This window comes from Cupressus sempervirens, unplaced genomic scaffold, assembly GCF_028749045.1.
Source record: "Cupressus sempervirens isolate cs-2001-9-10 unplaced genomic scaffold, ASM2874904v1 CseChr00s100001_01, whole genome shotgun sequence".
In the NCBI taxonomy this organism is placed as follows: Eukaryota; Viridiplantae; Streptophyta; class Pinopsida; order Cupressales; family Cupressaceae; genus Cupressus; species Cupressus sempervirens.
Window position 1 is genome coordinate 3022552 of NW_028322205.1, and position 288358 is coordinate 3310909.

The window sequence follows — 288358 nt, forward strand, 5'->3', positions numbered from 1 at the left end:
ATTTTGAAGATTTTTTTTTATCTAGTTTTGGTTTCCTCACTTCAAACCTATTGTTGTATCCTAATACCCAAAACATCTAAATCTCTTTTAAAATAACAATATGCAATCTTATGCTCAAATCAATTGCAATGAAATCAATTAAAAGATAAACCTTAAATATTATCAATTGTGTTTAAGCTTTGCCTAGGGCAATTTTTTCATGGAGCAAATGTTGGGTTTAGATAATTCTACCATCATTCAATTCCTTACAAATTTTTATGAGGCTTTGTGAAATTTTATGAGATCTCCACTCTAAATAACTAACCACCAATTTAAACTCGAATTTCTTGTAGAACAAAATATAATTGTAAAAAGTTTCACCAATGTAGGGACTTTGGTAATTGAATGAGTGGTTGAAAAAAAGGAGCCCATTGGCCCATGAAAAGAATGCTTTCCAAAGAATCATGAACCCGTGTTCCTCAAAAAATCAATCTAATTCTAATAAAAAGGGAATAAAATGAGACTCCTGTCTTAAAATGAAAAGGTCATTTATCCAATTCTCTAAATCATCAAAAATAAGTTTCTAGCCTTGTTACCAAAATTTTACACATGCTGAATTTTACTTCAAGTAACATCATAAAAGGAATTGCAGAAGAAAGTATTCATTTTCCATCATTTTGCAATCATGTATGAAATCATGAGCATAGAAATACAATGTTCATTGTATAGATCATCAACTGATATGTACAATTTTCATTTTTACAAAGTATGGAATGAATTAGTATGCTGAATAGAGAAGATCTCACACAAGCCATGAGTATAACTAGCTAGATTTCTTTCATAAGGAAATACAAGAAAAGATACATATGCATGAAATAAATAGGAATAGAGGTAACCAGTCATTGCCTGTTGCTTTGACTGGTTATGAACTCTTTCCCTGACGCACTCATCCATCTTCAAGCTCCATGCTCTCCAACAGCTGCAAAAAGAGGGAAAAAACTGGTGTTAGATCCCGAGGGATCTAAGCAATGACCGTATATCTCTATTCCTATACATATTTTATCTGACAAGGCATTTCATCATGAAAGAAAAATAAGCAGTGATATTGGCATTTAGTGCTGAAAGAAATGAAGTCATTTGTGAGTGTCACAAGCCCGTGCTCGAATCTCATAAAACATGCAATAGGATAGAAAGGCTTACATCAAAGAAGCAATTATCGATGTCATGATGAAATATCACAAAATCTAAAACAATAAGCATGCATATCAGGGGACAAAACAATGATATAATATAGAACGACTATTTTATGGGTAAAAATGGACACTAAGAGCACATACAATCATTATCTGTATCAAAGTAGCAATATTTGAAATATAAAACAGGGAAAGAAAATATTAACAGACTAACAAATCTGTATTATGAAGCTTTGGATGCTCGAAAAATAGGAATTAAGATTCTATATGGTACAATGATCCTGAAGGATTCTCCATAAAAAACCCAATAGTTAGAAGTTTTAATGGCATGCAAAGGCATGTGTGAACAATGAGTGCATAAACAACAATGATGGCCTCAACAAAAAATGAAATATCAAAGGGACAAAACTTTAGGTGTTTTTTTGAAACCTTTTATTTCGCATATGTAAGAATGAAAGCTACAGGAAGAAGTTATTTACCACAAAATAACCATTTTCAGCCTGTAAATGACTCGTGAATTCTTTAGCCAGTGACCAAAATGTTTTATGATGCAACAAGTACCAGTCATAGCAATGACATAAACATAAGTAATGTCCATTAGGATACCTAAAAATGTAGCATTATATGAAGTTTCAAAATTATTTTTGAGGCTGTTATAAACTAATGCATCTGAACAGCAGCTAGAGGTGGGGCTAGAAACACATGTAGAATAATCTAGATAAGCAAAATATAATGGATGACAGTTGCTTCAAAAAAAAATTTACAAGCAAAAGATTCTAATATTGTGAAACAAAGATCTATTCAAAAAAAATCCAAGTACTTTGAAAAGGTTGTAATTCCTCAAAACAAAAGCAAGGCATTTCCCCAAAATGTCGATAATAAATTTGAAAGTCATGATGGTAGAGAAGTACCAGAGTAATCAACAGTGGCATAATCAACAATACAACAAGTGTTCTCGCCAATAACTAAAGACGAGTTCATGTAAAAAAAAGCATATATGCAGAATGGAAAATGTTTACAGCAAGGCCATGAATGAAAGGAGTGTATATTTATCCAAAACCCTCAAAAGGAATGCCTTGAAATATCAACTATTTTTTATAGCCCAGAAAAGAGATGGATAGCCATTACTAATGTTTGATATATCTGAGGAAGAATAAAAGGAACTCGCTGTTGAAAGCAACCCAGGAAATAGCATCCAAATCGTGAACTCACAGCAAGAGATCAATTCGAGTACCAATAACTTGTGACAACAAGCTCAAATCGAGAGGTTTCAACAAATATATCAGTGGCAATGAAGAAATACACAAATGGAGAGAAGAAAACCATAACAGCGAGTTCAAAAATAACAAGAACAACAATAAATCTCTCATGGCGGCATACATCATTCAAATAACATTTGTGATCATGGAATGAACAAGGAATAATATATATCATTCTTACCCAGCAGTGCAACAGAGAAAATGCATAATGGTGTGTAAAGAGGAACTCCAACAAAGATCCCTTATATTAGCGGCAATAGATCATGAAACCAGCTTAATAGCAGCTCAAAACTCCAACATATTTTCATGGTGGTGTGTATACAAACCAAGTCCTTCCTCATGGCGGCCAACAGAACCCCATTTTCTTGATATTTCAAGAATGTGCGAATGCAAATGAGGTTCGTTTAGGGTTCTCAAGTCATATATTTCGCCCTCATTTGTATTTTATATTTTTTGGAGTCCGCTAGCAAGATGATGGGATTTTATATCCCTGTCATGTATTTCATAATGAATGTGGAATGTTGGAGTTTAAGGTTTATATTCTAGGTTCCCTTAAGGTTTTATAAGGGTTTTGATTTATTTGCATATTTTTTTTTACTTATTTAAGAAAATGAAGTATTAAAATGATTAATCATATTAATGTTTTATTTTTGTTAATTTGAATGCAAATAAGGGGTTTTTGTTTTCTTTTTTGCAATAGTCTAATATTGTAAAGGGAATCTTTAAATGATGAAATTATAAATCATTTAAAGTTTTTTTCCTATTTAAAATGCAAAAAGAAAATATGAGTCATCTTTTTCCTTGTCATGGTCTTTAAGGAGGAGTTATTGCAATTTGGAGATCTTTTGGAGTCTGCTTAGAGATAATAACTGCATTTATGAGGGACAGTTATGATGATATTATCAGACCATGCCTTTTGGGCTATTTTGTACACCTTTTGAAGTCTTTTCAAAGACTCAAGTTTGCCTTAGAGGCAGAATCCAACCCAACATTTATGGCTTTTGAAAAATGCAGTTGGATGAAAAGTGCATAAGTATGAGTTGAGGACTCATTTTATGGGGGTTCTGATTTGATGGATAGAGGTTTTGTGGCTATTTTTTGAGTCCTGAACTTTATTCTACAGAGTCTGTAATTCATTTTTGGAAATATAATACAGGTAACAACAGTGTGATCATGCTTTGTGAAGTTATCAGTTAGACCTTCTCCTTTCTGCAATGTTTGTGTGCATTTTAAAATGATTTGATAGATTAACTTGTGAATGTTTCATTATTCCTTGTCTTTCTGTCTCATTCTAGCACCTTTGTGTAGAACAATAAGTTTGTTTGCAGGTTATGATATGTGTTTTTAGGTGAAATTAGGCAAAGTGAGGTATTAGTTTATCCTCCTTTTTGTAGTTTCAGTATGGAAACCTTATTATAAATCAATTGTGCAAGCCTTTACAAGAAGTTGTGCTTTATTTGTGTTTCATAGAGCTATATAGTCCTCTTTGTTACATGTGGGTTATGTTTTCATAACCATTTTTGGTGTGTCACCTCCTTAGTTTAAACTTTAGGTTTTAGGTTTGTTTTAAGTAATTTCTTTCCCCCTTTTTTTCTCAAGTTTTTCTTTAAGTTTTAGAGGTTATCACTGAAAGATTCAATGGGAGTCGGCCTAGAACCCAGAGTTTTCATTTCATTATCTAGTCTCACATAATGAAATGACTCCCATGTTAAGTAAGGGTCACTGAACGTTTCCAGTTTGGTAAAGGGTGCAAATCCTGAAACTTAACAAGCCTATGAACCAATGAATCAAAGACAATCTCCTAATATATTCTGTCATTCCTTAAATGTTGTTATCATCCAAGGTAATAATATATCTCTTCAACCAATTTTATAAGTACATTTATAAAGGAAAATGAATTTGCCTCATTTATACTTTTCCTATTGTCATTTATAAACATTTTCAAGCAATTTTACTTTCCCAAAATACCTTATTTGTAATATCATTGTAATGACATAATTCATGCTTAAAGTCCTATATAGTACATGAAGTCACATCATAAATACTCTTCTTAGAAGTGATATATTTGACTTGCAACTTCTAAACATCACACCATCACACCATTTGTTGAGTATTTTAATGGCTATTGTCATGCCATGAACTTTCCATTTGTTTTTTTTCCTTTATATCTTGTCTATCTCATCCTTGTCTTGGGCTATTTTTTTTCTTATGCTTCGTCGTTGGACTCACGCTCTTCACATCTCCTTGGGATCTTTTAGAGTGGGATCTCACTGGCTACGTATTCAGATTGATCACCAGATCGACAGGGAGGATATGATCTGTTAGCTTTGTCACCTTAGAGAGGTTGAGACTGAGTCTCACTTTATTTTCGTTGCCCCATTTACTATGAGATCTGAGGAAGATTTTATTGTCTGTTTACAGAGTGTTGGTCTCTTCCCTCATTCTTTAGATATATTGACCAGCACTGTCTTGCACTCTACCTTTAGGAAACCATGCTGCTTTGCGAGCACACTTTATAGCTCCAACTTTTCCCAACATCGACCCCTATGTAGCTCATCACCTCTTTCTTCAGTCCTAAAATTCTTTCCTGAGGATTGAAGCAACCTCCCTGTACTATCTTGGGTCACACCAGATCTGTGAGAACCCACATAAATCACACTCGATAATGACCTTCCAGAGTATCTAATTGGTCTAATGCCCACCTTTCCATTATGGACTACTTCTCGCCTGTGAGGAGTTCTTAGTTGTTGTCTTTACTTTTCTTGGTTCTTTTGTTGTTTTTCTTTCATGTTCTTTCTAAGGACACCATTTGGTGCTCCCCCCTACTGGAGTTTGCCCTTTGTACTCTTTCCAGTCCCTTAGACCCTAGTTGGTCTCCTATTGGACATTAATAAATTTATCTTATCTTATCTTATCTATTAGTTATATGTATGTGAACCTTTCTTTAAAGATTAAATGAGTGGGAAAAGAAAAAATAAAGGTTTTAATTTTTGAAAAACTCATAACATGCTTGAATGTCTTAAGTTTATTTAGAGAAACATGATGTTTATAAAAAGTAGTTGAAAATTTTGCACCATTAGGCTTGACATAAATTCAAAGTTATAGAAGTAAAGCTATGAGAATTAATCGAGATTTTAAACAGGAAGGAGATTCCACTATATGAAAAAGAGGAGAGCTAGTCTACAAGAATTAAAAGAGCAAAAATGGAGAGAGGAATAAGAAGTAAGTCATTCTTGTATAAAACTTTAACACTTCTCCTAAGGGATTTTATATTTTTGACCTCGACATTTTTGTGGTTCTTGTATTCAGGATAATTTATTACTCAACTTTCCAAATATGAATGCTATAAGTTCTATAGAATCTCTTATTAATTAATCCATATAAGATAGTTTGGGTGAACTATATATAATTATATAAGATTCTCATTAGGCAAGGAAATGAAAATAGTTGTCTAGAACCCTTATCAAATCATTAAGACAATTGAATTTTATTTTTTCTTGGAAAGGCTTATAGATTAAGGAATTTTTCTTTGTCGAAATGTTAAGGATTGGGAATCAAAATAGTATCATGGAAAAACTTATAAATAAAGAATCAATATAATTTCATGAAGAAATCATGGATAGAGGATTAAATATAATTTTATGGAAAAGTTTACTAACAAAGGAAATAAAGTCTTTTAAAAATGTTTATTGGTAAAGGAAATTAATATTAATTTTAAGAACAACGCTAAAAGAGAACAAATATATATATTATACAATCTTATATATCATTGAAAATGAATATAAAATTAACAAATATGCTTTAAAATTATGAAAATATTTTTATATTTTGTCATATAAATTTATATTTCTTAAGACAAAGAATTTGTTCAAAGGTAATTTTGAAAGTTTATTAATTTGATACATACATTTCTAATATATTTTCACAAATCATATTATATCACATTATTTTGAAAAACATTCAATCAAAGAACTCAATTTTTCTATCTACAAGTTGAAGAGGAACTAAACTACACCAACTCATACCATTTTTTGAAGAGTTCATCACCTACTCAAGTTATGTTTCCTGTTGGTTTTTCCTATTTTGCCCAATATCTATCTCTATACATTTTTGTCCAATGATGGTCAATCTTTTTATTTATATCTATTTTATTTGCTATTTGTAAACTATTTATTACTGTCATCAAAATTTTAACCTAAATCTTAAAAAATGACACTCATGTTTTCAAACATATAATAAAATTATAAGTGATCCTTACTCCTAAAAGTTGGATCATTAGAAGGTCTAAAAGACTACAAAATTGTCATCAACTAGTTAATGTTGTAGTTAATTAATGCTTAGGTATTGATTAGTTAACATTAATACTCCAATTAACAAGTATACAATTATTCAAATGCCAATAAGATGACTAGTATATAATGATAAAATGACATTTTCATACCCAATTGAAGATCTTGATGTGTAAGTCAACCATCCCACATGATTTAGAAGTAGAATCTATAACAAGCCCCATGCAAAAAAATGTGTAGGCTAATCTCGAAAAGACTAGTTTGTTCGAAAACTAGATTTTGTAATTAACATCTCAAGAGTAGCTCCAAACTATATTACGACAATTTTTGGATTTGTTCATGTACAAAAAAATTATCATCAATGTTTCAAATCACATTGCATGATCCATCATCATGATGCAAGAGAGCATAAGGAAAGGAAAACAAATTCGAAATCTTGATGATAAAAAATTCTCTACACAATTAAATCCATAAATTGTCTTAGTAGTCATGGATTGTGGAAATCTAATAGCTCTTAGTTCCAAAGTACTTAATATTAAGTAAGATAGATAAGATAAGATAAGATAAGATAAATTTATTAATGTCCAACAAGAGACCAACGAGGGTCTAAGGGACTGGAAATAGTACAAAGAGCAAACACTAGCAGAGGGAACACCAAATGGTGTCCGTAGAAAGAACATGAAAGCAAAGCAACAAAATAACCAAGAAGAGGGGAATAACAACAGCTAAGAACTCCTCACAGGTGAGAAGTAGTCCATAATGGAAATGTGGACATTAGGGCAATCAAGTACTTTGGAAGGTTGCCTCTAAGTCTGCAAGAGGGATGTTGCCGAGTGTAATCTCCACGGGGTCTCATAGATCTGGTGTGAATCGAAATAGTGCAGCGAGGCCACTTCAATCCTCAGGTAGGAACTATAGGACTGAAGAAAGAGGTGATGAGTTGCATAGGGGTCAATGTCAAGCAAAGCTAGAGATGTATAGTGTGTTTGCAAAGCTGCATGGTCTCCTGAAGATAGAGTGCAAGACAGTGCCAGTCAATATATCTGAAGAATGAGGGAAGAGACCGATACTTCTGAATAAACAATAGACTCTCCCTTGGACCTCATAGTAAATGGGACAACAAAAAATAAAGTGAGACTCGGTCTCGACCTCCCTGAGGTGACAAAGCCAAGAAATCTTGTCCTCCCTACCAATTTGGTGATTAGTCTGAATACGTAGTCAGTGAGAACCCACCCTAAAAGATCCCAAGGAGATGTGAAGAGCGTGAGTCCAACGATGAGTGAAGTACCAGGGACGTAAGATGATCCTGTCTTGGATCTCAAGAAAGTGCTCAACATAGAAAGCCATGTGTGGACAGAGCCCACCTGGAGGACTCCTCTAGATTGTAAAAACATACTGTCTGTAGATGTCAAGTCTAACATGCTCATTCAACTCCCACTGAGGTGGAAGAAGATAGGCATAAGTGTCTAGAGAAAACTGGAAGGGGGGAAGACAATCCAAACTAATACCAATCAAGCCCAAGAGAGCAGAGACATGGGTGTACCAACAGAGAGACCTGTGACTAGAGTTTGAACTCACAACCTCCATAGAAGAACAATAAGCTAAGTAGGAATATCTATGACGATCATCAGAGCAATAAATGAAACACCAAAGCTGGTGAAGAAGCCAAACTAAATCAAAGATGGTCCCCAATCTAAAAGGGTGTGCACCAAACTTAGCCAGAACGACGCTGTGTGGTGTAAACCGATGACATCTGATAATGCGCCAAAGGAAAAGAGTTTGGACTCTCTCAACAAAGGCCCAATTAGACTCCAAGAGGGAGGGTCCCCAAACAGTAGAGCCATAGAGGACAGTCGGCTTGACCAAGGAGTCAAGAAGAGACATCTTAGTCGTGGTGTCGAAAGCAGTGTCGGTCAATAATAGCAAGGGAATCGAGCCCCTTGTTGACTCTGAGTTGCATGGCTGGTCTCAAGTTGAACCGAGGTCCAAAAAACTTAACCCCCAAGTAAGTATATGAAGATGTAATCTCGATCTCAATACCCTAGAAGTAAAAATGGAGATGCGATGTCCTCAAAAAATTGAAGATCATAACTTGACTCTTTCCCAGATTTACAACTAGCTCAGGTGAGTTGCAAAATAAGGCCAAGCCATCAAGGAGCCGCTGAAGACCATCAGGAGAAGATGCAAGGAGAATCACATCATTAGAAAATAGGAGAATAGAGATCAATACCTAATGTAAATAACAACCATAACTAGGGAGCGAGCAATCACAGAGAAAATTCTCAAGCTTGTTGATGTAGATGCCAAAGAGAGTGGGGGAGAGAGGACAACCTTGTTTCACCCCGATAAAGCTCTGGATAGGATCAAAGAAGCCCTATGGAGTCTTGAATCTACCCTCAACGTGCTCATATAACCTCATAATAGTTGTAAGAAGAATCTATGAGATCCTAATGTCCCTAAGATGTTGAAAGGGAGCCGCTCGAGGGAAAAAGTCAAAAGCTTTGAGGAAGTCAACAAAACAACAATAAACTTTCGTCGAGCAGTGGCGAGCCTCCTCAATGATGGCTCGTAAAGTCAAAATGTGATCAGTGGTCTAAAAATTTGAACAAAACCCAGCCTAACCTCTAGCCCAACAATGTTGTTGATCAAGCTCACTAGACAAGATACCATTCATCACAATCGCATAGAGTTTGGCGAAGGTATGCCCAACCATGATGGTCCTATAGTTTCTAGGGTCAGAGGTTGGGCCAAATTTATGGATCGAAAGATAATATGTCGTGACCAAGAGTCAAGGAAACCAACACAAACCACTCAATTAAAGAGCACTGTAAGAAAGGGACCCAGGACGAAGATACCCAACTTGAAGAATTCAGCTTGAAATCCTTCCTCATCTAGAGTTCTGCTACTGTTCATAACTCTAACTGCCTCATTAATGTGGGAGAAGGAAAAGAGGTGACAACGGGTGGGGGGGAGGATGAGATGGAGAGGGGGCTGGCCAAGAATATCATAGAGTATGGAGGTATGGGAGGCAAGGGAGTGAAGGTCTAGAGTAAAGGGAGGGGAGGGGGCACAGGGGGGGGGGGGGGAGGGGGGTGGGGGGTGTGTGGTGGCAAGGAAACATGGTGCACCAAAAGAGCTTTGGAGACTAGAAGAACATGGCACAAAGAGACTTACATACAATAAAGTGAACTTCTGTTTCTTATGGCGAAGAAAGCAGCAGTAGTCGAGTCTCAACTGAGAGGAAGAGGAGGAAGTAGTGGGTGGAGCAAAGCGAAACATGTGATGAAAGGATTTGCAATCCTCATCGAACCACTGGTTCATGGGGCAAGACCTGCGAGTGGGATGAGGGGTGAGCGAGGAGGTACAGTGGGGAATGGAGAGAAGGGAAGACTCCCACAAGGCAGACACAAGTGGAATATGGAGGTGGCATCCTCGAAGTAGGGGAAGGGGTCTTGGGGGAGAAGTCGTCAGAGGTGATGGATGAAGAGCTCTGTGTCACCATCAAAGAAGTGAAAAGAAGTGCGAGCATGGGGGGGGGAGAGGGAGGCAAGAAGAAGTGGATAAGGTGTCAGGGGTCCTCGACGGGTGATGCTAAGGAGGGCATGATCAGCCAGAGGAAGGCGAGAGATGGTAAAGCGAAAAATGAGAGGGATGAAGGAGGCAGTAGAGAGAACATAGTCAATGATACTAGCACCACCACCATGTGGCCAACAAGTGAAGAGTTTGGATCTAGGAAAGCAAGAGAGTCCATTCAAGATCACTAAGTCAGAAGACTCACAAAGCTATAACAAATTACAACCATAGCTGGTGAAGGGCCATTGACAATACTCAGAGAGCCAAAGCAAACCCACAGAACTAGGATAAGAAGCAGTCATACATATGGGATCAGACTTGCAATCATGGAGAGGAGGTTGTAAGTCCCTGGTCTGCACGTTAAAGTCTCCAAAAATAATGATGACCCCCATAGAAGAGAATATGGTAATGTGCTCAAGAAGGTCCTCATCGGGGTCCCCACCCTCAGTGCTATAAGAGGGTCTATAGAGAATAGTTATGACGAATTTGCATGATGTTCTTTTGTATTTCCTACATGCCAATAAAGTCAAAGGGCCTATTATTTGACTAGCAAAACAAGCATATCAACCAAGAACCTTCCAATAGCAATTAGAGTTATAGGAAGGATCATTTGGTGAAAATCTTAGGTTTGTATGATGTAACCTTAAACATAGCTTTGTAACCTCAACAAATTGGTAGTGTTATAGCCAAATTATTATAGCAACATAGCATTTGGGTTAAAAGGCCAATTGTTTAAAACCTTAATTATCTAGAAATACACAAGTCTAATGAACCTCAAAAAATTTATACCTTAAGCATGATAAATAAATTAGATCTCAAGGAAACACGATCTAAACAACTCTTGTGTTTAGCTAGTATCTTCTAATCTATTTTATTTTGCAAATCCTTGACAAGTTTAAGCTTTAATAATAGTTCAGGTAGATGGGAGTTCCACAAAAGTTAGCAAGTGGAATGCATATAAAACATGTGAAGAACTACTAAGATACTTGAAAATGAAGCAATAATGGTAATTAGTTGAAGCCAAAGTTGTTCTATGTTATGCAACATAATGCATAAAATGAGATGTAACCATGAAAATAGGGATAGCCTAATTGTACTAGTCATTGCAAACCATAAGTATCAAAAAAAACATTTTGGTAAAAAAAAAGCATGTTATCATGTCGTGCTTATCAAATCTCATAAGGTTGATATTTTATTATCAATCTCATAAGGCTGATATTTTATTATCAATTCATTTTTAGCCGATAGGCTATTATTGGTGGACACTTGAGACTAAACTTGTACGACCCTAAAATCCACATGGTAATTTAATTGGTGGTTTCGCAAGTTATTTGACATTATTCGGCAATTTCAAAAGTTATGGCAGTGTCAAAAGTTATCTGACATTACATTATTTGGCAGTTTCAAAAGCTATCGGTAGTTTCAAAATTTATCTGACATTATATAATTATTTAGCAATTCTCTCAAACTTTCTAAAAACACTTGTAACATGCACGATATCTACGATATTAATTGTTTTGGGGAGGATTTATAATGTCGTAAGCAGATATGGATATCTTCTCAATATATGGATAGATCTCTACAATCTTTGGATGATCACCCTAATCCTCCGTAGATTGTGATTTGGGTTGATATTAGCGAATATTTATTATGCCAGCTCCAACATTCAATTCCTCACCGCCTACCCCATCTATAAATAACATTTGTAAACGATGTGAAAAATATCTCACTGTCGTCGCCTTTCTGAAGTTTTGTTGGAATTGTTAGAAGCATAGTGATTTCCCATCTCTCTTTTTTAATCAAGTAGTTATTAGTTCCTGCCAAGGCAGGAATACTTATGCATTCATGTCAATCCAAATATAACATTAACACTAACCAATCAAATCTAAAAATTTAAAAGATTATATAAGATTTCAAATGTTTATATTTTTTTTCTAATTTTTTATTATTTTATAAATCACATTTTTCATCTATTCTATTGGTCCATACTATTTTTGGTGGGGGAGAAAATTAATTTTCTTCAACGAAAAATACAAATATTTTCTAACAACTTCATCTTGCATTAATGAATGTATTAATTATAATTTTATCTTTTTCACATTTGTGATAAGTTGATAAGATTTTGTTTTTTCAATCATTTTATCTTCCACCTCACACAACATGTCTAATCAATATTAATTATCACAATCTATTAAATATTTTTAATTTCTTATTTTAAATATATTTATTATTAATTTTACATTGATGTTTATTTTTTACTATTTGATATAACTTGTTCCTAAAACTTCAGGTAATGCATAAGTTCAAATTATATATATATGTGTGTGTGTGTGTGTGTGTGTGTGTGTGTGTGTGTGTGTGTGTGTGTCTTTTTAATATAATTTTAGTATGTTATATCTTTGTATTTGAATTTCTTATTTTTTTTAAACTCTGCTTTTTTAATAAAAGTAGTTAAATTATTACTATTATTTAACTTTTATAAAAATAAATTAAACAATTTTTTTAAATTATATTTTATAACAGTGTTTGTAATATGTATAATTGATAAGTGTTACAATTTTTAAATTATATTATTTATTATTATTAATATTTTTTATTTAAACAATTTATCATTTAGTTTAAATACATTTAAAATTTAAATATATATTTTAATATTAAATTAATAATTATATTTTATATCCAAAAAAATACTAAAGAAATAACCACGAAATAGAAATAATTCAATTCTAAAAGATATATAAATTATTATTAAGTTTTTATAAACTATGTATTAAAATTAAATAGTTATATTTTATTTCTTATTTATTACAACATTTATTCATCAACATCAAATTTATATGTATTACATCTATTTATTATTTACAAATGTACATATTAAATTATATAGATATTATTTCATAATTAAAAATTACTTAATTTTATGAGAAAATTTGGAAATACAAAACATTAAATAGTAAACCTTCTATAATTGTGTAAAATTAAACAACTAGTTTTACTTATAAAATATTTTTATATTTCAATACATTTCATTTTTTCTTATAGAAATGTGAGTTTTAATATAAAAATTAAATTCTTAATTTCATTAATTAAAATATAATATATTTTAATTCTTTATTATAACCATGATTTTATTTTGACTATTTGTTTTATTAAGAAAAATAATTATATTTAATTCTCTCACACACAACTTATGTTGGTATCAATTTATCTTACTATTTTATCTCTCTTCCTCTTCCTCCTCTATATTATCTATCCTTTTTTCCTTTGCATATATGTTTATGTTGTTATTGTTGTATAATATTATTTATCTCTATCCTAGTTTTTGTCCAGTGCTAATGATTAAAAACAGTGTGAGTTCCATTTGATAATCAAGATGAGAATAATACATAGTTGGGGGAGTTATTCCAACTACCTATGGTTGTCTAGTAGCATGCATGGTATGCTTAAACATATAATGTGATACTCCAAATGCTTCATCAGTTCTTCAAGTTCTATAATTCAAATATTGGTATTTATATCTTTCCTCATTGCACATAATTTAAGTTGTCAATGTAAAAGGTGCAAATTTGTCTAAAGCATATGTATTGATCGCAGTATGATATTAAGTACATAGTGCCATATTGGGGACTTTGGCCTCTTATTCTTGAGTTTAAATGCCCAAAGATATAATAATATAGCACGAAGACTTAACAAAAAAATATGAGCCATCCTATTAGATCACAAGCGCATTTCTAAGACGAGAATTTAACAACAAAATATGAGCAATCATATCAGATCACAAGTGCATTTTTAGGCAAAAATTAATACATTCATAATGTTAATTTAGATTCTCACTCATCTACACCTCTACAACCATTATGTGTTAGGCGGGACCTATGACGCATTGCGTCTCTTGTTTATTTCTTGTCCTCAGGTTAATGATTGTATTTTATTTTGAGAGTAATGTAAATGCTAACCTGTTTTATTATATATTTTTCCATTTGTCTTCTGTCAGATTGTGGAAATTGTAAATGGCTCCACCATCCACGGCATGCACAGAGTACAACAACCTTCTACTGTCTTCCTCGTCAATATTTGAAAGCGTTCTCTTCCGTATACATCCACCTACAGAAAGAAGACATCCTAAATCCAATCTGCCCTTTTACCTTCTATTTGCTGGTCTGAAGCGCATGCCCAGCTTTAGCCTTTAATAAGTTTTGCGTACTTTTATCTACTTCCTTTTTCTCATTCATCTTGGAAAGCTCTATCTTCATCGTAGGCTTGCAAGGCGAATTGCGGAAGAGTTCCTAATGCTTTTGAATACAAATGTATTTTGTATGTGATCTACCAAATAAGCTTAATGACCATGTTTCTTAGAAAATATGTTGTTACTTTTGATTTAATATATATGTACCGGTGGTAGTTCTCAGAAAATTCCAAATCCCTTGCTCTATTTTGGCATAGATAGTACCTTGATGCATGCGAAGTGTGTTGAACCTCCCTTTGCTCTACAAAATTGCATTTCCTGAATTGATTTTGAAGCTTTTAAAACAAATCCAGTTTTGAGCATATCCATGAATATTAAAATGTAATTGAATTGCAAGATCTGGTTATTACCAATGCATGAGAGAATTTTCATATCTTTGTTCAAGTTCGCGATCAAATCCTTTTTGTCTTGTTCTTGACACAAATTGTAGAATCAAGAGTCTTCAATTTAATGTTCTTTGTTTAAGTCTTTTCTTTTATATTCAAATGAGATAATGAAGTAACCATAGCTTCCACTTTTGCATACATACCTACCAGAGTTTTCTCATGATACTCTATTAATCAGAGATTTTGCATTATTGTGTTATTGAATAACAATGGTTCAACAAATCTTAACAATTATATCTGCATCTTAGTTTTCTTTTCTCTATTAAATAAATTACAATGAAGAGCAATAGATTGTTTCCAGCGATAAGAAGTTAATATTTCCAATCCATCTCTGTGTGGATTTGGATCAGTTTTATTTCATAAGCATAACGTCTTTTTACAAAATGAGCTTTATGTATCTTTTCTCTTTACCATGCCAATTCTGGATGCTCTTCTTCACCATTTTGGAAGCTTAAAACTATAAATTTGCAAGATCAATCGTATGGAAACTTGTTATTTCTTTCTAATAATGTTGCATAGATTTGTTTTCATTTTACAACAATCTAAAGAGAAACATTAACGCTATTTTACAATGGATTTTTGAATTGCAATAAAAATTTGCTGACATTTGTTAAAGGGTAGTAGTTCAATTAATTGAGCACAATTGATGAGGATGATGGCAAAAGGAGAAAATGTCATTCACCAAGGTTCAAACTGTCAAAGGTCTATTTGATCTAGAATAGACACTTGAGTAAATTTGATGGATCCGGTCCTTCAAAAGTTTCAATCCACTATATAAAGGCAAAGTGCCAATATCTATGCATGCTGAGATATTTCCATAAAAAAATGAAGTTCTATGCTTTTTTCTTAGATTTTTAGCCTAAAAAGGTGTATTTCCAGGTGTTCAAGATTTTCTTAAAATTCATTTGTAATAGTTATTGCTAATCATAGTTCATAGAATTATAATTTTTTTATTTTAATGTTATATTTGGTGTGTGTTAATCTATTATTTATTTTCTTCCTTACTAATCAAAACTAAAAATAATAGACACTAAAAAACCAAAACTTTATTTAGCCTTATCAAATTTCCACAATCCATTTGAAATGTGTGAATTTTTTTTGAATTTGATTGTATGATTTTTTTCAAAGTTATATCAAGTTCGATAATCCGAAAGGCAAAGATAGGCAAATCAAGATTCATTTCCAGTTTATTATACTTCATTTATGAAATTATTTGATAAAAGATGATAAATGTTATTGAAGTTCCAATTGGCAATTCATTGTGTTGATAAAAGACAAATGGAGTTATTTAAATTTCAATTCATAGAAATTTGATTTAAACATACCACTTGTAATTTGATTAATTGGGTTGCACTATTGAAAATTGCATTAATAAACAGATCCGAAGAAAATAATTAATCCAATCTCATATAAAAACACAAACAATTTAAAATTTAAAATATATTATTTAAACTTACTTAAATAACATCCATAATCAGTAATAAAATTTGACTACCCACCAAATTCAAGCAATAAATTATAAAAAGTTTTCATATTTTAAACTCAAAAGGATTGGTTAGGACATTCGATATTTTATGCATCACATAACACTTGAGGAATTAGCGTATGTTTAAGAAACACACTTTATAACTAGGGTAAGGTATTAATTTGACATGAGTGATGGGAATTCTTATTTATTAAAATTTGAGCATCTAATTCATCACTGATCAATACATTCCCTATAGATATAATACAATTAATTGAAAAATGCAAGTTTAACAAAATAAATAAATGTTTTATATTTTTATATTTTATACTTTTCTATTTCTTTATATTTTTATTTTTCAATTCCACAATTCTTATCAATATATTGGAAATATATTTAGTTTTTTAGAATTCTTATTTATTAAAATTCAAGCATCCAAATTGTCACTTACCAATACATTCTCAGAGATATGTACGATCAATTGAAAAATGTGGGTTTAACAAAATAAGTAAATTTTTTATATTTTTATATTTTATACTTCACTATTTCTTTATTTATTTATTTTCTGAATTCCACAATTCTTATAGAAAAATATTTAGTTTGTTAAAATAAAATTTAAATTTTGTTCAAATTTTTTTATAAAGATAATCACAAAATTACGTAAGTATTATAAAAAGGTAATACAAATTTTAATAGTAAATATAGTAAAATTGGAAGTCAAATATTTTAATGATTTATTTGATTCTCTATTTTTTTTGACTTCAACATTTCGGATTCATTTGGATTCCTGGTGCACCTGACATGGACAAACTTGACTGGTAGAATCATGAAGAGGTAGAAAAAGTGAGATCATTCTTTGAAAAATATGTGAATGTATGGAATCCCCGCACTCCATCTTGTAGAAATAACACACGACGTTGTTCTTTACAAGAAGATCCTTGCTTGTTGGAAACAACTACTATATTTTCTAGAGATATGCATACTAACTATGAGGAATTAATCAATCATGTCCAATGACACACAATGTACTGAAGCAACATGCTTACACAAGCAAGGTAGCATTGTAGAGTGTCTCTACAAAGCCCCTTGGTCTGAAAGTGCGAGCTCATCCTTGGTTTGTGATGAGTCTGGAAAAAAAAACTTATGTTCCAGCTCGAAATGATGATAGGTTAAATACACACAACCCAAAAATGATTTCAATACGGAGAGCCAATATGGATTGCCAACCAGTTGTATCGAAGATGCTTGTTCTTAAATATATAGCAAAATATGCATCAAAGGATGAAAGAAAATCAAAGAGTTGTATCGAAATGCTAACACACATATGCAAACAACAAGCAGGTGAAGATCACGTACTATTAGCATATCGTAAATTTATGTCTAAGATTATTGCAAATCATGATATTGGTGCCCAGGAGACATGCCATATGCTACAAAAATTACCGTTGCTTGTTTGTAGTTGCTCTTTTATAACACTAAATGTTGGACGTAAAATTTTCCAATGGATTAACAAAAATCTAGGTGATAATACATTACTAGTGAGTTATCTCCACTCCTACATACAACGGCCTGCTAAGATGGAACTAATGCCATTAATTAAAATGGCGAGATCGTTTTCATTCTCGGCTACCCACAGAGGGTGCAAATGGAAAGCTAGGAAATTATAAGGCAATTGTTAATGTTTTCCCTCATTTCTATTGTATTCTTGATGATGATTCTAAACAATTCGAGACATTTTGTTGGAGTGAGCTTCTATTATACAAGAAATATCATAGCATCTCTATAGATATTGGTCTCAATAAAAATGACATTGTTGCAAACTAGAAACAAATGAAGTTAAATGACTACTATGTTTGGCATGTGGACTGCTTAATAAATGTACAGGTTGATCATGAAGAGGATTTGGATGATACAAGTGAGGTGGATGCGAGACATACAAATGAAATGAATGAATGGGAGTTCCTATCGCAAATGGGGCTTGCTGGTGGTGAGAACTTGAATACCCATGAAATGCTTGGTCGACATGACTTTGATAGTATCAACAAATGGGATGAATGTTCTATACCTTCCCATTTGCAGAGCACTGTAGAACATTTCATAAGGACAGACAAGACATCCCAAGTAGATGACCACTCCATATTACGAGAGCATGCTCCACTATATCCACTATCTCCCAAACAAGAAATAGCACTTGCCACTATCAAGGAGCATTATAATGATATCTCCTCCAATAAACCCCTCCACATGATCATACAAGGAACAACGAAGATAGGGAAATCATACTTGATACATTGTATTAGACATGCACTTTGGGTGTTAGCATCTAAAAACAAATCCACTCCTTACTGTTGCTCCTACAGGAATTGCAGCATTCAACATACATGCCTCAAACATACATGCTACCCTTAGAATACCAATAAAAGAAATGTACCCACTATGTGGATAATCTCTACTAGTCTTTTAGGAAGAGATGAGAGATGTGAAATACCTCCTTATTGATGAATTTAGCTTTATAGGTCCAAAACTTCTTTTGAAAATAGATAGTAGATTGTGAGAAGCTTTCCCCCATCAATGAAAGATGTTCTTTGGAGATACATCTATAATTCTTGTTAGTGCCTTGGCTCAGCTACCCCCTGTCATGGATAAACCAATCTATGCATCACACTCAAATGCCAAATACCTTTGGGAGCAATTCACAACGGTTATCACATTGACAACCATATTTTGTCAACAAGGTGACTCCCAAATTCAAATTGACTTTCATCGCGTGTTGCAAAACATGCACAATGCAGAATTGACTGAGCAAGACTAAGAATTACTAATGCAACGTACAAACAAAACACCATGTGTTTTCGAACAAATTGCATTTGACCAATCAGTTCACCTTTACTCTACAAACATGTTAGTTGGGCTAGACAATAGAAAAATGCTTAAATTACTCAATGTTCCCGTTGCACTTATTACTGCAATAAAAACACACCTACAACCAAACCCCGAGATTGATGTCGATCAACTTCCAAGAGAACTCTTGTTATGTAAAGGTCAACGAACAATGTTAACAACAAACCTTTGGATTCAAACAGGCCTTGTAAATGGATCGCTTGGGGAGGTGGTTGATATTGTGCACACATCAGGTTGTAAACCCCTAGAACTACCTCTATATGTGGTTGTCAGATTTGATAATTACAATGGCCCACCTTGGGACGAAGGTGACCCAAAAAGTTTACCTATAACACCTATAACCTTGGTTAATCATAGACAAATACCACTATCTATGTCATGGGCCCTCACTATACATAAATCCAAAGGGCTGACACTTGAACGAGCAACAATTATAATTGGTACAACAAGACAACAAGGTTTGACTTTTACAGCTATATCAAGAGTTAAATCACTTGAGAACCTTCATATAGAGCCACCATTCTCCATTGAACGATATTCAAGAATGCAGAATAACCCATATACCATTATCAAAAAAAAGGAAGAGTCTCGATTGCAACAACTCTCACTATAGAGCATACAGGTACAAAGTATCCCACTTTCCCTTAACATATATAGATTTATGTATGTTTACTTCATTGATTTTTTAATTGGCTACATTTAAGCAATTCAATATCATCTTTCCCTAATGTATAAAGTTTTTGTGTATTAGGTATGGTGAAAAGATTCCCCTTCTGGTGATGCGACATGATTTCCTAATTGATGCATATTTGCATATATCCACTATCATTTGTTAATGATGTCATTTATCATATTTCCAACAACTAATATTTGTACAATACAACAATAATGTTTGACCTTTAAATCTATATCAAGAGTTGTTTGATGCATATTTGTATATATCCAATGTCACCTATTACTGATGGTGTTTACCATATTTCTATGAGTGTTGTTATATTGAATGAAAGTGATTATTGTATATGTGTTTTGTGGAGAAAATATTTGTAGCATGCTTTGTCTACATAGTTTGAATTATAATTATATTAATTAACAACTCCCCACAGAACCTAGTTGATGATTGATTATGCGAAGTTAACAATGTTTACTTTATTTTTCATTGTTTGCATTCCTCTAATGTTGTATTAAATATTTGGAAGACACATATGTAGAGGCTATCGGTGTACCCCTTGCTCCTTTAGGTGCAAGTGCTAGTAGTAAACAATCAAAATAAAGAATACAATCAATGGAATTATGGAACTAGTTTGGTTATGGTAGTGGTCTAAAAGTTGGTGCATAATTTTATATTCAAAATAGAGATGCCATAACACTAGTTGGAAGTAGTTAAATTTATTAAAAACTACTAGCCTAATCATTGATAAGTTGATTGTTTGTACCATGAGTATTATATATTTAGTGAAAATATTATCAAGAGAGATTATAATCGACAAATGATTATGAATAAAATGACAATTAAACTTCACGTATTTTTCAACTAGTTTAGGATAATGTGTTAGTTTAGAGTTTTTGCATGTTCTCTAGGTCTTCTACGCGTACTCGAACTTGTTCACCATTAAAATAAAGGTACTTCCACTTTGGTCCATACTTCAAGAGAACCTCATTTCGTTTATCTTCTAAACCCATCCTCGAAAAAGCATATGCAACCTTTTTCAATGTACTCTCATCTGGTCTGATGTCCAACTCCTCCATATTTGTAAAGATCTATAAGAGAGATGAAGGTTAGGATGCCTATTCACAAACCATACAAGGGCAAACTATCTTAATGGCAAAGAAAATCCTATAAACTTGAAATAAATGTAATTGAAATGCTCATTGTGTCTTTTAAAAAACTAGTTATTTCATCTTTTCTTGAATAAACCTTTATTATTAAATGATTTAAATACAAGGCTTATGACTTTATTCTTCATATAAATGTTTATCATAAATTTCTAAATCATTAGACATTATACAACATGCTTATATAATTAGACACCATGAGTTTATTGCACGTTTCTTGATCTTAATTTTTTATATTAAATGGTGTATTATGCCCATTTAATAAAATAGTATACTAACTACATGAACATTATTATTAAAAACACTAATGATATAAATGATGCACCCATACTACATCTTAGTTGGGGGGATTGTTAAGGAACTTCATCCTAAAACCTAAATTAAAAATGATAAATGGTACACTAAAGAATACAAAAGTTCAATTTTCATTGTAAATAGTTATTACATTAACTTTACATTCTCAAATGATTTTTCAACTGTATTTAAGGAATTGCAATCAATGTGAGATACATGTCTAGTGCTTGCACTAAAAAAAGTTGCAAGAATTACAACAATTGAAATTTATATATAAAGTTAATATATTAGAGAAAAAAAATTGATATGTACATAGAAGATACATCAGTTTAATTATAAGATTTTGTGTTTTAAAAGGTAGTCTTAGATAAGATAAGATAAATTTATTTTAATGTCCAACAAGAGACCAATGAGGATCTAAGGGACTGGAAACAATACAAAGGGCAAACGCCAATAGAGGGAACACATAAATCTATTGTGGTTTTAAATACATAAATAATGTGTTTTTTTATAAATCTATTGACAATGAAACAAAAGGATTTATGTAAGTGTAAAACAACTCTAAGAGGGCAAGTTATTTGTTATCCCAATTATTCATGGTGACAATTGAGATGTCATTGATTGCACTCATTTTTGAATGAGTGGATTCATGATTCACCATATAGAATATTAGCACTTATGTTGTTTGGTGTTCATGCATTTCTTTTAATTTCAGGTCTAGTGTTAGAATGAGAGGGTACAAAATGACAACTAAAAAATAATGAACTACAAGACTATTTCGTTCAAACTTCAAGCAATATAAAAAAATTACACAATTTATTAATTTTCATTATTTAAATGGTGTCATTTTCTTCATGGAAGTTTGGTCAAAACAATATCTACAAGACATATATATGTTGGAATACATTGCCACTAAAATATTGTATCCATGTCAAAATACAAATCTTGATTCAAACATCAGCAATATAAGAAATTATACAATTTATTTGGATTAAATTTTTTGAAGATGTGACAATTTAACTCCTTTCTTCATAATGATAGTTTGGTCAAAATGGAATCCACAAGACATATATGTTGAAATCAATTTCCACTATAATATTATATATATAGTACAAAAGAAAATTTTGGTTCAAAGAATAAGACACCCTTATGATCTTATGTAGGTGATTAGTTGAAATGGTGATGGTAGTTGAAGCCATGATGGCATGAATGAAGTCATTGGTGTTATGGAAAATGAAAAAAAGATTTATTTAGATAGCGCTACCTCAAAAGGTTGAAATCTAATTATACAAGTAGATAATCAATGATCTTCGATATTGGAAATTGAGTTTTCTTTTAATATTCTTAATTTACTTTGTCCATTATACATTTTATCATTTGGTAAATGAACATTTTGATACCCATAAGTTAAATATAGATCAAATTTTATTTTTGCATATTGATTAGTTAGCATTCAAGATATTATTAATACAAAGTTGAGTTTAAAATACAATATTTTTTTTCCATACCCGTCTAAACATATAAAAGATAATAATGATAAAGTAAAGAACAAAGCAGATAGTGTAACACACAAAACCAAGTATATCAAATTTCAAATAGGGGAAGAAGCAACAAAAACTAGCACAAATTATTTCTTTGACCATAAGTACAAGTAATTTGAACAAAAAAATAACAATCATTAGCATTATCAAGTTTCCACAATCCATTTGTCATATGTAGTTTTACTTTTGGATCCAATTGTGTGTGCGTGTGCGCGCGCACATGAGCGCGTTTTAGCATATAAAACACACAATCAAATCCAAAAGCCAAATTACAAAAAAAATCATTTCAATTGTTTAATTATATACACCAATGCACTTGAATGTGCTATATTAGAATAATCTGAAATGCCCAAGTTTTATATTCTAGAATTCAATGTTGTTATGTATTCGTAATGCTAAAATGTGGATATAAAATTCCTTTTTATAGAATATAATATATTTCATCAAATCAACTCATGCATAAAACAAAAGTTTATGAGAGTTGCTTGGTAAATTAAAAGAAAAAAAAATTTTAAAAAATATATATATATAATGTAAATTTCATAAAGGTGTGATTAGTTTTACTATTCTTGCATTTTTTTTTATTAAGAGTGGTACATAAAATAGTGTTGAGGTTCACTAAAAAAATTATAACTTTTTATTGAAGATTCAAAAAAGATTTTTGGAAAAATATGATTTTGTTTTAATCAAATTATGGTGGCCATCAACCAGAGGTTTTGAAAAAGAACTTTATAGTCATTAAACAATGAGTTAAAAAATAATTTTTTAGTGAGGTTCACTAAAATTTTTATAACTTTTGTGTTGTAGATTTTTTAGAAAATAAATTATATGTTACCAATCTATATACCATTTTTTTGAAGATTCAAAAAAGAATTTTGGAAAAATATGATTTTGTTTTAATCAAATTATGGTGGCCATCAACTAGAGGTTTTGAAAAATAATTTTATAGTCATTAAACAATTAGTTAAAAAATAAATATTCAATAAAATAATAAGAAATAATATTCTCAATGATATTTGGTTTCTTAGGTATCTTATCTAAGAAGTAATCACTTAAACAAAAAATAGTGAGAATCACTAAAACTTAAATAACTTTTTTGTTTAATATTTTAAAGATAAGATAAGATAAATTTATTAATGTCCAACAAGAGACCAACAAGGGTCTAAGGGACTGGAAACAATACAAAGGGCAAACGCCAACAGAGGGAGCACCAAACAGTGTTCGCAGAAAAAAAGTGAAAACAAAACAACAAAATAACCAAGAAAAGGGAATAATAACAGCTAAGAACTCACAGGCGAGAAGTAGTCCAGAATGGAAAGGCGGACATTAGGACAATCAAGTATTCTGGAAGGTCGCCTCTGAGGTCTACAAGAGGGACGTCGAATGTAATCTCTGCAGGATCTCACAGATTTGGTGTGAATTGAGACAGTGCAGAGAGGTCACTTCAATCCTCGAGTAGGAACTGTAGGACTGAAGAAAGAGGTGATGAGTTGCGTAGGGGTTGATGTCGAGAAAAACTAGAGTTGTATAGAGTGCTCGCAAAGCTGCATGGTCTCCTAAAGATAGAGTGCAAGACAATGCTAGTCAATATATCTGAAGAATGAGGGAAGAGACGACAATCTCTAAACAAACAATAGAATCTCCCTCGAATCTCAATAGTAAATGGGACAACGAAAAATAAAGTGAGACTTGGTCTCAACCTCCCCGAGGTGATAAAGTCGACAGATCCTATCCTCCCTACCAATCTGGTGATCAGTTTGAATATGTAGCCAGTGAGAACCCACCCTAAAAGATCCTAAGGAGATGCAAAGAGCGTGAGTCCAACGACGAGTGAGGTACCAGGGACGTAAGATGATCTCGTCTTGGATCTTGAAAGAAAGTGCTCAGCATAGAAAGCCATGCACAGACAGAGCCCACTTGGGGGATTCCTCCAGGTCGTGATAACATATTGTCTATAGATGTCAAGTCTAACATGCTCATTCAACTCCCATTGAGGTGGAAGAAGATGGGTTGGAGCATCTAGAGAAAACTGTAAGGGGGGAAGACGATACAAACTAATACCAATCGAGCCCAAGAGAGCAGAGACCTAGGTATATCAACAATGAGACCTGTGACCAGAGTCTGAACTTGCAGCCTCCATAGAAGAACAATAAGCCAAGTAAGAATATCTTTGATGAATGTTAGAGGAATCAGTGAAGCTCTAGAGCCGGTGAAGAAGCCAAACTAAATCAAAGGTGGTCCCCAATCTGATAGGGTGAGCAACAAACTCAGCTAGAACGATGTCGTGTGGTGTGAACGGTGACATCTGATAATGCGCCGAAGGAAAAGAGTTTGGACTCTCTCAACAGAGGCCCAGTCAAACTCCAAGAGGGAGGGGCCCCAAATACTAGAGCCATAGAGGACAGTCAGCTTGACCAAGGAGTCAAGAAGAGACATCTTAGTCGTGGTGTCCTGGAAGTGGTGTTGAAAGCACTATCACTCAAGAATAGCAAGGGAGTCGAGCCCCTTGTTGACTCTTGGTTGCATGGCTGGTCTCAGGCTAAACCGAGGTCTAGAAAACTTAACCCCCAAGTAAGTATATGAAGATGCAATCTCAATCTCGATACCCTGCAAGTAAAAATGGAGATGGGATGTCCTCAAAAAATTGAAGACCATAACCCAAGTCTTGCCCAAATTTACAACTAGCTCACATGAGTCACAGAAAGAGGCCAAGCCATTAAGGAGCCACTGAAGACCATCGGGAGAAGATGCAAGGAGAATCACATCATCAGCAAATAGGAGAATAGAGATCAATACCTTATGCAAATAACAACCATCCCTAGGGAGCGAGCAATCATGGAGAAAAGCCTCAAGCTCGTCGATGTAGATGCCAAAGAGAGTGGGGGAGAGAGGACAACCTTGTTTCACCCCGATAGTGCTCTGGATAAGATCAAAGAAGCCCTGTGGAGTCCTAAATCTGCCCTCAATGTGCTCGTATAACCTCATAATAGTTGTAAGAAGAATCTCTGAGATCCTGATGTCCCTAAGACACTGAAAGAGAGCCGCCCAAGGAACATAGACAAAAGCTTTGCGGAAGTCAACAAAATAGCAATAAACTTTCGTCGAGCGGTGGCAAGCCTCCTCAATGATGGCCCGTAAAGTCAAAATGTGATTAGTGGTTTGAAAATCTGAACGAAACCCAGCTTGACCTGTAGCCCAACAATGTTGTTGATCGAGCTCACTAGATAGGATACCGTTCAACACAGTCGCATAGAATTCAGAAAATAAATTGCATGTTATGATAATCTACATACAATTAGTTTCAAGATTCAAAACACAATTTTGGAAAGAAATCATTTTATTATTATCACATTATGGTGGCCATCAACCAGAGGTCTTGGAAACAAATTTTATAGTCAATAAACAATTAGTTAAAAAATAAATATTCAATATAAATAATAAGAAAAAATATTCTCAATAATCTTTCATTTCTTAGGTATCTTGCCTAAGAAGTATTCACAAAAAATCATTTATTTGTGGTCATAAACAAGTGTGGTATGGGCTTGAAACAATTATTTTGAAAAAGTGATTTCTAAAGATGCCTACCAAAAAATAATTGATACCATGTGGGTATTGAAATAAATTGCATATTTGAAAAGTAGACTTCGAGTGCTACATTTTTTACTAGGGGAGAGGACCTAGTACTTGACCACCCTAACTTTGTTCTTATCAAAATCCTATGTGGAAATTTCAAAAAAATCCCAATTTTTTACAGCATCTTACTTGGCAAGTCATCTACTTATAACTAAGGGCCCATTTGGTGAGCAGAATAGGAATACGTATTCTGGAATAGAACGTATTCCTATTCTCCGTTTGGTTCAGCCAATATTTGATGGGAATTTGCGGACCTAAAAATTTATGTTTTCTAAAATAAATAAAAATGGAACAGGAATACGTATTCCAATAACACATATTTTGGTGGAATTGCAAAACCCCATTTTTGGGCCAAAAATGGAATACGTATTCCATTTTTACTTCATATTCCAATCCCATTTTGGTGCATCCAAACAAGGAATTCAAAATTTTTGGAATGCGTATTCCAGAATATGTATTCCTATTCCGCTCACCAAATGGGCCCTAAGGTTTCAAGTCTACATCATCAATTATGATGCCATGTCAGCATGTTTTTTGCCAAGTTGTCCAAAACAAAGACCAATGGTCGTGCAAAAAGGGTTCTCATACTTGCACAACTGATGTGGCATCACATCATTGGTTGCTTTTTATAACTAAGGGTACATTTTATGTGTAGTTATTATTGTACTAACAACTTTAAAGTCACAACTATTGGTACAATATTGTCAAAAAAGTTGGGCATTAAGATAATAAATAGGGCTATTAAATCATTAAGTGTGGGTATCAAATGAACAACTCCCATCACAACCATGGACCGCGCTCAAGTATTCGGTTCTCTCCCCTAGTGAAGTTTTTTGAGATTCAATCTCTAAGTGTCTCAGATGTTGACATCAATTGATGTAGGAAATTTCAATTTAATAGGGAAAACACTTCCACTTTTTGCCCTAAAGTGGGACTCAACTTCTTGCAAACACCCTAGAATTATCTCAAGTGTAGCACCGAATATAGACAACCATACAAGCATTCATATTTCACCCACTGAATGACCAACCCTTCAGAGCTCTAGTATGTCCAAAAAATCGACACATTTTAAAACTTGAAGAGGGGAAAATTACAATTCCACATATTTAAAATATATATAAAAACACACACACACACACACACATATATATATACATGTGTGTTCACATACATATACATATATACATGTGTGTGTACACAAACACACACACACACACACACACACACACATATATATATGGATGTAAATTTAGGTGTTGTTTCCAAGGGCAACCCTCTATATGAGATGCCCAAGGTTCCTCAAGCATCCCAAGTACATCAAAGTGTCTCAAATGGCTTTCTTTTCATAGAGCAACAATAGAAGCCCATGTTCCACAAAGTATTATGGCAAGTTACAGGGATGGTGCATGACACTGTCTAGTGTGCATTTAAAAATGCATCATTGGTGGGATTGAAATAGCTAGTAGTTCCTAGTGCATTTTAGAAACATTAACAAGTCAACTGATAGTCCTCAAGACATCCATACATTTCCATTAGATCTACAAGTCACAAGGACATTAGAGAAGTCCTTAGAAGATTCCCCATCTATAGGTAATAGCAACATGATGGTCCCTAGTGTACTAGCATCGTAAATACACCCTTGTTCCCAAAATGGATAGATTTAAGGGTGGATGGTTATGGGTGAGGGGTCAAGTTATTGTGGAGCACAAATAACAAGCACTTCTCATGAAACTAATTTTCTTAGAAAGCACAAGGGCTTCACTTGTTGAACCCAAAGCATATCACATGCGATCATTACATATCAAAGAGCCCCTTATTTTCAAAAAAATTGCATCCTCTCCCTTTTTTATGCAATATATTGTCCTCCCTTTTGCACATTTTAAATCCCCCACATTGTTTTTTATTGCCCCTTGAATGAAGACCTTGTCCAAAATCTTCTATCATTCAAAGTTAAAATTTAAAGTTATGTGGATGACTTCTTTGAAGACAAGAGTCAAATCACAAAACTAGGGTTTAGATATTAGTTCAAGTAACAATCTAACCTAAGGTTCATGGTTCAAATAAATGATCCATAGGGTGCGCAAGAAACCTAGGCTAACCCATAGGAAACCCACACCAAAAGTAAAAACATACAAAAATCCTCAGTAGTCCCTTTGTATGATTATCTAGGTTTTATGAAAATTGAAACTTATTTATGCCAAGTGTTTCTTCGACTTTTCTCAATGTCATATGCTATCCGACAAACTCCTCAATATTCTAATGGTTTGGATTGTTCCTCTCCTAGTTCCTCTCCAATAGAGCATTGGGGTAGAAAACTATGAAGGTGATTTGAAAGATGTATCTCGAGGCATGTTGGCTACTCCTGTGTCTTTCTTGACGATTAGGAAGGTTTTCAAGTCTCTTGTGAAAAATGTGATGATGTCACCACAAAATATAAGGAATACAAATAATTTTGGTAAAAAATGTAATAACTTTTAATCTTATCAGGGCATGCCTTTCTATAGCTCTCTTATACATATATCTTCTAAACATAACAAGAAAACATTGCCTCCCAATCTTTGGTGGAAGATTATCAAACCAATTATTGCTCATAGTCGCATTCCTTATCCTTTTAAAGTGAGCAATAATCCCTCTCTATCCCTCAAGTTTCCCTCAAATTAAGAAATGGGTGTTGATAGATTAAATTAATTGGATACTTTCAATTTCCTTGTTCTCGAAATATAAGGATGACATTGATGCCATTTTTTGGACTGGAGTGCAATCAAGCAAAAGGGACCCCTAAGAAAATATTTCATGTCGTTCTCAACAACATAGTAAAAATAGTTGATAGAATCTTTTCTTATGATTTGGACCTAGGTTGTTTCTTTCATACCCTTCTAATCGTTGCTTGGGTTTTCACACAATTTTCATTATTGTTATACTTTGTATGTGTTTCCTGTAAAAATGACCCCCACGCATTAATCCTTAATATTTAGGTATTGAAAAAGAAAAGGAAAGAAAAATAAAATAAAATAAGAAATCCTCAAGTATAAAAATTAGGTAGAGATTATTAGTGATGATATTGATCGAGGATAAAATTGGACAAAAATATTGTTGCATTTATGGGCATGAAAAGAGAGGTCAAACGAACAAAGTCAATGTATCCAATCATTTTTCTCCATACCTTAGCAAAGTGAGTGGATTTTAATCTTTCTTGCAAAGAACACCTAGGACAAAAGAGAGTTTAATCCTTAGGATTATAGGAATTAAAAAGGAAAAGGAAAATAAAATAAAATAGGAAAATCTCTTATTAAAAATGGGTAGAGACTATGATTGTAGGTATTGATTGAGGCTAATATTGGACCAAATTTGTGTTGCATTTATGTGCATGGAAAGAGGTCAAACAAGCAAAGTCAATATGCTCGACCAGTTTTCTCCATAAGTTAGCAAAGTAAGTGGATTTTAACATTCCTTGCAAAGCACACCCATTTAATAGGACAAGAGAGAGGTTTAATCTTTCTGACAAATCATGCACCTTTAATAAGGCAAGGGAGAAACAAAGAGAATATATAATAAGAATAGATGTAAACAGAAGACATTACCTTGCTGGATGCAAAGCAAACATGTTTCACACAATTTCTAAAATGAAAAGTGCCCCACAAGAGTTTCTCATACATAATTGTTGAACCATACAAAGACTATTGAAATTAATTTTGAGCCAATTGCCACTATAACTTCTATGTTTTTGGTTATGCGAAAGTGGGATTTGGAGGGATCCTAGAACCCAATACAAAGTAGGCTTTTAGCATAGGGACTTGAAACATAGACCGAAAGATACATAATGAGATCCACAAGGAGAAATAGAACAAAGAAAAAATGGGATATAGACAAAGAAAGGGGAGCCAAGCAACACACTTCACCCACAGGAACACAATTAGTAGTCAAGAACTAAATGACAACCAATCAACGAACTGCCCAATAAAGAAAAAACAACATAAATTAAGATTTCCCCTTTGATCCCTTCTTGGGATCCCAGGGTCATGTCAAAAGAAGGTGAGGAACTCTTTAAGTGTTTCTCTTTGACCATGATTCATCCTTCTTCAACCTTGGCAACCTTAGCTTGCCAAGCCAATGAGTCCATAGAACTAACAAAACCAACATTTGTAGAGACAACAAGCTCTTCCAAGGCAAGGATAGATGAAGAACCAACACTAGCAGAAGAAACAACACCTCCAACAATGACAAGGACGACAAGCATCTTAAGAATAGGAGGAGAAGTTGAGACAACAACAATAGTCACATCAATAGGGCTTCTATTAACAAGGTTAGCAAGCACTACTTTTGTTCCAGTATTAGAAGGGATAGTAACAACATTCATAGAGGAAGAATCCTTAGGTGGAGAAACACCATCCAGGGCCATCACTATAACTTCTATGTTCACAATGTTACTTTTCCCAATTTTGTCAAAATTAAGATAGAGAAAGATACTTTAAGTGCATGAAAGAATTATATTAAAATGTAGATCATATGATAAGTGGAGCAGAGGAATCTATGAATGGTATTGATGCAAAGGGATGAGGGGGCAAAAACACAGAAATGTGTAGCCAAAACTAAGGAACATTGAGCAAATGTGGCACCTGACACTATGAGAAATGGAACAACGCCATTTGTTGTAGTTTTGGATGGTATTGATGCAAAGGGATGAGGGGGCAAAAACACATAAATGTGTAGCCAAAACTAAGGAACATTGAGCAAATGTGGCACCTGACACTATGAGAAATGGAACAACGCCATTTGTTGTAGTTTTGGGGGACTTTGATCTCTTTAGAGTGAGGAGTCATTAAAGCCATGCTAAATTTGTTAAGGATACCAATTTTCATATCACTTATTTATTCCAATAAACATAGTTATATGTTGCAAATACAAGATTACCAACTTTAGCATGCCCAAAAGATATTCAAACAATTATATAGAAAATATAAGTATAGTATGTAATACTATTGATGCATAATTACATGTTTCATATACAAGAGTGCCCAAAATATATTCAAACACATTGCATAAAAAATATTACTGTGTGATATTTTAACAAGAGCCAATGACCAAATATGGCAAAGGAATTAAAGATGATTTCTGTGAGCATGGTGACTTAACAAATTTCCTAAACATAAAAAGAAGACATTTACTTAATAATCTTAAAAACATGGATTAGGATAAATCTTAATTTAGAGAACTAATTAGTCTTCCTATCATAGTTATTATTATTACTTCTTAGTATCACTTTCAATAGTTATATGGTCATAAACCTCAAACATCATAATGTCCCATGCCCACTATCATGCCACATGCCATCACAATGGTTACAAGAGTACCAAAGCACACCCTAATGGCCCACAAAAGCAATATGACACTTCAAGTGCATAAGAAGCTCTCTTATCACTATATTTGTCACCACTCATTTTGTTGCTCGTCATAACCCCTTATATAACATCAAGCCCACAATACCACAAAAACAAAACATATCTTCCATGGTTCTATGCAAGATGACACTATAGTTCCATGCTTCCAAGAATAAGTATAAATTTGAAGATTATAAAATATAAATCCCACTAGGTATCTAAATAATAGATTATAGAAAAAAATAGAGAAACCTTAGAATGAGGGAAAAACAAATAATCATAAAAAACTAAAAAATATTAAACACAAGATAGTATATCGTTAGGTTACATGCAACACAATTACTGCCATTAAACTTAATCATTTGCGAAATCAATCCAAGATCACCAATCATTTATTGAAATCACTTGCAAATACACTGAATGTTGTCAACAAGTTGAAAGAGTGAAGGTTGCGAGAAAAAAATAGTGGAAACTAAAGAATTTTCGTACCTTTCTAGCCACAAACAATTATTATGGATTATCAAATGAGAATCAGTTTTGGCAAGTTTCTTGTGAGTTTGTATTTTTGTGCATGTTTTTAAACTATGGTTATGAGGCAATTTCACAACATAATGTTAACCAAAGCTTAATTAAGTCCAAGCTTTTAAACAACGGGAAAAACAAAAGAGGGTACACATATACAACTAGCGCTTGCACCTTTGAAGGGTGCAAGGGTTAAGCTGATAGTCTTGTATATTTTTTATGATGTTCTTTAATAGCTATTCATATGTTTTTCTTGCCTACTTTCATACCCTCATCTTTATTTCTTTTATTCACAACCATAAACACTCATTTATCCCTCCCTATTTCTACTTTATCTTACACATCCTTACCGTTCACTCCTATATATCTCTTTGATATCATTCTATCGCTTTATCTCCCTCATATTCTCTCTTGATTTCTCCCCTTTCATTCCTCTCCTCTTTGTCTCGCCCTTTATAATTTTCATCCGCTTCAATATTTGATTATGATCCATCTATATATCCAATCTCTCTCTCTCTCTCTCTCTCTCTCTCTCTCTCTCTCTCTCTCTCTCTCTCTCTCTCTCTCTCTCTGTTTAGTTATCTATTTTTATCACTATCAATATTTGTGTCCCTCTACCCCTCTTTTTTCTTTATTTTTGCTCATGGAATTGACAATTGTACTTATAATGATTAGGAAATTCAATGATTTTAGCATTTTTTAATTATATAGCTTTACCCCCTCATTAGTAGTGAACAAGTGCATAAAACTAAAATTCTTTATTTCCATCCACGGTTACTTGTATGTCTGTATGTGTCATAAGAAGCCCTCAATCATGTTGGGCTCCTATAAAATGTAGTAGTTGGAAGAATTCTCAATCTCAAGTTTTGAGATCACATGCAATCAATAGGAATGGAATGAAGATATCTAAAATTAATAATAAAATAGTTATTACATAATATAATTGAAAAATATATTTATAATCTTGAATAGTAATGGAAGTAATCTTTTTTGTATTGGAAATAGGAGAGAAGCACTCTAATATGTCATATCAAATAGCAAACGAATCGTTAAAAACTTTTTAAAAAATAACTCCTTGTCAAATAAATAAGATGTAAGAAGAGATAACATTAATAAAAACTAATGGAAAGTGTATAATTTGTTTTTTTTTTATGTGCATTATCAAATATATTACTAATTATTAAAATATAATTTTACATTAAATATTTCAAGAATACATTGTATAAAAAAACCATTTCTTTATAAATCTATATTTATAAAGAGTAATCATTGATATATATGAATTTTTTTTAATAAAATTATTTATTATTTAAAAATTAATTATAAAAAATTAATAAAAAGTTATTTTCTTTATTATGGGTATTTTCCATATTTATGAAGAGAAACAATTTTTTTTAATAGATTGTATCTTATAGTACAATCTATGAATAGAATATTTGAACTATCTTAAAATCTAAATGAATTAGATCATTTTAACAGACTTGAATTTGAATGGAGTCCTCTCTTTTTTTCTTTATTGTAAAGAGTCGTACTTAATTATGAACTGTGAAAGTCCTTTGACAATCATGTTATTAAACTTTTGACATTTGAAAAGAGTTTTAAAATTTTGAGAGAATAAACAATGATTGAAGATAAAACGTATAGTTATGTTGTGCATAATTTTTTACCTTTTTATATAGCTTCATTTATATGAAATTTTAAATGCTTTTAAATTGTGCTAAAAATGCATATTCATGTTGCTAAGTGTTCCACCAACAAAGTTATCTAGCCTACAACTTTGACAGCTTAATCAATTTTATGTTTTCTCTACAACTTCTCTTCCATAGCTAGTAATGATCTCTTAACAGGACAATGATGGGTTAGAAAACATAGCAACAAACCCTTCTTTACTATTCACTTTACTAATCACGATCTTCTCAGAGCCTATCAATTCTCCTTTATAGTGGCTAACAAACCCTTTCTCCATCTTCTTCCTACAATGACATTCTACTCCAGACACTTAATGTGAAAAAAATATTATTTCACAATCTTCTTCAAGCTATGGCCTTCACAAAATGCTTTCTTTAAAAATGTGTTTCTAGTAATTCAAGACTTGTTTTTCCATACATTTGATATTCTCCATTTTTGCATGCATTTGTAATTGTCTAGAATGTTGCCCACTTTACTGTACTAATCTAAAAGAAAATTACAAATCATAACTAATATTTTTTTTTTAAAAATACAAATCAGTAGAGATAAAGGCCAATTGCATGTTGGATAACCACTCTTCCATTAATGTCAATTTTGATTGTGGTTTCTCCTTTTTACTACTGTTTCTGACAACCATCACAAAAAAGGTTTCCGTCTGTTTCTTTTGACAAGTGCAACAAATTGGGTTTTTTAATGGCGTCTGACAATGCCGGATTGTCATAACAATCTGGCGGCAAGTCTCATACTAATAAGCCTATCAGCTTAATAAGAAAATAAACATAAAATAAGGGCACCTCAATAATTATCTCGGCACAAGTTCATCTTATCATAACCCAGAATAACTTCAGGTAAGCTCTAGAAAGGAAGCATCTTGCATTAAATATCATTCAAACACATTACACTCTTATGTTCCACACAATTTTTGGGATGGGAACATTTTAGAGGAATAGGGACTTGTTTACAATACAAATAAAAGTGCGAATAAAAGCCAAAACTTAGGGGACAAGATGTCAGGGGATGGCTGTTAAAAAACAAGACTTTATATATATATATATATATATATATATATATATATATATATATATATATATATATATATATATATATATATCGAGAGAGAGAGAGATCAAATATGCATATCATAACAATTGATAAACCATTCACCCTAGACATTTTAAAAGCTCAATACGTAGCAAATTGACAAAATTCAAATACTTTCATTGTAAATATATGGCATGCATATAGAAAAATGCCCAAAGACTCCAAGTTTCATGCATAAAATGACAAAAAATATTGAAATGTAAACAAATGATTTTCTAATATAACTATGATGTTAGAATTGTTATTGATGTCAAAGGAATTCACAAACTAGATCAAGATTGTCAAAGTAACCATTATCAATGTCAAAGATACAAAATAGAATATCATGATTGATGTAGAGTGATATCAGGACTACTAAATCTGAAAGATATAATGAGAATGATTGGTTGAAGTCAAAGATATGTGAACTCTGCATATTAAAGATAATTATATAGTGGCAAAAATTATTAAAGATTTAAAGTCATTAACATGAGATGCATAGAAAACTTTAGCATGCTGAAGACAATGAAAACATACAGTTTGATATTTATATATGACACCAGTATATTGAATGTTACATATATGAAGTAAAACACTTACTTCGTCTATGGTTATATTCTACCGAGCCAGAACCATTCACTAAGATTGATAAGCTCAGTTAAAAATATGTAACATGAATAACATAGACAAGTTATGAAGGCATTTAATCAAGCACGGGAGATAACAGTTCACACAAAGGACAAATGAAGAGTTTACGGCAATGAATTTCATGAGTTAATCATTTAATATATAAGCAGTGACTATTAGTGACAGTGTGGAATGGAACAACAGAAGTAATATAACCTGATAAGAAACAAGTTACATTGGAGATTCGTGTCAGCCAACAATGTGCAGATGCCATGATATCCTCACATTTTCATTATGAATGCCGACAGAATGCATACAAAGCAAATATGACATAAGAATAGATGTTACGGGGGAACCAAGTACGAGGGCATTGGTAAAACAATGAATGAACTCGATAATCCTCTACATAATCCGTCAGAATATATGGAGCGATAAGTTTGCCAAATATGGGAGCCGCGTAGAAGAAACTACACATAAGCTAACAGAAGCCAAAAGGATTGACACGAAGATGTACAGATGCCGTTGGTTTTAAAAAATGAATACAGCGATGGAAATATTTGAGTATACTTTCTATTAAAGGTGTTGAAATTCAGAATGAAAAACACAAAGAAAAGAAGAAGAATAAATTAATCACCCACGTGACAGGACAAAGTGATGAATTTTTCAGCGTTAACATTTTTGGAAGGACCGATAAAATTAAAGAGATATGTTGAATAGTTAAGGCGGTCAGAATTGTTCAATTCAGAAGTATCTATAACAAAATACATGTGTCATTTCTTATACAAGACCTATGAATGCAGCAAGAAAAAAAGAGTGCAAGATCAGATACGATTTGGTGTAAAGAGTTTATTGAACAGAGGAACGCAAAGAACATCCATAGTCAAAGAAGCGGTGGAAATAGTGTGAGGATGATGAGATGGCAGTCAAACTTCAAAAAAATAGGAGGATCGATAGTTTTATGATAATCAATGCCAAACTATTGGTCACAGTGATATTCAACGAACTATATTGGAGATTTACGGCAAGAAGCGATGGCAACTAAAGCCACGGTGGAGTCTTGTTTATGACTTGACACTTGTATGGTATGAACCATAAAATAAACGCAGAGATTATAGATCGATTTATGACTAGCAAGACGTAACTGGTCTATATGTCAAATACAGTGCAAACCACCAAAGTGTCGTCAATTAAAAGAAATAGTAGAATTATTTGAAGACGTTAAGGAATGTTTATGCCTTAACGTCTCCAGCAATATAATATTCCACATCAAATATAAGCAAAAGATAACAAATATCGCACAAGAAGAGAAGGAATCGGAAGCAGCTTTGAATGAGTTTGAAAAGTCACGATGAACATCAGTGATACTATCTAAAGTGATTTATAAGAGCAGATAATTAAAATATTAATTAGAATCAGTTGTTAATTCTAAAGGGAATGGTTGCGATTATAAACATCATTTGAAAAGGAGAAGATATGACTTGACTTTGAAAAGTCTCTTTTACATTGTCAAATATAAATAAGAAGCGATGTGGAGAGTGTTGGAAGTTAGTGAATAATGTGAAAAGAATATAGTAAAGAGCAGAGCTAATATTAAATGAATTGTGCTGAAGCGAAATAAGAAAGATATATCTGAAAAGACAGCATGTAGAGCAGATTGCTGAAGCAGAGATAGAAGTATATATATGAGTTAAAAGTATGAAGGCATAAAGTCGTGTGTAGCATGAGATAAAAAGGTATATTGTGTAATTACAAGTAACATCATACAAATTGGGAGCAGATATAAAAGATATAAATATGCAGATTTAAATGAGATGTATATGCAAATATAAGAAGAAGAATTATGTATGAAGGGTATTTATTATCAGTTGAGTAAACAACATTGCCAGGGTGGAGCAGAAGTTTTTGTGCAGTGGGTTGGTACTCATGAAGACAGAAGTGGGGTTGGTGCTTCCAGTAGGTCGGTGCCTGTGAAGTGTGGGAATTAGAGCTTCCAGTGAGTCAGTGCTCTTAAACACGGGTCAGAGCCTCTAGAAAGTCGAAGCATGCAAATCATTGTAAAAGATTGACTTTGAGTATCAAGCAATTATTTGTCGTGGTTTTCTCCCTCATTGGATTTCCACGTAAATCTATGTCATTGTGTACAAATGCATAATTATTGATTTCATAATTTAAAGTTATTAAAGTAATTGTGATAAAAAGTTTTAAATCAACAAAGTTGTAATTATTGATTCAACAACACCCCCCCCCAAACATTATAATCCTGTGCTCTTAAAACTAAAATACTAAGAAGTAAACAATAGCATCGAAGTGCAACTCCATAATCAGTTATCCATTACAATAATAAAATGTGAATACCAAATACTATAACTAAACTACTAAACTTTATACATAGAAGTTCACAACAATGTATAGCTGTCCATAATCAGAAGATGGTATATTTAAGAGTCTAAATCAAGTAAATTTGATGCTATAACCTCCTCTTTCAACTATTGTTCACTCATTGACTAGCTGCTGCTCCTTTTGTTGTTCTTCTCTTTTCCAAATGTGAAAATGAGTTTATTTTTCATCTTTTAGGTTTTTTATGCTCAAATTAGGTTTTGGTATTGTTAAAAGTGGTTTGGGTGTCTTTCAGGACCAGCCAACCTCTTTTTCAAATTTAAAAATGTCTTATTTTTTAACACTAACAGTCCAAAAATGGCTTGAGCCATAGGGGATGGCCAGAAGTTCCCAGGATAAGTAGGGAACTTCTCAAAGTCCTGCAGGCTTCTAGCCGTCTCCTCTACACCATGCTGCTCTCAAAGTGTTGTTTCCAGAACGTCCCCCTTTTCTTAAAAAGAAAACGAATTTGGGGACAGGAAATTCCCATCCCCAAGACAAGTGTAGGAGAAATTTGGTAGGGGCCACATCCTCGTGGAGCATAAGTATATTCTAATCAACATTACCATTTTAACAAATGTTTTTCACATGATCTTGTAACTAAATAACATGAATTAAGTGAACAGTTTGAAACAAAAAGAATAGCACCAAAAAATACATTTATTTAGCAGGTTGAGAAAAGGAACTTGATTAGCTTCATTTTTAATTCAAAAGTGCTACCTTTTCCTCTATTACACACATCTTCTACTAAGTAAATTTGAGACCCAGCATTTTACCTCCAAAAGCATTCCTGGCATGTTGTGCTTCTCATACATGGATATCATTCTCGAAATCATCATCTTGGACATAGATCTTGAATGCTTTGAGGAAATTATGTCCCATAGTGCTTGAGCGTCATCGACCCTTCCTTCCATATCAAATGCAAGTATCATTGTATCATAAGTGCCCATTGTCATTCCTTGACCCTTGCTCAACATCCATTTGGCAACCTAAAGTTGAAACATGTCAATCGAAAAGCTATAATAGAGAAGCCAAATCTAGAATGATTCGTAATATGCTTGACAAAGCACATCATGCTTTTCACCGTTAAAATATTTTCAATTATTTCAATGGGGGAAAATTGTAGAAAATTATCATCTCAGAAGTCCAGCAGAATTTAAATAATCTTATTAGAGGAACAAAGGCCATCAAAAGGAGGAGAGTAAAAGAAGAACTTGAAACCATAATGGCATATTAAAATTATTAGAAAAGCTACATTCCACAAGGAATAAGACAAATGTAAGAGCAGCGACAAATCACAGCTCTTTCTCAATTGTAAAAAGAATGAACAGTTATGCATGTCCAAAAAAATTGAAATTCTTCTAAGCTTGGATGATTTGTAGAATGGAATTTGTACAAGTAAAAATCTATCCATAAACCTTATACAAAGCATTTCAAAGATAAAATCTCATGAAATTTGATGTAAATGAGTAGATTTTATTCCGATTCATGATTATCCTTAAAAATATTGCACTTGCAAGATAAAATTCGAGCATTCCTTACAAAGGGAATCTTTGAAAAGTATTGCCATTGCTGTCAAACATTGTTGAATGTTGATGTATTGATGCTTGATTATTGGAATTGTTGTCATTGTTGAAGTTTGTCATTTCATGTTTTCATTGATGAGAGTTGATTTTGTCTTTGATTGTTAAAAGCCTAATTACGAGAATATATTGATGGAAATATGGTCATTATTGTCAAAGAATTTCTAGTCAAAAGTTGAACAAATAGTTAAACTGAAAGAGTAAATCGTATTTTGGCCATCACAGAGTTATATGTTCTATTGGCAATGTGTTTGCTAGCAGGTGAGATGAGGGAGTCCACCAACCACCAACCCTCAATTTTATTGGTCTCAATATACAAAATAGGAGGCAACTGGGCTTCACCATTCAGATTGCCTGCTTACTGGTTACAAAGTTTCAGCCTAGAAATTGGCATGATGTATTGACACCCAAAATGCTTTCGCCTCATCAACATTTGGACCTATTACTTGACCCTTGTAACTAAGTTTGGAATGTAGTATGAGGGATCACTATCCTCGATCCCTAAATCATATGTTTGCTAAGCCTCTTGCCTCCATCAATTGTAAACAATCAGACATGTGTTCTAATGTGTTTGATGTTTAATGAAGTGAGGTATGAAGAACTTTCAACCCCCAATCCTTGATGGACGAGGTTAAATCTGCATCTTTTGGCTAAGGCAATTAATCACCAATGGTTGACCCTGTGTTTCTCTCCACTCATCATTCTTTGGTATGAGGAAAGGAGAACCCTGACCCTTGATGGGCCAACTTGGCATTACAGAGTTCAAAGTTCTTTAAGGGAAAAAATGAATAATGTGTTTGCAGACCTAGTAATGGTTATAATTTTTTGAAAATGATGGCTGACTAAAGAGTTATTGCATTTGATTTTGGTGCTAAAAAATGAGTACACAAAGGAGATATATTTATGCAAGTTAGGATTGTGAAGAGTGTGTGCATGCAAATATAATGCTTTATCATTTTAGCACAAATTAGAGCAGATTGATTTCTGATGCAAGTAAATGCTTGTGAATAAGATTGTAGTACTGGATATTAAGTAAAAGTTGAAATCAGTCCAGTAACCAAATTATTGGAACATAGTTAAATGTTCATCACCATTGACGAACTAATTTCAGAAAGAGAAGAGGTTGTTGCATCTTGGATGAAGAAATTGTCACTTTCTAAGTTGGTGCTCAATTGTGGGGATTAGTGTCTCCAGCAGGTTGGTGCCTAAAAAGCTGTCCATGAGAATTGGTGTCTAATTGCAAGATCTATTTATCATTTTGTTTAATTAGATTTGGACATTAGACCAAGAAGCTCTTCTTTGTGGTTTTCTACCATAAGGGTTTCCACATAAAGTTATGTTCTTTTCGTGTGGATGTTATATGCTTACTATAATTGTTATTGCTAATGTTATTGTTGTCATGAGAGTTAAGGTCAATGAGTGAGAGATTGTTGGCTGAAATTTCACCGCTAAGAATAAATAATATTTTGTTTAATAACTGGCAATGTAATGGATTGTAGTTCTTGAGTAGTTGTTAGTTAATAAATGGCACTCTTAACCAACCACAGAGTGCTATATAATCCTGGCTTGCATTGGAAACCTAGGACTTGTACAGATTACATGTTGATAATAAAGTTATATTTTTCTGTTGAATATGTTCATTAGTATATTTTTGTTCTCTGTAAGTTAAAGCATTCACTATAGGGAGTAAACAGTTTGGCTTCATTGCCTGTTCAAACTTGGAGATCTAACCCAATGGCACTAGGCAATATTAGAAAGAAATGGGCCAACTATTTAAACAAGTGCTAGAAATGGTAAGTGACGAGGAAGAAACACCAGAGGATTTTGGTTGACACAAGTCTTGGTATATTTGTGGGAAGTTTTGGTTGATTAGTACATGTAGAGGGAAGCTCTGGAGCGTGCAGTCCTTGATGGCACGGTACATGACGAACTCATAGTTGTGCAATCTTCAATCTTCTTGGGAGAATTCCAAGGTTATTGGTGCTGAATCTTATTGATTGCAAGACCAGCATGAGGAAAGGCATTGAGTGCAACGTTGGTAGCAAATACTGCAAGATACCAAGAAAGGACTGCTAAAGAGGAAGAAGAGGTGGATTTTGGCTGATACTATACCCTACACAATTAATGCCCCTATGACCATATAAGGTTTTTCATTCTAGTTATACTCGAGAAGGAGCAGTAAGGAGATTTCTTTGTCTAAGACAACAAAGTGAGAGGAGATGACAATTAGGAGAAATTGTCAAAAATTTAGAGAGTCTAATGAGAAGTAGGCATCGTAGTGTGAGCCAAAGTCATAGTTGGGGGAGGGAAGAGGATGTACGTGGAGTGAGTTGCAAGAGGTTGCCAAAAGTCTACCACTCCAAGATGACAAAGTAAGTGAAGGTCTCGTCAATCGGGCAATTAAACAGTAGCACACTCTACTTCCAGCAAAGACTCTAAATCTACAGTCAGTACCATACTACCAGCCTGCCCGTACAGTCAATACGTGATGGAGAAGTACAAAATCTCTAGATCAAGGATTCTGAATTTTTTTAAACTGATTTACACTATATCGGGAATTTGTTCCTTAGAGAACAACATAATATATGTGCACCTTAGCTGAAGACTCCGAGGAGAGAATACATAAATGAGGTGTAACCACCATTTATCCCAAGTCTTAACTAACATCATATTATATCAAGGAAATACAGTTAACAGTTCATATTCATAGGAAGATAGTTATAATAGATACGTTCATGTGAATGAGATTAATGGTTACAATCAATTAAGCAAAAAAATTCATAACAATTGAAGACACCATCAATGAATTTAACAAGGAATTTAAAATCTACATACTGTAGAATTCAAAACCGAAAACCGTCTAGGGATGCTTCTACAAAAACCAAGTTAATCCATAAATACTGCTTAAGGAACAAATAGCTATACTACTTAATCGTAATGACAAATACCATCAAATACCACTATATCATCTAGGGCATCAAATACCACTGTATCATTTAGGGCATCAAATACCACTGTATCCTTTAGGGTGTCAATCTCTACTGTATCATTTAGGGCATCAAATACCATTGTATCATTTAGAGCATTAGATACCACTGTATCATTCCTTTTCTTCCTATTGCTAACTATAGCAATAACATATGGTTATACAATATGCTCATATTCATTATTCATATAAATGAAAGACTGAAATAACAATCCATTAGATATAGATATATTCCATGTTCAGTTGGAAGATCAACCGATCTAATTGGTTACCAATTACATTGACGAGAAAAGCTACTTTCATTAAAGGAAATAATTTAATCAATGATATAAATCAATCTCATATCTTCTACATATATGGATATCATAAAAGTAAAATACCTGTTACCAACAAATGTTTGAATGCATAACTTATCTTTGTCTAGTGCATATCCTAACATATTGTGGAGAGGGGAAACATTGTCAGGGGCTTAACCTCCCAACCGTTGACCCTCAAAATATCCCCACAAATCTCATTCAAGAAAGGCCCTCCCTACCCGGAATATACATGGAACACCTTGTCCAGCAATTGAGCATTCTGGTTCTTAATTCCACCACTCGACTTGGCAACAAGGTACATATTGGGCAAACATGAACTTATTGGAAAGTTCTTTAAGTTTGAGTGATTAAGTTATCATGACAAATTTGATTCATGTTCATTGTTTTTGCAAAACTTCCTTTACCTCTTCACCCTCTTTCTTGACCATCCAACCAAGGTGAGTCCTTGGTGTGTGTTTATTAATGAAATCCTTCCATTAACAATTCATTTGCTGAAACTCAGCTGATGTAAAGGTGATAATTTATTTTTGGCATTAAGCCGTACTTGAGACTCAAGGACTTTTCTCTTGTAAAATTAGAAGATTGTATTATCAGAAATAAAGGACAAGCTGATCAAGAATAAGAATACACACATTGCATATCCATTATGTTTCTGATTCGAACAAGTCAATATACATGTTAAGCTTGATTGAATGAACTGATCATTATTCATCTTTTTGTATCACAAACATGCTTTGAGGAATAACATTGGCATACTTAAAACCAATTTGCACCTAGATTTTGGATACATATATCAGATAAGAACATAGAAGTATCCACATAACCTGATCAATGATGAAATGAATGCGGGTAGTCCTGACTGGCCGGCTCTTAATGATTTAAATAGCCAAGACGAATGCTTGATACAAAGTCCCCGTCTGAAACAGAAAGCTCGGTTTCACATTCAATATCGGGAGCCGAAAGGAAAGAGTAAGAATACGAAGAGGAGAGGGAGCTATATGAATGTTAAGCTCAAAAAAAGGGAATGCAGTCCAATATATGTCTAAGCAAGAGAGAAAGCTTAAATTGAAGCCGCGGCTCAAGATAGCAGTTATAAACAAGATCATTGGCTTTTTGGTTCATTGAATCAAAAAGAAAGAAATAGCACAAGTGTATTTGTTACAAATTTGAAATATTAAAGAGCTCCTTCGAAAAGTCTATTAAAAAAAATATCTATAAATATATGTGTGTGTGCGTGTGTTATTTTCAAAATGATGTCATCACGCTATCATTATGTCCAACGTCGTGCTTAACAAAATACATATATCTATATACATGCGTGATTTGGAAAATTATGATTTATGCAATTGCCAAACCACCTTCCAAAGGATAATATTGCACATCTTTCACAAGATGTCAATGGGAAACTTCAAGGTTTTTCAGGATGACTAGTCTATTTATGGTGGACAAGAGACTCACCTCACTGCATTGAGGGAATGTATGGAGAGGTGTCAATGGGCATTGTTGGCTCTCAACCCGAAGAAATATTGGTTCATGGTACCTCAAGGAAAATTGCTTGGTCACATTGTAAGGACGAATTCAAGACAAGCCCTCAGATGGTAGGGGTCATTATTAAGATGGAGAACCTAGAGTCGAGATGTGATGAGTGAAATCCTTTATCTGACAAGTAGGCTATTGCTAGAGGATCATTAAGAGCTTCGCATAGATTTCATATCCATTTGATAGACTGACAAGGAAGGGTGAATTATTCATGTGGGAGCAAAGCAAGAGGAGGCATTCAGGGAACTTAAATCCGAATTGGTAAGTGTACTTATCCTAGTGTACCCAAATTGAGGCAAGGAGTTTCGCATACACATGGATGCTTCTAATTACACCATTAGTGTCACTTGAAACAAGAAAGCGTAGAAGAGCTAGAGCACCCTATCTTTTTTGCCAACTACCTACTCTCCAAGGGAAAACAAAAGTATAGAACAACGCAGAGGCAGGCACTAGTCATGGTATACTTTGAGCAGAAGTTTTAGACTATTGGCAACACCTTTCACCTTTTATGTAGACCACCATGCATTGTTGTACCTAGTGACAAAACCATTCATCTAAGGGAGGATAAGTAGGTGTTCACTCCTATTGCAAGACTTCACCTTCACCATTGTGGTATGACCTAGAAAGAGCCATGTCATAGAAGACCAACTATTAAGGATCAAGTCTAGAGAGCCTTTAAAATGGGAAAATGCAGATTTCCCTGATACCCACCTGTTCCAAATAACAATGTTGCCACACTACTATCCATATTTCCAAGGGACATGCAGCCAAGTGAACGAAAGAAGTTGGACTTGAAGAATAATACCTTTCAACTCATCAGTGGGTTTATAAGATGGGGTCAAATTAGGTCCTATGAAGATGTGTAATTCAAAAGGGGATTAAGGATTTAGTTGGAGGCCACATGAGACCAAATGCCACAACATGGAAAGTGCTACTAGCAAGACTATGGTGGTCAACCCTACACATAGACATCAGAGAGTGGATACTTGAATGTAACACATGCTAGAGTGGTGTTATGCCAATGAGAAGAGATTTTGTGTCCCTATTCCCTTCATAATTGCAAGAGCTATTCAAGAGATAGGGTCTTGACTTTGTCAGGCCATTGAGAGTGAGAGGTAAGCATTAGTATTGGTACATCGTAGTGGCCACAAAATATCTTACAAAGTGGGTGGGGACAAGGGCACTACTAGACAAAATTACAATTAGCAAAATATGATTTCTCTATGAATGAATTGTGACTTGGTTTGGCATCCCCATTCAAATCACAAGTAACCTAGAGGTACACTTTGTGAATTATGTCATTCGAACAAAGAAAATGGAGTTTAAGAAATTTCTTTTTTTTTTTGTGCTCGTACTATCCTCGAACCAATGGACAAGTAAGGCTACAAATAGGGTGTTAGTATCAATCATATACAAGTCATATAATGTGGAACAAGAGAGTTGAGAAGAGAGCTTTCAGTCGTAATGTGGGCATACTACACCATGTACAAGGTGATAATGGAACATACCTTGTTCTAGTTGATGTACAGATGGGAAGCAAAGGTGCCAGTGGAGTACACCGTATCAAGCCTAAGCATTATTGTGGAGAACCGTTTGGGTGATGGGGAGAGCTTGTACAAATGCCTTTTATAATCTTACAAAGGTGGACAAACAGAGGATGATGGTATAGTGGTTGACAGAGTTGACCCAATGACAACGAAAGTTCTTCCATGACAAACATCTTCGATGGATGAACTTCTGACTAGGAAAATGGTGCTAAAATACAACAGTCATAACAAACTCTGACCCAGGAACTTTAGAGTTGTTCGGTAGGGTCATATAAAGTAAGGTAAGTTGGCTTGAATGGTGCAATTAAACTATCAACTCTTGATGACGACCCCATCTAAGATCCTGTAAATGTATTGAAGTTTAAAATTTAGAAAGAGAGGGAAAGGTCCATTGTGGTAGTAAACATGTTAAAGTATATGACTCGTGGAGATTAGACAATTGGATGAAGTGAAGAGCTTGAAGAAGACTCTGAAATAACCAAAGAGTTATATAGACCAAAACTAGACTACGTCAAGCCAATGACGATGCTAAAGGAAAGGTTGGCAAGGAAGAATGGGGATGACATTGCAGTCGCACATTGCACTCGCAAGAGTGCACAAAAATCTTACTAATGCACTATTTGACATGCCCGCATTGTGGGTCCATATGAACGGCTATTAGAAATGCAGGGCTCCATATAAGGGGAGACATGGAGGGTATGTCACATATGACACAGATGAAGCAGAAAGGATATAGACAATAATTCAATTACTTTTTGAAAGCTCAATTGACTATCAAAAATAATAATCTGAGTGAATGCATAAAACCCTGATGGCTAGGGTTTTGAGAGAGCGTAAACACAAAATGCTTTGGTTGAAAGAGTTATTTGAATGAGTAACATCTGTTGTGATTTAATATGTGTATATGTGGGAAGGGGCTTGTGCTTTCTGAAGAGAAAATAAAGACACCCTACCATAAGATTAGATTTGAATTAAATGATTAAATCAATAGGGATGAACAACAATTGGAAATGGAAGGTCCTATATGAGGGGAGATGTAAAGGGTATGTCACATATGACATAGATGAAGCAAAAAGGAAGCACAAATAAGAGCAAGTCCAAAAACAAGAAGTTAAGGAAGAAAAGTTAGAAGAGGAAATCAAATTGGAGGAGTATGGAGCTACCCTCAAACCATGCTTGAAAATGGTTCTGTAAACAAATGATTTGTTTGTTGCAAGGAGAGATGGATATGACGAGCATATCATCCAAAAATACATAGGCAAGGGAAGAGAGTCCCCAACCTTGCCTACTTTCAATTCATTGTAGAAAGCCATCAAAAACCCCCACTAAACCTCCAACAATCAATGGAGAAGTAGTTTGTTATCACTAGTACGATGACCAATACATACACAACATTTACAAGGGTATTGGATCAACACCACTCATTGATAAAATATTTGGTCTTGAATACATTGAAACATGTTCTGAAAATAAGTGTTACAAGACACCGTGAAGAACTTGTCAATGGTGGTCTAACTAATATCAAATCAAGGGGAACAATACAAAAGGTTGACAAGGAAAATGGAAAACCATAGAAAAAGAAAAAAGCCATCATGAAGGATTATAAAGTGGACAAGATCAAGAAACATAAACGGAAGAATCATCACTAAGTTGTGAAAAGTAGATAAGAAGTAGAGGATTCAAAGGGAAACAGACAAAATGCAAGAAAGTAGGGAGGTAAGTCCAACTAGTCGAATAGTGAAAAATCAAAAGGTATTAATTTTTGTAAAACATTTAAGGTCAAAAAATTGAAAGTGAAAAGGACAAAGGTTGGAAAAAATATGGAGAAGCACATTTTCAATTGAAAATAGATTTAAGTTAGAAAACATTACAAGGGAGATTAAATAAATGTGAATAAAAAGTATTGCACGAGTTAGAAACGGGTACATTAAAGTAAAAGAAAATTATTTTTTCTCATATAAGCAAAGTGCTTTATAAAAAACCTAACCTCAAAATTACAAAAAGATACTTACAAACTATTGTTGGAGCAATTCATTCCTTCAAAGAATGTAAGGCAAATTGGAGCAAAGAGCAAGCCAACAAATCTGAAGTAGTACCATATGACACTCATACCAACTATTTGCAAGGTCTATGACAAGTTAGAAGCAGAGGAATTTGTACGTGATATTATGCAAGTGGTAAATTATTTGATGTATTAACAATGAGCAAAGATGCTCAATGAAAAAGTTTACAATATTTACAAATAAGCAAGTTTCTAAAAAGAAACTATAGCTAAGATAAGAGACAATCTTATCAACTAAATTACAATAAAGTCTTAGTTACCCAATTCTCTCCCCAGCCCTTCGAACCAAGCAAATTTCGAATTGATCCTTGGTTCTGGTCCTAGTTCCACTTGGGATCTAATCGAGACAACCTGGTTCCTCTAGGCCAAACCTAGGTAGAACCAGGGCAGACCCAGGCAGACCAAGTGTGAACCAAGTAGAGTTCCAATGAAATACATTCTATAATTTAGTGCAGAAAATTATTATTACAGAGTTTGAATAAAGGTCTTTAACATTACAAAACAAAAATTGATTTAGTTTAGATATTTATTGCACTCGATATATCTTCTAGTGAATTCTTTATATCCAATTGCTATTAATGACCATTGTCCGATGAATTGGAAGCCTTGTATCGTGATAAATGATATTTTAAACATTAAACATCTTCAATAGGTGAAGGGAGTTGCAAGCTACTTATATAACATTTTTCAAGTAGGATGTTCATTACAAACTAACAAGATCTTCGTACTATGAAAAAGTAATAAGGATTCGATGACTTTGAAAGTAGAAAGTCATTAGTCCAGCTGATCCCATCGACATTGACACTATTTATCAATCAACTAATTCCTTTGATAATGAGAAGATAAGATAAGATAAGATAAGATAATGATATTAATGTCCAACAAAAGACCAAAAAGAGGTCTATGGGACTGAAAGATTACAACAAAGCAGGGCTGAAGCCAGCAGGAGAACACAAAGGTGTCCGAAGAAAAGCAACAACATCAAACAAATACAAGCAACAGAAAGCACTAGGAGTCTTTCTTGGGTGAGAAGAAATCAGTCACAGAATGATACACGTGTCGATGCGTAGAGGTACTACACTGTCTTCGACCTGTCCCAAAAGAGTGTCGCTGGTGCCTATACGCAAAACGGGGTCTGACGCATCTAGAAAGATCACTAGGCCGAATAGAGCTAGAGGGCCTTTTCACACCACACAAGGGGGATAAAGGTGTAAAAAAGGCAGTAATGAGCTGAGTAGATAAGTGCCGGTGTGGAAGTAGAATCTGAATCATGTTATCCCAAAGCATAGTGGCCTCACGCAAATACAGTGCAAGGCATCTCTGATCATAATAGCTGAAGAAATCATAGAGAGAGAAGCACTCTTTGAACAAACAAAAGAAACTCCCTCTGATCTCATAATAAATAGGGCATTGAAAAAGAAAGTGAGCCTCATCCTCCACCTCCCCTAAAGAACAGAACAAACAAGTCCGCTCCTCCCTGTCAATACGATGATCCAACTGAACCTGAAGACGGTGGGAACCAACTCTGAAAGAACCTAAGGAGATCCGCAAGGCATGAGACCAATGCCATGAAAGATAGCTAGGTCGGGCAATAATCCCATCTGAGATCTCCAAAAAGTGTGTCGCATAAAACGACATCCGTGAGCGTAAACCACCAGGAGGGTTAACCCAGGTAGCAGTAATGTAACATCTATAAATATCAAGACGAACATGCTCATTCAACTCCTGCCGAGAAGGGAGAAGGTGAGCAGGGGCATCCAAAGAAAACTGAAAAGGGGGGAGACAATCAATATCAATCCCAATCGAACTCAGCAAAGAAGAGACTTGTGCATACCAACACCGCGCATGAGCACCAGACTCAGCAGTTGCAATGGAAACCGAAGACCAAAAAGCTAAATAGGAGTAACGATCACTGTCTCCAACCATATCAGCAAACCCACGAAGGCGATGAAGAAACCAAACTAAGTCAAAAATGGCCGCAAGTCTGAAAGGATGAGCCCCGAACTCAGCAAGAATGATACCATGAGTAGTAGATCTATGACATCTGATAATGCGCCGCAAGAACAAAGTTTGGACCCGCTCAATCGAGGCCCAATCAGAGCTAAGGAGAGGACCCCAAACCACAGAACCATAAAGAACAGTCGGTCGAACAAGAGAATCTAGGAGAGATAACTTAGACGAGGTATCTTGAAAGTGATGTTTGAAGCACTATTTCTCAAGCAAAGCAAGAGAATCCATGCTCTTATTCACTCTGGGCTGAATAGCAGGTCTCATGCTAAAACACGGTCCAGAAAACATAACACCTAGATACAAATAGGATGAAGTAATCTCAATCTCCTGGGCCTGAAATGTGAAGTGAAGATGAGAGGTCTTTAAACAATTATAGACCATGATCCGAGTCTTACCCAAGTTAACCACCAACTGTCTCTGATCACAAAATAAAGCCAATCTATCAAGAAGTCTTCGTAACCTGTCAGGAGAGGAAGCAAGGAGAACAATATCATCCGCAAAGAGAAGGATCGAGATCAGAACCTGATGAAGATAACAACCATCACCCGGGAGCGAAGACTCCAAGAGGAAGTCCTCCAACTCATCAATATATAACCCAAATAAAGTAGGAGAGACAGGACAACCTTGCTTAACCCCAATAGTACAATGGATCGGATCTGAGAAGCCAACAGGGGTCCGAAATCTGCCGACCACAGTCTCATATAATCTCATAATAACAATACGTAGCATCTCGGAAATACCGATCTCCCTAAGTCTCTCAAACAGAGCCACCCTAAGAACAGAATCAAAAGCTTTGCGAAAATCAACAAAGCAACAGTATACCTTTTCCGATTTGTGTCTGGCCTCCTCAATAATAGCCCGTAGAGTGAAGATGTGGTCCATAGTCTGATAATCCGTTCGAAAGCCCGCCTGTCCTCTAGCCCTACAACCATTCCTGTCGAGCTCCGCTGATAGCATAGTATTAAGAGCAGTAGCATACAATTTGGCAAAAGTGTGCCCAATCATGATGGTTCTGTAGTTCCCCGGATCAGAGACAAGCCCAGTCTTGTGAATGGGATGAATCAAGTGCCTAGCCCAGGAAGCCGGAAACCCAGTGTGAATCACTCTATTAAAAAGAATAGACAGATAGGGACCCAGAACTAAGGCACCGAACTTGAAAAGCTCAGCCTGAAAACCTTCCTCATCAGCAGCTCTACTACATTTCATGGATCTGATAGCCTCAAAAATGTGGGAAGGGGTGAAAAGGCGAACGAAAGGAGGCGAGGGGAGGTGAATGGAAAGCTGCCTAGGAATATCATAAAGAGCCATGGTATGCAACGCAAGGGAGTGAAAGTCACCGGTGGAAGGTGGAGGGGGATGACAGGGGAAAAGAGTACGCCAAAAGAGCTGGGGATTGCCAACTTACACTTTGAGGCAGTGAAGTTACGCTTCTTACTCCGAAGCAAGCGGAGATAAGACGAGCGAATACTAGCAAAGTCAGTGGAGTGAACCTCAAAAGTAGAGCGCATAGCACGATGAAAGGATTTGCATTCTGAATCAAACCACTGGTTCATGGGGCAAGTAGTACGACGCTTGCTGCGAAGGAGCAAGGGAGGGCGGTGAGGATGGAAAGGGTGGCAAACTTAAGAATAGCCGATGCGAGTAAGTCAAACATGGGGGTGGCCTCGAACGAGTCAGAGAACCCCGAAGGGCTGAGGAGTTTGGAAAGATGAGCGGAGAAGAGCTCACATTCACCATCAATGAAATGGAAGCGAATGGGCAAGTGAGCAGTAATAGAAGAATGATGAGGTGACATAAGTGAGGGCGCAAAAAAAGGGCAGAGGCTACAATGAATACTAAGGAGAGAGTGATCCGCAAGAGGAAGGCGCAAGATGGTGAAACTACGAAAATACGAGATGGAAGAATAGGCAAGAACATAATCCACGACACTAGCACCACCACCAGGAGGCCAACAAGTGAAGATCTCAGAACCAGGGAAGCAAGAGAGGCCATTCAGGATCACCAAACCAAAAGACTCACAAAACCGCAACAGATATCTACCATACACGGATAACAACCCAAGAGCATCCTCAGAAAGTTTATGAAGCCCTAAAGAAGTAGGATCAATCTCGGTGGAGCACATGGGGTCAGAGCGACGATCATAAAGTGGAGTCTGTAGTGCTTTGGTTCTCGCATTGAAATCCCCAAGAATAATAATGTCCCCTAAAGCAGTAAACTGAGAGATAGTCTCGCAAAGATCAATAAAAGGATCACTGTCATCGATACCATGAATAGCATAGTGAGATACAGCCGGTGGAAAGTAGCAAGCAGCCAAATAGATATCCCTCTGATGATAACACTTACGATCAATATGGACCCACATAAATCTGGCAAACAAATCTGAGTGTACGATAGAAGTGCTACTGAAAATATCATCCTTAATCAAACAGGCCACACCCCCTGAACCCTGCACACCACCCGAAACACGAACCTCCTCCCTAAAAACGGATAACCACTGGAAACCTGTGACACCTGGCAGAGGACGCACAGGACTCTCGTGAGTCTCTAATATAACAAGAATATCGACAGAACCCACAACATCAAGAAGAAGACCAGGTAAGGACCATAAAGATCCATTACCATTCCAACAGTTAACAAGAAGCGAGCAAGTGGGGGCCTCCCTCTTGTCCGACTGCTGGTGGGACCGTCATTTGGCCTTGGGGGCCTGCCTCTTTTCCCAACCACTTGGTGGGGAATCTCTAATAACAGCTCTCAAATTTCTGATAACAGCCCATTTACCATCCTGCCTAGCTTTAGCAACAATATCATGAAAATGTTTGAGCTCTGCAACCTGGGACTTCGTGAGATCTTCATCCAAGAAGATCTTCGAAGGAAGGGAAACAACTTCCTCTTAGCACGGAGAGCCTGAAGCCTATCTGCAAGTGAAAAGAATCTGATAAAAAGGCCCTCCCCCTGTCCAAACCAGCACCTATCCAACGTAATCTCGGTAGGACCAAGTTAATCACAGAGGAAAGAGTGTCCCATTGCGAGAGGATCATGGGTAGAGGGGAGTCCATGAACCCATAGATTGAGCTCACAGACCCGCCTCACACGCTCATCCTCAATCTTATCTTGCACCATTTTATCAATATTGGCCAGAGGTTGAGAAGTTGTGTTACTACAAAGAGAGGCCCATGTCTTGACTTTCTATTCCGTATTAGAAATAAGAGAGGAGTGTTTAGCTGCTATGATGGATTGTTGTTCTTTAATGGCATCAAGATCCTCCAATTGTGTGATGATAGAACTGATATTAACTTGCAAACTTGCTGTCTCCTTAGCAAAAGTATCTGAGAAACATTGAAACCGGGCCGTATTAGAGGTGGTGGCACCCTTAAGTTCGGAAATGGTAATACTAAGGGAGGAAATCTATTCTCTCAACTGAACATTGTCGGATTCAAGTTTTGCAATTCTGTCACACAACCTCCTCTGGTAAGTGTTGATCTGCTGGCTCTGAGTTGAGTCTGATTCCATACAGTCTACCATAACAGACAAGGAGCAGAATCACAGCCAAAATAACAGAGATCACAATATGAGAGAAAAGTACTGCCTGCCTATACAACAGTAACCCCAGAAGGAAAGTTGCTACAGTCCCATCCCTGGTTTGCCCATTTAAATTCTTGTGTTTGAACTCCCCATCTTAGTCCCAGAGCTTGTTGTAGATGACGTCTTGACCCTCTGAGTTGAACACTCCTCTTGGTGATTGCTGGAAAGTTTACGCAGACAAATCTTGCCTTCTAAATCTCCAACCCAGTGCCTAATTTATTTATTTTATTTTATTTAATCCTAACTGGCAATAAGCACACAATGAATTAATGCACAGTTGTCTATCATATTAATGGACTATCTCTCCTTTTGCCACCGTCTGCATGTGCTCAGAAAAGAATGGTTTTTCGCCACTATGTAACCCGTGAGTTCCTTATGCGATGCAAGTCTGTCTACGACATTTGTATTGAGTGAAACACATGTTTTTAACTCCTCCTCCTTATGCCGACTACACCCAAACTCCCGTATGCGACTAGCAATACCCCTCGCGACGTCATTGGTCCATCCACACGACGATTCCTGTAAACTTCGCACCCTTATTATCCTCCTTTTACTACTTCCTTAGTCACTCTTGCAAGCCCGAAACTGTTCCACGATGACCTATACTGGGTCGGCAGTTTGAAGAAACTCTATATACGTGCTTCCTGGCTGTTCACGGCAGAGAAGAATGGTTGTGTCTAGCCGTGCGCAAACACCTGTTTTTAACTCCTCCTTATGCCAACTACACCCAAACTATCAATCCAGAGCTAAGTGGTTGTATGAAGAAACAAGATTGCAAAAACTCTAAACAATCCAATTAGATGATTAAAACTTAGTATGAAGTTCTAATTGTTGAAACTCAAAACAATGATACTTGGACTTGATATTGTTTTAATATTTTGGTGTTGATAATAGATGTAACGGAGCTGGATTTAGCTCATGTCTAGGTTGAGCCTTCTCCCTTAGAATCTCCAACCACGTGCGACACTGACAATCACTACTCTTGACTCCCCGTATGGTCCAGCCATTTTCATTCACCCAAACTACGCCTTACCCCCAAATCTCATCAAGCGCCTCCACACCTTACTACCTAAACATACACTCCTGCTAAATAGAAGTGCATAACAAACCACCTTGATTCTACTTCTTTGTTGCACCACACACACATCCTTGAGCCCTAGGCTCTATCCCTGTTCAACCCATGTTGAACCCCTGCTTAGCCCTTTGGTATCTTTGCCTCAGTGTCCCCATTACAACAACCTTACTCCAACACCAGCCATATATGATCTCAACTAACCTAGTCTCTTGACCACTCTTCAACTTCGTAACGCCACCCTTTGAATGCCTAGAACTACCATAGCTCCCCTTGTTTAACTACGCTGACTACCAAGCCAAGCACTGCACCATTGCATCGAGAACCACCACGACTCCTCGCTAAACACTGCATCAACCCTAAGTGACTTAGACCACAAAGTCCTTCCTTGCTCACTACACATACTACCAAAGCATACTCGACACCACCCTTAGGACCTCAAAACATCCTAGAGTCCTCTAGTCCAAACTTGCATGCTACCTTAACATGCCTCTATCTCCACGACACTCCATCTCTTCTATTGGTCTCCCCTAGCTCACCATGAACCTTGAAGCCCAACCACGTTCCCCATGTAACTATTGACTACCTTAGCCAAAACCTGAATCCAAACACTGAGCCCCAACTACTTCGACACCACATCTATGTCTACATGCCCTTGTTGGTGAACACCTTGTTCCTCACGCAGCCACTATACTCAAACCAAACCTTCATGCACACATGTAATCTCAACCCACGGATTCCTTTGCAATACAAGACCTACTTGAGCACCATGCCTGTATTCCATAATCCACCCAATCCCTTGGATGTTGTACTCCCTTTCCAACTCGGCTATGCCACCATAGCTTCACCTATGAATCACTTTACCCATTTCAGTCATGCACCACAAGTCTTGTTGCTTTCCATCCATCATGAATCACCTCTTCGAGCCATGCCTCACAGGTTCACAACTTCCTCTTTGATTACTTGACACAGATCTGCCTCATGTCTGGGCTCCCCTCGAGCACTCCTCCAGAACACCACATCCCGATCGCCATACTGGACCACCACGGCCCTTGAGATATCTTACCCCAATACAAATCCAACCAACCAACCAACTTGGATGTACACCTAGTGCCATACCCCTTTGATACCATTGTGCATAGATAACTGGCTCAACACATCCCTCACACAACTCACCATAAGCCCCCAATGCTCCTACTTAGAAAAACCCTTTGCGTCCTACTATAGGACTAGGTACTCCACTTCCCCAGCTTTCAGACATTAGACAACTCCCATTGAGTCATCACCAACATTAGCTCGACTGCTCCACTTCACTATGTTAGGGACCCTTGTCTTGTCACCAAACCTCACCACATCATGATAAGGTGGAGCTACTCTTCTTTGCTCCTAAAACTATGCGTCACCTCTATCTCATCTAGAGACTAGAGGGAAGGACTACTCTTCATCCCTATTGAGGGAGGTCGACTACCTAAGTCGCCCTTGATGTACGCTGACACTTACCCTCTGCAATTACACCTTAGCTCCACTCCACGCCTCACCTACACCACAACCATGCTAGTGGGAACATCACATAGCACAATTCCAAGATTGCACCTCAGTTCGGCTCCACACTGTGCCTACACCTCAACTATGCTAGAGGGAATATCTTGTAGCACAACCCTATTGGATACACCTTGGATCCATCCCATGATAGGATCCTATGCCACAACTATGCATGCCAAGCACACGACATAGCCCCATCGGATACTCCTCAGCTTGGCACCATGTCTTGCATGCTCTGCACCTGTGTGCACCCAACTTTGCCTAACGGCCTCAGAATTTCATCTTGTGAATTAACAACCCCTTACATCCTCCCCCACTCTAAAACAAGTGAGGTCCTTGACGTCGGCAACCACTACTACAACTTGTCGAAAGGATCTATAGATGCCCTTGTGTACCAAACACTATCATCCTTACCTTTACACACCTTTGCACCCTTTATGTTTGCACAACATACTTGATGTTGTCAGCCTCCCAAATACTGACCCACTTGCATGAATCCTCCATGTCTCACTTTAACTGAGCTGGCTATACCAAATGACACCTTGAGAACTGCACCCAATGCTTCATCTCCACTCAGCCACCTTTTGTCATCCATTGACAACCCAAATTCTGTCTTCCACCTTCAACTGCCCAAGGAACCATTCCTGACATCCACTAAAAGACAAGCTTGCCACATCCCTGATGCACAAGCACCCAAATTGTTTTCCCAAGTTCGCACATTCAACTTTGGCCAACTTGACTTCTTGTTGTGCCACTTTGTCTGCTTGCTGAACCCTCTGGCGTGCCCTGCACCCAACTCGCTTCCAACACTGCCACTGAAACTGACCACCAACACTCATCCACCAATTCACCTCTAGAACATTGTGCAACTCCTAGTACTTACACAAACCTACCTCAAATCATGCACCTGATAGAATCTTACACCAAACTGCACCTAACAACTCTCGAATCCACTTTCCCAAGTCATCTAGTTCAACCTTGGCACCAGGCCTTTCGTTGTGCCACTCTACTTGGCTGCTGACCGACCCTCTAGCATGCCCTGCATCCAACTCGTCTTCAACACCTCAACCTAGAATGAACCCAAATTTTGTCCACCAATACACCTCTAGAACCTTGTGACTTCTTAGTACTTGCTTGCTGTCCTTGGATTCGACCCAAACATTTGTAAACTGCAACCCTATGCCTCTTTACACTCACTCGACAGCCAAAACTTTACACCTCGAATGATGCACTTCACATCAACCTACACCAAACGATACATCACCCAAACTCACTGGTTCAAGACACTACTACCTAGACTACTCCCATAGCTTCCAAGCCAACCTACCACCCCATCAACCTATTACTCCTTAGATTTCCACTTTGAAATCCTACACCGCACCATTCCACATGGCCCCAATACTTAACACTTCCAAACTTGCCTTATGTAAGCCCCCACTTCATTGCTCCACAAAGCTACTTCATGTTCCTCGAACCCACATCCTGCAAGTTCTACACTGCACTACTCCAAGCAGCCCAAACTTTACACCTCGAATCATGTCCCCGACAAGACCCTACACCACATTGTACCTTACAACCCATTCTCCAATCTACTCCATGTAGCCCCTCGATTTCACCTCGGATAATGTCCCACACACCATCCTACTCCACACTGAGACTAACCAACAAAGCCACCCTAGAGACCAACTTCTCTACTCCTCAGAGTTGTGCCAAACAACTCCTATGCCTCACTACTCCTCGCAACCTATCCGCACACTAGTCTTAAATGTACCCAACACTATTATCTTCACTTAAGTTGCATTCCAATGAACTCACAACATCTTGTTGCCCCACATCCATCTTCCTACATTATGGCATTGTGACACCATGCCACATCTTAACATCCATAGCTAAGTTTCACTACTGAAACCACTTCCAACAATGTCGATATCAACTCTCCACAAGCTGCATTTTAGTTTGACCATCTCCTTTGTATCCTTGATGCCAACTCCAAGAATCAGCAATATAACCCAAAGCCAATCTACTAAAGATCTCACTCCGATGTCTACTCCCCATGAGTTAGAACAACCCAAGCCACACTTTGTTCGGATCACGCTCTAGTACGAACTCACCAGAGTTGGGGCAAACCAAAGTCCAAACTTTCCAAGATCATGCTCTAATACCATCTGTCACAGGGTTGGATTTAGCTCATGCCCAGGTTGAGCCTTCTCCCTTAGAATCTCCAACCACGTGCGGCACTAGCGATCACTACTCTTGACCCCTGTATGGTATAGACATTAACGTTCACTCAAACTACGCCTTACCCCCAAATCTCATCAAATGCCTCCACACTCGACTGTCTAAACATACACTCCTACTGAATAGAAGCGAATGTCGAACCACCTTGGTTCTACTCCTTCATTGCACCATGCACGCATCCTCGAGCCCTAGGCTCTACCCCTGTTCAACCCATGTTGAACCCGTGCTTAGCTCTTTGGTATCTTTGCTTTGGTGTCCCCCATAAGACAACCTTACTCCAACACCGGTCATATGTGATCTCAATTCCCCCAGTCTCTTGACCACTCTTCAACTCTGTAACGCCACTCCATGAATGCCCAAAACTACCACAACTCCCCTTGTTCAACTATGTCGACTACCCAAGCCAAGCACTACACCACTGCATCGAGAACCACAACGACTCCCTCGCTAAACACGGCATCCACCCTGAGTGACGTAGACCACTAAGTTCTCCCTTGCTCACTATACATACTGCCAAAGCATACTCGACACCACCCTTAGCACCTCGAAACATCCTAGAGCCCTCCTGTCCAAACTTGCATGCTACCTTAACACACCTATGTCTCCATGACACTCCCATCTCTTCTGTTGGTCTACCATAGCTCACCATAAACCTTGAAGCCCAACCATGTTCCCCACAAAATTGTTGACTGCCTTAGCCAAACCCTGAATCCAAACATTGAGCCCTGACTACTTCGACACCACATCTATGTCTACATGCCCTTGTTGGTGAACACCTTGTTCCTCATGCAACCACTGCACTCAAACCAACCCTTCATGCATGCACGCAACCTCAACCCACAGATTCCTTCGCAATACAAGACCTACTTGAGCACCATGCCTGTATTCCATTATCCACCCAACCCCTTGGACGTTGTACTCCCTTTCCATCTCGGCTATGCCACCATAGCTTCACCTATGAATCACTTTACCCATTTCAGTCATGCACCACAAGTCTTGTTGCTTTCCATCCATCACGACTCACCTGTTCGAGCCATGCCTCACAACTTCCTCTTTGATTAATTGACATAGATCTGCCTCATGGCTCGGTTCCTGTAGTATCCTCCCCTATTTTTCCCAAATAAAGAAACTTGCAAGTTACTTTATTATATCAATTAATTTGCTTAATAACTCAACATAGCATTTTTTGTCAAACACTTGGCACACATACTACAATATATAGGAAAATTTGAAACTTCTTATTTGCTAATTAAATATTAATTTTTGCCATGTAAATGTGCTCATACAATTGTTTAACATGCTGCAACAAATATCAGTCTCGTATTCAACAACTACAATGCAAAAGTATAAAAATTTGACAGAAGAAACCTAGAATGAGTTGCTGTAGTATTTTTGCAGATGTAGTTGGCAGCCTTCCAAACACCCAAATCAGCAAGAATAAACAATAAACTTGTTGCAAATATTGTTCACGCACTATAGCAAATTCACTATTCATGCACACTATAGCAACCACTATTCACGCGAACTGTAGCAAAACACTATTCATCCACACTGTAGAAAAACACTATTCACGCGCACTGTAGCAAAACACTAAATGAAACCCAGTGTGTTTGGAAACACCGTTAATCCTCTTGACTGTGTCTTTCAACAGCAAAGAGGATGCTAGCAAAGAGAGATTCCGTCCTCCAAGCTCGATAATCAGATATCCAACAACATAACATTAATCCTCATCCAAGCATACTAAAAAGAAGCTCTTCCATTTCTTTTATAGTGTTCTCACAAGAGCTCAATCCTTCATTTTCTCAATGTGGGATAAAACATAACTCCCTTTATGTAACTTATGTCTCCAATGTGTTATAAAATAAAGGGGACTCTTTTAATTTAAATATTTCCCACAAACTATAGTCTATGCATTAATAAAATTAAATATTTAAATTTAACTTTATAAAATAGCTTTATCAATGCATAACAAATCTTATCAATGATAAACAAGTCTTCTTGTCGATTATAAACAATTACCATCGACATACCGCTGCCACTGGATGTCCGACCATGTCCAAGATGACTTACTATAAATAGTAAGTATGCCCAAAATTGCCTCAAAACCCCTCAAAAAGACCTACAACTGAAACTATCTAGGCCAAATGGCCTCTAAGTCCCTTTAATGTCCTGGTTAGCCTACGGGACCGTGGGGAAATAGGCTAACGACAACATCATGCTATGAATGCTAAAAAAGGGACATTATAGTCCACCCTTCCCAAAATTGCTTGTCCTCAAGCAATTTCAACTCTGGATGCTGTAATATCTACTCCTTTTCCCAAGTAGCATCCTCCATTGGTAGATTCCTCCACTTGACCAAGTACTCCTTGATGATCCGCTTGCGAAGCACCCTCTCCCTAGAGTCAAGTATAGCCTCGAGAACCAAGATAAGCTTTCCCTCATCATCAAGAGGTGGCAATACTACTGAAGGCACCACATTGTGGCCCAATGCCTTCTTAAGGCGTGACACATGGAACACATTATGCACTTTACTGTCTGCAGGCAACTCCAACTCATAAGCTACTTCGCCCACTCTCCTGATTACTTTGAATGGTCCATAGTAGCGTGGTTTCAATTTCTCTACTCCACTCTTCTTCAGAGAGGACTGTCTATACGGCTATAACATGAGGTACACCATGTCTCCTACCTCGAAAGACCTCTCAACCTTGTGCTGATCAGCATATTGCTTCTGCTGATTTTGTGCCTTTTGAAAATTTTCCTTCAAGGATCGCATAATGTCCTGACACTCCTGCAAAATTCCCTTGGCCTTAGGCACCCTACTGTCCCCAAATAACAAATCCTGAAAATTAGGAGCATCATACCCATACAGTGCCATGAAAGGGGACATTTGAATAGACATATGGAAAGAGGTATTATAACAGTACTCCCCTAGATGTAGCCACTTCACCCAAGCCTTCTGCTCTCCTACAATGTAGCTTCGAAGATACCCCTCAACCCATTTATTCACTATCTCTGTCTGCCCATTAGTTTGGGGGTGGTAACTGGTACTTGGAGTTAGCTCTGCTCCACACAACCTGAACAACTCCTGCCAAAAGTGGCTCATAAACCTACTATCCCTGTCACTGACTATGCTCCGTGGCATCCCATGTAATCTAAATACCTCTCGAAAGAATAGCTCTGTTGTCTGTACTGCTGAATATGTGGACGAAATCGAAAAGAAATGTGTAAATTTCGTCAATCTGTCTACCACAACAAAAATACAATCCCGACCCTGTGCCTTTGGAAGGCCTGTGATAAAATCCACGGAAATGCTATCCCACTTCTTCTCCGGTATAGGTAGGGGCTGTAGTAAACCACCTAGAAAGGAATGTTCCTGTTTGTTCTGCTGACACACTGGGCACTCCCTAACGAACTGTAGCACTTCTGACTTAAGCCCCTTCCAAGTGAAGCGCTCTCTCACCTGCCGATATGTCTTAAAAAATCCTAAATGTCCTGCTAATGGTGAATCATGAAATGCTCTCAAGATCTTTTGCTTCATGGCAGACCCAAGTACCAAATAAATCCTTCCCTTGTAAATGATTTGATCATTTACAACAGTGTATGGACTATCCTGAATAGCTCCTTCAATAACACTAGATGCGCAACTATCTTTGGCATACTCTGCCAAGATCAACTCTCTCCAATCATCCATGACTATCCCAACAGCAAGCAAATGAGGCCTTCTGGATAAAGCATCTGTGACAATATTTTTCTTCCCTTTGACATAGACTATGTCAAAATCATAGGCCTGTAACTTACCCATTTTTGTTCCCTGTCATTAAGATCCTTCTGTCCAAGGAAATGTTTCAAACTGTTATGATCTGTTTTTACTGTGAATCGGCTCCCTGCTAAGTACTGCCTGAACTTAGCTAGCGCGTGCATGATTGCTAGCATTTCTTTGTCATAGATGTAAGTTCTCTCAACACCTCGTAATTTCCTGCTCTCATATGCGATGGGATGTTTGTCCTGCATGAGGACAGCTTCTACGCCCTCTCCTGAGGCATCACACTGCAGCTCAAAAGGCCTGGTGAAATCTGGAATGGCTAAAACAGGACATGTACTCATCAGCTCCTTGAACTTGTCAAAACAATCCTGAGCCCTCTCTGACCACTTGAAACTGTCTCTCCATGTCAAATCTATAAGTGGTGCTGCTATCTGTGAAAATCCCTTCACAAATCTGCGGTAGAACCCGCAAAGCCCAAGAAATCCCTTGAGTTGTGAAGTGTTCCTCGGCGGTGGTCAATCCAGAATGGCCCTGATCTTGTCTGGGTCAACCCGAACACTTCCTGCACTAATAATATGCCCTAGATAGAGCAACTCTGTCATCCCGAACTCGCATTTACTCATCTTGGCATATAATGACTCCCTCTCTAGAATGCTGAGCACTGCATCAATATGCTTCAAATGTTCCTCCCAAGTACGGCTGTATATCAGTATATCATCAAAAAAAATCAACACAAACTTCCTCAACTGATCTCTGAATACTCTATTCATACAGGACTGGAAAGTGGCAAGGGCATTAGTCAACCCAAAGGGCATGACTAAGAACTCAAAATGTCCATAGTGGCATCTAAAAGCTGTCTTCTCCACATCCACCTCTCTAACCTGTATCTGGTAGTAGCCGGATCTCAAATCAATCTTAGAGAAATAGCATGCACCGTACAATTCATCAATGAGCTCATCGATGCGCAGGATATGGTATCGGTTCTTGATTATTTTCTTGTTTAGCTCCCTATAATCAATGCACATCCTCATTGTACCATCCTTCTTCTTCACCAATACCACTGAAGAAGCGAAAGGACTCTTGCTTGGCCGTATCTGCCCCATATCAATCAACTCCTTGATTGCCTTTTCTATTTCATCCTTATATCTCTTTGGATGGCGGTAGGGTGTGATGATGACTAGCTTAGCCCCTTCCTCTAACTCAATAACATGCTCGATTCCCCTATCTGGGGGTCTCCTTGGAGGTATCTCACCAAACACCTTAGTATGTTTGGTTATTAGTTCCTGTACATCAGGTGGATACTTTTGTTCATGCTGCTCTATCATCTCAAGCATTGATCTAAACTCTGCTACCCACTGTACCTGATCATGTCTAAAAAAACTCTGCATCCGCTTGAGTGACACCATTCGAAGTCTCCCATCTGACAACCCTCTGAGCACTATCTTCTTACCATTTGCCTCAAACCTCATTTCCATTTTTTGGAGGTTAAATGTGAACTCTTCCAGAGACTTCATCCAGTTCATCCCAAGCACCATATCCTGATCACCAATGTTGACCACAAAGAAATCTCAGGTCATGTCATAATCTCCCAAACGAAGCTGCAAGTTGGAGATCTTCTTGGTACAGTCAATTTTAAAGCCATCGGCAACCATCACCTTAAATCCTCTACGCTCCTCTGTATGTAGCCCTCTACGTGACACAAACTTCTCATCAATGAAGTTATGTGTTGCCCCTGTATCAATGAGTGCCACAAATCTCTGTCCATCCAAAGTTCCCCTAACTCTAAAAGTGACAGCCTCTTGTATACTAGACAGCTGAGCTATCATGCTATCACTGCGTGCTTCCTCATGTGAAGAATTATCATCATCTCCATCTGATTCTGATAACTGCTCTGAATCTCCATCCACTGACTCTTCGGCTGAAAAGTACTCCATCTGCTTAGCTTTTGCTTTCAATGGACACTTATGTGACAAATCCCAAGGCTCCCTGCAATGAAAACAAAGCTTCTTCTTCCTAAGATCATTAAGTGTCTCATTGTCCAACCTCTTACTTTCCTCCTTAGGTGGCTGAGCCTCTCTATGGAAAGGTTTCATGTCCTTATCTTTCCTCAAAGGGAAACTCTTTGCCTATAATTTATTTTTAGAAGTTGAAGAGGAATCCATGTCACGAGCTTTCTTAATGGCTTCCTGCAAAGTGGGAGGGTTGAGAGCTTTAATCCACCCCCTCAATGGATTAGCTAACCCATCCATAAATAGAACCAATATCCTCAGTTCAGATACATCTGTTACTAATACTACAAGTTTCTAAAACTCTGAAATGTATGTTTCCAATGATCCCACTGTTTAAGCTGAGCTAACTCCTTGAAATGGAGTTCTAGATCCTTCCTGTCAAAACGTTCAATCAGTCTCTCCGTAAACTCCACATATGAGGTAATGTGTACATGACCCATAGTGACCATACCATGATGCCACCACTTGTGTGCTAACCCATCCAGGTGAATTGCTGCATACTTAATAGCTTCTTCCTCAGGCATAGGGTTCAATTGAAAGTATGTGTCAAGCTTTTGAACCCAAGCTCTTGCTGTAGACTTCCCCGAGCCATCATAATATGGTAACTGAAGTTTCCCTACTTTCTTCCGTAGCTCATAGCTCTGGTTCCTGTCATGTCCACGTGGCATATGCTTCATCCGCACATCCATATACTCCCTAAAGGTAATTGTGGCAATAAAATTTGGACCTCCGGCTTCCCAATCTCTCCTCAACTAGTCCTGTATATCAGTGATATGGGGCTCTGGTACGGGCTGCTCTGGAGCTCTAGGAGGAAATGTGGGAATCATGGGCCTCGAACTCACTGTCCTAATTTGTTGGGGTGCATGACCGAAATTGTTCCCAACTTGTCCGCCTCCATTATGTGTCCCATTCTGATTATTACCATTCTGATTATTTCCTCCACCCACATTAGCATTCAACCCCATTTGATGAGCCATCATCTGCATCATAAGCTCCAATCTCTAACTCTGTTCCTGTGCTCTCTGCTCTGCTAATTGTTGTCCCTGTGCCAAGGTGTCTAATAACTATAAGAATCTTTCCTCTCCCTGATCTAGACCGACATTCCCGCCTCTGCCTAATCCTGTATTCTTGTCATCTCGGTCACCCATATTGCTGTCTTGATCAAAGAATACCTCCTCTGTGTCTGTATGATTGGATTCTATGTCCACCTGCATGGATGAACTAGACTGTTCGCTCTGCAGGTCTGAAATCCTATTTTGTCTTGCTCTGGTATTGCAGAAATTATAAGGCCCCTAGCGCATGCTCTAATTTTAGTGTTTTGACATTTCGTCAAACACTTTCCCCTCTATCCGGCTGTTCCAAATTCCCTATAAGACCCCCACAGGATGGCAGGACTTATAGCTTTGATACCACTGTAGTATCCTCCCCTATTTTTCCAAAATAAAGAAACCTGCAAGCTACTTTATGATATCAATTAATTTGCTTAATGACTCAACATAGCATTTTTTTGTCAAACACTTGCCACACATGCTACAATATATAGGAAAATCTGAAACTTCTTATTTGCTAATTAAATATTAATTTTTGCCATGTAAATGTGCTCATACAATTGTTTAACATGTTGCGACAAATATCAGTCTCGTATTCAACAACTACAATGCAAAAGTATAAAACTTTGACAGAAGAAACCTAGAATTAGTTGCTGTAGTATTTTTGCAGATGTAGTTGGCAGCCTTCTAAACCCCCAAATCAGCAAGAATAAACAATAAACTTGTTGCAAATACTGTTCATGCACTGTAGAAAATTCACTATTCATGCGCACTATAGCAACCACTATTCACGCGCACTGTAGCAAAACACTATTCATCCGCACTGTAGAAAAACACTATTCACGCACACTGTAGAAAAACACTATTAATCCATACTTTAGCAAAACACTAAATGAAACCCAGTGTGTTTGGAAACATCGTTAATCCTCCTGACTGTGTCTTTCAACAGCGAAGAGAATGCTAGCAAAAAGAGATTCCGTCCTCCAAGCCCGATAATCAGATATCCAACAACATAACATTAATCTTCATCCAAGCATACTAAAAAGAAGCTCTTCCATTTCTTTTATAGTGTTCTCAAAAGAGCTCAATCCTTCGTTTTCTCAATGTGGGATAAAACATAATTCCCTTTATGTAACTTATGTCTCAAATGTATTATAAAATAAAGGGGACTCTTTTAATTTAAATATTTCTCACAAACTATAGTCTATGCATTAATAAAGTTAAATATTTAAATTTAACTTTATAAAATAGCTTTATCAATGCATAATAAATCTTATCAATGATAAACAAGTCTTCTTGTCGATTTTAAATAATTACCATCGACATACTGCTGCCACTGGATGTCCGACCATGTCCAAGATGACTTACTATAAATAGTAAGAATGCCCAAAGTTGCCTCAAAACCCCTCACAAAGACCTGCAACTGAAACTATTTAGGCCAAATGGCCTCTAAGTCCCTTTAATGTCCTGGTTAGCCTACAGGACCATGGGGAAATAGGCTAACGACAACATCATGCTATGAATGCTAAAAAGGGGACATTACAGTTCCCCTTGAGTACTCTCCCGGAACACCACATCCCGATTGCCATACTAGACCACCACGACCCTTGAGATATCTTACCCCAATGCAAATCCAAACAATCAAGCAAACTAGATGTGCACCTAGTGCCACCCCCTTCGATACCACTCTGTATAGATAACTGGCTCCACAACACATCCCAAACACTGCTCACCATAAGCCCCCAATGGTCCTACTTGGACAAACCGCTTGCCTCCTACGATAGGACTAGGTACTCCGCTTCCCCAGCTTTCAGACATTAGACAACTCCCATTGAGTCATCACCAACATTGGCTCAACTACTCTGCTTCACTAAGTTAGGGACCCTTGTCTTCTCGCCAAACCTCACCACATCATGATAAGGTGGAGCTACTCTTCTTTGCTCCTAAAACTATGCGTCACCTCTATCTCATTTGGAGACTAGAGGGAAGGACTACTCTTCTTCGTCCCTCTTGAGGGAGGTCGACTACCTAAGCTACCCTTGATGCACGCTGGCACTTACCCTCCGCGGTTACACCTCAGCTCGGCTCTACACCTCACCTACACCACAACCATGCTAGTGGGAACATCAAATAGTACAACCCCAAGATTGCACCTCGACTTGGCTCCACGTCGTGCCTATACCTCAACTATGCTAGAGGGAACATCTCATAGCACAAAACCGTTGGATACACCTCAGATCCATCCCATGATAGGATCCTACACCACAACTATGCATGCCCAACACACAACATAGCCCCATCAAATACTCCTCAGCGTAACACAGTTCCTCGCATATAGCACACCTATGTGCACCCAACTTTGCCTCATAGGCCCATAGCCTGAGTTTCATCTTGTGAATCAATAGCCCCTTACAATAGATATGATGTTATGATTAGAAGTTTATATTACTTTGTAGTTTATATGATACTATGGGGCATTCTAATCTTAATTCATTCTTCTTAGCTGCATATGTATGTATATGTATGTATTAATGTATGTGTGTGTATAAATATATATTTTTAATTTCTACATGTTTTTGTGCTAATGAACCGAAACCACATTTCGAAATTTTTTCACACCAACAAACCGGTTCTTTGAACCCAAACTTGGACTCGAACTTGAACCGCTATCTTAGAATAAAGTAAATTATTGACCGTTAAATAGTTAATAAAACATTATTTTAATACCCTCACTTAATGCTCAACCTTTCAACAACACCAATAGAGCCCCTGAATTTTACGAACTTATTTGGACTAAGGGATTTGGTGAGGATATCTGTTGTCTAATCCACTGTTGGAACATACAACAACTGAATGGATTTGTCTTCAACAAGCATTTGAATGAGGTGACAATGAGTTTCCACAAGCTTGGCTCTTTCATGGAAGGTTGGATTCATGGCAAGTTTGAGAACTCCCTAATTATCACAAAACAAAGGAGTCAAGCCTGCTTGAGATATTTGCATATCCACAAGCACCCATTGAAGCCAAACTGCCTCACAAGCTTCTTTAATAGCTCCACAGTACTCTACTTCTGTCGAGGAAAGAGCCATAGCTTGTTGCTTCTTACTAGTCCATGTGATTGCACCAGATCACAAACTAAACACATACTTGGATGTCGATTTTCTGTCATCAATTGAAACCCTACCCAATCTAAATATGTGTAACTGAGAAGTCTAGAATCTTGATTTCGAGTGTACAAGAGTCCAAAATCATAAGTCCCCTTCACATAACGTAGCAAACGCTTCGCTGCTACCCAATGATCAGCCTTGGGTGCTGTCAAGAAGTGTGTGGTCAATCTAGTGGCAGTGAGATAGATGAGACTACCAACTAGTTATCTGAACAATGATTCATCTACTACAGGTGAATCGAACTTAGCTAACAACTTAAGCCCTTTTCCCATGGGTGTGGAGACATGTTTATAATCGTGCATTCGATACTTATCTAGAAGACTTCAAGCATACTTGGACTGGGAGATGGAGATATTACTCTTTGTCTACCAAACCTCAACACCTAAACAATAATAGATAAGTCCCAGATCTCTCATGTCAAATGAGCTGCACAAATTATGTTTGAGCTCACCAATCAACTGTTCTAAGCTGCCAATAATGATCAAGTCATCAACATGGACAACAACCAACAAAATCTCATTACCAACCTGCTTGACATACAAATAAAGATCAAATGGACATCTCTGATACCCATGATCTGTGAGGTACTTATGAATCTTAATATACCAAGCCTGAGGAGCCTGTTTTAGGCCATAGAGTGCTTTTACTAGTCTGCACACCTTGTGCTCTTGACTGACAACATTGAACCTTGGAGGTTGAGTCATATAGACTTCTTCCTTCAACTCATCGTTGAGGAAAGCACTCTTAACATCCATCTGATAAACCTTCCAACCAAACTGGACTGCTAGGCAAGGACAAGCGGAATGATATTAATCTTGACTGTAGGATTAAAAGTCTCCTCATAGTCAATGCCTTCTATGAGAACCCCCTAGCAATGAGATGAGCTTTATACTTATCAAGAGTTCCATCAGCTTTGTATTTCACCTTATACATCAATCTAAAGATAATGGGCTTCTTTGTTGAAGGAAGATCGGAAAGGACCCAAGTGTGATTCTTCCGAAGACTCTGATATTCAGCTTCTATAGCCTTTTCCCACTCAACTATCCCTTTAGCCTCTAAATATATTTGAGGCTCATAAACACTATGAATGTTGGCCATGAGTGTAATGTTCCCTTTTCTGGGATATTAGAAAAATTAATAGGCCAACCCAATTTATATTAATATTAACTATTGAGGACTTAATGCAAAAAATTGAAAGTCAATTTAATATTAAAGAAGGGGTTAGCAAGAGACAAATTGGCAAAAGGACAAGGATAGGATTAAGGAAGCTAAAGAGTCACGGGTTGGGTCCTTAAAAGATAGAGGAGTTCATTTTACACATGCTTAGATTTGAGATTGAATTTCTTATTACTCTTTGGAGAACTTTGGGAAGCTTCTAGCTTTCTCTTGTTGAGGCCCGAGGACAGGAAACCTTCAGGATTTCTAGGTGGATTTGACGTAGCCCCGATTCATCTTTTGTCGGCAATTCACATCTGGGATTATAGGTGCATGCTGTATTTTCTCTCCAATCTAACTGTAATACTGTTTTTAAGATTGGATTTTTATGCATATCATTGTTGTATTGCTGATTTATAATACAATAACAATTCTGAAGTTGTATTAAAACTGATTATTTTAATGAGCATTCTGGTTCATTTCTGGTTTAATCTGCTGGTTTTATTTGTAAAAGATTTATGTTGTTTTCTGAAAATTATTTCTAAACGAATTTGAGGAGAATATCCATCTGGGATATTATAGTGGTATCAAAGCATCGAACTTGTCATCCTGTTGGGTATAGTCAAAGGTTTCATCAAAAACCAATTTTTAGGAAGATTTTATTTTACAAAACGATATAACCTATATGTTCATGCTTAGTGGCTTGAGTTGGATAAATTTATGAGACTAAACTAAAGATGTGTGTGTGTGTGTGTGTGTGTGTGTGTGTGTGTGTGAGAGAGAGAGAGAGAGAGTCAAATAATAAATTGTTATATTAATAAAATATTAATGAATAGACATCTCGCATGAAGGGACATGTCTCATCCACAATATAAAGAGAGAATTGCTGCCCTTGGAAAACACGTACCTTAAAATAGGCAGTAATATTACATTTGCAGTGATCTAGGAAAATCAACATGGTATCATAGCCAGCCTGCAAAGGAATAGAATAAAATAGAAAAGAAAGTTAAACAAGAAGCAACATCATTAGCAGAGTCTACAAAGGAGGAAACATATATGTGATCATTTATAAGGTCAATGCTTTATGAAAAGCTTGAATTTTTTATAACTATATAGAATCTCTTATGAGAACAAGCCATCAAAATCTACTGAGCATATTGGGATTGGGCTTTAGTAACAGATCATGAGTCAAACGGAGACATTTAGTGTGGCCTCATGAAGGCACCATGATGGAGCTGCCTCAAGAAGACACTATCGAAGAGCTTACACGTGACTTGTGACAGAGACATGGTACCCAAAACTTTCGACCATAACTCATGATCAAATATGACATACTGGAGAAGTAAGGATATAAATGTAAGCCAATAACCAGATGGTAGGGATTAAAATAGAGAAGAAGCTGATAGCAATCATCAATGTGCCCAGGGATAAGACAAGTCAATCAAACCATTTGTCACATAAGCTTCTTATAGGTAGGCCGAGGCAACTGCCAAAATACAATGGTGAGTTTGAAATGTGCGTAGAAGGCATTTAATAATTCGGAGAAGTATCTAAGAGATACAAGTACCGAAAAAAAATCAAAAGAATCTACCCCCATTCATTGGTAGCAATTGCAAATAGGATAAAGTCAAGACCCTATTGTGATCTTGGAAAGTTGCTTACACGGACAAGAATAAAAAAAAGGTTATCCAGTGAGCAGGTAAGACATCTCATGAGAGCTTTGTCAATCAAACACGTAGAACGAGGAACATGAAAAGCCTGACGAGATATAACAATAGGCAAGACCCATCTCAAATATCGAGTAGGGGTCCTTAACACCATAAATCGGATGACATGCAAATTTTAATATTATGAACATAACATACTCTCGGTCATACAAGAATTTGCCAAACTCAAGACTATGTGGATATCAAGACTCCAAATCATATTAAAAATTTTAATATAATATATCACATCAGAACCTATAATACATAATGTTAAATAAAAGAAACAAGAATCTTTCTAAAGAAGAAATCTAGAGAGAGAACAAATTCTACGAGCTTATGTAGACAAGTTGAATAATGCCATTAATTTTTTATTGAATGACATTATCCCTTGATTACATAAGATAAGTATTTTGTTTTCTTAAGTACAATTTTTTTATGTATTACATTCCTAATATATAGTAAATCTCTTATTTGTATCTCTATACATATTATAAAGAGTTCTTTGCCTTGATCTTTTCTTCCAAGAATGTTCTTGCAAGAAAAGGGAGACTGATATCAAATTTAGAGGGATTCTGACATTTCTTCAGAGGCAACTTTAGATGAGGAGCTTAGATGAAATATATTCAGAGGGAGTTTGAAAGCCCTTGTGTGTGACTATATGATTTTAATGGGTCTACACCCTATGTACATATCATGAGGAAGTGACGACTTCCAAATGATTATCACTTGTACTTGCAAAAGTTATTGAAAGGTGACAATCTTACAATAACTTAATTTTCTATTATGATGGATATCTTACAATGTCTATGCAGATCATGATAGATTATACTTTGCATGGTGGGTTAAGTTCCTTAAATAGACCATGAATGTTTATATGGTACGCATTATGAAAATGTGTGTGCGTACACGTTATAAATATTTTGGGTACATGGTGAATGTTATGCAAATAGATGTTCAGATGAGCATTACACAAAGAACTTGGTGAATACCATGCGACTTGATGTTTAGAAGGCCATTGCTCACCGTAGTTGGTGAATATCTTGCAACTCGACATATAAAAGGTCATTACTAAAAGAGTACTTGGTGAATGAATGTCATGTGACATGAAATTCAGGAGGCCATTACTCTTAATATAATTTCTCAGAGTACTTGGTGAATATCACGTGACTTGACATTTTGTTGCCCATTACTCTTGATATCCTAATATGATATCTAAATGGTGAATATCTTCTTATCAAAGATATTCCTAAAATTTGTCATTCTTGTTTTTTTACATTTAAGTAAAATCTTGTGTTTATCCTCCCTAGCTAAGAGGTAGTGTTGATGTTTTGTACCTTGAGTTGGATAAACTCGTATGACTAAACTAAAGATACATGTGTGTGTGAGAGAGAGAGACATATATATGTATAGTTAAATAATAAATGATTATATTAATTAAATATTAAAGACATGTCTATCCATGTCTCATCCACAATATAAAGAGAGAGATTGCTGCCCTTGGTAAACACATGCTCTAAAACAGGCAATGCTATTCAATTTGCAAGCAATCTAGGAAAATCAACACCATCACCCTGCGTAATACATAAGAGTTATTTATAAAAAATAAAGTTTAGAGATAAAAGTATAGGCAAATAATAAGCTTTATGTCAAATGATTCATTCTGGAAAATACAAGAAGTTGTTGAGAGCTTATGAAGTATACTGGAGCAATTTGGAGACTATGTTCTAGGAAATTCAAATGGAATTAAAATGATTGAAATTTACAAAGGAGAAAACATTACTATTTAACACTGTATTTTTAATTGGTGAGCATGTGTTTATATTTCTCAAAGTGTTGCTCACAAGGAAACTTTGATAAATAAATTATTGGGGCGAATTGAATAATGAACATAGTTTCGTAAGAAGCGAACTAGATGCAACAAAATCCAATGTTATTTAGTTAGAGAATCCTATTTAAACTGCACTGGAAGCAACAAAGATATTGGGAAAGACTGATTAAAGTATGAAGTTGTGGTGTATTAAATAATTAGACAAACCCAATTATCGCCTAGCAATAAATTGGAGAGGACATGCTTGGAGTGAAATATTTAAGCAGTTGTTTTGGTTCATGAGTTGGAATTTAGAACTCAATTCTTCTAAACAGGAACTTCAAAATTCATCGGAAACGCAATGCATGTGGTTTAATACTGACAAGCAGAAATGACAAAAAATTGGTTGAACACTAGGATTTCATTCCTATGTACGCACTAGTCTAGAGGAGACTTTGTGTGGAGCCAGTAGCGACTAATATTTCCCAAAACTTGATCCACATATTAAGGCATTCGATTATTGGTTGAAACATGGTGCCAACTATATTCATATGCTTGAGCAGGAAATAGTAGAAAGAAATTTCATCTGCTTTTCTCTATTGTGAGACTTCTTCAACTACCTGATTAGTCATATAGAGATCCGACTGGAGCACACATTCGTATCATTTAATCGTCATCCTTAGCTGGAAGGTTTCAAGAGCCGCTTGGTAGAGTTGCAAAAGCACGATTGCAACATACTATTTTCCTAACTATTCAGAAACATTGATAAATTACAACAATTTATATTACTTTCCACATTCATCTAAAACAACAATATAGAAATAACAACTACTTTTCATAATCAGTTGAAAAAGAGTTCAACAGCTATAACGGAAATAACTAATTTCGATGTAAGTGAAAAGGAAATAATTGAATTAGTAGTTTAAGGGAAATGAAATAACTAAATTAACTGCAAAAACGTAATGTACATAAATGTAAACTAAATACTAAATTTAAAAATTATAAATTGATTTCTAAAACCAAAAAAGTTGTAAAATTTGAAAAAACCTACCTTGAACTTAGAGGAGACACTTGCCAAATCAAATCTTCTTGCTCCTCTTGCTCCTCTTGATCTTGCAATCCCTTGCAAAATCACCCACTAAGCTCTCACAAACTCATCCAAACTCTTTTGCACACTTAGCTCCTTGCTGCTCCAAAACAATGAAATGAAATGGTGAAATAAAAATGAGGTCTATTGGTCTTATTAAACCTTCAAATAGACCACATGTGACCCACACCCAATTAGGGTTAGCATGCATAAAAAACAAATCAAAAAATGAATGCAAAAAAGGCTTTTTTTAAAACTTTTTCGGCCATTCAGTCGGCCACACCCCACAAGCACCCTAGGAGCACCCCTGCACCCGAGCACCCGCCACGCACTCAGGTCTTGCATCCCACCTGGGTGCTCGACCGATGTAGCTGAGGTGCAGCAGAGCTATGAAGGCTCGCGAGGGTACTCGGGTGTGTGATGCTCCCACACCGGGCACGTACTCACACTGGGTGCTTCGGGTTTTTAACTCGGGTTTGTACACCTGGGTTACCAATTTGGGGTTGGGGATGGGTTCGGATATGACAACTCAATATGTGGGCTTGTGAAAAAAGAATGCATTGTGGTTCATATGGGTTTGTGTGTGTGTGTGTCTATATTTATACAAAATAATTAAGAGAAGTATACAAAATTGTAAAACTAAATCATTTCATAGTATGATGCTTGATCATTGATCAATGCCAAATGCCAATGATAAACATTAAAATATGATTCTAATGAAATCATCACATTGAATTACTAAATTACAAAATGAAAATGTACTTCATGAAAGTTTGAAAGTTGAAACATGATTCAATGTTTAATGTTCATCAATAATTGAAGTGTTCATCAATCATCGAATGGATTATCAAAATAATCATTGTCTATGGCATTTTTAGCAGCTGTAAGTGGATCCTTATCATTAGTAGAATAATGAGAGTAAATATGAAATAAAAGCACGTTGAGGCTTCATAATTGGCCGTTTTAGAGTTAGAACCAAAAATTAATAATTAGAAAAATAATTTTTATATGTTTTTGGTCCCACTTTGTAAGCTAGACATTGTGGGTTCTAATGGGGCCATGCGGGCCCTTGCTTAGTCTACCTGAGTTCGGTTTGGGTTCAAGCTGGGCGTGTGGGTCCTTTTGGGTCTATACAGGGTTGGGCACATACCCTGCTCGAACCCGAATGTGAACCTAGACCCGGTTCAAGGGTCCAAGGTGTGAAATCGGTAACTTAGGCAACAACACTTTGCTCAACTTTCTTCTCAATCAATCTCTCACATGCTCCTCTTCCAGCTTCAAAACCGATGGTATCAAATCTCTTAATAGATATTTTAGTGCAATTGTGACCCATTTGGTTTTACTCCTATTTAATTGAGCAATTGGATTCTAAATGGATAGCCTTTAGGTGGATATCATGCTATACTCCCACACACTCTGGAGATGATTCTACAAACCTTAAGTCCTCTTTTATAGAAAAAAGGAAAGGGCTAGAAATTACCATGAGTTTTGTTCCCAATAACTCTAGAAGCCCCTACCATTATGGAACGTTAAACTGCTTTATAGTATTTAATCTAACCATCTAGTGATATCTTTCCATTATAGACTTAAGCAGAATCTCCCATTACCCTAGTTAGGAATGATAGAGAACTTTTTTCTCTTAGGAAGCCAATGCTAGACAATCCTTCAGTTTCAAGATAATGTTAGATGTTAGTTGTTGGTATTGTTTTTGTGCAACAATGGTAAAATTTTCCACAGGTTGGTTAATGAGTTTGTTGTATTGCATTTTTAGCTTTTTTATGTAACTGTTACCTTAATTTTAAAATGTCATTAATGTAGAGAGTTCACACATAGTATTAATCAGAATTATGTGGTGTATAGGAGAATGTTCTACAAAAGAACCATAGAAAGAAAAACATATATGAAGTGAAGGATCAAAATGCAAGAAAACACTTTAGAAAAATAAAAGACAAAGTTTTACCGAGGATAAATATCCCTAACTCAATACCACTTCAAATGGAAAATGACTTCAACTCCATCATAAAAATTAGAATACAGCATCCCTACCAACTAGAGTTTAAGAAAGGGTTCATCCCATTATGTGTTGGTTAAGTGGTGTCGTTGTGAATACCACGATTCAAACACTTGCTAGGCCATTATGATCACAAGTCTATGCCTTCACTGATCCAATGTGATCATGGTTTGAACTTTGAACCTCAGCATTGTTATATGAAGATCAAGTCTTCCATTTCTAACCTCGCCAGTTCATAGCTCTGGGTCAAAACCATTTCATGTGGTACTGGATGGACTGTCATGCTAGTATCACCATGATGATATGTTGTCATTGATGTCAGCAAGATTGATGAAGTTTAAGACAAAGACATTAATAATGGTGCTTGACAAGAATATTCATGACCATATATCCATACCATAATTTCAATGTTCCATGACATCTTCATTATATATACATAAATATGATCAAGCAAGATGGGATACATAAAGAGATAAAGTTGCTTGAAGTGATAATGAAAAACAGTATTATCAATGATGAATCTCCAAGAGTTTGCCACAAATGCCAGTAGAAATGATATCAAAGTTTCTTTTATTACTAGTATAATTTAACACAACATTCTAAGGAACAATATTGGTGCACTATAATGTCCCCTTTTTCTGGGACATTAAAAATTGATAGACCAATCCCATATATGACCTTTGAGGACTTAATACAGAATTATTTAGTCAATTTTAATTAAAGGAGAGTTAATAAGAGATGAGTTGGTTTGAGGGACAGGGACAAGAATACAAAAGATGAACAGTCACAAGTTGGGTCTTTTAAAGGAGGAAAAGGAAGCTCATTTCCATATGCTTGGTTTATGATTCAGATTTCAATTTCTCTCTTCAGAGAATTATTTTGAAAGCTTCAACTTTCATCCAGCTTGAGGACATAAACTCTCGTGCCAATAGACAGTGGACACAAACCCATTGTCCATGGAGACGTCACACCAAGTGTCTCACATGTGTTTACAGGTTCTTTTCTTAGTATTCCAATCTAACTATAAAACTGTGTTTAAGATTGGATTTTTGAATGCTAGTTATTGTGTTGCTGATGTGTAATGCAATAACATATTCTCCGGTATTTTACGAGAATCTACTGGTTTATAATACATCTTCATATGTTTATGTTCTAAAAATTTTATTGAAATAAAATTGGGCCAAATATGCATTGGGGATATTTCAGTAGTACCAGCTTGTGTGGTTACAGTTCTGAAAAAGTTTTCATCTGGATGAAGAAATAGATATTTTATTCAAAACTGACAAGGAATCGTTCAGAAAGAGTGTGGTTGTCTGAGCGCATATAACTGGTGAACCAACTTGGCATCTGGAGTTTGTCGTTTAATTGAAGCTTATCGTTTGTGCAAAGCAACTATTCAATAGTTTCATTTGATGATTAATAATCAACCCAAATTAATATTTGTTAAGCAAGGATAAGGGAAAATATTTCTAATGACTGTAGTTGCACAGGTTTGTTGATATATTTGAATGTTTTAAAGTTATTTCTATTGCCAAGAGAAATAACTTAGCGTAAGAAGCACCTGAGATAATCATCGGTTCTTAGTGATATATGATCACCAAACTAGAGGCAGAGATTTCTATAGCTTGCAAACACAAATGAGGAGAAAAATAAATAAACAACTCTGAGTTCATTCTTCAACGAAGAATAAAATATTTGTGTCATGTTTTAATCAATTTGGGTGCCTACAGAAAAAATATAATATCATTTGATTTTTTTTAAAGACTATAACACCCAACAAATCTCAGTAATTTGTGATGAGTTGAGCTCTCACTTGTGAGTCTCGATCAAGAATAGGAAGTTGGCTTGTGGACAAAGTCAATTTTAATTAAAGGAGAGTGAATAAGAGACAAGTTGGCTTGAGGGACAAGGACAAGAATATAGAAGTTGAAGAGTCGCAGGTTGGGTCTTTTAAAGGAGGAGAAAGTCATTTCCATATGCTTGGTTTATGATTCAGATTTAAATTTCTCTCATTAGAGAGTTATTTCGAAAGCTGCAGCTTTCATCCAGCTTGAGGACGTAAACCCTCGTGCCAATAGACAATGGATGCAAACCCATTGTCTATGGAGAGGTCGCACCAAGTGTCTCACATGTGCTTACAAGTTCTTTTCTTAGTATTCCAATCTGACTATAAAACTGTGTTTAAGATTGGATTTTTGAATGCTAGTTATTTTATTTCTAATGTATAATTCAATAACATATTCTATGGTATTTTATGAGAATCTTCTGGTTATATTGTTGGTTTATAATGCATCTTCATATGTTTATGTTTTGAAAATTTTATTGAGATAAAATTGGGCCACTATCCATTGGGGATATTTCATGCACATGTTCACCATTTGTAACAAAGAAATATTAAGGAGAGAAGTAATTGAAACAACTTGATAATAGACAAAAATAATAACATATATTTAACTTCAAGAGCACACTACAGAAGGTAATGGCATCAGGAGCAACTACACTGGAACAGCAGAGAATATGGCAAACATATAAAAACTATAACCTACTCAAAATACAAAATACACATCAAGTCACACATGGGTGAGTGAGAAAACCTATGCTAAGTGAACATATTAAACAAGAAATGTTGCCCTTCATGAATCGCACATCATCTTCATAAACGGCTGAATAGATGTGAGCATGTATGTAGTCAAAGACGGTAGGCGTCACTCCAGACATTAGCAAGAAAATCAAAGAATGTTGGAAAATCTTGTAGACTGTGTAACAGTAAATATTCCAACTAAGACCCTTACCAGTGTCCCTGAACAAAGCCATAATGAGAGAAGGATGCCAGTTTGAATGTCTCTGTTCATTTTCTGGAAACGAGCAATGTAGGCTTACAGCAATCATAAATATTGTTTATCGAATATGATATATGGAAGATGGTGATTATGAAGGAAAACCAATAAGTCAAACTCTCCAGCCAAATCAACAAGGCCAGCAAATTTGGAAGGCTCGATTCAGAACTCCAATATGTCAGCATGGAAGATGGTATGAAATGATAGGCATGGTCAAAGAAACACACAAAGTGAAAAATTGGTGAATCAACAGAAGTATGTGGGCATGAACAAAAAAATGCCTGGATAATTACAGAGGAATTGGCAAGTCAAATGGTTGCCAGAAGCAGCGATATATCCTATATGTGTGTCTTCTGGAGTTGAGTTCTTGTGCATTCAAACCATCATTATGTAAATATGTTGAGAACCTATAATCTCATAATGTCTTGAAAAATCGCATTAAAGATTAAAGAAATTAATAATCTTGATATATGGTGTAATTTAAAAATTAGATGAAAAACATTATAATAATAATAAAAGGATGCAACCTTTGAAAAGTCTCGTACCAAGAGACATACTATTTCTCTAAAATGAGAATATAAATATTAAGTCTAATTTTTTAGAAAGATGCAAGTCAGCAGTTTGAGTAAATGTTCAAGGAGCAAGATAAGAAATATATATTCAGATTTTTCAATATAGTGTGTGTGTGTGTCTGTCTGTCTGTCTGTGTGGCTATGTGTGTCTGTGTGTGTGTCTGTGTGTGTCTTTGTGTGTGTGTGTCTGTGTGTCCGTGTCTGTGTGTGTGTCTCTGTGTGTGTGTGTGTCTCTTTGTTTGTGTGCGTGTCTCTGTGTGTGTGTCTGTGTGTGTTTGTGTGTGTGTTTGTGTGTCTGTGTGTCTCTGTGTGTGTGTGTGTGTGTGTGTGTGTGTGTGTTTATCAGAATATAAGAAAGAGTGAAAAGTTGAAGGAATTCGTTGGCTGACTTCAAAGCAAGAGAATTTAATACTATCCATTATCCATTGTAAGAGAAACAAGGATAAAAGTGGAAATTCAGATTTAAGTTCAGAAGTGAAATAGGTGATTTGCTTCAAGGTTGGTGCCTTCAGACAGTGGGATTTGTAGCTTCCAGCAAGTTGGTGCTTGTAAATTTTGAGGTTGGAACATACTAAATTTTGTAAAAGATCAAAGTTATATAAAAGCAATTATTTTTCCATGGTTTTCTCCGGCATTGGTTTTCCACGTAAATCACTGTGTATTTGTGTCCATGTGCATAATTGTTTATTTCAGCATCTAAAGTTATTGAAGTAATTAATTGGATAAAAAAATTAAATTGGCAAAAGTTGTTAATATACCCGCCACCTCCCCCCCCCCCCCACCCCCCCAGTATATTTGTGTGCTCTTCGCATTGGTCACGTTAAAATGTTTACCTGGTCCGTTTATAGTAAAAAATAAAACCAAAGATCAAGAAAAATGTGCACAGATAAAAAATGGGGTCAGAAAATTCAAAATAGAGCTCAAGGGCCAAGGAAGGCGCACAATGACACAATTTCAACAATATTTTTGATTCTACAAATATAACTGAAATCAAGTTGCTCACAATGCCTTGGCAGAAATTCAATGTGTCTAGTAATTTATAAATATACGAGAAGTTCCATCCAATCTGTTGGTGAACCATGTTAATTGCTGAGGCTCCCTTATGTTGTATTAATGTTTTAAGGTTTAAAACACTTTACAGTTGCAAGTGCATTACAGAATAAGTCACAAACAAGGAATTTTAAACAAACATGGATGATAGGAAAAGCATGTATCTTTATATTGCCTGCCTCTACCACATAGCATAACTATAACATATAGCAAATTGCAACCAGGCAACTATCATCCTGATAGTTGCGACCCCAACAACGATCTATTTAACTCATTAATATAAAGTTGTGTGGCTTAAAAGGTAGAACTTTTATTGGAACAGTAGCACTACCAACTCAAAATCTAAGTTGCACCATTCCATGTCAAAGCTAAAGAGTTCCATCTTCCCATTGGCAATTATCAAGCATTCAAAATGGCATAGAGAAATCATTATTGACATTAACTTGAAAGTAAAAAATTTATCCATATAGTTTTTATTACATGCAGTTGATTAGATTACTTTCTGATCTCAAGTATATCACTCCACCAGATTTAATTTATTCTAAACAAGAAAGAAACATGAGAGACAAAAAAATTAAAAAATATACCTGAATTATTCGTTTCCACTGACATCTTTGTTTCAGAATTCCAAGGGCTTTAGCAAGAACAATCAAGGGGAACTCTTCCTCCCAAGCTACCCATTCGTCTAATGCCCCATAAACCGAACACTTATCATTTGGAAGTTTCATAACCTATTCAACATCAGCATTATGAGTACAATGAAGGTCTTCTAGTAAAAAATACCCATACAATCAACTATAAATATAGCTAATTAATTTTGATTTGATTAGAAAGATTTTTCTAGAGGAATGGACTTGAGAATGAGAGAAATGAAGGCCACTCTTAAAAATGAAAGTGCTTTATTGGAAAATAAATATAAATTTATGATGACAACAATCTTATTACTCACTTCTATCAACCCATAGTATAAAAATAAAAATAAAACAAACTAGACAAAATGAAGGCAGAATGCTCTTCTTCAGAATTTAACACAAATGGTAACATGAAAACTCTCTCATACTAATGGGCAACAAATGAGAAAAACTTGTTAGTGCATATTCTCATCACTTTAATTCCACCTTTCAAGCTCCTAGATCATTAATTATGGGTTTTGCAAGGACATTAAGGGTTCCATTACCTCTTTCGAGTGCCAACATGAGTTCCTCTAGATAAAGTATAATCAAGGAAACCAAGGCTACGTCCCCAACCTTTTGGACGTGTCCTCACTTCCGAGACATCCCGACGATGGTGGGTGGGTTGAGGATGATCCCAAGCCATCCCCAAAAGATCAAAATTAAATCCCAGAAACTTCGGGACTGCAGCAATTTTTAGAGGGGATGACCCCATGCCCTCACTTCGGTTGGGGATGTCCTTCCCCCTTTTCCTAGCACATATTATTTATATTCAAATGCTCTCAACATTTTTTTTTTTGTTGCCCCCCACCCCCCCCCCCCCCCCCCCCGTTAAACTACAAATGTTGGTTCTAACAAGTGGTTGCAGGTCTGCACATTGAGCTTTCCACTTATATGTAGGGTAAACAACTCTGAGTCATTGCAACATGCTAATTTGCCAACCATTATTTAACAATGAAAAATGTGTTACTTCATATTCACATGAAGGACAGTTATAACAGATTCATAGGAAAGAGAGTTAATGGCCATAGCAAAATAGCTGAAATATCTTCAATGAACAAATGAAAAGAGCATTAGTAACTAGTCGTTACTTGATGGAAAGGAAGATCATTTAATACTATCTAATTATGAAGAAAGAAATGATTGCAACAATAAACTGAACTTGACTTTAAAATTAAAAGATTAATACCCATTAATTTGGTGATGAGATAAGAATGCAGATTATGACACTGTCTTGTGCAAGTCCTGGCATCTGGTGGAGAGAAGCATTGTTAGAGGCTTAACCTCCCAACAGCAGAACCTATGTATCCCCACACAATCTTAACTGAGAAAGGCCCTCCCTACATGGGATTAGGCATGGGACACCACTTGTCCTGCCACCTAAGCATCTTGGTGTTAGTGTCAACTCACATGCGGCTAGGCTATGAATACCTTTCATCAAGCTATCCTGACCTCTAATGATCATAGCAGCATCATGAGCCACTAAACCTACCGCGCGACTTGACAACAAGAATTATACCCTTAAACTACCATGAGCTGACTTGGTTTGGTTTATTTTCTTAAATTTATTTCATGTTTAGTTTAGTACTGATTATCCACATTTTTCCTTGTAGGTTATATTCACATAATCATTTGTTATCAGCCTACACCCTTCATCTCGACCTTGCTGGTCATCATTGATGAATCTCTGTGTGGCTGTCCATAAAACTCTAATTACGACAGACAAGCTTTTCTCTACCCAACTTTGGTTTATAACAGATCTAAAGAGAAAGGTTCATTGGCATTTCATAATTTTTTATCTTTAACTCTCTGAGGGTGCCTCTCCTTATCTTAGAGACATATGGATTATGCCCCTATAAAAAAATTGCACAGAACTGTAATCTTCCTCTTAGTTCAAACTCTGAAAAGAAACCTTAGTTGCATACAACAAATGCCTCAGATCGATTTTATGTACTTGAGCAATCAGCTATGTAATCACAATGTCCAATTTCGGACTCTAGTCCATTTGGCTCTACTCATGGCATTAGCATTCCTCTATGCTATGTGCTTAATTTCAGAGCCTATCATCATAATTAATGAAAAAAGATGTGCAGAAAGAATGCACGACCTGGTTTGCAAAAAGAGGTATGATCACCCTTGACTGCTGGAAGGAACTTGTAATGCCTAGTACGGTCCCTTGACTGTAGAAAAACAAGCCTCAACGATATGGAAGGAATTGCAGGTTTAGAAAAATCCACCAGTAAGCAAATTGCAAGTAGGAAAAATAATTCCAATATTGAGGCAATTGCAGACAAGAACCAACCACAGTATGGATGCATTTTGCAGATTTGAAACAATGGCAATATGAATGTAAAAGGCGTATATGAAGGTGCTAACTAATATGAAAGAAAATCACACATATGGAAGCAATTTGCAGATGTGTAATGGCTAACTGATCTTGTGCTCTCTTAAACAATGCTTGGCTCATAAGTTATGCTCTGAAATGGAGTTATCAACAAGATGGCCAGAAGGTGGCAAACATAAGTTACATTCTTGATTTGAATCAATCAAAAGCCACAAACGAGGGCCGATGGAAAAATAAAAATAAAAGTTGATTGAAAATTTAGTATTACAGCATTGACATAAAATGGAATAATATTAATAACTTTATAATCTTCATGTTTTATTATAATGGTACCTATTATAAGTTTATGTAAACACACATGTTCATCATATTTGAATGTATGCATGTGTGTGTGTGTGTGTGTGTGTTTTTCTATGTGTGTGTGTATACATGTGTATGTAGATGTATGAATCTATGTAAGTACCATGGGTACCATTATGCTAGAATGTGTATGATATGCAAGAAGGATTGACTTGTTCCCTAAAGGTAACAATTATTTTTAGTTCATTCATTTTATTATTTTAATAAGTGTGTTGACCCAATTAGCTCATGCTGGTCACTCGGTCTATCCTTGCTTGCCTAGTCTAGTTTCCCTTGGCCATCGTGGTTTAGGACTCATACATGTTAACTCGGTGGAAAGAACTCAGTGACAAGTGGTGCCCTCATGCCCAATTCCCTCTCTGGAAATGCTCCCCCTTCATCGTGCTCTCGCAAAAGATATTTACCATGGTGATAACATATTTCCCATGTAGGGGAGAAAATGGAAAAAGACTAGTAAGACTTCTTACTATGACGCCCTTAAACAATTCTTCAACCCCCCGGAGAAACTGGTCAAGAAACAAGGTAGGCTCAGCAGAGATGACCTCCCAGGTGTCTGGAAGGATGTCTGTCACATCGTAATGAAATACCTCACCTTGAAAGGTAAGTTTATTGTTTACTATTTCTACAATCTACCTTTTCTGAACCACTTCCATCATAAAATCTCAATTTCCATTCCCTTTTACCTGTTGCATTCCATTGAAAGCAATATTAAGGCCAACCAGAAGGGCAAGGACAATGTTATTTTGCATCAAGGGTTACTATTTAGGCTGTATAACTTCCATCGTGCATTATGCTCTCCGTTCAATGAACCCATTTTACTCATGCTACCACTTTGCCTGGGTCTTTTGAGGCTGGCCCTTCCCAACCTAGCAGGAAAACACCCAAAATGGAATCTTCCTCCCCATCTGATAGTGAATCTACCAAATCGCCTAAAAAAAGCAGGCATGAGGTGTATACTGTGGAGTCGGGTGACATTATTGAACCCCTAGGGCCCATATGTCTAACCGGCTTGCAACGGAAATATGTAAGCAAGCCTTGAAAAAAAATGAAGGGTTGGACACTAATAACTCAATTGCTAAATCTAGCGAGGACATTGACCATTCCTCAAGTATGTCCTTGGACTCCCCTTTCCCTCTAATGTCAAGAATACCTCCCTTCCCCCCCCCCCACAAATACCCAAGTGAAAAACCCTTTCATTCAAATCCTCGACTCCAACCCCTCTATCATGCAGGTTCCTTTCAAGGAGGCGGCTAAGGATTCTAGTGGCTCGGCGCCTGGTGGGTTGTTGGGAAGGATGAAGGAAATGATTGAGAAATAGGAAACGACACTTCAGAAGTTGAAAATAGAGGTCAATAGCTTCAACAGGAGAATCAAAGACTCTAACAAATTTTCTATTAAGGTGATGCATGCTTGATCGGTGGCGTTGTGTGCCTTGCATGAGAAGATATCTGGGACAAAGCCAAAGACTAAGGAAGACTATAAAGACATCTTCTAGTTCTTGAAGGGAGAGTGGACTTCCACACTGTTATCAAAACGGATGAGAGTCAGTTAGGGTGTTTCTGTCTCATGGTTTTCTACAGTTTTTTGTTTGTAAGCCTGAGTGGCTTTAGAACCTTTACCCCCTCTGTGTGGCATAGACACTTTAATTATATCAGTATGATGCATGTTACTTTCATTTCCATTGATACTCTGAACTCTACGTACTTTGTTTTTGATAGAGGCAAATGGTAGGTTATTGTTTATGTGTTGAAAGTTTCTAGTGCTATTAATGTGCTATTAATATGCTAGTTTGTTGCATGGGCCAGCACCCTTTTGCTGCTTTTAATGATCAAAAACATATTTCCCATCATTTAATAAAAAAAAAATTACTATAACAAGTAATCATATTAGTTGTCCATTTTCACTTCATACAAGATCATAACAATTAACGACTCTTCCAAGTTCCCATGAAATTATAACACATAACCAACACTTCCATTTTACATGAAACTGTAACAATTAACTAATTTAACCAATCAACTCAACTTCGTATGAAGTCTCAACAGTTATAACTTATAAAGAATATTTTATAATCAAGCAAAAATAGGGATGTAACTATCATAGCCAAAAAAACTCATAAATATAAACAACTTGGTAATCAATGTCACAAACACCCAAAACGTAGCAGTTTAACAAGCTCTTGATGCAATTTCTAAGAACAAGGTGAACAAGGCAGGGATTGGGGTTGAAGTAGGCTATGATTCTACAAATGTTAGGAAGAATCAATTGGATCAAGTTGATGGTGCACAAGGGTTTCAGGGAATCTAGGAGAACACCTATTTCTATAGCATGGGGCCCGAGCTTAGGTGGAGGAAACATTAATGTTTTCTTTGCACCTCATACTTCACCAAGAGCACTTACCACTTTGGGGAGTACAAGCTAGAGGAAAAATATTCATGAGCAAGCAAAGTACAACAATTGTGGATTTTTGGCATTCCATACAGCCAAACTCCATGGGAAGGTATGGTGGATGCCAATGTAGTTACAGGTCTTAGATTTCAAGACTCATCCTACAAGGGGGATTGGTATACTCAATGAGGCAGCACATAATGTTCAAGATGTTAAAGAACATCGATTAGAGTGGCTAATAGTGGTGGCACTATTATGTCAAATCAATGAACAAATAGAAGGAACCAAACCCTCATCAATGTCCTCATCTCTTGTGATATTAGCATTATAATTTTTTAAATATTTGGATGCATTACATACAAAGTTCAAACAAATATACAACTACATTATTCAAGATGTAAGACTTGGTAATAATGGACGTAGTGCTGAAAATGCAATTCAATGTATTACAAAGAATGTTGTTGCTTTTGTTGTTGATGGGGGACTCATGATGAACAAATACCCCCTATGTTTTTCACCCCATATGCAGTACATTGCCTTGATCTATCCCTAGAGGACATTGGGAAAATTGAATCGTATTTAGAGTATAGAAAATGACTCCCACAGTTACCAAGTTAAACTATAGTCACACAAGGTTTTGAGTACAATGCATTTTTTCACAAGGGGCAAGGAGCTAGTGTTATGTCCCCGTTTTTTGTAACCATCAAAGTTCAAGGTAAAGGGTTTTTTCTGTAATAACCTCAATGGGTTATAACTTCAATTTTAGATGTTTGACTTTAACTAAAACATTTTGCATGCAAGCTCTGATACAAATGTCTGAGTTGGTCAAGCTAGAGGTTGTCTTCCCACTTTAGTGATCAAGGATGTTTGGGATTGCTTTTTGTTTTAGTCAAATTGACACACATACTATTTACAGTGTTTTTTTTGGGAAAGTTAGGGTTTCCATCTATAGCAAGGTGCTTGAACAACTTGGTGACAGTGTTGAGATTCAATATCGTTGGTTGGAGCAATTGTTTAGAGGCCTACTATCTATAATAAGTCATTGTTGAGAAGTTGCTATATCTAACAAGGGTACCCAGACTCATTGTGTGGGTAGCAATTGGCTTACTCTTTAGTTGGCTCAGTTTGAGGGACTTGATATTTATAGTAGGTCAATTATGCCCGTGTTGCTATTTTTCACATTGCACCTGGACTTGGTATTAATAGACTTCGTACATTGGTTCAATTGGGACTTATTATTTATAGTTAGTGGATGTTAGAGAGGGACCCTTACTATTTTTAGTAAGGAAGTTGCATGCACAATAGATACAATGGTTAACTCAGAGGTTCAGATGGAAACAAGAAATAATGATTGTTTTTGGAGTTATGTTATTTTAATTCTTAATATAGTAATACTTTATTAATAATTAATGATAAGGTGCAATTGTTCGTCCTTGTCTTATACGGAAAGAGACAAATGTTTTCATATCTCTATTTTCAATTAATAGCTGCTTTGAAAACTATGTAATATTTTTACTCTATAGTCTATCTATAGTCTATAGTAACTTTTTATTTATTAAGATAACTTTTTCTTTATTTTTAAAATTTACCTATCGGTTACTGAAGATTTTCCTAGTGGTTTAGTTCTTTTTAATCTACAAATTTAAAAATTAAATTGAACCGACCAATTAGGACTAAAAAAAATCCTTTATATAAATTACTAATGTTTTGTGAGGTCAAGAATAGAAGCTTCTAGATCCACTCACTGCCTCAATCTCATCCATTAAACAAATAGAGGGATTTCAAAAATCTGCAAGAAATCTCCAGAAATTGTTTGATAAACATTCTTCTATAATTTTTCTAGTTCTCCAGAACTCTTATTTTCCTAGTCTTCATTTAGCGTAAACCTCCTAGTTCACCATAGGCAGGGAGTATGCTATTGAGCCCTTGTCTTTATGCTTGCAAAATGCATTTTCTCCTCTAGTGGTCATTATTTTTTCCACCAATGTTAATTATGTCTCTTATCTTAGACAATGATTTTCAAACATCCCACAAGCTTTATCATGCATGTAATGTAAACTATATGCTTTCATATTGAAATAATTTCAGTCCTACCCATTTGGGTTTTTCTAAAATTGAATTCTAAATTGATGATCGGATGCATTTTCTGACATGCCAAAGACTTTGTCCAACATGTAATGTAAATTATATTTTTTCATAGGGGGATAATTTCAGTCCTTCACAATTATCTTTTTCTAACAGTCCTAAATTAATTTTTAATACGTTTTTAGACATACTGCAGACACTGTCAAGCATGTAATGTAAGTTGCATGCTTTTATTTTGGTCTAACTTGAGCCATACCTAGATAGGTTTTCCTAATATTGATCCTAATATGTAGTTGTAGACAAAGGTTTGAGGATCCAAAACCCTAAATCATGAAAATTAGAGTCATGTATAGTAAAGCCTGTAGTCACTAGAATAAGAGGTACTGCTAGTTCTTTTGGTGAAAGCCCCCTCGATATTAGAAGATGCATAACCCTCGACTTACATTTGGAAGTTTTATGCTTGAAATTGTGAAAATTGAGGACCTCGTGTTATTTTCAAAGATGGTTCTTTGCTCTAGTTATGGATTAAAAATTTTAAAGTTGTTTGAATATTTACAAATCTTTTCTGAAATTATTCATAAAGTTTCTCCCTGACATCCAATATAGCCTCGGCTACCAGAATCAACTTAACCTCATCATCTTAGGGCGGTAGAGTTGTCAAAGGAACCATACGATCTCCTAACGCATTCTTGAGGTGTGACACATGAAAAACATTATGGACCTTACTATCAACTAGTACCTCCCATTCATAAGCCACCTCGCCCACACACCTAATGGTCCCAAAAGGTTCGTAGTATTTTGGCTTAAGCTTCTTTGCACCATTTTTCTTGAGTGTAGGTCGTCTATAAGGCCGCAACATCAAGCACACCATATCCCTTACCTCGAATGAACGTTCAACTCTTTTGTAAATTGCATACTGCTTCTGTTGTTTCTACACTTTCTAAATATGCTCCCTACGAGCCCTCATGATATCTTGATTTTCCTGCAACATATTTCAAGCACTATGCACTCTACTATCACTCATCAATAAATCAAGAAAGCTAGGTGGCTCATACCCATACAGAGCCATAAATGGTGTCATCTAAATAAAAAGATGGTGGTCCAGTATTGTAGCAGTGCTCATAATGGTATATCCACTTTACCCATCCCTTTTTCTATCCTACAATTTAGTTCTTGAGATATCCCTCCACCCATTTGTTGACTATTTCTGTCTAACCATCAGTCAATGGTGGTAACTAGTACTCGAAGCGATCTCAGGCCCACATAATCTGAAAATCTCTTGCAAAAATTAACTTAGACCGATCATGTCTATCATTGACAATGTTGTGTGGCAACAAATGCAATCGAAATATCTCACTAAAAAATAATTTTGCGACTTGTGAAGTTGAATACGTAATAGTGATTGGAAAGAAATGAGCATATTTAGTTAAACAATCAACCACAACATAAATACAATCTCTACTCTGGCCTTTCTAAGTCCAAACGAAAGCTCCTTTCTTGGCCAAATTTGTAAATGGTACTACATACCATGAATTATCCATTAACAAATTTGCGATAAAAACTACATAAGACCAAAAATTCTCGACGTTGTGTAAAATTCTCAAGTGTAGGCCTCTTAGTGATCGCCTTGACCTTGTGTGGATCTATACGTACTCCTTGTACACTAATGTTGTGGCCTAAGTACAACACTTCTGTCAAGCCTAATTCACACTTAGATTCCTTGGAATACAAGGATTATTTGCCAAGAATACCGAAAATTGTATCAAGATGTGCAATATGCTCCCTCTACAACTTGTACAACTAAATGTGATCAAAGAAAACAAAAAAAAACTGCCTCAAATATGAATGAAATACTTTGTTTATTGAGGAATGTAATGTAACAAGTGTATTAGTTAGCCCAAATGGCATAATCACATATTCAAAATGCCCACAATGACTACGGAACATTGTCTTCTCCTATATTGGCATCAAAACTCATTTTGTTGCCCACTCAACTATGTCATGACGCATGAGTTGTTCCATCCTCCTAAAAGGTATAGTCCCGCAACTAGTGTCTCTAAAGGCCTTTAACACATGGGTCTTCCCATCCATTTGAAATCTCATTTCCATGTCATGAAGATTGAGTGTAAACTCAACAAAGTCATGAAGCCATGTCATCCCCAATACCATATCATTATTTCCCATGTTTACCACATAAAAATCTCCCTTAAACACAAAGTTATTCAAACACATGGGCAGATCTGAAATCTTCCTGTCACACCTAAAAGTGTAGTCATCTGCACCCTTTACTCTTATACCCTCAACATTCTACATTTGTTTGTTGCATCTCAACCAACCGAGCATCAATGAAGTTATGTGTGGCTCCTATGTCAAGCAAAGTAATGATCTTATGCACAACTAAAACTCTACACATCCTAAAAGCTCTCTCGCATTGTATGGTATTGAGACGTGCTTCATGTAGCTGAGTTGTTTCTTCCTTTTCAGCCTTTTCTTCCTCGTGTTATGATCTTGTTGCCTCAGACTCGTCTTGATCAGATTGTTGATCTGAATTTTCAGATTCAGAATCCTCATTAAATGCACACATAACACAGTTAGCGTTCCCCATAGGCCTTAATGGACAATCATAATTTCCATCATACAACCACTTGCAATACAAACACAATTTCTTTCACTACAAATCATTAAGTGTTTCTTGATGTAGAGGTATTTCTAATTTCCTCTTTGGATCTACCTTTTTCCTGAATTGCCCAAAGATGATCCTCAATCTATTTGTGTGTCATGCCATGATGAGATAAATCTGCAAAAATCTCATCCTCCTTCACATTCAACTGAGTCTCCAAGCTACGAACAACTTCAGCCATGCATGAAGAATCCCATAAGTGTTCTTATTTCTTCATGTTTGGAATCTTTATCATTTCCTTTAATCGACCAAACTCATCAACTTCATTGTTGTCATTTGAACTAGGTGCATTTTCAGATTCACTTTCATTTTGAAATAAAAGTCTACTAATGTTATCCATCCTCTTTTGCCTTGCTATGTTGATGAGATTGACCTTACCTTTAACTTCTTGAAGATGTTCTCTTGCATTTGCAGCCAACAATTTAGCATTTTTAGCTTTTTACAACCACTCTTCATTCATTTCTTTATACCTGTTTACTTCTATAATCTCAAAGTGTCTCCGGCCAGCTTTCATTTGTTTGATATCTTTGTGTTTACAAAATAAGTGTAGGGCTGTCATCGCTGGATGATATTGTAGTGTTGACTTTCTCATTATCACAAGTTTCTATCTCATGAGAATGATGGTGCATAACACAATTGTCCTCAAACAAATTAGTAGTGACATCATGCCATTGTAAAGTGTTATCTTTATCATGCCAAAGAAAAACACTAGAGACGACTCCATTAAGTGGAGGATCAACTTTCATACCCACCTTAAGTGGCTCAATCAAATGATGAGGACTTTGTAACTATCCATTCCAAAAGATCTTCTCTAACTCAAATTTTGCACTGTGAAATGATTCTAAATCAGAAGCATTACGTGTGATATAATCCATGCACACATTAACATCCAAGGTACTGCTGCTATGTACCTCAACAAATAACTAGACCATATATTCGTCTAACTAGCAGTCTTGAGACTCCATACCAATAATTGAATCTTCCAACTCATTTTCTAAGGTCTGATCTGAAAATTCAGACTCATCATGACATGAATCTGCATCATATATTTTGTCACTAATACCCACTTCTTGAGTACTACCATGTGACAACTCAAGGATAGCATTTTGCATTGCTAGCCCTTGTAAATACAAGGTTTCATAATGTAAACAAATTTGAAGTGTTTATGCAATCTCCATTTAAAACATTGGTATCTTGAGTCTCAATACCCAAGGTCACTCCCATAACCTCTTGTGAAACCTCTTGTAAGAATGATGTAGACAAATCATTGCCAGAGGCTGTTGTGTTGTTTTCCGAATTCAGCTTGGCATGTCTATCAAGTTTTACATACCTTATTAGAATTAGAAGACATAAAATCATTCTCATGAAAAGTTGTGTCAACCATAGGAGTACATGATATTGTAGCCAACCCCAATTTTGAAAGTGTATATTTTAAACAAAGTAACTCATGCCTAAGATTATATTGAGATTATTCAAGTTCTTTCCAATCCTTTGTATTGCTAAATAATGGTGCTATGATGACCCCTTTTCGCAATCCAACTAAAAATCCAATGCAAACTGACTTGTGCATAGATGATTTTCGCAACAATTAAGTGCAATGATTACCCAACAAGATGGCAAGAAATGACTTTGCTACCATTGTAAGATCCCTTGCAATTCTGAATTTAAATTCCTAATTTCTAGACCTAACAATTTACCCTTCATATATGGGAGCAAAGAATTGTTTGATATTATACTCTTCCAATAGTAATGTGAGAGCTTTAATTAGCGAATTTACACGTATCCAACATTTACATGCCCTTTAATTCCACTACTTAGCTTTGTTCTTATATTTGTTACCAATTCTTTATACCTTGCACGACTTCTTTTCTTATATTTAATATTAAACCATACCCCTTATTTGTCATTATCCTATTTTCTTGTTACTTCCTTGCTTTCGGTCCACTTTTTCCGGTTGCTAAATATTGAAGAGCACACGACTATACTTAGGGCGGGGGGCTGGGACGGTGAATCAGTATAATAATAACTTTGTCAAATTTAAAACTTTTAACAAAACAATAACTGAAATAAACAATTATGCACATGTACATAGTGACAAAGATTATGGTTTGTTATATAAACTCTTCTTTTACAATATTTTGTAGGCTACGACCTACTAGAGACTCCAGCCCCTATGTTTATGAGCACCGACTCACTGGAAGCTCCTACTCCCTCACTTTGCAGGCATCGACCTACTTGAAGCACCAACCCCACTGCTTTCTTCGTGAGCACCAACCCACTGCAAACAAACTATTCTTCCAACTTCTCAATGTCACTTACTTCAACTGATGATGGACCTTATTTTTGTTCCAGAATTTATCTTCAATCTGATATTGATATCTGCTTCAAATCTTTACTTATATCTGAAAATACTCTTCCTTATATTTTTTTCTATATAAAGAAGTATTGTTTTCTTTTATTATTCTGACATATATATATATATATATATATATATATATATATATATATATATATATATATATATATATATATATATATATATATATATATATATAAGTCAGAAATGATAACTCTAAATATATATAAACTCTATTAGTTTACCAACTCCATTGATCTGCTCACTTGCTCCTCACACATCTCTGCTCTTACTTTCACTGGTCTGCCACACTCTTCTGCTTAATCGTTCCACTTTTTACATACTTTTTAAATACTTCATACTTTTATATCTCACACTCCACAACTAATACAGATTGCATAATCTTCCTTCTTATCGACACCCTCTTTATACATCTGCTTAATTATATTTAAACTTTGTGTGATGTGGCTTTATCTGCAATTTCTACTGTCTTCTATGTTGTTGACAACCAAAACTTCCAACACAACCTATGAATATATATTGTTTGTTCTTCCTAATTTGATTAGCTGCATTATCATCATATGTCGGATTTCTATTGCGTAAGAAGTTTCCCTTTATTATCGCGGACTTGGAAGCTTTTGTATCAATGAATTTTATTGTTTCCGTGACCAACATCATTGAGTCTCCAGCAATATATAATCATTGGTAAAAACATTTCTTCCATCTTTGTTTTTAGAAAACTAATTGCCACACCTTTATCCATCATTGTAAGTTGCTATTGTCATGAAGCACCAACAGCAACTTTAATTGTTATTTCTGCCTTCAACACCATGTTTGGTTCCTCAACCCAAAATCACTGCAATTGATAACATTGTTAACCTTCTCTGGTTCAATGCTCCTTTGATATATGATGCAACATCCAAATTCAATGGGCTGCTCCTGATGCCATTGTTTTTATGAGTTGAATATTTCATGCCATTCATCCTTGTTCTATATTATTGATGCCTAGTCATCATCGCAAGTTTTTTATTTACAGCACTGCTAACATGGTACATGATTCTGTATTTACCAATCATTAGACATTTTATGATTTGCTGGGTATAATCTATGTATCACTTGAACAATTTAATGCTCGTTCCTCCAATATATATTGTCTGTTGTATTATGGTTGACATGGCAAACATGTCATCAAATTCTACAGGAAAGTTTATCTGTAATTTATCGCTGACAATCTGTGTTTGACTTCTGGCACTAATTACACTCATTCACTGCTGCATACTATACAACACCCTTATATATATCACTGCTTTTTTTACTATAATATTTTTTTGTTAATAATAATCCAGACATACCTGACATACAATGCTTTCTAAAGTATCATTTGTATACTTTATATGTATGTGCTAGCCGTCTCATTCTCTGACATGGAGTTTGTGCTGGATGTGCATACATTTCAATATTCTGGCATATCTTATCTTGTGTGGCTTCTATATAGTTCTTGACATATCATTTTGAAAACACTTTCTCAGCATATACCATCGCTGCATAATAAATAATTTATAAGATTTATTTTAAACTCTCGTTACCATTATTGTCTTTCTAGCTTGGGCGACATCATCATCTTGGAAGACTTTAATGCTTGGACCAGAGATCTTCAGACCCCTCACCACGACCGCGTTACTGATTCGATCTACACGAGGGATTCAGATCTGACTAGCATGGATTTTCAGCGCCACTCTTCAGACAGCCTGGGGCCTCTTTTGGGGTATGGTCGCCATCTCCTCGTGAGTCTTCTGACCTGTTGATCATGAATGGCCTCTCTTTCTTTCTGGGCTCTGTGTCCTTCACTTGTTGGTCCCATTGCGGTGGCACGAGTGTGGTGGACTACATTCTTACGCCTGCTTCTATTATTCCTTCCATCACCAGCTTCACCATCACTCACCACCTAGCCGAACACTCTATCCTTAGCCTTTGTATCAACTTCAACTCCCCACCCTTACCCAAGTGCCCTCGTACCACCTTCCGCTTCTCTAATGGCGATGACTATAGTTTCACTCTCCACCTCAGACGGCTGCTCCCCCCGGACCACTTCACTAATCCCTCCCGAGTCTCATCCTTATTTGACCTGGTTGCTGATGGTATCTAGGAATCCACCCTCCTCTCTATCCCCCACCACACCTCCCCCCTCGGCCACACCAGCCATAAATCATGTCCTATGAATCTTTGGTTTGACGCTAAGAGTAAGTCTTTTCACCGTTCCTTGCATGCCTACTTTGCTGCGCACTCCCCCTCATACACACAATTGCACTCCTCATATCACCGCCTTATCCGCCACAAGAAGCATGTGTTTGTGGCTTCTCAATGTAGATCCCTCTACGATACACTCATCTATCGTCCGAAATCCTTTTGGCGCACTATGTTCCCTCGCCATCCCCTCCCACCTTCCACCCTTGACTGGCACTCCCTGGTTTCGCATGCCTCCGTTCTCTATAATATCCCTGACCAGCTTCCCACCCACCCCACCTCCCCCACCCACTGCCACCTCTTCACTCCCTCCACAATTGGGGAGGCCATCAAACTCATGAGATGCAGTAGAGCGGCCAACAAAGACAATTTTCAAGTTGAGCTTTTCAAGCTTGGTATTCTGATCCTGTGCCCCATTCTCTCAATGCTCTTTAATAGGGCAAAGTGTACTAGTTTCCTTGCTTCTTGGTCGAGGTATGTGATTTATCCGATTCATAAATGCAGGCTGGCTTTGAGCCACGGCAACTACAGGACCATCATGATTGGGCATACCTTTGCCAAGCTTTATGCCACGGTGTTGAACATTATCCTTACCAGACAACTTGACAGGAGATAGTGTCATGCTAGTGGACACGCTGGATTCTGTGCAAACTATCAGACCATGGATCATATCCTAACCTTGCGGGCTATCATTGAGGACGCCTGACACCATTCCGCGAAAGTCCACTGCTATTTCGTAGACTTCCGTAAGGCATTTGACTTAGTACCTAGGGGGCTTTCTTTTAGAGACTCAAAGATATTGGCACTCCAGATATCCTTGTGAGAGCAATCATGAGACTGAGACAGTAGTCGATCGATTCAAGACTCCGAAGGGATTTTTAGATCCGATACACAGTACCATCAAGTTGAAGCACGGATATCCACTCTCCCCTACGCTATTTGGCATCTATATTGATGAGCTACAGTCCTTCCTCTGTGAAGCTTTGCTCCCCAAGGACGACTGTTACTTGCACTAGGTTCTGATCTACATTCTCATGTTTGCGAACGATGTGGTCCTCCTGGCCTCCTCTCCGAAGGGGCTCCAGAGGCTTATTGATAGACTTGCCTTGATCTGTGATCAATGTCAGCTAACAGTGAACTTGAGCAAGACTCAGGTCATGGTCTTCAACTGTTTGAAGACTTCACATCTCTACTTCAGTTTCCAGGGTCAGCAAATTGAGCTTGTCTCTTCATACACTTATATGAGGGTCAAGTTCTCCAGTCCCTGTTTCAATATGAGACCAGCCCACCTTCCTAGAGTGGCCAAGGGCATGGGCTCCCTCACCCTCCTTGAGAGACAATGCTTCGAACACCACTTCCAGGACACTAAGTCCAAGTTTTCTCTCTTGGACTCTCTAGTCAAACACACACTTCTTTACAGTGTAGTGGTTTGGGATTTGTCTCTTCTTGACTCTAACTAGGCCTCGATCGAGCAAGTACAGACACTTCTCCTCCGCCGGATTATCCGTTGCCACCGTTACACTCCACATAGTATTGTCTTGGCCAAGTTTGGAGCTCATCCTTTCCAACTCAGTGTCATTTTCGACTTGATTTGGTTCATTCACCGCCTTAGAGGCTTCGCAGACTCGACTGAGGGCCGACACAAGTACTCGTACCTTGCTTACTGTTCCTCAAGGGACATAGTCAACTCGATAGGGACAACTAGGGCTCATTCTTGGTATACCCAAGCCACTATATTATTAAGCTCAATCGAGATTGACATCGACCATCTTCTGCCATACCAATTCTCTTTGGATGCTCCCGCCCACCTACTCCCCTCATGGTAGGAACTGAACGGACACGTCAAACTCGACATTTACAAGTAGTAAATTTCCATGACTTGGATCAGCCCTCCTAGTTGTTTACACCCTCGGATGGCCTTCTACTCGGAGCATTTTCTGGAGATCCATGATGGCATCATTGTTCGCCCCTTGTAGTTGAGCCGTTGTTGGTGTCATGCCCTCCACATCACCTTGGGGCCTTTTAGAGTCGGAGCCCACCGACTTCGTTGCCAGACTGATCACCACCTGACCAGAGAGGAACAGGTGTACCACCTTTGCACTTTATCTGAGATGGAAACGGAGACCCATTTTATTTTCAGGTGTCTCATCTACTATGAGATCAAAGGCAGATTCCATTGCCTATTAATAGACTGTAGATCCCTCAGCATTTTTCAATTACTCGGACCAGAGGTGCTTAGCGCTCTACCTCCAGAAGACCTCCCAGCTCAGAGATTACTCCTTACAACTCCAATTCCCTCAGAACCAAACCTTGGATCAGCTCATCACGGACTTCTTTCCACCCATGCCCACTTCCAGGGGTAGGAAATGACCTCATTCGCCTGTCTCCGAACACACCAAATCGGTCAGACCTTGGCATGGGTTCCTTAGATAGAAGCACCCTACCCCCACTGCTACGCAGAGGCAGAGGCGGAGCTAGGCCCAGACCCTTTCTTCTTCTAGTCCTTATCCCTTTGTACGGGATTTCTTCGTACCAAGGAAGGACTAATGGTCCTTCTCTCTTTCTTCTAGTTGTTTTCCCTTTTGTAGTGCTTTTTTTTTCCAGACACCATTGGTTGTTCCTGCTGGTTATTTTTCTTCACTGTACTATTGTATCTTTCAGTCCCATAGACCCTTGTTGGTCTCTTGTTCGACATTAATATCATTATCTTATCTTGTCTTATCTTTCATTTTTTTAATCTTTAAACTAAGCTCCAATTATATATTTTTATACATAAATAAGATTTTAATCTGATTATATATATCCTTCACGCTCTTTACTTTGGTCTCATATCTTTGGCAAATATCAAATATGTTACTTTAATCTAATATGATATTCTTCTTGTTATAGTGATTGTTCTTTAATAGATAGTTATAATCCTTTGATTGACTCTTCAAATTTCTTCACTATTTTCATATGTATTACTTTGACATTGATGATGCTGATACTTGCCCTCAAATTCTTTGACATCAATGGCAACTCTTTCATTAATTTACCCCTTTGTCATTGATGGCAATACTTCCACATGTCTTCTACTTCTTCTCTTTCTATCTCTCCCCCTTTGACATCAATGGCAACGGGATAACCATCAATCTTTCATCTATAAATTAGTCATCAAATTCTCCCCCTGTGAAAATTATCTCTACTCCCCCAGAGAAAAGATTCTTCAATGCTCGCGTATGCTCTAGTGCTGCCTTAATGCATCTTTGTCAAAACTTTAACATCAACTATCTTCCTCATAATATGATCAACTTATTTTACTGTTTTCCCAGGAGCCTAATGAATAGACTCATTTATTTCTCCCCCAAAGTTCATGCACTCCTCTCAAACTAGGAGGTATATGAGCTGATTTCTTCTTCTCCTTTGGTTATCCTTTTTTTCCAAACTTTTATAGTTCTTCCCTTATGATTGTTTTGCCTCGAAGTCCATAAATATTCATTGTTTTTTTTTTTGTCTTTGTTAAGTTTCTTTCTCCATACAAAGATAGATCCTTCTTGTTTGTTCTTTGTATAACTTCTCTTATGTGATTCTATGAACCCATATCTGCAGTTCTGTGCTAAGTGCTCATCATGATTTTTATTTGTCCATTTATTTTGTGTTCTGCATTCTCACTCTGTGACCAGAGTAATTGCACGAGTAACAATATCCATAAAAATGTCCAAGTTTGGATGTATGCTCTTGTCTAGGAGGAAAGTTTTTTCTGATTTTTTTCTTTCTTTCTATCTTCATCTCTGATAGGGTTTATCAATACTTTAACATGTTTTTCAAGTTCTTCCTCTTTATTAGATGAATGTTCCATAATAATTCCTTCTCTTATGAAGCCTTTGAATGTACAATCATGACTCTTTGAATCTCTTTCATAACCTACCCGTCTTGTTGGAAGATGGCCTTTGGCTATCAATGATATTAGTAAAAATTTCAGAGCTCTTTTCAAATTTAAGACTAGTGTTCAGTTTGACAATGGTTTTCTCGAAATCACCTTTCAACATTATGACTCCTTCCTCTAGTTTGGCATAATCTGCTTCCTTTGCATTCAACTTCCTCATTGTATCATCTTGAAATCATTTGGCATCTTTTAATTGTTCTTTCAAGTTTTCAATCACTTTGCTTGATTCTTTTTGGGCTTCATATAGTTTTTGGATTTGTGTTTTCTGTTTTGCATTCCTCTTCTTAGGCTATCGATTTTTCTTGTAAGCATAGAAAAGTTCTTCCATGATATCAACATCCTCTTCCTTGTTGTACGCCTCTTCTCTATTTTCTATGTATGTAGTGGATCTTTCTTTGAGTTTTTCATCATCCGAGACTTCTTTTGTATCTGATTCATTATCATTTTCATTTTCTAGTGCCATGTGTACTCCAAGTACCATCTAATCACATATATTCGCCTCCATATTATCACATGTATTTGATTTTATAATATCAATGCAATCATCACTACACATAGAATCAGCTCCATTTTCAAACAATTCACTATCGATCACTTCACCTCTAGTAGTCAATGAATTGTTATTAATACTCTTCTTTGAGTTTCCTTCTCTCTTATTTCCTTTCCTTTCTCCCACATGTGCTCACTAGATCTACCCTGAATCAGTTAGGCTTTATAGAAAAAACTAGCTCTGATACCAATACCAATTGAAGAGCACATGATTATACTAAGAGGGGGGGGTGGGGAGTGGGGTGGAGGGGGGTGAATCTACAATGTTTTGTAGGCAACAACCTACTAGAGGCTCCAACCTCTATGTTTATGAGCTCTAACTCACTAGAAGCTCCAACTCCCTCACTTTGTAGGCGCCGACCTACTAGAAGCGCTAACCCCCACTACTGTCTTCATGAGCACCAACCCACTGCACACAAACTATTCTTCTACCTTGTCAACATTGCTTACTTCAACTGATGATGGACCTTATTTTTGTTCCAGAATTTATCTTCAATCTGATATCTATTAGTTTACCAACTCCATTGATCTGCTCACTTGCTTCTCACACATCTCTGCTCTTTCACTGCTCTGCCACACTCTTTTGATTAACCGTTCCACTTTTTACATCCTTCCTAAATACTTTATATTTTCATAACTCACACTCCACAACTAATACTGATCACATAATCTTCCTTCTTTTTCTCACGCTCTTTATACATCTGCTTACTTATATCTTCTTCAATGACTCATTGTATATTTGTATCTTTCCATGTCTCTTGCCCAAGAGATATATCCATTCGAACCTTTGTATTTAAATTTTAAGCACATCTTTAATAATAATCATATCTTCTTTAGTTTACATTAATATTACTGACTTTCTTGTCCCTTTTTAGCGAGTGTTTCTAAAGCTCTGTGTTTAACTTTCCACTACATATGATTCATTCTTGACACCTAACGGCACTGCTTGAAGCAATAAAAATTTGATTATTCCTTTGCTATTGCTCCGTAGAAAATGGTATATGTTGTTGATTTAATCTTCATATATTTAGCCGTGTAAGCATCATTCATCTCCATTAAAAAACACAATACCATTGCATATTGCTAACCATTATCTCCGTGGTAAGAACAGTATAAATATCTTTGTCCTTCCAACACTGCTATAAGTGTTCACATCATACCTGAATTCACTGCTTTGATGATTTCGTTATTCAATATATTTAAATTTTGTGTGGCGTGGCTTTATCTGCAATTTCTACCATCTTCCATGTAGTTGATCACCAAAACTTCTGACACAACCTCTGAATATATATCGTAATGTTCTTTCAAATTTGGTTCACTGCATTGTCATCATATGTTGGATTTCTATTGCGTAAGAAGTTTCCCTTTATTAACGCGGACTTGGAAACTTTTGTATAAATGAACTTTATTGTTTCCCTGACCAACATCATTTAATCTCCAGCAATATATAGTCGCTGCTGAAAACATTTCTTCCATCTTTGTTTTTAGAAAACTAATTGCCACACTTTGATCCATCATTGTAACTAGCTATTGTCATAAAGCTCCAACGGCACAGTTTAATTAGTATTTCTGCCTTTAACACCATTTTTGGTTCCTCAACCCAAAATCACTGGAATTGATAACATTGTTAACCTTCTCTTGTTCAATGGTTCCGATATGCTCCTTTGATATATTAAGCAACATCCCAAATTCAATGAGCTGCTCCTGATGCCATTGTTTTTATGAGTCAAATATTTCATGCCATTCATCCTTGTTCTATATTATCGGTGCCTAGTCACCATCGCAAGTTTTTTATTCACAATACTGCTAACATGGTTTGTGATTCTGTATTTACCAATCATTAGACATTTTATGATTTGCTGGGTATAATCTGTGTGTCATTTGGACAATTTAATGCTTTGTTCCTCCAATATATATTGCCCTTTATATTATGGTTGACATGGTAAACATGTCTTCAAATTCTGCAGGAAAGTTTATCTGTAATTTATATCTCACCATTTGTGTTTGACTCCTGGCACTAATAACACACATTCACTGCTGTATACTATACAATACCATTATATTTATCACTTCTTTTTTTTACTATAATGTTTTCTATTAACACACATCTGAAATACGATGCTTTCTACAGTATCATTTTTATACTGCAAGTGTATGTGCTAGCTGTCTCATTCTCTGACATGGACTAACATGGACTTTGTGTTGGATGTGCATACATTTCAATAATGCATATCTTATCTTGTGTGGCTTCTATATAGTTCTTGGCATATCATTTTGAAAACTCTTTCTCAGCATATACCATCGCTGCATAATAAATGATTCGAGAGATTTATTTTTAACTCCTGGTACCATTATTTTCTTTCTCACCTTTTTAATCTTCAAACTAAGCTCCAATTATATGTTTTTATATATAAATCAGATTTTAATCTGATTATATATACCCTTCAGACCCTTTGCTTTGGTCTCTTATCTTTGGCAGCTATCAATTATATTATTTTAATCTAATATAATATTCTTCTTGTTATAGTGATCGTTCTTTAATGAGATAGTTATAATCCTTTAAATGACTCTTCAAATTTCTTCACTATTTTCATATTTATTCCTTTGACATTGATGATGCTGACACTTGCCCATGAAATCATTTGACATCAATGACAATTCTTTCATCAAATATATTCTTTGGTTATTATTCAATGTTTCCTCGCCCCTTTTCACTTTTCTTTATTGGGCAATGTAAATGTTAAAGTCTCATTTGAAATGACACCCTTATACCACATGGCCCCCAACAAAAAGGGTGGCGGCTATTCATTACAATTTTTAATTATTTTTGAATGTAAAGATTGGGGAATTATAATAAGTATTATTTGTTATTAGAATATTATTATATTATATTTGGATAATGAAATATTATTATAGTCTAGTAATGACGATGTTTAACATATTAAATGGATTATTTGTATATTTGTTGATAATAATTATTTTGATCATACAATGTTATATTATGGATGACATATAAGGTTCCATAGTAGTATCAAGATCATGAGGATATTTTCTTACTTTGTTTTTAATTAGGTATATATATTTATTCTTAATGGTATTAAAGATTTATCTTATATATCTATATGAGATAATAATATTTGATATTATTTATGTTACATCCCCTATTTTGTGATCTTGAAAAATTATCCAGCCATTGATGTTTCACGCTAACCCGAAACGGTTGGTCAAATTAGTTACTGGTTTTCTATTTTTACGAGTGGGAACATGTGTTATTAATATGTTCATGAGAAATGGAAGGTGTTGGTTAGTTGTTATGCTACAATAAGATTTGGAAATGATTCATCAAATTGGCTATTAACAGTAATAACTAGATTTCTTTTGAACAATATATGCTATTACCATGATAAATTTCTTCTTGCAAGAGCGGGACGAAGGGGGGAAAGCATTGTCAAAGAGGGAATTGGGCACAAGGGCACCAACCTACCACTAAGCCAACAAGTATGATTCCTAACCACCATGTTGATGGGAAAATGAGCTAGGCAAGCAAGGGTATACCAAGTGCCACCATGAGCTAACTAGGTCAACAAATTAAATGAGATGCATAAATTTTCGCTTGAACATTAAAACAAATTAAGAACAATTGTTACCTTTAAGAAATGGGTCAATCTCAATCCATCTTGTAATGTCAGACATGGTCTAGTATAATGGTACCCATGGTACTTCATACATTTGTACATGTATATGTATGCATGTGTGTATTCAAATATGATGTACATGTATGTATACATATACTTAAAATACAACATATACACAAAAATATGGATATTTGAAATATTATGTGTATATATGTATATTTGTATGTTACAAATACAAATATATGTAAATATAATAAGTACCATTGTAATCAAACATAAGGAGTGAATTACTATTTTCATCTTATGTCAAAGCATTATTATTTGAGTCCATGGGCTTTTCATTTTCAGCCCTTGAATTTATAAATCAAGAATGAAATTTATGCTGCCACCTTTCAAGTCACCTTGTACGTAACTGCACTTGGTGGATTATAATTTTAAAGCAAGCATAGCTCAAAGAGAGACATGTAGTAGCCATTCTAAGCTCCGCAACTCTTCTCTTCTTTCATACTCAAGAACTTAGCAGTATTAAAGGATCAAAATATTTACATCTGAGGAGCCGATCAAGGCCAGCTTCATTAATTTGTATCCAATAGTCAAGATTATATGCACCCTTGCATTTGTAGTCTGTCAGGTCATACATCTCTCATGCACTTTTTCATTACAAATTATTATGATTATGAAGCTCTACAATTGAGCTAATTTTGAATGGAAGATTTATCTATATTTTGAAAGGATTCATGAATGTATGATCTATAAATATACTTAAGCTTTCTAGTCTAATAGAATTTATGATCAGAACCGACCGAATTAAATATGCATGCAGTCGGTCTAGTGAAGAGTCGATATACCTGATGTTTATTTATTTTTCCTTCGAAACTTAAATAATTTGGGGAAAGACCCAAACTGTATGCTCTTATACAGAGGTATAAAATAATATGCCTCTGAGATAAGATGAGGTACCTTCACAGTGTGTTGATAATATTATTGTATGCCATGTCTTTCTAATATCCATATAAGGCCCAGGTTGGGCAGAGAATGTATGACAGTGGTAAAGAAAATTATTCAAGATTTATGGACAACCACACCCATGATCATCAAGCACGAGCAAGCATGCTCGAGATGAAAGGTGCAGGCTGATATCAAAGGATTGTTTGAACATACCTACAAGTCAAGAAGTGGAAATCAGTAACTAACCAAACATTAAAAGAAACATAAGCAACTTAAAAGGTAGACCGAGTTAGCACATGGTGGGAAATAGGGTATAGTCTTGTTTGCCAAGTCAAGCGGTAGGTGATCGGGTACAAAGTGCCCATCTAAATCCTTGGCCAGGGTAGGTTAGTGGCAAACTTGTTGTTGTGATCACTAGAGGTTAGGATAGCTTGCAATGGGATGGATAGGTTGATGGGAAGGTGTTACATCCCAAATTTTTCTGATTTAGAATAATCATATAGCTGTTATTTATATTTCATGTGAACGTCGATTTGATAGTTGAATAATTTGGATATTATGATCATGTGAAATGGAAATTATGGTTGTTCATTTTGATTCATGTAAAAATGACTTGTTAATTGCTTGTTACAATTTAAATTGAAAATGTATATTTATTATTCTTACAAGAAGTTATAAAAGTTAGTTGTTTAGTAGAAATGGTGATTAGCCATTATGATGATTAAAGCATAACTTTTGATTCTTGATTGAAGAGTATGTTATTATCGTGGAAAATTCTTCTTGGATGTAGGAGAAGACGATGGGGGGAAGTATTGCTAAATGGGCACCAAGAATCCACCGACAGGACATCAGGTACGGATTCTAACCATCTTGGTTAAGGATGTAATTACTAGACAAGCAAGAGCATATCTTGGACAACCATGACCTACCTAGTTAGTTCGTAACATTAATCAAGGAAACATTAAGCATTTAATAATATAAAAATTGTTACCTTTCTATTTGAGATCGTCATGTAGTCTCCTAATTATATATTTGTATATTGACACCATGTTATCCTAACATCTGTCCTTGCACCTACATGTATATATAAGTGCGTAAATCAATATAATGATACAAGAGAATTACGTGATTAAACTTATGCACCTATATATATATATATATAGAGGTAGCATGATAGCATGATGCCAATACATTATTGAACATAAGGAAGGATAATTTTAACATATATGTTCAAATATTGGCTCCTTATAATTTGAGTAATTTCCATCTTTTATCGGCTCATAGTTCTTTTAAAATTCATCAAAGTTACTCTCTTTATTTTTGGTTGGAATTTGATTTTCTTGAAATCGATAGCTGGCTTGCACCGCCACCTCGGTCTTCTTTTTGTAACTAAGAGAGGAAGAGTGTTTTTGGATTGCATATTTACTCTCTCGCTAAGACATGCAGGTATCTTTTGATCATTTTGTCCAAGCTTCGTTATACTCTACAATACAATTCCTTCCCACGGCAACCAGTCGGGTCTGCATTTTACTTTTGAAATCATCTAGAAAAGCTCTACTTTGTAATGACCCTGGAAGGAATACATTGGCTCTTGGTCGAATTTATTTCAGCATTCTAGTTGGCATTCGCCCACATCTCAGCATTTGGTTGCAAGACCACTCTAGGCAACACAAGACTCAATCACAGGTTATGCAAACATTGTTTCATTAAAACATTACCATTTATCTACATTGCTCCATTTATGTCGTTGTTAGACAAAAAATGGTCTTGCTATATTGGCATTTGTATACTTTTCACATTGCTAATGTTGTCATGCAAACAATGACTACGTTGCCATAGGATTATTTGGCCAATAGAATTGTTAGTCAATCACTAAACATCATTTTCGATGTTGTGCATATAGAATGTTGTTGATATTACTATCATGAAAAATCATAAGTTGTCTTTGTGATCACGATACATAATTTGAAATTACTTTCCATTGAAAAAATTTGCGCATGAAATGCTCCACAAACTAGCACCGAAATACTTATGTACAAATAAATAAGTCTGACTCATTCAAAGGTGTTGGCAATATGCCTCTAAGATGAGATCAGCTCGAGATGCCATAACTATAACATTAAAAGCAAAATACTCAATCTAAACCTGATTTGTATATGATCTCGGGATCTCCTAGGATGCACCCTTAAGACCGGAAAGGTCAAGTCAAATGGGTGAGAGGAAAAAACATCCCTGCAAGAATAAAAGAAAGTCAGAAATGGAAGTGATTAAAGCACAAAACTAAATATGTAAATCTAAGTCAGCTCATGGTTGTACGGTAAGAAATCAAGTCGCGCGTGGGTGATTGGGCAAATTATAGCCCACTGAATCCTTGGCCAAGGTAGGTTAGTGTCATGTTTGTCATAGCGATCACTAGAGGTCAGAGTGCTAGCTGACAAAGGGGAGGTTGACGGAGGATATCCACAGCCTTGTCTGTTGCTTAGCCGACACTCTAACACTAGAATGCTTGGATGGCAGGACCATGGTGCCCCAAGCCTAAAACCAGGGTAGGGAGGGTCTTTCTCGATTAAGATTGTATGGGGATAAGTTAAGGTCTGTGATTGGGAGGTTACACCCATGTCAGTGCTTCTCCTCTTCACCAGATGTCGAGGCTTACTCAGCACAGTGTCTGTCTTTCGGTTTATGTATGGTACTTAATTCTTTCTCTCATTTATCCTTGCCATTATGTTACATGATAATCATACTTAGTTCTATTATTTACTTATGTTGTCTTTTGTAAAGATTGTATTATAAATAGAAAGAAATAACACGGAAGCAGTAATTGTTTTTCATATGAAAATAGATTAGTTCGTTACTGATCTCATGAACATGAAATGCAATAACTGAATAAGTTCGTTGAAACTCCATTAGCTTTCTTCTCCTTTTGTTGATTGGATGTCATTGAGATTCCCCTAATCATACCTCATTTTCTTCGACGATGTCCTCTTGTTTCTGTGTCAAGTATTTCTTCTATTATATGGACTTGACCCCTTTTATGCACTTATGTCCCGGTTCCCATGATTCTTTACATTGAAAACATAACTTCTTTCTTAACTCTTCTCAGTATTTTTGGGTTTTCTCATCTTTACATATGTGTTCACATTCAAAGTTCTCATTGCAATGGAAGCATTTTCTTTTAGGAAATTCCTTCTAATGTCTTTCATCTATACCATGTAATTGTTTCATGTGGTTGCTTCAAGGTTTGTTGTTTGCTAATGAACTTTCTAAAATAAGAGTTGTTTCAAAGGCATCTTCAAGAGATGCTGGTTTTAAAGCATTTACCAATCCTCTCAGTGGCTCCTTCAACCCTTCTATGAATAGATAAGTAGGTCAATCTTCATCTATTCCTGTTACTCGCACTGAGATCCTTTGGTACTCATTAATATAAATTTCTATTGTACCATATGGCTTAATATGTGTCAACCTTTAAAGTCTTTGTGGGGGATGTCTCCTATCAAATGTTTCGATAAGCCTCTGTGAAAAGTCCTCATAGGAAGTGACATTTTGATGACCTTAGGTGTGGATTCCATGGTTCCACCATTCATGTGCTATGCCTTCTAAGTTGTGTACAGCGAATTGGAGTGCATCTTCATTTGTCATGGGACTATGGGTGAGGTATGTGTTTAATGTTTGTAACCAATCATATGCTATGATCTTTTCGGATCCATCAAAGTTTGAAATATTTACGTTATTTACTATTTGTTTGAGATCCTTGTTTGGGTTTGGCCCTGTCCTTTTCACTCCTTGTTTTTGGCCTTCACAAAATTCGCTAAATGTTATAAGTCATCTGATGTATAGTTCCAGACTGGTATATGCTCTAGTATTTTCCATAGCACTATTTGTAGGTTGTTCAATTCCCTCTTCCTCTCTTGACATTTCTTTTCTTGGTAAAAAATCGTAGTTTGGGTACCTCGGTTAACAAATATCCGTTATGATTGACAAAGTGATTAGAACTCATGTCTCTCCCATTAGAGGGATTATTCTTTAAACTATTGATAGAGTTTCCCATGCTTTGTAGTGCTTTGAGCAATGCTTGGTTTGTCTTGTTCGCTTGTTCCATAAAAGCTCTCATTTCATTTGCTAATTGGGCATTCATATTGTTTTGTTGCCTTTCCTTTGGTATGTTTGCATATACGATCCTCACAAGATGGCAAGATTATGCTCTAATACGAATTGTAATAATCCTACTTGGGATTGACCCTTAATTATGTTCTAACTTAGGATTTTGAATGGATCTTATTACTATTGCATAAATACCGTACATTTATTATGGAAACTACAATTATATTTTTATGGGAAATATACAAAGTTTATTTCTTGGCGCAAAAATGTTCTCTCAAAACTATGTAAGTTCTTAAAATAAGGAAGTTATAATACTTCATATATAAGAGAAAAGCATTGTTTGATATTATACTCTTCCAATAATAATGTAAGAGCTTTAATTAACAAATTTACCCTTATCCGCCATTTACTTGCCCTTTAATTTGACTACTTAGCTTTATTCTTTTATTTGCTATCCATTCTTTATACCTTGCACAACTTCTTTTCTTATCTTTAATATTAAATCATACCCCTTTTTATCATTATCCTTTTATCCCATTACTTCCTTGTTTTCGGTCCACTTTTTCCAATTGCTAAATATATTCTTTTGCTATTATTCAATGTCTCCTTACCCCTTATAACTTTTTCTTTAGTGGGCAAAGTAAATGTTGAAGTCTCTTTTTTTTATTTTGTTACGATTTCAACCATGGTCTCCCTCTACTTTATTGCTTGTAGTTAAACTACCCTCCATATGCCTTCCTTGATATGTTTCCAAGTATATATATAGCAAGACACTCATTTGAACTGACACCCTTATACCACATGGGCCCCTGACCAAAAGGGTAGTGCCTATTCATTGCAATTTTTAATTATTTTTCAATGTAAAAACTAGGGAATTATAATGGGGTTATTTGTTAATAGAATATTATTATATTAAATTTGGAAGGGTGAGATAGTTGCATTCATTTACACTAGTTTGTACATGAGGTTACTCCTAAAGCTTCCAAACAAACCGGCCCTTGGGTTCAAAGCAATCGCAGAATAAATCCAATCGGCCTCCCCAAACAACCCACCGCCTAGAGATAGTTCCATCACCATGGGGGGAACTTAGAATAGTAAGCATTCCCGTGTGCCTTATAGATAGTAGGGTTGGGCACCTTAATAACCGAGGCCCTCCTTTAGTTCAAGAGGGCAGCCGGCTCTATCTATAGTTGTCCTCTCAGTAGTAAGGCAGGTGAACCTCGTCATTATTCATAAATTCATTGATAATATTTATTTTGATCATACAATGTTATATCATGGATGACATGTAGTGGTTCCATAGCAATATCAAGATCATGAGGATATTTTCTTACTTTAATTTTAATTAGGTATATAAATGTATTCTTAATGGTATTAAAATTGTCTCATATATTTATATGAGATAACAATACTTGATATTATTTAATTACATCTTTAATCATGTAATGTCCTGCTTGGTATGGTATTAAATTAAAGGACGGCTAACTTGAATCCTTACGAATCACAATCTCATTTCTCATGAATAGGAATATAATTCAATGACACGTCAAATATTGGTACCAATGTCAATACTACCTATGATTTAGTTAATTGGATTCCCCCTTAATGGAATTGATTTTTATGGATAAAGTTGTAGTATTGAACAACGGTCTCTTTGGTACTTGCTTATAAGTTGGATGCCAATAATGATCAATGGAACCTTGTTTAGGATGAACAGACTAGTTAAAAATATGATCTGATTGCACAAGATATTAATATTATGTTTGTTGATGAGTGGTTATCTACTATGTAATGAATTTTGGGATCATATTCACCTCTGAAATTGATCTGATTATGTATTCTTATAATAATAATTGAGCCGTCTCTGACAGATGTAGTGAGTCCTCCTGCTGTCTTTATGCAATCCTTGAATCTTATGTGGACTGAACTCAAGTTCTAAGCAGTCATTGGCTGTATTATTTTCCAGCAGCTAGCTACTGTTGCCTTAGTCTCTGTGTATCTCTCAATATGTATTTCTCCTTCGCTGGGTATGCGCTAGTTGTAAATGCTCATGTGTTTCTGATTCGATGCCTTTCTTGGATTCTGGTTATTGCGTTTGTCATGAGTACAAGTTAGCTACCTCTGTTACTCGTTGACCTTGATTCTTCCTTTCCTCGTTATTTTCATTTGCTGTCTACTTAATTGAGGTCATGTATGCTGGCAGACTCCTTTTATTCGATTTGGATTTATTTATTTTTTGGCTGCAAGTATCTCTGTATCTTTCCCAACATTCTTTGTTTGATGTTCCAAACTACTGGTCGACAATGTTCAAATTATTTCCCCTCCTCTCGATCAATTGTCCTCTTATACCTTACAAGGTGAAAGGACGATATCCCTTCTGCATCGACGCCTTTCATAACCAACGGTTCATTAATCATATTGTGTATTAGCATATCAAATTATTTCTATTTATCCACCTTTACCAGTTATGAATGACTTGGATTATCAGTGGTGAAGACTAATCATCAATCAGTCAATTTCATTAGGGCAATATTGTAAATTTTGTGATGTATCATTACTTGCCCATAGTATTTGTTTACCTATCAGCGTATGGTCATTCTATCCTTATATGGACAGAATGCATTACCTTCCAAGTTGTCGTTCCATATAATCAATTTCTGACTAATCATACATCTAAATAATTGATATATTCCCTGTAGCCATATTAACCATTCTTTCACAGATGACAGTATTGATACCGTTCATAGTTATGAGGATTTTATTTGATAAATATTAGGATCAAACGTAATTTCATTTAATATTATAATATGACTAACTAATCCAATTGATATATATATATATATATATATATATATATATATATATATATATATATATATATATATATATATATATATATATATATAATTAATAAACATGTGATATTTATATTAAACTATATATTCATTATTTATTAGTATTATTCTCCATTAAAATACTATTGTTCAAATACAATCATATTAATTTAATATTATTATTCATCAATTGGACTCTCTTTCATTATTATTCTAATATTTAGTTACTACTTATTATTAATAGTTTGTATTACTTATTTTAGTAGTTCATTAACTATTACTTTTATTGTTAATTACTAAATCTTATAAACCATATATATTTACTTAATCTTGTTAATCATTTATTATCGTTCGGACATGCATAGTTTTAGGAGATGATATAGCAAACTAAGTGCCTAGATATTCTGTCAATAAAGACAGCGTAACCAAATCACCCAAGGAATCAGGCGGCCTAGTTGACACTGTACTCCAGCTTTACTCTTTGCTTTACAATATCATGAACTGGTCTTGCAAGGTTGTTGCATACTCGCCACAAATATTTTGAATCCACTTCTTCCCTTTTGACTTATTCCTGCACAGAGAGGTTAGCAACACAAGATATACAAGGCATTTATCTCACATTCATTAAATCAATCCTAATTAATCATACGTACACCAACATGATTGCAGGAAAATCACAGGAAAATCAATCACTTGGTTGTAGGAACTTATATCACACTTCATCCATTCATAATGAATTTTATAAAGATAATTATAGTTCTATTAAACCCAACTTATCATCAAAACAACTAAAGTCTGAACCATCATACCGTACTACAATAATTAAAAGTCTCGAACCTAAAGCATGAAAAAGAGTTTCCAGTGACTACCATGAGACACCACACTTAACAGCAAAGTCTTAAAACACAACAGAAAAACATATGAAAACATGGCACTATTCTTTGCCCATTATATGTCACGTACACTTCACCTATACATAACTACCACCACACAGTCAGGTCCTACATATACAATACCACTCCACATGTACGTCTCACATCGTACATCACTTAGTACTTGGCACTCGACACTCAATAGTTGGCACTAGGTACTTGGCACTCAACAATTAGCACTCGAAATTGGCGCTCACCGCTCAACACTTTGCACTCTGCACTGGCATTGAGCATTGGGCACTTGGCACTTGGCTCTTGGTACTTGGCACCTTTTGGCACACACAGATGTGATAAACTTCACAATACGACGGTTTGATCTTTGTCGCAGTAGCACAGAATAGTATAGCCTAAAATATTTTAGGAATAAATGAGTTGTTGTCACCAAAATAATTGTATTCAAATAATATCTTTAATTTCATCAATCTGAGAATGAAGTATAAAACGAAATATCAGAAATGATATCTCCAACGACAAACTAGGGTGGCTACTATCAAAACTACAAATACTGAATAGGGAGGATCTTGCACCTCTGAAATTGCAAACAATGTTGAAATCCCACTGGAATTGCAAATACATAAGAAACCTAAATCCATGACTCCTTCCTCCAAGAATAACACAGCCTTACAAAGACCTCCAAAAAGATAGAGCATAAATAGAACACAAGATGGTAAATGAATTTGAAACCTCCAATTAAGCTGCAAAAATCTTAGTGCTATTAGGGTTTGAAAAGAGAATAGTTTAGGAGGTGCTATAAACAACCGTACTCATCAAGCTAACATACCTTCTTCAAACTATGCTATGACTGAAAGTGGGAATTACCAGCACGGTCGATGATGAAACTCGAGCAAAACCAAATGCAAGCCACAAAAGGAACTAACGGCGAAGTCACCACCCAAAGACAACTAAGCCACCAACCCTATGTTGCTGATGGTGAGCATCAAAAGGAGAAAAATCATCATTGAGATGGTAATAATGGGGACAAAACTAACAAACACCATTTTGTCAAAGGCTCGGGAGTCAAATCTCTTAGAGGAAATTTAGGAGCACCTAGTAAAGCCAACACTTTGACCACCAAACCTCCACTTGGTAGGTGCCAACCAACATGGCATTAAGCACTTCTTGGGAGGAGTCGATTGATTATTGTCGAGACAACCCATAACTGGAAGCAGAATAGACTCTCAATCGAGAGTGAAGGGAGGGAGTATATTATTCACCTAAGGAATCCGGCAATAAGCAAGGAGTTGGCATCTTCCAAATCAAAGTCCAACAACAAAGCGCCAGGAATAGATAAAGAAAGCAAAGGCATGGAACCAGAGGTTCTGATTTTTACGTTTGGTGTTTGACAACTTCACATCAAGCAATCCATATTAGTAAGGATTTTGGTACATTGTATGAGTTTCTAGCAGCATGATGGCACCTTACTAGGAGTGTAGCATAGTTAGATCATTGGGTATAGAAACTGCAGCATCATAATTGCAACATGAAATCTCTATTTTCTGGCTTCTCCAAAAAAAAATTTTGGCATCTTGAAAAGTCAAAAAATGATGTGTCATGGAGTGCGGTTCTAAAGTTCTTAAAATGATGTGTGTCATCGAGGTTTTTGGAAGCTTACAAGGGTTGCTTTCCCCAAACCCCCACAAGGGGCACTACCCCTTTGACGTTGCTAGAGGCATGCCTCAAGGCCCCCATTTAATTTTTGAAGTACACTACAAATTTGAGTTTCCATAATACAAGTCATTGTGTACACTTTTTCCATCAGTCTTTCCGTAAATTACTTGATATAATCTTATTGTCTAGAAGATGACTTTTCCTTTTGGAGGGGCTGATGCAATCAACATATAATGCCTATTGTTATGTTTGATAATATTTGGTTATCCAAGAGTGTATTAGTTGTCCATATTAAGTCAGTTATCACTCTCGCGTAGTTATATGTCGATTGGCAATTGTGTTCCTTTTGGTAACTGTCAAGTCCTTCAAATATATTGTGTATCATTAAGGGAGTAGTGTGTAGTTGAATGAATTGTGAACCTTGGTTAACCATCTTTGGTCTTCTTATTTGTAATAAATTCATGAGCTAATAAAGATATATTTTACTCCTTTATCTAGTACACTGCCATCTTTATTATTATTTCATGTATTTAATTTACCAAGCATAGCAGTAAACACCACCTTTTATGTTCCTCTTAATCTTACTACCATGAATGCAAATTTACAATTTTCACCAACTTCATATATTGAAAACTAAAATTTTGAAATAATGTGATGACTTAAGGAGTATGTCTCTAAGACACTATGATGGCTCATGTTAATGGTTTTGTTGTCCTTGCCATACCATGTTTCATCCTTTCGGTAGGATTCTTGAGGTTTTTGACATTTATTTGGCCTCTTCCCAACTTTTCTAGTCCTTGGGCAGTTTAAGCCAATTTAAATGGCTTCCAACCTTAATGGCTCAGTTGTTGTCGCTAACAAAATTGGTTTTGGAGCTTTTGAACATACCACCACAAAACAAGACCCAAGAAGCTTGTCCATACGATAAGAGCTACAGTAAACCTCCAGATTTTGAAAATTCTTGAGTTTGATCATGCATGCAAATGGATTCAGCATTTCATTTTACTGGGTTATTTTATGGGAAGGTCTTCTTGAAAAGCATATTCAATCATTGGGTGAAAATCACTTGGGCCCCTCTTGGACGGCACTAAATTTTACAATAATGGTTGTATCAGCTTGTTCTTCTTTGTTTTTTAAGGAAGAACATTGGTTCTTAGGTTATATTTTTCCTAGTTTGGCAGACTATGTCATTCACTTTCTTTATGAATGTTATTTTTTACTTGAAGTAATATATAGACAATATTTCATTAAAGAAAACATAATTCTTTTCACCTCTTCAACCTTGCATGAAATCTATGTTTTGATTTTATAGGATAACAAAAAATTTCATTTGTGTCCGCAGTCCTTCATTAGAGTTGCCACTGCATCCCTAACTTCTTAGACAAATATTATAGTATAGGTCTCTTCAATTATGAAGACATACACTTCGTGGCATAGTGTCATAAGAAAAAGAAAAAATAATTCCTAACCTCTACTAAAACCACTACAAACATCTTTCATTGTTCCCATGACACATAGTAACATACCAAAAAATGCATTGAATTAATATGTGATTTCAACCAGCTTAATTCTAAGACTAAAATGAATAATCCTATCAAGCATTCCAATGGTGATATATGCATGATCATCACTTGTAATGTCCCCTATTTTTAGCAGTTGGTAGGTAGTCAATGAGGTTAGTTCATCATTGTGATCCTCATGGTCTAACAAGATGTTTAGAGGGTCCATGGTGATCAACTTACTATTTCTAGTAAGTGAGTGATGGTAGTTTCCATTTCTTATTAAGATAATATCTTTAATATCTTTATTAAGATAATATCTCTTTAGTTAAATACTTTCTATAATGGTCAACTACTTGTCTGTAGTCCGTCTTTCAGTCTAGATAGGAATGTTTCCTATCTTGTCTCTTTTGTCTTCAGTCCAAATAGGAATGTTTCCTATCCTGTCTTCAGTTTTATTTCTAATTTTGTCTTCAGTCTACGTTGTTTCTTTTAGAAACGTCCTTGTAATTCTTTACAAGGAACACATTTGTTCCTCTGTTAATCAATCAATCATCCGGAAATCCGTTAATCTGCCAATTCTTAAATCTTGTAACATGGTATCAGAGCTAATACTTGAATTTTTTCAAAAAAAATTATAATTTCTTTGTGAAATTATTTGTTTAAATTTTTTCAAAATTATTTCCGTTGATTTTCTCTCAAACCCGCCTAGGGTTTTCGGCCTAGAGAAAATCCTGAATTCAGGTCTGCAAATCGCGTGGCATTAATGATCTTTTTTTTTGCGGTCGAACTTCTTTGCAAATTGCGGCTCTCCAACTAGACCATCTACTTTTTTTCTTGGTCAGTCTACATCCCAACAAGCTCACGCACAGTCTACAAGGCCTGAAGTTGTGAGTTTTTTGGCTTTTTTACTGTCATTTTTTTGTAGACGGGATTTGGCTGTTTCGCGCGCCTGCAACAGCGAAATAGGTTTTTTGGCTCACACTCCCTCTTACACAGTTGTCTCTGGTTGAGGGACTCTTTCTGGAACAAAAACTGACCATTTTTATAAAACAATCCGCCATTTTTTCTGCAACTTTGACCTTCCAAGCTGCCGGCTAGGGTTTTGCCCAAACCCTAATTTTTGGGGTCAGAAAAATTTTCTGATCACATATTCTTGGTGGGTTTTTCAAGATCTCAAATGGGTCTTCATCAAATTTTTGTGGGTGCCTTGTTTTTTGTGCCTCAATTTTTGAGCCTACAGATTTGAAATTCGACTTCAAATTCTTCCTAGGTTTTGTATCAGTTCTTTTCGGTACTTGTTAATTTTTTTGGGTCAAGTAGGAATTTTCCTTGAAATCCGTGCCTGTTGAATTTTGGTCTTGAAGTTTGTAAACGAATTCTTCGAAATGGCATCTTTGACTAATCTAATGTTGGAGGGCAATCTACAATTCAATGGCCGCAATTATAAGCACTGGAAGAAACGCATCATCACAATTTTTGAATATCGGAACATCGATCAACTTGCTCTGGGTCTTACGAAGCATCTGACTTCTCCTGGTCCTAATCATAGCGAAGCTGCATTTTTCACCTTCTGAATCTATTTCTGTTTTTCTGGGTTTGTTGATTTTCTCCTTAAAAATCATTTCATGTTGTTTGTAATATGCAAGGCTGCATGAGATTCTGGGTTATACCGTTTTTTCCACAAAAACGGAGTTTTGTATTTGCAATCTGTTTTGAGTCATAGCACTCTTCTGGCAAAGTTTCTTGGTCTCAGCATTCTGCAGATCCAGGGAGGGTCTCAGTTATCTGAGAATGTTCCGACATTCGTGCGTTGACCATGAAGGGAGGGTATTAAGATAATATCTTTAATATCTTTATTAAGATATTATCTCCATAGTTAAATACTTTCTATAATGATCAACCACTTGTCTGTAGTCCGTCTTTCAGTCTATTTAGGAATGTTTCTTATCCTGTCTCTTTTGTCTTCAGTCCAGATAGGAATGTTTCCTATCCTGTCTTCGGTTTTGTTTCTAATTTCGTCTTCAATCTACGTTGTTTCTTTTAGAAACAACATCCTTGTAATTCGTTAAAAGGAACACATTTGCTCCTCTGTTAATCAATCAATCATTCAGAAATCCGTTAATCTGCCAATTCTTGAATCTTGTAACATTTCTGACAGGCACCTAGGCGCTTTATTCAATCAGTGATGATATTGGCACTTTCAATGGCATATACTCAAAGTTTTTTAAATTTCTTTTGGATGCCTAGTGGGGTTATTAATCAATAATTCACATGGAATATAATCCTAGTGAAAGGTGTGTTGAAGACGCCTTTCAAGTGAAAAGTGTCTTCACGAAGCTTTTAGCTTGGGAGTTATTTATTATTAATTCAAAATTATTAAATGAACGCTTCTAATTGAAAAGTGTATTGATAAAGGCTCTTTTGTTAAAAGTGTGTGAGAGAAGCTACTTGCTTTTGGTGTCTTGAAGAAGACGTCTTTAAATATTATAATTTAAATTCTTTGTGAGACAACAATTCATTCTATGATGTTTATGTTTTATTGCAATTGAGAGAATTTAAGCGTTTGCCATTAGAGTTTGAGGAATTGAGGATTCCTCCAGCTGGTTATTCTTGGCTTTCATTGCCAACAAATTGTGTTTTCTGAATAAAGTTAAATGCTGCTTGTAATTGTGAAATTTGCAAGGAAATTATTAAAGGGTTTGTGAGTAAGTTACTACTGGCGGGTGAAATTCCAAGCAGCTACCTGGTCTGATTATATATCAGCGGTTACATATCTTTCTCTTCAGGTTTTGACATCATACTTTGTGGTGGCAGCATTATATTTGGGTAACATGGCAACCCTTTGAACCTGCAAACTGTTCATAGAGGTGGCATTTGAGTTCAAGCAAGCTGCAATCAGGTTTTGAGGGAGCATTCAGCATAGTTGCAACAACAATTAGTTATACTTGTCACCATTAAGACCCCACGTGGTATCACATCACTGCCAGGTTCTCAAAGTTGATAAATTAGTTGATTGTTTCTTGCATTTGTAACTATTTGCAATTTCCTTGGCTAATAAAGTTGATGCTATTGGAATTGAGTTGTAAATATTTATTTGCATTCCAAGTTTGTCATTTCCTATGATTGAAAATTCCCAAAAGATTACATATATCACAAACTTTTAAAAAAAACAATAAAACTTCAAAAAAAAAAATAGACTTCTTCACCATTGACTCGGAGTGAGCCAACAGAGCTCATCACAATGGTATTGGAGCGGTTTCCCGCCATCCTATTGGGTAGGAAAAAAAATATTGGTTTGGTCATGTTGTTAATTGATTGACCAGCACCCTTGCAGTTGTTCAGTTAGGGATAAATATAGAAAAACCAGTAAATAGGAGAACTAGTTGAATAGGAGGACTAATCTCAGAAAGCAAACAAATGCCCTGATGGAAAGTATGGAAAATCTTATACAAAATCAGAAAAATGAGGGATGAATTACTCTCAAATCTGGCAACATCAGACAATTGTGCAAGATATATAGTTTCCATTTTTTTTAAATCTTCCTCACAAATAAACCTGGAAGAGAACCAAGAGGATCGTATAAGTGTAGCTTCAACAGCCAACAACCATCAGGTGGTGGAGCCTTTTCTTAGTTGGGTGGCTATTAGTCCTCTTCATATGCATGGTGTTGAGACTCTTCTCGGGAGCATGTGGTTATAACATACTTGCCTAAGGACAATAGCATCAAATCCCAACATTTGCATGAGATAGGAGCTAGCAACCCTGAAAATGTTGATGACATGATAGCCACCAATGGTGGCAACCTTGCATCAATCGGTATTAATGAAAATGTTAGTCATACAGGGTCTAATTTTTATGACAGTAGTTCTAGTTTCGAGGATCTTGATGGTGTTGATGACAAGGCGAGTGTGGCGAATGTTGTTGGTATCACTATGAGCTTTGACTCAAATGAGAAGAGTGTTAGTTTAATTATGAGCTCCAATTGCTCTGATTTTTTATTACAGCAGTCATAATGGTGATCCTATGCAAGAGATAACAGCTTTCCCATGTGTAGGTGATGGTTGCATAGAGTTCTCTTGTGTTAACCATCTTGATTCAGGTGTTAGAAGTGAGTTATATGATGCAGATTTGTGCAATAATGACTCTGATTTTTATGACAGCAGTGAGCCATGCTTGTAGTAGCATGAGAGAGCAGAGGTTTTACAGGTGGATGATGTTGGTACTTGTGATTTGGGTACTACTGATGCTATTTATGAGGATGACTCACGTTGCAGTGAGTCTGATTTGTCATATCAGAGTTTAGCGAATACTTCAGAGGACTTATTAGTTGATGATAGGTCCCAGGATCGTGACCCACAAGGATTTGCAGTTTCATGGGGAGTAGAAGCATGTGAGGAGATTAATATATAAGCAGCTACTACTTATTCAAATGAGACATTTGTCGAGGTACCCAGCAGCAATACCTCAGTCGTTGATGTGTATGAGGATGATAGCACACATGATGTTATGTGTCACGAGATGAGTGATACAGATACAATTTCCTATCACAGTGTCAAGTTTGGGTCAGAGGACATGTGTCGGAGCCAGCAGTTATGGGTTCCTTGTCATTTGATTGGGTAGTTGAAGGTTAGTGATACCATGATTGCCATGGCTTTATAGAACTTTGAGGATGCCCAACAAATGTTGGCTATCTATTGTTGGAACTTTCTTGTGAGTAATGAGCACTACAATGTGGTCTTTCTCTTGAGGAGTTTCATGCTCTCTGAGAGGCTATCAGGATTATGAGACATAATTATTTATAGTTGTTAGCGGATCAGGATTTCCTGCTCAAGAGAGACCGTATATGTTATGAGGCATTGTTAGGGAAAGAGGAGATGGTTGAGCTCACCCATGATCTTAAGGTGACTTCTGGGGTGTTGAAGAGTACTGAGTTGGCTCTCTAGGAGTCATAACTGCAATTGAGAGAGGGGATCCTGGGGTTGGAGCATGTACAGTTTACGCCAACCCCAAATCTAGTTCAGCTACATATAGTGGTGGTTGGTAGTAAGTTGACTTCCACGGATAGGGATGATGGATGTTATGAGGATGCAATTACATCCATCCTTGATTTGAGTGCAGTAGTTGTAGATCAGATGAGTGCATCAATGGAGGATTGCATAGACCTTCCTATTGTACTAGGTACCCCAATAGTTAGCACAGTAACAAATGATGTGTTATTAATAGGTTATTGAGAGCCTTGATGTGACAGTAGTGGATTCTTCAGAAATTTGTGTGACAATTCCGGACACTACTCCTGCTTCTTCACAAGACTTGGGTAGGGAATCATCTAATTTGGAGATGAGCTCTCATGGGGATTTGTTTCCTTCTACTGGAAGCAAATCTATTACTTCATCTTATACAACTAATAGCGATAGACAATTGGTAGTGCCACAATTTCAGAGGGATCAATTGTAGATTGCACAGGAGAAAGTTGATGTTTCTTCATATAATTTCTACTGCACGGAGTCATTTATGGAGTATCTTCTTGAGAGCCCGAAATCGCAGAAGGGAACATATAGAACTTCTAAGGGTGCTCTCGTGGTTTTTGACGTTTAGTAGGAAGGACTATAGAGACTTTGACTACAATGCTTTCCCACAAGTATTTTGTGGTTGAGTTTGTTGAGAGGGTTAGCTTGGACCCTGTCCAACCAGTTATTCAAAGACAGAGATTGGAGCCATCTCTTGGTCCTTGGTTTGATGATGATGAGCCTCTGACAAACATTGGTGCAGTTTATCATGGCTACACAGTGAGTACTCATCATTTTTTCTTTTGACCCATAGGTAGAGGAATTGGTTTCATGCAGGTGTCAGTTGGCACCAGGTTCATGCCATCCTTTATGGGATGGATTTGCACCATCTTCAATTGATGGGGTTAGTAGTGGCAAGTTAGTAGGAGGCTACTTGCAAAGTCAGCGTATCCATGATAGTTTTGCAGAGGATGGATATCTAAGTTATGGTTCATATGCTTTTGGAAGTACTAGTTCTTGTTGCCCAAATAGAATCCATACTCATGGTAGATTAGTAGGGTGTGCAGGGGGTTTTTCTCTAACAAATGATACTAGATATCAATTTTTCCTTGTTATAGATGGATGAGATTTTCATCTCTACTAGGATTCAGGTGGAGACAAGCATAGCACTGTTGATTCGTTGAGTCGCCATCATTGGCATGGTGACAGTATGTTCAGGATAGCTATGTGGATAGAGTTATTATCACAGGAGTTTATAAATGATGTTAGGGACATTACACACACTTTTCCTTAGGATCCAGGTGGATCGATATGTGCCTTGGTTTCAACGATTGCTTGAGGACAAGTAGTCTTGAGGAGGGAGGACTATAATGCCCCCTATTTTTAGCAGTTGGTAGGTAGTCAATGAGGTCAATCCATCATTGTGATCCTCGTAGTCTAGCAGAATGTTTAGAGGGTCCATGGTGATCAACTTACTATTTTTTGTAAGTCAGTGATGGTAGTTTCCATTTCTGGTAGGCACCGAGACCCTATATTCAGTTGGTGATGATATTGGGGCTTTTAGTGGTATATATTGAGTTCAAGTTCTATAAACTGCTTTTGGGAGCCAAGTGGGGGTATTAATTATTAAGTCGCATGGATTATAATCTTAGTCTTATAAGCAATGCTTTTAAATGAAAGGTGTGTTGAAAAAGCCTTTTAAGTGAAAAGTATCTTAATGAAGCTTTTAGCTTGGGAGTTATTTATTATTAATTCAAAGTTATTAAATGAAGACTTTGAATTGAAAAGTGTATTGATGAAGGCTCTTTAGTGAAAAGTCTGTGAGAGAAGCTACTTGCTTTTGGTGTCTTGAAGGAGACATCTTTAATTATTATAAAAGCAAAACTTTGTGAGAAAGCAATTCATTCTATGATGTTTATGTTTTATTGCAATTCAGAGAATTGAAGAGTTTGGCATTGGAGTTTGAGGAATTGAGAATTCCTCCAGCTGGCTATGCACTTTAAGTTGGCTTTCATTGCCAACGAATTGTGTTTCTGAATTAAGTTTTCTACTGCTAGTTATACTAAAACTTGCAAGGAAACTATTGAAGGGTTTGTGAATAAATTACTGTTGGCGGGTGAAATTCCAAGCGGCTACCTCGTTTGATTATATATCTACAGTTACAGACCTTTCTCTTAAGGTTTTGGCATCATACTTTGTGGTGGAGACATCATATTTGGGTAATGTGGCAACCCTTTGCACCTGCGAACTGTTCATAGAGGTGGCGTGTAATGTCCCCATTTTTAGCAGGTTCCTGCAGTTGGCTAGGTCAGTTCACCATCGCGACCCTCGTGAGTTGGTAGTAGGATTTAAGGGTCTCAGTTATGTGGTTATAGGCTTTCTAGTAGCCTATGGTGAATTTTGGCTCCATTTGAGGGACTTACTATTTATAGTAAGTCAAACTGTTGGTTTCGATGAGCTTAGTTGAGTTAGAGGAGTTAGTGTGATGCTCTCAATTTTTATTTTGAGCTTCCAGTTTGGGCTCCAAGAATCTTGGAGGGAACATCTATTTATAGTAAGTCACCCTGTCAGGTTCATTCACCATCTTTCATCATCAAGATCACTTTGGTGTTATCAGATTTCAACTCTGATGGCTCTTCAGTTGTTTTCTCAAGACGGGTGATTTGTCATTATTATTCATCTAAATATGTTGAGGTTGCTATTTGTGTTAGTGTTGTTGGTTGATCACCTCAGTATCATAGCTCGTTGGAACTGGGACGAAAAGTTTTAAATCGTGGGAACAAGAAACAGTGGCCTTGCATGTCAGAATATTAAGTTATGGTGGAAAAGATCATTTTTGGAGCCAAAAGCAAATAATAAATTATATTAATGGCACTTTATTATATTTTAATGTTGTGTAGAGAAAGCTTCTTAAGTGGAGTTATTTTGGGAAACTAGTGTCACTTGGAGATTATAAATATGAGGACATTTGATGAGGAAAGCATCCGATTATTTGTTGATCTCTTTGCTTGTTGTCTTTGTGACAATTATGAGTCTGTGGTTTTGTGCCCTTGCTGAAGTATAAGGGTTAGATTCTGAGTTTATCTTGCAATTTTCTGTTGAGGTAAAGAAAATTGTGATTGCTTCTCTTCTGTATCTACTGTTATTGAGAAGTTGTTTGAACAAGTGTTAAAGACTGGATTTTGGAGAGCGAATTGAAGGCTGAATCATTAATTTTATGCTTCTATGTCCTGGCTGGAGTTCAATCTGAATGTTACAGGGCTGCCGTTACACTATAGGGCAGCAATTTATCAATTGCAAGGTCATGTTCACCTAAGGGGGTTTGTGTGACATTTTTAAGGGGCCATGTTACAATTTTCAAGAGCTGCGTTCAATTTATATGGCCTGTGATATATATTAATGGGGTTGTTGTAGATTCACATTGGACTGCAAATTAAAAGTCAAAGCCAATCTATATTTCCAAGTTCTTGGCATTTTAAATATTATTGTTGCTATTATTTGTTTGAAACATTGTTGGTAATAAATTAAAGCTGGAGCAAATCCTTTGTCTTTTATAATTATATAATTGCACAATTCAGAGGGTAGAATTATGAATTAATGTTGACATTCATACAAACTTCTTAGTATTAAATTGATCTGAAATTGTAAGTGCCCAATTGCATTCTCTAGTGTAATTTCGAAAATCACATTATCAAATTTGCAACAATAACAGTAAAGATTGCCAAATGTTTGACGAAATGTTAGACTATTGATTAGCAAAGGAAAATTGATGATTTTTAAGGATATAGCCAGCTGGGGTTTTTACATGGCATTTGAGTTCAAGCAAACTGCGATCAGATTTTGAGGGCAGCGTTAAGCATAGTTGCAACAAAAACTGGTTGTACTTGTCACCATCAAGACACCACATTGTCTCACATCACTGCCATGTTCTCAAAGTTGATAAATTAGTTGATTGTTTCTTGCATTTGTAACTATTTGCAATTTTTCCTTAGCAAATAAAGTTGATGCTAATGGTGTTGAGTTGTAACTATTTATTTGCATTCCAAGTTTGCCATGTCCTATGTTTGAAAATGCCCAAAAAATTACATATCACAAACTTTCAAAAAAACTATAGAATTTCAAAACACCGAAAAAAAAGGAGACTTCTTCAGCATTGATTCAGAGTGAGCCAGCAACGCTCATTATATCACCACACCTAAAAACATCGAGGTGGTGTGCAAAATCATTCTATGGGACAAAGATAGATGAATCATCCTATTGATCCACTATAGTCACCACTTAACATTCACTATAAAAACCTCATTGGAAATTAGGTTCATTATTCATCGCCACAAATAAAAAGTTATTTTATTCTTCATTCAGAGCTCATAATATGGACAAGCTTGGTCAACTGCTCTTTGCAGCATTCACCTTATAAGTAAACATGTCCCGCTGCTTGCTGTGGGGTTAAGTAATCAACCCTACCCAAAGCTAAACTGAAAAATTCTCGAGAATGAAAGCCCATTGGAAAGGAGATCGTGCAAGCCAGGGCATGTGCATGCAGCAATTACATTTGAAAGCTCATTTAAACATATACGACAGCAGAAAGTTTATATAAATATCTACGAGAATAAAGAACATAATTATAAAATATCCTATATGAAACTAAAAAATAAGAGCAAAACCTACGGTAAAAATTTCTACCATTGTCAATGCAACTGATAAGAAGTTCCAAACAAGTCTTCTATAAATATTAAAATCCTGATAATTAAGGAAGGTTTACATGTCAAGGACATTTGGAGGAGAATTCCAATTTCCAAGAACTCTGGTTTTCTAGAGATCAGTTAAAGTACTCTCCCTCCCTCTCTCTCAATTAATTTATTCTCCCTATCTTTCTCTATTTAATGGTACATGGAGTACATTATGCTTACAGTCTCAACAAGTGCACGCGATCTTTTACCAGATCCAGCTGTTGATTTTCGCTTCCATAAGTGGCATTGCTTTTTAGGTGCTTTTTGGTGTAAGGTCCTGCTATTCGATTCCAAATTAGACCCACATCAAATAACCTATCATTAAGGTAAAAAATAAAATAATTAAAATAGGACATCTCTTTATTTTTAGTTGCGGGCTACAATGTCAATGGCACTATTAATAGTTGCTTTGCTTACTCTTTGATTATGGTCTCAGACTGCAATAATTTTAAACAAAATTGAAATGACACAAACATGCTGGGTTTATGAATTTTTTAACCCTTGCAATTGCATATAGAATAGCATTACCCTCCTAATAGGAAATTAATTTGTTTGATAAATTATTCAATAACATCACTTCAAGGATCAAAACTGAATAAAACTTCAGGAACCACTATAAAAACATTGGAACGGAAGTGACAAAACCACAGCCGAAAGTGTCCTATTTATGTGCTCAATCAGAAAAGTGTAGTTCACATGAAAATTTCTACGTGCAACTATTTAACACGAATTCAGGATTGCCTGTGTGTTGATCTGATGGGAATTGCTACCAAAACTCAACATACACAAGGCTGAAAATTGAAACATTGCAGTTATAGCATACATTTATATCTTTTATAATATTTGTAATGTGTAAAATGTTCAAGCACATACATAGAATGCTAGAAAATTCATTCTTCGTCCTCCTCTCTGATTCCTCATACAGAAATTAGTGTTAAACCACTGAAATTGATGGAATGGTATGCTGTGAATAAAGAACTATGATTATATAAGCTCCTAACAGAAAATGGAGTCCTTCCTTAAGTGCTGAATATGAGATAAGCATTGAAAAAAGTAATGAACAATCTGGTAAAGAGAAGCAACGTATCATGATATAACTGGGGCACAAGATATATCCTGGAGAAACTCCCTTCCATGAAAACCCCAGAATCTATGCTTCTTCATCAATTCTCATGGTTACAGATGGAAACAAAATTGTGGCTCTCTCTTGAAGATTTAAGTGTAACAGTTTGTTATTATGCAAGTACTTCCCTCCTCTAAAGTGCAGCTCAACCTTCTCTAAAAGGCCATCCAATACTCCTCATTCCAGATCGGTCAAACACTGTACTAGTCTTTCCAAATAGCAACATTCAATCAGTTGTTTTCAGCGGTGTTCTAAGGCTCTTGATTGTTCACGGCCTTATCTCTCTATGAGTGATTTCTTTGTGGCGAGGAAGGATCCTTAGTCCTTTACCTTGTTTTTCTCTGTGCCTGTACTTTGTTTATTTCTTCTCTGTCACCGTTTTGGTGCTGCTGCTTGGGCTGGCTCTTTTGTTTGTATGCTCAGTCCAATAAACCCTCATGGTTTTTCGTTGGACATTAATATTATTATCTTATCTTATCAGCTATGAATCAAACCTATAGCAGTCCCATTTTCCTTTTCTTTCCCAAAGGGATAATTTGGTCAAGATCCCAACCTTTAATTCTCCATTTTTCTTGTTCTTCCTAAGTTATAAGAACCGTAGTCCCAGTGCCTGCAACTAAAGGGTGTAAAGCCACAATTATCCATTTCAGCCATATAATACAACTACACCAAAACAACCACTTGACATGCATGGTCATGATCATCAAATTTAAGCTGTACGGTCTTGGGCCATGCTCCCACTTATGAAATATCAAGTAGATGATTCTAGACCTGATTTTTAATAGGCATTTTGTTGATTTTATTGTCGATGTGGTCTATTTATATTATTAACTATGAGATGATATAATATGTTATGTGATAATATAATAATATAATTATATCATAATTATATTGCATAATTATTATACAATATGATAATATAATAATTTATTATATTACATTAATGATATAATAATTTATTATATTACATTAATAATATAATAAAGAGTGGTACCCTTTGGTGAAAGGGGGCCTCTTGCATATATATATAATGAGATATTTGTCTTATTCAAACTTATAACAAGTGAATCATATTATGCAGATCAACATGCCAAAATGCTTCAGGGAGGTGATTGTTGTTTTCCTATGGTTGGGAGGGCAATGAGATTGTATGTGGTTAATCGAGTATTGTAAACTCACCATGGTATCAGAGCTGTTGGTGTAAATAAGTATTTACTACTTACACTTTACTTAAGTTTACTTAGGATAATGCATATTCATATGAGTTGTCATGTAGATAACACAGTAGTTTGCACTCCAATTGAGCACATGTTGTCTACTACATCTCTTTATGAGATACACCTTTGTATTCTTATCCTCTCATTGTTGCACATACATTCATGCACAATGGAGGATAATTCACTCTTGGTGGACATGTGCTTAGTTGTTATGCTTATCTCTTGTATGACTTCTAGAAATATTAGTTGCCTTTATATACAAGGCACTTCTATGATGTATTGATCCAATTATCTGATTAATCCATTCTCATTTGATCATATCTTATCTCTCTTGTGCTATCTCTTGAGCTTCTAGATCTCGGCATTTCATTCTTACCTTAGGCAAATTCTTACATAGTATCAAAGCTATACCAAATTCTTACAGAAACTTATAACAAGTGAATCATATTATGCAGATCAACATGCCAAAATGCTTCAGGGAGGTGATTGTTGCTTTTCTATGGTTGGAGGATAATGAGATTGCCTATGGTTAATTGAGCATTGTAAACTCACAATGGTATCAAAGCGACATTTTTTGTCAAATGCCATTGTTGCGAACTAGAGGAGCTCAGTCAAGTTGGGCAATTCAATGTTCCTTGTGATGCCTGTTGGAATACAGCACTCAGTGGATGTGTCAAGGCAGGCTCAGCTGTCTCAAGGAAGGTTTTCCCTTGCATCAGAGAATGTCAATGTTTACAATGCCAAAGAGCTTGGTTCGAATGCATGACGATGTTTGTATAGACACTGAACCATTGTCTGCTTGAAACCAATATCTTAGCATGCAATGTAATGTCAATATCAATCGGACTGGCTTGATGACAATGATCACTACGGGTTAAATATCTTGTAGTTGACTTGCACATTGGGTGCGGCTGATGTTTGTGGGCGATGTTCGACTCGACATAGAATGCAATGCTTGTCATCGGCAATGTTTCGATGAAGAATGTCTACATGACATTGATTACCGCTTGGAATGCATACTCAATTTATTGCGGCACTCTTCTAATGTTGACGTTAGAGGAGCCCAGCTAGTGTAGCGATGTTCATTGGCGCTCGAAAGTCTAATGCTTAGAGGATCAGTGTTGGAGCACAATGTCTTGATTTGGGGTGGCAATCTATCTAGCAGAGACTGAAATTGAGCACGAAATAAAAACATCGTTGAGGGCTTTAGTCTTTGTTTGACCCAGTTGGCGACATTCTTCGTAAAATGATTATTTTGGAGAATCAAAGAGTTTGGTCTTTGTTTGATGTATGTTAGAGCAGAATGATGTCTTCACTACAAAAACTACAAGATATAAGAATGGTTGTCTTTCAAGGTCAAACTGATCAGTTACTTGCACTCAGTGAAAAATAGAGAAATGATGTTGCTCAAGCAATTGGAATGGAGATTATCAACTATCACCTATTGTCTATACCTTGTGATGAGAAGTTCATCAAAATTATTGTGAATGTTGTCGATGAAAATATTGTGAATATCAGTTTCCCACTCAGTCACTTTGATTTAAAGGCAACAATCAAGAATCCAATCTGGGCAGTGACCTTGGTCTTCCAATAGCGACTCCATTGGGATCAAGATTTAAATCGTCATGCTGAGAATATGCATATACACATATCTAAAGAATCACAGAGATTGTAAAGGGTGGGTGTAAAGAAAAAACCTATCAGATTTGTTGAAGTTGTCAAGAGAACTCATCTAGGAGGAAGCTTCTTTGGCAGTTTCTTTCACTGCGTGGGATATTGAAGACCCGTGTCTAACTACTATGTATCTATTTTGTATGCATTTCTGAAAGTCATTGAATTGTGTGGCATAAGCATCCAATTTAACAATAAACTGCTCAAGTTTGAGATTAGCGGCAAAGAATTCAAAGGCCACCAACATATCAAGGCAGCGGATCCCTTGTGTTAGTGACTTCCCATGTGCTGGTTGCATGGAATAATGTTAATAGCGAAAATAATGTTACCATGAGAGCTCCAGCATCAGTGGCAATAAATTTGAGATACTACCATTGCCATCCAGCTAGTAAGGTAAGAGTGAAATCGAGACACCATTCAATGCTTTACATTGTAACAAGAAATTGATCGATGAGAGATACATGAGAGGAGTATTGAAGAAGCTTGTAATGATCCCTTTTTATAGATAATAAGGATTGCCAATTAGGGCTATTTGTGTTATAGGATTATTAAACTTATTATCAAATTTTAATTATAATCAATTCAATTTAATTTAATTTCTTATGTTAAAATCCCATTACCTTCTTTGACACTAAGGTCATTCTTAGATGGTAGATTTACCGTGCAAAGGTCGCGTGAAACAACCCACATGCAGCGTCCCTCAAGGCCTAACCCTAGTATTGGGATAATCTGCCATGTGCCTAAAATTACTCCGCCTTTACCTATCACAAAGTCCCTATCATAAAAATAACTGAATATAGAGTAAGGCATGGAATTTTCATATTTGAAATATTATACTTTATTTTTGTACAATTTAAAATTCTAAAAATATACATATCATATGTATATACCTTGTGACTAAATTATATTATTTTTTTATTATTATTTAGTAACACTATAATTTCTCTCTCTATATATTTAATATATATAATTAAAACATATTTATCAATTTATTTATTTATTTATTTATTTAAACTCGTATTATTATCCCAATTTAATTTATGATACTCATTGTATAGAATTATTTCATTTATGATACTCTTGATATAGAATTTAATTAATTGCATTTAAACTAGGTAACTCATATTTACTATCAATTATTTAGGCCTTCCTATAAATCCAACCTTCCCTACAATTTTGGAATTCTTGTATATCTTTCCTCCCTTAATTTATGGATGCTTTATCCTAAATTTCAGCTTATCTATTATTATTTTTTGTCACCTTTCAAATTGCTTTTCCCTATATTTCTCACCCAATATTCTCTCATATAATATGCTATAGCAAATTTTTTTTAACTTAAATAATAACAAGGATAGGGATTTGTACCTTGCTAATATGGCTGTAATCTTTTGAATATTTCCATTTTGCATTTTGCTTTTTCATCATATCCATTTGTTTGCTTTCCATGTCATATGTGTGATTTAAAAAACTTCTCAATTTTCCATCTTATATGCTATCCCTCACAACTTTGCCTTTATTATCTTTTATATGTGTTGATCATGCGTTTTTTGGTTGTGACCCTTTACATGGCTTAGTTTAATTTAATTTAAAGTTTGGATCAGTTTATTATATCAGCAATTTGATTATTTAGTTTAGTTTAATTTAAAGTTTTAGTTATTTTAATTTATTCTATCAATAATATTATACTTATGTATTTGTTTAAAATTTAAATAGTTATTCATGTCATAATTATTATTTTATATTTTTACTTATATTATTAATACTATTGATCATGATTATTTCTTGATTAGTTATAAAATTATTTCTTATATATTATTGAATTGTTGTTTTTCATACTAATAGTTTAGTAGGCTAATTGGTTGTCTCATAAATAAATTCTTTTGAGAAACTTATAATAAAATATTTGTATGTATATAATTTATATGGTATATATAATAAAATAAGTATACAAGTATTAATACTTTCTTTAACATCAATTATGGGTTCGTTACAAGCTACTATCCATGTTCAACCATCATCTTCACTACTCAAGCCTTACAGGAATTAATATTCAGACATCACCTGAATCCCTCTTTACCCGGTAAAGAGATTGCATTTTAATTGATTATATTGATGACTATTGGCATGGAGAGATTCTGGAGACATCAAGTACATAGGCATATTTGGAGATAAGGTCCTAGAGAATCCAAGTTGGTGTATCTCTTCAACATGGGTGTTTGAGTGTTAGAAGGATTTCTAAAGTCTATAATCTCCTCTGATTCTAGGCATGTTGAATTAGCAATGCAATGGCTAATCAACCAACCAAATGAGGCCTCACATATAGATGATGAACTTGCTTGAGCATTGGCTTTATCATTGGGGAACTCGGATTCTTCATCAACAAAGGAGATAGAATGGTCATTGATCAAATATTATGCACACGTGTTCCCTTGAAAGGGTTTGCTAAGTTGAGATAGAGAAAGAGTTATTTCATTCCTTGTTGATCAACTAAAATCTTGCAATGGAAGTAATGAAAGACGTGATAAGTTATTATTGTTGACATTACATATATTGGCTTTAACCTTACATGAGGACAATGTAGCTTGTCATGTAACTTATGGTCTTAACTTGAAACAAAAAGCATGCCAAAATTAAAATATGTGATAGCAATATTACCAGGTATGAGTCATGTTTTAAGACCAAAACAATATCAGAGTCAAGGGGAGTTTGTCAATCCATCAGAGGCAACCTTGGATGTGAAGGTCAAAAAGTTGATATTGATTTCAACGACAACCTACTTAATGAGTTCTTCTTTGTGAGGGAGAAGTTCAAGGTGCAATCCCTTATTAGTGAGTTCTCTGCAGGAGAAGTTCGAACTGCAATCCCTTGTTAATGAATTCTTCTCTATGAAAGAAGTTCAAGGTGAAATCTCGTGTTAGTGAGTTCTCCTCTACATTAGAAGTTCAAGGTGAAACCCCTTGTTAATGCACTCTTCTTTGGGAAAGAAGTTTGAGATTTCATCCCTCGTAGCATTCTTCTTTATGAGAGAGGTTTTAGGTATCAACCCTCATAGCATTCTCCGCCGCAACAGAAGTTTGAGGTATCATCCCTTGTATCATTATTCTATGTGAGAGAACTTTGAGGTATTAGCCCTCACTCCATCCTCTACGAGTAGATAAGGTAGTTATAACACCACGATGACGCCCAATTCAATAATCAAGGCAAATGAAATAGCAACTATATATGACTCTAAGGTAGTATGGAAGAATCTCAAGCGAAAAGAGATTGTCAAAACAATACAAAATGAAATAAAGGTAATATGAATTGTTGATAGCTCTACTATGATATTTCGAATGCTTCTCCCTATGAACAATCACACAAATTCAGATCTTTGCCTTGATTGCATGCCCGGTTACGAGCAAGAAAATATAAAGGTGGAAAAGAGTTGCAACCAAAAAGCTATCGACAATCATATGTGGCAATATTATCAAAATGGCCAGCAAAAAATATAAGGCCCAAAGAAAGAATATAGAAATATGGTCGCTCGTGATATTATAATAAAACCATTGGCAAGGTGGAAAAATAATAACTTCATGCTAAACATCTTAATATAAAAATATCATACTATACCTACCTACACTTGTGGATGTATGTACACATGTATGTGTGTGTGTGCGTATATGAGCATGATATTCCAACAACGTATCTAGTGTATACGTCATATATTAAGTGGGTGAATACATATGTCTCATTCAAATTTATGCATACATAACATGTGTGTATATACATATGCAAGCATATGTAGATACCATAGTTCCAAGAATCACGATGATTCATGCGATTCACACGATTCAGTGATTCGATTCAAGCCAACCGATTTTTTGTGAATCGGTGAATCGAATCAGCGATAAAGGGTTTATGAAATAAGTTACTAAATTTCAAGGGTTTTTTATATTCGCCAATTCGTCGCCGATTCGATCTTGATTCAGGGTCGATTCATGATTCGATTCAGCCTTGCCAATTCTGATCCGATTCCGACTCTTGTTACTTTGGTAGATACTATGGTATTGCTATTTTAAGACATGACAAATATAATAGGAAGCTTTGAGATCATTCCCATTTATAAGGTAACACATTAGTTCTTAGTTTTTAATTAATGCTTGGTGATGTTTTCTTTTATAATACATATATGATGACCGAGTTAGCTCATGATAGTCCATAGTATAATCTTGCTTGCCTAGTAGTTTACCCTAAGCCTTGGTGGTTAAAATTTGTATCTATCAGCCCATAGGCAGATTAGTGTCTCTTACCCAATTTTCTCTCTAACAATGCTTCCCCCCTTCACCAGGCTCCTACAAGAATAGATTCCATGATACTAACATATTCCTTATTATAAAATCAAGTTACTATAACAAGTAATCATTTTCATAGAACATCATAATGCTTAACCACCATTTCACTTTCCAAGAAATTATAATGAATAACCAACTTTTCCATTTCACATGAAATCATAATGTTTAACTAATTTACCAATCAACCGACTTCACATGAAATCTCAACGGTTATAAGGGTATTTTAGATTAAACAAAAATTTGGGATGTAATGTAACCTCCCACTTGTGGTTCATCATTCCCATGAGCCAATACTATCATCAGGCAATCTTCTAAACCAATCTCTTGCATCTTCAGTGAGTGAATTCACAAACAACTTCATGACAACATCCTCATGCTCCACTTCATAATCACTGAGCGTATCAGTGAATTTCCTGAGATGTTCTTCACCAATTATGGCATTATTTCCTGAGAATTTAGTAACCTTATCTCTTAAGTCATTGGAGATAGGATGGGGAAAGCCAGGGATACCTACAAAGGACATTTGTTTGTATCTTTCCATATGAATGAGTCTCTTATGAAAACCTAAGACATTTGAAGTACTAAGTCCAACTCCTCGGGTTCGCATGGGAATTTTGACCTATTGAGTTGTAGCTAATTAACCAGTAGTAGTGAAAGAGGAAGTTGGTATTGACTGGGAAAAACTTTGGCTATTTATTAATAGTCCACAAGTTAGAACAGAAGGTATAGCTTGTGAAGTCTGATTTGGAAAAGATGTTAGGCCAGAGGTAGATTTGAGGAAATGGATCTTTCTCCTTGTCTCAGCAGCTTCAGCCTCATTTTCTACTTCTCCAACACTTTTGCAAGATCTTCCCTCTCTTTCTTTGCTCTCTCCAATTCTAAATCTATTTTAGAAATAACAGTATTTTTTGGAGGAAGAAGAAGCTCATTAATTTGTATTCCCACTACCTTTTGCTTTCCTTTATCAGGATTCTTAATGGTGAGTCATATAACATTTTCTTCTATAGGTTTATAGGGTTGGATTTGGGAAATGATAGGTCCTTCCTTTTGTTTTAGAAGGTGTGTTGTGAGGTTTTCACACCATCGCCCCAAAAAAAATTTGGGGACCGCCTTTATTTTAATCGCCTTGGCAATAATTTTTTCCGAGAGCACTAAATTCTGATTTTTTCTAGCTAAAGCCTCGAGTTTTGCAAGGGGTTTGAAATTCTCAAAATCTGATCCTAAATTCCAAAAGAAGATGTAACTATTGGTAGAGGTAACTTTAAATCATTTAGAGTTGAAAGGGGTCCTTAAGCTAATTTCCTTGTTTCGTTCTTGTCTAGATATTGTCTCCCTTGGTTCTTCTTGCATTCATTGTCCACCACTCAACCATCCTATCATAGGTTGACGAGATAGTAGATGTTAGTGCAAGCAAGAATCCTAAGGGAACAAACACTAAGAAAGACAGAGGATATGATGCCCAAAACAACTTTCTTCTCGGAAATTAGGTGAATAACCGATACCAATGTCAATACAATAAACATGATACAGGTAAAGGACAGACTAAAGGAAGGACAATCCCCCTTAGCAAAGAAGATATATAGAAGGCAGTTGCACAGCACAGCCCAAGCGTCGACACTTCCATTTCAACCATGATGAGCGACATTGGGGTGGTGCTTGATTTTGAAGACATTAGAGAAGAGGACATCAATGAGACAAGACTTGGATCAAGATTGGAAGAGTTAGGAAAGGTTGCTATCAAGAAGAAACACTTGGGCACCCTTTCCTCTCTCAATGCCTTTATTGGATTTGCAAAAGAATATGAGAAGGATCATGAGAAGACACTACAAATAGCAAGCAGCATGATGAAATCGGCTGAGCTTAAGATAAAGCATACACTTTGTCCTCCCATGGAAGAAGTCAACGAAAGGCTAGCTAAGTTCATTGCCTTAGCTAAAAGAATGAAAGAAAAGGGGAGATTTATATTAGAAGATCATTTGATGTAAGCCCAAGTGACAATTTCTCTTTCTTCTAGAATAGGATAAGTGTCTAATTCTGATTGGCCAACATTTTGGTGCCTTCTCATTGGTTGCCACTTTTACACTTTTTTCATTGGTCCATTGACAAGGTGGCATCTTCTCATTGGCTGATGGGGTGGCAACCCTAATTAGGGTTTCTAGGATTCAATCTGGATCGTCGGTTTTGCCTCTTTATCTCTACCATCGATTGTACATTTTGGCCTCTATATAAGGCCATTTGCTCTCATTTGCTCTCATTTGTAATGGTCGGAGAAAATTGTTGCAAAGATAATGCCAAAATTCGCTATTTTTTTCTCATTGTTGTGACTTGCATGGTGATTAAGAGCCTTTGGTATTATTGCATGGTTTCTACTTCCAAATAGTTAGAGTAAAATTTCCTTTCAAGTTGTTAAAGTTGGTTGCATTTCAAGTTGTTAAGAGTAAAGTAGATGAATAATTGTATGGTGATGTTAGTGCATGTTTGATAGGGATTTATAACTAGGCCACTAGCATGTTAACCGCTGGTTAGGGAGCCTTGTGTGGTAAACTAGTTCTCTTTTCCTTTGAATCATTGCATCTATGGAGGTGGAGCCGCTGGTAAGCTTTCATTAGATTCAATCCCCGTCCATTTAGTAATCTTTCCATTCATAGGAGTAGGAGTAGAATGGTGAGTACTTGAGTAGTCGAATTTCACTCTAAGAAAGTTAGGAAGGTAGAAGTCATTAAAAGCATTATTGCCTCCTCCTCGCATAATCAACATTATCTGGCACTACATCCTCCACCATCACTATCACCATCAACATCACCTGGCACTCATACAAAATCATCACCATCTCATCAAAAGCCCAAGTCATCCTTGAATGAATAACGTAAGGCCGCCTACATGATTACCAACAAATCACATCGATAAAACAGAGTGAGTATCCACGAATGTAAGGAACATTGGAGTTATTCTCATGTCCCATGAGTATTAACTTTTCAAGAGAGGAATTGTGTGTTTGATACTCCATATCAGATACTCAATTGCTAATATGTTATGTAGTGGTACAAAAACTCACATCAACAAGGCATTCTTGATCTTGGATTCTTGACCTCATCTCTCTCACATCTCTAAAGATGTTTGGATGTAGAGTGAAAGATTTTTCTTCTAACTTTCTATTCTACTCTTCCAGAGCTTACATTCTTCTAAGCAAGCTTTCTCTCTCTATGAGAGCATTCATGGTGATGACTTCCTTTTCCTTTTCCAAACGAATGTGTTTGGCATCTTCCTCAGTAACCTTCTTCCTCAATGTCTCAATTTCTAACAACAATTCATTAGGGTCTACAAAGGTGGTCTCTGAATCTATAAGATCATCTAGATCTATAAGATTCCTCTCAATATATGGAACTTGCCCTAGGTTTGGCCTAGCATTTAAGGTGTTCTTATACCCCCACCTATGGTTTACTTCCTTATTTGGTCTGAAAGTGGTATCACCTACAGAAGAGACTGTTTTATCCTACAAGATCCTTTCTTCTGGTAATGGGGTATTGAACATTTCACCTAAAAGCTTGGTATTCTCAAATTCAGAATTTAAGGATGAGGATTCTCTATCTACCACATTATGATCTTGGGAATGGGCTGAGGTGTTATCACGGGGTTTCCATGTGTGGTTAGGATCTCCTTTCTTTTTAGGCTGGTTTTTCCTACCACCTTGGGGTAATTGTGTATACAAAGGAATTTTTGGATTTGCCTTTGTATATGCTCGTGTTTTTCCTTCTATCTGCCATTTCAAACAACACTTAGAATATATAGCACTAGCTACTACAGCTTTGACTGAGTCGTCACCCACTAAGGGGAAAAACTTTTAATATGGCTAGAAGACAGAAAATAGCGTGAGAATAAAAAGTTTGACTACAGATTTGACACAAGAATTTCTGTCACAATGCACTTTGGGAAATGGAAACTCTGTCACACAGAAAAGGCACTTTTTGGACAGAACCCATGTCACGTACTTCCTGTTGTATTGGAATTTTTTAGATTCTCAAGGTTTGTCTATTAAAATAAACCAATACGAACATTCCCCAACAAAGTTGCCATTTTGTTGGCTTCTGATTTGATAGAATTTTATTCTCTTACAAGATCAGAATACCTAGGAATTAGCTAGAGACCATGATGAGCATTTTGAGACGCAAAATAAAAGGACCAACTGACAAGACTCTGATGTCTTCTCCACTTTGAACTCTGCAAAATTCAGGCGGGTACACCTAGGAATTCATTCTTTATTAACTTAAAACTACAATCTCAACATGAATTCCAAAATAACAGATGATTTAGCCTTAATTCTTCTAATTCAGGGACACTAAAAGAGATGAAAATGGCTACTTTATCAAACCCTAAAAATCCATGAAACAAGTATAGGTTAACGTTTCAAAACTTCAACAATAGAATATTAAAATGATTGATTTATATGAATTTTTGCACCATATAAGATATTCAAAACTAAATCAACTTCAAAGGATGACCAGTGCTTTATCTATTGGGCTATAAACTCACAGGAATTAGACATCTACTTCTGGATCTATCCTAACACTTTGTGAAAAGATTATCAATATTCATTTCCAGATCTCATACTTATCAAAATCTTCAATGAAAACCATAAAGTTCTTCCAATTTACATTAAGCATTTACATAACCCATTAGATTACTAGCAAAAGTAAATTGAAATATAATTCAAAACAAATTACAACTGAAATTTAATAAACTTTGCCACTAAGTCTCAGAGAACAAAATGGAGATAAAAGAAGAGACAAGATCTAGGATGAACAACCAACTTTCTTCATTTTGTATTAACTTCTTTGAAATGTATACAATTCAATGACAATCCCTATCAAAAAACAACTCTATTAGACCAGCAACTACTAACTTTTTTCATTCAACTTTCAAATCAAAATTATAAATTATCATGGACCGACTCAAAACATGAACAAAACTTTGTTCAGAATAAATCTTGGAAATCCTTTTATAGAAACAAGGTTGCAACAAGCTTCAGATGGAAGGACACGTGTTCAAAATCAAGATACAACTTTTTCACATGAGACAAAACAGATACAAAAAGAATGTTGGAGATAACCAAAATTTGAACAGCTGTCAATTTTGATGTTCAAGATCAACTCTGTAATTTGTAATGAGAGCACACCAACGGCAGGTGAACTACAAAGATAAGGTGTCTCTATCAGATAGTTGTCCTCCCTCTTCATGCTTTTTGACTTTTCTCTGCATGCTCAGTCACTATCTCCAGATGGAATTACTTTTATGTTAGCTATCACCTCCCAAATAGTAATATATGATTCCTCATCTAGGCAAGTGGCTCCCATAACTGTATTCAGTTCATTTAGGCATTTATTCCATTTTGCATCAGTTAAAGCTCTAACCTCTGCAACTGTTTTCTTCATGTCTACCTCCAACTTGTATAATATATCAACAATATCAAAAATTGTTACAATATCAGATTCCCCATTGTTCTAGGCAACAAACCTTTCATGTTTCAAAATGCTATCAAAAGAGTCTGACCACTCTTGCCATTCATTAAGCTTGTTCTCATCATCAACAATTTTAGATATGAAGCTAGGTGTCCTATTGGCAATGGTCTTCGTTTTATTATTTATTGATTGTAGCTTAGCAAAAAATAATGCATTTAATTCTTTTACCATATTTACCTTTTTTCTTGTGCAAATAATGGTTTCCTTAGGCAATTCCTTTTTCTGGGGCAAAATTGGGACCAGTCTATCAAAAAATGAAATATAAGGGCTGCACTTAGTGAACAAGGGAGAAAGAATGGAAAAGGCTTCAAAGCATTGATATTATGCTCCTTGCAATGCAATATAACTATTGTGGATACTCTGAGAAGCCTGCTTGAGAACACTTATTTTGTGTGAAAGCATGCTCTCTATTGTTCTGATTTCTATTTCCTTTCCTGCTTCTAGCTCATCCACCTCCATGGGCTGATCCATACCCACATTTGCTGCATCAGCATCTATTTGGGTCTCCTGATTTTTGACCTCTGTGATAGGTCTGGTTGCACTCCTCAAAGTCCTTACCTCATCCTCCATGGTAGCCACTCTCTACTCCAATACATATGTTTTCTGTAGGTCTTCCTCGTACTTTTTCTTGGTTTCAATGGATATGCAATAAGTTTGACACAACTGCTCTTAAGGCATATCTATTTTGCTCTTCCCCATGAGTGATGTAGTGTTCATTAAATTGTGAATCTAGTCACTTGAAGTAGTAGTGACATTCCAGAATATCACATTTCCTTCGGGTGAATCTCTAACTTCCATTAATTTTGGCTTGTTAGATTCAGGGGCCATGCTCCATACTGCCATTGTCTTGGAGTCAACATTGAATCCAAACCCCTGCAGCTTGTGAAGTTTTCACATCATCACCCCAAATTTTGGGGACCCCCATTTTCTTGATTGCCTTGGCAATAATTTTTTGAAGTTGTCCAACAAATTTCCGATTATAAAAAAAAATTTGTCTTGGACACACTCAGGCCAGAAAAGATGAGTTAGATGTATTTTTCACCCAGTTTTAGCTTAATTTTCCGAAATTGGTAATTTTATCCTTAGGCTAAACAAATTTCAAAGACAACATTTTCTCGGTAATTTCGACTATACTTGGCAGGATAAATTTATAAAATTTTGAATTTAGACATTTTTATTTTGAAAATTGGATGCAATTATATAATCTTTAGCATTTTCAAAATAAATATTTTAGATTTAATTGTTTCAGAAAATTTTAATTTTTGGTGAAAAATTAATTTTGTGATGATGAAATCAAATTGGAAAATCAATTTTCGATTCTAGAGAAATGATTTATTTTTGTTAAAAATTAAAATGGCATTGCAAAATCAATTTTGAATTAAATTACAAAAAGTGGTATTAAAAAGGTTAAATTCGCCTTTAAGATTTTCAAATCTTTTAAGAGATTGGTAAATTAAAATTGAAAAAATGATTTTGGCTTGCCAAATCCGATTTTAAATGATATTTTAATTACTAAAACGTCATTAAATGAAAATGTTTAGCATCTCCAAGGCTTTATTAATTTTATTTTTGCAATTTTGGTCTTAACCGGCAATTAAAAATGCAAAATTCACTACGGCAAAATTATTTTTTAGCTTGGCATTTAATCTGGGCTAGAATTGTGCACTAACTAAATTTTCTCTCTCCCAAGGCAAGTCGGCCAGCTAGGAGGAGTGTGTAGACATGGGTATAAGAAGGCTTCCCCCTTCATTTCTCATTCCACAAACAGGTCTCTTCCTTTCCTTTGAGATTTTGAGGCAGCCTTCTTCCATTTTGGCAAAGGGAGAACATTATCAGACTTAGCGATTTTTGAAGAAGCAGATTGGTGTGCTTTGAGCAGATTTCAAGGCCTTAGTGAATTGTTTCTAGGGTAGAATTTTCCATGTTTGGCAATTTTTGAAGGCAGATTTTCATGTTTGAGGTTTGATTTTTTCTTCCATAGAGAGCTGCGATTTCTGCCCTAGCCGAAATTTGTGGAGGGGAACTTTGTGGAGCCGAACTTTGTCGAGCCGAAATTTGTGGAAGTATGATTTTCATTAGGAGCTGCGATTTTGCATCAAATGTGGATAGTATTATTTGGTAAAGGAAACATATGATTGAAGCCTGATTTTCGACACATGCATGGGCAATTTCAAGAGGACTGAATTCTGATTTTTCCAACTAGGGCATCATTATTTGCAAAGGGCTTGAAATTCTTAGGTCTGATGTGAACTTCAAAGAAGACCCGGCTATTGGTAAAGGTGAATTCAATTCATTCTAGAGTTGAAAGGTGGTCCTTAAGTGGATTTCACTCCTTGTTCTTGTCTAGTTTTGTTTCTCTTGGTCCTTCTTGCATTCATCATCCACCACTTTATCATCTCATCTATAAGTTGAAGATTGGAGAGATAAGTGTAGAATCCATGATAGGACATTTGGCGAGGCAAAAATAAGCTAGACCACCCTAGAAATGAAGTTGGGAGATATAAGTGTAGTTCATCCTAAGGTAATGAAGGGATCAAAATAAGTGATAGTCCTAACCCTAGGTTAAAGATTGGAGATTGATAAGTGTAGTGATAGGACTTGATGAGGCAAAAATAAGTTAGAATCCATCGATAGAAAGAAGGTTGGAGATCGATAAGGGTAGTCCATATCACATCGAACTAAGGGGCAGAAATAAGTGTTTAGGATGGTAGATGTTAGTGCAAGCAAGAACCCTAAGGGAACAAATATTAAGAAAGACAAAGAGGACATGATGCCCAAAACCACCACCTTCTCAAAAATGAAGCAAATTATCGATACCAATATCGGTACAGTGAACATGATATAGGGAAAGGACAGACTAAAGGAAGGACAATCCCCCATTGCAAAGAAGATTTACAAAAGTGGAATTGTACATGCGGCGGCCTTCCCTTGTACCTTGCCTTGACCAAAATTGGTTATGGAATGTGCATCCAAGTTTGATTTGGTTAGTAAATCCATCATTTTTGACAATGGGGAGAGAGTGTTGGCCAACATCGGCAGACAAGTGATCGAAAAAGCATTTAACATCTCTCGGTACAAAAGTATGACAGTAGTAATGATGGACTAGGCGGCCAAGTCATTATAGGGTAACCAAGAGGCTTATTTCATACATCTAAAGCAGGATTAGCTACACAAAGGCAAAAAAGGAGTCACCAGGTCATCAAGGCTCACCGTGGCAGATTTCAAATCAAAGTATGGCAATCTCGTTGTGCTTCTCAGCCAGATCATGGTCCTAGCTCAAGGTATGCAATTCGAAAATTGGATGTACTTCTTTATTGATGAAATTGAAAAAGGGAAACGAAGATTTGATTAGGCTAGAATTATAAGTGAAAATCTAGAATTATAACTTAGGGCAGTGCAAAACTAGAAGAAATTTCACATGGGGTCCTAGCCCTTCTATTTGATTGCAAGTCGATAAAGGTTGAAGTGCAAGCTTTGGCGAAGAATGAAATCGGGTGAAAGACGAATTTGATTGAAGATTGAGATTCAAGAAGCCCCGCAATTTCAAGAAAGAGCGGATTAGTAGAAAAGATTTGAAAATAAATGAGGTTGGGCAAGCTTTGGCTATTTGTGCAAGCTAGCTTATTTGCATTCGAATGGGAAGGTGGGAAGACCAAGAAGGTTAAGGAAGGCAAGGATAATGGGGCAAGTTAAGTTTGATTTCAAGGTAGTGGCCAAGAGCGAGGCTCTCAAGTTGCAAAGAAGTTCACATCCAGGGAAGCCATCGGGGCCAAGACAAGATTAGCCCAAGTGCATGAAGACCTCATCGTTTCAAGGTCAGGACATCAAGTACAAGCAAGTTCGAGTGGTGATGAGAAAGTTTCTAAGGAAAGCTCAAGCATCCAAGGCTTCACCTTATCTCAAGGATTGAATAAATTTATAAGATAAGGTTGATCAGGTGGCACTTTCATGTGCATGCAATCAAATCATGCCAAGTGTCCTATGTTCCCATTGGTTGACAAATTACTGTAATTTTCTCATTGGCCCACAAAGTTGGTGCCCTCATATAATTGGTTGAATAATGTTAACCCTAATTAGGGTTTGTAAGATATAATCTTGGCCCTTGTTTTTGCCTCTTAATCTCGGTCATTCATTGTAATTTGGAGCCTCTATATAAGGCCATTTTGCTCTCATTTGTGTGGGAGTTATGTTGGAGAATTGTTGCCAAAATACTATCAAAATTGTTCTCTATTCATTGTTGTGGCTTGCATGGTGGATATACATGATCATTTTGGCATATTGCATGGTTCTTCTCATCTCTCAAATTAAAACTAGGATTTCATTTCATGTTGCTAGAGTAGAAGTAGATGGCTAATTGTATGGTGATGTTAGTGAATGTTTAATAGGGACCTTTATACTAGGCCACTAGCAACCTAGCAACTTGTTAGGAAGCTTTGTGTGGTAATCTAGTCCAATCGCTCCTAAGTTCTACTTGCATATCATCTTTCTGCTTGTACTTCAAGTTGGGTTGGAAAATAGGTGTCAGTGTGAAAATCCTAAGAGTATCCCTTAGAATCATCGCACCAATGGAGGTAGCACCGCTGGCAACCTTTCATTTGGTTAGATCCCCGTCCATTTCCTAATTTCTCCATCTATAGGCGTAGAAGTAGAGCAATAAGCATTTAGGGGTAGGAGTAGTTGAAAGTGAAAGAGATCAAGGAGAAAAGAACAAGTCAAGCAAGCGGAGTACCACCAAGTTATCTTCGAATGAATAACGTAAGGCCGCCTACGTGATTATCAGCAAATCACATCGATATACTGAGTTAGTATCCACAAGTGTAAGGAACATTGGAGTTCTGCTCATGTCTTCATGAATAGTAATTTTTCAAGGGAGGAATTGAGGGTTTGATATTCCATATCAAGTGTTCAATTGCTATATGTTATGTAGTGGTACAAAAACTGACATCAGCATTATCTAGCAATAGGAGGGCTTGAATGATTTTCATTCTTAGATCAACTTGGGAATTCAGAGTAGAGATTGACGAGGAATGAGCTTTCAAAGCTAGATTTGAGATGAGAGATCTCTTTTAAAATGAAAATTCAAAAAAAAAAAAGTTTATCAATGGATAGGCAAGTGGACTTTCTTCCCATTTGGTTTGATTTGAACAGAAGGTTAGCTCCATGGGATTTGTCTCAACTTGTAGCATCAAGGAAGTGTAGGATACATGGTACTATAGATCACGAGGAGTTGGATTGTTTGGTGTTTCTCTTCAGAGTGGACTTGGCATGAAGAGGAAAATTTTATTTTTCACAAATACATGAGCCTACGGTCCTTGTCAATTCAGAGAAAGATTTTCTTGTTTTCAAAGAAGATATCAATAGGGAACCAAAAAACATATATGGAAGAAGTTCTTGGTGCAGTGTACACGATCTCTCACATTCAGAGTCTACTTGCCAAGACACAATTGACTTGGTCAAGTTTCAATTGAATGGGTATGAGGAAATATCAGTGGGGGGTGGTAAAGATTTCTTCCAGCTTTTAAGTTGGGCACCAAAGAATGAAGAGGGTAAGATTTATCAAGATGATATGGTTGATTCTAATGTTCAAGATAACCAAGTGGATGAACCTTCACACATTATGTCACGAGGTAGAGAGGTTGACAAGAAACTCGAGGAAGCAATTGAATTTATCCAAGAGAGAGAAAAGATGGTAGGTAAAGGTCAACATGTGAGGGCACACAAAGAACTACAAATGGAACATCAAAAGGTGGACGAAGAGGAAATCTTTGGTGAGCCTTCATGCATAATTCAAGGGGTGACTCTTGAAGATGGGTTGCAAGAAGTTTCAAATATCCTTAAAGAGGAAGATAATCAAGTGGGTGAGTTGAACAATGAAATACAAGATATCACAAGAGAGTTCAAATATGAGGAAAAAATACAAGGCACTATCTCCACTACGTTCTTTGGGGGGATGCTTGAAGATCCTATGGAAGAAATACAAAACAAGTCATTGCCCAAAGCCTTTCAAGGTGATAAAGTTGTTGCAAGTGGCATGATTCACCATCTACTTCAACCTCCAAAAATTTTGCCACTTGAAATGGAAGTTGATGGGCAACTCACAAAGATGTATTATGGTTCTCCTATCAATCTTGAAGGTGCTATGTTTGGTGAGAGTCTATATAAAGAATGGCAAGATGTTCCTAAAGAGAGTTCAAATGGAAATTACATGCTAGATTATGAAGCTCCTATTGACAAGGATATGCAAGGATTGTTGAGTGGTGATCAAGTTGCTCCCATGGAAAAGGAAAATAAAGAACAGTTTAGGTTGATGCTACAGTTGGATATTGTGGTCGAGCAACTTGGAGAAGCGTTTAATGGGGAGAATATCAAAAAATCCTTGATTTTTGAGGATACACTCGAGGAGATTCACAAGGATTCATGGGTCATTGTTCACAGGGACAAACCCCCAAAGACAATATTTCATGAGCTTGATTCCAAGATTGATCCTGCCTGGACTACCAATGAGTTCGATGTAGATGTTAGAGGGAAGATTCATCACCAATTGTGACCTCCAAAAGCTGTGGATAATCAATTGAGGTTTAAACAAGAGTTATCACCTGAAGTACACCAGGTTGTTTCATTCCCTGCTCTTAAAGATGAAAGGTTTGAAAGTTTTTATTTTGATTATGGAAATTCTTGAGAAACAACTTGTATTTGGATTAATCATGGACCCTATGAATTTCCTCAATTGTTGATCTTGCATGATAATTTTCTTGAGGTTGAGTTTGAGGTGACCAAATATCTTTCAGAGTATAAGGATGAGTTTGCGAGATTGAGCACTATCACCCAAACCTTGTTACTTTTGAACACCCTTAGAAACTATGTTAGATCTAGTGCATATACTAGATCGGTTAGTGTTGTCCCTTTAGAGTCTTGTACATAGTTAGGGTAGGTTTGTCTTGGACCATTTGGTTCAAGAGAGTAGTTTAGTTTCCTTTCAGTTGGGTAGATTAAAGTTTCCCTTTCAGTTGGTTAGAGTCGATTTCTTTTAGTTGTTTAGTTTAGGTGTTGTGAGGGAGCTTGAGCTTGATTTGCATCAAGTCATTTGACTTGAAATTTTTTTAGCTTCCCTCAGTTAGAAAGCAGTTTGTGTTTTGGGCCTTTGCAAGAGCAAAGGGGGTTCATGTTATCACTCATGGGCAAGTTGTGTAGATTTTACATTTTTGGTGACAAAACGGAGTCCGTCTTGTTCATTTCTCGAATACATTTGGCAAGGTTCAAAGATTTAAGGATGTGCTTAGTCGTTAGTCTATGGTAGGACTTGTACTAAATTTGAGTCAAACTCGATAGAGATTCTTAAGTTATCATTGACATGGTTACAACATTCTACTCACACTTAATTGCTCTGAGTTCTTGATGTTTTGAAGTGAAGTTTGACTTAGTAAAAATCATACACTTGCTTCAACGCCACTATGGTCTTCCAAACCCTCTGCAAGCTTCATTGCCTGCAAACCAAACAAAAGATTGAAAAAATATATATATATATATATATATATATAAATATAAATAAATATATATCATGAGAAAAGAGAAAAAGCATTACGAAAGTGACAATAAAGATGAAATTTGGTTCAAGGGTGTGCAATCATCTCTACCGGTGCTATAAAAATAATCACTAAAGGTAGAACCGTGATTGTGGTGGCACAACGATAACTCCATTGGGGCTATAGACGCCTGACTGGCAGTGGGGCTCTATTCAGGTTGCTTTTGAAGTAAGGATATTACAATAGCTAAGTTCAACGGATCTGAGAGATTATCAAGTTCTTGTCGAGCGGGGAATAAATCATTTGCACACATGTGAGTAACTTATGGTCAAGGTGTTTAGGATCAACTTGAGAGTTATTTCCTTGTTGAGTGCTTGTCCTTAGTAGATTTTCGGATAGGCCATCCTAAGATTTTTGTTCAAGTTACTTTTTGAAATGTTTAGGAACATTTATTTGGGTTGATGCTAGATGTTGTGAAGTTTTCACATCATCGCCCCAAATTTTGGGGACCCCCATTTTCTTGATTGCCTTGGCAATAATTTTTTTAAGTAGTCCAAAAAATTTCCGATTATAGAAAAATTTCGTCTTGGACACCCTCGGCCAAGAAAGATGGGTTAGATTTATTTTTCACCCAGTTTAGCTTAATTTTCCGAAACTAGTAATTTTATCCTTAGGCCGAACAAATTTCGAAGACAACATTTTCTCGATAATTTGGACTATACTTGGCAAGATAAATTTATAAAATTTTGAATTTAGACGTTTTTATTTTGAAAATTGGATGCAATTATATAATCTTTAGCATTTTCAAAATAAATTTTAAAGATTTAATTGTTTCGGAAAATTTTAACTTTGGTGAAAAATTAATTTTGTGATGGTGAAATCAATTTGGAAAATAGATTTTAGATTCTAAAGAAATGATTTATTTTTCTTAAAAATTAAAATGGCATTGTAAAATCAATTTTGGATTATATTACAAAAAGTGGCATTAAAAAGGTTAAATTCGCCTTGAAGATTTGAAAATCTTTTAAGAGATTGATAAATTAAATTTGAAAAATTGATTTTGGCTTGCCAAATCCAATTTTAAATGATATTTTAATTACTAAAACGTCATTAAATGAAAATGTTTAGCATCTCCAAGGCTTTATTAATTTTATTTTTGCAATTTTGGTCTTAACCGGCAATTAAAAACGCAAAATTCACTATGGCAAAATTAATTTTTAGCTTGGTATTTAATCTAGGCCAGAATTGTGCACTAATTAAATTTTTTCTCTCCCAGAGCTAGTCGACCAGCTAGGAGTGTGTAGAGTTGGGTATAAGAAGGCTTCCCCCTTCATTTCTCATTCCACAAGCAGGTCTCTTCCTCTCTTTGGTGATTTTGAGGAAGCCTTCTTCCATTTTGACAAAGGGAGAATATTATCAGACTTAGCAATTTTTGAAGGAGCAGATTGGTGTGCTTGGAGCAGATTTCAAGGCCTTAGTGAATTGTTTCTAGGGTAAAATTTTCCATGTTTGGCAGTTTTTGAAGGAAGATTTTTATATTTGAGGTCTGATTTTTTCTCCCATAGAGAGCTGCAATTTTGGCCCTAGCCGAAATTTGTGGAGCCGAACTTTGTGGAGCCGAAATTTGTGGAGGTTTGATTTTCTTGAGTTACGATTTTGCGTCAGATTTGGATAGTATTATTTGGTAAATGAAACATATGATTGAAGCCTGATTTTCGGCGCATGCATAGACAATTTCAAGAGGACAGAATTCTGATTTTTCCAACTCGAGCATCATTATTTGCAAAGGGCTTGAAATTCTTAAGTCTGATCCGAACTTCAAAGAAGACCCGGCTATTGGTACAGGTAAACTCAATTCATTCTAGAGTTGAAAGGTGGTCCTTAAGCAGATTTCACTCCTTGTTCTTGTCTAGTTTTGTTTCTCTTGGTCCTTCTTGCATTCATCATCCACCATTTCATCCCATCTATAGGTTGAAGATTGGAGAGATAAGTGTAGAATCCATGATAGGACATTTGGCGAGGCAAAAATAAGTTAGACCACCCTAGGAATAAAGTTGGGAGATATAAGTGTAGTCCATCCTAAGGTAACGAAGGGGCAGAAATAAGTGGTAGTCCCACCCCTAGGTTGAATATTGGAGATTGATGAGTGTAGTGATAGGACTTGAAGAGACAAAAATAAGTTGCAATCCATCGATGGAAAAAAAGTTGGAGATCGATAAGGGTAGTCCATGTCACTTACAACAAAGGGGCAGAAATAAGTGTTTAGGATGGTAGATGTTAGTGCAAGCAAGAAACCTAAAGGCACAAATACTAGGAAAGACAAAGAGGACATGATGCCCAAAACCACCTTCTCAAAAATGAGGCGAATTACTTATACCAATATCGGTACAATGAACATGATACAGATAAATGATAGACTAAAGGAAGGACAATCCCTCGTAGTAAAAAAGATTTACAAAAGTGGAATTGTACACGTGGCAGCCTTCCCTCCTACCTTGCCTTGCCTAGAATTGGTTATGGAATGTGCATCCAAGTTTGATTTGGTTAAATCCATCATTTTTTATGATGGGGAGAGAGTGTTGGCCAACATCGGCAGACAGGTGATCGAAGAAGCATTTAACATCCCTCAGTAAAAAAGTATGATAGTAGTAATGATGGACCAAGTGGCCAAATCATTTCAGGATAACCAAGAGGCTTATTTCATGCATCTAAAGCAGAATTGGCTACATGAAGGCAAGAAAGGAGTCATCAGGTCATCAAGGCTCACCATGGCAGATTTCAAATCAGAGTATGGCGATCTCATTGCGCTTCTCAATTGGATCATGGAGCTAGCTCAAGGTATGCAATTTGAAAATTGGATGTACTTCTTTATTGATGAAATTGAAAAAGGGAAAAGAAGATTTGATTGGGCTAGAATTATAAGTGAAAATCTAGAATTACAACTTAGGGCAGTGCAAAACTAGAAGCAATTCCACATGGGGTCCTAGCCCTTCTATTTAATTGCAAGCCAGCAAAGGTTGAAGTGCAAGCTTTGGTGAAGAATGAAATCAGGTAAAGGGCAAATTTGATTGAAGATTGAGATTCAAGAAGCCCCACAATTTCAAGAAAGAGCGGATTAGTAGAAGAGATTTGAAAATATTTGAGGCTGGGCAAGGCTTGGCTATTCATGCAAGCTAGCTTGGTTGGATTCGAATGGGAAAGTAAGAAGACCACGAAGGTTAAGGAAGGCAAGGATAATGGGGGAGTTTAAGTTTGATTTCAAGGTAGTGGCTAAGAGCAAGGCTCTCAAGTTGCAAAGAAGTTCACATCCAGGGAAGCCATCGGGGCCAAGGCAAGATTACCCCAAGTGCATGAACACCTCATCCTTTCAGGGTCAGGACATCAAGTACAAGCAAGTTCGAGTGGTGATGAGAAAGTTTCTAAGGAAAGCTCAAGCATCCAAGGCTTCACCTTATCTCAAGGATTGAATAAATTTATAAGATAAGGTTGATGAGGTGGCACTTTCATGTGCATGCAATCAAATTATGCCAAGTGTCCTATGTTCTCATTGGTTGACAAATTGCTGTAATTTTCTCATTGGCACACAAAGTTGGTACCCTCATGTAATCGGTTGAATAATGGTAACCCTAATTAGGGTTTGTAAGATATAATCTTGGCCCTGGATTTTGTCTCTTAATCTCGGCCATTCATTGTAATTTGGAGCCTCTATATAAGGTCATTTTGCTCTCATTTGTGGGGGAGTTATGTTGGATAATTGTTGCCAAAATACTATCATTATTGTTCTCTATTCATTGTTGTGGCTTGCATGGTGGATATACATGATCATTTTGGTGTATTGCATGGTTCTTCTCATCTCTCAAATTAAAAGTAGGATTTGACTTCATGTTGCTAGAGTAGAAGTAGATGGCTAATTGTATGGTGATGTTAGTGAATGTTTGATAGGGACCTATATACTAGGCCACTAGCATCCTTGCAGCTTGTTAGGAAGCCTTGTGTGGTAATCTAGTCCAATCGCTCCTAAGTTCTACTTGCATATCATCTTTCTGCTTGTACTTCAAGTTGGGTTGGAATATAGTTGTCAATGTGAAAATCCTAAGCGTATCCCTTAGAATCATCGCACCAATGGAGGTAGCGCCACTAGCAAGCTTTCATTTGGTTAGATCCCCGTCCATTTCCTAATTTCTCCATCTATAGGAGTAGTAGTAGAGCAATAAGCATTTAGTGGTAGGAGTAGTTGAAAGTGAAAGAGATCAAGGAGAAAAGAACAAGTCAAGCAAGTGAAGTACCACCAAGTTATCTTCAAATGAATAACGTAAGGCCGCCTACGTGATTACCAGCAAATCACATCGATATACTAAGTATCCACAGGTGTAAGGAGTATTGGAGTTTTGCTGATGTCTTCATGAGTAGTAACTTTTCAAGAGAGGAATTGAGGGTTTGATATTCCATATCAAGTGTTCCATTGCTATATGTTATGTAGTGGTACAAAAACTGACATCAATACAACTCTTGCAATATTTGTCTCTTCAAATGAGACAGATCTGTTTTGCCTTCTTATTTGATCAAGCATGAAGGATTAGCTGCACTCCCATCAAGGGAAAAGAAACATCCCACTTCTCTGCACTAGCTCCCTAGCCTCATCCATAGTGAGAGTTTCACTATTTGGGTCATGCTCTTGTAGTTTCTACACCAATTCCGTTATTTTTTCAGGTGAGTCTCCTAGCTACATTTGAAGAGTGAGTTCATTCTATTTAATCTTGAACAAGAATGATTTGAACTCCTCTGAATTCATGAAGTCATCATCCTTCATAAATTCTTGTGCTTGGATTATCCTTTTGCCCAGCATCCTTGTTTGAGGCTCAAGCCTTTTAGGGATTCGTTAATTTTGGCATGCCTGCCTTATTAGGAATTTGTGCCTTATATCATCAAAATATTTTGTCCCGCTTGGCAGGATTTGCAGTGCCTTCTCCCTTGCCTTATCTAGGTCTGGGATTTCTATCAACTTTTGTTTCTTCCTGCCACCTTGGGCCCATGATGAACTTTCTGGTTGATCATCTTCAGCATCAATCTCTATCACATCATCACGTTGTGGAGATTCGGGTGCTGCTCTGTCTCTTATTTTAGGAGGGACTTGAGACATGATGGCATCATGATTGCTAATGCATTTATTTTACCCATCCAAGTACCTCTCCTCATTATAAAAACCTTTAAAAGAGGGATCTGCTCTTTTCATCTCCTCTTCTACTCTCATAAGCTCTTTCCACTTTAAGGTCATGTCTCTGCAGTCCTTTGTCTCGAAACTATTCATTATCACATCCTCCTCCCAATAGGGTTTGCTACTTGGTAGAGTGTATTTCCTCATCTGCTTCAAGGCATGCCTAACCAAGTCATTAGGTTCATAGGTCCTAGCAGGAGCAGTAGGCAATAAGAATTCACTCATGAATGCATCTATTTCTTCAATTGCATCTTTGGCTATGACAAAGTCTCCTATTTTGACATTTCTAGGAACAAAAGAACCCTTTTTTATTGTAGGCCTTAGGTATTCCCTATTCTATCTGGAATGTATTTGGGCAAAACATGAGGAGGTTGGGGGCATTCATAAACCCTTATTAAAGAAAAATTTTCAAAAAGGAAAAGGCTTGCCCAATCATGGCCTAACCTCCTATCCCCATTAGGGCATGCACAGGGTCTAATCAACATCTTGACACCCCTAGGAACCCTCTTTGTTATATCAACTAGCATATTGGAAATTGGAAAAACAAAATCATTATAGAAAGCAATTGCATTGGAATAGGGATAAAACCTTTGCCATAATTTGGTCCATAGATGCACAGGCAAGCTTTCTCCATTCTCCTCTATCCCTTCAATGAAATCAAGACTAATATGCCCTATACTCTTGTAGACGATGATGTGCATCAACAATTAATAATGGTGGAATTTGAAATTCCCCATCTATCCCCTTTGAGCAGCAGTAGTCTTATTGTGCATCACAGTGATTATGTGTCACAAAATCATGCCCTACATTGTGGTGCAAGTTTTGTATGTCTAGGGCCATAATATACACATTTCCAGGGGCATTCATTGTGCCATCCAATCCAATCACCTTATCTACTTGAAACACAGTATACTAGAAGCATCTGCTAAAAAATTCTAGAGGCATGAAGTCTCCTACCTTCTTTGGGAGCTCACCCTTTTTCTTCTTGGACTTAGGGATATGTCTTCACATAACCTTTCCAATTAAGAAATTCTACTGAGTTTTGAATGTCTCATTCATCTTCTCTTGCTCAATGACCTTTGTCATTGGTCCTCCAAGGTCAAAAACTTCAATGAAAGTTTCTCTATCCAATTTGCACGATAGACTCATATCCTTCCTATGGAATCCATGAGTTGTAGGATTGTAGGATTTTATTAGGGCCTTCACCAAGTCTACATCTACAATTACCTCTAGCATGATAAACTTGGTCAAGTTTTTGTTCTAGGGGTTGCAAATTGGTGGCTTTTCAAACCTATTGTTGTAGAAATACCAGAACAGCTCATTTCCATTAGTTTCTGGCACAGCCACATCTCTACAGAAGCTGTATGTATCTTTGAAAATGTGGGAACTCACTATCTGGACATGGGATGACCCTGGTAGAAAATAAACGCACTCTTCTGCATAGAGCCTGGCTAGCTTTGTTTTGGATTGCTTAGCACTTGTGCTATCTTTTTTGAATTCGGTTTCTCCAAACACTTCTCCTGCAACTGAATTCTCTAAAACAACTTTGCGCTCAAATCTCTTTTGGCTTTGAAACTTTGTGAATGTTGTAATTAGAAATCTGTTACATCACCTTCTAATAGCAGTTGAGCATAGAAATAGCATTAATGGTGTCTTTAACGCAGGAAGCATGAGAAATTTCGAAAACTCAAAAAGTGTCACAATCTAGCTTTACGACACTTGTACTGCTAGCTTTCAAAATCTTTTGAGCTTTTTCAAACAGTACATATCCTTTTGGTAATCATGAGGTTACAACAGTCATTTTACTATTAAATTCTTATATTGCGACCGTGCAAGCAAACACTGCACACTACTAGTTGTTCACTACTTTGCAAGGCTCATTTTCTATTCTTTGTTTCTACTTGACCTTATGCGAAACCCTCAGTCGTTGCTTCGCTATTTATCTTTATGTTGTAACCCTTAACCTGGCGACCAAGCGAACGCTATTCAAATACCTTGTTGTTGCTTCGCAATCTATGCTTTACCTTGTGCTTTTAACCGCGCGACTGAGCGAACACTATAAACCTTCAGAGCTTTTGACCGCATCGCATGATCACTGCTTGATTCTAGCATCAATATTTAAAGCTTGCGACTGCACGAAACCTTTTAGATCTAAGTGATCGCTTGGTCGCTGCCTTCATTTCCTTTTATCATTCTAACCGCGCGATCATGCAAACATTGAATATTTGCAAACTCTTAATTGTTTTGCTGCTTCGTAGCATCCTTTTCACCTTAAGGTCTTAACTGTGCGACCATGCGACTAAACATCTTTTGCAACATACTTAACAACTTCGCCATGTCATTGGTTGCCACTTAACTGTAATCTTGATCGCCAAATCACAGCTTCACTTTATTTCATTTTTTCTAACCACACGACCGCGCGATCAAACAAAACTTTACGAGCTCTTAACCATGTCGCATAGTTGAAACTTATATTTCTTATTACCTTTTAGACCTTGCAACCGGGCTATCAAGCACTCCAATTACGTGTATTGACGGTTTCGCACCATCACGGCTATCTCATAACACTAAATCTTTAAGCCTCTAACCGTGTGATCACAACCCATCACTAAGTCACTCCATTACTTTGATTGTTTGAACTTTAGGTTGCAAAACTATAGCTAGCATCTCTTTAACCTCAATCGTACCTCGCCACATCAATTGTCTATCTTGGAGTGCATGCCACGTGGCGGTTGCTCATTCATCTCATGTATGCCATATGTCTTCTTTCCGCATACTTTCCATGTAAGTTTTTATCCTTTTAAGATTTAGCCCGAAATGGATTTGACAGTGCACAGGTGTCATTATTTCAAACTTTCTCTAAACCTTGTTGTCCTTGAACATTTAGGCCCAAAATAGGATTAGGACCATTTGATCTTTGTTGATCGAACGGTGTGTAAGTAAAACATCACTTAAAACCCTTCTACATTGAGTGGGATACGTGGCGCCATCGTGTTGTATCTCAAAGCAAAGCCTACAAGCTTGCGAGACAACACAGGTTGTAGATCTTACCTTCTTTGGTCCTGCCTTCAACAATAATGGAGGAGACCTCACGAACACTGCCATATTGACTGAGTCGCACCATCACACCATAAAAAGACTAAAGGCTTAACAACGTAGCAATAGAGAGATAAGCCTTGGTCGCAGGGTCACCACTTAAAATTTCAAATTTCTTTTAGAGCACGAAACTTTTAAAACACTAATTTAAAAAATCAAAAGGGGAAAACATGAAAACAAGCATATGGATGTGAAACTAGGGTTTTTCTACGGAAAATCTGCAACAAAAAACATAGAAACCCTAAGTGCACAATTTTAAAACTGGATTTTCACAATAGGTTCTTAGCATTTTTATCATAGTGAAAATACAAGCCAACAGAATCCTTGGCATTTTCTACAATAATTAGGTTACGGTTTCCTGGATAGTACATTAGCAACAACATATTTCTTCCCCTTTACATATTCTATGTCAAAGTTGTAAACTTGCAATTTTCTTATCCATGTTTGTTGTTGATCGTTCAATTTTTTTTGTTTTAACAAGAATTATAGATTGTTGTGATTTGTTTGACCGTGAATTTCCCATAAACCAAGTATTTCCTAAATTTTTCCAAAGCATGCATGATTGCTAACATCTCTTTATCATAAATAGAATAGGATCTTTTGGTGGGGTGGAGTTTCCTTCTTTCAAAAGCAATTGGGTGTTTCTTTTGCATGACAATTGTACCGATGCCTTCTCCAGATACATCACACTATAGCTTAGATGGTAAAGAGAAATCAGGAACAACTAGAACAGGACATTAGATTCTCAAAGGCTTGTTTGGCTTGTTCATTCCATCCAAAAACTCCTTTCTTAGTTAGATCTGTGAGGGGGGCCGCTAATTTTGAGAATCCTTTCACAAGTCGCTTGTAGTAGCTACAAAGTCCAACAAAACCTCGTAGTTGAATCAATGTTTTAGGTGTAGGCCATTCTCTAAAAGCCTTGATCTTTTCCTCATCAATGTTTTACCCCTTTCTCACTAATCTTATGGCCTAGATATGGAATCTCCTTTAATCCAAACTCACATTTTGAAGCTTTGGCATAAAGAGATGGTCTCTCAAGAATTCCCAACACCTCATCAATATGTTTAACATGTTCTTTCCAAGTTTTTCTATATATGAGGATATCATCAAAAAATATCAGTAAGAACTTTACGAGCTGCTTCCTGAAAGTGTGGTTCATACATGACTAAAATGTAGTAGGGGCATTTGTTAACCCAAAGGGTAGTACTAGAAACTCAAAATGTTTGTAGTGACATTTGAAGGTTGTTTTTGGAATATCCTCCTCTCATTCTTATTTGGTGATAACCAAACCTTAAATCAATTTTTGAAAACGATTTAGCTCTGTGGAGTTCATCACTAAGTTCATCCACTTTAGGAATAGGATAATGATTCTTGATAGTTTTTTTAATTAAAGGCTCAATAATCAATGCACATCCTCATAGTTCCATCTTTCTTTTTAACTAGTACCATAGATGATGCAAAAGGGATAGAGCTAGGTTGGATGTGACTCATCTCCAATAATTCATTTATGGTTCTCCCTATCTCTTTCTTGAATTTATGTGGGTGTTGATATGGAGTGGTGATTACTAGTTGTTCTTCTTTCTCTAATTCTATGATGTCTTTTAAACCTGATTTGGGGGGTAAACTTGGGGGAATATCCTCAAAAACCTTTTTATGTCTTCTTAAGATTGGTTGTATATCAACATGAATAGCTTTCTCTTGGGGTGTAGATTTGTCGAGGATCATGCATTGTGCTGCCCATTCCTCTTGATCTTTTCTAAAGATTTTTTACATCTTTTTATAAGAAACCACTTTCGGGGATCCATTGGGTAATCCTTTCAATGTGACTTCCTTTCTTTGGTATTGGAAACAAATTATTAGGTTGGGCAGATCAAAATAGAATCCTCCCAATGAGTTTATCCATGGGGTACCCAAAATGATATTAGAATCTAATGGTATAATATAGAATTTGTTTTAATAGGGTGTGTTCCCACTAAAATTTCCATATGGGGAACCTTTTTTGTACACTTAACCAATGCTCCTATCGTTGTTGCTGCTGAGAATCCTTTGAATTCTTTAGTCTTAAATTTCCTTTTTGCTACCAATGATTCACTTATAAAGTTATGAGACGCTCCAGTATCCACTAAAGTGATAATCTTTCGTCCCTTAAGCGTACCTTTCATGTAGAAAGGACAATGCTTGGAATTTGTAGTGGTGTGGCTAGAGTTACTTGTTCTTCATCATCCTCCTCATCATATTTAGACTTTTAATTGGGCCTTTCTTCCTTCTCGTCTTCAAGGGTTACTTTAATTTGGTGGATTTTACCATTACATTTATGACCAAGTTCTCATTACTCTTTGCATTTATAGCATATATTTTCTCTACCCAGATCTTCCCTTCGACAAGTGTGCCCTTTTCCCCATGGTTTCTAACATTTATAACATAGGTTCTTCCTTTTAATCTCATCATGGTCAATATAAGTCTTATGGTGATTAACTTTCTTATGAAAATGTCTTGTATTATCCATTTGACCCTTGTGATGGGTTCATTTCTCCACATTTAGGGTGGTTTCTATGGCATCTTCTAGGGTTGTTGGTTTAAAGGTTGATACTAATCCTTTGATTGAATCTTTTAATCCTTCTACAAATAGGCAATTTAGTTTTTCCTCTTCTGACCCATCTACTCCTATAGACAAATTTTGAAATCTTTCAATGTATTCATTTACTGATCATGTCTGTCTTTGTTGAGTTACCTCTCTGAAATCACTTTGGGGGTGCTTATGATCAAATCTTTATATTTTGTGAGAATTCTTCATTGCAAGTGATATTTTCATATCCTTGAGTGTGAACTCTATGCCGCCATCAACCATATGCTCCTTTCTCAAGGTATAACATAGAAAATTGGATTGCACCATCTTCTGTCGTGGGATTAAGATTTAGGAATGTGTTCAATTTCTCCAACCATTCTTGTGTTGTGATTTTACCAGATCCGTCAGAGTTCGAGATAATGACTCTATCAATTTTGTGCTCTAGGGGTTTGTTGGGTTGATTGTTTTCTCCAATGGAACCACTGTGGGTTTCTAAACTTTTTGCTTCACAATTTCCTCTAAAGAGTACATTCCTCCTTGTTTCGCAACTTTGTTTTGAATAAATTTCGGCTAGCTCTTCAGTGCTGCAAGGAACATGATTTTGCTTTTGTTTCTATTATAATGTATTGATGGGGTAGGAAAGAAGGTTTCTTAATTTGTGGAGCATTTGATTGACTATTATTTTCTAAATGATTTGTGCTTACATCCCTTCCCCTAGAATTTTGAAGATCATTTATTAAGTTATTCACATGTTTCAATTCCCTCATAAGCTCTAGGGCTCTTTCATTTTGCTCCATTAATGTTTTGGATGTCATTTCCATGAATGTTCTTAAATCGTTGGTTATTTGTTCACCCATGGTATTTTTGTGTGCTTGTTTCTCTTTTCCTCTCTAAAGCTCTTTGGCCTCTTTGAGCAACTTACATCAACTATCCTTCACAAGTCGGCTGGAAATTCTACTCTAATACCAATTGTAATGTCCCCTAGTAGGATTAGACATAATTAATTCAATACATGTTCTTATAATTAATTGTTCTTAAATAAGAAATAGTTATTCTAACATGTCAATATTATTATCATTTAATTTGGGGGTCGTAGAGTATAGATGTTATCCAAGTACCCTAGATGCCAAATATGAAAATGGATTCCCTCAAAGTTTATAGGTTGAAGCCCGTGTCCCTAAGGATCACGAGTTGCTGACCCCTACCCTATTTTGGGACAAAGACCCAATTGCTTGGACTTAGACAAGCCCCTCCTTGGCAACATCATACTCTTACCTATCCCTAAATTAAATGTAAATAATATAGATAATTTGTATTTAAACAATATTTAGAAATATAAGATTGGTTATATTTATTCATTTATAATTACTAACTTATTAATGTTTATTCACTTATAATTACTAATTTATAAATTACCAATAATAACAAATGATGAATGTTACTATGTTTATAATAATCAAATTACACAACATTCGACATTATTAACTTTTGCAATTATGGATTGGAAGTTAAGGCTTACCTATCCAATGGGACTCGTGGACAATGGCCTACTCGAGTCTTGTCTTATCCAATATTCATATAAATTACCAACTTATTTATAAACTTTGTTTTCAATGTTTGTGAGCCAAAAAGTCAGTACCATGTCTTTATTACCCCGTGCGGTGGGGTATTTATATTCCACTCATCCGATCAGTCGCAATTTTGCCCTAATGACATCTCATACCATGTGTACAGGTGGCCCACCATTATTTAGTTTTCCAATGCGTTGTTTGGTACGCTTAGGTGATATAGATTAAATAATAGATATAAGATTAGTTCAGATATTAGATTAATTTGCCAATACTTTGAAGTATAATTAGATTTAATATTTATTTTATTTAACTATTTAATAGAAATGATAATTGATTGTTTATATAATTAAAATATTTGTTTATTGAATAATCAATATACTTCTATTTTATTGATCATTTGATTGGTAAATAATTATTACAAATACGGCTATCACATCGATCCACAACCACCAGGATGGTATTATGCATGTTTCAAGTCATCAGGAAACCTTGGATAAAATTCATAGTGATTATTTACCATTTCTATTTGGGCATCTCATTTGGATGTAACAGTCTGGTCAGGTATCGGTGCTCAGCCTTAACCCTTTAACACTTAAGGCATCCTACCACATACTCAGTTGTTTCCTTTTTCATGCCTTTCGAAAAGTACAAAGGTTTTATGTCAGCCAGCATCTTGGTTGCCCCAGGGTGCCCTGAGTAACAAGCGGCATGGGTCTCTCCCAAAATCATCTTCTGAATCTCTGAATCCTTGGGTATGTACATCCTACCTTTATATCTTAAGAGTCCATCTCTTTCCAGTTGGTATCCTTCATACTTGTGATCTTGAGAATCCCTAAGAAGTCCTTAATGAACCTCATTATAAAACTCATCTTTTGGCAAACACTGTAGTACTTGCTCGCTAAGCCCAATATTTATTGCTACCATGGCTGAAATATGTCTTCGCCGACTCAAGGCATCAATTAGTCTATTCTCTTTACCCTTGATATAATTGATCTCAAAATCATAATCTAGTAAGAATTCTACCCACCTTCTCTAGCGAGCGTTAAGGTTGGGTTAGGTGAATATGCACTTCAATCCATGATGTTTTGATCCGAGTTCAAATAGTTTCCCAATTAGATAATGTCTCCACATTTGTAGAGCATGGACAAAGGCCGCTAGCTCCAAGTCATATGGTGCATAATTTTGTTCATAATTTTTCAACTTCCTAGATTCATAAGCAATAACCTAGTCTTCTTGTTGTTACCTAAATTTTCGCCCCTAGCTGAATTTAGGTAGAACTATTGTTATGTCAACGAATGGTGCATTTTTTGTTTGAACCAAATACAAGAGTCGGATTTGCAGAAAATTGAAGGGTTACGAAGCAACAAGGATACATAAGCAACAAATCATTTTGGTCATAAAAGGGAATAAAAATGAAACAGCAGCTACAGACTCTACAATCAATAGCAACGAAGTAAAGGAAGCATTTAGAAGTTTTAAATACCATCCGCAAAAGTACATTTGAACAGCTATAAGAGGAAGCAGAGTTTTTCCTATATAAAACTTTACCCCAAGGTTTCAAATCTAAAGAGAAATCAACAAAGAGCTTCCAAATTTTTGGAAACGATAACAAGCTTCAGATTTATTTTTCCTATAAGTTTGTATTGTATTGTTTTTATAATATTTATGAATGATATTTTATAAATCATTTGTTTGATACTATTGAAAAAATACAAAATATGGAAATTGGCTTTTAAAATAAAAATAAATATTTTATTTTGCATCATTTAATAAAAAATTATTTAATAATTTATAATCTATTATTTTTAATGAACATTATTATATTAATAATATTGTTAAGTGATATAATTATCACTCAATAAAAATTATTAATATAATTAATTTTGTTTAGACAATAAATTATAAATTACCTAATAATTGTTGAATAAATGTATTAAATACTTTATAGTTCATTACTTAATTGATATTTATTAAGTAAATGGATTATAAGTTATTTAATAATTATTACTTAAAGTGCACGATAAGATATTTATTTTTATCTCTAAAAGTCAAACAGAGATATTTTAGAGAGTAATGGCAAGGTGTCTAAGGTCATATTGATGGAATTTAAAGGTCACAAAGTTATTACTTTTCAGCGACTTTTTGTGGGATATTTTGAGAGATAAGAATGCATTAATGAGGGGTTTTTATGTTTATATTGTTGAGGCATAACTTTTGAGGCCATTTGTACACTTTTTGAAGACTTTTTAGGGGCTCGAAATTGGCCTTGAAGGCTGAATTCGACCAAGTAGTGGTTGTTTGCATTTATGATGCAGTTGAAGTGAAAAAGCGTAAGTATGAGCTTGAAGCTCATTCATAAGGGTTCCCAGTTTTTTGTAAAAGAGCTATTGTTGTGATTTCTTGTTAAATCCTTCATAGTTTGCATACAGATTGCTTTATAACAACTATGGGAATGTTATTGTCTCACCCTTTCAAACTTCAAATGGAAGTGTTGTTTGAAGACTTTTTCTGAGTTTCATCTTGTTGTATGAAAGGTACTAGTTTGTTGTCATTATTGTGATTCATCCTGAGTCCTAAGTGAGAATCCTTCAATTATCAGAATTGTGTCATATTTGAACTTTTTCAAAAAGGTTTCACTGTGTTAAGAATATCAATATCATGTCAAGTTTGGTTCATCACCATAGTTTAGATTTCATTTTTGTTATCCTTCTATCCCTTTTCCTCGAAAAAATTTTAGTTTTAGGACTTTAGGTGAAGTATCATAAGGAATCAGCCTAGAATCAAGAGATTTACTCCAATTTTGGGTAACCCACAGACCCAGGAGTATTTCCATGTTTCTCGTAGTGACTGGGTTTTAGAACTCAGTCCAAGTGCAACTTTTAGAGATAACACTTGCACCAAGACACCCCCTAGTCCTTCTCCCAATGCATCTATTATAGCTACAAAATGACTCTCAAGATCTAGTATCCTAAGTATTGGTGCAGAAATTAACTTATCCTTTAAGTGTTCAAAGGTTGCTTGACATTTTTTAGACCAGATAAACTTGTTCCCTTTCCTTTACAAGGTGGTGATGGGATGTGCTACCCTAGAGAAGTCTCTAACAAATTTCTTGTAGAATCCTACCCAACCCATGAAGTTTATGACTTCTAACACATTCCTAAGCACCGACCATTCTTTAATTGCCTTGATCTTGGTGGGGTCTACTACTATTCCCTTAACTGATATACTATGCCCTAAATATTGGATTTCCTTCTGGTAAAAAAATACTTGGATAGCTTTCCATACAACTTATGCTCATGTAATCTTTGCAACACTATCTCAAGATGTTTTTGGTGTTCTTCCTCATTCCAAGAATAGATGAGAATATCATCAATAAAAACTAGCACAAACTTGTCTAAGCAATCCTAGAAATGAGATTCATAAAAGTTGCAATGGCATTAGTTAGTCTAAAGGGTAAAATTGTGAGCTCAGGGCCCATAGCGGGTTCTAAAAGCGGTTTTGTGAATATCTTCTTCCTTGATCAGAAGATGGTGATAACCCAATCTCAGATCAATTTTGGAAAATATCATTGCTCCCCTCATTTGGTCAAATAGATCATCAATCCTGGGAAGTGGGTATTTGTTCTTGATGGTGACTATGTTAAGCATTCTATAATCTATGCATAGTGTCATAGTTTCATCATTTTTCTTGACAAATAGCATTGGAGCTCCCCAAGGCAAAACACTCGATCGAATGAGTTTCTTGTCTAACAAATCTTGTAACTGCACTTGTAATTCCTTTAATTCGGTAGTGGTCATCGAGTATGGCACTCTTAATATAGGCTCTACCCTAGGTACCAAGTCTATGGTAAAATCGTATACCCTAGTAGGGTGAAGGTCAAGTAGCTCCTTTGGAAATATGTCCTAATAATTCTTAAGATATGGATATTTTTCCTCGAAGGATTCTTCCAATGTTTCTATAATCTCCCCATATTCGAGAATGTAATTGTCCTGATAGGTGGTCTCTAATGGTTTCATCAAGTCTATCTTTACCGCAAAAATTTCACACCCTTTTCTCCTACATCTCTTAAGTTGCATAGCTGAGATCTAACAACGTTTCATTTCATGCATTATTCCTTGAATGCTCATAGGGTTTCCCTAGTCATCTAGGCATTCTACAGCCTTTGCAAGACAATCTATCTTTGCTTTGTGTTCACTGAGCCAATTTATTCCAATTATAATATCGTAGGATCCAAGAGGTGCTATGTACAAATTAACCTTAGTAGAGAAATTTGGGAAGTTAACTCAGCCTCAAACAAACATTGACCTACCTAAGCCTTTGCCTAGTTTGCATATTCAATAGTATAGGGTTTTGCCATAAATCCAGTTCTTTTGAGAAATCTACTTAATAATTTTGGGGAGATAAAACATTTTAAGGCTCCAATATCAAATAATGTAGCAATGGGGTTTCCATAAATCTTACCTGGGGTTTCTATTTGGCCCAATTGTTGCTTTGCTTGGCAGTTATCCAAGGCTGCATGTATCTTCTACTGAAAGACGACCTACTAAAGAGGTAAGGGAGCTCAAGGTTGCTAGCGGGAGATCCCTTTATTAGGACACTAGTTGGCGTAGTGGTCTCCGCCACATGTGAAACAACCCTTAGATGGTCCTTTTCTCTCACTTCCCTCGTTGCCACTACCACTGTAGGAATTACCTTTAAACTCTTTATTTTTATTCCCCTTGTATTCCATTTTGTTGGGCTTAATGTTTTTAAAACTCTTTTTGTATCCCAGTCAGAAACGTTGGTGCTCCAATTTGCTTTCCTTTTGTTGTCTCGGATGGAATCACCCCTTTTAATTTTGTATTCTCGTCGGATGGCCCTTTCAAGAGCTTCCTCCATGCTTCATGGGGCGAGAACATCAACTGCTCCCACGATCCTTTTGTTTAACCCCACGACAAATTTCCTAACCTTTAGGTTCCTATCTTGCTAATATGGAGGGACATACTTTAGTAGACGAGTAGACTTCTTCCAGTACCCGTATACTGTCAAGTCTCCTTGTTTAAGTTTCTGGAAGTCCAACAGTTTCTGATCATAAAAAGTTTGGGTAGCCATCGGTTCTTAAAAATTGATACAACATATCCCCGGTGTAACATCCATTTTTATTGGGTCTTTAACTAACAACTAGTCATATCAAAGAATATAGTTAATACTTCATATTCATAGGAAGATAGTTATAACAGATATGTTCGTGTGAATGAGATTAATGGTTACAAACAGTTAAACAAAAATTTCATAACTAACAATTGAAGACATCAACAATGAATTTAACATGGACTTTAAAATCTACATACTGTAGAATTCAAAACCAAAATCCGTCTAGGGATGCTTCTACAAAACCCAAGTTAGTCCATAAATACCGCTTAGGAACAAATAGCTATACCACTTTATCAAAATGACAAATACCAGCAAATACCACTATATCATTTAGGGTATCAAATACCACTGTATCAATTAGGGCATCAAATGCCACTGTATCATCCCTTCTCCTTCCATTGCTAACTATAGCAATAACATATAGTTAGAAGATACGCTAATATTCATTATTCATTCATTATTCACATAAATGAAAGACTGAAATACAATCCATCAGATAAACCTATCTCTTGCATATAGCTATATTCCATGCTCAGTTGGAAGATCAACCGATCTAACTGGTTACCAATTATATTGACGAGAAAAGTTGCTTTCATTAAAGGAAACAACTGAATCGATGATTTAAATCAATTCATCATATATTTTGCTTGTACAAACATCATAAAAGTAAAATACAAGTTACCAACAAATGTTTGAATACATTACTTATCTTTCTCTAGTGCATGTCCTGACATCTTGTGGAGGGGAAACATTATCAGGGGCTTAACCTCCAAACTATGGACCCTTAAAATATCGCCACATAATCTCATTCGAGAAAGGCCCTTCCTATCCGGAATAGACATGGAACACCTTGTCCAACCACTGAGCATCCTGGCTTAATTCCACCACTCGGCTAGACAACAGGGTACATATTGGACAAACATGAGCTTACTTGGATGTGTTATAAAACTTATCTTAATTTCAAGTATTGAGGTTCTAATTTTTTGTTTCTTTCCCTTGCAAGGATTTCTTCCGCTTCATCCCCTCTCATTGGCTACTCCAACAAGGGTGTGTCCTTGGAGAAAGTAACCTCATTTGTTTATAGATCATCTAGATTTCTATCCATGTGAGTACTATCTTGAGCAATGATAAGTTCAGCTCTTACAATTTCAGAACTATAGAACAGTTTTCACAACAAATGTAAGACAAAGTACATAGATCACAAGCATTTACACATCTAGCAACTTTGCCTTTATTTGAAACAACAGTCATTTCAGAGAACTCGGGAATCAAAAAAGTCAAGTGTATTGACTTTGACACAGTGGTGTTTATATGTTATCATAAAACCCGATGCATTTTTACAATGCATATCTTCAGGTGCATAGACGTAATTCATAACATTGAAATCAGACTGCCGCAAAGCATGGATATACAACTATAATTGGTGCATAATACAAAATCATATATAAATCAAATGCATTGATAGAGAGTGCACTATTGGGTGCTAAGACATAGAATTCATAATCTGGTCGATGTTTACTTGATAGCTCAGGTGATGCTCCAACCTCATGGCTTGGAACGACTCTTGTTGTGATATGGCACAGGTACGAAATGAGAAAGAAGCCAACATCTGAATGTAGAATGAAAAATTTTTTTAGAAGAAGGGGGCATCCTCCCCATTAATCATGCCATGATGTAAATATATAATATTCCTACAGCTTAATGAGCTGCGGCCTTTCCTTACTTGCTCAAGGTAACAGTTACAAGATCATCGGTTTCAAGCTACTGAGATTTTAAAATAAAGAATAAAGAGGTGGCACCAAGTGTACTTAGTCATCTCATATGGAGAAATATAAGTTTAATTTATTAAAGAGCTCCATTGAAAATCATATATATATATATATATATATATATATATATATATATATAAATTTTAAATGATTCCATCATGCTATTATTGTATCTAAAGTCGCACTCATTAAAATATGTATAACTATATACATGCATAGTTCGCAGAATATGGTTTATTATAACATCATATCCTCTTGATGTATGCACATGTATATAATATATATATAGGTGATGATAAAAGAAAAATGGAGATGACATCACCAAACAACAAAGGTAATGATTCCGAACATGAATTTTGATAATGATAGCTATATATTTTTTTTTATATGTTTGATCAAGTAGCTCATGGTATTGCCCAACACATACTATTGCTTGCTTAGGCATTTTCCCTTACCTATGGTGATTCAAGATTCATACCTATTCACCCTGTGATGGTGGTGCCCCTATGCCCAATTCTTTTATGACAATGCTTCCACCCCTTTGATGTGCTGCCTACAAGGAAATTCTCCAAAATTAAATCATATTACCATAACAAGTTATTAATCATATACAGTCATAACAGCTAACCACCTTTTCAATTCCCATGAATTCATGATAAATAACCAACTTTCCAAAATAGCATTAAAATATCATCATAACGCTTAACTATCATGCACACTTCATATGAAATTATAAAGATTTACCATCTTACCATTTCACATGATTGTAACTAAGTTTACCTGTCAACAAACTTCACATGATACCTCAGCAGTTATATGAACATTTCAAATGGAGCCAAAAATTGGAATGTAACACCAGGTGACATTGGTAGTCTTAATATTGAGTTCTATCTTGGTGTTTCCCCACTAGGTGGCTACTTCTCTTGAAACGTGATAAATTCCCCAAATTGCTTTGGAGGTTTCAAAAAAAAAATCTGATCTCGAAGTACTATTCCATCTTGTTTAACCAAGCCTCAACGGCTTCACTAGATTCAGATCCGGAAAATCTAGGGGTTTTAATTTTCTTAATGTCAATTGACAGATCACTGACTATCTCATGTTTCTTTCGCTTTTCGGATGCTCTTTTAGGAGGTCTGGTTTCGTGTGCATTGTGAGTAGATAACTCTTGCTCAATTCTTGCCCTTGCACAAGTTGAGACGCCAATGCATTCATTCTTTTCTCCATGTTTTCCATCATAGTTTGGGTGTCCTGCAAGCCTTGGACCAGCAGGTCCGTGGGGTTCTAAGGAATGGAATTCTGAGGAATGGTCCCACCATACATCTCATTCTCTACATTGTTTTCGTTGTTTTCCATGGTGTTTGTTTTTTTAAGATATACAATTGGTTCCTTCATCAATATTATGTTTTGAAACATATGCTCAGGAAGAGAGAGGATACAATTCTTTGGTCAAAATATATTAAATACAAAATGTCATTTGTTCTCACTATCATTCGAAAATAGAAATATTTCTCTTGCTGCAACTGCAACCATACTTATTTACATAAATTTTCTCTTCTAAGAATATAACAAAATGGCTTAACATAAATCTTTTAAGGAAATTGGACACCCTATTCCTAGGTATTTTGTCCATTTCCTTTCTTGGGCATATCCTGCCCTTAACAAGGTTTATGATAGATCATGAGAGGATTTGTTTGTTTGGCATTCCATGCCTCAATAAGTTTGGTTCTCAAAATTGTTTTCTTGGCAAGAGTCCATCTACCTCTCTCCTTAATCTGAAGCAGCATGGGCTAAAGTTTCATCATCCTTAGGTTTGGAACAATGATAGTAGTCGTACTTAGGCATGTTCTTAATCAAATAGAAGAATAAGGGATGGTGGGGTTTCTTTTGAGGAGCAATTCGAGTGTACATCCTATTTATCATTTAACACTACATTTTTCAGTTTTCTAGTTAAGACAGTGATGAGCCCAAGGTTCAGTGTCAAACCCAACACTCTGATACCACATCTAACAAGCTAAAATTCCATCCCCACATTAATTGATTTAAGTAACAAAATAACATTTCTTTTTCGAAACACAAGGTCGGTTATAACGACCATCATATCATTTACACATGAAATATATAGTTTCATCCTCAATTTACATATTCAAGTGATAGGAACAACAGATTTAACTAATTCTTAATCCAATGAAAGAAAAACTAACTTAACTATAATAATCATATAGGCAATACATAGATTAGAATGTGGAATATAAAAGTAAAATACCCGAAAAAGTAGTTATCTTGCATGCAGAACTTATCCTTGTGTTGTGCAAGCCTTGGCATCCGGAAGAGAGGAGAAGCATTGTCAGAGGCTTAACCTCCCAACCATGATCCTTAAGGATCCACACACAATCTCTACTGAGAAAGGCCCTACCTACCCTGGGATTAAGCTTGAGACAACACCGTCCAACCACTAAGCATCCTTGTGTTAATTTGTCAGGTAGATAGCCAACTAGGCTATAGATACCTTCCATTCACCTATCTGTCAACCGCTAGCAACCCTGACTTCTAGTGATTACAATAGCAAGCATGCCATTAACCTACCTTGGCCAAGGATTTGTATGGGCACTATGTACCCAATCACCCACCGCTCCACTTGACAACAAGACCTATACAATGGACTACCATGAGCTAACTCAATTTAAAACACTTTCTTTACCTGTATATTTGTTACTAATTGCTCTTTCTCTAATCATGCAAGAATAACTAATGGTTCAATAGTTATCAATACACTCCCTTCATCTCGACCTTGTTGGTCTTCCTTGATGAATTTCTTCGATGACTGTCTAAGCATTGTATAATGACGGCCAATTACATTCTACCCGACCTGCGCTTATGGCTTAACAATTGATTCATGATACTTGTAATTTATTCCTAACTTTTCATAAAAGTGTTATCTCTTATCTCAAAGGGTATATAGAAGATACCCTTGTATAAGCTTGCACTATTTGGACCTTACTCCAAGGTAAGCAACAATTTTGGAAGGAGATGTTATTACAAATTTCTACACTTTGCTTAGTCTTGAGAATATTTGCAATCTTAGACACAATAAAAATAAATATGTTCATTTCAGATAATGTTGCCTTCTTAATTCCTGAGTAAGATTTACTAGTGTCTTCTATCAATCGCAAAGAACATAAAAAAGTAGAAATTTTGCATGACTTGAATGTAATATTGCTTCCTTGAATGCTCAGGTCAGCCTCCGAGTAGTTGTTGGTAGATGTAAAACCAAGGTTGCTAACATGGAGTAGGGAATATTTGATACAACCTCTTGCTCTGACTACACTTCTGTGCTTGTGTCTTCAAGCAAAATGCTCAACACGGTACAATAAGATACGAGAAAGAGATTCATGGTGAATTGATCACACCATGATGACGCTCGCTTCAATAATGAAGGCAAATGAAATAGCAACTGTATACGGTTGTGAGGTAGTATGGAAGAATCACAGATGAAAAGAGATTGTGAAAACAATATGAAATGAAATGCAGGCAATATGAATTGGTCATAGCCTTGCTATGATATTTTGGATGCTTCTCCTTATGAACCATCGCACAAATTAAGATCTTTCCCTTACTCAATTGCATGCCTGGCTACGATAAAGAAAGTATAAAGGTGGCAAAGAGTTACACCCAGAAAGCCATCGACAATCATATGTGGTAATATTATCAAAACAACCACCAAAAAATATAAGGCCCAAAGAAAGAATATAGAAATATGGTCGCTCGTGATATAATAATAAAACCATTGGCAAGGTGGAAAAAAAAATTCATACAAAACGTCTTAATATAAAAATATCATACTATACCTACCTACACTTGTGTATATACGTACACACGTATATATATGTGTGACATTCCAACAACGTATCTAGTGTATATGTCATATATTAAGTGGGTGTACACGTCATTTATTAAGTGGGCATATACATGTCTCATTAAAATTTACACATACATACATATATGTGTACATACATATGCAAGCATATGTAGATACTATGTTAATATAAGACATGAAAGATATCATAAGAAGCTCTCAGATCATTCCCATTTAAAAGGTAACACATTAGTTCTTAGTTTTTATACAATGCTTAGCGATCTTTTCTTTTATAATACATATATGATGACCGGATTAGCTCATGATAGTCAGTAGTATACTCTTGCTTGCCTAGTTGTTTACCCTTAGCCTTGGTGGTTTTAATTCATACTTGTCAGCCCATAGGCAGATTGGTGTCCCTTACCCAATTCCCTCTCTAACAATGCTTCTCCCTTTCATTGCGCTCCTACGAGAAGAGAAATTCCATGATACTAACATATTCCTCATTATAAAATCAAATTATTATAACAAGTAATCATTCTCATAAAACATCATAACGATTAACCACCATTTCACTTTCGAAAAAATTATAACGAATAACCAACTTTTCCATTTCACATGAAAGCATAATGATTAACTAATTTACCAATCAATCGACTTCACATGAAATCTCAACAGTTATGAGGGTATTTTAAATTAAACAAAAATTTGGGATGTAACAATTCCAGCTACATGTGTATTCAATCTATAACTGTCGCGAGTTGGAGGGATCCAATTGGCAATGCTCAAAACTTATGCCTCACCACTACGAACACATGAATCGATTATGTGTTCAGAGTGCAAAGAACATTGTGGGATGTGCTTGGGTATGTTGTCAACAATGTTGAGAGGGTTTGTGTTCGTCAATGGATGATCCCAGGTATTCGCAGGGTGATCCACATTATCTGTAAAGAATGGAGTCGACTAAAAGAGTTATTCAAGATGCTACAAATGCATAGTGTGGACTTTGTTGGCACAATGATTTGGTGTACTAGCTCTTACTCATACAAGGTACAACTTGGGACTGTGTCTCATATATCCACTCTATATCTAAACCGCCAACAAGTTTGAGCTGAGATGCTCGATAGGAATATGTTATCAGCCTATCAAATCAAAGAAATGACAAGCTTGAGAAAAGACTCCAACTGGAAGGAAGGGGACTCTACCTAAATGCCATGAACCTAAGGTTGTTCATTGGTAATCAAATTGTATAGACAAATATGAGCCAAATGTAATAAGGGTCATAAACATATGAACAAGGATCAGTCTGATACATAATGAGGGCAGATCCGAATGAATATGAATGTCAAAAGTTGAGACGAGAGCTCTCCCAGTGAGAAGGAGCGAACTACGAGAGGATTTTGTTCTAATGTCAAGACAGTCATATTCTAGTCTACTCTAGGGCTTGATCTTATGATAGTAGGTTCAAGGCAATCTTGGATCTATCACTTTCAGTCGTATGTAGATTATACAAGATGATGAGAGTCTCTTGAAGCAAGATATCTTTCATGATTGGGACCATGTGAGTAAGGCATGCTTCCAAGATAGAGGGAGTAGCTGGAGCATTTGCTTCAATTAACTTGTGAGGATCTTGGTCATATTGGTTCAAGGGAGTAGACCATGTTAAAATGGCTTCTCTAGTGATCAAGAAACTGTAGCAGTCAGAGAACTACAATTCATGGATGAGGTCAAGAGGTTAGTGCAAGAACTTGAGCTTCAGAGGGAACCACATCATCATTATGCCTTTCTTAATGCATTATTTTCTGAGAGAGAGAAGTTTGAGGTGCAAGCCCTTCTTAATGCATTCTTCTTTGCAAGAGAAAATTTTGAGGTGCAAGCCCTTGTTAATGCATTCTTCTCTATGAGAAAGAAGTTTTGAGGTGAAAGCCCTTGTTAACATTTTTCTCTATCAGGGAGAAGCTTGAGGTGAAAGCCCTTGGCACTTGCGTTTATTCACCCTATGAAGTAGCCATGGTGAACATCATGATGAGATGACAACATCACGTTAAATGATTTCGTGATGGGCACTTGTGCTTGTTTGCATTTTCATACATGGGAGTAGCCATTAGGATCCACGCTTTAGGAGTAGCCATGGTGGAATTGGATTTCACTACATAACTCACATATTGAGAAGGACTCCTCCCTAGCTAAGAGGGAGTGTTAATGTTAATTCCTCCAGGCCGACATTGATAACATTAAGGTTGAGATAATATCATTATATTATTGTGATAATAAAATTAGATTGATAGTATAATTATTGTGATAATATAATTATTGGGATAACTAGCTCATTAATTAACATAAACATTAATTAAGGGGGCCAACTTGGAAGAGTAGTGACCCTTGGTGAAGGGCACCACCGATAGATATAAAGGAAAAATAAATATTCCTCTCTTATCATTCAATATATATATACACACAATCCTATAGCAGATCTGCATTATTTAAAAGAGAAGTGCTTGGGGGAGACAATCAGGTATTGTCTATGGTTGGGAAGGCAAATAATTGCCCATGGTTAAATAAGCGCACCAAAATCAGCAATATGAGTATCCTTATTCAAGAGAGAATTGGAGATTTGGTGTTTCATCTTGAAATGCTCAGTATTTCATTTTCTATGTTGTAGTGGAACAAAACTCACATCAACATTACTCTTGCTGATTGTTGGAAATATTAATCAGGTATTTCACATTGCATTATATTTGAAGTTTGTTATATATCTTTCAGTGACAAGTAGACATGAGATTTGATGTGAAGTTTGGGCTTTTTATGGGTGATTCCATAGTCGCTAAAATTCTTGGCATGTGAATCCTAATGAAGTTTTGCCATCAACTATTCTTTGATTTCTTGGTGAGGGTTTATGTTCCGCTTGGATGGATTTCCAATCATTAATTTTGGCATGGATGTGGGGGACTTTATTTGCAAATTATCATCCTTAATCACTGAACAATTTCAAGCAAATTGTGAGGATTTAAAGGAAATTGTGGTTTAGTGTTTGATCATCAAACCTAGTTTGACTAACAAAAGATGTGTATAAAGTTGAGTTTCAAATGGTCATTATTGTTGTGGCTTCTATACTAAGTGGATTTTACACATGATATTTTGACTTCAGCTCCCTGTACTTGGGTGTGGTGTATTAACTTTCTTATTTGCTTATTTTCTGAGAATTACCACTGTTCCTCTTGTGGAACCAATTAGTAAATGTGTTTTAAAGTAATGTCCCATTTTTGCCTAGCTCATCAATAAATAAATAATAATGTTAGCCTATTATCTATTCTCCCCATTGGCTAAAGCATTAAGTTAATAAAGAGGGTTAAGTGTTTAATAAAATAAAAGGAGTAAAAAGATTAAACTGTGATGCTTAACTATTCATATATATTAGAAAAGCAGGCACATTTAAGTTATGACTAGCTTCTCCTAGTGTTTGTCATGGGGGCCACTTAATTAATAAAAGGTAATCCTATTAAATGTCTAGGTCTGTAGGCAAGGAATATGGAGGAGGTCAAGATTTTTTTATGAAGGGACAGCTGGGTTTGAAGAATTATTATGATCAATCAATTGTTGTTATGAGTTTTCTCTGCAAATATCACATTATGCTTTTCAGGACAAAACCCTTCAAAGGTGCATGTTTGGATGCAACCCCAAGCATATCTTGTCCTTTCTCATTCAGCTAAAAAATGTTTTGTGATCAGTTCAGGCTTACTGGGGCAGAAGTAAGTTTGAGCAGCTTCAGAAATTCAAAGTATCCATTAGAAGTCAATCAGCCATGAATAAACTGCAGCTTTTTACAACCATGGAGATCGCAGTGCATGAGGTGTCATAAAAAATTAAATTGCAGGTCTGCAACTAAATGAGATACTCTTCTGAACCAGGCAGTCAGGTCAATGAACGATAATTTCAATTTTGAAGTACTCATGAAAGTTCTGAATGTGTAAATTGAATTATCAATTTCAATAAAGAGTTTATTACTATTGATACTCTGTACATCTAATTTTCATCTGTACTTCTTGATGCTTTTTGATGTAATAAATTGAGCCCTTGTTGTTGTCAGACAAGCTATCTATGCAAGTAACATGTATTACAATAAGTTCCATTTCGATATTTCAGTGGTATCAGAGCCACAAATCCAGCCAGCCTATGAGGATGCATGTCAGATTTTTCAATTGCGTGTCAGCTTTTATAGTTGCATGTTAGATTTTTCAGTTGCATGTCAAATTTTGCAAATGCATTTGTCAGTTGTTATTGCATGGCAATTTGATGAAGAAACAAATGATTACATGTCATCTCAGGAGCCATTTGTAAAGAGGCTTACCATTGCATGTTATTTCTGAGCAGTCCGAATTAGTGGATTTGTGTTGCATATCAGTTTGGTGGATGGCCAGATTGTTGCATGTTACTTTTGAACAGTTTGTGAAAATGGGTTATTGTGTGTCAATTTGAATTGAATCTATGCACCTTAGAAAGATAGGACCACATAGATATTACACCAGAAGCAGGTTATGACAGTGTTAGTGAACATTTTTTCCTTTTAATATTTCCAATCAATTCTGGACTCTATCCCCGATAAGAGGAAAAACTAGAACACCGCCAAATGAGTTTCTTTATCAGCAAACTCTCTGCATTTAGCAGCTGCAGCTTCCTGACTTAAAAGATTTTGCAATTGACTCTTATTTTGAAAGAAAAATCTATAAGAATACTTTTGAAGAAAGTATAAGGAAATAACATTCAGCTCATAAAAATGAAAAGAATGTGCAGATTAAATATCAACTCAAATTTCAAAAATAATAAGCCATGTGACTAATTACTACAATGAAACCATCAAGATCGATTAACTCGAATGAGGCCTCTCTGCTACTCTGGATACGAAAATACTATATAATGAAAAGAGAATCAGCTTCACGTAACATCCATTTCCACAAGAAAACAAATGGCTTGTACCTATAAACCACAAGATTTACCAGCGAAGATTCACATTAAAAACCTTAAGATTCCATATATCTATTGCATCATGTGTATAACTTCAACATATCCAAAGCAAAAAAAACCATTAAATGAATTTTTTATGCACCAATAGAGAGCTGACCCTTTTAATGTCTTAGAAACGTATTCAAATATCCACGCAAGGCATCCCAAAATTCAGTTTTTAAAACTAACTCCTTATAGAGTTGGTGAACCACCATCAGTTTAAGCATAAGTTCTTAAAAACAACTAACTAAAGCAAGAAAATGCCCTATTGGCTATTAGCCACTATATCCCTATTTAACTGCCAGCTATGGCCACAGGATTATCCTCTTGATCCGGGTTCTCTTGAAGTCCTCCACCTGCTTCTTTCCACTCCTTGTGCGCGGCCATGAATCCGAACAACTCTTTTTGTTGTGGCACTCCTATGTGCTCTAGCCTCAGCTTCCATATGTCCTTTACCCTACGAACATGATCCATTTTCTTCTCATGTGCCTCTAGTTGGTCTTTGCAGATAATCATCATGAAGTCAGCCCAAGCAATGGTAGTGAAATCATTTACTCACATTTCTCTCATTTCTTTCATGGTTTTCATTTTATCTTGGAAAGATATTGGTATTTCCTTAGTTCCTCAGTCAAGTCAATCCTCATTCTCCATCATCGTAACATCAATGCATTTGATGTCATTATCCAAGATCTGCCTAAAGTACTCCATCTCTTTTAAGAGCTCGGATGTTTCATCTAGACCCTGTTCGATGACTATATTCCTCTATTCCAAATTGGCCCTTGCCACAAATAGGAAGTCAGTAGTAATGCCAGCATTTGGTTTTCTACCAAAAACTTAGCTACACCATAGACCAAAACCTCACTGATCTGGATGATATATTCGTCCCATTTAACTTTCTCTAGCTCACATGCGTTTAGTTTGGATTCCAGCTCAGCAATCACTTTGTTTGCTCGTGCCTTAGTTTCAGTGAAATCGGAAATATAACATACCCCACATGCCATCACTAAGTTTACCCAATCATTGAAAACTTTGGCAACAGACCTATCTCTCTTCATCTAATCCAAAAACTTTTGATTGGCAAGGGATGCGACATCTACTACAGGAGCGGTACCTAGCAAAGCCAACACATCAGGATTTTGAAGGGCATGAATGTATTTGGCCATCAATCATATAGATTGCTTCAAATTCCTTTTATCCTTCCAATCCTTCCAAATCCTGTGCTCAATCTTTTTGTTGCTAGCATCGAAGATTTTCATATTTACTGCCCAAGTCGCGAGCCCAAGATCATTTCTTTCTACTACGTAATACTATGGTAGAATTTCATCTTGGCTCTTGTCAATGGTTGGCTTGTATACATCGGCCACCCAATGTCTTGGTTTCTCATCTAACTCAAGCATAGCTTCAACCGTTGGCTTCTTGCTCTTTGGTGTCCTACCCACACACTTGCTAACCATATCTTGCACTAGAATAGTCATTGGGACTATGCTCCTCTTTTTGCAAACAGAAAGGTCGAACCAATTCGTGCAGAGGAATTGCCCTTAGCTTAAGGTGTTTGAGGCCCTAAAGGGTTTCCAACAGCCAATGTGTTTAAACTCAAGGCATTAGTGTCATCGATTGCTTGCTTGTTCCCTTGATCCATGGCTTTCTCAAGGTTCTCTGCAGTGGATTCTACTACCAGCTCAGCTTTGCCCTGTTCCTTATCCAGGTCCACTATAACTTCCTCCTGAACCCTCTTCTTATGGCTCCGTGAACGGGTAACTCGCTATGAAGGTTGAATCTGAACTTGAACTGGTATTTTTACAAGGGGTGCAACTTCGGGTTCGGGTTCTTGATTACCTGCAAAAGGACATAGCGCAATTTCATCAGTATGTGAGGGAGACAATGCTAAACTAGAGCTAGTTGAAGCTATTTGTGGGGGTTGCTCTGTTCCCTTCAATTTTAACTATCTTTTCCCTTTAAGCCACTCTTTAGCTTTGTCAATGATGGGGAGAGTTCTTGCATGGAGGTCATCTTCTCCTGGCTTATCTCAATCTAGTTTGGGTATGGGAAAGGCTTCAAACTATTCTATGAACTTCGGATCTAATATTTCTTCATCCTCAACTTACTCAATCCTAGAAAATTTCATCGGAAGTCTAAACTCTACAATTTGTTTTACAGTGTGATGGAGCCCAAATTTCCAAAATTAAGGACTCCATTTTTTGAATGATGGGATATATGGAATGTAGCCAAACTAATAGATGAAACTGTAATTGATTTGAGGTCACTTGAGAGATGTCAGATTGTTATAAATATTCTTGAGAAATGGGACACTCTATCTTACAAATGGAAACAATATATCACATCACGTTGGAAGTTTTCCAAGCACACAAGAATTGTTCAAGGGTGCAGCAATTGATTTATGGAGGCTAAAACAGAAATCAAAGGAAAATCGACAAAATGATGGTATCTGAAGTATGATGTTAACAAGAAAGCTTCTTGACTGTGTATGTCAAATGAAGATGAAAGATAGTTACAGATGTTCATTCCTAAGAACGTGCCCTTTTAATTAAATAATATTTGAAAATATAAACGACGAGTAAATAAGCAAGAGCAATAATACTCTTCACAACACAAAAAGCAATATCGTGCATCTCTAAGTCATCATGAGTTCTCAGTGATCAACGATTCCATGTCACTAATATATGACTCATGAAATAGAGCAGATGTCGTACTCAGCAAAATTGAGAATATATATAATATGGTGTTTGAAATAGTTATTGAGACAGTATGTATGAGCAACATATAAAGCAGTGATAGATATATACAATGAAGACAATAAAAGATTACGATGGTGTTGGAAACCAATACACAGCTTCATCCTTATGTGAACCTCCAAACTCCAAAGGGTTATGAAGGCATATGAAATCTGAATACCCTACGTGTTTCATACATTGATATAATATGATGAACAAATACTGGCTCGAGGGTCTACATCGTGTTAAAGTTATGATCGAAAGGAATAAACAACAAATTGCAATCCCAGCCAAAGATGATATACAGCAAACTGTGAAATTTGCGGCAGTATATATTACCATCCTAATAAAAGACCCGTGTGTGGAAGCAGTGCTATACGTAGGATGCTGACAAGGGAAGGAGTCAATTTGATAGCGATGGATGTAAAAGACAAAAATGAGGGACACAGTCAAAATTCCACGGAGGGCAAACTAAGAAATCATTCAATATCGAGAGCCATCGAATTTGAAATTATCATGGGTTTCCGTATGCATCAATGGTGAAGTCCAAGACATGAGTAATTGCTCGTAAAAAGAATTAGTGATATTGTTTTATCTTAAGGTATAAATTAATTAAAAATTAAGAAAACGAAACGGCGCCATTGAATTACTTTAAAGGATATATAGCTTTTCATGTGAAAAGTCGTATCTTTTAAATAAGGAATGATATATAAGATAGGAGAAAAAGACAATAGGACATATCCGAACATTCATACACCTTGAAGGAGTATTCTATATTTATTTATTGTATGGAGGAATAAGGAGTTTAATATAACTTTGTAATATACATTCAATTATTTTATTTTAATAATAAAATAAAATAGGACCTTGCCAACCGAAGAACTCCAAAGCTTAAATTCGCTATAGAAAAGCCTTGAACTAGACAGTCAGCGTTTGAGGTGAAGGTTTACCTGCCTGGGTGTAGCGGAGCCTAAAGTGCAGGGGAATCTAGAGGTATTCTCGTTCGTTGGCCAGAATTGATTGAGAAGTCCTATTGGAGAAGTGGTAGGCTCTTGGATTTCCAATTTGCAGTTTTGGGAACCAACAAATTAGCGACTCTACTAAGGAGAGTTGCTCGAAATACATATTGCGAAGTTACCCAAAATTTCTAAGTTCGTAGATCAAAATCAGAGAGTAGTAATATCAATTTGTTAAGGAACGTACTCTGTTGGAAGTAAGAACCTAGAAGATCAATATATTCCTCAAAAGAGGTGGCGACTCTATTTAATAAAGGATTTCAGTTGGTAGCTCTATTGAGGGAGAGAATTCAGAAGAAAGTGATTTGATTATCCAACATGGACAATATGTACTACGATTAGGAGGCAGATCTATGTTATACCATGGAGGAAGAATACATAAACCCCCTGGATGTATTTTTCAATTTGGAAAGATATGAAGGCGAGACATCGGCACATTTGTTTATAAGAATAGTTGATATTTTTTGGGAAGTACCTTCAAACATCATGCCTTCACGCAAGGAATTGATAAGAAAGTTTTGTGAATTGGGAATCTCACCAGAAGACCCTGATTTGATGCGTCTCTTCCAAATGTTGGATGAAAGTCCGAGTTATATATCTCCTTTGGATGCATATTTGAATTTAGAAAAGCAAGAAGATGAATCTGCAACAGAATTGTTCATGAGAATGTTTAATGCTTATCAAAAAATACCTTCAGAATACAAACCTCCATCATCTGATCTTCTCTACAGGATGTGGGAATTAGGCCTCTTATATGATCATCAATTTCTTAACTTTCTCAAATTTATGGAAAATGAACTAGTTGCAAAGGAAAATGAATGCAAAGTTGAAGTAACAAATAAGTCAAATGAAGTTTCAAAGTCAAATGGAGATGAAAATTTTGAACATTCTGAAGAAGAATCAGCCCATGATGATACTTATATGCCTACAGGTGACATTGAATGTGAAAATGAGGAAGAGGATTCTCTTAGTGTGGAGGAAATTTCAGCCTTGTTAGATGTGGAGTATCAAAAACATGTTGAAAGAAATGGTCCAAATTTTTTCTCAAATCACCATGGTGAGCAAGGTGATAGATTAGAGCATTCTCAAGAGGTATGGAATGAAAGAGATGATCATTCTGAAGAATCATATAGTGAAGATGATATAGAATTGCATACGGCATATGAACATGAACAAGTCTTAGGATATATTGTTGATGAAGATATCTATCTTACTGATCAAGAAGATGATGATTCCCAAAAGGATGAAATTAGTACACTATTTGATGAAACACTTGATTATCTGGATGAAAGTACACTATTTGATGAAACACTTGATGATCCGGATGAAAGTTCTCATGATAGTATGGCTGAATTCTCTATATTCCTGAACCCATTGTTCGAAGAAGAAGATAGCTCTGAATTCACTACATTCTCAAATCCATTATTTGAGAAGGACTTTCCATGCAATCAAATCCATCAGCAAAATGATGAAGCTAGCAGGTCTGATTTTGAAGATGATGAAACTCAAAATATGAGTGAGGAGGTGTATTTAGCAAATGAGTCATGCACTAGTTCATCCAATCAGCAGGAGGTACATCAGACATGTGAAGGTGAGCTGGAACCAGCTATGTATAATGGGAAGGATGTGTTGAATAGTTATGAAAATTTTCTTAGTGTCACATCTGATGGAATTCTTGATGAGAGAAAGGTAGCATTTCCTGAAGATGAACCATCTTTGAAACTTTCTTGTGAGGAGAAACACTATCTTGAGTATAGGGATAGGGAAGATTGTGTACAAGGAGATATCCAAACAAAAAGGATTGATCTAGATGTTAGTATAACTGATCAAATGCAAAAGAATTCTCCAAGAAACAAAAACCACAATACGCCTAATACAAGTTTGATATATGGGCAGCAGATCGAAATGATGAAAGAAAGACATGCCATGACTAAAAGGAGAAAGAAAGACATGCCATGACTAAAAGGAGTGAGTTGTTACATGATCAGAATTGTGTGTTCTGTAGAGGAAAGACACAATGTTCACATTTGGGGGGCTTGGAGCCACCCAAGCTCACTTTGCATCATGCTAAGCACGAATGCTCGGTCTGCTCTTCCAGAGATAGCTGGAATCTCATTATGCCCACAAGGGGCATATGTCCTTGGCAAGAGCCACTAATGGAGCTCAAATTTCCAAAATTAAGGACTCCATTTGGCGAATGCTGGGATAGATGGAATGTAGCCAAACTAATAGAAGAAACTGTAATTGATTTGAGGTCACTTGAGAGATGTCAGATTGTTATAAATATTCTTGAGAAATGGGACACTCTATCTTACAAATGGAAACAACATATCACATCACATTGGAAGTTTTCCAAGCACACAAAGACTGTTCGAGGGTGCAGCAATTGGTTTATGGAGGTTAAAACAGAAATCAAAGGAAAATCGACAAAATGATGGTATCTGTAATATCCTCCCCTATTTTTTTCCCAAATAAAGAAACTTGCAAGCTACTTTATGATATCAATTAATTTTCTTAATAACTCAACATAGCATTTTTGTCAAACACTTGGCACACATACTACAATATATAGGAAAATCTGAAACTTCTTATTTGCTAATTAAATATTGATTTTTGCCATGTAAATGTGCTCATACAATTGTTTAACATGCTGCAACAAATATCAGTCTCGTATTCAACAACTACAATGCAAAAGTATTAAAATTTGACAGAAGAAACCTGGAATTAGTTGCTGTAGTATTTTTGCAGATGTAGTTGGCAGCCTTCCAAACCCTCAAATCAGCAAGAATAAACAATAAACTTGTTGCAAATACTGTTCACGCACTGTAGTAAATTCACTATTCATCCGCACTGTAGCAAAATACTATTCATCCGTACTGTAGCAAAACACTATATGAAACCCAACATGTTTGGGAACACTGTTAATCCTCCTGACTGTGTCTTTCAACAGCAAAGAGAGTGCTAGCAAAGAGTGATTCCGTCCTCCAAGCCCAATAAACAAATATCCAGCAACATAACATTAATCTTCATCCAAGCATACTAAAAAGAAGCTCTTCCATTTCTTTTATAGTGTTCTCACAAGAGCTCAGTCCTTCGTTTTCTCAATGTGGGATAAAACATAACTCCCTTTATGTAACTTATGTCTCCAATGTGTTATAAAATAAAGGGGACTCTTTTAATTTAAATATTTCCCACAAACTATAGTCTATGCATTAATAAAGTTAAATATTTAAATTTAACTTTATAAAATAGCTTTATTAATGCATAACAAATCTTATCAATGATAAACAAGTCTTCTTGTCGATTTTAAACAATTACAATCGACATACCGCTGCCACTGGATGTCCGACCATGTCCAAGATGACTTACTATAAATAGTAAGTATGCCTAAAGTTGTCTCAAAACCCCTTAGAAAGACCTGCAACTAAAACTATCTAGGCCAAATGGCCTCTAAGTCCCTTTAATGTCCTAGTTAGCCTACGGGACTGTGGAGAAATAGGCTAACGACAACATCATGCTATGAATGCTAAAAAGGGGACATTACAATATCTGAAGTATGATGTTAACAAGAAAGCTTCTTGACTGTGTATGTCAAATGAAGATGAAAGACAGTTATAGATGTTCATTCCTGAGAACTTGCCCTTTTAATTAAATAATATTTGAAAATGTAAACAACAATGAGTAAATAAGCAAGAGCAATAATACTCTTCACAGCACAAAAAGCAATATAGTGCATCTCTAAGTCATCATGAGTTCTGAGTGATCAACGATTCCATGTCACTCATCTATATACGACTCATGAAACAAAGAAAATGCCATACTCAGCAAAATTGAGAATATATATAATATGGTGTTTGAAACAGTTATTGAGACAATATGCATGAGCAACATATAAAGCACTGATAGGTATATGCAATGAAGACAATAAAAGATTACGATGGTATTGGAAACCAATACACAGCTTCATCCTTATTGTGAACCTCCAAACTCCAAAGGGTTATGAAGGCATATGAAATCTGAATACCCTACGTGTTCCATACATTGATATAATATGATGAACAAATACTGGCTCAAGGGTCTACATCGTGAATAAGTTATGATCGAAAGGAATAAACAACAAATTGCAATCCCAGCCAGAGATGATATACAGCAAACTGTGAAATTTGCGGCAATATATATTATCATCCTAATAAAAGACCCGTGTGTGGAAGCAGCGCTATACCTAGGATGCTGACAAGGAAAGGAGTCGATTTGATAGCGATGGATGTAAAAGACAAAAACGAGGGACATAGTTAGAATTCCATGAAGGGCAAACTAAGAGATCATTCAATATCGAGAGCCATCGAATTTGAATTTATCATGGGTTCCAATATGCATCAACGGTGAAGTCCAAGACATGAGTGCCTGTAAAAAGTGATATTGTTTTACCTTAAGGTATAAATTAATTAAAAATTAAGAAAAAGAAAAGGTGTCGTTGAAACATTAAATAATGTTATTACTTTAAAGGATATATAGCTTTTCATGTGAAAAGTCATATTTTTAAATAAAGAGTTAAAATCAATCTGGACTAATTTAAGATTGCGTAATAATTGATCTGTCGCATCTTGATTATTTAATTGTTGGCAGTATAAGTGCTTAAAAACATTACAAAGTTGTACGTGAAAATTCACTAAAGTTGACTCTATTGTTCGAATGAGCAAAAGCATTGGTCTTTTTATTATTGAAGTCTGAAAATCTATAATTTCCTTCCTGCAAGCATCAAATTAATTATTATTCAATTTAACAGTACATTCAACCATTATCCAGTATTTAGTTTCATTTTGATCGAGTTCGAGGACCTTGCCAGCCGAAGAACTCCAAAGCTTAAATTCACTATAGAAAAGCCTTGAACCAAACAGTTAGCGTTCGAGGTGAAGGTTTACCTGCTTGGGTGTAGCGGAGCTTGAAGTGCAGGGGAATCTAGGGGTATTCTCATTCATTGGCCAGAACTGATTGAGAAGTCCTATCGGAGAAGTGGGAAGCTCTTGGATTTCCAATCTACGGTTTTGGGAACCAACACAGTGAACGCAGACCACAATCTTTTCCTTACTTCAAAATCTTCGCAATCCACCCAACAGTTTTCCACATGGGGCTCGTGGACAAATGAAGGGCCAAGTTCAAATTGAGATTAGGCGAAGCCCTTCCTATCAAATTTAGGTCAGGCAAAATAGGACTTCAAATTCATAGTTTTTAGTTCATCATCCATCTTGAAGGCATTTTAAATACTCCTGCAGCGATAATGACACAACTGAATAGGGAAGACAAACTTAGAACCTTTCCTCACTTTGTAGTTTTTGTCCACCTCTACAAGTTGGCAACATACTTCAATTAGCACATACTTTTCTAAACAATACTTGGGTAACTTCAATGGTTTCCCCTGAAATCTGCCAACCTGTAGATACGTGAATTCAAGAAATTACACAAAGAAACTACCATAAATTGTAATTAACTGAATAGCTTCCTCAAACAACCATCTGTTTTCCTTCACTTGCAATTCAAATACCAACCTAGCCAAAATGTATCCTATATCTTTCGGAAATCTTCAGAGTTTCTCTTCTTTTGCAGCAACAAATAATAATTACAAATAGTCATGTTATCAACCAAGACTTGGTGGGTAAGCCTTCCCACTGTCTGCAACAAGCTAGGATATAAAATAGATAACATGTCATGTAAAAACCGATGGTTCCAAATACTTGTGAGAGCTCCTCGTAAAGCCTGTCTGCAATAATCTCTGCCCAATCAATGTATTTATCCTCATCCTAAATAATCTAGATGAAGAAATACATCCACTTTTCTCACAGAAAAGCATGGTGATTCCCCTTTATCTTGTTCAAGAGGATGATAATATCTCTGATTTTTGGAATCATGTGCTCTCTCAATGAGCGTCGTGGCAAACGGGAAACACCCTTCTGGCTTCAACAATCAATTCTTAGCAATGGCACTATTGAAATCTTTAGGATTTGTGGCAAAAATGGTAATATGAAAGGCTTATTGTCCAATCCTCATACACTTCCTTGGCGGAATTCTTAAGGCTCCCATTATAGTGATGGGGTTTCCATACACCAAAACATCACCATGATGATCCCTGATACACCTTTCAGTGGCGTCGTATTTGTTCCTACATTCTAGAACCAGTTGAGGGCAAAGAATGGCTTCAGGAAAGCCACCAGCTTGAACTAAGCCACTTGTAGACACTTTTTCAGCTATAGACCCGGGTTGATTTTTCTTGAATCTAGACACCACCTTCTCAATTTCTTCATCAACCAAAGCAATATCCCCTAATTCTAGTAAGAAACTCATCAAGGGCCCAAGTTTCTTTTCCTTTGGCAACTTGGGACGTTGGGTAGCCATGAGAATATGTAGGTCTTAAATATTGCATCACTAAATGGGATATGGAAAAGAAACCAGACGAGTTCCTAGATTACTGAAAGAAAATAGAAACAAAGGGTTTGAATAGGAAATACAAACTCGCCGTGTTTAAATTTATGAAAATCCCCTGACGCAAACACTATTTTGCTACTCCCTTTGACTCCAAGAAAACACATTGAGCTTACCTTGTTCATAAAATCATGGCATTTTACTAGAATAGAGATTTACGACATCTAGGGTATGGGCAAAATGTGTGTTGAATAATAGGGGAAAGTACCGATTTGACAGGGTGTCATAATCTTTAATGAGGGAATTTACCTTCGCACGTACTAAATCTTCTTTCATCGCTTCCTTTTCCAGTAATCATTAAATACATGTCTTTTCACCTTTTTCAGGAGGAATTGAGTGTTCTTGTATGCCACGTGTCTTTGGACGGCCAGCTATAAGCTTGTGAACTTTGAACTCTTGAACCATGAAATAATCAATGCAAAGTTCAAGTTCTATCTACCAACGATATTGGGACTTGGCGCTCAACAGACCTAACTCGCAACCTTAACGGAAATTCGCTTTAATTGAACCTTGAACTTGAACTCAGCAAGACACATGGTAAAGTTCAATCACGTTTAAGAGTGTCGAGGTCCACTAGTGACCACAAGACTTCATGCCGAATATACAAAACATGCAACCATGAACAACTGAACTATGAAACTTGAACCAAGCTGCTCAATGGTTCAAGTTCAAGGTTTGGGTTCAATGTAAATTAAACAAGGCAGAAAAGCCCAACATGAAGTAAGACATGACTTTGAACCTTTGAACTATGAACCTAGGGGATTCAAGTTCAAAGTTCAAGACTCATTTGGAGGTCTTTTGTATTCGACGTGGTTGTTTAAAAAGCCAAGGTAAAAACACGGGTAACAGACAGCAAGGAAAAGGAGCTGAAATTAACCCAGCTGAAGCAAAAATGGGTGAAAGGAGAGGTGAAAGCCCACCAAGGGAATTGAATAATCAGCTTAATGATTTCTTGACTACATTTGCCCAACAACAGCAGCAAATGCTACAGGAGTTACAAGATCAAATGATTACAGCCATGGGTCAGATGGGATTGGACCATTCATGATCAAGGTCAAGAAGTGAGAGCATTAGAAGGCATACAAAAACCAGTAAGGCGACTGCAACAGTTTCAAATAGACCACTTTGACCTCCTTTTATACCAAAAAGAGAACAATATTCAGCAAGTTCAAAACAACAACAGAAGAGGAAGAAAGTTCAAAAACAAGTACACAATCATCTATGTGAAGAATTTGAGAAACATGCATATTTGGTTCATCAGAGCAAAAGGAAAGTATTGCTAAGTGACTCACATGAGGCTTCATCACTTTGTAAGAAAATTCAAAAGAGGACTCTATAAGAGAAATAAACATGATTTCTCTTGATGTTTAGCATAAGATTGATATGGATTATGATGGTATGGATTCTTTGGGTGATCACAATGCATTGTCTGGTGTGATAGTTGACTTCAATAATGACATAATTCGTACACATGAAGGAAAGGCAAGACATGGCATTCCAGAATTCTTGGAAAACCAGGAACAAAAGCTTTTGGTATGGGAAGATTTGCAAGACCATTTGGTGGTGACTGATAATTCCAAAGAAAGCAAAGAGGTCAAAATTCTGATTTGGGACAGCAATAATTTACAATAATTTACTTTCTCATTCTCATGAGTTCACAGCCCTTTTACATAAAATAATTAATGTAGAGGAGCCTACAAGTGGAGTATGAAGTTTTCAATGAAGAAGTGCTTGTAAAAGTTGAAAACATGACACAGATGCATGACAGAAGTGCTGATTGTGATAACAGAAGTGATATATCTCTTTATCCTCAAGATAATGCAGCCCCTACTTATAAAGAAGATAATGCTATGGGGTCACCTAATGTTGACACTCAAGTTTGGGTAGATCGTCCTGAGACAAAGGTTGATGATGTAACCAGTAAGAGGGCAGTTTTTGTGCATCATATCATAGAAGATGTAAAGAGGATTCAAACCATGAGAGATGAGTTGCTTCACAACTCAGGGTATACTATTATTATTATTATCAGAGTAGTGCAGCAGACTAGTGAAGCAATGTTCTTGAAGTTGATATGAGATCCAAGCATTTGGTTTCAAGTTTGCAGGAGTGGATATGTCCCCTTTTTGCCTAGCTCATCATTAAATAAATAAATAATAATGATAGCCTATTATCTATTCTCCCCCTAAGGTAAAGCATCTAGTTAATAAAGAGGGTAAGTGTTTAACTAAATAAAAGGAGCAAAAAAATTAAGTTGCGGTACTCTATTATTCTCTTATATTAGCGAAGGGGGCCACTTAAGTTATAAACGGCAATACTATTAAATGCCTAAGTCTATAGACAAGGAATATGGAGGAAGTTGAATGCTTTTTTGGGTGAAGATTTATTTATAAATGGCATCACTGGGTTTGAAGAATTATTATGATCAATCAATCTTTGTTATGAGTTTTCTCTGCAAGAATCACATTATGCTTTTCAGGACAAAATCCTTGAAAGATGCACGCTTGGACACAACCACAGGCATATCTTGTGCTTTCTCATTCAGCCGTAAAATACAGAAGCAGCTACAGCAAGTTTTGGGATTAGTTCAGGCTTATTTGGGCAGAAGTTTGAGCAGCTTCAAAAATTCAAGGCATCCATTAGAAGTTAATCAGCCATGAAGAAATCGCAGCTTTTTACAACCACAGAGATCATAGCAGATAAAGGTGACATAAATAATAATATTGCAGGTCTGCAACTAAATGAGATAATCTAATGAATCAGGCAATAGGGTCAGTGTGTGATAGTTTCAATCTTGGAGTAATCATTTGCATGTTCTGAATGTGAAAATTGAATTATCAATTTTAATAAGGGGATTATTTAATCGTTACTATTATACATCTATTTTTCATCTGTAATTCTTGATGCTTTTTGATATAATAAATCAAGCCCCTATTGCTGTTAGACAAGATATCTAAGCAAGTAATACATATCACAGTAAGTTTCATTAAATCCGAGGAAAGGATATTTCATTTCAGGAGTGGGATCAAGTCTGGAAAATATAGACTGGTATATTAGTGATGTTGCTACTATTTGGCCTGAATGTGGAGGATTGAAACATTGGTGCAGCTTGTGAAGGTATATCTTTATTAATTTGCAATGAATTTTCTGTTGAAAGGTAGAAAATCAAATATTGATATCTCAGTAATTTAACCAACATGTTGTTTATGTTGATTTTCTCAAATCGTTGCAAATGTAATAGCACTGCCATGTTCGGGATGTGTGTTCCAAATGCAACATCCTCGTATATAGATAGAGAGAGAGAGAGAATAGAGAATAGGCCATGAATGGACATGTCTACTCATTAATCAGATAAGATAAGATAAAATTATTATTGTCCACAAAAGACCACAAAAGGTCTATGGGACTGAGAGTTTACAACCAAAAAGCTGATAAAAGCAGGAGCACCAAATAGTATCCGAGAAAAGCGAACAACACGAAACAACAAGAGAAAGAAGAGGAGAGAGAACAAGAAAAAGACTAGGAGCCCTTTCTTGACAAAAATAAATCAGTCACAGAAGGATAAGACTGTGAATGGACAGGAGCCCTAAACTGTCTCTATGAACTCATGGAGGAGTGTCTCTAATGCAAGAAACCATGCAAGATCTGACAAATCTAACAGATCTGGAATGACCACTGATAGAATTAGTCGTCCTTTTCACATCCCGCAGAGGAGATAAACGCGCAAAAAAGCAGTCATGGGCTGATCAAAGCTACGCTGATGAGGAAGTAGTGACTATAAAGTATCATCACTAAGTAGAGTGGCCTCCTAAAGATAAAGTATTACGAGGTAATTGGTAAATACTTGCTTGTTAATAACAGAGACCGAAAGGTCAATTCATACAAAAGAATGAGACGATGTTTCCTTAGGAAACGATCGTAAAGAATAGAAACATTCTATTCCAGAGAAAGCAAAAAAACGAAAGCAAATTAAAGCTAAAGATATTTACAAGATAACCATTAACTAATAATAGACGTCTTATCTATTATTGTAATACCCTCCCTTAATGATTAATCTATCTAACACACCAAGCTGTCCTCGGAATTTGACAAACTTATCAGGACCAAGAGGCTTGGTGAGAATGTCTGCAGTCTGATTTGTGGTAGGAACATACTGCAGATCTATAGTCCTGTCTTCAACCAGCTGTCGTATGTAATGACAATGAACATCCACATGCTTGGTTCGTTCATGGAAGACTGGATTCCGTGCTAACTTGATAACGCCTTCGTTATCAACAAACAGAGTAGTCGCTCCTGCTGGTGACATCTGCATATCCCCAAGCATCTGACGAAGCCAAACAGCTTCACATCCTGCCTTAACAATCCCTCTGTATTCAGCCTCTGTAGAAGAGAGAGAAACTGCCTGCTGCTTCTTGCTGGTCCATGTGACTGCATCGGATCCCAAACTGAACACATATCCAAATGTTGACTTTTTATCATCAACAGAGCCTGCCCAATCTGAATCTGTGAACCCACTGAGTTTAGGATTAAAACTCCGAGAATATACAGAAGTCCATAATTAAAAGTGCCCTTCACATAACGAAGCACACACTTTGCTGCCATCCAATAATCAACCTTAGGAGCTTTCATAAAGCGTGAAATATAGCTGACTTCGAAGCTGATATCAGGCCTAGTAGCAGATAGGTAGATGAGGCTGCCTACTAGTTGCCTATACGTAGTATCATCAACGGAAGGAGAATCAGACTTGGCTGATAGCTTGAGACTTTTCTCCATAGGTGTAGATGCAGGTTTGCAATCCTACATTCGGAATTTGTCTAACAAGGCCCTAGCATATTTGGACTGAGAGATGAATATACCAAAAGACTGTTGTCAAACTTCAACACCTAAGCAATAATGCATGAGCCCAAGGTCAGTCATATCAAAAGACTAGCATAAGTGTTGTTTGATTCCCTGAATCAAAGATGCCGAACTGCCAGTGATGATCAAATCATCCACATAGATAACCAGTAGGATGATGTCACTATCAGTAGTCTTGATGTACAGATTTGAGTCTGAAGAACTCCTCTTGAAGCCTTGATCACTGAGGTACGTATCAATCTTGATGTACCATGCCCGAGGGGCCTACTTCAAACCATAGAGAGCTTTTACCAATTTGAAAACCTAATGGTCTTTACCAGCAACCTTGAAACCAAGAGGCTGCGTCATGTAGACCTCTTCATGGAGATCACCATTCAGGAAAGCACTCTTTACGTCCATCTGATGGACCTTCCAACCAAACTATGCTGCCATGGCTAGGACTAATCTGATGGTGCTCATCTTTGCAGTAGGAGCAAAGGTCTCCTCATAATCAATGCCCTCACGCTGAGAAAAGCCCTTTGCCACTAAACGAGCTTTGTACTTATCCAAAGTACCATCTGATTTGTATTTGATTTTGTAGACCCATTTGTAGCTAATGGGTTTCTTCCCTGGGGGAAGATCAGAAAGGACCCAAGTGTTGTTCTTCAGCAAGCTCTGGTGTTCAGATTGCATGGCCTGTTCCCACTCTGGAATTCCTTTAGCCTCGGAATATGTTTGAGGTTCAAACACACTGTGAATGTTGGCCATAAGAGCAAAGTTAACAGAATCTGTAGTTTTGCTCTTTTTCCGAGCAGTTCTCCCATCAATGAGCTCATCATCATGAAGATCAGCAAGTGTCTTAGCCCACTACTTAGGCTCGAGAGGAGAATGACCAACAGTAGTACTAGGAGATGCTTGATCAGCAGGATCCTCATCAGAAAAATCTGGATCAAACTTAGGTGAAGCATCTTCAAAACGAGGTGATCCTGCAGGAGAAGCCGAAGGTGTCTTTACAGGTATCACTGGCAGGACTAGAGCTGTAGGAGCTACTGGAGCCCTCCCATCAGGTGGACCTAATGGAAGCCTAACTCCCAAATCATGAACCTACGTAGGCTGGTCTGCTGGATCAGGAACAGGAGAAACAGGCATGAATGGTCCTCGCTGCTCATCAAAGACTACATCGCAGCTGTATATGAGACGAGATGTCTCAACATCAATAAGGCGGTAGGCTTTGTGAAGACTGCTATATCCAGCAAGCATCAGTTTCTGACTCTTGGCATCCAACTTGGTGCGTGAAGCATCAGGGATCCAAACAAAAGCAAGAGAGCCAAAAACCTTCAGGTGACTGATTCTGGGCTTGCGACCTGACCAGGCCTCTTCCAGAGTGTTACCTTTGACCGCCACTGTGGGTGACCGGTTCAACAGATAAACTGCAGTGTTAACTGCTTCTGCCCAAAAACGCTTCGGAACATGTCTATGTTCGAGCATGGAACGAGCCATCTCGGTGATTGTCCTGTTCCGACGTTCAACTACACTGTTCTGTTGTGGCGTGTGGGGTGTGGTGAACTAGCGTTGGATGCCATGTATATCCAAGAAGCTGGAGAAAACATTAGAACAAAATTCCCCCCCCCATTGTCTGATCTAAGAGTAATAATAGATTTCCCAGACTCTTTTTCAACTAAGGGTTTAAACTTCTGAAATACAATATATGCATCGGATTTCTTTTTAAGGAAATACACCCACATTTTTCTACTGAAATCATCTACAAACAACAGAAAATACCTATACCCAAGAACAGAAGGAGTGGCCATAGGGCCGCAGATATCAGCATGAACAAGCTGAAGTACTTGAGAAGCTCGCCAAGAATCGTCACTGGGGAAAGGTGTGCGATGTTGCTTCCCAGCCTGACATGCGTCACAAACTCCAAGGTGTTGGGTTTGAATCTCTGGCAAACCAAGAACAAGCTCATCCCGAGCAAGTTGTGAGAGATAATGCACATTTAAGTGCCCATATCGCTGATGCCAAAGTGTGCTGATGGAAGATCGCCGAGCAGCCATAGCTAAGTCCTGAGAATCACCAGAATCAGTAAGTCTGAAAAGACCATGATCCTCAAGACCAACTACAACAGTAGACTTAGTCGCCCGATCAGTGATGGTGCATTGATGTGAACTGAAGGTGACTGCCAAGTGTGGAGAATGTCGCAGCAACTGACTGACCGAGAGTAGATTTAGTTCCATCCCTGGAACGTAGTGCACATCAAGGAATATGAGCTTCCTCCCAACAGACTGAATTTGAATGTTGCCTTTACCAACAACCGTGTACTCTTCTCCACCACCAAAGATAACAGAATCTGAATAAGGCTGGTAGTCAGTAAACCAGTCTCTGCGGTGAGTGAAATGTCGAGAGGCACCTGAATCAATGTACCAAGCAGATGACTGCACATGATCTGCGGGTCTTTTAGCCATGAAGGCGTAAAAGGCAGATTCTGCCTGCTCAGTGTGCTCTGCACTGTTCGCTTTGGGTTGCGAACCTGATTGCTTAGACTGGGCAGCTAAGCGTTTCCGACATAGTTGCATTGAATGTTCTTCTTTTTGGTACCATCGGATGCTGGAGCAAAAGACTTCTGCTGAGATGGTTGCTGAAACTTGCCCTTATCCTTCTGAAAGGATTTCGCAGCAAAGGCTTGCTCGGTGGAGGTGGAACTGGAGCTGCTACCGAACTGTTGTTTCCACCGATCTTGCTGAAGTAGCAGGGTGTAGAGATCAGTGAACTTTAGATCAACACCAATAGATGTGATGTTGAGAGTCTCGATAAAATGCTCATAGGAATTTGGTAAACTCCGAAGAGTGATTACCACATTATCCTCTTCCTCCATCTTGCGACTGATGGCAAGTAACTGATCACGGATTTCCTAAATCCGATTCAGGTGTGCCTGGAGCGAGGTGCGCTCATCCATGACAATAGAAAACAGAGTGTTTTTCAGAAAGAAGGCTCTGCTCTTGTCGGAAGTCTCATGAAGACCTTTTAGATGTGTCCAGATTTCGGCCGCTGTCTTGTCGGATGGAATCTGAGAAAGCTGGTCATCAGCTACGGATAGTTTGAGAAGCATTACTGCCTCTCGATTGTTCAGATCCCATGTATCTTGATCAGGACCCGGAGAAGTCGGACGCTGCTTAACACCCAGAACAAGTTGATCGGTGTTTCGATATTCAAAGATTGCGATGATGCGCTGCTTCCAGGTTCCATAATTGCGACCATTGAATTTGGAATTATGTTCGAGCAGAATATTTGTCAGAGATGCCATGGCACATTTTTCAATGAAAAACTGTGAAAATCTGTGAAGGCACGTTCTTCAAGGCAAAAATACGGAAGACCCAGAAGAATCAGAGAATGACCCAGAAGAGAGCTCGAAAAACCCAGAAGGAATCTGTTGTCGTTTTCTAAATTCGCTGGCTCAAAAATCGAGGCACCCAAAAAAAACGGACGACAACCCAATTGAGCTCTAGAAAAACCCACCAAGAATCTGCAAACAAAAAAAAAATTCGACCCCAAAAATTAGGGTTTCGAAAAAAAAGGCCCTGGCTGAAAAAAGTTTGAAAAAACTTCAGATTTCTTGATAAAAATGGTGGTTTCCAGTCGACTAAAGCTGGTCACGGCAGTATGGAGGTCAGAAAACCGACGCCTTGAGGTCAGGCACAGGAAAAAATGACCATAAAAAACGCAGATGACTAATTTCCAAAATCTGAGTCGTCTAAAGAAAAATGCAGAGCCGTTTTTGGTGTAAAATCACTGATGATTTTCCAGAAAAACTGCACTTTTCCTTGCGAAAATTACTATGTGAAGATCCAAACAGATGCAAATCGCGCAGGATGCAGAATTTTTTTCTTCAAACCTGGCCGAAAACTATTATAGTTGCGATTTTTGAAAAACTCAACAAAAAAACCTTAGTCAAAAATCTGAGGTTTTTAGAAAGCAAAAATCACAAAATAATTTTGAAAATTGGCTCTAATAATTTCGGAAAAGAAATTATAATTTTCGAATAAATTAAGAACTATGCTCTGATACCATATTACGAGGTAATTGGTAAATACTTGCTTGTTAATAACAGAGACCGAAAGGTCAATTTATACAAAAGAATGAGACAATGTTTCCTTAGGAAACGATCGTAAAGAATAGAAACATTCTATTCCAGAGAAAGAAAAAAAAGGAAAGCAAACTAAAGCTAAAGATATTTACAAGATAACCATTAACTAATAATAGACGTCTTATCTATTATTGTAATATAAAGCACTAGACATTGTTGGTCATAATAACAGAAGAAAGTTGCAAGAGAAAAGCAGTCTCAGAACAAACAATAAAATCTCCCTTTGATCTGATAAAAGATAGGGCATCGAAAAATAAAGTGGGTCTCTGTCTCCACCTCAGCTAAAGTACACAACTTACAGATCTGTTACTCCTCTGTCAATATGATGATCAGTCTGAACATGAAGACAGTGAGAACCAACTCTGAAAGACCCCAGAGAAATACGAAGAGCATTACTCTACTGTCGAGAAAGGTAGCTAGGACGGACAATAATCCCATTACTGATCTCCAGAAAGTGCTCCGCATAGAAGGCCATCCTCAGACGTAAGCCACCATGAGGGTTAGTCTAGGTAGTAGTAATATACTGTCTATAAATATCAAATCTGACATGCTCATTTAACTCCTGTCTAGAGGGGAGGAGATGAGCAGGGGCATTCAAAGAGAACTGATAAGAAGGGAGACGGTCAATGTCAGTCCCAATCGAGCTCAACAGAGAAGAAGCCTGTGCATACCAGCAACGAGCACGAGAGCTAGTATTGGAACGTGCAATAGCAGCAGAAGAACAATATGCCAAGTAGGAATATCTATCACGCTCATCAACTGAATCTGCAAAAACCACGCAAACGGTGAAGGAACCAAATCAGATCAAAAATAGTTGCAAGACTGAAGGGATAAGCACCAAACTCAGCAAGAATGATACTGTGAGGAGTAAATCTGTGACATCGGAGAATGTGCCATTGGAGCAATGTCTGAATCCGCTCAATCGAGGCCCAATCAGAACTAAGGAGAGAAGGCCCCCAACCCATTGAGCCATAAAGAACACTCGGCCGAACAAGGGAGTCCAAGAGGGATAACTTGGACAAGGTATCCTGAAAATGGTGTTTGAAGCACTGTTTCTCAAGCATAGCAAGAGAACCCATACCCTTACTAACTCTAGATTGTATTGCCGATCTCATACTAAAGCGAGGCCCAAAAAACTTAACTCTCAAATACATATAGGAAGAAGTGATCTCAATCTCCTGAGCCTAAAAAAAGAAATGAAGATGAGAAGTCTTTAAGCAATTAACGATCATAATCCGAGTCTTACCTAGGTTAACCACAAGCTGTCACTGAACACAAAAGGAAGCCAAACCATCCAGAAGCCTCTGTAAACTCTCTAGAGAAGAAGCAAGAAGAACCACATCATCCACAAAAAGAAGAATGGAGATCAAGACCTGGTGTAAATAGCAATCTGAACGAAGTGGGAGATAGAGGGCAGCCTTGTTTAACCCCAATGGTGTCATGGATCGGGATTGAGAAACCATCAGGAGTTCTGAATCTATCCACAACAGTTTCATATAATCTCATGATAGTCGTTAGTAACATGTCTGAAATCCCAATCTCTTGAAGCCTCTGAAATAAAGCCATCCTAGGAATAGAATCAAAAGCCTTGCAAAAATCAACAAAGCAGCAGTAAATTTTCTCCAATCTGTGTCTAGCCTCCTTAATAATAGCTCGTAAAGTGAAAATGTGATCCATAATCTGGTGGTCAATCCGGAAACCAACCTGTCCTCTAGCTCTACAACACATCCTATCGAGCTCTCTAGATAGCATAGCATTGAGTGCAGTAGCATATAGTTTGGTAAATGTGTGCCCAATCATAATAGTCATGTAATTCCCAATGTCAGAAGTAGGACCAGTCCTATGGATTGGATAAATCAGATGCCTAGACCAAGAAATTGGAAACCCAGTACAAATCACCTTATTAAATAGAGAAAGGGGCCTAGAATAGAGACACCAATAATTAATAATAATAACAAATTTAATTTCATATATATATATATATATATATTTCTCATGTAACAATGACCTTATATCTCAAAATAAAGAACAAATAAAATTATATCTCATATATAATTATACATAGGTTTATCCAACTAAAGCTATCAAACATCAACACTCCCTCTTAACTAAGAAGGATTAAAACATAAAAATAAATATTACTTCAACATAATATTACAAATAACAATTTTAAGGATATCTCAGAAGATTTCCAGCATTTGATATCATGAGTATTGGTCTTCCAGAATATCAACACATGATATTCACCAAGTACCCAAATAAGCTTTAATATCACATCTAATAACAAGTGTATTGGCCTCCTAGAATATCAATGACATTCACCAAGTACTCAAAAGATTTTGATATCACATCTGCTATCAAGAGTATTGGCCTCTCAGAATATCAATGATATTCACCAAGCACTCAAAGTTTTGATATCACATCTGATATCAAGAGTATTGGCCTCCCAGCATATCAATGATATTCACCAAGTACTCAAAAGGTTTTGTCATGAGTATCAGCCTCCTAGAATATCAATGACATTCACCAAATACTCTTTGAGTAATGGCCTTCCAGAATGTTGAGATGCAAGACATTCACCATATACTCAATTTGTTTGATCTCATAATACAAGTTATTGTAAGATCATCACCTTACAATAACTTCTGCAAATACAAGTGAAATCATTTGGAAGTCGTCACTTCCTCGTGATGTACACAATGGGTAGGCCCATTAAAATCACACAGTCACGAGGTATATTCATTAATCACAGTCCTCTTGGCTGCTACAATTTATTGTCACTAGAGAATCCACCTCAACATGGTTTACTCTCTTTGAATCAATAAGACTGAGATCACCGAAGGTTGGTTCAATCACATCCTCTGTCTGCTCCCTCTCTTTCAAGGTTGCCTCTAATGAAATGTCAGCCTCCCTCTGAACCTCAATCTCCTTCTTTTTCCTACAAGAAAATTCTCAGAGGAAAAATCAAGGTATATAACTCGTATAGAAATATAAATATGAAAGAGACTACTATAATACTCATTTGCACATCCTTCATACAAGTTGTCCATAATTCATTTCTTATGTGATAAGACTCCTCATAGGTATCATCCTTTGATTGCATGTCCAAAAACATTACCCCTGGTGGAAGTATCAAAAATGAATATGCGAGTTCTCAAAGTAACAAAGTCCAATAATCTCGTCCCTGCTACAAATGAATGTATGCTGGTGTAAACTCTTTTCCATGTAATTTGTGGTAGATAATGTCAATGCATCACACTCCTTCACCCTATATAGGTTGGTGGGCGTGTCACCGAGCTATCATCCAATTTTATGATTTATAAGAGTTTTCTTAAGGGGTCAAGCCTATTAAGCAGCCGCCCTCTTATTTTATTGCCTTTTAATAAATTGTTTTCCCTAATCTTTGCTAGTCGGAATTCCTTCTCCACACGATATTAATTTCATTACCAATCGCTGTCATCTTTAGGAAAAGACTCCTCTTCTTTACCTCTTCTTTATTGATTCCTATCTTTATGGAATGTCAGTATTTAATTACTTGCTTCTTTTGCTCTTTATATATCTACTGCCTTATTACTATTTTGATCACCCTTTATTATATGAAATCTTGCATAGTAATACTAATAATATTATTTATGTTGGCAAGGCCTTTGCCCCTGACAACATTAATTAAGTTTGTATGTACTATTTGTTTTTCAATGCACTAAGGCCTTCTCCATTGGCGCATATATCCAGCCTTTTTATTCTCCATCCAACGTTGAGGCTCGGAACCCACAGATCTAACAAGAACATTAGACGCCATACAAGATTTTGTCCACTTGATGAATGCCAATTATATTGGATGTGAAGAATGTTTAGAATAATTAAACTTCCATTGTATATGGTAAATATTATATTTTAACAAATTGTCTAATTTGTCTCTGTAGAATACACACAGTAATCTTTGTATTCGATCATCAACCACAATAACATCTGATAACTATCACGTGACCTGAGAACCCGCAAACAAGACTAAAGGAAATATGAATAAGGTCAGGGCTGTAAACCATTGTTATCTGAAAAAATTATAAAAGAAGATATATCTGCATGAACCAAACCCTTCATATCCCTGTGAAATGTGTAGACACCATGAGATGCAGATATATGTAGCACATCCTTGATAAAGTTGAATTCAATAATTTGCTGTTGGAGAATTAACTTTAAGGAAAGCCTGGTGATTTCAGCTCACATCTGTAGACCACAAGAACAAAAATCACTGATGCCAACCGGGTATCAGAGGTATAATGGTACTTCAATCAAGTTTTATATAGAGTCACCAATTTTGGGAAACCACAGGTGCAGCCCAATAATCATATATTTACAAGTAAGAAGCGGCAAGCCAAAATCATCAATTAGTAAGAGACGCCTATAGCTGAAGGGATTTGGTGTCTCAAAATCCCATTTGGAGAGGAAAGAGCACAACTTTGATATTCTTAACAGCCTTAGCATTGGAAGAGTTTTCTAGCCACCGAATCCATCCTTCTTGGCAGTACATCTCTGATACAAATCTGGTACGATTATGATTTCCTATTTGTCTTGAAGAAAATAATAAGTAAGTCATCTTATCCATTAGGTCACAGGCACTCGGATGAATGATATATGAGTTTGTGTTCCATGTGCAGTCACAGCCAACACAGTTACGTGAATATCTCAAACCTCACAGGTCTGGGAGGTAGTCAAACATTGCTTCTGCTCTGTATTTTCTTCTATTCCAAATTTTGTTTGCTTATTCCTTGACCTTAATTGCCTTTTACTTATTCCTTCGATACATTTGCAACCTTGCTCTGATACCATGTTGATTTTCTCATATCATTGCGAATGTAAAAGCACTGCCATGTTCGGTATGTGTGTTCCAAATGGAACATCCTCATATATATAGATAGATAGATAGATAGATAGAGAAAGTAGACCATGAAAGACATGTCCCTTCATAGGACATGTCTATTCATTAATCAGATAATTAATAATAAGAACAACAACAAATTTAATCTCATATATGTATATATATAACAATGGCCTTATATCTCAAAATAAAGAACACATAAAATTATATCTCATATATAATTATATAAAGGTTTGTCCCACTAAAGCTATCAAACATCAACAGTTTAATCTTCCATTGATTATTTTCAATCGAATGAAATGCATGTCAGGAATTTGATGAATGGCTTAAGTTATCCATGAATGTCAAAATGATTGCATAATGTAAATAAGCTTAAAATCATTAGACAATCTATCATAACCAGACAACTCTTCAAGGGAATTGCAAGCAAACTACTTGACAAAATGAATGTTCTTCACATGTAAATGCATGCCCACTGTTTGACAGAATTCCTACATAGAAAATGGATGAAAGAAGTGCAAAAAAGAATTGGTGGCAAACAGGGTAGGACCGAAGTTGTATCAGAGGACAGAATTTCCTTCCAGCAAGTTGGGCAGATTCAAAAAGTAACTTTCAGAATTTAAATGGCATCAAATGACAGATCAATATTGCAAAGATGACACAGCCAATGCTTACTACAATTGAATTTTGACCCTGTTATTGCTTAGACTGGTGAAGAACTGCAATAAGGGCTTTTGGTGTTGAAAGGACCTTTTGCAAACTGGTGAATGGAAGATGAAGGGCATGCAAAACAGCCTTGTGGTGTTCCAAGAAAGCCTTTGTTTGGATTTTCAGAAAATCTGAAAACACCTCCAACATTCCCATCAACTTCCCTCTTGTTTTTAACTTCACTACCCATTTGCTAGTGCTCATTTTAATGTCAAAGATGAAGGGTCAAAGACATATTCCAGAGGCTGTTAATGCTGTAGAATTGAACTTTTATGTGAAAGCAAACTGAGAAAAGAATTACAAGCTCACTCACTATCTGTTATTTTTTATATATAAAATACAAAAATAATAAAAGTTGAACTATAACTTAATAGCTGAAGCCTGAAAATGAGAACATTAGCAGTGATTGTGATGGTGATAGGTATGAAATTAAAATGTTTAAATGGATCGTGTGAAATGGTATTAGGGTTGAATAAGGGGCATGGGAGGTTTGAGAAACCCACCAACATCTCAACGCAGGTTTAATTTACTATTATAAAGGAAATTTTTAAAACATTATAAGAAAATTGCATGCCATACAGGATGTCTACCTGCCTTCAGAACAGTTGAGGAACATCTCAGACGTCCCCAGCCATCATGGGGACGGCATTTTTGTTCAAACATGTCCGTCTGAAATGCTTCATGGATCCCACAATTTTTAGAGACGGATAGGGGGCATCCCTTGCCATCACACCCTTTCCAAAACACTACAAGGATGGAAAAAGCAGTTTTAGGGCCACGGACGCATCCCAAGGGAATACAGTTGTTTTCAGAAATTTTCAACCAGCAGAAAGTTTGCAAGCTTTGATGCATTATTATAGAAACAAAAGCAGTCAGATAGTTTTAAGTTTAAACACTACTGTCAATCAAAAAACTGTTTAGTAATAACATTAGCGATTGCCATGATTCTGAACTGATTTCTAGCTTTGCTAAGCCATTTAGATGTGCATTAACGTTGTTGAGTGCCCTTGTTGCTGGGTATGCAGATATTACAATTGGACCCAAGTTCAAGTTTTGTGGAGTCGCATAGAATTAGCATTAAGGATGCCGAGTTGTCGGGTACCCCTCTTTCCAGTTGAGCATAGCTGTGGCGGTCATTTCTGCAACAGTCTAATCTCCAAGACATCAGGATCTCCAATATTTAACAATCATTGTGTAACATTACTGAAGAGTTTCTCCACAGTTGCATATTGTGTTATGAAGAAAACCAAGACAGTTTAATACAAAGCTTTCTCACGTGATCTAAAACTAAAGTGTACAAAATCTAAATAAGATGTGTGGTAAAGAGTATGTGCTAAGTAGGTTAGCCATAGCATATGTGTATGTGCGGTGATTAGTCAAGGAGGTCACCTTGGTATGATTTAAAACATGCTATTTACATCCCGCATTATATGTAAATCCAACTACCTGCCGAAACCTTCAATTATTAATATTCACCATGTTCTTGTTGTTGGAATGATCGATGCAAGAAGTCCGAGAGGCATTCATTTGATATGGACTGAGGAGAATTTTCTTAGTTGAGTCTTGGTTGGAGACTTGGATATCTTGATGAGTATTCTCATCTTGGTCTTAACTTTGTAATTCGTCAAGTGGGAGATTGTTGGAATGACTAAGTACCGTACGGTGAGTCCACTGTACCATATGGTGGAGGTGAGTCACCGTACGGTGACACTAGTGGAAGAGATCACCGTACAATGGAAGTAAGGTCAAGTGGAAGAGCTTGTCGTACGGTGGAAGTAAGGTCACCGTACAAGAGAATCTACAAAATGTATTTTGTACGATGAATGGCATGTGCACAGTGACATCTTAGTATGGTGAAGCAGTGCAGCAAAGTTGGTACAAGTGATCGAGGCCCAAAGGGAGTGTCTAAGGCCCTAATACCAAAGGGAGTTTCGGAGGCCGAAGGGAGTGATCCCATGCCAAAGGGAGTTTCAAAGGCCAAAGAGAGTGATCCGATGTTGAAGGGACTACCAACTAGAGGAGTGGTTGTCAAATGGATGAGTGACTGTTGGGACTGTCAAGGCTGTCAATAACTATTTTTGTTCTGTGACAGTTAATGCACCAGATTCCATAACAAATTGTAGAGTGTATAAATGTCTGCGGGATTTGTTGGGCTAAGAAGGCTGTGAAAGTCAGGTTGATTGTAAAGGAAATATGAGCCTGTTAGCCTATCCAGAAACCAAAGTTTGTTGTATGTAAATTGTTTACTTAAATTTATTGGGGGATTTTGGGTGGTGGGTATTTCCCGAAAGGGTTTCCCACGTTAAATATGGTCTTCTGTGTTTAACTTGTGTGCATTTGTTTTTCAATGTTCTTGTTTTTCCTATGCATCTCAATGTTGATAAAGTAGATTTACAATCTTTATATTTCCCCTGTAAGTTGGCATTTGGAAGGCGTTTTCCACAAGTAGCTTCCCTAACAAGTGGTATCAAAGCCTAGGTTATCTTTGTCGGGTAGGGTTGTTTTCTGTATCAATTTGTTTCCAGTGGGAGTTTGGAAAGTGTTTCTCTGGTAATTGAGATGGCAAGTACAAAGAGAGTAGAGATTGAAAAGTTCAATGGCACGAACTTTGAGTTGCAAAAACTTAAAGTTGAAGATATATTGGTTGATTGTAATCTATGGATTGCTATATCTGGTGACAAGCCTTCAGGCATGAAGCAAGAAGATTGAGATCTAGCAAATCAAAAGGCCAGAGGACTGATAAGGCTATGTCTTGCAGATTATGTTATGTTGAATGTTCATGAGGAGAAAACCGCAAATTCTTTGTGGAAGAAGTTGGGAGATATTTATCAGGGAAAATCCTTGGTAAATAAACTCTTCCTGAGAAAGAAGTTGTACTCTTTGAAAATGGATGGAGGAACAGCCGTGGCAGATCATTTAAATGCGTTCAATATGGTGATTGCACAACTGACATCTGTTGGTGTATCTGTTAGTGAAGAAGAGTGGTGCATGCTACTGCTATGCTCGTTCCCTGATTCATGGGATCATCTTGTAATGACCATTGGAAGTATTACCACCCAATTAAAAATGGATTAAGTGGTTGCTGCACTTCTGTCAAAGGAGATGCGGAGGAAATCTTCTGAGGTGGCTAAGGAGGCTCTCATCGTTCAAGGCAAACAAAAGCAAGAAGGACATGAAGCCTGAATATTCTGGGAAGCGGTCCAAAGCGAAGTGTTGGAACTATTAAGATAATATCTTATACTTTCTATAATGGTCAACTACTTGTCTGTAGTCCGTCTTTCAGTCTAGATAGGAATGTTTCCTATCCCGTCTCTTTTTTCTTCAGTCCAGATAGGAATGTTTCCTATACTGTCTCTAGTTTTGTTTCTAATTACGTCTTCAGTCTACGTTGTTTCTTTTAGAAACAACGTCCTTGTAATTCTTTATAAGGAACACATTTGTTCCTCTGTTAATCAATCAATCATCCAGAAATCCGTTAATCTGCCAACTCTTCTTGAATCTTGTAACATGGTATCAGAGCTATTACTTAAATTTTTTCGAAAAAATTTATAATTTCTTCGTGAAATTATTTGTTTAAATTTTTTCAAAATTATTTCTGTTGAATTTCTCTAAAACCCGCTTAGGGTTTTCGACCTAGAGAAATTCCCAAACTCGGGTCTGCCTGTGTTTGTTCAGCACACTCTAGCCCCATTCGTCCATGCACATCAATCCTTGAAGAAAAATTTGCCATTTTTTATCAAGAAATCTGAAGTTTTTTCAAGCTTTTTTCAGCTAGGGCCTTTTTTTTCGAAACCCTAATTTTTGGGGTCGAAAAAATATTTTGTTTGCAAATTCTTGGTGGGTTTTTCAAGAGCTCAACTGGGTTGTCGTCCGTTTTTTCTGGGTGCCTCGATTTTCGAGCCAATGGATCCAAAAAATGACAGCAAATTCCTTTTGGGTTTTTCGAGCTCTCTTCTGGGTCATTCTTTGATTCTTCTGGGTCTTTCGTATTTTTGCCTCAAAGAACGTGCCTTCACAGATTTTCACAATTTTTCATTGAAAAACGTGCCATGGCATCTCTGACAAATATTCTGCTTGAACATAATTCCAAATTCAATGGTCGCAATTATGGAACCTGGAAGCAGCGCACCATCGCAATCTTCGAATATCGAAACACCGATCAACTTGTTCTAGGTGTTACGCAGCGTCCGACTTCTCCGGGTCCTGATCAAGGCGAAGCTGCATTTTTCGCCTTCTGAATTTGTTTCTGTTTTTTTGGGTTTGTTGATTTTCTCCTCAAAAATCATTTCAAGTTGTCTGTAATACGCAAGGTTGCGTAAGATTCTGGGTTTGTTGATTTTCTCCTCAAAAATCATTTCAAGTTGTCTGTAATATGCAAGGTTGTGTGAGATTCTGGGTTTGTTGATTTTCTCCTCAAAAATCATTTCAAGTTGTCTGTAATACGCAAGGTTGTGTGAGATTCTGGGTTTTACCGTTTTTTCCACAAAAACGAAGTTTTGTAATCTATTTTGAGTCATAGCACTCTTCTGGCAAAGCTTCTTGGTTTCAGCATTCTGTAGATCCAAGGAGGGTCTCAGTTATCCCAAAATGTTCCGACATCCGTACGTTGACCATTAAGGGAGGGTATTAAGATAATATCTTATACTTTCTATAATGGTCAACTACTTGTCTGTAGTCCGTCTTTCAGTCTAGATAGGAATGTTTCCTATCCCGTCTCTTTTTTCTTCAGTCCAGATAGGAATGTTTCCTATCCTGTCTCTAGTTTTGTTTCTAATTACGTCTTCAGTCTACGTTGTTTCTTTTAGAAACAACGTCCTTGTAATTCTTTATAAGGAACACATTTGTTCCTCTGTTAATCAATCAATCATCCAGAAATCCGTTAATCTGCCAACTCTTCTTGAATCTTGTAACATGGTATCAGAGCTATTACTTAAATTTTTTCGAAAAAATTTATAATTTCTTCGTGAAATTATTTATTTAAATTTTTTCAAAATTATTTCTGTTGAATTTCTCTAAAACCCGCTTAGGGTTTTCGGCCTAGAGAAATTCCCAAACTCAGGTCTGCCTGTGTTTGTTTAGCACACTCTAGCCCCATTCGTCCATGCACATCAATCCTTGAAGAAAAATTTGCCATTTTTTATCAAGAAATCTGAAGTTTTTTCAAGCTTTTTTCAGCTAGGGCCGTTTTTTTCGAAACCCTAATTTTTGGGGTCGAAAAAATATTTTGTTTGCAAATTCTTGGTGGGTTTTTCAAGAGCTCAACTGGGTTGTCGTCCGTTTTTTCTGAGTGCCTCGATTTTCGAGCCAGTGGATCCAGAAAATGACAGCAAATTCCTTTTGGGTTTTTCGAGCTCTCTTCTGGGTCATTCTCTGATTCTTCTGGGTCTTTCGTATTTTTGCCTCAAAGAACGTGCCTTCACAGATTTTCACAATTTTTCATTGAAAAACATGCCATGGCATCTCTGACAAATATTCTGCTTGAACATAATTCCAAATTCAATGGTCGCAATTATGGAACTTGGAAGCAGCGCACCATCGCAATCTTCGAATATCGAAACACCGATCAACTTGTTCTGGGTGTTACGCAGCGTCCGACTTCTCCGGGTCCTAATCAAGGCGAAGCTGCATTTTTCGCCTTCTGAATTTGTTTCTGTTTTTTTGGGTTTGTTGATTTTCTCCTCAAAAATCATTTCAAGTTGTCTGTAATACGCAAGGTTGCGTGAGATTCTGGGTTTGTTGATTTTCTCCTCAAAAATCATTTCAAGTTGTCTGTAATATGCAAGGTTGTGTGAGATTCTGGGTTTGTTGATTTTCTCCTCAAAAATCATTTCAAGTTGTCTGTAATACGCAAGGTTGTGTGAGATTCTGGGTTTTACCGTTTTTTCCACAAAAACGAAGTTTTGTAATCTATTTTGAGTCATAGCACTCTTCTGGAAAAGCTTCTGGGTTTCAACATTCTGTAGATCCAAGGAGGGTCTCAGTTATCCCAAAATGTTCCGACATCCGTACGTTGACCATTAAGGGAGGGTATTAAGATAATATCTTATACTTTCTATAATGGTCAACTACTTGTCTGTAGTCCGTCTTTCAGTCTAGATAGGAATGTTTCCTATCCCGTCTCTTTTTTCTTCAATCCAGATAGGAATGTTTCCTATCCTGTCTCTAGTTTTGTTTCTAATTACGTCTTCAGTCTACGTTGTTTCTTTTAGAAACAACGTCCTTGTAATTCTTTATAAGGAACACATTTGTTCCTCTGTTAATCAATCAATCATCCAGAAATCCGTTAATCTGCCAACTCTTCTTGAATCTTGTAACAGGAACTGCGAGCAGACTGGTCATATCCGAAAGGATTGCAAAGAATAGATGAAGAAGAAGAAAATGGAGAGTTCTTTCGATTCCGAGTCTTCTCAGAATGATGATGAAGATGCAAGCAGTGCTACTTTGGCTAATCAGTCATCTGATGATGACTGGTTAGAGTAATTTAATCTTTGTGTGAAGATGTTTGTCACGATGCCATGTGTGACTTGGCACCACTGTACAGTAGGAGTTGTTGGCAGTGATGTAGATGCCACGTGTAACTTGACACCACGGTTTAGTGGGAGTTGTTGGCAATGATGAAGTAATTGATCTTCATTGGTATTGTAGATGTTGAAGGCGCGAGATTCTAATGTTGCAGAAGGATCTTTTCACATTTGCTGAAGTACTGTTTGGAGATGTTAATCTTCATGTGATTGAAGGTGTTAACATCTTGAGGGCTCAACGGAGTCTTTGATAAAGGTGTAGGTTATGGTATGATCATTTGGAGCATGTTATCTCTTTGTTTGAGATGGTTTGTCATGTTTATGTTCCTGAGGCCATGGTTGGAACTTTGACATTGATCTTGGTTTCGTTTCTTTGTATTGAGTATATTGATCATTTGTTGGATACTTCGTGATATTGTAATGTTGCATTCAGAGTTGGCATTGACTGATAGTTACAGGTGCTCATGAATACTTAGAGAGGATGGTGATGTTTTCTCTTGTGATTAGAGATGTGTTTGTTGGAATGGTCAATGCAGAATGTTCGAGAGGCATTCATTTGATATGGACTAAGGAGAATTTTCTTAGTTGAGTCTTGGTTGGAGACTTGGATATCTTGATGAGTATTCTCATCTTGCTCTTAACTTTGTACTTCGTCAAGTGGGAGATTGTTGGAATGACGAAGTACTGTACGGTGGACTACGATGGAGGTGAATCACCGTACGGTGACACCAGTGGAAGAGATCACCATACAGTGGAAGTAAGGTGACCGTACAACTGAGTCTAACAAATGTATTTCATACAGTGAATGGCATGTGCACAATGACGTCTCAATACGGTGAAGCAATACAACAAAGTTTGTATGAGTGATCGAGGCCCAAAGGGAGTGTCTAAGGCCCTCATGCCGAAGGGAGTTTCAGAGGCCGAAGGGAGTGATCCCATGACGAAAGGAGTTTCTGAGGCCGAAGGGAGTGATCTGATGCTGAAGGGACTGCCAACTGGATGAGTGATCGTTGGGACTGTCAAGGCTGTTAGTAACTATTTTTGTTATGTGACAGTTAATGCACCAGATTCCATAACGAATTGCAGAGTGTATAAATGTCTGCAGGATTCGTTGGGCTCAGAAGGTTGTGAAAGTCAGATTGATTGTAAAGGCAATCTGAGCCTATGAGCCTATCCAAAAACCAGAGTTTGTTGTATGTAAATTGTTTACTTTAATACAAAATTTCTCAGGGGTTTTTGGGTGGTGGGTTTTTCTCTAAAGGGTTACCCACATTAAATATGGTCTTCTATGTTTATCTTGTGTGCATTTGTTTTTCAATGTTCTCGTTTTTCCTGTGCATCTCAATGTTGATAAATTAGATTTAGAATCTTTTATATTTCCCCTGTAAATTGGCATTTGGAAGGCGCTATCCACAAGTAGCTTTCCTAACACTCACAAGGGGCCTCTCATATCCCAGCTTAGCCCACAATTGTCTTTTCAGGCATGGCTTGGTGCTTGACCTCTGAACTTCAAGAATCTCAAAATTAAGGGGGCAACCCCTAGCGCACATGGAGACGGATAGGCTTGAAGTCGTGGGTCACCCCCATGGTCTCAGGTTCAATTCCGCCTCCTGTCTTTCCGGTGGGAGTGGCTTGCGCACGGTTGCTCTTCACCCATGGAGGACTAGTCTCGCCTTAAGCTTGCAACGGCTACTAGTCATCACTGGGCTTAGGTCACAGGGATACCTCCATGTAAACAAAAAAAAAACAATCTCAAAATTAATTCCCATTGAGAATCAGTGTCCAGAATTACCATGTCAGTGATCGAATTCATGTTAAAGTGTACAGCATTTCAGCGCTAAATGCAGAATTGAAACACACAACTTCGAAGAAGAAAAATACAGCACTATTTTAATTTTACCTATGTTTATGCAAAGCACAAATTATTCAATTGAGAAACAAACTTCTATAGAACATTAAATAATTCCTGTTATTCTCGTGTGTTACCCAAATTTTAGGTAGGATAAATACCTGGAGGGTGATTTGTTTTGTCGTGCTCTCAATACTACTTTCAACGCTTTACTTGTTGGTGAGGCCTGTAATCTTATCGGCGCAGAATGCCTGAATAGTTTTTCATTTATTATTTAGAAGTCCGATATTAGAGTGAAAAAAATTTAAATGAGGGTCAAGACCGACTGAAAATTTAACTGCACTCACCTGAGAGGATAATGAAAAGGATAAAGAATGAATTGAGGTATTTTTATGTTTATTTTGGCTATGTCATTCGCCATGAAATAAACGAGATAACAGATGTGAAATATTCACTTCAGCTGAGAAATGTTATGCAAGGGTTTATGAGAACTTCGGACGCCGCTTAGACTGAGCTTTGAGACTTCAGCTCCAAAATCTAATCCTTCAAGCAATACTTCTTACCGCTTAGGGGTTAGTCCGATACATCTCGGTTTTAGGATTTTCTTCCCAGAATCTGAGATTTAAGAGAGACGAGACTAACGCACAGATTATCTATTGGCAGGCACTAGTCAGTATGCGCACTTAATATGACTTTCCCTGTAGTATTCGCCTAAATTTGCAGGAGTGTTGCTCGTTAACATGCTCCCGAGTATACGACAGGTTTCTCGTAAACAAGATAATTAAGGCCTCCCCAGTTTTGAACTGGCCGACTGTTGGTTACCGTGCATCGCCCAGATTTTAATTTTCTTCAAAATTGTTCTGCGATTGTGAAGTCGCCTTAATTTTTACCGTCGGTAAAGACAAACAAACAAGTGCTACCTCGTGGCTACTTGCGTTTAGTAGTACTGGTTTTGGTTTTGGTTTTGGTTTTGGTTGTAATTTAATCATTTTTATTACTATCATTTATATCAAAATGTTTAATAGTTGTGGTGTAATAGTTGTGGCGATAGTTAAATATATACATTAGTATTGTATTGAACAGTTTAAATTAAAAATATAGTGATAATAATTTTAGTATGTTAGAATAAAAATGAGTCTCAACAATTTCTTCGTCATATATGAAGTCTTGGATCCTTCAAAGTACATGTATTTCATGATTGAGATAGAATGAATAGATTTGGTATGTTTCATTAAGATTAAGTTTAGTAATATGATTGAAAATTGCATCAAAGTTAGTATTAAGATCACGGTGGTCTTAAGACAAGGCATTTGAACTGTTTGACAATACATCTCAAAGATATGTGGTCACATGGACTACAATGATAGTAGGATATACCCAAAATGGATATGCTCAAAAATGCTTTAGAAACTATAAAGTAAATGCAATCGATAGATGTAAAACCAAACACCACAACTTTTGCAAGTGCCCTCCCTACATGTGCCAAAATGAGAGCTTTGGAACAAGGCATGTACATCCATGGAAATGTAATTGAAACAAGGCTTTTGTTAGATATTAAAGTTTGAAATGCTCTGGTAGATATGTCTACAAAATGTGGAATAATAGACAAGGCTCATGAACTGTTCGATAGAATGCCTTAAAAAGATGTCATCTCATGGAATTCTATGATAGTAGGGTATGCACAAAATTAATTTATTAAAAATGCTATTGAAATTTTCAAGAAAATCTATTTAGTAGGTGTAAAACCACATTCTACAACCTTTTCCATTATCATCCCTTGTCAAAATGAGATCTTGGGAACATGGTCTACAAATCCATCAAAATGTAGAGGAAGGTGGATTTTTATCAAATATTACAGTTGGAAATGCTCTCATAGACATCTATACAAAATGTGGAAAAATAGATTAAGTGTGTGCATTATTTTACAGAATGTCTCAAAGAGATTTTATGGATGGCAATGATTGTAGGATATGCACAAGATGAATTTTTCGTAAAGAGTTTAGAAACTTTCAAGGAAATGGCTCAAACTTGAATTACAAGAAATCAAATAAATAATTCTAAATAAACCATATAGAATGCTCATGCCCTCTTTCATAGTGAATTATAGAGAGGGGTTTGGAAGACAAGACCTCTTGTTATTTGCAAGATAATTGCCAATATATTTGAAATATAGAGTTTGATTAAACGCCCATCTTCATAGGTGCCCTCCGCTAACCCTAATTATAGGCTAGGTCAAGATTTGTGGCTCTCTAAACTAAATTCATTCTGAAATAGAAAATTTAATTAAATATTAATTTTTACATTCACTAATAACCCTTGTTACATGCAAGGTCAACATATCTTGCTCTGTGAGCCAAATTCACCCTCCAAAACTTCTTTAAACCTAAGTTGAACCATCCCACTCAACATGATTACTGCTATTAGGGATCATTGAAATCAACTAACTCAAAATTTAGTTCAAAGGTCAAAGGTGAGTGGATAGAGGTTTGAGTGACAAAGGGCCATCGAGAGAAAACATATGTAGAATGATCCCTTAGGAAGTAAACAAAAGCGGTAGAATACAATGCAATGCTTCCAAAAGATTTTTGGGAAGAAGTATCTTTAGTCAAATTCCTCCAACTATCTCAACTCTAAGTGTCCCAAAATATAACATTATTTGGATAAGTTGGTGAAAGAAGCCCCTTATCGTGTATGTATGAAGTGCACAGACCATTGTTGTAGTTTCCATCAACTATGATTTAAAAATCAAATAAATAATTCCTTTCAACCTCCGCTTTATCTAGCACTATCTCTTTTTCTATTTCTTTTTTGTCACTTTCCTTGCAAGCTCCGCTTCATCTAGCATCATCTTTTTTTCCTTTCTTTTCCATCACTTTTTTGGCCCGGAATTTACTTTCCAATATGAGACATTGTATAATAAATAATCTTATTATTATTATTAGCATCATCATCATCATCATGTATCTAAAGACTTCTTAATATTTAAATTGTACTTTTATCTAGTGTTTGTGATAAGTATGTATAGGAGGCTAAATGTTTTAGTCAATAAGATAATTATAAATTAATTTTGTTCATTTCAAAATGTAAAAAAATTCATCCACACTATACAATATATTAATTGTATAAGAAAACTTTAAAAATATTAATTTCATTTGGTGGAAACAAAGAGGTTTAATCACTAATCAAGTTGAAGAACTGAAAATTTGATACAATAGTACTTAGCCTATCGGCAAGTACTAATAAATATCCACCACAATCCAACAAAATAAACATTAACACTACTATTAGTAGAAGCTTCAATTTCAACAAAATAAAAATTAACATTATTACTAGTAGAAAACTTCAAATATTGTTTTATCACTTTTGTATGCTTTAAGAATGTTGTTAATCGTATTGCATGTCCATATCTTATGACTTTTTAAACTTAATTCTATTTTATCTACTCTTGTAGAATTCCAATTCTTATGAATTCATATTCAAATTTTAAATAGAAATTCAATTAGTTTTTAGTTTTATAAAAATTAATTAGTTTTTATATAAACAATATTTATTATTAATTTATCACCATTTGAACTAATTATGATTAAAATATTTTGCAAATATCATGTGTGTTCCAATAGAATAAAAATTGACAAATATAAGAGTATGTTTAAACATTAATTTATTTAAAATTATAATTTTGATTAATGTTCATTTTTCTTAAATAATTTTGATATTATTGTTAAGATTTAATTGTATAATTTTATAGTTGAATTATTGACCTCGTTCACAAGATCTCAAAAAAAAATTGAACATATATCTTGAAAATTATTTTAATATAAAATTATTAATAAAAAATAATCTAAAGGAAAAAAAAATGGAGACAAATTAAAGGAGGGAAAATAAATTGTGAGCCACTAGTTGTTTTTCTAAATTAGAATTGGTCGTTAAAGATTATGTTTTATCATTTCCCTCTCAATTAAAATATAACACTTTATATGTTGAAGATTAAGGAGGAATTAGAGTTAAGCAAGATAAAACTTAAAATTCAGAGAGGTTAACCCTCATTGTTTATAAGTGATACTCACAAAGGCGAATGAAAATAACCATATCACAATTTGACTTATTGTAAAATATATCTTTAACAATAATGAACTTTACAACCAAAATGATAATAAATCTGACAATTTTCTTACTCCAAAAAGGGAAAAACCTATACCTCCCCAAACCCTCCAAACCTTGACTTCTAACAAGAAAGTATTAATTATTATTTATTATACACCAATTTCACTATAGGCTCAACAAACATTACAAACCTTTAATCCTCCCATACCAAAAATTCTTCCCATAAATATGGACGTAACGATGCAACCACCAAAATATCCCACACTCTTTGACACTATATTAATGAAGAGAATTTGGGTTAAGTTGTGCTTTCAATTAATCATTAAAGGAACGATGATATTTGGCTAAGATGTACATTTCCAAAGAAAGGGAATGAGTATCTAAACATGATTGGCATTTGAATTTTGTGGTTACCCAATTTCACATTGCTTGTGCCATAAATATAGGTGGTTGTACCATACACATCACAATATAGTAGAATGGGTACAAATTTTAAATAGTGGAAAGGAAATCCTACATTCCAAGCTATAAGTGGGTAGTCAAAAGAAGAGGGTCAAGATTTTGAGTAGTATGAGTTATTTTTTGGTTGTCTATTTGTACATAAACTTAAATAGCCATTTTTTTGGTTTGAAGGAAAGGTAAGATCTAGTGGGTTCCAAGACAAAAGCTCAAAAAAAGTATTATTATATCTTGCATAAATTAAATGCGAAAAAGATAGTGAACCAATGCCTAGCTTTTCTTGTACAATTTTATGGACCAGTGCAATGACAATAAAGATCGAGCCAATGCATATAGTTATTGTAGAGAGGACAACATACCCCACTACAATAACTATATGTATGCCACATGGTTATATGAATTTTGGAGACAAGTGATTGAGTTAATAAATAATTGTACATGTGAGTTGGTTGTGCATAGGGGAGTCTTGTCAATAGTTCTTCTAGTTAACTTTGCATATTTTAGGTTTCTAAATGTACATCAAATTTAAAGAATCTTTCAGGGTTATATTTATATGTACTCGTAGAAATTGTGGAATTAGTGAACTTGTTGTTCATTTTGAGTTGATGTTCTATACATATTTCCTATTACTCCATTAACCTTTCACTTTGACCATAACCAAATTTGTAAAATTAATATAATACGTATGCACAAATACTCGAATAATCATGCACTATTAGTAACAATTAAGTTGTTAGAATGCCCTGCTTGGAAACATAAAAGAAATAAACCTAATATGTTACAAAGTTTATTGAACTATTTTTTATTTATTTTTATACAACATAAAATAACAATGTGGAAGCAATATACGCATACACATCAAGTACACATTAGCAATTACAAATACAGTTTCCATTTCTCAAGGGTTCCTTTACATTGAGTCATGTCTAAGAAAGTTTTATTAATTAGTTTTAATCTTAAGCACAGTATCCATGATCATAAATGGATAACAAATACATAATCTCATAAGCAAATACATAAATACAACCGATATGATAAAGAACATTTAGATAACAACATCCACTACACATGTCATAGGGTATGTAATAACAAATATAAGTACATCTAATAGAATGCATCAATCCATAGGATCTCAAAATACAAGATACATATATAAGTACATAAATAAAACATCTGAATAGAAATCTCCAGGATAAGAACAAGAATGTTAATGAACATCCAACATCGATGTCACTTTGTGGGGGACCCAAACAGTAAGAATTCACTACCTCCTAACCATGTGGTCACTAATTAGGCTCCCACTCCCACCATATAGGGGAGATAATGTACAATCCACATACAGATATCAAATCATAAAATCAATCCTAGGCAAGGAATCCCAATAGCCAAAACCACCTCAAGGGTACAAAAACTATTGATAATGAAAGAAAACCAAAGTCAAATAGACACCCAATCGATTCCACACCACATACCAAAGTCAACACCAAATAGCAAGTATAAATCAAGTATTGAAATCAAATAAATACAACATTGAAAGGAAACCACTTCCAAATCAAATGCCAAGCGTTGAAAAAGAATAATAAGTAATTGTAATCAATAAACATCCACCACCTACAATAATTAAGGTCCAACAATGAATATCAACTCACAATAAATACTTCCAACAAGTACACCACTAGAGGCAGATATAAAAACCATGAAGGAGACTAAGGATACATATTAGGGAGTGTCATCACATGATCAAACTACTTCTATTACCCTAGATAGGTCTCTCACTAAACCTTAGACCCTCAACATGATACATGCAAAACTAGAATATCCTCTCATGAAAATGAGGAAAACTAGTTATACCTCTCACTAGGTATCATCCCATTCTCATACTTAGCCTATACAAGAACTCAAGACATGGGTGAGGTGATTTCTATAACTTACCTTTTTAATGTGTATTTAAATATTTTAATTACTATGTCATCACTTATTACACAACTTACAATCAGTTACCCTGGCAGCCACTTCGAGCCCCAACCCCCATCACAGGCCACTCCCATAGAAATGAACCTAGACAACCTTCCCAAAGCTCACAAACCATAATTGTGTCTCATACCACAAAAGTCATAATGATCAAATTTGGTTCCGTAATAGGCAACCCAAAAATAGTAGTTGGTTCTCAAAACCCAAGATAACATTAATGCTCATTAAAGATAGAACCCATAAATATAAATTTGAATTTGAATCATAAAATGCATCATGACATCAAATCGAATCGTCATCATAAAAGAAATCACAAAAAAAATTGTTGCACATCCTAGTTTGGCCAACTATACAAGTCACATAAAGTCATCAAGATATATATATCACAAGACTTTAAATAAAACATAAGAAACACATAGTTTTTAGTCATATGGTTTAAATCCATCATTTTCTATGTTTAGATTTATTCATAAGGATGTATTTAGCAATAAATTAAGAATATACATGTTTACATAAATTGTTAAGTTAGTATGCTTATTTAAATGTCAAATCTCTTTGTGCATATAAAATGTCATGCAATATTATCAAATTGTTAATTTAAATAATCTTAAGTCATAAATGACTTATATTGTTAGATTAAATATTACTATCAATTTTATTTTTAAAATATTAATTTAACTTCAAGTTAAGTCCAATATTAATATTCACTTTCCTTTGATTCATAATGCAACTACAAATAACTCAAACTTGAAATTATAATTAAATTATCTATAATTTCTCTCATAATACTAAATATTCATAACTAGATGATTAGATAGTGAACTCCACCATAACTTCTCTTAGAGTATAACAGAAACAAATATATAGTTAGTAGCAATCGCACCTTGGGGTGCAACAGGTATGCCGAAGATATTTTGATTATAAATAAAAAATGAATTTGATATATTTATGCATGCATTTGTGTAGTATGTGGTAGATTTAAATCATCTATGTATCCACTTAAAAGGATCTGAACATGTCTTAAACCACACCTCTACACAAAGAAGATAATTAGGCTCCTCACTCCATTAGAAATAGCTTCATGTTTGAGATCTCCCTCTTCATCTTTCCTTCCATCTCTCTCACCTCCTCTATCTTTCCTAAGTCACATAATTCCCCCCCCCCTCTCTCTCTCTCTCTCTCTCTCTCTCTCTCCCACTTTTGTATTTATACTTCTCTCTCCTCTTTATATTTCTATCTCTCCCTCTCCCTTCTTTTACAAACACACACACACAACTTATATATAGCTCATTTCTCTCTCCATCTCTCAACCAACCCCCTATTCCCTCTTTGCTCTATATATCCCTCCCTCCCTATAGTTTGGAATTTGAATTTGAATGGCTAGAGAGATAGGGAGATAGAGGTAGAGAAAGAGATGAATAAAAATATATTAAGAAGAGGGGAGATAGAGAGATAAGGAGATAAAGGTAGAAATATAGTGAGAGGTAGTTAGATATATAAAATAACAGAGATGGGGTAAGAGTGCACCCTCACAAAAAGGGGCTTGCTCAAAAAATCAATTAGTGTGGTGAGGTGAGATGTTTAGGATTAGTTTAAATTGAAAAAATTAGTAAGAGAAAACACATGCACTTCAACATTTCATCTCCAAAATAGACTAGAAAATCATCTAACTCTCCAAATCACATGCCACTTGTTTGGTAGCTATTATTATGAAAAATAAATAGACTTTTTACATTTTTTTTATTCAAACACTCTTCACGAGACTATCAACATCCTCAATTTTTAGAGCTTAAACTTTTAAGGTGAACTTTTCTACTGAATTCATGAGACTACCAAGTTACCAACTTTAAAATAGTACTAAAAATATTGCAACATTCACTAGAATTTTTTCAAAGCTAAAAACTTATTGCCTATTAATAAATATGGAACTTATTAAGAAACTTAAAATTATTATTATTTGTTGACTTTTTTGAAACTAACAGACATCTATTAAATAATATAATTCACACTTTCTAATTATATAACATTTTTTTTAATCATAATCTATAAAAGAAACATGTAATGATGTTAATGCTTGTCTAGACAAAGTGAATGCATATGTCTGATAAAATGTAATAAGAAAATTCAGATTAAACTAATCGCTTGTTAAAAATTGTATTTATATGTATGAAAGAACAAAAAAATTGTTAGTGTTTCTTAATAAATTATTGGTGAAAACTTACACTGTTAGAGTTAAAAAGATGAGGTCATTACATTGGAAAGTGGTTTGGCATTTTCTCCATGAATTGTAGCAATTTAATGTCTACAATTTTGATGGACTGAAAGTGAGGTTAAGGGGTCATCCCCATTGTGCATTGAAATCAACCCCTTCATCTTTTCAAAAGAGAATGGCATGCATTCGAATACACTGAGCATATTGGTACACACATTGGTAAGTGTCTGTCGATGTTGCTTGCTTGCAGGGAAATCACGTTGATATGCAACATTCAAACAACTACCAGTCCCATGTCTATTTCAAATAAATCAACTATTTTTGATCGAGTATATTTCTCTTTTAAAATATTACCATGCCTTTTCTTAGTATTTTCTGACAATGTGTCATTTCATTGCTAGTTGCAAGTTTTTTGACTCGCACTCTCATCGATAGGAAAGTAGCATTGTTGTTGGTATATAAAAATTGGCAATGAAAACGAGCGGCCAAGATGCTTTCGATGGTCTTCTAACCTTTTTAGACCTTCTAAACCATTGATTGAAATATTCTGCTTGCCCCTCTCATATAGAGAATGCCTTCAAATTTGTTGGAAATATAGGATAGACTAGGTTACTGAGAGGGGAGGGGTGAATTAGGAACCAATAAAACTTATTCTTATTTCACCAATTAATCCTTCATATATATTATGATCAAATTGTATGCATGAAAAAATAAAAGCATTAAAACATTTATAACACTTTGACAAAAGATATGGTGACCGAGAAACCTTCCAAATAGAAAGTAAAATTGGGGTGGGAATAAAACCCACAAGCTTTAGTATTGTAGTATAAAGTTGGTCGATTAAGGGTTACAATTGATCACTTCTAATGATCTTCCCTATTAGGAGCAATAAGGACTGCTAGATCTACCTTGTTAAAGGATTTACAAAACATACAACGAAGTATGAACTCGGTAAAGAAATTTGCAAAAGACTTTCAAGTCTACCTTGTGAAAGGATTTAAGTATTCCACTTGTTAGGATGAACTAGTAGGTAATCTTTGATCTGCAACTTTGATTTGTTGGTTGAGATTCCTTTGGAGTATAATTATCACCTTGTTGTGATAGATAAATCTTTATTGCTCCTTATATTGCTTGTAACCTTCTCAATTCATACTTATGTTCTTAGTCTACCTCACACATTTTTATTTCTATATATTTGGATGTGATACAATACATTACATATATACCAATCCAAACTACAATGCATCAAAGTTGGCTACAATACAAGTTTCACCAAAATACACAAAGTTGGCTCAAGTACTGGCACTCAGGTTCTAAAGACAAACTCGATGAGGTTCTGATACTTGAAAACCATTTTCAACACTTTTGACATCATCATGCACTTGGTAGATGTAGAAGCTCGGTTCACACTGATCACTTCCAAGTAGTCTAAACTTGGTCAACACTGGTGACTCAATGAATATTGTGAAACCTGGCATATAAACTAAATCACTTGGTTGACATTACATGGCTCAGTCAACACTAACACTGTGAGATTAGTATAAACTGAATCACTTGGTTGACACTTCTTGACTAATATTGTGAACTCGGTAAACACTGGAGACCATGGCTGACACTATGCAACTCGGTTAATACTATGAAGCTCGATTTGCACTATTACTTATCAACTCGATAGATACTGCTCGATGTGAACTGAATACTAATTTTGGAACTTGGTAGGAACTATAGAACTTGGTAGAAGTTGAATTACTCGGTTAATATTGTAAACTGCAAGATAAGCTCAGTAGCTGCTAACCATTTGACTAAGTGTGAGTCACTAGCTAATAAACAAACTTGACCATAATGTCAACAATCTCCCTGTTTGGCATTAGTGATGAAAACACTTATCAATCAAATTTGAATTCTCAAAATTTCAAGTTCAAAACATTATTTGTCTCCATCCTGTGTCTTCAACTCGGTAACATACTCTATTTTTGAGATTTTTCAAAATTGCTTTTGTAAAAGATGTTTTATGATTTACTATACATGTATTTGTATAATATTATGCTACTCCTCCATACATATATCACATATTATACTTTACTCAATATATACATTACTCATATCTTATCTTCTCCCTTTTATATCACATATTCTCCCCCTTTATATATCACATATTATATTACATTTTCTCCCCCTTTTTGACATAAATGCCAAAGGTGTATTCTATATGGTAATGCCAAAATGTGACAAGAAATCAGAATGTACCTTCAAAATCAATTCCATTGTCTTGTCCCAATTTTCTTGTAACACCTTGCTTGCGTGAATTGCAATCTATACTTGTGTTGATAACTCAATCATGTGATCAACTATGGAGAAGTTATTATCATGAATGAGAGTTTTGGCATGTGCAATGTATTTTTACAATGCATCCATGTTTGGGAGAATAATTCCTTAGATGTCTACAAGTATGGCCCTAATCCTGGCTTCTTCCCTTAATAATTATGCTTGCATATTAGTCAAAAATCTAATCTTTGAGTAGTGAGCATAACTGTAGCTCGGGTCAAGTGACAATTGGTGTGCACTTGCCTTCAAGTCTTCATCTATCTTAGATAGTTTATATTTGATTTCTTGAGTGAAGATGGATGTATAACATAACTTGATGAATAATGAAGTTACATTATTTGCAAAGGTTTCCAATGAGCTAAGAATAGTATATAATTCTACTTGATTTATTACAATTTTCGATGCAACTTGCTCCAATACTTTGTTCTCAAATTTCCTCTCTACCCTTTGCAATAACGTTTTTTGTCCATTCAGATCTTCATTGAATTTTTGGACAACTTCTGCTAACTGAACCAAAATAGGTTGTGTACTATTAACCTCAATACTTAGTGCATCTACTAGTATGTTCTTCACATCTTCAAGCACTTGGTTTTCTTTTCTTTTCTCTTCTCTAAGCTTTTGTTACTTAGCTTTCTTTTGCAATAGTTCACCTACTATGTTCATTTAATCAAGATTCAGAGTAGAGATATCCCAATTTGGAATAACTATATCCTCATCAAGATCAATGTCTTCTTCTTTACCTTTGCCTTTGCTTGGAGCTTTAGTACTCAATTGAGGCTTGCTCTCAACTGTCTTTGTACTTACTATTTTCATACTTGGAATTGTAACAATAGTAGAAATAGAAGGGCTAGCAAAAAAAGTAGATATTGCACTGATAGTAGAAATACCTTGTTGCTATGTAGCCAACTCTAATGATGGAGAAATCATTAGCTTCTCAGTAGATGAAGTGTTGATCACTTCTTTCAATATGCTACTCAATTGAATAGGTGCAGAGATTGGTTGGGTGCATGGTGTTGCAATGATTGCCACAACCAACTCAGCAAAAGCTTTCTCTGAGCTTGATTCTATTAAAGCTTTGCTTAGAGAGTGAAGAAATAAGGCCATAATTGCTACTGCAATCTTCTCTAGGTTAGTTTCCTCAATACTCTGAATCTTAGGGAGATTCCCCTTGGTAGCTTCATGTTCTTGCTTCTCATCATCTAGATTCACATTAACTATTTCTATATCTTCCTCATCATTATTGTCATTTTCTTCCTTCTAATCTTCATCATCTATGTCACTAACATGAAATCACTCTATTGATGAAGTTTGTAAATATTCCTCCATGTAGTTGTAGTTGTCTTCACCACATGTTCAATGTCATTAACCAATATCATGCAAGTTTTGAATTTTAGAGAGAGTTTGTCCTCATTTTTCTCTATGGATTCTTTCACCTCTTTATCACTAAGACTCGGTATGAGCTACCTCAGAGTTTGCTCAAATATATTTTTTGCAGTTTTCTTAGCATTTTTCCATCTAGACTTGATTCTTTTCATAAGCTCATTGGGAATTTGTTGTGCAAGTTGATCAAGTGAGTATTTCCATTAACCTAGTTTTGACATTATCATGTCTTCAACTTACTTCTCATTTGTATTCATGGTCTCAAATTTGAGAGATTTGAAGTTTGCCATGCCAACTCCTACATCAATTTATTTTACTTTTGAAAATAATTTCCTTTGCATCTTCCTCACCTAATTTCAATTTCTTTCTTGATCTAGATGCTCTTCTTGTGAATACTATAGTAGATGACTTGGTAGGTCTGGTTATGATAACCTTACCCTTCTTCTTGATTGTCTCTTCTTCTTCAAATTTTGTTTCTTCTATCTCATCTTCTGCATCATCTTCTTCCACATCATCTCCTTTTCCTTCTATCAACAAGAGAGTAGAACTTGCTTTCCCTTAGTTTTGCTATCCTCTTCTTTCCTTTACTAACTACTTGAGGAAGCTTAATTTCAAGCTCTTTTCTAGCTTTGGCTTCATCAAAAGTACCGATATATGTGGCCTTGGGATCCACAGGTTCATTCACATAGTGCCTTAATGATATCCTTGGTGTCATCAATGTTAACCTCATAGCCTAGAGGCTTAACCAACACCACTCTAGGTTTGATTGCTTGAATGTAAACTTTGTCATAGTCTACCATGAAACAAACATCATCCTTCTAATCTTCTACAAGTTTCATTGGAATTCTATATCTGCTATTCATCTTTGCCTTAAATGAATCAAAGTAATTGTCCATGGTACTTACAAAGTTCTCACCCATCTCTGTTATATATTCATTAATCTGATATAGTATTGGTACAATTTTTTCTCCATACTATTGTACATTTTAAAGGAAAAAAACTTTTGCATAAAGAAAAATAAACAAGTTAGGAGTGAACCAAACTTGCATAGGTTATTCTTCAAAGTTATGATGCTTTCCATGTTCTTGTTGAATTGATTCAATATCATCTTGGCAAGGTTGAAGGACATGTTGTTCTTCACCACCTTGAGAGCCAGATCAACTACCTCATATGACACGTTGTTAAGATGATTGGAGGTATAGATCTTATGACCTATCACATGAATTCCAAATTTCAGCTCCATGTCAGTCACACTGCTGATCTTCATACCTCTTTCATCCCACTCGACAAGAGTTTTGTTTTCTAGTTCTACTCGACTTAGGGTTTTAGTAGTCTTTGCTTTGTTCAACATTGGGAGTCCTATGATTCGATGAATCATTTTCTTTTTTATTTGAATAGGTTGCTCCAACCATAGTTGTTTGTTGTGTACATGGCTAAGGATAAACCTTATCCATTACATATGGAAGTCTTGGGGCATATGTAGAATGTGTGTTAAAACCTTGGTCTCCAAATATGGATGCTCATGTTTCAACACACCATTCACACATAACTCTTTCAAAGTCTCATCCATCTCTAGAGTTCCAATATCTTGTATTGAACAACAAAAATGTGAATGAATATCGTTAACAAGTAATACCTTTGGTGGAATCTGTGACTGAGCTCTAGTTAGATCAAGTGCTTTTGTAATTGCCAAACTTAACTTGAAGTCTTGTGCCTTCCAAGTAACTCCTCGAACCAACATCTTGAATCCTTTCTTGTTCTTACTATTGGAAGATGTCATGCTTGGTAGGGTTTATGAGAACACAAAAATTTTCAACAACAAACACACCAGATTGCTTGGAAGCACATAAATCACTCTTGCAAATAGCTCTTTGAAGATTCACGGTGAAAAATGAATTTGATTTCCTTCCTTTTATTTTCACATTTTAATTGCCATAAATGCTTGGTAGGGTCGCTCATTTAATGACAAACTGTCTTCCACTCCTTTCAATCTTAAGGCTTAGTAGAGACGTTCATAGCTCGATGTTCACACAATGTTTTAGTGTATCCTGACCTTGCTCAACAGGGTCTTGCAACCTAACCTAGCTTAGTAAGGTCTAGATTTTCCTTAGTTACTCAGTGATCCCTTTGCATCTTGAATGTTGATATGGATCTTTCCTTCTAGCTAGTTGAAACTAATGTAAGATGTCTCCTTTAGAGTCTCAGTTCTAATCATCCCTTTGAGAGATCAAGTTGAAATGCTTGAGTCACCCAATTCTTAAGTGACATGTGCTTCATGGCTTGGACTTGCATTCTCAGAAGATTTTAGAATCCATTACCCCCTCATCTACTTTCTAATATTGTCAGCTTTGGCTTTCTTTTCATCTTCAAGCCTTATAGTGTTCATATAGTTCTTGGCAAGATGTCCAAGTTCTATACAAATAAAACATCTTATAGTGGTTTCTCTTGTCCTCATGTGATGTTTCACACAATTTGCTCCAATGTGCCCAAATTCTCCAAAGTAGTGGCATCTACACCATGTGTTGTAGTCTCAACCAAATATAGCTTTAATAATTTGTTCTATTGAGTTCAATATCTTGGTTTTACATTTAGAAGATTTGTGCCCATGGTTATTTCACTTGTGACATTTACCTTCAAATTTTGGTTTCTCTTTGCATTCACCTACTCTATGACCATGTTTGTTGCAATTGTAGCACTTTCCATTGAATTCTATTTTACCATTACTCCAAAATTTGTTTGATGTATGACCTAACTTACCACAATGATTTCAAGTAGGCCTTTGATTCTTTTGAGCTCCTTGCTTGGATGATTCACCTTCTTCTATGTATCTTATTCTCGCTTTTCCTTTCTATCTATATTGACTTTGCTCATTCAACTAATTCATGTTTGCTTGAGATTTCATCATCCTCTTGGTTTTCTTTTCAATGTTTAGATCATTTTGCAATCTTTCATTTTCTAATCTTAGATTCATGATTCCTTCATTTGTATTAGTAAGTTGATCAATGAAGTCTTCCTGTTGAAGGGATGGATGTTGAATTTCATTGTTCTTTCCTTCTATCTCTTCTTTGACTTTGTCTTTTTCTTCCATGACTTCACATAGTCTTACTGACTGAATTTCTTGTTCCCTTTTGATCTTTCTAACTTCTTCTTGAAGATTACAATTCTTTTCTAATAGGTCTTTGATTGCCTCATTAGTTTCATCTGAGTTTCTTTTTGGATAGATATCTTTAATTCTTTCTTTAGTGTAGAGATTGTCATTTATTTATATTGCAAGTTCTTTTCTTCTTTTCAAGGATTGAGAGAGTTGCTCCTTTTCTTTCTTGAGTTTCCCAATAACCAATTCTAAATCCAACTTTTGATTGTCAATAGCCTTATCTAGCCTATATACCTCCATTGCCTCTAATTTTTACTCAAGCTATTAAAACTTCTTTTCTAAGAACCACAAAGCTTTGATACCAATTGTTGGAAATATATGATAGGCTAGGTTACTAAGAAGGGAGGAGTGAATTAGGAACCAATAAAACTTATTCTTATTTCACCAATTTTAATCCTTCATATATATTTTGATCAAATTGTATGCATGAAAAACTAAAAGTATTAAAACATTTATAACACTTTGACAAAAGATATGGTGACCTAGAAACTTTCCAAATAGAAAGTAAAATTGAGGTGGGGATGATACCCACAAGCTTTAGTACTGTAGTATAAAGTTGACTAGTTAGGGTTTACAATTGATCACTTCTAATGATCTGCCCTATTAGGAGCAATAAGGATTGCAAGGTCCACTTTGTTAAAGGATTTACAAAACATACAATGAAGTATGCACTCGGTAAAGAGATTTGAAAAAGACTGTAAAGTCTACCTTGTGAAAGGATTTAACCACCTGTTAGGATGAACCAGTGGCTGATCTCTGATCTACAACTCTGATTTGCTAGTTGAGATTCCTTTGGAGTGTAATGATCACCTTGTTGTGATGGATTAATCTGTGTTGCTCCTTATACTGCTTGTAGCTTTCTCAATTTGTACTTATGTTCTTAGTATATCTCACACATTTTTATTCCTATATATTTGGATGTGACACAATACATTTCATATATACCAATCCAAACTACAATGCATCAAAGTCAGCTACAATACAAGTTTCACCAAAATACACAAAGTCAGCTCAATTGCTGGCACCCAGGTTCTAAAGACAAACTCGATGAGGTTCTGATACTCGAAATCCATTGTCAACACTTGGCATCATCATGCACTTAGTAGAAATAGAAGCTCAGTTCATACTAATCACTTCCAAGTAGTCTAAACTCGGTTAGCACTGGCAACTCAATGAATACTGTGAAAATCGACATATAAACCGAATCACTTGGTTGACATTGTATGGCTCGGTCAACACTAACACTATGAGCTCAGTATAAAATGAATCACTTGGTTGACACTTCCTAGCTCGGTCAACACTGGATTCATATCACTAATACTGTGAACTCGGTAAATACTAGAGACCATGATTGACATTATGCAACTCAGTTAATACTATGAAGCTTGGTTTGCACTGTTGCTTATCAACTCGGTAGATACTACTCGGTGTGAATTGAATACTAATTTTAGAACTCGGTAGCAATTGTAGAACTTGAATTAATTAGTTAACACTGTAAATTGCAAGATAAGCTCAATAACTGCTAACCATTTGACTAAGTGTGAGTCACTAATAAACAAACTTGACCATAATGTCAATAGGCATAATTAAATTCCCACTTACATTAATAAATATATAATCACATATATGCAACTAATAGTTTAAATAGACTTAAGAAAGCATTAATACTAACATCCACTTTACAAATAAATGAGTAATATTTATTTAATTCTCAAAATAAATAAATAAATAAATAAAATTTAAAAAATTATGAAATTAATAAATAATAATATTTTTTCAAAAAATTCAAAAACTAAATTATATATTTTTAAAATAATAATAAGCATGCAATTATTATTTTCACATGTCTATGATCTTCTGAAACACACAAATATAATACACTTAGTTTTCTAGATTGGATGTATCTAATATTCAGACAGATTTCCAACCAATAATTATGCTTAACTCTTAGGCCAAATTATATTTAGTTTGATAAATCTTTACATGGGTTTCTGTTGAAACTTTCAAATAATTTCTTTCAAACCCTAGCTAATAATAATCATTTTCCTCTAAAATTTTAATGTTGAATTTTTACTAGTTGCTCAGATTTGGGTTTTATAAATCAATTTTTAGCAACATAATCCTATGGTTTACATTTGACAGTTGCTTTCAAACACGCATGAATCAAATTATATTTCCTAATTGCAAATCAAAATTATTCCACATATTTCTTTCCATAAATTTCAACAAATAATTTTAGAAACATGGCAGACACGAGGTAGACAAATATACCAAAATAATTTTTAGAAAGGAGTTCTCAAACCATACCTCAATTTGATAGTTGAAATTCTAGACAATTTGGTGAATGCATGCAATCCAAATACTCTTAAGCTTTCAACAATTCTTTAACTTCAATTCCCAAATTGTTCTCCTAAAACCTATGTGTTGAAAAATGAACGACAAACACTCTAATAAAAAGTCATAACCTTAACTAGGGTTTCTATTCCCTAATTTTCTAAAAGCCATTTGCTTTATTAAAATATAAATATTTTAGTTTTTTAATTCTTTCATGCATACTTAAAGCCTCTTTTAATTAAAATGTTCTTTTTATTTTCTTTTCTCTACTTCAAGGCACTTTTAAAACATAATTTATTATTTTAATTAATAATAATAATTAAAGTCCATTATTTAAATACAAATCTAATTAATCATTATTAATTAAATAATTACAATAAATTAATATTAAATGTTTAATATCTTAATTCATTTTATCCAATTTTCTTAAATTAGATTCTTAAATTGGAGTCTTAAATTAAATCTTTTAAATTAGAGCACACATTTAATGAATTAAATACCATCATAATTTAATATTTTCTTTTTTAATTAGATAATATTAATAATTATAATCATAAGATTAATCCAAAAGTCATAATTCAAGTTTTACCAAGTAAATCACAAAGCCCAAATCACATAAAGGTAACTATTGGCCATTTCTGCCCCCCATTCAGCCCATCACTAATAACCGATCTAAGAGATCTTCAATGGGTTGGATTCTTTGATGTGGGTTAACACGCTTTTTGGTTGGGTTAACATCTTGTGTTAACTCGGTCTCTTCACAAGCCAAGTTGGCTCTATTCCTTCATTGACCAAGCTAATTCAGTTTGTTCTTTGACTAAGTTGACTTGTTTTCCTTCATTTGTTGAGTTGCAGGTTAACACACATTTTCTATCAGGGTTAACATTTTGTGTTAACCATTTTCTCTATTTCGGGGAGTGACTTTATTACTTCCATGAAATCGCAAAATCACTACTACATCTACAATCGTGCATTTGAGAAATGCACCACCCAACCAATTTCTTCCACATGGTGGATTCTTATCATGTTGAGTTATTGATCAAACAGTTCTTGTATTTTCATGTTGATGCCCTTTTCTCTTGCAAAGATATGATGGTCGTCAGATCTATATGCATATTTGGATATTTTGAAGTGCATCACAACCATTCATTGAAGAATAAGGAGGATCTTGATCTATGGTTGGGTTTTAATCACTTGTTGAGGAGATTTTTGTAGCATTTGAGCCGTTCATTCCAAAATGAAGATCTACATCAATGGTTCATCTTATTGGGGCAAATCAGATTTATTCTACATGGATCAACTCTATAAATTTTGTGGTGGGTTAATATTGCATGTTATCACATCCTGCACATTTTGACAACGATGTGAATTCTTTTGTTGCGACCTTGCCATGTTGCAAGGACTACTCATTTAATGCAGAATGACTCCTTAAGCCTTGTAACATCAATGTTGGTGCCCCTTCATGCTTATTTAATGATTTTTGAAAGGAATGATAGTCCTTTTAGTTGTCGAATACTTTATTTGGCCCTTCTTGTCACTATCATGAATCAAGTGATAAAGGAAATCAGATTTTTTCTAATTTTTCATTTATTGTGACCTATAACCTTAACTCTATTGTTGTTGGAGTTTGAACTCAAGATTGTATCTGGGTTATGCCTGCACCCTATAAAGGTAAGTTTTGTTGTTGTTCTTGGGATCTCTCTTTTTTCTGATCTTTTGTAGGTTTGTCCTCTATAAATGCTTTTGTCTCTTATTCAATAGAAATTGCTACTGTTTCATCCATTCTCATCTAGTTGAATTTGTGCAACCTTGGATGCCTCTTTTTCCTAGATGTATTTGATAATTTCAACACCTTATGTATATGTTCATTATAATTAACTAATCTATAAGTGAATATGTGTATTCCTTGCATGTTTATGTCATTTCTTGGCTTTTCTATGGTGTTAAGATTGAAAGGATATAGATAATGGTATGTCTTGTGAAGTCTGTTAGATTTTAGTACAGTTTCTGGAAAGAAGTAGATCAGAAATCTATTTGGTGCATCACTGCTTTCCCCTTCAACATTTTAAATTTACATTTACTTCTCCCTTTTCCTTCTAAGTCTTAGTGAGGTGCACCCAGATTGTGAGGAATTCAATCTTCTCTGGAGATTCAATCTCTAATTGCAAAGTCCCACACTTTTGATATTGTTTCCATGTTACACAAGGTCACCCAAGGATAACACATCAGGTAGGAGTGCAAAATTTTGCATCAACAATTTTTTGCATGCCCAATGTGACTATATTCAAGCTTACTACGAAGTTGACTAGTTTATTGGTGTCAAAATAACAACTTTAACTCTATGATGAGAAGATAGTGCCGCTCTTAGCATTTCATCCTTCAAGAGGCTCACATTCAAGCACTTGGTGACTCTCCATCTCTACATCTTGGTTTCTGAACCATAATTGTTGTAACTCATTCCCAAGGTTCACACAAGGGCATCTTCTAGAGGCAACTTTCAATTTATTGAGCTTTCATTTTCAAATCCTAGGAGAAAAAGAAGTAGACTCTCTCTATCACTAGTTAGGAGTCTAGGAGTAGCACATACACCTTCTAGATCTCTTTCTACTCCTCTAGTTAATAGATCACAACCTAGAATACCATCATTTCATTTTAATAGACCATTATTTCACATGGACCTCCCTAGAAATCATGTGTTTGCTACCTTTAATGACAGCTCTCTTGTCTTAGCTCAAAGACATGATATCCCAATATTTGCTCTTAAGAGTCTAATAGATTTTACTGGTGAAACTTCAATTTCCCCAATAGAACATATTTAGGAAGTTTCAAATATCTGAAATATACATGGTATTATAGAGGATGATGTTTCTATTAGATTGTTAGCTTCATCACTAAAGGGAAAAGCCTTGCAATGGTATAGAGGGTTTCCACATAACTCCATTAATAATTGGGATGAGCTAGGAGAAAGATTGTGTAAGCATTTTGAAGATAAAAGTGATCATCTATCACTTTTGGAGCAACTAACTAAAATTAAAAGAGCACCCCATGAGTGCATGACTAATTTTAACAATAGATTTTAGAAAACATGGGATAGAATTCCTACCACAATGAAACCTCTCCCTAGTAATGCTTTCTTGCATTATCTTAGAGCTTTCAATAGCAAGATTGCTACCACATTGTAGACCTTTGGAGGAAATACTATACCAGTTGCTTATGAATTTTCCATAATGGTAGAAAATAATTTGATCCAAAGTGGGGAGCTAGCTCCAAGACCTTTGATGCCACTATTTCCTGACATGCCTACACATCAGCCTGTAATGACTCCCATTCCAACTATGACTACATATCAACCTCTTGTTGTTGCTCCTCCAACATTCACATCTTTGAATGTGATTGATGAAATTAATACCATGATGCAGGCTATGACGCAAAATATAGATAAAAGGTTTGATGATCATACTACAGTGTTGCAAAAAATGAACAACAAATTGGTGACTTTGGAGAGATAATAGGCTCAAGGTAACAAGCCTTTTTAGCCCAATTATTACAATAATTCATTCAATAGGCAACCAAAGCCTAGTCAAGCTCCATACAACCAAAATAGACTCATGGGTAATATAGCTCCTGCAAATGCACGTGCAAATCTAGTAAGGACAACAGTTGCTCAAAATAATTTGTCTCAAGAACAAGAATATTGTTAGTTTGTAATTTTTCATATGAGTAATGTTTATTCCATAGAGTGGAATCTTCTCAAGCTTTGGTTACACAAGAGAAAACAACAGGGCACCAATATGATGCTAATCAACCCACTATTGGTTTTCAATCCTAATAGTAGGGGGACTACACTTTCATGAATTATCAGCTTGAAGATTACTACCATGTAAATCATGATGGTAATGATGGCATAGCCCATAACACTAGAAGTAAAAGGAGAGTTGTAGAGGAGGCCCCATCCTCTTCATCAAATTAGGCTGCAAAGGCTGTCCCACATGCCATAAGTGCAAATATACAACACAATGTTGCTGCTCCATTACAAAATCAAAACAACAAGAAGACTAAAGAGCCACATCCTACTCCCATTCATACACCAAATCTTGTGGTCACCAAGGCTCCAATTAAGTCAACATACACTCCTCTCAACATTTTAGATCAAATGAAGAGGACCAATATCAATGTTCCTATGTGGGATGTTTTTGCAATGCCATCTCAATTAGAATTGTTGCAACAAGAATTAAAGACTATCAAAGTGCATAATGAACCAACTACCATGGATGGAGCAACAAGCTTTGTGCAATATAAAAGGTAAGAAGAGACAAGTAAGAAGAGTAAGCCTTCCCCCTTTTATCTCTCTTTGATTATAGGAAATAAATTGGTTCACAATTATATGATAGACTTCAGAGCTAGCAGCTTGATGATGCCAAGGTGTGTAGTCAATCTTCTTGGTATTAAATATGAACCAATGTCTAGGAGAGTTGTTCAATTGGATGGTATCTTTTTTCCAACAATAGGAGTGTTTAAAAATGTAATGATGGCATTACATGCATGTCCTAGTTGCACTATTATACAAGATATATCAGTCATTGAGCTTCCTCCACATTTTTCTATTTGCCTATCTAGAGATTTTACTGCACAAATTGGTGGCTATATTGCATCTGATTGGTCCTACATGTTCTTTAGGATAAGATATGGAAAAAAAGCTTCCATAAAGGCGGAATGATTAGCCCTTAATCACATAGAAACTTATACTCCTATCCCCATAAATATGAACTGCACAATCCATGAAGAGGATGAGGAATGCATAACTCATGAACATGCTACTCTCTTAATAAAGGTTCTTGATTATCTTTTAGATGAGTGGGCCAATGCTTTCCATATAGATCTAATACAAGAAGCTAAGGAGATAGGCCTTGGAACTTATTGCATATTTGAGGAGGGTGCTCCTATTCCCAATCTCATGAAAACACAAGAATATACAAATGGATTGTGGAATATCTTCTTTGATGGATCAAGGAACAAAAATGGCTTAGGTGCTAATATAATGCTTGTTTCCCCTATTTTGGAGAAATATTACTTTTCATATAGACTCCAATTCATCTACACTAATAATGTGGCTAAGTATGAAGCCTTGATCCAAGGTCTCCAACTTGCACAAAGAAGAGGTATAAAGCTCTTGAAGGTATTTAGGGACAATGAGTTGGTTATAAATCAAATTAGAAATTAGAATTTCATGAAGAACAACCTTCTCAAGTCATACAAACATAGAGTTTGGGATCTACTTGAGGGATTCCAATCATTCAATATTCAAAGTGTTCCTAGGAAGAAAAACAAACATGGTGATAAAATTGCAACAATTGGTGCTCATTATGACATACCAGAACATGTTGTTGATGCAAAGGAACAACATATCCAACTTGTTGTAAGGCTTGTTGTCCCAGATAACTGCACAAATTGGCAAGTATTTGATTTCCATTTACAAATTGTTAATTTCCTGCAAAATGAAGTAGAAATCTCTACTGGAAATTAGTCTAAGCTACAAAGTCAATATGGAGATCAGATTGTGAATCTTAATTCTAAAAAATTTCCTAAAAGTCTAGTCACTTGGGAGGGCACATTTAATTTTGATGATCAAGCAAGAAGAAAGGGCTCAAACTTGACTGCAAGGAGAGATGACTACATACCTGTCACCATTGCCTATGGAAAAAATATTAACTTGGGAAAGGTATGTATTGAGATTGAACAAGAAGTTTTCATTAATTTATTTCAAGAATTTAGTGATGTTATTTCTTGGACATATGAGGACTTAAAGGGTTTTGACCCAAGCTTATTCCAACATACTATAGATTTAAACCATGATGCAAAGCCTGTTAGACAAAAGCAAAGGCCAATCAACCCCAAGATTGAAACCTTGATGAGAAAAGAGTTGTCCCAACTTATAGAGGCTAATATGAATTTTCCTATTAAGCACTCTTCATGAGTAGCCAATCTTGTTCTTGTTAGAAAGAAGAGTGGAGAAATTAGATTATGTGTAGATTTTTGGGACCTTAATAAGGCTTCTCTTAAAGATCACTACTCCCTTCCTTCTATGGAACAAATTATGTCCAAGGTTAGTGACTCGGAGAGGTTTTCTTTCTTGGATGGTTTTTCAAGTTATAACCAAGTTCTAGTCCAAGAGTCAAACTGATACAAGACAATCTTCACTACCAAATGGGGTATATATGCCTATTGTAAAATGCCATTTGGACTAACCAATGTAGGTGCTACATTTCAAAAAGCAACGGAGAGGGCTTTTAAGGGTGTGCTAGGAAATTTTGTGCTAATATATCTTGATGATATAATTGTCTATTCAAGGCATGCAACAAATCACTTTGATCATTCAAGGTAGGTGTTCATCAAATGTAGAGAGTATGGTGTATCTTTAAAAAAAAAAAAATGTGTGTTTTCTATCGATCAAGGAAAACTCCTGGGACTCATTGTGTCAAGAGATGGACTAATGATAGATCCAAAAAGGGTAGAAGCAATTCTCTCTCTCCCACTTCCCACCACAAGAAAGGATTGCAAAGTTTTCTTGGTAGGATCAAATTTGTGAGAAGGTTCATCCCTAATCTTGCTTCTATGGTGAAGCCTCTTACAACCATGTTAAAGAATAATATGATGCTTACTTGGACCAAGAAAGGAAAGGCTAGATTTGAAATGATCAAGAAATCAATTGCATCAACTCCCACTCTTGTCAATCCCAACTTTGATATGGATTTCATCCTCTATTCTCTTGGGGGAGAAACAAGTATATCGGTTTTTATAACATAGTTAAATGAAGAGAATTGCAGCCCATTTCTTTCTTTAGTGAAGGGCTTAAAGACTATGAGAGTAGATATAGCTATGTAGAGAAGCAGGTTCTTGCTATTGTAAGGGCTCTAAAAAATTTCACACATCTTCTATCCCATAGAAAGGTCCAACTCTTGGTTGCACATGCAAGTGTAAAGAAGTTCCTTTTGAATAAGGATATCAATATAAAGAGAATTAGATGGATCACCAAAGTCATGAAGTATGACATTGAAATTAAGATCAACAAGCTTGTGAGAGGCAAAGGATTATGTGAGAAAATGGTCTCATCTTTTGAGACACCTGAGAAGGCCACCCTCTTAATACAAGGTGAGAAAACAAAAGAGAATGAAAATTAGAATGATTAGTTGCATAACATGACTACCTTCTTGGTAAACGGAAGATATCCACAAGGCTTAAATAGAGCTAAGAGAAGACAATTCAGGTTGTAGTCTATTCCTTATGTCTTGGTGGATAGAATATTATTTAGGAAGGATTCTAATGGAGCTCTATTGAGGTATATCAATATAGATCAAATCAACAGGCTATTAAAAGAATTCCATGATGTCCTTGATGATGGTCATTTCTCAACTAGGATTACAACAATGAAGATAACTAGGGCTGGTTATTATTGGCCAACCTTTTTCAATGATTCTCGAAAATGGGTGAGGAAGTGTGAGAAATGTGCCTTCTTCTTAGGAAAACAAAGATTTTTTGTCGTTCCTCTTCATCCCATTTAGGAAGGTCAACCTTTTTCTCAACGGGGTTTGGATTTCACTGGTCCAATAAATCCACCCTCTAGTTTTGGGCACAAATGGATATTGACAGCCATAGATCACTTCACAAGATGGACATACGTAGTAGCTTTGAGAGATGTGATAGAGGCTTTAGTGGCTGAGTTTCTTGATGGAATAGTGACTATATTTGGCATTCCTTCAACCATCATATTAGATACTGCCAAATCTTTTGCTAGAACTCATATATGCTCTTCGATTGTTGAACATGGAACATATTTGAGAACTTCCTCAAATTATTATCCCTAAGGGAATGGCTTGGATAAATCCTCCAACAAGAACCTCATCAAAATAATAAGAGGATAATTGAAGATAATCAAAGGTTTTAGCATGCCAAGTTGAGGACTACCCTTTGGGTTGATAGAATTACATGCAAGAGAGCAATTGGGAACTCATGCTTCATGCTGGTATATGGACAGGAAGTGAGGCTTCCTATTTTACTTGTGTTCCCCTCTCTTGAACTAGCTCATCAATTGCAACTAGTTGAGAATGATGCTATGACAATTAGACTGGTAAAGGTAATACAACTTGAAGATAAAAGACAACAAGCTATGCATACACTTGAGACACATCAATAATAGGTCAAAAGAAGCTTTGACAAGAAGGTTATGACTAGAATCTTCAAGGAAGGAGACCTTGTCCTCAAGTAGGATGTTGATAGAGCCAAGCCAGTTAGGCACTCCAAATTTGATGCTATGTGGAGTGGCCCATATATTATCACCAACTGTAAAGAGGTTAATGCTTTTCAGCTATCTAGGCCCAATGTTGAAGTCCTCCCAATCCAAATCAATGGGATTAACCTTAAACCTTTCTTTTAGACAAGGTTAAAGGTTTTTTGTATATATTAGAATAGTTTTCTTGCTTTCCAATAAGTGCACGAGCACAGTTTTCTAGTTTGGAGCTATCTCAAGCTTTTTGGAGCTCCCTAGAGCTTTCATTTTTTGCGAGTTACAATTTTTTGTGAAGTTCTAGGTGGGATAATGCATCATTCCTTGGTAGTGACTCCATACCCAATGGATTTCTTAAGGCCACTGATTCATGCTTAGCAGGAAAGCATCCCCTTTGAGTCACCAAGAATGTTGGCCATTGTTAACCCTTCATTGATAACTGATTTGAGAGATCTTCAATGAGATGGACTCTTTGATGTGGGTTAACAAGCTTTTTGGTTGTGGTTAACATTTTGTGTTAACTCAATTTCTTCATGAGTCGAGTTGGCTTGGTTCCTTCATTGACCGAGCTAGTTTAGTTTGTTCTTTGACCAAGTTGGCTTGTTTTCGTTCATTTGTTGAGTTGCAGTTTAACACGCATTTTCTACCAAGGTTAACACTTTGTGTTAACCATTTTTGTTATTTTGGAGAGTGACTTTCTTGCTTCTATGAAATTGTGAAATAATTGTTTCCTTTTTAACCGTGCATTCGAGAAATGCACCAACCAACCAATTTCTTCGACGTGGCAGATTCTTATCATGTTGAGTTGCATATTGATTGGATGGTTCTCATATTTCATGTTGATGCCCTTTTCTCTTGTGAAGATATGATGGCAATCAGATCTATATTCATATTTGGATATTTTGAAGTGCATCACAACCATCCATTGAAGAATGAGGAGGATCTTGATCTATCACTTGTTGAGGAGATTTTTGTAGCATCCAAGATGTTCATTCCAAAATGAAGATCTACATTGATGGTTCATCTTATTGGGGCAAATTAAATTTATTCTACGTGGGTCAACTCTATAATTTTTGTGGTGGGTTAACATTGCGTGTTATCCCATCCCATGCTTTTTAACAGCAACACAAATTCTTTTGTTGTGGTCTTGCCACATTGCAAGGACTACTCATTTAATGCAGAATGACTCCTTGAGCCTTGTAACATCAACATTGGTTCCCCTCCATGCTTGTTTAATGAAATTTTCAAGGAATGATAGTCCTTTCAGCCGTCAAATTCTTTCTTTGGCCCTTCCTATAACTTTTATGAATCAAGTGGTAACATAAATTAGATTTTTTTCTTCTAATTTTTCATTTATTGTGATCTGTAACCTCAACTCTATTATTGTTGGAGTTTGAATTCAAGGTTGTATTTGGGTTATTCCTACACCCTATAAAGGCAAGTTTTTTTATTGTTCTCAAGATCTCTCTTTTTATGATCTTTTGCAAATTTATCCTCTATAAATGTTTTTGCCTCTTATTCAATAGAAATTGCTACTATCTCATCCATTCTTAGCCAGTTAAATTTGTGCAACCTTGGATGCCTCTTTTTCCTAGATGTATTTGACAATTACAACACCTTTTGTATATGTTCATTATAATTAACTAACCTGTTAAGTGAATCTGTGTATTCCTTGCATGGTTATGTCATTTCTTGGCTTTTCTATGGTGTTAAGATTGAAAGGATATAGATAATGGTATGTCTTGAGAAGTCTATTGGACTTTAGTGTAGTTTTTTGAAAGAAGTAGATCAACAATCTATTTGGTGCATCACCACTTTCCCCTTCATCATTTTAAATTTACGTTTCCTTCTTCCTTTTCCTTCTAAGTCTTAGTTAGGTGCACCCAGATTGTGAGGAAGCTGACCATCTCCAGAGATTCAATCTTTAATTGCAAAGTCCCACATTTTTTATATTGTTTCCATGTTACACAAGGTCACCAAAGGATAACATGTTGGGTAGGGGTACAAATTTTTGTGTCAATAGTAACATAACCATAACCAACCAAAACCAAAATCAAACAATACATGCAAAGATAAACTCACCAGTTTAAAAGGGTAGGTAGTCAAGCATATGTTCACGTTCTTAGGACAAGTAATTAGGCTATGAAGATTGGAACTAAATATTATCTGAGAGCCTCATTCTTACCACTGACTTATTGTGATAGGGTATGCTCATCCTAGCAATTCAGAGAAGTCAATGCTTGGTACCTGCAAACCTATATAAAATATGAGTATGCACATGTGCATATATATATATATATATATATATGTATATGTATATATATATCTATACATATATGTACATATGTGTGTACACATATGTACATATGTGTGTACACATATGTACATATGTGTATATGTATACACATATGTACATATGTGTATACATATACACATGTACATATGTGTATACATATACACATATGTACATATGTGTATACATATACACATATGTACATATGTGTACACATATACACATATGTACATATGTGTACACACATATGTACATATGTGTATACACATATGTACATATATATATATATATATATATATATATATATATATATATATATATATATATATATATATATATATATATATATATAAAAGCTAAACAAGAAATGGAGAGGAGTGATACATCATGTAGATCATGACTAGTAGGTGACTACGACTCCCTCCCTCAACCACATCAGACAAAAAAAAAAAAAAAAAATAAAAAAAAAAAAAAAAAAAATATATATATATAAGCTAAACAAGAAATGGAGAGGAGTGATACATCATGTAGATCATGACTAGTAGGTGACTACGACTCCCTCCCTCAACCACATCAGACAAAAATATAAAATAGACACACACATCATACACATGCAAGTATGGGGTAAGTAGAATCAATAAATCATGAGTATAAGTAGCATTAAAGTATAGTATAAACAACTCATCATCATCATATGAAGGCATATCATATGACATCATTATGGAAGTAATTACATTTACTAAGAGTAATTTATGAAGGTAATCATAATCATAAAATAGGCACATGAAAGTATCATCATTGTATGCAAGTAACCACTATGATATGGTATAATCAATTACCTTATATATCAAAGTATTGTATTTCAAATATTAGTTAAGGGCTAACTTGTCCACAGAAGAGTCAAATAAAACTTTAACAATAAAGTCTATAATGATAGTAAAGGAGGGGTATTACAGTTGCATAATTGGTATAGTTACTAACACTTTCAAGATGTCAGAATATCAAATAGAGATTATTGGGAAATTGGATTTTTTAAAGAGATTTAATTAGCAACATCCAATGAATAAAAATTGGAACATCCACCATAATTGAATCTCTTCCCCTAGAGTGTTTCTTGAAGGAAACTGGTTCACAATTTTGTATTGATGCATTTTGGGTTACATTTTTAGATCTATCCTTGATCAAAAATCATTAATGTTTATCCTCATCTTAATAATAGATCACAAATTCTTTGAGACAAACAAAAAATTGATAAAATTTCTTCTAAAATTTTATAAAATTTATCTAGGTAATTGTGTATCCATTATAATGAATTATGAACATTTATATTTTTAATTGCGAGAACGTTTGTAATAACATGATTTATTAATAGAATATATTATCACATATTGTTTAAATATAAAAATATCAATGAATATATAATTAATATTAAAAATATGTAAGATCATTATTCATCTCATACATAAAATATAGATAATAGTCCTCATGGAACTTACACAAAGCTACTTCAATGGATATAAAAATTACATATTAGAATATAATGATATAAAAATAAAATTCTATATCTTTTTATCACATAAAATAGTTTAAGTATGTATAATATACATACTTCTTTAATTTATCTTCAATTTTTATTCCAAAAACTGTTTAGTAATAATGTTAGTGATTGCCAAGATTCTGAACTAATTCCTAGCTTTACTAAGCCAATTAGATGTGCATTTACATTGTTGAGTTCCCTTGTTGTTGGGGATGCATATATTAAATTACACCCAAGTTCAAGTTTTTTGGAGTCACATAAAATTAGCATTAAGGATGATGAGTTGTTGGGTGCCCCTCTTTCTAGGTGAGCATAGTTGTGGTGGTCCTTTTTGCAACAATCTTATCTCTAGAGCATCAGGATCACCAATATTTAACACTTATTATGTCACCTTACCAAAAATTTTCTCCACAATTGCATATTGTGTCATGAAGAAAACCAAGACACAATTTGATAAAAATATTTCTCACATGATCCAAAACTTAAGTGTACAATACCAAATAAGATATATGTGGCAAGAGCATGTGCTAGGTAGGATACACACACAAACACACACATGCATATATATACATATATAAATATATACATATATACATATATACATACATATGTAGACACATGTATATACATATATATCTACATATACATCCATATTTATATGTAGTTATACATGTGTCTACATATGTATGTATATATGTATATATGTATCTATATATGTACATACATATATATGTATATACATATACATATACATATAAATATACATATACATACACACACACACACACACACATATGTATATACATATATATACATATGTATATATATACATACATACATACATACATACATACATACATACATACATACATACATACATACATACATACATACATACATATATATATATATATATATATATATATATATATATATATATATATATATATATATATATATATATATATATATGTATGTATGTACATATATAGATACATATATATATGTATATATATACAATTGTGTGTGTTTACATATTATAAATTATATATGTGTATGTATACATGTGTACATATTTATATACATGCATACATATATATATGTGTGTGTGTGTGTGTGTGTATACATATATACATATGTATGCATGTATTGTTAGAATTCTTTAGAATAACTGGGGGGGGGGGGGGAGTGAATCAGTTATCCAAGGTCTAAATGCCCTAATAATACTTTTTCACCAATTATAGTGAGCCCATTAAACTATTCATCCATCCAAGCTTAAATCAACCATCTTAGCAAGTTACAACAAATCAACATGCATGAATAAAACATGCAAGATCAACACATGACACAGTGATTTATGTGGAAACCCAATTTGGGAAAAACCACCAGTAACATACTACTCAATTCTCACTCTTCTAAAGTGATGCCCTGTTAAAAGCCTACCCTGTTAAAGGCTTACAACACACTGTTAAATGTGACCTTGTTAGAGGATTTCACCATACTAGTAGGAATGGGCCTGGTCAAAGGACTTTTGAACATTCACTTGGAATGTCACCCTGTTAAAGGATTTAAAACATGGCTATTAAACCAACCTAAGTCCATAGGATTTATACTAACTGTTACAATTGCTAGAGAGTAACAATAATGGCTTTTGATCTGATACAACTTACAACATATCTTGCAAATTATAGATCATACTTCAGTTCAATCCTTTGCTTGGCTTTGATCACTTCAGCTCTGACAACTTGTCATCTCAAACTTCATCTCCTTGAGTCTTCTTGCTCATCATACCAATGCAATCATATATGTGGTCATCTATCGAAACAGAGTATCTGTGTTCTCTTTCTCCTTAGCACCTTCTTCAATACTTCATTCTTTCATGCTTGACCATCTACTTTGCTTCGTGACCTTATGACTCCTTAAATAGAAATTTGGAATACCTTTCCCGCTCGATTCTCCCTCTCCAACTTTTAGGATTTCAATAGATTAGGTAGGATACAATGTATATATCCCATATCATGCTCTCATTTAGAAACTTCGTCTAGAATCCAGTTGTATTCGCCAAAAATATTTTACATAGTGTTCTATGTCACCATCTCATCATTCTTATCTTCTATCTGATTCAAAGAATTCTAGATAACTACTATGTTGGCTCAGATCTGGAAAATCTTTGATTTTCAAAATAATGCAGCAACTCGGCATTATTGGTTTACTGATGCTCAACTTCTTCTGTGTTACTTGGCACCTGTATCATGCTCAGCACCTGATCTTCACTTGGCACTTGTTCTTTACTCGGCACCTAAAGATCACTCGGCACTTGTTCTTTACTCGGCACCTGAGGATCACTCGGCACCTGAAGATCACTCGGCACCTGAAGATCACTGGGCACCTACTAAAGTTGAACTTTCTCGGCTTCAACTGAGAATTTGTTCAGCACTAACTAGCTTACTCGACTCTCTCTAATGAACTTAGTTAGGCTTTACAAATGACTTAGCTAAACTTTACATCTTTGATGTGTTTTAGTGTGCCCATTCCTTGTGTCTTAGAGTATGACATCAATACAATATTTCATCAATGGCTTAGTTGATCCTTATACTTCATTATAACATCATAACTATAACATCATAACTTCAACCTTTCTATAGGTGCTCTAGTTACATCTTATTGTTTTCAATCAACCAATTGATAGTATTTGGATCACTAAAGCAATTGTCATTCTTGCAAGTAGCAAGTTTGACATCAATGACAAAAAAATGATTGAAAACATTCTTTAGCAGTTCCATTACTTTTCGTTCATGATCTTTTCAATCATTTCCAACAATCTCCCTCTTTGGCATTGATGGAAAACCAAACTGATCAATTGATCAACTTAGTTACCACCAAAATTATATACATTTTTTGCTACTTTCTGCTTCCTTCTTGACTACTGCATCCTTACTATTGATCTCATATATCTCCATATCTTTACCTTTCAATTTCTCATAAATCTCCCTCTTTCATATATATCTCCCTCTTGCTTTGTATTGATAAGTTTTTTTCATATATCTCCCTCTTTGACATAAATGCCAAAGATGTAGCATCTTTAACATGCAAAATATAAGCTTTGCATCTCATGTTTTCTCCCTCTATCACCATGCTTGTGACTGATCTAGAGTTTATGTTCCTGCTGTCATCCTCTGCATCATTCTTTTGATATTTCAATGATTAGTTCCTATTGATGTAGGGTAGCTTCTTTGTTGCTTTAAATTACTTGCATTAGGGGCATTACCCCCAACTTGCCTCTAAGATATTCATAAGCATCCTTGGGCAATGGTTTGGTGAAGATATCTGTAGTTTGTTCCTTTGTGTGAATGTACTCCATCTTCACTTGTTTGTCTTCTACCAATTCTCTGACATAGTGACACTTGATTGCAATATGCTTAGTTTTTGCATGCATTACTGGATTCTTGGATATGTTTATAACACTTGTATTATCACAATACAATATCACAAGTTTGGTTACCTCTTCTTTCATTCCTTTCAATAGATGTGTGAGCCACACAATGTTTGTGCAATTGACTGCTGCTACCACATATTCTGATTCTGCAGTGGACTAAGATGTGCATGTTTATTTCTTGCTAGTCCAAGTAACTAGCCTTTTACCTAAAAATAATGCTCCTCCACTTGTGCTTTTCCTTTCATCAATGTTGCCTCCCCAATCTGCATCTATGTATGCATTGAGTTCAAACTTTTCATTCCTTTTATAATATAGACCAAAATCATCAGTTCCTTTGAGATACCTCATTATTCTTTTTACTGCTATGAGATGATTTTCTTTAGGATTAGCAGAGAATTTAGCCACTATTCCAACTGCTAATGCTATGTCTAGTCTGCTATGTACAACATATTGTAGTTTTCGAATCATGGATCTGTACATTTTTTGATTAACTTTAGCTGATACATCATTTTTGGATAGCTTATGTCCTGTCACCATTGGTGTGTTGACTGGTTTGGAGTCTTCCAATCTAAACATTTTAAGTATATCTATGATGTACTTTGATTGTGTCTTAAATATACCCTATTTTAGTTGATGTACTTGCAATCCAATAAAAAATTTGATCTCTCCAAACATAGACATTTCAAACTCATGTTTCATTTTGTCAGCAAAACTTTTGCCAAACACTTCCTTTCCTCCAAACACTATGCCATCCACAAAGATTTAAAATACAATAATATCCTTACATTCTTCTAATTTGATGTACATGTTGCTGTTATCATCAGTTCTTTCAAATCCTATTTGCACTAGATACTTGTGAAGTCCCTCATACCATGCTCTAGGTGCTTGTTTCAGACCATAGAGTGCTTTATGTAGTTTACAAACCATATCCCTATTGTTCTCATCAAAAAATCCCTCTGGTTGTTCAATAGAGAGTTCCTCTTCCAATATACCATTCAGAAAGCAGACTTTACATCCATCTGATAGACTTTAAAACCTTTATATGTAGCATATGCAAGTAAAGTTCTTACTCCTTCCATTCTACCAACAAGGGAAAATGTTTCCCCATAGTCTAATCCTTCCTCTTGAGCATAACCCTTACATACTAGTCTAGCTTTGTTTCTAGTAATCTCACCATTCTCATCTAGCTTGTTTCTGAATACCCACTTGGTGCCAATCACATTCTTGTCAACTGGTCTAGGAACCAAACCCCAGGTTTTGTTCTTCTTTATTTGATCAATCTTTTCTTCCATAGCTTTATACTAGTCACCATCTTGTAATGCATCATACACTATTTTAGGTTCAAATTTTCTTAACAGACATGATTCATTTCTTAGTCTATTCCTTGTCATTGGTCTTGCATCTTTGTCACCAATTATCTGTTTAGCAGGGTCATGTTTCTTTACATATTTGGATAATCTTGGTTCTGTCCTTGTTTCCATGTTTGATCTTTCAGATTCAGGGTCACTATGCACTTCGTTGTCAGGTAGTTCTACATCTCTTTCATGTGTACTGACTTCAGAGCTAGAATGTGTATTTTCTTCATTCTGAAATTCGGCTTCTAAATGCAGCTCAACATTCACTAGTTGTGACTCGGCTGAAATTGAAACTTGCTATTGAATCCCAATTTGATTGATAGTATCCTTGTCAACATGCGTTCCTTCATAAGAATACATAAAGGTTCTGTATTCATCCATTCTCTTTGGTTTTTCAACTTGGACATATGTATGCTCATCAAAGTTTACATTTGCACTTTCCACAATTTTGTCAGTGTTAGTATTGAAATACTTATATGCTTTACTTCTAGTGGAGTAACCAAGGAATATGCCTTCATCACTTTTTGCATCAAATTTTCCATTTTCAGCATCTTTAAGGATAAAGCATTTGCAACCAAATACTTTGAAATGCTTTACATTGGGTGAGTGACCATACCATAATTCAAAAGGTGTTGCACTTGTACCTTTCTTGACTTGTACTCGGTTCAATGTATGAACAACCACACTTATAGCTTCTCTCCAATATTTTAGAGCAACAGTCTTTTCCATCATTAATGTTCTGGCACAGTCAATCACAGATCTATTTCTTCTCTCAGTAATTCCATTCTGTGAGGGAGTTCTAGGAGCTAATGTTTGTCTCTTGATTCCTTTGTCATTGAAAAATGTCTCGAATTCATTTGATGTGAATTCACCACCTCTGTTTGATCTCAGGCATTTCAAACTCTTTCTTGTTTCTTTTTCAACTCTAGCCACATACCACTTAAACATTTGAAAAGTGTCAGATTTTTACTTTATGAACATAACAGTCATCATCCTGGAATAGTCATCAACAAACAACATTATATATTTATCTCCTTTGTAGCTTTGTACTTCTATTGGACCACATAAATCAGTATGGACTAACTCAAGTACTTCTTTAGATATATAGTTTTTACTCTTGAAACTTGACTTAGTCATCTTTCCTAGTTGACATTGTTTGCACATGGTGTTGTTAGGCTTCTTCAGTTTAGGTAAACCTCTAAATTTCTTCATTTTACTGATATTGACTAGGTTATCAAAGTTGACATGACATGGCCTTCTATGCCATAACCACACATCATCAAATTTTGCAACAAGACAAGAAGCATTTTCCATATCAAGATAAAACATATTACTTCTTGTTTGATCTCCTTTTCCTATCAATTTACCATCAGTATCATAGATTTTTGTATTTTTGTTTCCAAATTCTATTTTGCACCCTACATTGCCTAACTGTGAGACACTTAGCAAATTATAGTTTAGTCCTTCAACATAGTATGCATTATCGCATGAGATTTTCTCTATAAGCTTAATGGAGCCTTTTCCTTTAATTTGACATGGAGCATCATTACCAAATCTAACACTATTTCCATCATATTGAGTAAAGTTAACAAACTTACTTTTGTCTCCTATCATGTGATGTGAACATCCACTGTCTATGATCCATCTATCATTCTTGTTCATACATGTTACCATTTTCGTAGGCTCTTCTTCACCAGATTGGTCCTTCATGGCCACATAAACAACTTCATCATCATTATCATCGAAATCCTCTTCAGCAATATAACACTTCTTGCCTTTGTCTTTGTAATCTCTCTTATCATCTTCTCTTCTATATTTGTACTTGTTGCCTTCCTTGTATTCCTTTTTCTATGTACACCTTGCAACAATATGTCCTACTTCATTGCAATTGAAACAAATGATAGACAGCTTACCTTTGAATTTTCCTTTGCCTCTATGAAATCTTCTAGCTAGTAATGCTTCCAATTGTTCCACATTTTCCTCATCAGTGCTACTGTCACCAGATACATATTTCATCTTTCTTTCCTTCTTTGATTTCACCTGTTCAACATCTTTCAGTGATAGCTTGGCCTTGAAAGTAGATTCAACATTCTTAGGTCTGTAGTTGTCAAAGTTAGATAACTCAAATGCAGTGAGTCTACCCACTATACCTTCAAAACTTAGATTGTTTCCTAACACACATCTTAGCTCTTGTATAGCTGATACTCTAATAGCATAGACAGGGAGCAAGGTTCTTAAGAACTTACTATTAACAGTATCATCATCTAATTGACCACTCAAACATCTTATTACACTTACCACTTCCTTTATTCTAGCAGCATATTGAGCAACATTCTCACTTTCCTCCATTTTCATATCATCAAACTTTACTGTGAGGCTTTCTCTTTTTGCTCTTTAGACATTCAAATCTCCTCCATAAATGTTTGATAGGGCTTTCCACATCTTGAATGCAATGTCACATCCTTTGATATCATCAAAATCAGCGTAGTTGAGTGCAGAAGCAATCTCCAAGATTGTCTGATTATGTTCCTATTTGTTTTTCAAATCTTCTGCAGTAAGAGTACCAGTTGAATCAACATGTTTAGTAACAATTGAATTTTGGGCATAATCTCATATGGATCCAAGATGTAGCTTCATCAAACTTTGCCATGCAACAAAGTTTTCTTTGTTGAGCTTGGGAACTTCTCTCTTAGGCATTTTGATCTTTTTTGCTTCTAGTTCCTTTAAACTAAGTCAACAGTAAAGCTCTGATACCAATTGTTAGAATTCTTTAGAATAAATGAGAGGCGGTGGGGGGGGTGTTGGTGAATCAGTTAACTAAGGTCTAAATGCCCTAATAATACTTTTTCACCAATTATAGTGAGCCCATTAAACTATTCATCCATCCAAGCTTAAATCAACCATCTTAGCAAGCTACAACAAATCAACATGCAGGAATAAAACATGCAAGATCAACACATGACACAGTGATTTATGTGGAAACCCAATTTGGGAAAAACCACCAGTAACATGCTACTCAATTCTCACTCTTCTAAAGTGATGCCCTGTTAAAAGCCTTCCTTATTAAAGGCTTACAACACACTGTTAAATGTGACCTTGTTAGAGGATTTCACCATACTGTTAGGAATGGGCCTGGTCAAAGGACTTTTGAACATTCACTTGGAATGTCACCCTATTAAAGGATTTACAACATGGCTATTAAACCAACCTAAGTCCATAGGATTTATACTAACTGTTACAATTGCTAGAGAGTAACAATAATGGCTTTTGATCTGATACAACTTACAACATATCTTGTAAATTACCGATCATACTTCAGTTCAATCCTTTGCTTGGCTTTAATCACTTCAACTCTGACAACTTTTCATCTCAAGCTTCATCTCCTTGAGTCTTCTTGCTCATCATACCAATGCAATCATATCTATAGTCATCTATCGAAATAGAGTATCTGTGCTCTCTTTCTCCTTAGCACCTTCTTCAGTACTTCATTCTTTCATGCTTGACTATCTACTTTTCTTCATGACCTTATGACTCCTTAAATAGAAATCTGGAATACCTTTCCCGCTCAATTCTCCCTCTCCAACTTTTAGGGTTTCAATAGATTAGGTAGGATACAATGTATCTATCCCATATCTTGCTCTTATCTAGAAACTTCATCTAGAATCCAATTGTATTCGCCAAAAATATTTTGCATAGTGTTCTGTGCCACCATCTCATCATTCTTATCTTCTATCTAATTCATAGAATTCTAGATAACTAATATGTCAGCTCAGATCTGGCAAATCTTCGATTTTCAAAATAATGTAGCAACTCAGCATTATTGGTTTACTGATGCTCAGCTTCTTCTATGTTACTCGACACCTGTATCATGCTTAGCACCTAATCTTCACTCGACACTTGTTCTTTACTCGGTACCTGTAGATCACTCGGCACCTGAAGATCACTCGACACTTGTTCTTTACTCGACACCTGAGGATCACTCGACACCTGAAGATCACTCGGCACTTGTTCTTTACTTGGCACCTAAAGATCACTCGACACCTACTAAAGTTGAACTTGCTCGGCTTCAACTGAGAATCTGTTCAACACTAATTAGCTTACTCGACTCTCTCTAATGAACTTAGTTAGGCTTTACAAATGAATTAGCTAAACCTTACATCTTTGATGTGTTTTAGTGTGCCCATTCCCTGTGTCTTAGAGTATGACATCAATACACTATTTCATCAATGGCTTAGCTGATCCTTATACTTCATTATAACATCATAACTTCAACCTTTCTCTAGGTGCTCTAGTTACATCTTATTGATTGCCTCCTCCTTGTCAATCAACCAATTGATAGTATTTGGATCACTAAAGAAATTGTCATTCTTGCAAGTAGCAAGTTTGACATCAATGACAAAACAATGATTGAAAAAATTCTTTACTAGTTCCATTACTTTTCATTCATGATCTTTTCAATCATTTCCAACATGTATTCAAGGAGGTCTCACTATGTAATTTAAAACATGCTATCTACATACCACATAATATATAAATCCAGCAACCTGTCAAAACCTTCAATTAATAACATTCATCGTGTTCTCACAAGGGGATTCTCATAACCCAATTTAGCTTGTTGACTTAACAAGAACCTAGGTAGTTTCCTTTTCAGGTGTGACTTTGTGCTTGACCTCTAAACTTCAACAATCTCAAAATTGATTCCCAATGAGAATCAATGTCTTGAATTACAATATCAATGATCCAATTCATGTTAAAGTGTACAACATTTCAAAGCTAAATGTAGAATTTAAACACACAACTTAGAAGGAAAATAAAAATAAAACTATTTTAATTTGACCTATATTTATGCAAAGCACAAGTTATTCAATTGAGAAACAAACACGTTAACTATTCAAAAATTTTTATATAGAAGAGCGTTATATAATTCTTGTGATTCTTGGGTGTTACCCAAATTTTAGTTAGCATAAATAACTGGGGGGTGATTTTTTTTTCGTTCTCTCAATACTACTTTTAATGCTTTACTTGTTGGTGAAGCTTGTAATCTTATCAACACATAATGCCGAATAGTTTTACATTATCTTAGTTAGAAGTATGATATTAGAGTCAATAATATTAAATTAGGGTCAAGACCAACTATGAAATTTAGCTACACTCACGTGGGAGGCTAATCAAAAGGATGAAGAATCAATTGAGTTATTTTTATGTTTACTTTGGCTATGCCATTCAACATGAAATAAATGAGCTAATAGCTTTGAAATATTCACTTCAATTGAGCAATGTTGTGCAAGGGTTTATGAGGACTTTGAGCACCAATTAGAGTGAGCTTTAAGGCTTCAACTCCAAAATCCAATAATTCAAGCAATCATTCTTATTGCTTAGGGTTTAGTCTAACACATCTACATTTTAGGATTTTCTTCCCAGATTATGGGACTTAAGAGAGACCAAATTACTATATGCACACATTATGTATTGGAAGTCATTAGTTAGTACAGACATTTAGTATGGCTTTCCTTGTTAGTAATCAACTAAATTTGCAGGAGTGTTGCTCATTAAATGCTCCCAAGTTTTGAATTGCCCAATTGTTGGTTATTGTACATCGCCCGACTTTTAGTTTTCTTCAAAATTGTTCTTCAATTATAAATTCACCTTAATTTTTACCATTGGGAAAGATAATTATAATATTATAAAATAGAATTTGATTTTATCAGTTCTTGCTATGACACAAAACTATTGCATTTGTAAAAAGAAAGTGTATCATTAAATTGTCCAATCAAATTACTTTATTTTTTATCACCTTTTTTCAACTATAGACATCTAATATCTATGACATTTTCATAACTTAAGAGAAAGTGATTGGTCTATGGTTGCTACAATGGTATGTCTGCATCTTGTCTTCTTGTTGAGATAAAATCAACCATTTTTTTCAAGCTATAGGGATCCCATTTATGAAAAATTCATATATTAAGACTATGTGGATTCAATTTCTAAAGAAAAAAAGAAACAAGAAAAAATCTTTTGACCATGTAGAATTGTTGCAAAGGATGTGAAGACTATCACTTTTCTGTTCTCTTTTTTCTTTTTCTTCCATCTCCTTTCTTCCTTGTGTCTTCACTTGTTGTCTTTCTACATTCAAATTATTTATCCCAAATGCTATGAGATATTTAATAAATTTGTGGTGATAAATTATTTTCAAGGTTAACCTTTGTCCTATGCAATACAATATCTTTACATAGATAACCAATTCCTCTAGAGTTCCATGCTCTATTTATAGTACTGACCCACAATTTTTTTAATTAAATCTACTCAAGCCTTTTAACTTTTTATACATTAGTACAAGGTATGTGAGAAGTATATTTTTTATTTTTCTTTCATAATATATTATTCATTTGTTTTTGTCAAACGGTTCTTGTGTTTACTAGATCGGGTATGTGTTTAGGCCTAGAATTTTTGTTGGTTTACTAGATTTGCATACATATTGACCCTACAAAACTTCGTCAAGGTTTTCTAGTGTTATTTTCCTCTATAAACCTCCCAAGTCACACATTGCTTCTTGATTTACTATCTTTATTTATTTATGTTGGTAGAGTTATGCTTCAGACTGATTTTCAATAGAAGAGGGTTGTTTTCATTTAATATTTGGCTTACAATTTTTTGAGCCAAGTTCTGTACGAAGTAATGGGCCATGCATTGTGACCCATTTCCATGAGGAGATGCATGTTACCTAATTTTCTCAAGATCTCATTGGACCCTTGATGATCATTTTTTTCCATGACCTATGCACATTTAACAAGAAGTGTTCTTAGATCCACCACTTCCTTCTTCCCCTACTTCTTCCCATGAGACTTGTCATTATGTGTGCCCCCTTTTAGATACCCATCCTAAAGGCTCTTTTTAACTCATTTTTGTAGCACTTCCTTCTCTTTAACAGATAAATTTCTACCATTCTTCCCCTTACAAAGCAATACTTCATCAAAATTCTCAGTCCTAATCACATGCTCAAGGAAAACAATAGAATGCATGTTGTTCTTCATGTCTTCTAGGTCTAAACCCTCATGATGAATATTATTATGCCATCATTACATCAATCCATTCCCATCACTACTATGCATCTTGATACTCTATTGAGTGTTTACACCAACACTCATAACCCCACCTCTACCTTCTTCTATCTTCTCCAATTTAAACTCAAAGTCATTCTCCTACTTTCGCATGCGCCAAAACCTCTGCTTCCATAACTGGGCTCCTAAATTATTTTCCCTAACCATCAAGTGGTTAATATGAAGAAGCTATTTCAACTCATTATCAACATTATTTTCCCTAGCCAACTCATAAGAATAAAGAGTATCACTAATCTCCCCACTGGCACTGTGATTGAATGATAAACCAATGTTAATAGAAAGTTTATTTTAGTATTTCTATGATCTAAGATATCTATTTGTGGATTAACCTAAATATTGGAACATAGGTAGGGATATTGGCTGACAGGCTTCAGATGTACAAATTATCTTATAAACCTATCCAAGAGTAAATTGGTTTACTATGTTTGATGAACTGAAACTCTTTCGATACTTATTTTAATTGCATGTTCCAAAACCTAATCAATCCCTTGGAGAACTTATAGAACATTGTTAAATAGTCGCATGAAAATTCAACACCTCACTCGCCTGGTCTACTCATTAAAGCCATAATACACTACAAACTTACCATAGTTAGACAATTTATGCCACTATTTAAGGTTATTGGCTTACCACTTTCCAACAAGTAGTTTATAAGATTGTTCTAATATTTGACTCCTTTGTAGTTTATCTGATGTAGGATCATATTGGGTCAATGAGCAATCTTGCATCAATAAAAATTATTACTTTGCTTTATGTACCAATTTTTTATTCAAGGAGTAGTCATTGATGCTCATGGTTTCAAGTTGTGCATAGTTGGCATCTTATTGTGGACCCATTAGTGATCTTTACTCTAAGTGCATAGAATCTAATGTTCCTTATGCTTGGAGTTTTATGCATCTTTCTCTACTTTCTTCTTCGATCTAACATACCATGGAATTTATTTCTATGCAATTTCCTATAATGACATGACATCTTGTACAATTGAAGGACATCTCTCGAATCATGTGTGGATGATACTTCTTTTGATTTTTTCCTCCAAGGTAGGACCTATTTTGTAATTAAATGCTTGATAGGTCAACTTGTGGTATTGTTGGCTATATAAGAGCTTGGACAAGATTTAGGAAAGTGTGAAGGTATTTATTAGGTAGAAGAAAGTCTCAATATTGTGAGCTTTGAGATCTGATGTGGTAATTTATCATATTCAATGCAACTTAGAAGGTCTTACAATAGGGCATATTGGATGTTGAAAATATATTTTATCATGCAAGTTGTTTAATCAACCAGTACTTGATTCATGAATAAAGTTGGTTCTTATTGTTGAGTATGTGTTTTCTTCCATGTGTACTCTTGGCAAGCTATTAGGAGACTAGAATTAGTGACCTTTCCCTACCAACCTTGCATCAAGTGGTATAAGAGAAAGGTTTCCTTTCCTTTTGAGTTTGGGATCATGGAGAACCTTAATTGGGTTGGTTGTAGGGTGGTAGTTCTAGATTCTGACCTAAAACTTTTAGAATGTTATGATCTTGTAGGAACTAGTAACAAGATGGTTTGAGGTAGAGGAAATGAAGATAGTGTAATAATGGATATGTTGAGACAAATTGTAGCAAGACTTGAAGATGTTGAGACAACCTAGAGAAGAGGTATACATCTTGAGGATATTAGTGATGATGAAGAAGTGGTACCTAATACTAATCCTCTAAAGTAGAACATGATGAGGAGACTTCTAAGAGTTTTTTCTAGGAGAAAATCTAGACCTACTGTTGAAGTTACTTGCTATGATGGAAGAATTGAGACTAATGATGTGTTGGATTGGATCTCTGAAATGGATAAATTATTTGAGTATGAAAATACCCCTAAGAATAGAAATGTAAAGATAACATTCAAAAAATTAAAGGGCCATTCTTCACTTTGGTGGGATTATTTACAAATTGAGAGGTAGAAAAGAGGAAAAGAACAGACTGAGACATGATAAAAGATGATTGGCAAGAAGAAGTTCCTTCCTGCAGATTACTAGGTTAATATGTTGAGGAGAAATCAAAATTTAAGAGAAGAGGACATGATTGTAAAATAATATAAAAAGAAATTCTACAAATTGGACATCAGATCTAAACATGTAGATGTTGAAGTCATGAAATTGGATAGACACCTGAATGGGTTGAGGATATCAATTAAATATGAGATTAGTTATGTTAAGTTGGATAGTGTAGAAGAAGCATATCAATGTGCCTTGAAAGGTGAAATTTTTTTGGGGAAGAAATATTCAAAGACAAAGAAGAAGAGGTGGTAGATTTCAAAGTGATGCAATAGTATCCTAGGTTGCCTTGCAATTCTGCACTTTTGTTCATTCTAGTAGTTTAACTGAGTTCCATCTTTGTTGACTGAGTTCTCTAGTGGTAATCAAGTTTGTATGTGCTTTTCAAGTTGAAGTTCTAACCAAGTTCTTCCAAAGCTTTCCGAGTTACAATCTTTGCCAAGTGTAGTGTTGACTGAGTGGTTCAGTGCTAATTGAGATGACCAATGTTGACTAAGTTCCTTCAAGGTTAACCAAGCTATTTAGAGGTGATCGAGTGTTCCTTCATGTGCCAAGTGATCATTTTGTTTTCTGATACTTAGGTCCTTCTTAGATTGAGTTGCCTATGTTTTGGTTCTTAGTTGGAGCTGACTCTAGTATTTAATTTGGATCGTGAATTTAATGATAGGATCTTGTCTAGGGATGAGTGTTGACTATTTTGAGGTTGGCCTTTCTTTTATGTAATGTTTTAGGATCTTCTATAAGCCACTTTGGCAAGTATAAGTATAGGTATTTGGTTTAGTTTAGGGTAGAATGGAGAGGGAGGTAGAACTTAGAGAGTTTAGTGCCAGTGTTGCAAATCTGAAGCTTGATTATAGATCTTGAAGTTGTTTTTTTGTATCCAATCATATTATAGAAGGCCTTATAGCTAGTCATGTATGTTGAAAATTTGATGAATCAATAAAAGTATCTCTCTCTCTCTCTCTCTCTCTCTCTCTCTCTCTCTCTCTCTCTCTCTCTCTCTCTCTCTCTCCCCTTGGTGTTTTTTCTCTGTGTGTTTTCTTCTATTGTGTTTACTCAACAAGGTGATCGGATCATTAGGTGTGCCTTTGGCCCTAGTTTTTTGAACCCCTCCTTGTGTTAGGTGGTATCAAAGCCAGGTGATCCTTGTGGAGATTGTAGAAACCTAAGTTGAATTTGGTTTTATGGTAGCAAATCTAAGGATTTGACCTATAACTTGCAGAGGGTTATGATCTTGCATGAACCTAATTATAAACATGGTTCAAGGAAGAGGAATTGTTGACAATTCCATATTGGATACATTGAGACAAACTATAGCTAGATTAGATTCTATGGAGAGAGCCCAGAAAAGAGAAACATGTTGATGATGTGAGTGATGATGAAGCAATAGAACAAAACCCTAATCTAGAACCTAAAGAAGATCTAGATGACAAAATATTGTTGAGAGTATTATCTAGGACACATTCAAAGCCTATTGTAGAATTTGCTCCTTATGATGGAAAATTGGACACCAATGCTGTGTTGGATTGGATCTTTGATATGGAGAATTTTTTTAAGTTTGAAAAGACTCTTGATAATAGGAAGGAGAAAATTGTAGTCACTGGGTTGAAAGGTCACACCTCACTATGGTAGGAGCACTCACAAACTGATAGACAAAGGAGAGGAAAGGAGAAGATTAGAACTTGGATAAAAATGTTAAACAAAGTGAAGAAGAAGTTCCTTCTTGTTGATTACCGAGCTAGCTTGTTGAAGAAGATGCAAAATTTGAGATAAAGGGACATGACTGTGAAGGAGTATATTAAGGAATTCTATAGATTGGACATCAGATCTGGACATGTGGATGATGATGTTAAGAATGTTCTAAGGTATCTAAATGGATTAAGATCTGGAATCCAAGATGAAAGAAGTTTTGTGAAATTGAAAAGTATGGAAGAAGCATATGAATATGCCTTGAAAGTTGAGGAGATCTTGACAAACATGCATGAACAAAGACAAAGAGGTAGAGGTAGATCCTATGGAGAAGGTGACAAATCTGACAATTTGTGCAAGATAAGGGCAAATCTAAATGGAAAAATAATGAAAAAGGAAAGACTAAATGGAAAGGTGGAAATTCTTATCAAGGAGATACTAATTCTTACCAAGGAAGAGGTAATTCTTATTCTAGAGGTGGTTTTTGTTGTAATTGTTTTAGATGTGGCAAAGAAGGGAATAGACCCTTTAAGAATAAACAAGATAAGAAAAATGTTGTGATTCAAGGAGACATTGAGGGTTCACCAAGTGGACATGAGGCTAGAGAAGATATGAGGGTGAAAAGAACTTTGTGTAATAAGGGAGTTGATGCAGAACCTATCCTAAGGAGAAATCTTTTCAAGACCAGATGTAAGATGGCTAGAAAATGCTACAAGGTGATCATTAATAGTGGAGGTTCAACAAATTTGGCATCAAAGGAGCTGGTTACAAAGCTGTAGTTATAGAGGCTAAAGCATCCTGGACCCTATCATGTTTCATGGATTAAGGATGCACATAAGATATTGGTAAGTGAACAATGTATTTTTAAGTTCAAGATTGGACTTTATTTTGATGAAGTTCTATGTGATATTATGCCTATGGATTGTTGTCATATTCTATTGGGTAGACCATGGCAATATGATACATATGTTGTACATGAAAGAAGATTGAAACAATATACTCTTTGGGTGAATGCGAGAAAGCAAGTATTATTGCCTTTGATTGAAATTCCATATGAGGTTAATTGTACCACTGTGAGAATTTGCATGGTTAATGGAAAGCAATTTGGTTAAATTTGTTTTTCCATAATTCCTAGGAGATTGTGTTATGCTAGTTATAACCGAGTGATAGAAAACAATGATGATCAAGTGACATACAATAATAACTGAGTGATAGAGGTTAGTAGTAACTAAGTGATAGACAATGCCAACCAAGTGACAACAGAAGCTGGTAGTATTGACCGAGTGCTAGTAAAAAATGCAAGTTTGTTGAATACATATAAAGATATTGTTGTAGAGGATATACATGATGGTTTACCACTAGTAATAAGCATAAGTCATTGTATGGACTTGATTCCTGGAGCTAGTTTTCTGAATAAAGAACCATATAGATTGACACCTATAGAGAATAAAGAACTTAATAGGTAAGTGTATGCATTGTTGCAAAAATGTTTGATTAGATAAAATTTGAGTCCATGTGTTGTACCTAGTATATTAGCACCAAAGAAGAATGGACAATGCATGATGTGTACTAATTCAAGTGCTATTAACAAGATCACAGTAAAATATAGGTTTCTTATGCCAAAGATAGATGACATATGGATTCTTTCAGTGGAGAAAATTATTTTACCAAGATTGATTTGAAGAGTGGTTATCATCATATAGAAATCAAAGAAGTTAATGAATGGAAGACTTCTTTCAAGACAAAATATTGTTTGTATGAATGGTTGGTAATGCCTTTTGGTTTAACTAATGCACCTAGTACTTTCATGAGGTTAACGAATAAAGTTCTCAAGATATTTTTGGATAAGTTTGTGATTTTTTATTTGAATGATAATGCTAAGGAAGAACATATTGAGCATGTTAGACAAGTGTTGTAGAGATTGAAAGAGGAGAAGTTGATTAACTTGAAAAAGTGTTATTTTATGCAAGAGGAGATTGTGTATTTGGGATTTTGATTTCAACTGATGGTTTGAGAATGGATCCTTGGAAGGTCAAAGCAATTTTGGAATCACCTACACTTGAGAATGTGGGTGAGGTAAGATCATTTCATGGTTTGACTAGTTTATACATGAAGTTTATAAAGAATTTTAGTTATGTTTGTAATGCTATCGTTGAGAGAATGAGAGGAGATAAAAAGGATTTCAAGTGGACACATGGAGATGATAAGAGTTTTGATACTTTGAAACAAAAGGTTGGTGAGTTACCTGTTTGTGATTATTTATTTGGATGATATTCTAATATTTAGTAATACTATGGAAGAACATATTGAGAGACAAGTATTGTAGAGATTGAAAGAGGAGAAGTTATTGATTAACTTGAAAATGTGTTATTTTATGCAAGAGGAGATTGTGTATTTGAGATTTGTGATTTCAACTGATGGTTTGAGAATGGATCCTTGGAAGGTTAAAACAATTTTGGAATGACCTACACCTGAGAATATGGGTGAGGTAAGATCATATCATGGTTTGGCTAGTTTCTACAAGAAGTTTATAAATAATTTTAGTTATGTTTGTAATGCTATGATTGAGACAATGAGAGGAGATAAAAAGGATTTCAAGTGGACACATGGAGCTGATAAGAGCTTTGAGACTTTGAAACAAAAGGTTTGTGAGTTCCTTGTATTGGCTTTGCCTAATTTCAATAAGGTATTTCACGTTGAATGTGATGCAAGTGGCAGTGCAATAGTTTTGTTGAGTCAAGAAGGTAAACATGTTGCTTTCTTTAGTGAGAAGTTGAATGATGCTAAAATGAATTATTCTATATATGACCAAGAGTTTTATGCTATTGTTCAAGCCTTGAAGAAGTGGAGAAATTATTTGATTCCTAAGGAGTTTTTGTTGTATATTGATCATAAAGCTTTACAATACTTGGGAAATCAACATAAATTGAATCAAAGACATATGAAGTGGGTTGAGTACTTGTAGAGTTTCACATTTGTGATTAAGCCTAAAAGTGGAGTCATTAATTGAGTTGTTGATGCATTGAGCATAAGACATTCTTTATTTATCTAGATGAAGGTTGAAGTTCTTGGTTTTGATGAAATAAAAGAGTTGTGCGATACTGACCTTGATTTTTCTAAGGTGTGGAGAGAGTGCAAAGCACCAAATCTATCAAATCACGAGTAAGTATGATGAATATTTCATTCAAGAAGGTATGTTGTTCATAGGAATTTAGTTATGTATACCAAGAAGTTCTCTGAGAGTTAATTTGATTAAGGAAAAATATTGTGGTTGATTGGTCAAACATTTTGGAATTGATAAGACATTGAGTTTGTGGAAGGATAAGTATTATTGGCCATATATGTATAAGGATGTTTAGAAGTTTGTAAGGAGTTGTGGAGTTTGTCAAGTTGCAAAAGGACTAAGTCAGAATAGTTGATTGTATACACCTATTTCTATTCCTAAGAAACCTTGGAGTGACATTGATATGGATTTTGTGTTGAAAAAAAATTGATACAAGTACGATAATGTTTCAATCATTATTTTGTCAATGATGTCAAACCTGCTAGTTGGTAAGACAATTGCTTAGATGATTTGAGTACTATCATTTGTTTGATTGATGAAGAGGATTCGATCAAATGAGGTAACAATAACACCTAGAGGAAAGGTTGAGTTATGATATGGAAAAGGAGTACAAGGACTAGTTAAGAAAGTGATATTATAGTGCATTGATAATCTACTTAAGGTTGGTAAGGATGGGTACACTGATTAAGTTTAGAAGAAAAAGTTAAACAAATTGTGTTTGCCAAGCTTAATAATCGACACAGTAGGTGCCAAGAAAAATTAATGTAAGTCAAGAAAAAAATTAGTTGGAGCCAAGTAAAGTCAATTTTAGTGTAAGCTGAGTGAAATAGTGTAAGACAAGTAAAGTTTAGTTGATGACGAGCACCAACAAACTTTAGTTTGTGCTGAGTGTTTTGATAGTAGATGTTGAGCAACACAATTTGTGCTGAGCACCAGAAGCCAGTTAATTCTGAGTGTCAACATTATGAGAAAGATCAATAATTCAATCAATATAAGTTGACAAGTTTGATTTCTTAGATTATGTGAACCATATGGAAGATAAGCTTGATGAGCTGGTGGCATAGAATTCATGATAAACTATTTTGAGGCAAATTCAAAGAAGATGGAAAGAGAAGTTTCTAGAAGGGAATGAAAAGAAATGATGGGAAGATTCATTAAATCCTATCTAATCTAACCTAATCCTAAAATGGACGATGGAGGATGAATGACAAAAGATCTTAATTCTCTATTTATAGAGATGGCTGGTCAGAAGCAAAGGTTGTCATGTGTGAGAACCAAAGGAAGACAAGGATTATAGGTTATTTCTTCATTTAGTGACCTAAGAGAAGAGACTACATTGGCAAGAAAAGCAAGAAGGCTTAAGGGTATGGATGCTTGAAGGGTGAACAAGCTATTAGAGCCGAAGTGTGTGAAAGCCAAGAAAAATGGAGGATTGAAACAAAGATTTATAATCTACAAATGGAGTTGTAAGTTGTTATTAGATCAAGCCTTACTATTACTTTCTAATCATTGTACCAGTCTAGGGTAAATCCTTTGGATTAAGGTTGACCTAACAGTCATTTGTAAATCCTTTAATTGGGTGACATTCCAAGTGAATGATCTAAAGTCCTCTAACAAGGTTCACTTCTAATAGGGTGATTGAAATGCTTTAACTAGGTCACATTTAATAGTGTGCATTGTAACCTTTAATAGGATTGGCCTTTCACAGGGAATCACTTCAGAAGAGTGAGAATGAGTAGCATGTTACTGGTGATTTTTTCCAAATTGGGTTTCCATGTTAAATTATTGTGTCAAATGTGTTATTGAATCTATTATTTTTCATGTTTATATTTATGCAAAGTTGATTTGATAGTAACCTACAAGTTTGAGTGATTGTATGATCTAATGGATGCATGCATGATGAAAATGTTTTATGGATATGTGTTTACTAAGCTGTGACATTTTTTAGTACATCTAGACCTTTGATAATTGGTTCACCCCCGTCTTAATTATTTTAAAGAATTCCAACAATTGGTATTAGAGCCATCTGCTTAAGAGGACTAGTTTGAAGCTACTAGAAGCAAAAGGATCAAAATGTCAAAAAGAGAGGTACCCAAGCTTAATAGAGATAACTTTCCTACACGAAAAAGTTGGAGATTGCCTCTGCCCTAAGTTATGCCGAGTTTGATGATATAAAGGGTTGTGACAGTACAAAGAAAATGTGGTATGCTCTTCACACTATCTATGGAGGTGACAAAAATGTTCTAAGAGTCAAAGCTAAAAGTCTTAGTGGTAAGTTTGATGATATGATATTGATCTAGGATAAAAGATGTCATTAATGCAATAAGAGGAGCTACTAGTAAAATAGTTGATGATATTGTACTAAGAAAATTTTTGAGAACACTACTGCCCAACTATGCTATTAGAGTTTCCACAATACAAGAACTGAGATGTATACCAAGGAATGATCTAACTCTTGAAGGTATGATAGGAAGGCTCACTAATTTTGAGTTATCTAATTTTGATAATTAAAAACTTGACAATATTGAATCTTCTTTCAAAGCTAAGCTATCATTGAAGGAAATTAATGAGATGAAGAAGAAAAAGGCAAAATACATGTCCAATGACAGTGATACAAATGAGGAAGATGTAGATCATCTTGAAACACTTCTAGCGAGGAGATTTCACAGAGGTAAAGGCAAGTTCAAAGGTAAGTTACCTATTGTGTGTTTGAATTGCAATGAGGTTGGTCATATTGCTACTACATGTCTAGAGAAGAAGAATTATAGAAGTGGAGACAAGTACAAAAGTAGAAGAGATGAAGACAACAAAGATTACAAAGATAAAGGAAATAAGTCTTGCTACATTGTTAAAGAGGAAATAAAAGATGGATCTGACAATCATGATGATGAAGTGGTGTATATTGTAATGAAGGATGAATCTAATGAGGATGAGGCAACTACACTAGTGTCTTGTGTGAACAAGAATGAAAAATGGATCATTGATAGTGGGTGTTCACATCACATGACTAGAGATAAAAGTAAGTTCATTACCTTGAATTATTATGATGGAAATAGTGTCAGGTTTAGTAATGATGCACCATGTCTAATAAAAGGTAAAGGTTCTATTAAGCTCACAGAAAATATTTTATGTGGCAATGCTTATTATGTTGAAGGACTTAACTATAATTTGTTGAGTGTGTCACAACTGAATAATTTGGGTTGTAAGGTTGAGTTTGAGAACAAGATTGCTAAGATATATGATACTGATGAAAAATTAATTGGAAAAGGTGATCAAACTGGAGGTAATCTATTCTACCTTGATATAAAAGATGCTACTTGTTTAGTTGTAGAATTTGATGATGTGTGGCTATGACATGAGAGGTTATGTCATGTTAATTTTGATAACTTGGTTAGTATTAGTAACATGAGAAGAGTTAGAGGTTTTCCTAAGTTGAAGAAACTTGACAATATAATTTGCAAACAATGTCAGTTAGGAAAAATGACTATGTTAAGTTTTAAAAGTAAGACTCATACCTCTAAGGGAGTTCTTGAGAGTGTTCATATTGCTTGTGTCGACCAATTGAAGTGCAAAGTTACAAAGGAGATAAGTACATTATGCTTCTTGTGGATGATTATTCTAGAATGATGATAGTTATGTTTCAGAAATGGAAATTTGATGCTTTCCAAATGTTCAAATGGTACTTAGCAAGAGTTAAGAAGGAAATAGGTAAATGTTTGAAATATTTGAGATCTGACAAAGGAGGAAAATTTACATAAAATGAGTTTGAGATGTTTTGTAATGATAGAGGACCCAAAAGAAAAACATCTGCTCCAAGGACCCCTCCACAAAATGGAATTGCTAAAAGGAGAATAGATTTGTAATGGACTGTGCTAGGACAATCATGATGGAGAAAAATGTTGCTTTGAAATACTGGAGAGAAGCTGTAAGTACACCTGTCTATACCTTGAACCATGTGCAAGTCAAGAAAGGTACTCATTCAACACCTTTTGAACTATGGCATGGATACTCACCCAATGTAAAATATTTTAAGGTATTTTGAAGTATGTGTTATATTCTCAAATATTCTAAGAATGGTAAGCTAGATGCAAAAAGCGAAGAAGGTATATTCCTTGGTTATTCCACAAGAAGTAAAACTTATAAGTGTTTAAATACTAACACTAAAAAAGTTGTGGAAAGTGCAAATGTAAAATTTGATGAATATACAGAGTATATGAGGCTGAACCTATGAATGAACCAGAAGAATAAAAATCATGTTTGTATATTTTAATGAAGGAATGCCTGCTAAAGTAGATGTTGTAAATCAAGTTGGAAACCAACAACAAGTTCTAGTCACTGTCGAGTCACATACTATGAATGCTGAGTTGCTTTCATGAACCGAGCTACATTTAGGTGTTGAGTTACAGAATGAAATTGAGGCACATTTTAATTTTGAGATTAGTGTACATGAAAGATATGTTGAACTACCTAATAGAGATGTACATAGTGATTCAAAAGTTGAGAGACCAAATGAGGAAAATAGAGCAGAACCAATATTATCTAAGTATGTCAAGAGACATCACCTTGCTCCACTAATCGTTAGAGATAAATATGTTAGACCAATGACAAGGAAAAAGTTGAGAAATGATACATATTTTCTAAGCATGCAAGACCCTAAAATAGTGAAAGATAGAAGATGTGGATTGGAGTAAAGCCAAGAAAGAAGAGATTGAAAAAATTGAGAAAAATAAGACATGGACTCTAGTTCCTAAACTAGAAGATAAAAATGTGATTGGCACCAAGTGGGTATACATAAACAAGTTAGATGAAAATGGTGAAGTCATAAGGAAAAAGGCAATATTAGTTTGTAAAGGATATGCACAAGAAGAGGGGATAGACTATGAAGAAACATTTGCCCGCGTTGCAAGGTTGGAAGGAGTAAGAAATTTGCTTGCTTACTTTGCATACAATGGTTTCAAAGTTTATCAAATGGATGTTAAGTCTATATTTCTAAATGATATATTAGAGGAAGAGGTTTACATAGAATAGCCAAAATGATTTGTTGATGCTAACAACAACAACATAGTATGTAGACTACACAAAGCTTTATATGGTTTGACGTAAGCACCAAGAGCATGGTATGAAAGACTTCATAATTATCTTGTGAAGATTAGATTTGAAATGAATGATCATAAAAATAATCTGCACTTTAAGACAAAGAAATGCAAAGGTATTTTGTTATCTAAAATTTATGTTGATGATATCACTTTTGGAGGCCAATATAATTTATGTAAGGATTTTGCAAATGAAATGAAGAAAGAATTTGAGATGTCTATGTTTGGAGAGATCAAGTTCTTTATGGGTTTGCAAGTACATTAGATGAAATATGGCATATACATCACTCTGTCAAAATATGTTAAGGAGATATTGAATTTTTTTGGATTGGAAGATTCAAAGCTAGTAAGCAAACCTATGATGACAGGACATTTGTCAAAGAATGATGATTTAGTTGAGGTGAATCAAACATTACATAGGTCTATGATTGGAAAATTAGAATATGTAGTACATAGCATACCTGATATTGCATTATCTATAGGGATAGTTGCAAGATTCTTTGCTAATCCCAAGGAGAATCATTTGATGGTAGTTAAGAGAATAATGAGATATCTAAAAGGAACATAAGACTATGATCTATATTACAAGAAAAATGAGAAATTTGGAGCCTACACTAATGCTTATTGGGTTGGAAATATTGATGAGAAAAGGAGTAACAATGGAGGAGCATTTTTCTTAAGCAAAAGGCTGGTTAGATGGACTAGTAAGAAACAAAATTGTATCTCTCAATCTACTGCTAAAGTTAAATGTGTTGCTGTTGCAATAAATTGTACAAATATTGTATGGATCAAACAACTACTTAAAGGTATGAAGGAAGATATCACTAAACCTCTGATACTTTATTGTGATAATACAAGTGCTATAAATATATCAAAGAATCTTGTGATGCACACAAATGCAAAGCAAATTGCAATCAAATACCATTATTTAAGAGAGTTAGTTCAAGATAAAGAGGTGAAGATGGAATATGTTAACACAAAAGAGAAAATAACTAATATCTTCACAAAAGCATTACCTAAGGATTCTCATGGGTATCTAAGAGGTAAACTAGGGGTGATACCACTATCAAAGTCTATCTAAGAAGCATAAGGAGAGCCTTTCATCAAACAAGATGATGACATATGTTACACATTGATGCAGTGGATCTTACTTTTGGATTGCCTAAAGTAATCAAAGAGTTAGAACTACAAATCAGTCACAAGCTAGGTGAAAAAGGGAGAAACTAAAAATGTTCATATCTACATATTAAGATGACAAGTCTTTGGCATTGTTGTTAAAGAGGGAGAAATCTGGAGAGATCAGAGGGAGGAATAAATTATGATCGCAGAGGGAGATAAAAGAAAACACACAGAAGAAACATGGAATACCAAGTAAGAGGGAGTTAATGTCAAAGGAGATATAAGAAGCAGGGATAACTTTAAGGAACTCCCCCCTCCCAAAATTTATAGAATTGTGGCGAATCACATGTCATTTAGGTGAAATTTTTTTTAATAGTGTTGGCGAATTATGCGTCAATCGATGGATATTTGGTGGCAAATTTTTTAATAGTTTAGACAATTTTTATAAAATAATGGTGATTATAATTTTTTTTTATAATAAAATTATTAATATTGATGGCGAATTATGTTTTGAAATGTAATTATGTTAAATGTATTATTTGAGAACTCAGACCGTCTAATGATCCAAGATCAATGGCTGAGGTTTAATTTCAGCCAACATTTCTTGAAGGAAGAAGAATTGTCGAGGTAGTCACTAAAATGTTGACATGTATCAAGGTAAGTTGTCTGTGGAGTACAGTGTCACTCATTAAAAAAAAAATTCACATAGGAAAATGGGAATTCAATGAATGATGATCGTCGAAAGAGACACTCAATTAATTCCATGGCGAATAAGAGTAAACATTAAAGTAAAATATGGGCAAAGAACTCGACTACCAAACTGAAATTACGAAATAATAGTGGTCAACGTTCTGACCACTATATGAGTATTTTATAAAATCTGGGTGAACCGGTCAACTAGTATATAGAGTTTTTTTTAGCCAATTTCTATAGCCCAATCGAGACATATTAGCCAATTGGCAAATAATAGCCACTAAAAAAATCCCTGATAAGAAGTAATACAAAGGGAGTCACAAGGATGACTTGATTGATTCAGAATTTTGTAACCTATTCAAAAGATGACAATTGCTGATAGAGGAAGAGATTTGAATACAAATTTTTTTTTTTTTTTTTTTTTTTGGGTATTTTGTTGCTTATACTAATTAAGTTTAGCCAGTTTGGTTTGCCATCAATACCAAAGAGGGAGATTGTTGAAAACAGATTGATACAAGTATGATAATGTATTTCAATCATTGTTTTTTCATTGATGTCAAACTTGCTACTTGCTAGTAAGACAATTTCTTAGATGATTTGAGTACTATAATTTGTTTGATTAATGAAGAGGATTTGATCAAATGAGGTAACAATAGCACCTAGATGAAAGGTTGAGTTATGATATGGAAAATGAGTACAAGGACCAGTTAAGACAATGGTATTATAGTGCATTGATAATCTACTTAAGGTTGCAAAGGCTGGATACACTGATTAAGTTCAAAAGAACAAGTTATCTAGGTTGTGTTTGCCAAGTCTAACAATCTGCATAGTAGGTTCCTAGAAAAGTTAGTGTAAGATGAGCAAAAAATTAGTTTGAGCCAAGAAAATTCAATTTTAGTGTAAGCCAAGGGAAATAGTGTAGCTGAGTAAAGTTTAGTTGATGTCGAGCACCACTAAACTTTAGTTTGTGTCGAGTGTTTTTGTTAGAATTTCTTTAGAATAACTGAGAGGGGGGGTGAATTAGTTATTCAAGGTCCAAATGTCCTATTCAAACTTTTCACTGAGTGTAGTGAACCCATTTAACCATTCATTCATCTAGGCTTTAACTTATCTAATCAATAAGTTACTGTAAATCAACACATGACATAGTGATTTATGCGGAAACCCAATTTGGGAAAAAAAACCAATAACATGCTACTCAATTCTCACCCTTCTAAAGTGATGCCCTATGAAAGGCCTTCCTTGTTAAAGGCTTACAACACACTGTTAAATGTGACCTTGTTAGAGGATTTAACCACCCTATTAGAAGTGGGCCTGGTTAAAGGACTTTAGAATATTCACTTGGAATGCCACCCTATTAAAGGATTTACAAATGGTTGTTAGGACAACCTAAGTCCATAGGATTTTTAGATCTAATACAATTGCTAGAGAGTATTATAAAATCTTGACTTGACTACAACATACAACTTATCTTGTAGAACTCAGATCACTTCTTAGCTCATATCCTTGCCTAGCCTTCAACCTTTGCAACTCTTGATAGCTTGCCCTCCTTTCAAGCTTTGTCTCCTTGAGTCAAGATACTCAATGTACCAGTACAATCATCTCTCCATGACCACTCATAGAAGCAAAGGCTCTATGCTCTTCCTTCTCCTAGATGTCTCCTCCTTGACACCCTTCTAACTACTTCATAGATTTGGCTCTTCTGTAGCAACAATATTAGTAGCTCGGCACTATTGAAATATTGGTGCTTGACACATACTATGTTACTTGGCATCAACTATATTTTTCCTGATGCTTGGCATCTGAAGATCACTCAACACCAATTGAAAATTTTCTGATGCTCAACACATGAAGATCACTCGACACACACTAGAAATGTCTATTACTCAGCTTCTACTAAAAATTTTCTTGGCTTCAACTAACTTGCTCAGAAGCTACTAATGATCTTAGTTTAAGCTTTGTAGTCAACCTTGTTACAACTTCTTCCTCCAATAATTCTAAGTGTGACCAACCTTTGTATCTTTGAGTATGTCATCAATACATTACTTAACCATTGTCTTAACTAATCCTTGCACTTTATTACAACATCATAACTCAAACTTTCCCTTAGGTGCTCTTGTTACATCTTGTTGATAAAAACCTATTCATCAATCAACTAAGTGATAGTACTTGGATCTTATAAGCAAATATTATCCCTACAAATAGCAGGTTTGACATCAATGACAAAACAATGATTGAAAATATTATTTTACAACAATCTCCCTCTTTGATCTTCAACAAAAATGAGCTTTTCAATTAGATTTCCAACAATATCCCTCTTTGGCATTGATGGCAAACCAAATTGATCAACCATCAGACTAAAACTATTCAACCACAAGCTTACTAGGTTTGAACAGTAAGTCAAATGCCAAAAAGTAGATTGGAACATCACACCTTCTTCTACTATTCTGATTGCTTCATTTTAGCTTCTCCCTCTTTTCTAATGTATCCTTGTTCTTTGTCTTTCTCCCTCTGTATTGCTCAACTTCTATTGTTGTGTCTTCTTTGAAGCATCTTCTCCCTCTTTTTTGATTCTTTATCTTCAACAGCTTTTGATCAGTTGTTTTCTTCTCCCTCTTTGACAACAATTCCAAAGACATATCAACATATTAATATGTAGATGTAGCTCTTATAGGTTCATTTAATTTCTCCCTCTATCACCTTGCTTGTGATTGATTTGGAATTTCAACACTTCTACTACCTTAGGCATGGATCCCAAAGTAAACATCTTCTGCATCAATGTATAAAATCTTCAACATTCTGCTTATTTGATGTAAGACATGCTTGCTTTTTGGTTCAAGTAGCCTTAGCTAGGGGTATCACCCCTAACTTACCTCTAAGATACTCAAAAGCATCTTTAGGTAGTTCTTTTGTGAAGATATTAGCAATATGTTCTTTTGAGCTAACATATTCCATCTTCACTTGTTTGTCTTCCACCTGCTCTCTTACATATTGATACGTGATTGCAATATACTTAGTTTTAGCATGCATTACTGGATTCTTTGATATGTTAATGACACTTGTATTATCACAATAAAGTATCATAGGCTCAATTACTTCTTCCTTCATACCTTGCAGCAAATGTTTGATCCATACAATATTGGTGCATTTTATAGCAACTACCACATATTCAGCTTCAACAGTAGATTGTGAGGTGCAACTTTGCTTTTTGCTTGTCCATGTAATCAACCTCTTTCCTAAGAAAAGTGCTCCTCCACTAGTGCTTTTTCTATCATCAATGTTGCCTCCCCAATCAACATTAATGTAGGCTTTTAGTTCAAACTTCTCATTTCTCTTGTAGTATAAACTAAAGTCATAAGTTCCTTTTAGGTATCTCAATATTCTCTTCACTGCCATTAAGTGATTTTCTCTTGGATTTGTAGAAAATCTTGCTACTATTCCAATAGTTAATGCAATGTCTGGTCTACTATGTATAACATATTGTAGCTTGCCAATCATTGACCTATACAATGTCTGATTTACTTTAGCAGACTCATCATTCTTGGATAGTTTATGGCCTGTTGCCATTAGTGTGCTAATTGGTTTTGAGTCTTCTAGCCCAAATGTTTTGAGACTTCCTTGATGTATTTGGATTGGGTCACAAATATGACATCCTTCAACTGATGTACTTGTAATCCAACAAAGACTTTTATTTCTCCAAACATTTACATCTCAAATTCATGCTTCATTTGGTCAGCAAAATCTTTGCATAAAACATATTTTCCTCCAAATATTATATCATCAACAAAGATTTCTAATATCAAAATGTCTTTACCTTCGTTAGCTTTGATGTACAAGTTGCTATTGTCATCTGTTCTTTCAAATCCTATCTTCACAAGATATTTGTGCAACATCTCATACCATGCTCTAGGTGCTTGCTTTAGTCCATAAAGTGCTTGGTGTAGCTTGTAGACCATGTCCTTTTTCTTCTCATCAATATATCCCTCCAATTGTTCTATGTAGACTTCCTCTTCCAGTATACCATTTAGAAAAGAAGACTTCACATCCATTTGGTAGACTTTGAAACCTTTGTATGCAACATATGCAAGTAATGTTCTTACTCCTTCCATTCTTGCAACAGGGGCAAATGTCTCTCCATAATCCAGTCCTTCTTCTTGTGCATAGCCTTTGCAAAATAATTTGGCTTTGTTTCTTGTTATCTCACCATTCTCATCAAGTTTGTTTTTAAACACCCATTTTGTACCAATCACATTCTTATCAACTAGTTTAGGAACTAGAGACCATGTTTTGTTCTTCTCAATCTGATCTATCTCTTCTTTAATGGCTTTATACTAGTCATCATCTTGTAGTGCATCTTTTACTATTTTGGATTCAACCTTGCTTAGCAGACATGATTCATTTCTAAGCCTATTCCTTGTCATTGGCCTTGTGTCCTTGTCACCAATGATTTGATTTGCAGGGTGATGTCTTATTACATACTTGGCCAATTTGGGTTCAGTCCTTCTTTCCATGTTTAATCCTTTAGCATCAGAGTCATTTTCTTCTTCTTCATCTAGCATTTCATCATTCCTTACTTGCATATTGTTTTTAGAACCAGAATGTGAATTTTCTACATTCTATAGCTCGACATTCATAGGCTAAGACTCAGCAGATATTGAAGTCTGTTGCTAATTCCCAACTTGATTTGCAACATTGTCTTCAACTATCATTCCTTCATAGAAGTATACAAAGGATCTATAATCCTCTATTTGCTTTGACTCATCAACCTAAACTTCTGCATGCTCATCAAAATTTACATTTTCACTCTCTACAACTTTGTTAGTGTTAGTATTCAAACACTTATATGCCTTACTTCTAGTGGAGTATCCAAGGAATATGCCTTCATCACTTTTTTCATCAAACTTGCCATTTCTAGTATCTTTTAGAATATATAATTTACAACCAAATATTTTGAAGTGTTTAACATTAGGTGAATAAGCATACCATAATTCAAAATGTGTTGCATTTTTACCTTTCTTGACTTGAACTCTATTTAGTGTGTAGATTGTAGTACTTACAGCTTCTTTCTAGTACTTTAGTGCAATATTTTTCTCCATCATCAAGGTTCTAGCACAATCAATCACTAACCTATTCCTCCTTTCAGAAATACCATTCTATGGTGGAGTTCTTAGTGTTGATGTTTGCCTTTTGATATCTTTATCATTGTAGAATATTTCAAACTCTCCTGATGTGAACTCACCTCCTCTATTTGACCTTAGGCATTTCAAGTTATTTCGTGTTTCCTTCTCAACTCTAGCCAAATACCACTTGAACATTTGAAATGCATCATATTTTTTCTTTAAGAACATGGTAGTCATCATTCTGGAATAGTCATCTACAAATAGCATTATGTATCTATCTCTTAGGTAACTTTGCATTTCTATTGGGCCACATAAGTCTGTATTGACTAACTCTAGTACTTCATTGGAAGTGTATGTTTTTCTTTTGAAACTAGAATTAGTCATCTTTCCCAGTTGACATTGTTTGCACATTGTGTTTTTAGGTTTCTTCAACTTGGGCAATCCTCTGACTTGCTTTTTCTTGCTAATGCTAATCAGATTATCAAAGTTAACATGACACAACCTTTTATGCCACAACCAAACATCATCAAATCTCATAACAAGACATGTTGTATCTTCCATATCTAGGTAAAATAGATTACTCTTAGTTTGTTGACCCTTTCCTATCAGATTTCCGTCAGGGTCATAGATCTTGACAGTTTTGTTTTCAAATTCAACTTTGCAACCTACATTGCCTAACTATGATACACTCAACACATTGTAGTTTAATCCTTCAATATAGTATGCATTATCACATGAAATTTTCTCTCTAAGTTTGATAGAGTCTTTTCCTTTGATTTGACATGGGGCATCATTACCAAATCTAATACTATTTCCATCATATTGAGTAAAGGTAAGGAACTTAATTTTATCTCCTGTCATGTGATGTGAGCATCCATTGTCTATGATCCACTTGTCATACTTGTTCACATAGGTAACCAATACTGTTACTTCATCTTCATATTTGTTTGATTCATCCTTCATAGCTACATAGACTACTTCATCATCATTCTCATCAAAGTCTTCTTCAACAATGTAGCATCTCTTGCCTTTCTCTTTGTTGTCATCTTCTCTTTTGTTCCTGTACTTGTTTCCTTCTTTGTAGTTCTTCTTTTGTGGACATATTGTAGCTATATGACCCACTTCATTGCAATTGAAACATATAATAGGGAACTTACCTTTGAATTTTCCTTTACCTCTATGGAATCTCCTAGCCAGTAGTGCTTCTAACTATTCCACATTTTCCTCATTTGTGCTGCTATCACTGGATACATGTTTTCCTTTTCTTCTTCTCTTGCTTGATGTGTCTTCATCAGTATCTTTTATTATCATCTTGGCCTTGAAAGTAGATTCAAGGTTGTCAGGTCTGTAGTTGTCAAAATTGGATAGCTCAAATGCAGTAAGTCTTCCCACTATTCCTTCAAAGGTTAGTGTGTTCTGTTGTACACACCTCAGCTCTTGGATGGATGAAACTCTTATAGCATAGATAGGGAGTAGATTTCTTAACTATTTTCTGATTTTTGTTTCTTCTTCCAATTGTCCACCTGGACTTCTTATTGCACTTACCACTTCTTTCATTCTTGCAATGTACTGAGCAACATTTTCACCTTCCTCCATCTTCATGTCATCAAACTTTCCTTTTAGACTTTCTCTCTTTTCTCTCTAGACATTTTGATATCCTCCATAGATTTTTGATAAGGTTTTCCACATCTTGAATGCAGTGTCATAGTCTTTGATGTCATCATATTCTGCATAGTTAAGTGCAGAGGCAATCTCCAACATTGTTTGGTTATGCTCCTTCTTTTTGTTCAAATCATTTGCAGTAAGAGGTCCTACTGGAGTTACATGTTCTATTCCAATTGAGGTTTGTGCATAGTCACCTATTGATCTAAGGTGCAATTTCATCAAACTTTTCCATGTAGAAAAGTTGTCTTTGTTGAGCTTGGGAACTTCTCTCTTGGACATCTTGATCTTCCTACTTCTAGTACCTTGAAACTAAATCAGTAGATGGCTCTGATACCAATTGTTAGAATTTCTTTAGAATAACTAAGGGGGGGAGGGGGGGGGGGGGGGGGGGGGTGGGGTGAATTAGTTATTCAAGTTCCAAATTTCCTATTCCAACTTTTCACTAAGTGTAGTGAACCCACTTAACCATTCATTCATCTAGGCTTTAACTTATCTAATTATCAAGTTATTATAAATCAACATGCAAGTATAACACATAAGAAATCAACACATGACATAATGATTTAAGTAGAAACCCAATTTGGGAAAAACCACTAGTAACATGCTACTCAATTCTCACCCTTCTGAAGTGATGCCTTGTAAAAGGCTTACCCTATTAAAGTCTTACAACACACTATTAAATGTGACCTTGTTAGAGGATTTAACCACCCTATTAGAAGTGGGCCTGGTTAAAGGACTTCAGAAAATTCACTTGGAATGCCACCATGTTAAAGGATTTACAAATGGCTATTAGGCCAACCCAAGTCCATAGGATTTTTAGATCTAATACAATTGCTAGAGAGTATTATAAAATATTGACCTGACTACAACATACAACTTATCTTGCAGAACTTAGATCACTTCTCAGCTCATACCCTTCCCTGGCCTTCAATCTTTGCAACTCTTGATAGCTTGCCCTACTTTCAAGCTTTGCCTCCTTGAATCTCCATACTCAATGTACCAGTGCAATCATCTCTCCATGACCACTCGTAGAAGCAAAGCCTTTATGCTCTTCCTTCTCCTAGATTTCACCTCCTTGACACCCTTCTAGCTACTTCATAGATTTGTCTCTTTTGGAGCAATAGTATCAGCAGCTCGACACTATTGAAATATTGGTGCTCATCATATACTATGTTACTTAGCATCAACTATGTTTTTCCTGATGCTCGGCACCTAAAGATCACTCGGCTCCAATTGAAAATCTTCTGATGCTTGGCACCTGATCTTTACTCGACACATGAAGATCACTTGGAACACACTAGAAATGTTTGGTACTCGAATTCTATTGAAAATTTTATCGGCTTCAACTAACTTGCTCAAAACCTTCTAATGATCTTAGTTTAAGCTTTGCAGTCAACCTTGTTACAACTTCTTTCTCCAATAATTCTAAGTGTGACCAACCTCTGTATCTTTGAGTATGTCATCAAACATTACTTAACCATTGTCTTAACTAATCCTTGCACTTCATTACAACATCATAACTCAACCTTTCCCTTAGGTGCTCTTGTTACATCTTGTTGATCAAAACCTCTTCATTAATCAACTAAGTGATAGTACTTGGATCTTATAAGAAAATACCATCCCTACAAATAACAGTTTTGACATCAATGACAAAACAATGATTGAAAACATTCTTTTACAACAATCTTCCTCTTTGATCTTCAACAACAATGAGCTTTTCAATCAGATTTCCAATAGTTTTGACAGTGGATGCTGAGAAACATAGTTTGTGCCAAGCACTAGAAGTCAGTTAATGCTAAGTGTCAACATTATGAGAAAGATTAAGAATTTGATCAATATGAGCTGATAAGTTTGATTTCTTGGATTATGTCAACTGTGAGGAAGAGAAGCTTGATGAGATGGTGGCACAAAATTCATGATAAACCATTTTGAGATGAATTCAAAGAAGATGGAAGGAGAATTTTCTAGAAGGGAATGAAATGAAATGAGGGATAAATTCATTGAATCCTACCTAATCTAATCTAACCCTAAAATTAATGATGGAGGATGAACCACAAAAGATCTTAATTCTCTATTTATAAAGATGGTTGGTTAGGAGCAAAGGTTGTCATGTGCAAGAACTTAAGGAAGACAAGGAGTCTAGAGTATTGCTTCATTTAGTGGCCTAAGAGAAGAGATTGCATTAGCAAGAAAAACAATAATGATTAAGGTTATGGATGCTTGAAAGGTGAACAAGCTTTCGGAGCTAAAGTGTGTGAAAGCCAAGTAGAATGGAGGACTAAAATAGAGATCTATAATCAACAAATGGAATTTTAAATTGTTATTAGATCAAAACTTACTATTACTTTCTAATCATTGTACCAGTCTAGGGTAAATCCTTTGGATTAAGGTTGACTTAATAGCCATTTCTAAATCCTTTAACCGAGTGACATTACAAGCAAAAGATCTAAATTCCTCTAAAAAGGATCACTCCTAATAGGGTGATTGAAATCATTTAACCATGTCACATTTAATAGTGCACATTGTAATCTTTAATAGGGTTTGCCTTTTATAGGGGATCACTTCAAAAGATTGAGAATGAGTAGCATGTTACTGGTGGTATTTTCCAAATTGGGTTTTCATGTTAAATCATTGTGTCAAATGTGTTATTGAATCTATTATGTTTCATGTTTACATTTCTGCAAAGTTGATTTGACAGTAACCTATAAGTTTAAGTGATTGTATGATCTAATGGATGCATCCATGATGAATTTTTTTTATGGATAGGAGTTTACTAAGCTATGAAATTTTTTAATTGTACATCTAGACCTTGGATAACTAATTCATCCCCATTCTAAGTTATTCTAAAGAATTTCAAAATTTTGTTCTTGGATTACCTAAAACAATAAAAGGGTATGATTCTATATTTGTTGTTGTGAATAAATTTTCTAAAATGTCTCATTTCATAACATGTCGAAAGACATTAGATGATGAGTATGTTGTTGAGATTTTATTCAAAGATATTTTTATACTGTATAGATTACCAAGAAGTATTATTTATTATAGGGATAATAAGTTTTTTGGTTATTTTTGGAGCAATTTGTGGAAGAAGATGGGTGCTGAGTTGAGATTTATTTCTACATTCCATCCACATAATGATGGCTAGACAGAGGTTGTGAATACAAGCCTAGGTAATTTTTTGAGATGTTTAGTTGGAGATAAGACAAATAACTGGGAATGATATTTGCACAAGCTAAGTTTGCATATAATAATTCTGTGAACAGGAGTACAGGGAAAACAATTTTTGAGATTGTTACTAGAATGCAACCTAGAGAAATATAAGATTTGAGAGATGTTGCTGGTGAAGAGAAAAGAAGTGCTAAAGGAGAAGAATTTTCTAGTTTTGTGAAGTCTTTGCATGAGGAAGTGAGGTTGAAGTTGGAACAAAGTAATTAGAAGTATAAGGAGAATGCTGATAAGTCTAGAAGACATCATGTTTTTGAAGTTAGTGATGCGGTGATGGTTCATTTGAGGAAAGTTATATTTCCTATTGGAACATACAATAAGATGAAGATGAGGAAGTTTAAACCTTGTAAGATCTTGAGGAAGTTTGATAGTGGAAATGCTTATGAAGTTGAGTTACCTAATGACATGTATATATCTCCTATATTCAATGTTGCTGATTTTTATAAGTATCATGAGTCAGGTGATTAAGTTGTTGTATCAGATGATTATTCTTAGAAGAATATTGAAGAGGTTGAATAGGTATTGGATCAAAGAGTTGGTAAGAGCATAAGAGGAAACAATTACTATGAGTATTTGGTGAAGTGGAAGAATAGAACAATTAAAGATGCTACATGGATCTCTCAATCTAATTTGGATTCAACTTAGGTTGTGATACTTGCATGATTCAAGAGAATCATTTCTTTCAACCTTGGTTTTCTGATGTAGGGGCATCTTGGATTGCCATGCAATCTTGCACTTTTGTTCATTCTAGTAGTTTAACTGAGTTCAAGCTTAGTTCTCCAAGCTCTCCATTGTTAATTGAGTTTATATGTGCTTGTCAAGTTGTAGTTCTAATTGAGTTCTTCTAGAGCTTTCCAAGTTGTAGTCTTTTTCGAGTGCAATTTTGACTGAGTGGTTTAGTGCTAATCGATCTAATCAGTGTTGATCGAGTTACTTCAAGGTTAACTAATTTTTTTAGATCTAAGCGATTGTTCCTTCATGCACCGAGTGAACTTGTTATTTGTTGATGCTCGGGTCATTCTTTGACTGAGTTGTTTGTGTTTTGGTTCTTAGTTGGAGCTAACTCTTGTTTTTAATTTGGATCATGAACTTAATGATAGGAACATGTCTAGGGATGAGTGTTGACCATTTTGAGGTCGGCCTTTCTTTTATGTAATGTTCTAGAATCTTCTGTAAGCCATTTTGGCAAGTATAAGTAGAGGTATTTGGTTTAGTTTAGGGTAGAATGAAGAGGGAGGTAGGACTTAGAGAGTTTAGTGTATATGTTGTGAATCTAAAGCTGGATTATAGATCTTGAAGTTATATTTTTGTATTTGGTGATAATCTAAAAGGCCTTACAACTAGGCATGTATGTTGAAAACTTGATGAATTGATAAAAGTGTTTTGCTCTCTCTCTCTCTCTCTCTCCCTCTCCCTCCTTGGTGTTGTTCTCTGTGTGTTTGCTTTCATTGAGTTTTTTGAACAAGGTGGTTAGATAGTTAGGTATGCCTTTGGCCCTAGTTGTTTGAACCCCTCCTTGTGCCACAAAGAAATAGAGGTAGAGCCTATGGAAAAAGTAGGAGATCTAGAAATACAATACAAAGGTAAAATAGAATGGAAAGAGGAACTTGATGGTAAGAGAGGTAATTACACTAGAGGTAGCTATATTAGTTTCTCTAGGAATAATAATGGTGGTAGGAGAAAAGAGAGATCTTAGTTTAAAGAAACTTGTTTCAAGTGTGGACAATAAGGACATAGAGCCTTTGAATGTACTAAATTTACCAAGAATATTGGAGGTAAAAACTATAAAAAATTTAATGAAAAATAAGTGACTAGGGGGGGGAGGTGGTGAATCAAAAATCACTTAATCTTTTTCCCTTAGAATACTTATGATTTTACTTCATTAAATTATCTAATCTACTTTTATGCATGAACATAAATCAATAAAAATATCAACACCATTAACACTTTGACACAATATTTGGTAACCCAGAAATCCTCCAAGAAGAAGGTAAAACTAGGGTAGGGATGACACCCACAATGCTTCACTACTGTAGTAATAAAGTTTGATTGTTAGGGCTTATAATTGATCACTTCTGGTGATCTGCTTTGATAGGAGTATGAAGGAATTTTAGGTCCACCTTGTAAAAAGATTTTACAATACAATGAAGTATGTACTCTATTAAGAGATTCAATAAAGGATTGTCAGGTCCATTTGGTTAGAGGATTTGACTAATGCACCTATTAGGATGGATAAGTAGGTTGATCTTTTCTTTGCAACTCTATATGGTGATGTAAATTCTTTGAATAATATGATCACCTGACCATAATAGATAAGTCTCTTCTCTTCCCTTTATACTACTTTGTAGCCTGCTTACTCAATCATTTTTTTTGTCTTTTGTTTTCCATCTTCACTACTTCCATACCTAGAAAAACTAGTTTGCATTCCTTATATATCCATCAAACAATAACTTCATACCAAGTTGACTCGCACAAGAGTTAACTTTACAATAACCAAATTATACCTTCAAGTTGGCCAAATTCTGATGCATGGGCAACATAGTGAGCTTAGGTGCTACTTTAGCACTCGGGTGGCACTGGATGCTTGGGTAACTTTTTCTCACTTGGGTGACATTGGAGCATATTGACTTGAACTTGATAGCTTGGTTCATACCAAGGACTCAACGAGAACTATGAACTTGGTTCACACTAGGAACTTGGTTTCCACTGATAATATTGATAACTTGGTTTATACTATGAGCTTGGTTAACACTTTATATCCTTGAATTGGTCGGGTTACATTGAAATATGTTGTCTGATGGAAAGCTCGATTGCAGTATTAACCAACCTTCTTTAATAACTTAAGTGTTTTGTTACTAATTAACAATATGTCTTTCCATAGGGTCAATAATCTCTCCCTTTGGAATTAGTGACAACAACACTTACCTTGAGTAGTTTTATCATCAATCAAAAATATCTTAATGAAAAAGTTTTCGTCAAACTCCCTCTTTCCACGTGCCTAGTTCTACAACTCAATTTTAATTGAAAACTATGGATCAGTTACAACTAAATTGAATTTCGATTTTCAAAATTATTTTTGTTCATCTATACTTCTGATCATCTACTTCATATACATTTTCCTTGTATATATTCCTCTATACATTTCTTCTACTCTATACAATTCTCCTTTATACAACTTTTCCCCTTGTTTACATATTATATTTCCCCCTTTTTTTGGTTACAAATGCCATAAACATATCTTTACAAGGTTATATTAACATGAGTGAGAAAATCATGATGCACTTTCAAAATTAAAGATATAGTTTTATCCCAATTTTCTTGAATACCTTCAAAATGTGCAATTTAATCTGTAGTTTAGCTGATAACTCCATCATGAGATCTGTAACTGAGAAGTTTGTGCCATGAACTAATGTCTTTACATGTGCAAGATGTTTCTACATCACATCCATGGGAGGAAGTATCATATTTTGAATGTCTAATACAATTTCCCTAATTCTAGCTTCCTCCCTCAATAATTCTACCTGCAAATCTGTCAAAAATATGACTTTCACAAAATGATTGGTGCTAGAACTTGGGTCAATTGCTAACTAACTAGCACTATTCTTCAAGTATTCATCAATCTTTGTCAGTTTATCCTTTATTTCCTTGGTGAAAATTGAAGTATCACATAATTTTTTAAATAAGGAAACAATATTTTTTACAACTCCTTCAAGAGTACCAATGAGAGTGGACAATTCCACTTGATCAATAACAATTTTCTTTGCTACATTCTCCAAAACTTTATTTTCAAATTTTCTTTCTGCCATTTGCAAAAGTTTATCCTAGCCATCTATATCTTTGTTGAATTTATGTACAATATCAACTAATTGTTCAATAATAGGGGCTTTATTATTTACCTTCATTTGTATAAAGTCCAAAAATATGTCATTGATGTCTTCAAGAACCTTTACTTTGTCCCTTTCTGCTTTCAATTTTCTTTGTTGTGATCTTTTCATCCATAGTTCACTCAAAATTTCCATCTATTTAGTAATGAGATTGGATTGATCCCAATTTGGAATCACAAGCTTACTATCAAGGTCAATCTCATTAGAGATCGTTTCCTTTTCCTTTCCCTTATCACTTGGATAAACTATGATTTCTTTACGTTTATCTTCATTTTTCTTCTCTTCTCCACTCGATTGATTTTTAGATGCTTACTTACTTTCTTTGTCAACCTTATCCTCATCCTTTTCTAATTTCTTCTCAGTTAAGCTTGTCCTAGAGGTAGTTAGAGATTGCTGCTCGGTTACTACTTGGGTGGATGCAGGACTTTGTTTCTCCTTCTCTATCTTCTCTACACTTGATGAAACAATGACTTGGCTTGGAGTGGAGGTTAGAGAGGCAATCACAGTAGCTACCATCATTTTTGTATCTGAGTCTTCTATAGTATGTACACCTTGCTCTTCATCTTTTTCTATCTTATTCTCTTCCTCAAAAATAGTTTTCCACAACTTTGTTGTGGATTGAACAACCTCTTTAATATTATTAGACAAAATTTGAAATGCCTTGAATCTAGGAGTCTGCTTATTTTCATGTTTTGTCATAGCCTCCTTGATTTCTTCTTTTGTAAATTTAGGCATAATGCTCTTCAAATTTTGTTCTCTGATGTCCCTCTCTATTTTCACAACATTGATCCATCTTTGTGTTATTGTCTTAAGTAAGACATGAGGAGCTTGGCTCTTTAGCTCATTTGGATCATACTTCCATTTAGCCATCTTTTCCATCAAAGCATCCTCTATTTGTTGTTGCTCCTTCTTGCCTCTAGATTCATATTTGATATGCTTGAATCTTGCCATTCCACTTCCTTCACTCAATCTCTTCAATTTTTGCTCAAAGGTTAGTGGGGACTTCTTCAGTTGAATGATAGGAGTATTTTCTTCCTCTTCATCATCATCATCCTGAAGCTTCAATTTCCTTTTGGACTTTCGTACAGTAGTGATCACAGAGGTAGCTACTTTCTTGGATGTAGCTTTCTTTGGTGTTGTCATGATCAATTTCCCCATTTTCTTTGGAGGTTCTTCGTCCTCTTCTTCTTTTTCCCGATCTTGCCTTTCTTCTTCCCGATCTTCTCCTTTTCCCTCAGCGAGCATAAGAGGGCCATCTTTCTTTTCCAATTTCTTCTTGATGGTTTCCATTATCTTCTTGCCTCTCTTCAAAACTTGAGGAATCTCTATTTCTAGAGATATCCTAGTTTTTGCCTCTTCATTTGTGTCAAAATATGTAGCTTTGGGGCCAGCTAGATCATTAAGAGGAACCTCAATGATATCCTTGGTGTCATCAATGTTCACCTCATACCCCAAGGGTTTTACCCATGTAGTACTAGGTATGACTTCTTGAATGTAAGTATTGTCACAATCAACTAGGAAAAAAATGTCTTATGCATACTACTCAACCAATTTTTGAGCAATTCTATACCTATTCTACATCTTTTCCTTGAAATTCTCAAAATATGCATCTGTGATACCATAAATTTTTTCTCCCAATTCATATATGAAATCATTAATATGATGAATAAATGGTCTATTCTTACTCTAGATCACACTTCCCTTGGATGGAAATAAGTTTTTCACATAGAAAAATAAACATACAAGGAGAGAGCCAAACTTACACACATTTTTCTTTGACACTCGAATGGTCTCTATGTTTTTGCCTAGTTGGCTTAGTTGCAACTTGACATGGTCAAAAGATAAGTTGTTCTTCACCACTTTGAATGCCAAGTCAACTACCTCATAGGGAACATTGTTCGACTTGCTAGAACTGTAGATCTTGTGAGCAAAGACATGAATCCCAATTTTGATCTCTATGTCAATGAAATTGTTCTTCATTCCCCCGTTGTCTCATTTTTCTAGGGTTTTCTTAGCAAGCTCACCATCAGCTAGGGTTTTGGTTGTCTTGGGTTTGTCCAACATTGGGTAGCTCATAACTTGATGAATCATATTCTTGGTGGTCTTCATGGGTTGCTGAAGCTAGAAGGACATGTCATGAACCCTACTAAGGACATATCTAATCTAGTTCACTTGAAATTCCAGCGCATGTGTCAAACCATTGACTTCCAAATTCTTATGATTAGGCTTCAACACTCCATTCTTGGATAGTGCATTGTATGTCTCATTCATCTCAAACAAACCTAACTCCTAAATCATACACTGATAGAATACTCTCATATCATTTATCAACAATACCTTAGGAGGAATAACTAAGTGGGCTCCCAATAGATCTTTCTACTCTGCAATCACAAGATAGAGATTGAATGATGGTGTCTTGTAAACTGTATTCTTCAACAACATCTTGGAACCCTTCTTCAGTTTTGCACTAGAGCTAGATGTCATAACGCTTAGTGAAAGATGACTTCATAATAATAGATGAACTTTTTTAAACTTTCCTTGTAACAATACTTTGTTCTTGATCACTTGGGGGCTCAAAATTGCTCTAAATTCTGAATGTAAGGTAAAGAATAAACCCTCAATTTTTCCTTTCATGAGAAATTTCAAAATTATAGGGCCTCATAAATGCATCGTATAGTAGTAGGTGAGACAACTTCATAAGGTCTTCGAATCATAAACTCAACATGAAATTATTATCAAACAACTTGATTAAATTAAATTCTAACTTGACCTTGCTCAGAGATGTTTGATATCTTAGTTACAACTAGGTTGTAACTCGGTTAAAAAATAACTCCCTTGCTTAACCTTGTGCATTTGAATATGTTGGTTTGAATTGTTCTTTCTTGCATAGCTAGAACTAATGATGAATCTTCCTTGAATTCTTAGTTCCAACCATCTTCTTGATTGCTTAGTTGTATGTGGATGCTTCACCCAACTCATTGGTTTGGATGATAATAGCTTCATTGTCTTACCTTGTTCTTTACTCTGATTTTCTTACCCATTTTAGTGTCATTTATGTTCTAATCTCTTCAATCTTGGATTTCCCTTTATTTTCCTCACCAAAATTTGTTGTGGCTCTATTCATATAGCTTCTTTCCAAATGACCTATCTTATTGCATACATAACATCTCACATTCATATTTCTTTTTCTAAAGTTAGTTCTTACACAATTTAATCTAATGTGCCCATACTCTCCACATAGATGACATCTTCCCCATGGGTTTTATTCTCAACCAATAAATGCTCTTTGTTTGGTTTGGTGCAGGGGCACCTAGGTGGGCTCATGATAGACCTAGGGATCGTAGGGTGTTTTGGCTTGTTATGATTCTAGCCACACCACTAGGTGAATAATAGGACTAGTCTAGTCCTAAGGTGAAGTTGTTTAGGGTAAGTTGCTCATAGTTGCTCAATAAGGTCAAATTGAGCATCTTTTGGTTTTTAGGGCAGAGTGGTCACATGAGTGTTTTTAGGACCTTCTTGCATGATTTTCATCCATTGGATTCTCTTGGAAAGGTTGGAAACCTTTGGAGCAAGTGTGAGGGTCAAACACTCAAAACTGCAAAAATTGCTAAAAATTTGTCAATGTTGTCATTGACAACTTTTTGTTGCAATTGAGAAATTTTTTAGTTGGAGCTTGGTAGCTCTCTCAAGTAGTTGGAATCAATGTAGGGATGTGTTTATCAGGTGATCCTTGACCTCTTGGCAGGGTTGGAGGTTTGTGAAGATTCTGTGTGTATGAACTGAACAATAAGTTCATTATCACAGTTTTATGCTTTTTAAGATTTTGGCATTTTAATGGATTAGTTTGAGAATTTTTGTTTCTTGAAGTGTTAGAAGAGGTTTATGTGAGATTCTATATAGTTCTATTTTGTGTTTTTGTGAAGTTTGCATTGCTTGTATAAATTCTTTTGATTTTTTTGTGTCTATTGTTCTAAATCTAGTCTTGGAGCAAGATGGGGTCATAACTCTTTCTCCCACCATAGGATCTATACAACCTCTTGGGATTTGGATATGACTCCTTATATATACTATACAAAAAAGGAGGACCCTTGGAAAGCAAGGCAAGTGATTTTATGGTGATGCCCTAGGTGAGCCAGAGATGCATGGCTAGGGATCACAATCAAGTGTAGATGTGTTTGGAGTGGTTGAATGTTGGTGATACTTCAACCAAAGATTGGAATATGTTGGAGGATTTTGTGGTGAGGCCCCAACTTCAGTGGGAGGCATTGAGGGAAGTCCTATGGAAGGAAAAACCATCTTTTTATTAGACAACCTACTAAGCCCTTAAAACCCTTATTTTAAGGGTAATTTTTTGCCCATACTATATGGACAGGTTGAGAACTCTAGACCACTAAAATCTTGGAGGTCTCTAAAAATGGTGTCTACATCAGTGGTTTATTTTTTCAAGATATTTGGAATTTTCTTCATTAGGAGGGTTAATTGCTTGTAGCCCTATTTCAAGCAATCTTGTGAAATCTTACATGATTTTTGGAACTTGATTAGGGTTTAAATTTTTTTTATGGTTGTGAACCTTGAGGGGAATCCAAATTGCTTCCTAGGTGACCATTCATCCATTTGGGGAGTCATGTGAGTATTTGGGGTTGGTTGTAATGTGAAGAGTTATTGTTCTTGCATTGGTGTGCACTAGTTGAAAAGCCTAGGACCTATTTGTTAGGATCCTAAGGAGAATAGGGTAACTTGTAACACTATTAGGTCAAGAGAAAGACCTAAGGTGGCCCTAGGAGTAGCTAGGGTTGGAGCAAGAATGGTTGTCACATCATGGTTCCATTGTGCTGATTATTTGAATTCCATTAATTTCATCTGTAGTCTGAAGATTTGTGACTGTGCTTGTGACATGTGAAACAATTCCCTTCAAAATTTGATACGGTTCTTCATTTATTAGCCTTGTGACTATAATTTTTGCAATCATAGAGTTGACCTTTAAATTTGGGTTGCATAGTATTGCTCCAACAAATATTTGATGTATGACTTATTTTTCCATAATTGTTGCATGTAGGCCTTTTGTTCTTTTGTGCTTCTTGCTATGATGATTCTCCTTGATTACTATACCCTAATCTAGAAGTGCCTTTGGGTCTATTCAAAGTTTTCTCATACAATTGATTCACACTTTCTTGTGATCTCAACAATCTTTCATTGAGTTTCATTTTAGATCTTAGTTCATTATGGAGTCTATCATTTTCTACTCTTATATTGGTGATTCCTTGATTTGCATCATCTAGATGATTTTCCATATCTTCCTAATGTTGTGATAGTTGTTGGAATTTATTTATATTTTTCTTCTAATCTTGATAAAAGTAGTCTTTTGTCTTCATCTTCCATTTCTTTATCATTTATTGCTTTGTTCTTTTGCTCTATGACTTCACATATCTTAACTAAGTGACTTTCTTGTTCTCTTTTCAATTTTCTTACTTCATTTTATAGAGTGTCATTTCTTATGAGTAGATCATCTTCTATGGTTGCATCTACTTCTTCTAAACTTCTTTCTTTATAAAATTCTTCTATTTTTTCTTCTATGTAGAGATTGTCATTCATTTGTATCACCAATTATTTTCTTCTTTTCAAAGAGTGAGTGAGTTTTTCCTTGAATTTCTTGACTTGCTCCATAGCCATGTGTAGATCAAGTTTTTCATTCTCAATTTCTTTCTCTAACTTGTATACTTCCATTTCCTCATATCTTTACTCTCAAGTTGTTAAGCCTCTAATAGGAGAACCTTGTTTTGATACTAATTGTTTGAATTATAATGACAAACAAGTGACTATGAGGGGGGAGGTGAATTAGGAATCACTTAAACTTTTTCACTTAGAATACTTCTACTTTTGCTTCTACTTTATTAGATTATCTAATCTACTTTCATGCATGCATATAAAGTAATAAAGATATCAACACCATTAACTCTTTGACAAAATATTAGGTAACCCAGAGAGCCTCTAAGAATAAGGTAAAATTGGGAAGGGAATGACACCCACAATGCTTCACTACTACACTAATAAAGTTATCCTATCAGGGCTTACAATTGATCACTTCTGGTGATCTACTCTGTAAGGAGTATGAAGGACTGTTAGGCCCACCTTGTAAAAGAATTTTGCAATACACTGAAGTATGTACTCTTTTAAGAGTTTCAACAAAGGATTGTTAGGTCCACCTAGCTAGAGGATTTTCCTGATGCACCTATTAGGATGGATCAGTGGATTGATCTTTTCTTTTCAACTCTATTTTTTGATGTATAGATCCTTTGAATAATATGAAAACTTGACTATGATATATACGTCTCTTCTCTTCCCTTCATACTCCTTTGTAGCCTTCTTATTCAATCTAGTTTTTCTACCTTTTTTATTCCATCTTCACTTCTTCCATACCTAGACAAACTAATTTTCCTTCATTATATATCAATCAAACAATAAATTCATACCAAGTCATCTCAAAGAAGAGATAACTTGACAATAACCAAATTATACCTTCAAGTCTTCCAAATGATGATGCTGAAGAAGCACTATGCATTTTGGTGTTATGTTGATGCTTAGGAAACATAGTGAGCTTGGGTGATAATTTAGAACTCGGGTAGCACTAGATGCTTGGGTAACACTTTATCACTCAGGTGACACTAGAGCATACTGAATTGAACTTGATAGTTCAGTTCATAATGAGGGCTCATAAAGAACTGTGATATCATTTCACATTGGGAACTTGGTTTTCACTGATAATATTAATAAGCTAGTTTTTACTATGAGCTTGGTTAACACAACATATCCTTGAATTGTTTGGACTACATTGAAATATGTTGTTTGATGGAAAGCTTGGTTATAGTATTAACCAACCTTCCTAGATAACTTAAGTGTTTTGTTAGTAATTGACAATATATCTTGCCATAGGGTTAACAAAAACATAAATACTTTGGATTGTGAAGAAGTTTCTAAATCACCTAATGAATCTAAGAATGGTGAGAACTTGATGTTGAGAAGAATCCTTTGGAATGAGGAAACTAATGGAGAACTTGTTCTAAGAAAAAGTTTATTTAAGACTACATGTAAGGTTACTAGAAAATGTTGCACAGTGATCATTAACAATGGTAGTTTAGATAACTTGGCATTAAAGGAGCTAGTTAAAAAAGTGATCATTGACAATGGTAGTTTGGATAACTTGACATCATGTTCAATTTTGTTACCAATGTGATGTATTTCAATCTATAAATACTAATGAAATTTTACACGAATGTGGTATAAATATACCACCTCAATCTTTAAAGGAGTTCATATAAGGTTTGCTTTGTAACCCACCTAATGTGCAATATTTTCTTTTTAATGTATTTATTTCTTGTGTATGTGATATGTGTGGCAATCTTGCATTGTTATATGAATGTTTGCATGCAATCCTTCGACTAATTTTGGGCAACAATTAGTTGAAGTAAAAATATTCAAAACTATTAAATATCCAGTAAAGAATAGAAAGGTTAGAAGATAGTGTGATCTAATTATTGAAAAATGTAAAGCTCTCATGTATTTATGAATGAATTTAAGGATAAGATCATACCAAAACATGGTAATCTCTTTCATTATGTTAGATGGCTTGATGGACAATTTTGCTTATGTAAGGATAAGTTTCCAAATAGTAGTATACAATTAATTTTTGCAGAGAACTACACACTTGGATCCCAAGATGACATACAATCAAAATAATACAATTTAATGCAAGTAGTATTTTTTGTTCATATTTTTTATAGGCTTGCACCTAACAGTACATAAGAGGATCAATTTTTTTTTGAGAGTACCATTTATATATGAGTGATAATAAACTACACTCATCTTAGTTAGTTTATTATTTTACCAAGTCTTATGTAATAATTGAAGGGAGAGAGAAATTCAAATGAGAAAATATTTAATATGCTTAGATAGTTCTACAAGAGATTTCAAGAGTGCTAGAATGTTCTATTGGTTAAATAAGATGTATAAGAAAAATAACATCCAATATATGTGGAGTTTTTTGTAGGTTGGACACAATAGAGGATAACAAGATGGTGCCAGTGCATGTGCTAAGAGAGTCCTTTGTAGAGTGCAACTAAATTTTGACGAAAAAGCCAAATTAAAAAATGCACATGACATTGTGGAATGCTGTAACACATATTTATATATAGGATCAAGTAAAAAATATACAATTAGATGTTTGTTCTGACTAGTTTAAGGGATGAATATACTTTCAAGATATGACTGTGATACAATTGGTGGGCAAGATATATGTCATTCATTTAGGAGTTCTGATTGTAACACTATGACTATATGGACTGTGGAGATTGCATGTTTTTATCAATTTTGTATTCTGGGTGAATGGAAAGAATGCAAGAATACATAATGGGTTGAAGAATGACCACATGAATCATGAGCACCTATCGACACACACATTGAAGATGATAGAATAAATGAAGACCCAAATCATGTGGGTAAAAGCACAAACCCGTGTCATGCTTTATAAAGGAAAAGGCTAACAAAAGTATAACTATTCATCTTCAATGACATAAAACTGGTAGTATTATTTAGAATTTGATTATGAAGTAAACTGATGAAAGGTGTAGAAATGGATGAAGTTTAGGATGATAATTTTTAATAATTATTTGGAATAAGAATCAATATATTTTCCTAATTTTTATAGATACATTTTTAGCTACTGAAAAATGCTAAAAATTAGTCGTCTAGTTCCCACCACAAAACTATACGGAAATAAACTTATTTCCCTTTGATCTCAGAATATGTAATAGATAACATATATAGCTAGAACAATAAAAAATAAAAATCATCTTTAGACCTATATTTTCTCTTTTATAACGATTCAAATTTCAACTCACTTGAAATCAATAGTTTTCATCTCCCACCACATTTTTCAAAACAAATCTATTCTAACCAAAAGAAAAATTATACATTCTTGAAGAGGACTCTCTCCCCTAGAAGGTCATGTAAATTTTATTTTTTTTGATATGATTTAATATTTTTTCCTTTCTCAAATTTGACATCTTCTCAAGTGTTCAAATATGTACCTGTAGAAATTTTTAATTATAAATACTATATCTAATTAAAATAGTATAAACTCTATATGAGAATATTCTTGACTCTAAGCTCTAGAAAATGGTGTTTATATGTTATTTAAAAAATATCATAAAAAATAGTAAGAGCCATTGAAACTTTAGTTTTCTCAAATAATTTTATTTCTTTAGTAATTGGATACAAACTAGTATTAAACATGCATTTATTAGACATTTCCAGTTGGAAAAGTGTGACATCATATATAACTTAGCTAGAATGAATTTGCCTAGATCATATGTTTGAAAAAAATTAATATTTAAATATAAATACTCAAATTCAGTCATTCTGATAAGTCAGCCTAAAAGGTGACACCACTTTGTACTTTTACCCATGTATTTCATCAGAGCACAATGATCATGTTTCAAGCCTCATATAGCCTGGTGCACAATTTAATTCAATTTCTTATGACTGTGTTTTAAATATATTGTTTATGTATGTCATATTTAATTTAGTGATATTTTTCAATTAAAAATTACAAGTTTAGAATTCAAGTACATGCATGTGTACTTTAACTTATCTTGTACGACATGTGTATGTTGTTATTGTACTTCATAATAATGATGAACATACTAAGTACATGCTAGCTAGATGTGTGGAAACTGAGAAAATATTGACATGTCATTGAGTAGATGATGATGGTTTTTAGTATCCAATTGGGTCTATCATGGTAGCTGCCACATGACTACAAAAATACCTAACAAGAAGGAATTGTTTACTAGCATTTGAAGACTACCAATCAAAAAGAAAATATTACACTATTATCATTTGGTAGTTGCAACAAATATCAAGCTAGAAAGATACAAAGGGAGACTTGCCAATAAGATAATATGAAGACTATCAATGGAAGAGTATGAGGCAATCATAAATACATTGCAAAAGAGAGAGGATGTAGATGGTACACTAGGTTGAATCAAATTTACATACATGTAAGTTTTCATTTATTGTGGTTTTTTATATGTGCTTGTATAATTAATATGTAAGTTTTGTCAATAATCTTAATGTGTACTTGTTGTTTAGGTGTCAAGTACAACTTATCAACATTAACAACACTCAAGTTTTGGCTAAACAAAGTTATAATTCACTAGGAAA

The 288358-nt window shown here is 35.6% G+C and overlaps 1 protein-coding gene across 2 annotated transcripts; it reads right to left on the reverse strand.

Moving 5' to 3' along the window:
- Window positions 1-20676: 20676 nt before the first annotated feature.
- On the reverse strand, window positions 20677-209519 carry LOC149527872 (Pentatricopeptide repeat (PPR) superfamily protein). Of its 2 annotated transcripts, XM_089812047.1 has the most exons (6): window positions 208945-209519; window positions 208759-208848; window positions 126034-126130; window positions 81543-81686; window positions 39041-39253; window positions 20677-21049 (listed from the first exon to the last, which is right to left on the reverse strand). In XM_089812047.1, the coding sequence occupies exons 1-6, from the start codon at window positions 209016-209018 to the stop codon at window positions 20846-20848; spliced, it is 822 nt and encodes a 273-aa protein (XP_089668173.1). In that variant the 5' UTR covers window positions 209019-209519; the 3' UTR covers window positions 20677-20845. The 2 variants fall into 2 exon arrangements, with proteins under 2 accessions (XP_089668173.1, XP_089668174.1); XM_089812048.1 differs by lacking the exon at window positions 81543-81686 and having other exon boundaries at window positions 208945-209508.
- Window positions 209520-288358: the final 78839 nt, after the last annotated feature.

Coding starts and splice junctions, on each gene's coding strand:
- LOC149527872 (XM_089812047.1), bottom strand. CDS start 209,018: ATGGCGAATGACATAGCCAAAATAAACATAAAAATACCTCAATTCATT. Junction 126,131..208,758: donor CAAAACAAATCACCCTCCAG/GTATTTATCCTA, acceptor ATCGAATAGCAG/GACCTTACACCAAAAAGCAC. Junction 21,050..39,040: donor TGCCAGGAATGCTTTTGGAG/GTAAAATGCTGG, acceptor TCTCTCTTATAG/ATCTTTACAAATATGGAGGA.